The 234,299-nt window shown below is 39.4% G+C and overlaps 8 protein-coding genes across 10 annotated transcripts in view; 4 read left to right on the forward strand and 4 right to left on the reverse strand.

Moving 5' to 3' along the window:
* ankrd24 (ankyrin repeat domain 24) overlaps nt 1-15,886 on the forward strand; it is a 25,347-nt gene extending 9,461 nt beyond the window's left edge. Inside the window, exons 11-22 of the mRNA XM_079807021.1 lie at nt 1,074-1,202; nt 2,470-2,589; nt 3,031-3,181; nt 3,300-3,463; nt 4,635-4,801; nt 5,133-5,836; nt 5,925-6,262; nt 9,515-9,748; nt 9,836-10,012; nt 13,505-13,660; nt 14,686-14,751; nt 15,612-15,886. Coding sequence (XP_079663147.1) covers nt 1,074-1,202; nt 2,470-2,589; nt 3,031-3,181; nt 3,300-3,463; nt 4,635-4,801; nt 5,133-5,836; nt 5,925-6,262; nt 9,515-9,748; nt 9,836-10,012; nt 13,505-13,660; nt 14,686-14,751; nt 15,612-15,683 — 2,478 coding nt within the window. The 3' untranslated portion in view covers nt 15,684-15,886. The remainder of the gene's footprint in view (nt 1-1,073; nt 1,203-2,469; nt 2,590-3,030; nt 3,182-3,299; nt 3,464-4,634; nt 4,802-5,132; nt 5,837-5,924; nt 6,263-9,514; nt 9,749-9,835; nt 10,013-13,504; nt 13,661-14,685; nt 14,752-15,611) is intronic.
* Nucleotides 15,887-18,483: 2,597 nt separating this feature from the next.
* shc2 (SHC (Src homology 2 domain containing) transforming protein 2) lies at nt 18,484-46,779 on the reverse strand (the record flags this gene model as incomplete). Of its 3 annotated transcripts, none has more annotated exons than XM_079808653.1 (14): nt 18,484-20,310; nt 20,393-20,546; nt 20,624-20,913; nt 20,993-21,160; nt 21,344-21,437; nt 21,973-22,150; nt 25,538-25,664; nt 25,870-25,921; nt 26,034-26,087; nt 30,503-30,622; nt 30,720-30,780; nt 36,466-36,536; nt 39,450-39,671; nt 46,623-46,779. In XM_079808653.1, 13 exons carry the CDS (start codon nt 46,683-46,685, stop codon nt 20,418-20,420), a joined length of 1,629 nt encoding a protein of 542 aa, XP_079664779.1. In that variant the 3' UTR covers nt 18,484-20,310; nt 20,393-20,417. The 3 variants fall into 3 exon arrangements, with proteins under 3 accessions (XP_079664779.1, XP_079664780.1, XP_079664778.1); XM_079808654.1 differs by lacking the exon at nt 46,623-46,779 and adding an exon at nt 43,103-43,260 and having other exon boundaries at nt 19,418-20,310; XM_079808652.1 differs by lacking the exon at nt 46,623-46,779 and having other exon boundaries at nt 19,418-20,310; nt 39,450-40,142.
* A 3,965-nt stretch (nt 46,780-50,744) lies between these two features.
* On the forward strand, nt 50,745-51,972 carry cks2 (CDC28 protein kinase regulatory subunit 2). The gene is made up of 3 exons (XM_079807521.1): nt 50,745-50,926; nt 51,197-51,324; nt 51,508-51,972. Exons 1-3 carry the CDS (start codon nt 50,862-50,864, stop codon nt 51,549-51,551), a joined length of 237 nt encoding a protein of 78 aa, XP_079663647.1. The 5' UTR covers nt 50,745-50,861; the 3' UTR covers nt 51,552-51,972.
* A 2,392-nt stretch (nt 51,973-54,364) lies between these two features.
* Nucleotides 54,365-59,236, reverse strand: cimap1d (CIMAP1 family member D; the record flags this gene model as incomplete). Its single annotated transcript, XM_079807751.1, has 4 exons — nt 54,365-54,843; nt 54,991-55,104; nt 56,747-56,857; nt 59,188-59,236. 4 exons carry the CDS (start codon nt 59,234-59,236, stop codon nt 54,365-54,367), a joined length of 753 nt encoding a protein of 250 aa, XP_079663877.1.
* A 3,414-nt stretch (nt 59,237-62,650) lies between these two features.
* Nucleotides 62,651-111,076, reverse strand: cpamd8 (C3 and PZP like alpha-2-macroglobulin domain containing 8). Its single transcript, XM_079807736.1, has 42 exons — nt 110,566-111,076; nt 105,980-106,131; nt 105,553-105,575; nt 104,135-104,300; nt 103,798-103,850; nt 102,666-102,741; nt 102,377-102,490; nt 102,081-102,165; nt 101,892-102,000; nt 101,420-101,647; nt 101,142-101,312; nt 99,775-99,903; nt 99,492-99,687; nt 98,253-98,428; nt 97,990-98,139; nt 97,755-97,913; nt 97,528-97,670; nt 97,362-97,424; nt 93,095-93,326; nt 92,379-92,532; nt 90,911-91,050; nt 90,594-90,645; nt 90,176-90,474; nt 88,342-88,567; nt 88,059-88,235; nt 87,840-87,921; nt 84,688-84,844; nt 84,272-84,346; nt 81,820-81,985; nt 81,650-81,736; nt 81,425-81,561; nt 79,462-79,617; nt 79,158-79,220; nt 77,836-78,083; nt 77,669-77,756; nt 75,228-75,302; nt 74,970-75,075; nt 73,697-73,807; nt 71,735-71,947; nt 68,479-68,553; nt 66,271-66,463; nt 62,651-64,662 (listed from the first exon to the last, which is right to left on the reverse strand). Coding segments are annotated over exons 1-42 (5,595 nt in total). The 5' UTR covers nt 110,655-111,076; the 3' UTR covers nt 62,651-64,661.
* Nucleotides 111,077-112,744: 1,668 nt separating this feature from the next.
* On the forward strand, nt 112,745-117,512 carry rex1bd (required for excision 1-B domain containing). Its single transcript, XM_079807613.1, has 5 exons — nt 112,745-112,856; nt 113,272-113,354; nt 113,514-113,718; nt 114,186-114,274; nt 116,886-117,512. Exons 1-5 carry the CDS (start codon nt 112,854-112,856, stop codon nt 116,956-116,958), a joined length of 453 nt encoding a protein of 150 aa, XP_079663739.1. The 5' UTR covers nt 112,745-112,853; the 3' UTR covers nt 116,959-117,512.
* Nucleotides 117,513-122,172: 4,660 nt separating this feature from the next.
* Nucleotides 122,173-132,156, reverse strand: crlf1b (cytokine receptor-like factor 1b; the record flags this gene model as incomplete). Its single annotated transcript, XM_079807026.1, has 8 exons — nt 122,173-122,196; nt 122,770-122,951; nt 125,874-126,042; nt 129,295-129,452; nt 130,172-130,338; nt 130,437-130,566; nt 130,654-130,932; nt 132,027-132,156. The coding sequence occupies 8 exons, from the start codon at nt 132,154-132,156 to the stop codon at nt 122,173-122,175; spliced, it is 1,239 nt and encodes a 412-aa protein (XP_079663152.1).
* Nucleotides 132,157-133,862: 1,706 nt separating this feature from the next.
* Nucleotides 133,863-162,617, forward strand: tmem59l (transmembrane protein 59-like). Its single transcript, XM_079807612.1, has 8 exons — nt 133,863-134,194; nt 137,786-137,891; nt 143,800-143,894; nt 143,986-144,138; nt 155,975-156,083; nt 156,292-156,406; nt 159,346-159,463; nt 160,723-162,617. The coding sequence occupies exons 1-8, from the start codon at nt 134,030-134,032 to the stop codon at nt 160,879-160,881; spliced, it is 1,020 nt and encodes a 339-aa protein (XP_079663738.1). The 5' UTR covers nt 133,863-134,029; the 3' UTR covers nt 160,882-162,617.
* Nucleotides 162,618-234,299: the final 71,682 nt, after the last annotated feature.

Below are 234,299 nucleotides of genomic sequence, written 5' to 3' on the forward strand. Positions count from 1 at the left end.
AACACTGCTATTATAAGGAAAGCTTGTCTTAAAGGGATAGTTCACTCAAAAATTCTGTCAATACAAAACTGTATGCGTTTTCTTCTTCTGTGGAACATAAAATTAGATGTTTTAATAAATGTTCACACTGCTCTATTCCAACAATGAAGGGACTGTAAGCTTAAAGGGTTGTTCACCCAAAAATGAAAATTCTGTCATCATTTACTCACCCCCAAGTTGTTCCAAACCTGTATGAGTTTCTTTGTTATTCTGAACACAAAATAAGATATTTTGAAGAATATTTGTTACCAAGCAGAGAGAGCAACCATTGACTACCATAGTAGGGAAAAAATTACTATGGTAGTCAATGGTTGCTCTCTCTGCTTTGTTACAAACAGTCTTCAAAATATCTTCTTTTGTGTTCAGCAGAACAAAGAAACTCATACAGGTTTGGAACAACTTGAGGGTGAGTAAATGATGACAGAATTTTCATTTTTGGGTGAACTATCCCTTTAAAAGAGGACAAATAAACATCATAGCATGATGGACTTTTCATTTTGCGTGAACTATTCCTTTAAATGCATGACATTGGGTCAATCATTTCATGGATTATTCGTATTTATGCGCACAGGAGAACTTGTGTAAAAATGTCTAGCTAATTCTTAGCCTGTATGTACACAGATGAATTTGTTCTTAACCTCGTTCTAATGTTAATGGATTCGAAATAAGCACATGCTCAAGGTTAGTCATTTACATAAAATACGCCCAAACAATCCATATAAGGGCTTTCTTGCTAATTTGAGAGCTATTGATGAATCATGATTTTTTTTTTTGTGAAAACATTCGTACATAGATTTCACGCACAAATTTGTGCATACCCAGGGTCCTATGAATTTTTTTTTTTTTTTTTTTCACAAATTAAAATTTGGTAAATTTAAATATACTGTCAATTCTATTTTTATGACTGGATTCCGTGATTCAGTCTGCATTTTCTGCTTTACATAAATCATAGGGCCATATCATACACATGGTTATTGAATGGCAGCCATTGTTTTCACTTACATATGCATGGCTTATGCATAATAATTTCGCAGGGCCCGGCCCCTTCCTCAGATGCCACAAGTATGCCACCTCCCCCTGTCCCCACCCAATCACCTGAATCCCAGAGCCCTGGTCCGCCCTCTCCCGCCCCCAGGACCCAACTTCCCTCATCTGAGAACCTTGTGAGTGGCAAGGAATGTAAAAACATTATGCTTTTAATGAATTATAGCCCTGATTGTTCCAACATAACCCATAGTCAGCAGTTACAGTACATTATAATCAGTGTTGGGGGTACATTACAAGTAATGCAAGTTACGTAATCAGATTACTTTTTTCAAGTAACGAGTAAAGTACCGCACACTTTTACAACAAAATATCCGTGTTACTTTTTCAAGTAATTAACGCAAGTTACTTTTTTCTCCCATTTATTGACTAACATGTCCCCAAGTGAAACCGTGAGTAAGTGCAGAGGCGTTGTGTGTAAACATGATGTTTATTGTAGTTCTAGACTAAGGGCCCTATCATACACCCGGCACAACCCGGTTTTTGCTAGTTTCAGCCCGACGCAGTTATCATTTTCCCGTCCTGCGCCACATTGTTTAAATAGCAAATGCATTTAAATAGTGAATGTAAATGTAAATAGTGAATCCGCCATGGTGCAAGCACAACTGGCTTTTAAAGGGAATGGGAGATGAGATTCTGATTGGTTTATTTACACGTTATGCCCAAAACACACCCATTACTCATAGAGAGAATAGGGACAACCCTTTTAGACCATGTTCCGGGCGCACCGATCATTTTTCTCGTCGTTAAAATATTAAAAGTGGATTCGAACATGCCCTAAGTGCACTTGCGCCATGCGCTTCAGACCAGGCGCTTTGATCGTTAAAATAGGGCCATAAATGTGAGCAGGCATTTACTCTTCTCATTCAGTATTCCTCAAAATGAACAAAAACAGTGAAATACAACCTCAGAATATTATGCAAACCTGCAATAATTAAATGTTAATTACACAAATATACTTTATGTATTAATCTCATATTATTATCCAATGTCTTTGCTGCTTACCTTCGATGAGCTACGCCTTCTACTCTACAGGAGTGAATTTGCATTTCCTTCAGCCTGAGGCTTATTCATTACGTTTGGTGATAAAGGGGTTTCACATGTTCCATAAATATAACTTTTTTGTTGTTATTAAAAAACAGACAAGCAAGCCCAGCCCACGTAAGTAAAAGTAACACAAAAGTAGTGTAACGCATTACTTTCCATACGCATTACTAAGTTACCTAAGTAACGCAATTAGTTACTTTTTTAGGGAGTATCGCAATATTGTAATGCATTACTTTTGAAAGTAACTTTCCCCAACACTGATTATAATAATGTACACATTTAGTAAGTTGGAATAATCACATACATGCAACTATGTTGCAATCTGTGTTTGTGTGTCAGACGGAGGATGAGGAGGTCTTTGAAGAGATCCGTAAGCTCAGACTGGAGAGAGGGCGCCTACTGCAGAAAATTAAGGTTCTGGAGCAGCAGCAGAGTAGCGCCACCACTGCCCTGGAGGAGGTACTGCACTTATTTAACTATAATAAACTTATTTTGCACTGACAGGGAACAAAATGAGATTTGAAACTCTTGAAAAGTCAAATTTCAGTTAAAGGGGGTGCTCATCCTGTGGTCTGTGTGGGTCCTAACACCCCTGTATAGTGATGCGAACACTATACTGTCAAAGAGCACCGTCCTTCGGATGAGACTTTAAACCGAGGTCCTGACTCTCTGTAGTCATAAAAAAATCCCAGGATGTCTTTTGGAAAAAGAGTAGGGGTGTAACCCCGGCATCCTGGCCAAATTTGCCCATTGGCCTCTGTCCATCATGGCCTCCTAATCATTCCCATAAACTGATTGGCTTCATCACTCTTTAATCATTTTACATGATGTTTGCCATTTTTGAAACCTAGATATGAATGATTTAGTCACTTTATAGCAGCAATCACAATTGTTCTTCAGCTAAACTCTCTGAGAGAGCGTCTGAGCGTGACTGAGGCAGAGCGTGACCGGCTGCTGGCCGAGCTGGAGGAGTTGAGAGCGGCTCGGGTGAGCGGTGTGACCTGTGACTCAGAAGACGCGGAGGACTCCGATGACATGCTGGACTTCCCGGGTGAGCCAAGAACAGTTCCTGTCACATAAAGTTTGGAAGTACTGTAGTTTGGATGGAAAGACCCTGATAGGGGTCACATCCCATATTAAGTGGACATAATGAACATGTACGTCATCAGGAGCAGAGAAGTTGCTGTCTAGGCAATCACGTGGACTAGATGCTGATTCGCCGGCTGACAGGGATGAGGGCGCCTCTCAGGGGAATCCTGCCATGGTGGAGCAACTTCGCAGAAAAGTGGAGGAACTGACCTCCCAGAATGCCGAGCTGGTTCTCAAAGTGCAGGTGGAGGCTCTTTCCTTTAAACGCACACATGCCGACAAAGCACTATAAAATCAAAGGCATACACAAACACGCACATATAGAACGCTGACCTCATTGTCTGTATTTAGATGTTTTTTAGCAGCCTTTTAAAGGTTGTTCAGATGGACAAGATAAAAACAGACATATATGCACTAACCACACACTGCATCTGACCTGCTTCTTAAAGCACTACAGTTCGCTATAGAGATTTTAAGGAAAACACAGCACGTACTATTTCAACCTGATGCTGTATATACAGCTCATATATTCACTTTGGATCAGCATATTTTAACATATTTATTTACAACATATATGGTGAATTGCGTATTATAGTAAAGCACCTAGATTTTTTTTTTTATTATGATTCTCAATGCTGATTTTAAATGGTAATTTCTTTATTGAAAAACATATATAAATACTTAAATATATCATTATTTTATAGCATTAGACTAATGAAAATGCAATTTTATTGCATTACAGTATTGTGAATTGAGTGGGAAATGTACTTAATTGTAACAAAAAAAGGTCCCAATGCAAAAAAAAAATCTAAAATGTGCTTTATTTTCATAAGAACAGCATAAAAAAACGTTTGACATATTTCTTTATTCAGATCAAACCAAATAGATATGGCGTATGGTTACACTTTGACACATACCTCCCTTTTAAATTTTAATCTCATGTTTCAAGATACAGAGAGTTTATTTATAAAGCTAAAACAGCTGACAGTATAATAGCACTAATCAGATCAGTGTGGTACTGTAGAATATTCTGGTAAAAATAGCGTGGCATGTAATGCTAAGCGCTAAAATGGCATTCCACTTACAAAGCCCTTGTGGGGAATGTTTGGGGAACGTGCGGCAAGCTCATGTTTTCTCATGCAAATGAGCTTAATCAGAATTGTTTGTAGCAAATTGAATTCTTATAACTGCGTGTTTGACATAAATCAATGTTTGCAAGAGTTCTCAAAAGCTGGGTTGTATTTCACTGAAGTCCAGGGTTAAACAAACAGATCAAAGAACTCTATGAGGGTAATGGCTCATATGGTAACTACATGGGCTGTCCTTAAAGAGAAAACCAATAAATACATTAGTTATTACCATATTCGGGGGGAAAAAAAACAAAAAAAACAATTCCATTGTGTTGTTGTCTGCAGATGCTAGAGATGTTTGAGAAGGATGACACGGATATGCAGAGCTCGGGTCCAGATTTTGTTTCCATAGCTCAGTATGAATCTTTGAGGAAAGAGTTTGAGGAACTACAGGAGAAATACTCCAGAGCCCAGGCTTCAACTGAAGCCTCAAGCATCGCAGAGGATCCTGGGTAATGTAGTTAAAATCAAATCAGACTAATGTCAATCTTTTTCTTGATATGATTCAGATGATTTCATATTCAGGCAATTGATTTACTAATAGCATACACTGTTTGTGTCGCCAAGACATCTATTCAATGTGTTCAATTTAAGTGAACACGTATTTAACACAATATTTACTCAAAATTAACAAAAAAAATATTTGTAAAGAGAAAATTGACTATTGATAAGGATGTTGTTGGTAGACATTGGAACTGGCTCCTACTTAGACTAAACTAATATCCACCACTCATGCACACATGAATCCTGTCATGTAATTAAAATGTTTGCTTTTCTTCTCAGATCTGAAGAAAAAGAGGAGAAACATCAAAGCGCGATGAAGGAACAGCTGGCGCAAGCCCAGGCCGAGTTAGAGGAACTCAAAGAACAGATGCGTCTGGGGGTCTACTCAGTGGAGGACGCTGGAGCGAAGCCTGAAGGGGGCTCTGAGTCCTCAGAGAAAGGGGCAAATTTGGAGACCCAGCAGCTGAGAGCGAGGGTGCAGGAGCTGGAGGCGGAGCTAGCCAGAAAAAAGAAAGATGGGGATGGACTTAGTGAAGGTGACAATGACACCATCCAACAGCTGAAAGAGAGGGTAAAGGAACTTGAGGCAGATCTGCAGGGTAGAGAGAAAGGGAAAGAGGGAAAGGAGGAGAACGAGACAGTTGTGAGCCTCAAAAAGCAGGTGGAAGAGTTGGAAAAAACCCTGGAGCAAAGCAAAGCGGCAGGGTGTAAGGAGGGCGAGGGAGCGCCGGTGAACGGGTTACAGACACGGGTGGAAGAACTGGAGAGGGAGTTGAAGGAGAGCGTCCCTCGAGTTCGGTTTGATGAGGTTCAGGTCAATTTGGGTCTTCAGCTTAACCAGCTAGCTCAAGAACGAGCCGAAGTGGCTACCCGACTCAACCAGGCCTTGCTGGAGCTGGAAAGGCTCCGTCCCCCATCCCACATAGAGGAAAATGAGGACGACGAGGACCCATCTGAGAGCTCAGAGGTTTCCATTGCATCTGGTGAGTGCACCTGTTGTCCCTTCGAGACTCTCAGAAATAACCATTTGATTCCAGCATTTAAATATAACTCCCATTTTTGACCAATCAGAGCACTCCCTGCATCTGTCGCCGGGTGGACGGACCTTGGAGGCGATACAGGAGGAGCTGGAAGTTGCGAGGCAAGAAGCAGCACAAGCTCTGGACAGCCTGTGTGCCGAGAGAGAGAGCCGGGCTCAGGATGAACAACAAATGAGAGATGCAATACCACTTGTCAAACACCAGGAGACGCTGTCCGCAGTAGCCCAGCAGCTTGCTCAAACAGAGAAAGAGCTGCAAGCCGAGAGGGCACTGCGTGAGCATGCTCAAACCGAGCTCGCCAGACTGGAATCAGAGCTGAAGGCTGCGCAAAAAGACTCAGTTAGTAAGGAAGAACATGATAAAGTCAAGGTGAGTTACACTAGATGCTAAAATGTTGCATTGCACAAATTAATTGTTCTTTGGAATCAGTTCTTTTTAATGATGCACTTAAAATTATTCACAAAATACATGATTTGATTAAAGGGTTAGTTCACCTAAAAATTACCCCATAATTTACTCACCCTCAAGACATCCTAGGTGTATATGACTGTATATGAAAGTAGACACCTCTCTCGGTTCAAACAAATAGGGTTGGTCAACAAACTCAAGCTCTTATAACATTTCTTTTTTAAATTATCATTTTGGACTTCTAATTTGTGACCGGTGTTTTGTTTTGCTCCATCAACTGCGTTTCCGTGTTTGTCAATATGTCATGCTGTCAGAGGTCACTTTTCAGCCCTGAACTAGACTAGCGTACGGCCGTTACCGGTAGCCAATTATTATAGTTTATGAAGATATAAATATGAATATTTTTCTTTCAAAAACCCATCGCTTCAGAAGGCCTTTATTAAAGGGATAGTTCACCCAAAAATGAAAATTAGCCCATGTTTTACTCACCCTCAAGTCATCCGAGGTGTATATGACATTCTTCTTTCAGACGAATAAAATCTGAGTTATATTAAAAATGTTCAGGCTAATCCAAGCATTATAATAGCAATAATAGTTGCTCTGTTTTTGAAGTCCATAAAAAAATGCATCTGTCCGTGAAATAACGTGCTCCACGCAGCCCCGGGGTCTTAATAAAGGTCTTCTGAAGCGAATCGATGCGTTTGTGTAAGAAAAATATCCATATTTAAAAATGCATTTCATTTTTTTCTATGGCTCTGCATCAGCTGTCCCCGCCCCACCACTTCCGGCGAATAAGGTCAAAATACATGCAAAATACCGGTGCATAGATATATACATAGATTCCTCATTAGTGCCTGCGCGGATCGGTTGAATGAGGCATCTACGTATATATATCTTTGATCGCGCCAGTATTTTGACCTTATTCGCCGGAAGTTATGGCGCTGGGAATACTAGATGACATTCATCTGATAAGAGGTAAAAAAATAACATAAATACTGTACTGATACTATCGTTTCGTGTCTTAAGACATCAATGTGTCGCCACGAGCCGCATGGTTTAATAAGGATTCGTATGTCTATGTGTTTTTACTCTCATTGCTCTCATACTCTAAAATATCCCCATTGACATACATTATACGACTATCACACTGCAACGGTTGGAGGTAAAAATCTTAATTTGTGTTCTACTGAAGAAACAAAGACACCTACCTCTTGGATGCCCTGGGGGTAAGCAGATAAACATAAAAAGTTTGTTTTTGGGTGAACTATCCCTTTAACCCCCTGGAGCCGTATGGATTACTTTTTTGGGCTTCAAAAAAATGCTACAATTCACTCCCATTATAAAGCTGGGAAGAGCCAGGATATTTTTAGTATAACTAAAGAAGAAAGTCATATGCACCAACAATGGCTTGAGGGTGAGTAAATTATGGGATAATTTTCATTTTCGGTTGAACTAACGCTTTAAGTAAAGTGGATTTCTCAAAGCTACTAAAATCAAAATGGCTATCCCTGCATCCAAATATACCTACTTCCTTAGTGAATAGTAGGCAAAAAATAAGTGGGTTACTCATAGCTATATTGGGTCTATAGTTAACCAAGACTGTGAAATGACGGCTATTGCTTGCTGTTAAGTAACTTTGCAACTACATTTCAACTTATTCTAACCCTAACCCTACCAGTCTACTAATACTCTACTAACACTCTAATGAGAGTTGGTAAATATGTGCTGTGTCCCAATTCACCTACTTATACTACGACCTAAAAGTATGTACTGTTTTTGTGAAGAAAAAGTACATTCTTATGAGTGTGTAGCAGAAGAGTATGCATGCCCTGTCAATCTTCGTCACAGTTCAAATCCTCCACATTCAATTTAATTTCCTACCCTATCGGAGAGAAATGTAGTAGCGCGTTGATCAACCATTCGCGGGTCTTTAATGCAGAGACTCCTTTCATGTGTTTGCAGTTTAAATATAATGTTGCATTTAAAAGTTAATGGCCAAACGTATCATTACAAAAGTTCACAATGCAGGTGAAATATAATGTGGATAATATTGAATAAATATATTTTCGTCAGGTGAAAATCATTCAAACCCCTTTATCTAAACCCCTTTATCTAAACCTCTCTACTTAACCGTCAGACATATTTGTAGTTGTTTAACACTGTTTATCCGCATTTGTAGTTCTAATCGAATCCTTGTCCAACTCGCAATGGGTTGAGGGCAATATTAGTCGTCAGAGTGTGCACAGATCTGCACTTCGAATTCTGACCGGAAATAGTAGACCATCCAGGTATCTTTGGAATACCTTTTTCAACATACTACGATTTGGGACATACTAATTCTATTTTTGAATACTATTTAGTACGGATAGTATGCGAATTGGGACGTAGCAATAGTCTGGACTTGATCCGTTGTGGAGCAACTATGCTCGAACCAGAGCTGTTCGGACCAATGAAATTGTCAGGGCGGGCTTTATACGATGATGAACAGATGGTCAACAGTAACGTAATCATCCACGTCACCAAAGAGTGCTTGGGTTGAATTCGTTCTAATCCTAAACGGAGAACTTGTTCGTATAAGCATTCACCTTTACTATTTCTCTCAAAAATGATGATCGTGTTGGTAAGTACATCCTTAAATTCTTTTTGCAACACCGGCAAAGATCGTTTACTCTTATCTTCTTCTTCTACTTCTTCCAGAGTGCGTGCAGTTGAGTTCTGTTGACAACTATGCGTCGCTCAACATACGTCACTTACTCCGTTGCTCTGATTGGTTGTAGGTCTATCCAATTGAGGTCTTTCCTGGTTTGGTTGAAACGCCCCATAATCACAGCCCAATGGAGCAGTATCAGACTCATATTCTGACTAGAATCTGAGTATGACGACGTCAGGCTATAGTAGACATGTAGATGCAATGTTACTTATCCTCAACAGGATGAGTTAAAGGGACCATCAAAATAAAGTGAAACCACTGTATGAAATACATACAGTTTTAGTATTCAGTAAGTAATAAACTAGCATTCATATATCTTTAAAAACAGAGGTTCTTTATTGGGTCATTAATTCATTGGGTTCTTTATAGTGGAAAAAGGTTCTTTATGAAAATGTTCCTCACACTAAGATAGTTCTTCTATGGCATCACAACGAAAATGTGGAACATTTATTTTTAAGAGTATACTATGGTATACTACTAAGTTTGATTCTTCCTCTCTTCAGGCAGAGCTAGAGCGCTCTCTAGAGGAGAGTCGGCAGAGCGCAACAGCGGCGAAGGAGTCTCTGAGTGAGAAAGAGACGGAATTGAAAGAGCTGCGATCACAGAAAGCTTTAGAACAGGGACTGGTGTCCAAAGAAGACCACGAGGCCCAGAGACTCTCCCTACAGGCTGAGATCAACACTCTGACAGCCCAGTTAGCTGATCTAGCACGCAAGCATGAGAAGACCTCCAATGAGGTGTGTGTGTGTGTTGTCCTTGATGTTGTTTATGACGGTTTCCACTTCATCTGTTTGTACATATCTTTAAAACGTCTTCCTCCGCAGGTGTTCCAGGTGCAGCGGGATGCTTTATTTAATAAGAGCGAGCGTCAGGTGGCTGAATCTCAGCTGGAGACGGTTAAAAAGCAGCTGGCGGATCTTCAGGCTGAGTCCACCCACATCCAACAGCTGCACCAGGACATCCAGCACTCGCAGGGGCTCGTCAAGGAGAAAGACCGCAAGGTGTGGGGGAGAAAAAGCCAATCATTTGTATTAGGGTGACCAAACGTCCTTTTTTCCCCGGACATGTCCTGTTTTCAAGTCCTGTCCTGACCCTAATATAACAATTTTCTATCCATACAGAGGGGGCTTACTTTAAAGGGGTGGTAAACCACGATTTCACTATTCTAACTTTAGCTAGCGTGTAATGTTGCTGCTTGAGCATAAACAACATCTGCAAAGTTACAACGTTCAAAGTTTAAAGCAAAGGGAGATATTTGCTTTTAAAGAAATCCATTTCTAAGAACTACAGCAAACGGCCAGTAGGCGACTACACACATTCCTCCAGGGTTGGTGACATCACCAGGCTCAATATTTACATAAACCCCTCCTCCGAGAATATTAAATAGGGGGGGCGGGGGCGCCATTTTGTATCGCGGCGCTGTTGTGGTATAGTTAGGCTGGAGTGTTGTTGCCGCGATGCCGAGGAAACGCTGTTGTATTCATCCGGATTGCAGGTCTGGGGTACTTGCTTTGTTCAGCCTTCATAGGGACAGGGGTGCGTTGCAGAGCGTTTAACATACAGCATGTTATATGCACGTGTGTATGAGACAGAAGGGAACAGGCGCGGGGCTCCCGCAGCACATCTCACGGAGGAAAACTTCCACCATCTTCGCGAGTTCAATGCCGGATTTGCACAACGTCAGCTGCGTGAGACAAACGCGGCCAGTGTGTGAATGCACATCGCGCGCGGGGCTCCCTCCCGCAGCACATTTCACGGAGGAAAACTTCCACAATGTTCGCGAGTTCAATTCAATACAGGATATGCACAACGGCTTGTCCCGAAAGATGGATTTACAAACAGAAGCTGTTTACGGGCCACAACCTGTAAGTCTGATTTATTTTTCATCGATGTGTTTTCCTGTAATAGGTTGTACATTGTAGCAAGGAAGTAAACAGATGACAACACTGTTCTGCAAACCAGTCTGTTAAATGCTCATTCATACTTAACGTTATCCGACGAACACCTATCGTTACAAACACCTAACGTTAAAATCTCAACAGCGAACTTGGCATTAGTGTAAATGATTCTTTGATTAGAGCTTTTATGTATTGTTTATCTACAGGCATGCTAAAAATGGTTCTGTGTGTGATTTGGCTAACTTACTAGTAAAGCCAGTGTTTAGTGTTTTGGGTTAATAGTTCTTGCGACAGATATTTGGCTATAATCGTTCTAAAAATACAAAAGTAACAGTGCCATTCAGTAGCGATCACTATAGACCCGCAGTCTTTACTCTTGAGGAATGAACAGGTTCTGCTCGATCATCTTCACTAAAATGTTCTGGGTCTGATTCGGGCTCAGATTGGTGTGGTTTTATTGACGCCATCGTTTCTAATACTGACCAAAGCACAGTCTACCGGTAAAGGTAAGGGGCGTGACGTTTCCGACAAACGTGCACTGCGGTTAGCGAATCACAACACACTGGGCCAGCTAACCAATCTGAGCCCACTGCATATTTTTGAGGGACTGGCTTCATACAACCCGGAAAGCATCAGACCGTTTTACAAGGAGGGACAGAGCAGTGTAGAATAAAGGTCAAATATATGAAAAATAATGAATTTTTTTTAAAAAACGAAGCATGAACACATGTTACAGTGCACCCCACAAACACAATCAAGCCTTCAAAACAATGTGTTTTACCACCCCTTTAAATGTATTGAAATTAATAAGGAATCTTTGAGTAAACTTCGAGTATCATTTGAGTATCTCATTGCCAGGCCGAGTGTCCTGGTTTTCGGTAATCAAAATATGGTCACCCTAATTTATATACCATTAAAGACAGACCTACTGTGAGCTATAAGATTAACCAATGGTATATGCTTTTGTTGAAGCCATCTGGCCACATTATTAGGGCCCGAGCACCGATGGTGTGAGGACCCTATTGGAATTGCTCAGCCTATCATTCTTCTTCTCTGAAATGAATCACATTTTTGAGGGCCTAAACAAAATGGCTCGATAGCACCACCTACAAAATTTAATTTAAGTACTGTTCACGTTACGTTTCACGTACAAGTATGATATTCGGTTGACACATGTAACAGCCCAATACCTACAAAAAAGTCCCTGGGAGCAAAATCTGAAAACCAACAGGAAGTGAGATATTTAGATTTTTCTATATTTTGCCATTTCCAGACATTTGTACTTTAACGAACTCCTCCAAGAGATTTAATCAGATCAACATCATATTTGGTCAGTCTAAACTAAAGGCCTTTGTGACGTTAAATTATGAAGATCTTGAGTTTTCATGAAACAGGAAGTTGTTGTAAGTCAGGCATACAATATCCGATCTGCCCCAAACTTCACATGTTTTTTAGAGTCCTGGCCTGAACACATCTACATGCCAATATTCGGTTAAATTCATAGCGCCACCTACTGGCAACAGCAAATGACATGTTTTGCACTGTGATTAACTCTGATTTAACCAGAACAACAACATATTTGGTCAGTCTAATTTTAAGGCCTTAGAATTTCAACGAATAATTTTTTTAATAATCCTGTTCAACTGTAAAATTCCTGGTTGAAAGACTATATTTCCCTATGATTCTGCAAAAAAAACAATCCACCAATCAGTCAAGAAAATTGTACAAAAAGACCAGATCGATGGCACAAAATAATGGGTTAATATTGAGTAACTTGATTTTAGCTTCGGCAAGAAAAAAAAAGAGCAACACACACACGTGTTTTCATGTTTTATTTCCATAGACATAATGATTTTTATACTGTACAATCTGTATCTTCTATCCCCCTACACTAAACCTACCCGTAAACATACCCATCACAGAAAACTTCCTGCATTTCTACATTTTAAAAATGTATAAGCTGTTTTCCTCATGGGGACGCCACAAGATCAAGGATTTTGGATATTGTAGTCTTTATGGGGACATTTTGCCCTCATAACTTAGGGTTTACCTGAGCTACACACACACCACACACACACAGAGCAGTGGTGTCACTGAATAAATCATTGGTATTGAACGAATCAGTTAAGTAAATGATTCAATGACTCGCTTATAAAGAGTTGAATTCCTGAATGAATTAGTGTGTTTGAATGAATTGAGCAAATGAGTCACAAATCAGTGTTTTTGAACTGAATAGGTTAGTGTAAGATTCATTGACTATATAGCCACTTTTTTGCCATATAAAAGCCCATTCACATGAAAGACTATAACTGTATACAGTTATAATAATCATTTTAATTCTATGAGTATAGGTCCACACCACAACTATTACAATAACTCTGCAAAGGAATGATATTGTTGGAATCACTTTTATTTCAGAATCAAGCTGACTTGATTATTTAAAGCGGCAGACAATATAACTGCGGCGCGTGCTTATAATAAACTCATGACTCCTTATTAATTTCTAAACCTGATCCAAATGCACAGTCCATGCATTTTTGTCCAGATGCAAAAATCCAAATGGAGATTTGATTCTTTCTTAATGTCTCCCTGCAGATCACAGAGTTGTCTAAGGAGGTTTTTCGTCTGAAGGAGGCTCTGGGGTCTTTGAGTCCCCCGCTGGGACGTTCCCCATCTCCACCATCCTCAGGGATACCTGGACAACAGCTGGCACTGCAGAACCGTGTGACCACACTAACACAGCAACTCCAGGTACCATAAACATAACGGGATCCTCCCTTTTTCAGCCATATTGATAAATACACTCTATAAAAATAAAGGTTCCACAGAAAAGCCTTAGAAGAACCATTTTGGGTTCCACCACAGAACCTTTCAGTAAACAGTCGCATCCTAACAAATCCTTCCCCCGTGGGTCAAAATGACCCGAAGCCCTAAAATGTATATACCTTTTTTTGTCCAGAAAGCTTATATAATTTCATTTTTATAATATTTTTTTATTTTAATAATGCAATTTTGTATTATTTTTCATTGTATTTACCTTTAAATTACTAGATTTTATCAATAAATAATATCATTTAAGCACATTATTTCAACTTAAATTCAAAATAACTCCCCAAAACATGCAATAACCAGACCTCTTGGGGAAAAAAAAAAACATAACATGATATTTCATGACTCTAGCTACTAGAAGGCCTTATGGAGCGAATTAGCTGTTCCGCTGGGTCATTTTTTAGGTTTGTCTATGTATACTGAAGCATTCCTTGCATTGACCCCCTCAGGGGTTATTTAAATAAAAAAATTATTACAACCACATAAACTCTTCGAATAAAGTCAATTTTTTGTGTGTGTATTCGTTGTTCAAGTGCGACAAAAAGTCCTTCGTTTTCTTCCGGGACCGAACATATAACAATATTCCTCATTTAAAATAATTCCCGCCCAAAACATACACAAATAAAGAGATGGTTGAGTTGCCTTAGTAATATGTTAAAACTTGCGGTTATGGAAAGGGTATTTCCAAAATTAACCAATCACAGCACACTGGTCCAGCCGACCAATCAGAGCACATTGCACCTTCTAGAAGGAGGGGCTTCATAGACACCGTAACTAAAAAGAGCGTTACTGACAAACTGAGAGGTGCTGCAACAATGAAAAATATGTGAAAAATAATGAACATTCAAGCATGAAACCCTTTTCTAATAAACCCCAAAAATATGGGCTCTTCAAGAGTATACAAGTTTAAATGAATAAAACCAACGTTTTTTCTTTCTTGTGCTCAGGACTGGGAGCGCAAACACAAGGCTGTCATTTCAATATATCGTTCTCATCTATTAGCTGCTGTACAGGTGAGACCCTTAAAGGAACACTCCGACTTTTTAGGACTTTGGCTTATTCACCGTATCCCCCAGAGTTAGAAAAGTCCATACATACCATTCTCATCTCCGTGCGTGCCATAACTCTGTCTGACGCACACACCACTAGCCTAGCTTATTTACACCACTAGCCTATTTACATATTGTGATGTGTATAGTTACATCGTGTACAAAGACCGACGGAAAAAGAAAAGTTGTGATTTTCTAGAGCGATATGGCTAGGAACTATACTCTCATTCCTGCGTAATAATCAAGGAACTTTGTGGCGTACCATGAGTGCAGCGGCGGAATGATATTACACAGCGCCTGAAAATAGGCTAACTTCCGTCAAACGTGACAACCTGCTTGCACAGAAAGCGTGCTGGGGACTATTTTCAGGCGCTGCGTAATATCATTGCGCCGCTGCACACATGGTACGACAGCAAAGTTCCATGATTATTACACAGGAATGAGAGTATAGTTCCTAGCCATATCACTCTAGAAAATCACAACTTTTCATTTTCCCTCAGTCTTAGTACACGATGTAACTATACACATCACAATATGTAAATAGGAAAATGTTGGCGTTATTTAGTCACTTATTGAGCAGTAGGCTAGCTGGAGCCATTTACCTCCAGTCTTTGTGCTAAGCTAGGCTAGCAGTGTGTGCGTCAGACAGAGTTATGACACGTACGGAGATGAGAATGGTATGGACTTATCTAACTCTGGGGGATATGGTGAATAAGCTAAAGTCCCAAAAAGTATGCGTGTTCCTTTAAACCCAACCTTACTTCTACAGGAACATCTGATGTCTTATATTACGCTTATCTATGCAAATGTTTTTGACTTAACAGGGTCGGATGGATGAAGAAGTTCAGGCGCTTTTGCTCCAAATCCTTCGTATGACACATAAAGGTCAAAATTAGTGCTTTTTAACTGATGGCTATACATACCATTGAGCCGAAGCGAATCAGCACTGTGCACCGTCATTGAAACTGTGAATGAGAAGATATAGTTTTGGAACATGACAGAGATGATTATATTTCCTGTACCTGATGATTTATGAGGGGGAACACTGATAATTTTGTACCACGTTTCAATAAACATTGAGAACCGCTGCTTGTCTTTCTTTGCGACTCTGCGGTTTCATTGCAGGCCGCGCACAATACTGAAAGTCAAATGTTACTTTGTGGAACGTTATGATGAATTTCCGTGGTGTTAAAAAGGCAATCTGTCTGTTTCAAGAGCACCTGCTATTCAAGGTTCTCACCTCTGAGTCTGAGCACATCTGTTAATACAGGTATTTTCCTTTTCAATCAGAGGAATATTTCCCGAAAAAATTAATTTGATCATCATCTCTTCATTCAATTCAGTATCGTTTTTGTTCTGTTAAAAACAAAAGGAGATGCTTTGCAGAATGTCCAAGCTGCTCTTTTCCATAACATGAAAATGATTGAAAATAATATTTTTATGGAGCAAGGATACATTACGTTGAAAGTAAAGACATTTATAATGTTACAAATAAGTGCTGTTAAGCATCATTTCTGAAGGATCTTAAGAATGGAGTAATGATGCTGAATATTCAGCGTTGCATCACAGGAATAATTTATATTTTAAAATATATTCAAATAGAAAAGTTCACACTATTGCTGTTTTTACTGTATTTTTGATCAAATAAATGCAGCCTAGCATAATACTTTTTTCAAAAACATTGAAAAATCTTTTGAACGGTATACAATACTAAGCTCCCCAAAAGTATGGACATTTAGATACATCTCTTAAAGGGTTAGTTCACCCCAAAATGAAAATTAGCCCATGATTCAAAAACAGCAACATTCACAGCTATTATCAAGCTGGAAAGAGCCAGGACATTTTTTATTATAACTCCAATTGTATTTGTCTGAAAGAATAAAGTCATATACACCTAGGATGGCTTGGTGAGTAAATCATGGGCTAATTTTCATTTTTCTTGGGTGAACTATCCCTTTAAATGACGACATTCATTTTTGGGAGTACCGTTCCTTTAAAAATAAACCAAACAATTTTTTTTAGTTTTCCCTTCCTGTTCAGTTTTATTGACAATGCTTTTAGAGGAACACAGCATAGAGAAACAACATCCTGAGAAAGTAAAGTAAGTGGTTTTTGGTGTTGGCATACCTGGAGAAAGCTAGCCGTTAGCATTCCCATTCATCTCAATGTCAGTTGCTCGGCTGGCACAGGAGTCCCATGTGTTTTGAAATATTTGTGATTTAGGCCTATATGTTGCTTGCAAAAACGACCAGCTACTTTTAAACGGCTGTCAGTGAATAAAAATGCTTTTTTAACACAAATGGTGTTGCTACAGCATATACCAGCAGGTGCTAACTGAAATATGCTAACTAGCTAAACCTTAAATTCTATTTCTGCTGCATCAGCATATGGCTGAAATAGCAGTGTGCTAGTATTCTATTCCGAATACTGTCTCAATATATACTTCCTAATACTTCCTTTCTATTTAAAACTGGGTTACAGAAAGGACGTATAAAGCCTAAATAAGAGGAAGGATGTTTTTGAAAAAAAAAAAAAAAAAAACTTTTTAAGGCACTGGAATCATCTTTTCTGATAATGAAGATGTGAAAGAAAATGTGGTTCTTAATACACTGTAGTGAGCCAAACACTTCTTTTTATATAATAATATTTGGACATTTATAAAGGCAGGGTTCAACTGTACGTCGACTACATTTCTCCAGAAAGCAGCTTTTAGGTTGAAATAAGATGGTTTGACATTACAAAATATTCATAGGAATGTATGAAAAAAAGTATGGATGACGTTTGTGTCCAGATAAACGAAAAAAAGAATATAAATCAGGTGCATTCAGTAGTTCTTTAGCTAGCGTTAGCATCACTGTTCTATATGTATTTTAAATACCAAAGCCACAATGGTGTTGCGCTGCACAGCCATCTATCGTCATGGTCGATACTAGTGAGTTTTACATAGTGGTTTACACAATAATTAGTTCCCTTAACTGCCTAACAAAAATAGTTTCCACTGATAATAAGTGTGTTTCATTGTTTCATTTCGTTTATCACATAACCGAACAACACTACGCAACTAGCATATCTACAGAGGCCACATACCTTTTCACGGCGAAATACAGTAGGCAAAATACAGTTGTTGTGCCGAATTCTGACCCCCCGGCCAGATTATTACCCCCCTAGTATTGATTTAGGAGTAGGTGAGGGGGAGGGGTTTGGATTAGAATCAGGTAGCGACTTCAACGAGGGGGGTAATAAATTGGCAGGGGGTCGAAAATCGTCACAACACTGTCATCTCCATAGGAATCTATGCAATCCAGAATTTTGTGTGAGGGACGTGTGTAGATGTATTGGCAAAATTTTGTGAAAAAATGTCCACTTTCTATTGTCAACAGTGTAGCAATGAATGAAACGCAGCTCACACAAATCACTTTCAAATTAATTTCTTCTCTGTTCGTCAATGCGGCAAAGCTATGACCTATGGAAACTTGTTTCCGCCATGGAATAAAACAAATTAAAAGATAATCGCGTCTTTTTGTCTCACAATTCAACTCGACATCAACTCGCAATTGCAAGTTATAAAGACAGAATTGCGAGTAATTCAGAATTGTTAGATATAAAGTCAGAATTGCGAGTTGTACAGTCAGAATTGCAATATAAACTCGCAATAGCGATATAAAGACAATTGCGAGATATAAAGTCAGAACTGCGAGTTATACTGTCAGAATTGCGACATAAAGACAATTGCGAGATATAAAGTCAAATTAGCGAGTTATAGTCAGAATTGCGAGTTATAAAGTCAGAATTGCGAGTTATAAAGTCAGAATTGCGAGATAAAAAGTCAAATTGACGAGTTATAGTCAGAATTGCAAGATATAAAGTCAAATTTGCGAGTCAGAATTGCGAGATATAAAGTCACATTTGTGAGTTATAGTCAGAATTGCGAGTTATAGTCAGAATTGCGAGATATAAAGTCAAATTTACGAGTTATAGTCAGAATTGCGAATTATAGTCAGAATTGCAATATAAACATAATTGTGAGATATAAAGTCAGAATTGCGAGATATAAAGTCAGAACTGCGAGTTATACAGTCAGAATTGCAATATAAAGATAATTACGAGATATAAAGTCAGAATTGCGAGTTATACAGTCAAATTTGCGAGTTATAGTCAGAATTGTGATATTAACTCGCAATATAACTCGATAGTCAGAATTGCAATATAAAGACAATTGCGAGATATAAAGTCAGAATTGCGAGATATAAAGTCAGAATTGCGAGATATAAAGTCAGAATTGCAAGTTAAAAGTCAGAATTGCGAGTTATAAGTCAGGATTGCGATATTAACTCGCAATATAACTCAATAGAAACTCAATTGCGATATAAAGACAATTGCGAGATCTAAAGTCAAATTTGCGAATTATAAAGTCAGAATAGCAAGTTATAAAGACACAAAAATATAAACTCGCAATTCTGACTTTTTTCTCAATTGTTTATATCAGAATTGCGAGTTTATATCTTACAATTCTGATTGTATAACTTACAATTTTGACTTTATAATGCAATTGTGAGTTTATATTTTGCAATTCTGACTTTATAACTCTCAAATCTTACTTTATAACTCACAATTGCAAGTTTTTTTTATTGCGCAAGTTACAATTACCTTTTTTCTTTCGCCTTCATGCGAAATTTCGATACACTATTGATAATGAACAACGGGCCTTCTTTGCCTGCAAAATGTCACCTAAAATTGAGTTAATGTGGACACAAGTCACACCATACATAATTTTTTTTTAAAAACTATTATGAGTACAGTCTTCTCATGTGAGTGTACACCAATCACTTGACTCTTCACAAAAGAAACTACTGAACGCATCTTTAAATGAAACCGTGCGCATTTGTTGATGTGACTAAACACTTGTAATTGTGAAGTATAATTCATGTCTGGAACACTTTTGTTTAAAAAAGGGCAATATAACATGAGCATGACCCAAACGATTGGTCCTGAGTTCATAAATTAAACATGTGCATTTGATACGACTGCATTAAAGCTACATTAAGAGCTTATGAGCTTGACATGACGTCCTTAACAAATACTGCATCCTGAGAGCAAACCGTTGGTAAGCAGAACAACACACCGATGTCCAGAGTTTCAGAGGTGACCATCAGAGAAGATCAGAGCAACAGTTACAGAATACATTTGGAAAGGACGACGAACGCTCGTACGGATGTAGAGGAAGGGAATAAGACGGTTAGTCTCGTGTGTTTTTCACAAGTTCACATTTCTGTCAGGCAACGCCAAGAACAGTCTGCTGGGAAAGTCAATGTTCACGAGCACTTTATTTCCCAACGCCAAACTCTCAGTTGGTGTCTTCTCTGTTGAAGAAGGGGTCGATTGAACAAGGCATGCTGAAAGCTGTTTGTGGTCAGTGCCTAAGGAACAGGGATATCCCACAAGTCCCAGTGGAAGCTCACAGTCTGTGTTTAAGGCAATAGTGTGGGGCCTCTAAATAGGCGGCACAGGGGACGGCCTTTCACCCTGAAAAAACAATACAAAATCTGTGAATTGCGCAACCAAAAAGCGTTGGTCATCTGTAGGAAACATTCCGCAAACCTCTCACCATGTTTATGGGCTTTAAATGGAGGTCAGTGCTTTCTACAGACCACCTGCTGGAGGTGTAACTCGCTCTCCGCCGCGACAATTGGCAGCTTGTTCGTCAGGTGGTAGTTGATCAGGTGACTGATGCTCTCAAAAAGCATGTCTTTAGTCCGAACCTAATGGAAAATGTGAACATAATTGGTTTGATAATCCAAAGTTATCACTCTAAAACAGAGCTTGAATCGTCACTCACCACTCCTTCTGGATCCACTAGCAGCAGATGTTTGGGAAGCCCACACTGCATCCCAGTCAGCACATATTGGCCTGGGTTAGTGGCGCTGTCCCGCACCAGGAAATCTCCATCACGGCCCAGCAGATTCTCTGCGTCCCTGCGGCTCATCCGGCCATGGTACCACATCTCCCGCCTGAGCTGGTCCTCTGTGGGTGCGACGGGGGCGCGGCGTCGTGGGGGACTCGGCCACTTGTCCTCCAGTACGCAAACTCCACTGGCCTCATGTAATCGAAGGGCGTCCTCAAACGGCCCTGCGAGGTCAAGAACAGTACCATTTGTAGGACGAAATGAGTTTTACGCATGAGTTTCAGTCATTTGCAGCGAACTCACTCATATCAAAAATGTCTTTCTTCGGGCTCTCGGGTCTGCGTCCTCCTTGGGCGTCCTTTGAAGCTTCCATGTTGTCCAGATTCTGAGTGTTTACGTACAGGTGTTCCTCGTAATCGCGGCTGCTGTGAGGATGACCGTCTGCTCGCAGGTAACCGTCGGAAGTCAAACCTACAGAAGTGGTCGAAAGAAAATAAACTGGTTACTAAATAACATCGCCGTTGGAAGGGAAAATGTGGAATATCGGACCAATTTAGTGGCAGAGAAATAACTTCCGGGGCCTTTTATGAGGTAAAAAGCACCACAAATAATAATAGTAACATAACACTGATAATTAACCACTAGGCGTCTCACTTGAGCTGCTGTTGTTCTCTGTGTCCCAGTGCACTTCATAACACAAGTGGGTGGCAGGGAGGCTGCAAACATCTCTTTTGGCTGGTGATCCCATCTGAAAGAATCATTTTTATATTCTAGAATTATCATTTTTAAAACACCCAACATGGAGGCTTCAATGGACACCTAAGGTATAATAAAACGTCATATACACTGTTTCTTCTTAAAGTATATTTTCTTTAGTGTTGATATTTCTTGGTATATATTTAGTGATGATATATCTGGGGGGAAAAAAGACTAAATAAGAAAAATATATACATTTTGTCGGTGCAGAAGGTACTTAAAGCAAATTAGGATGAATGGTTTGAAAGGGCAGGTTAAAGAGGTCAAAGGTTTCGAAAGGTCAAGTAATTTTAAAAATAACCATTGATAATTAAAGAATGACTCATTTGTTGCAGAGGGCATATGAGCTTTCAGCTTTCATTGTATTGACAAACCGCTATTTGCCTGACGCAATTAGCTTTATGCTAATACCACTCACGGAAAGGCCAATTTTAGTGAATTCCCTCCACAAACCACAAACTTCAAGCTGTTCATAACACAAATCAAGGCAGCAATAAAAACCTATTTATAATAAAGTATAATTTTACCAGAGCAGTTTTGCTCTGTGGTTGTGTATGGGCGTGACCCAGTAGGCCTGCAGGAGGCCTGAGCCTTGAGTCCACCACTCCCCCAACAGGAGGCTCCTTCCCTGGGATGCTGTTGTAGTAGTCGTGCTCAGACGATTCCTCATCATCCCCCCATGCCGACTCTTCTGTTCGTATAGTCCTAAACATTAAATAAAGCTATTTAGCATGTTTGCCATCAGTGAAAAGGTCATTATATATTTAATTCAATCAAACTCAACTTTTCCTTATAAAAAATGTTTACCATGGATATACTACAAATAAAACCAAAAAAAAACATGGTTATTGTAGTTAAACCATGGTATTTGTTTTAAAACTGTGGTTTCCTGTTGTTGTGAGAGTTTTTTTGCAAGCAAAATCCAGTCATTTTCATAATAACACTTGCAATGATGGTGAAAGGTTCAAGTTGATCACATGAATTCGGAGGTGACCTCTGTGTGAGTAGTGTTTCATACATCACTACACTATTGACAATGGACAATAGACTTTTTGTGATGTGATCGCACCATTAGAGATTCATGTTTTTAGCTTAGCAACATGCTAACAGCACACAGAGCTGTTTTCTATGTAGCCCAGTTCACATGAGTGACATAAGTTCCATTTCAGTTACAGTAGAATCCTGTCTATATAGGGAACTAGAGCGCTCACAGTTTATATTAAAAGGGGTCCTGAATTAGAGGCGGACAGTAGTGAAGTGTTTATACATTCTACTCAAGTACATATTTCAAGTAGATGTACTTTATCACTGTTTTTCTTTGGAAAACTTTTACTTCACTACATTCCAAAGCATAATGTCGTACTTTTTACTGCACTACGTTTCATAAATAAAAGTTTTTTTTTTTTACCTTTAATACTTAATTACATTCAAAATTTAGTACTTTCTTACTTGTCCTCAAGTCAAACTTTGAATTGCTTTTACTTGAGTAAAAGTATACAGTACTACATTTTTTATGTAAATAAGTATTAAATGATATTCAATATGAAATGTAATGCAGTAAAAATTACAATATTATGTTTTGGAATGTTGTGAAGTAAAAGTTTTCCAAAGAAGAACACTGATAAAGTACATATACTTGAAAAATAAAATTACCTGGAAAGTAAATATACTTCACTACTGTCCGGCTCTGTGGTAATATAAGAATATCCTGTAAGTTTCAGAGCTGAAAACTTCCTTGTTAGTCAAAGAAAAGCTTTTATTAACACCAGGCCCAGAAAACGATCGATCTCAGAATATGCCACACCTTGATGTCATTGTGTGGTGAAACACCGCCTCAACAGAAAAGAACAACACCTGATTATGTAGCCCCGACCACCGACTCGTGCCTGAGATGATATAGGCCTACATAGAGCTAAACCGGATCGAACTTCTAAGCAATAAACATACCGCATAAGCATCATTCGTATTCCAATATTATGAATGCATGCATTAACCTTATTTTTAATGAATATCAAGCTCACGTGGGGAAGACATTGTGCGTTTGTTCCTTCATTTCACCACGGATTCGTTTGTAAACAAGAGACTAGATTTGCAGACAGGATGAGGATACAAAATGAATGAAGCAACACACTTATGCGAGTAAAAATTTGTTTTATATGTGATAGTATTGCATTGTTACAGATCGTATTGATTATGTGTATGTGTCTAACTGAACATAACTTAGCACGCTGTCAAAGGCTGAAGAATCCTTTATTTGTGGTGTTGTTGGTTGATTGCGATTCGGGATCAGACTCGGACATGTATGGGCAAGGGCTCGCAAAGTCCAACGTCCCGGGGCTATGTGTTTTCTTAAAGGGTTAGTTCACCCAAAAATGAAAATTCTGTCATTAATTACTCACCCTCATGTCGTTCGACACCCGTAAGACCTCCGTTCATCTTTGGAACACAAATGAAGATATTTTTGTTGAAAGCTGATGGTTGAGAAAGGCTTCAGATAGGCCTCCATTGGCATTCAGTACATTTACACTCCCAAGACCCATAAAAGGCACTTAAAACGTCGTTACAAAGTCCATCTCACCACAGTGGCTCTACAATAATTTTACGATGCGACGACAATAGTTTTTGTGCGCAAAAAAAAATCAAAATAACGACTTTATTCAACCTCTTCTTGTCTTCCGTGTGTGCCTCCACGACGCATGCTCGAGAATATGACGTAGCGCCGGGGTTCGGGAATCCATGAAATGCACACTTTAACCCCATTCTGAGAACTACGCCAAGACCTAAATCACGATCAATGTAGAATTCAACAGCTTAGATACGCGCGTCTTCCTCTGCTTGTAAACAAATCGATTCTGGGTCATGTGTCCGAACGCCGGATCTGCATAATATTCTCGCGCATGCGTCGTGGAGGCACACACGGAAGACAAGAACAAGTTGGATAAAGGTGTTATTTAGATTTTTTTTTTGCGCACAAAAACTATTGTCGTCGCATCGTAAAATCATTGTAGAGTCACTGTGGTGAGATGGACTTTGTAACGACGTTTTAAGTGCCTTTTATGGGTCTTGGGAGTGTAAATGTACTGAATGCCAATGGAGGCCTATCTGAAGCCTTTCTCAGCCATCAGCTTTCAACAAAAATATCTTCATTTGTGTTCCGAAGATGAACGGAGGTCTTACGGGTGTCGAACGACATGAGGGTGAGTAATTAATGACAGAATTTTCATTTCTGGGTGAACTAACCCTTTAAATAGTGAAATAACATTCCTTTCTTGATGTGCGTTGTTCACTCTCTTGACTTGATATTTGAAGGGCGCGTGCGCGCGCGTGTGTTGGTGATGCACAGTTTGCGGTTATATCCACCGATTGGGCAGGCCAAGTAATAAAAAAATAACATTCCAATCAATCGCGGGTGGATGAGAGATAAATCATTGTGTTTGTTTGATAAAGATATTTTGCCAGCCCTGTGGGCGATTCATTCTGGTTGCCGTTCTCCCACACGCTTTCAAAACAATTTCCACATGTACTGAGGGGAGCTGAAGCTCATTAAATATGCAAAGCTTATCCAATCCTAGCCGTGGGCGTTTACTTCCAAGTCTTTAGTGCGGCACGCCCATAAAAACCGAGCGTTCCAGGAGAGAGCCTCAAAACAATGGTAGAAAATAGCCTATTACTTATTCATTATGATGTTTTTGAATGTAAAAACCACGCGAACGTCATAAGCTGACCTCAGACTACAGTATAAAGCCAGTTCATGACCCCTTTAAAGACAAGAAAGCGCATGTAACAATGATTTAAAACAACAAATTGTAAGAAATGATCCATTACTGATGTGACACTGAGCAGTCTTGTGGTTTCTGAGAGGCCCTTAAATAAATTTAGCTTTAAATAACGGTCTGCGATCAAAACAGGATGGAAATACGAAACCCAAGCCATGTGTATCCTGTTTCAACCTCCTGAAAACGGTTTAGAGCTGAAGATTAACACTGACTGCAGGTAAAACGGTGGAGGAACTACTGTCATTTTCATATTTCGGTGCATCCAAAAGCCAATCACACAAGGCCAATAGTTCTAGGGAAAAGATGTGAATCTCACTTATCCATGGTGGGAATGGCTTTGGGTGGGCTGTGTAGATACTGTTTGAACTGCAGTTCGAAGGCCTGGCCGATGGTACTGATCACATTCTGGGCAAGACCATCACTGCACTCCAGGATGTGACACGCTAGAGGGATGAGAACATTATGCACATTATGAGAACATTATGAGGAATCAGGCCAAAAAAATCAGTGACAAACAAAGGTGAAGGAAAATCAATGGGACATGGAATTGGGGATACGACACGAGTACGAAGCGAGTTTGGAATCAAACCCATATCTCCCAAACAAGCACCATAGCATGAGTGAATACATAACAAAAAATAAAAATACCTCTTTGATTGACAGGGTCTTTGGCCACATAGGCGACGTAATCGGGTGTATCCTGCAACCCACAAAGAAATCAGAGTCAGAATCAAGTGGCAATTTTTAATGGAGAGAGATATGATATGAAAGAAGAGACTTTAAACAGTAAACATGTATTTTAGAGGTCTCACCGAGTCTCCACCAGAGGCGAAAGATATTGACTGCATGGGGTGATGGGCAATCACCTACATAAAGTGATGAATGTGAGAAAGTTAGATGTCTGCATCAATTCAAATAGTCAGCACTTATATATATTAAAGGTCCCATGGCATGGCATTTTTCTATTATTTTATAATGTTTCCTGAGGTGTACTTATATTGTTAGTATGATTTTTACATCAAAAAATGTCATAATTTAGAAATAAAAGGCATTTTTTCCATACTGTAATTACCCCTCTGGTTGAATACCCTGTTTCAAGGGGCGTGTCTGCTGTGAGACTTCAGTGAAAACGCCCACTGTTGTGATTGGCTGACATCTTTGCATTTGAAATGAGTGTTAGATTATGTTGCGGAGGGGGTGTGGTTTAGCGAGGCACTACATGCATGAGAGAGAGAGAGACTGACAGGGCACTCGTGAACCACGAAGAGCTGGAGGAAGTTTTATTGTACTGAGTTGTTGAGAGCGTTGTGCTGTTAGCGCGAGCTTATTTGTATCTGAGAGTTCTGAATAAACAGTCCCAGTCACGTCGACTCTGTCTTCTTCCACCTTATTCTACGAACTTTGTAACACATGTAATGTACCATTACAGCCATCGAGATGAACGAATCGTCAAAGTGTGGATTATAGCATTATTTTATGATCTATTCCCATCACATGAAAGGCTGCAGTGATGAGCATTGAGTACACAGGCAGTCTGTTGATCGCATGAATGCAGTGATCTCGTCATTGCAACGCGTTCTCTCTCACAAAATGCTTTCACCACAACTAACAGCAAACACGACATCGACATGAATACAGTAAGAGCTTTGCTGTGTTGCATAACAGCGTCATTCATTATAACGGCAGTTTGGGCATGTGTGCAGATACACTCGCGACGTGTGATTGACAGATCCGGACATTATAAAGAGTGTTCTTTGATCGCTCTCTGTAGTTAAATCACTTAAAAACGGATTTGTTTCATGCTACTAACAGAAACGATTGTTTTAGTCACTGGCTTGATTCACTGATGCATTAAGCTTAGGGCATCAAGACGGCGAAGTGTGAACTTGAAAGATTAGCTACACATCAGAAATCACTGATCACAGATCAGGCATTAATGAACACTGTTACTCACTGTTTGTCGCGGTGCTGTCGAATCCATATCGTAAAGTCAGTTTGTAAAGCCTGTGCTGACATAAATTGAAGGCTCTGGGAGGGCAAAGCAGAGGAAGGGGAGGTAACCTTTCCTGTTATGACGTCATACCAGGAAAATTCAAGATCAGCTCGTCTGAGCTGTAATTTTCTCAAAGGCAGAGAAAGACAGCCAGAACTCGGTTTACACCCATCAAAATTTCTAGCCACTTCGGCAGGGCCGGCCCGTGGCATAGGCGGAATAGGCAAATGCTAGGGGCGCCACTCATCCATAGGGGCGCCAAAATGTATTACTGATACTATTTTATTAATATTAATTTGAAATATTACCAAATAAAGCGCAAAAAAACGTAACTAAGTCCCCGCATCTTTCCGGTCCGCCTCATCAATCTCCCCCCGCCGATCTATTTGAAGTGCGTCAGAAATACAACGCACGATCAGTTTATCGTTAGGGGAATTTGTTGTGTTGCGTCGCCTCTCGCCGCATCCAACGCAGACAAGGTTGCTTTAATTTTTTAGGGTGCTAGGCCGTTCGCGCCAGGTGTTGACACGGTGTAAGTTGCCTGATTATTTATGACGGATGGCCGAATTGAAGTGTCTAAAAAAAAGACAGAAGCCCTCTGATGCAGGGAAGATAAGGGATACACTGCTCTTCTTACGTAGTATTTGTGTCTTGTTTCTAGTCTAAATATCTAAAATTCCTAAATCAAGGTTGAAGGTGCATTTACTAGATATGTTAAATGACAGAAGATAGTTTTCTTGTTTTCTTGAAAATAAAATCAAAATGAAGTGAGTTTTTGCTTAAAATAAGCAAAATTATCTGCCAATGGAGTGGAAAAATAATCTTATTTCTGATTTAAATCTTATTTCTGTCCCAAACAGAAATAAGATTATTTTTCTCACCCCATTGGCAGATAATTTTGCTTGTTTTAAGCAAAAACTCAAGACATTTTTCTTGTTTACTTGAAAATAAAATCAAAATGAAGTATGTCATTTTACTCATCTAGTAAATGCACCTTGATTTAAGAATTATTAGATATTTGGACTGGAAACAAGAAAAAGATTCTAAATAAGAAGAGCATTTTTTGCTGTGTAAAGACAGAAGTAAAGGGATGTAGGCAAATTAGTTGAACAGTTAATGAACAGTTTATTTAATTGCGTAGTAGGAAAATACTAATGTTTGCTAATTAATTCCAGTTATTTTTACCTTAAACTTTATGCAAGCAGCTGTTCTGGGTTCTCCAGAGGTCACAGCCAGTGTGATTTTGTAAAAAATAAAAAATATAAAAATATTAAACGCATGTAATATCACTTTTTTAATAGCCTAATGTTTTTACTCTGCAGTTGTGCAGTTTTAAGGGGGTGTATAGCAATTTTAAAATGTATTTGCCTAAATTAGTAATGATATTTATATACAGGTTTATTTAAAATGGCAACATTTTATGTAAAATTCACATTAAATATCAAAATTTCTCAGTTGAATTCCTGGTGAAAGCATGAATGCTCATATTTTAGTGGAAGATTGCTGCCATCTACTGGAAAACAAACACTTTTGCTAGTTCTCAATGAATAGTTTGTGCATGAATGTTAGATGCAATTACTCTTGCTATTTGTGTTTAGGCTGTAATGTGGCATAGGTGTAATATTTGTACAGTTTTACTATCATCAGCCTTTAACAAATAAAAAACAATAATAATATCATGAACATAATGATGGGGTAGAATGGACTGGACATCATATAAAACAACAATAAAAATAAAACATCAATGCATTACAAAAATAAAACAGTACGAGTGTTTCCACAACTTAGAATGATAATGTGTAGTGCTAAACCTTGATACAAGGGGCAGCAAGTAAAATCTTGCCTAGGGCAGCAAATTGGTCAGGGCCGGCCCTGCACTTCGGGGCCATATACAGGCTAGGGGAACTCATATTAATGTTAAAAAACCTCATAAAATGAAATTTCCATGCCATGGGACCTAATATTAATAAAAATGTATAATAAAATAAAAATAAATAAATAAACAAACAGTGTTGGGGGAAAGTATGCAAAGCTTAACCCCCTCGAGTTGGCCGGCGCGCCAGTGCTAAAGAGACTCAAGATTTTTATCACTCAGGCAAGTGTTATACATCATTATAATCTGTTAAGTTTATACTTTTATTTGTGTACAGTCACAGTAAAAACAAAATGCTGTGCTTTTTGCAAAATAAAGAAAACAAACATGATGCGCAATCTGCAGCCTCTCTGTAAATGATGTCTAATCTGATTCTCTTCAGAAAATGACCTGTAGCTTAGTGAAAACTTATCACACACACATGAGCCATTTGTCTAAAGAAACGTTGAAATGTCAGGTTTTAAAGAATGTAAATCAAAACGAAAACAAGTATTATCTGTTTGAAAAGAGAGACATGTCCGTCATTCGCGAGTGTCTCATTATCCGCTAATGCGCCACACCCACGGAGCGCGCGTTCTTTTGAGATTCAAATACTGACGCGATCGATCAGTGAGAGCAGAGTCATGATATTTGAGTATTGTGTGTATCGGATAGTTTACAAAATCAAATGATTCAGATTTTTTTTGCCATTGAAATGACTGGGAAAAAAGTGTCCCAATCAACCTGAATTCACCCTATATTCTGAAATCATAATTGCATTGCATTATGTTGTTTTAAATCCAAAATATTTTATAGACCTTAATTCTTAATTCAAAAAATACAAGCATATACATACACGTTGCTCTCATATTATGGTAGCCCAGTTTGTGCTGAACACAGTGTAATGACACTTTTGCCATTCATATTTTTATAAGCAACTGAAAAAAGCACAAATTTCAGAACATGTCAAAACTTCTAAAGGGCCCCAAAACAGCTCAGACTCCAGAGGGTTAAAGGGGCAATATCTATTTTAATAAATAACTATCCCAATGATATCCTTTATAATTTAATCAGAGCCCTAATTTTCTGGCACAAAACAATGAGAGTTTTGATGAATTAACTCAATTAGAAAGCAAATGTATAACTAGGACAATTTGAAAACATCCTGATATAAGTTTAATTGTATTATATTAATTCTAATTGAAGCCTAATTTGTTAATTTACATGAATCATCTAAATGAATTGATTCGCTGAAATAAATCAAAGCTACTCGAGGGGCTTTGTTGGAAATGTTTGCTTTTTAAATCGTCATGCTACTGAAAATGTAGTTATGTAGAGTTACTGTAACTCCTCAACACCGTATAGGAATGGTAACGTTGTGATAAATCGGTTGAGGCGGATATGATTTGAGGGGTTATCCTGTCTAGAGTGCCGACCTGTCGCGTGGTGGGGACGAGTAGACTCAAGCCATCAATGGAGATGTTGACGCCGATGCTCATTCCAGCGAAACGTAGGTTACTCTTCCCCATGATAGACTGGAGGGTTTTGTTGGTGGTCTAAAATGGGCAGCAAAACAAGCATTTTGATGTCATTACATTTTCTTAGATTTGTGCTTAATAAAAAAAATGGACCAAAAATGCAATTTGCTCTTACTTTCTTCTTCCAGGCAGCTTTTCCTCCAGGTACAGATTCACACAACCTGTTAATGGCATCCCTGTGTTTACCCATACACACACAGAGAGAGAGAAAGAGGACTATTAGAGAGGTATTACCAGATCTCACAATCTCACATACCCGGAAAACCCACAAAAAACAATTTCCCTTGTGTTTCAGTGCAACCGCTGTGTGAAAATAAATAAGGAATGAGTCTGAGCCTGAGAATAATGCTTATTCAAATATTGCAAGTGTATTTTCAGCGTATAAAATAAATAGAGCAAAGCAAAACAACAAATCACAATCTCAAAATAAAATGAAATACAAAAAATAATTAAAATAATAAATAAAATAAAATGCAAAAAATGTATAAAATAATCAAACTAAATAAATAAATAATACAATTCAATACAAAAACATTTATAAAATAATAAATAAAATAAAATAATGAAATAAATAAAACAAACAAATAAATAAATAATAGAACCAAATAAAATAATAAAATAAATTAATACACAAATATTAAATAAAATAATATAAAATAAAATTACACCTGAGTTAAATCAATCAAGGAAATTGTTTCGGCTCAGCAAAAATTTATTAAAATAATAAATAAAATAAAATGCAAAAATTTTATAAAATAATAAAACTAAATAAATAAATAATACAATTCAATACAAAAACATTTATAAAATAATAAAATAAATAAAACAAACAAAAAAATAAATAATAGAACCAAATAAAATAATACAATTAATTAATACACAAATAATAAATAAAACAGTATAAAATAAAATAACACCTGAGTTAAATCAATCAAGGAAATTGTTTCGGCTCAGCAAAAAAAAATAAAAAAATAAAAAAATAAAACAAATAAATAAATAATAGAACAAAATAAAATAATAAAATAAATGAATACACAAATAATAAATAAAATAATATAAAATAAAATAACACCTGAGTTAAATCAATCAAAGAAATTGTTTCGGCTCAGCAAAAACAAAACAAAACAAAAACAAAAAATTCTAAAATTGTTCTCAAATGAGAAAAGACAACCCTAACACTTTTACCAGTTTTAGAAACTGCAGTAGTGATGGGTTTCTTAATACGACTTATAAAACAAAAAAGTGTAATATGTGAAACCATTTCAATAGCTGTGAAGAGTTTGGCAGAGGGGCATCATGGGTTGTGAGGTCAACAGTGGACGGAGTGACTTCGAAACACCGGCATGCTATCGAATAACTCATTAATAATTTAAAAGTACCAACTGTCCCAGCAAAGGACTTTCAAATAAATGTTATAGGATATGCATTGAAAAGTGTGATTGTGACAATCTGCATTAGTGTGTTTTGTGTTGCAAGATGATGTGCCTGTGTGTGTTCTGCCTCTTTGTTCTTATGGAAATTGCTTTTAGGCCACACTACATGACAATGACAAATGAGAGATCCCACCCTCACTCCCTCTTTCCCCGGAGCGCCGCAAATCAGCTGATTTACAAGCCGTTCGTTTCTGCTGCAAAACAGATTCTGGCTAAATGGCAGCCCTTTTCCAGGCATTCCCATTATAACCATTATAATGTCACAACAGACTGCCACTCTCTCCTTAAAACAATCCCTCTTCTCCAGTCATCCTTGTTTATCAACTCTTTCTCCACCCCATGCAATCTGCATCATCTTGGGCCCCAGAAGACCTCCACAGTCATTAGTTGGAGTCGTTAATAATACATGGCTGTATCACTCCATCTCCATCTCGCCTGTGCTATCTGCACTTTAGTCCATTGTGGGCCATGGGGTTCGGGTTACTACTGATCGATGAGCAAGGGCAGGGAGAGGGACTCCACTGTTGCTCTCGGGAATCTGGAGCTCCGCCCCGTCACCCCCTACAAGAATGCACATGCTTGCACACATATAAATAAATAAATATACACAAGACCTAATGCAAGCGTGCTGACACATGAAACCACACTTACATACGTGAAAACATGACACACAAAAAGTGAACCCATCCATCCATCCATCTTCTTCCGCTTATCCGGGGCCGGGTCCAATAAAGCAAAAAGTGAACCGCAAAGTGATAATATATTGCTTTTATATGAAGTATATAATAATAATAATATTTATATTGCGCTTTTCATGGAAGGGGGAATCTTCCCAAACACCACCAATGTGCAGCATCCACCTGGATGATGTGACGGCAGCCATGTTGGACCAGAATGCCCACCACACACCAGCTTATTGGTGGAGAGGAAAAAAGAGCCAATCAGTATGGTTGTGGTGTCCCCATCACTATACTGGGACATTAGGACCCACACACCTGCTGGCCTCACTAACACCTCTTCCAGCAGCTACCTAGTATATAAATAACGTAAAGTCCATACATAAAGTCAAATAAATAAAAACAACTTTAAGTTAAATCAAGGAATTATTTCAGCAAAAACAAAACAAAAAAATTAAGCAAAAAGCAAAAAACATGGAGGGTAAGGTAAAGTGGAGAGTAAGACATATATATATAATGTGTGTGTGTGTGTGTGTGTGTGTGTGTGTGTGTGTATACAATTTCCTTCATTGATTTAACTCTAAACTTATTATTATTTATTATCTGTATTTTACTTTATTTTTATATTTGAGATTATGCCCTCCTTGTTTAGGTTAGTCTTTGCGATTTTTTTTGTATTGTTTTGGCTTTGCTCTGTTTATTATACACACATACACATACACACACAGGGTTTTTTTTGCTATCTAAGTGAGGCCATACCATAGGCGTAATGGTTTTTATACTGTACAAACTGTACATTCTATCCCCCTACACTACCCCTAAACCTACCCATCACAGGAAACATTCTGCATTTTTACATTTTTAATCAAACATTGTTTAGTATGTTTTGAAAGCTCTTTTATATATGAGGACACATGAAATGTCGTCATATTTCATGTTTTCGTCGTAATACCAGTGTAATACCCGTGTCATTATACAAATTTGTGTCCTCATAAATCACAAAAATAAACACACACACACACACACACACACACACACACACACACACACACACACACACACACACACACACACACACACACACACACACACACACACACATACAGGCTGTGATTTAAAACATGAGAAATTACCAAAATAAAAAATTGCATATATTAGATGCAATGAATATATATATTAGTGCTGTCAAACTAATACAATTAATTCATTTTAATTCTGTTAATTGAGATGAATTGCGATTAATCACATCTAACATACAAGTTTTTAAATTTATATATATCGCGATTAACAGCATCTAACAAAAATGTGAACATATATTTATATAACTTTTATTAGATGCGATTAATTGCAATTAATACATTTTACAGCACTAATATATATATAATATAAAAGGCTTGCCTTCTTCCCATAGATGCGATTAATCATGATTAATTGATTTAACAGCACTTGTGTGTATATATATATATATATATATATATATATATATATATATATATATATATATATATATATATATATATATATATATATATATATATATATATATATATATATATATATATATATACATATTATATACACACTCACCTAAAGGATTATTAGGAACACCATACTAATAATGTGTTTGACCCCCTTTCGCCGTCAGAACTGCCTTAATTCTACGTGCCATTGACTCAACAAGGTGCTGAAAGCCTTTTTTAGAAATGTTGGCCCATATTGATAGGATAGCATCTTGCAGTTGATGGAGATTTGTGGGATGCACATCCAGGGCACGAAGCTCCTGTTCCACCACCTCCCAAAGACGCTCTATTGGGTTGAGATCTGGTGACTGTGGGGTCCATTTTAGTACAGTGAACTCATTGTCATGTTCAAGAAACCAATTTGAAATGATTGGAGCTTTGTGACATGGTGCATTATCCTGCTGGAAGTAGCCATCAGAGGATGGGTACATGGTGGTCATAAAGGGATGGACATGGTCAGAAACAATGCTCAGGTAGGCCGTGGCATTTAAACGATGCCCAATTGGCACTAAGGGGCCTAAAGTGTGCCAAGAAAACATCCCCCACACCATTACACCACCACCACCAGCCAGCACAGTGGTAACAAGGCATGATGGATCCATGTTCTCATTCTGTTTACGACAAATTCTGACTCTACCATCTGAATGTCTCAACAGAAATCGAGATTCATCAGACCAGGCAACATTTTTCCAGTCTTCAACTGTCCAATTTTGGTGAGCTCGTGCAAATTGTAGCCTCTTTTTCCTATTTGTAGTGGAGATGAGTGGTACCCGGTGGGGTCTTCTGCTGTTGTAGCCCATCCGCCTCAAGGTTGTGCGTGTTGTGGCTTCACAAATGCTTTGCTGCATACCTCGGTTGTAACGAGTGGTTATTTCAGTCAAAGTTGCTCTTCTATCAGCTTGAATCAGTCGGCCCATTCTCCTCTGACCTCTAGCATCAACAAGGCATTTTTGCCCACAGGACTGCCGCATACTGGATGTTTTTCCCTTTTCACACCATTCTTTGTAAACCCTAGAAATGGTTGTCCGTGAGAATCCCAGTAACTGAGCAGATTGTGAAATACTCAGACCGGCCCGTCTGGCACCAACAACCATGCCACGCTCAAAATTGCTTAAATCACCTTTCTTTCCCATTCTGACATTCAGTCTGGAGTTCAGGAGATTGTCTTGACCAGGACCACACCCCTAAATGCATTGAAGCAACTGCCATGTGATTGGTTGATTAGATAATTGCATTAATGAGAAATTGAACAGGTGTTCCTAATAATCCTTTAGGTGAGTGTATATTAGTGCTGTTGAACTAATACAATTAATACATTTTAATTCTGTTAATTGAGATGAATTGCGATTAATCACATCTAACATACAAGTTTTGAAATCTATATATATCGCGATTAATCGCATCTAACATAAAAACTTTTATTAGATGCGATTAATTGCAATTAATAAATTTTACAGCACTAATATATATAATATAAAAGGCTTGCCTTCTTCCCATAGATGCGATTAATCGCGATTAATCGATTTAACAGCACTTGTGTATGTGTATATATATATATATACACATATATATATAATATATATATATATATATATATATATATATATATATATATATATATATATATATATATATATATATATATATATATATATATATATATATATATATATATATATATATATATATTCATTGCATCTAATACTGTATATGCATCTTTTTAATTTGGAAATTTCTCATGTTTTAAATCACACCCTCACCCTCCATGTTTTGTTTAGTGTAGTTTAGTTTAGTTTTTTTGTGTGTCTGTCTATCTATATATCAGCGCTGTCAAATCAATTTATGTAACATAAAAGTTTAGTATATATGTGTGTGTTTGTGTGTGTGTACGTGTATAAACAGACAATAAACAGAGCAAAGCCAAAACGATACAATAAAATCACAAAGCCTAAACTAAACAAGGAGGGCTTAATCTCAAATATAAAAATTAAGTAAAATAACAATAATAAATAATAATAAAATAAAAATAATGAGTTCAATCAATCAAGGAAATTGTTTTGGTTCAGCAAAAGCAAAACATGGACAGTGAAGATTAAAACAAAGGAGCAATTTCAAAAATAAAAAAAGTAAATAATATATAAATAATAAAAGCAAAACAAAACAATAAAATCATGGAGGGTGAGGTATTTGTGTACAAAATGTTCAGGTAACATAAAAAAAACACACTTTACCTTGTGACTTGTGTCCTAGTGTTGAAGTCCAAGGATCTCATTGATTTCAGAACCTCAATGCAGCCCATGTACTGCAAAAAAAAAAAGCAAATCAGAGCACAAAATGACACACATTACTTGCATTATACTTAATTACTTTTAATTTCCCAGAGGTTATCATTGCTTCATGGAAATATGTATCTAATTCAAGAGCCAGAGTGCATGATGTCGATGCTGAAAACAAAAGCAACAATTGTCTCTCTCTCTCTCTCTCTCTCTCTCTCTCTCTCTCTCTCTCTCTCACACACAAGGATGGTTTAAATACACCATAATGGCAGCAGGGTGCATACAGCATTATACGCGCCTTTAGCATAACGGTGCATAATCACAGATAAATACTAAACGTATAATTTCAGCAAGACAGCTTGTTCTCGGCGGCTCTGAAAAAGACGACATAATAGCTATGCTGGGGAAGGTAATTACCACGGAGTGTGAGGAGATTGACGGCAATAACCACATCATGACTGGTGGGGGTGGACTGGATAAGAGGTATTACTGCAGTCTGGCCCTTCTGGGACGTGGAAAGTGCTCTGATGAAGGTGTAGGGAAATATCTATTCGGCAGTTAGTCACTAATGCGTTCAAAAGGGTCACAGGAACATAGCGCAAGATGCCCACCCCCACACTGACAGTGCGGAGTTTGTGGTTACGGATGATTGTAGAAAGTAATCACAGGTCATTTTTGTTGTCTTAGGCTGGGCGGAGGATTTCGGAGGCCTATGCCTACCTCGACCCAAAGCACAGATCATGAGGCCTACGGTTGAGTCAAAGTGGTTTCCCTAGTTATGACAGTTAGAAACTTAAGGGTAGTTCACCCAATCAGTGACTTGCTTTCTTCTGCAGAACACAAAAGAAGAGAAGCTGGGAACAAAACAACATCGGAGCTCATTGATGTCCAGTTTATGGATGAAAAAAAACAAACACTTTTTTGTGTGCAACTATACCTTTAAGAGACTAGTTCTTGGTGTTTTTGTTCTTGAAGTAAACATCCTCTGTGTTTTCTTCTTCTTGGGGAAGTCCCAAAGAACTGATTATGACCGTAAAACCGTTCTCTATGAATATAAATCAGTCCCTCTAACATTGCATTCACGTTTTCTGCAATCACTTCTTTTCTCTTAAAGGGACAGTACACCCAAAACTGAAAATTCTCGAATGTACTCAACGCTCATGTCGTTCCAAACCTGTATGACTGTCTTTCTTCTTTGAAACACACACACACACACAAATGGACACCAATGACTTTTAATAGATTGACCTGAGATAAATTCAAAATGTCTTTGTTTGTATTCCACAGAAAAAAAGACAGTCAGGTTTGGAGGCTGAGAAAATGAAGGGTGTATTGTCCCTTTAAAGTATACTTTTCTTCTCTTTTTTTTCACCTGCCCGTTTCTATCTAAGCAAGCCGCTGCAGACAACTTAACTACATTAGTCAGCAGTGGGAAGTGTTTGATCAGTGTAATGAATCTTCTTCCTTTTCTTTAACTGCATCTCTCTGGCTTCCTCTCTTTCTCAAAGACCTTTCTTATCTCATGTGATAAATTAACGATATATATTGCGACTATGAAGACAGCATATACCCACACGTCTTCATAGTGACAGAAAAAGTGAAAAACAACACTATTATTTATAATAAAGAGGGATGGCCCAGAAAAAGTTTTCACTTAGGAAATGACCAGTGAGGTTTATACATCCTATATACGGATATGAGGGGTGCTTTTAAATTTCAGTTCCTGAAATTTCTTGTTCTTAGAAAGTTTGTCATCTAGGATTAACACAAATTAGTACACAAAAAGTTTGAATATGAATAAATGATTCTAAGCATGAAAAAATTATGCTTTTACGTAGCTAAGCGCTAGCTAGCTAGTTTTAGCCAAATTAAAATCCCGTTATTTGTGGTGTACCAACATACCACAGTGTTATTTGGATAACAGCCCCCCTTCCATGTCTGTTTCCTCTGCCACACATGTGATACAAATGACTGTGATTAAACATAATTGAATAAACGAATGAATGCTGCCTGTGTAATGCAATTAAGGAGCGTGCGCAGGCCCAGTCTGGGCTGTTGGAGAGAGGGCCGTGTGGTTACAACACACGGTGGGGTGGATGAGTGCAGGGGCGGAGGGGTGAGAAACTGGGTTGAGAGAGGATCGTTGACGTCAAATAGTCTGCCAACATTTATAACCCTTGGTGGACCAAGATGCAGCCCAGAGCTGAAGAAATTGGCTTATATCTACCAAATGGTTAGCCTACACTGGTTTGTCCGACTTCAAACAATGAAATCAAGAGTATTGGTAGGACATTTTCAATGTTTAAATATTGAAAATGAGCTTTAAAAAAGTCTAACTGAACAATCTGCCTTTAAATTAGCATGCTATGCTAATTTTAATCGCAATTTCATTATTATTCCTAACAAAAAGCGCATGCATATATGAACCGGTATTGATCTCAAAAGGGAAATTGCTCATCTTTGGATGAAGTATAGATTTTGCGATCATCTTGAGTCATAAACAATGAGCCACCCTCCGCCTCCCTTCAGTCCTAGTTTAGTTGTTTACATCTGCAGTTTGTTTATCCACGCCTGCTCCCTGCTCTGACGCAGTCGCTGTACCACACAAAGCAATATATCTGGATTAAATTATATATTCCTCCTTTCTCCTCAGGCAATTGCACTCTGACATAACCAATGCACTGCAGTGAATAGAACACCATTGTTCTCATATCATAAGCAGTTTTGCCTGAACTAAGCTTTTGAAAGGACAAGATGTTGCAGTTGTTTGTAAGCTGGAATCTCTCTCCGCGTATTCAGAGCTGCATAATATGGTGCAATGAATGTAAATGAACGACTATTGATAACACCGCATATCAGCACACTGACACCGCTGCAACCTGCAACAAAACATTAGGCGGAAAGCATACTGAGATTTGGATGATAAGTAGGGGACTCACCCTGACAATGTACGAAGCCCCCGTGCTGCTGATCTTTTTGTCTGGGTGCAACCATCCCTGCGAGGGCTTGTTGATGAAGCTGCCCTTCTGGGTGAGGTTATCTCCCAGCCATATTCCCTCCACCCTGGTCCTCCGGTTCATCCCGGTCCTGAAGCCCCCTGGACTCCCCTCGGCGGCCCCTGCACTGGACTCTCTTGGACTTACCCTCTGCCTCCTGGAGGCCTGTAGGGAACAGGGACCCACACAAACAGGGTCACAGGAGTTGAACACAGCTGCGAGACTTGCCACAGGACCACTGGGGGCAGCCGTCCCCCCGAAAGCCGCAGCTGGGGAACTACCGGTTGGATGCGCCCTGCCGGATTCCTTGCTGGAATTGGAGCTGGAGCTGCTATTGGACGGGCTACGGCTGAGCAACGAGTTTGAAAACTTCCATTGGGGCATCTTTGGAATGAGCATGCAGAAGGTGGTGGTCCCGTCCTGCTCGCCGTCCAGCCCGGGCGAGTCGGCCAGCACCTGGGCCGAAGGCGGAGGAAGGGCAGCGGTCTCCAGGGGTGGCAGCTCCAAGCCAGGCACGGACGAGGAGGCCACCGGCGTGGCCACCACCTTCCCGCTCATGGCTAGGCTCTGCATCAGGTCGTCGGAGGAGGTCACAGAGTCGTTGCGGAAGCGGCCATACTTGGGCTTAAGTAGCATGCCCGGAGGAGCGGTCCAGAGCGGAGAGGACAGTGGGGGGAAGAGGGAGGGGAAGGGGGGATGGCAAGGGAAAAGGAAAGATGCAGTGGAAGCAAAGGAGAAATCTGCAAGGTTCTGTGCGGACTGAGTCTAGCCCTGCGTCCTCTCTCTCTCTCTCTCTGCTTTCTGACAGTTGCTCTGTCCCTTACTGAGGCTTGCTTAATCCCTCCCTCTCTTCTTCATTCCCTCTCTCTCTCTCTCTCTCAGCCCAGCTTGCCCCCACTCTCTTGATGATGTCATAATGTTATGGTCTGTCTATTAGCCCAACCCATCTGCGTTCAGACAACATTAGCTAATGCACAACTGCCTGAGGACCTTCTTACACTTATTATCCTACACTGACACGTACAAAGCCAATCAGTTCTGCAGCATTAGCTAAAGGTGATGTGTGCGGTTTTGAATGCTACAATACTTTCTCCTAAGGTTGCTAAGGTTGATTCCTCTGAAAGGTGTAAACACTGTGGCGCTATTAAAACATCACTATTTTTTGAGCTTCCCAACAACTATCCCAACTCAATAAGTTTGGCTGAGAAATAAGTTGTTTTTCCAGTTCTGTTTGGTGACGCTAGTAGCGTATAAATGACTGACTTCACTGGTAATGCCATGGGATCAAGGTTTCGCTGGTTAGCATAGGACGGTTAGCCTCCGCTGGTGAATTTTGTATCTACACCATCTGAAAGGAAAACTGCGGTAACGCTTTATTTTACAGTGTGCTTGTTGCATATATGTTACATGTACTTACCGTAGTAATAACAGTAAATTATGTATAATTACATGCAACTAACACTAAACCAAACCCTATCCCGATCAAAAGTATGTGTTAATTAATATTACTCACTACTTAAATATATAATTACACTGAAACAATGACACCTTAAAATAAAGTGTAACCAAAACTTCTTTCTCCATGTCTAGTTATTGATAATAATTTGTTACATTATAACAGATGTTTTAATTACCCAATGTATTATGGAATTCCAAAGCTGCCAATATTAAAAATAAATAAATACATAAATAAATATACAAAGAAATGTAAAAAAAACTTATATATATATATATATATATATATATATATATATATATATATATATATATATATATATATATATATATATATATATATAAATATACATAGAAAAGCAAAAAAACTAAAATAAATAATTATTTATACATTTATTTCTTTATTTATGTATATATATTTTTTTTCCTCATGTATTTATTCATTATTTTATTTATTTATACATTTATTAATTTCTATTTTTATTTATTTCCACATTTCTTTATTTTTACATTTATGTATTTCTACATTTATTTATTTTTACATTTTTTTGTTCATAGGGTAATGAGGAGGGCGTGGTTTACCTCAGACATAGCAATCGAGCTCAGAGTAGGCGAGGGCGAAGCGTTGAGGCCACAGTGACACCTTGTGGTGTGGCTGAAATAAATTAAGTTTAGCCTACTGATGTTGATACTGGCTGTGCCCGAAACCTGGAAAATGCTTTGGAGGACACATTTCAAGGTAGGAAGGCACCAAGACATGTCCGAATCTAATGTTAGCTTCACTTCCTGTCTCCTGAGATACCTTCATCTGATCGATTTTTGAAGGCAGCATATTTGTATCCTTCGCTGCCTTTGATATCCCACAATCCTGTGCTTTCCATTCTGTGACAGTTGAGCTGGAAAAAAAAGATGCCGTCCGAAAGTTGCGTTTGCTGGTCAGTAAGTGTGTAAATATATTTTTTTTCACCAACATTTTCTACTTTTGATGTCATTTCCAGCGAGAAATTACTTATGTAGTAATTCAATATTTGTTTAGTTCTCACCAAAGCTCGCTCTATTTTGCTGTAGATCATTAAACGGTTACACTGCCTAAGAAGTCTGTCCGAAATCAGTTTCGTGAGGTGCCTTCATGCACAAACGCTGCCTTACAAGTCATTATCTGATAAGGCAGCGAGTCAGCTGCCTAGGTTTTCGTATGCAGAAACTGTCTGTGATGAATGACTTGGATAGGTATATGGCCAAAATCTTATATCACGGGTTAAGTCATATCACCCTAACTGTACTGTGTGACATGATAAGCTACTCTTTATTCCGGACATGGCCGTAGAACATCGTCTGGTCTGGATTTGTAAAATGTCCTGGGCTAACAAACATGAACAGCAACATCTTCAACAGATCTGATAATAGGGACTTGAAGCGCTTGATATTTTCCATTACCGGTCAGAATGAATTACCAGTCAATGAAATGTATAAATAAATAAATGTAAAAATAAATAAATGTGGAAATAAATAAAAATAGAAATGAATAAATGTATAAATAAATAAAATAAATAAATAAATGTGGAAAAAAATATATACATAAATAAGGAAATAAATGTATAAATAGTAATAATTTTATATGTATATTTATTTATATATTTATTTTTGCTTTTTTTATTTCTTTGTATATGTATTTATGTATTTATTTATTTGTAATATTGGCAGCTTTGGAATTCCATAATTTTCACCTACAAATGAAAAATGCCTCAATGAAAGTCTGCAGGGTCCAATGTTGTTTGAGCCCCAACATTTTTCAAAATATCTTATTTTGTGTTCCACAGAAGAAAGAAGAATATATATTAATATAATATACTCTTTCAGTGGAACTACCTCTTTAAAAACACAAAATGGACTATTTTCATTTCTCTACACAGATCAGGCTTGGGCTTGGGACTTTGCCAGTTCAGCAATTACCATTGAGATGAACTGGAATACTAATGGATAGCTTTCTCTAAGATTTATAGACATCTGCAAATTAACAATTACAGCAAAATAACAAGACCTGGCTGCAAGTATAATATCTAAGTAGCTTGTTACGCAGTTCACACATATGAGACATCAGGCATCTTTTACACCAGTTAATATAGAATAATGTAGAATACCTCACAACAGCATTACTTGCTTCTCCATCCAAACCGAGTTCTTCATATTGCTGCAGAATGGATAATATTAACAATTGTTGAGATTTTCTCTGGTCTTCTCTTGCTGTCGAAGTCGAGAAAACATCTGAGCTGTCACATTTACAGGACTTGCGCAAGACGTGGTGCCTGTTTGACAAATAGTCTCTTCCTTCAGCACTGACGTCACTTTTTTCGCAACTGCCCAAAAAGTAAACGCAAAGACTCCACAAGGCCAAATAAACAGGAAGCACTAAAATACTCTATATTCCGTTACCGTTGCCTATGTGTACAGACTATTTTGGAGGAAACCTCAGTTCTGTGGTGTTGACAAAGCCTCACGCTTGCTTCATGACTCACAGATGCATTTTCCCCCCTAAATCAACAGTTCTTGGGTGACCTCTCAAAGGTGCAGAGATTTGGTTGTTTTTCCATTTGTCACATGCATTGCGCGACTAGCTGGGGTAATTTTAGCTTCAAGAATGGGGTCATCTGGGCCATGTGCAATTAGTGAGAGTGCACGTGCAGGGTCACAGTCTGGATCAATATCTTTGTTAAAAGCAAAACCACAAAAGTGTACATAAAAGCGGGAAAAGGAGAAAACAAGACTGCCTCACTCTATCACTGTCCGGTTCTCCTCTGGGAGCCATAGATGCTCAGTTGTGGAGCAATCTGTCCCATTCTTCATATTTACCCATATGTCATCACCATTCCCTTAATTAAGTAAATGATCGTGAATTGACACACGGAAATCGACAATGCAGTAGAAATCTTCAACATGGGGTTCACCGAAGATGCAAGATGCATTTTTTAAAGGCACACTATGTAAGATTTTCGGATTAAAATATCCAAATACCACTAGAACAAAGTTGTATATTTTGTTGACTTGTGCACTTGCATTATCCCAAATGTTTCCAGAGAAATAAGCAATTTTAACCAGGACACAGACCGCGTCAGTGCGTTGCCTATCAATGACATCACGCCTACGTTACCCTCAAGTTTTATTTTGTAGAAACCATGGAAACACCAGAGACAATTTAATATATGTGAACCTGGACCACAAAACCAGTCATAAGTCGCACGGGTATATTTGTGGCAATAGCCAACACTACATTGTATGGGTCAAAATGATTTTCTTTTATACCAAAAATCATTAGGATATTAACTAAAGATCATGTTCCATGAAGATATTTTGTAAATTTCCTACCATAAATATATCAGAAATGTATTATTTGTAGTAATATGCATTGCTAAGGACTTAATTTGGACAATTTTAAAGGCGTTTTTCTCGATATTTAGATTTTTTTGCCCCCTCAGATTCCAGATTTTCAAATAGCTGTATCTCAGCCAAATTTTGTCCTATCCACAAAGCTTATTATAGCTTATTTATTCAGCTTTCAGATGATGTATAAAACTCAATTTTTTATTTATTTTTAAAACCCTTATGATTGGTTTTATGGTCCAGGGTCACATATTATTTGTTTTATTAGACAGGTGAGCAACTGTTTGGACACATTCATCGACAGAAAACGAATCATTGTCATATAGCTCAACACAGTTAGTCTTATTGTTTAATTCTAATTTTCTTGATTTACAGCGAGTCACAGGATGGATTATTCGTCTTAGCCAATCACGTTGACAGGAAAAAAAATTACAATGTAGCGACGACAGGTTTAGGGAAAATAGCACAGTAAAAGTACCGATACAGTACTTAAAATGTACTCAAGTAAAAGTACACTGTTTTTAAACTACTTAATAAAGTACAATTCCTGAGAAAAACTCCTCAATTACAGTAATGAGAGTATTTGTAATTCGTTACTTTACACCACTGTGTACAGCCCCACAAAAGCATTTTGACATAACGGACATTTACATATATTCAACAAGAGAAAATAAAAATGTAATTCATACAATTTATTCGGTTGAAAAGTTTACATACCTTCGGTTCTTAATATTGTGCGTGGCCGCCACAAGCATTCAGGGAGTTGAAATCAACTAATTAGGGGTGGGTGATGTACCGGTAGACACGTTTAACTGGTAGAAATTTGTCAACTGGTAGAGTTGTCTTTATCGCTGTTTGTGCGCTCACGTGACGTTGCTATGCTGCGCGGTCACGAAAGCTTATCGTTTGCATGAGTTTTTAAACATTGAGGTTTAAAAAAGGGTGATTTTAAACCATAAAGCATGTGAGAACTGAAATGAGTGCTTTTGACCGCATAAGTCAAAGTGACTATGTATAAGTAAACAGTCATTTATGTCTAAAGTCAACGTAAACAGTTGAGAAAGAAGTTAGAACTGAGAAATTGCGGAAGAACAACGCACAAGTATATTGGATCCGTGCAGTCGCTCTTAAAGTGACAGCATCCCAATTTAACTGCTGTCATTATTAATGCTAATCAACAAACAAAAGAGAGAAAATCTCTCCCTGCTCTTGACTCAATCACTTCTGTAACTTTAATAAGAATAAATGTATAATTAATTTACACAGTCAAGATTATGCATTGTTTTTGATTATACATTTTATGCCGTATTTCTAGTGCTTACAGTAAGCTTAAGAGTTTTCTTAGGCAAGTATTCGTTTTTTCAATTATATTAAAAACGGTAATAAGAATTATGATATTTCAATGGTATCAAACATTTTTATATCATAAAAACCTTACTAATAACTATATTGTGATATATATCGCTATCGTGAATTAAAATTACTCATATCGTGATATAAGATTTTAGTAATTTCGCCCACCCTTAATTTTATATATAATTTTGTGCTATTTTTTTATCTCTCTTTTTTTTTAATGCCTTCCTGAATAAAACTTATTTTAATAAGAGAGTAAATGCATGATAAAAGTGGGGTTTGTAAACTTGTGAGCGCAACTGTACATTATAGTAATAAAAACATTTTATTATATGTTCGGCCACTCAATTTTTATTTAACACAAAACAAGGGATTTCCACTTAGGATTTCTGCAATAGAACATGCTAGAACGCTGTAGTTACGAACAAGGTCATTTTACCCTCCAAAAAAGACAAAGATATTCATTGATTACAACTATTATCATTAGCCTAACTGTATATATGAATATTTCATATTCATGAATATAGTGGAAAAAATCTGCATATATTCTACATTATTTTGAGCCAACGTGGAAAATCAAGTACTACGTTTAAATCTGATAAAACACATCCCTACTCAAACAGGCCTGTGTAAAAGTCACATGCACATAAATAGATCAATGCCAGACAGCAGGTGACATTCACTGCAAGTTCATTACCCCCGTATTATCATGACATTAAACAGAAAATTGTGGTCAATGTGGGCGAATGTGATATTTTAATATTTGCTTTCTTAAAAGAATACCACCAAATGAACATACATCTTCCACATGGCAGGCATGTGCCACATCCTCTTAAAGCATTTGTAGCAATGTTTCACAAAATGCTATTACTAAATATACCCATGTAGAGAAAGATTAAATATATACATGAAAGACAATCAGCAACTCACCAAATCTAGTGCTGTCTGCTGCAGGTTGCAACGCCGGCGCCTACACAAGCACCAAAAACACATGCAAACGTATGTATTTGAATGTAGAGGAAGGGTAAAAGCACATACGAGTCGACAGATGTGAAGTTCCAGCCCAAAGGGTGAGGGAAACCACTCAAACCACAGGCTAGAACCATGTGTCCTTGTTCAGGCATCACATAAACACACCTCCTGCAATGACATGCCCAATCACGTTACTGATGTTCTGGTCTTACGCACCTAAAGTCTCAATATTTGTTAAGTTGAAAAGTGCTTAAACAACTTTACATGTTCGGGAATATGAAAATTATGATTGTAATAATGGTAGATTCTGCTACAGGTTATCAGAAGGCGAAAAAACATTTACCTCAGCGTGGCTGAGAGTATAAAAGCATATTTAAATTCCAACAAGCACTGTGCTAAATATCGTACCGTTAATATATGCACAAACGCATTCCTCATTCAAATTCATAGCTTGAACAAAAGTTATTACGTGTTACTTGTGAAACGGAAACTGTGTAATTCATTAACAAAAGTGTCACTGAAGTTAACCTTTAGTTAAAGTTCTGGCAAGCCTGGTCGTTTTTTTTAAAACAACAATAAAAAGGAATAAAATTGGGCCTTCAGTGGAGGAAATGTGCTCAGAGAAAGATAATAACTGCGCAACATGGCATCAAAAATACACTGTCATTTAAACTGATGACTAAAACATTAAGGGTGGAAGACAAGCAATAAAGTAGCTTTCTGATGCCTTCTTCGCTTACTTCATTGTGCACTGAAACAATATGCGCTTGTTAAAAAGGTCACAGGAACACTGTGGTCAAATCAGCAGCCCTGACATTAAATGTTAAGGCATCTGAAAAAAAGAGACACCAACAAACTAAAGAAGAAAAAAAAAATGGAGCAAACCTCTGCCGCCTCAAACAACTCAATCTAAAATGTGCCCTTTTTTATATTGATGCATTATCTAAGAACAAAGCTTTATATATCATTCAGAACTTCTTTGATTCTGTGAATTAACTACTTGGTGAAAAATGTGATATTTGCATGTTTGCTTAAATCATCCTTTTAAGCTTTTCTAGGTGGGTGAACTTTTAGTGATGTGTGACCAATGTAAAATCAAGTGCAACGTGGAAAATACATAATTCCTGTGGGTGTTTTGCTCTTTGTAAACCGCATTTTGTGGATAGTTAAGTCACATCACCCCTTTCTAGCAACGCTCCACATATCGTGTTGGTTATCAGATTTGGTGGCTGTAAATGGTCATAACAGGATTTAGTTACACCAAGTTAGTAAGCAATTTTTATCACACATGTCTGATTTTAACAGATATAGGCCTGGTTTCAGAGACAGGCCTTAAACCAAGGACATTTATAGCTTTTATAAACGTGCAGCATTAGTGGTGTGCATTTTGAGACAAGACAATGGCACTGAGTTTAAGTGCAAGTTTGTTTCAGGTAAAACAGCTCAAATGCATTTTAGCCTGGGACTAGCCCTTGACTGTGAAACCAGGGAAAAAGTTTAAAGGGATAGTTCACACAAAAATGAAAATTAGCCCATGATTTACTCGCCCTCAAGCCATCCTAGGTGTACATGACATTCTTCTTTCAGACGAATACAATCGGAGTTATTAAAAAAAATGTCCTGCCTAATCCAAGCATTATAATGGAAGTAAAATTTGAAGCCCAAAAAAGTGCATTCATCCATTATAAAAGTACTCCACATGGCTCCGGGGGGTTAATAAAGGCTTCTGAAGCGAAGCGTTTGTGTTCGAAAAATATCCATATTTACAACTTTATAAAGTAAAATATCTAGCTTCTGCCAGACCTCCTTCCGTATTCATCTTACGAAGAAAGTGTAACGCCTACGCAGTTCAAAACGCTTAAACTACGTCCGACGTCATGCATCGCACCAGTTGCGGAATACGGAAGGAGGTCTGGCGGCAGCTAGATATTTTACTTTATAACGTGTTAAAGGAGCTGTATGTAGGACTGTGGCCAAAACTGGTACTGCAATCACTTTCAAATTACTGTTGAGCGGTGTATCCCCTCTCCCCCTCCCCTGACTCGAGGCTGCCAGATAGGCTGCAGGATGCAGCAGGAACGTAGGCTGCTACACGGAGCTTTCAATGGCAAGTGACGAGTCGTACACAGTTAGTTTTTTTTTCTTTCTGTTAATTATGTTTATGCTTCAAGAGCGATGTTTTATGAAGTAATTATGAATGGCAAACATTTACTAATGGCGATTAGCCAAATATAATCGTAAATATGAACGCTCGTATGTGACAGTACATTCCCACAAGAAAAAATACTATAGTATATTATAGTAAAATTACAGCAAAGCTAAATAACATTAGCAATGGTCATACAGGTTAACTTGCAGCATGTTTTGTCCACTATATATGCGAAGAACGAATGAGGAATAATTTTTACCGAGGTAACGTTAGGCTACTGTCTCAAATACGTTTTCACATTGCCATAATAGGCGTGCTAATGTTGTTTTCCTCAGCGTCCCAGCATAATGACAGAGAAACGGGCTCTGATAATGCATTACTAATGTTAGCAATGACGACTCGCCGTTTTTATTTACCAAACAATTCCTTAACGTTACCTTTTCAATTCAATGACCCACCTCCTCCATCTGTGCTAACCTAACGTTACTTTGCACGAACATGCATAACTTTGTTCGACTGTCATGAATATTTGAAATGTCCATTTACATTAAGTACAAGTTAGCCAAACATATGAACCTTACCTGTCCAGGAGAAAATTAGCAACGTTGGCATCAGTCTTCAAATTATTTTCCGTTTTCAGCCGTCTCCATCTTTCAAAGGCATCTCTTATACAAATCCTTGTTTTATTTCGGACACTGTCACAACGTTTTTCTTATTCATAACGAGGTCGTTTAGGTTTTGTAAAGTTAGACATTGTTTATCCAAAAAGTTTATAGCTGCAGCTGTGTTAACTAGAGCAGAGCTGGCAACCCGAATGCAGAAACACTACTAACTTCGTGATTGGTAGATAGGTGGAGGGTGGCGCTTCAGGCCAAAACACAACATGTCAACATCAACATCAGTTGAGGGCTGCAACTTCACTTTTAAAATGACAATATCTTGGCCGGACTATTGTTGTCAGTGATATAAGTATTTGAAATTAACATGATTTCTTAATGTCTAGTGACATATCAGGGCCATTTTATGATTAATTGAAATACATTTCTTACATACAGTTCCTTTAAATATGGATATTTTTCTAATACAAACACATGGCTTCGCTTCAGAAGGCATTTATTAACCCCCGGAGGCGTCTGGATTACTTTTATAATGGATGGATTCACTTTTTGGGCTTCAAATTTAGGGCTGCCATTATAAAGCTTGGATTAGCCAGGACATTTTTTAATATAACTCAGATTGTATTCGCCTGAAAGAAGAAAGTCATATACACCTATAGGGTGGCTCGAGGGCGAGTAAATCATGGGGTAATTTTCATTTTTGGGAGAACTATCCCTTTAAGTCTTGTGGCTGTACTCAAAACCGTGTGTATTTTAATGTTTGTTTCTCCATTGTAAACATAAGATTTTTTTTGCAAAAAACACGATAGTGATACACATTTTAGAATCTATCATTTGCCATCGTTTGATCAAAAGTGACATTTAGGAGTAAAGAGAGGGTTATCGCCTTTACCACTGTCATATCTTATCATATAAGGTCATCAAAGTAAATTGTCTACATAAACACACACTCACAGCATAAACACCATCCTTGGGTTTCACACTTCTGTGTGACACCTTCTTTTCACGCCAGGTTCACACGTCTGAAACACGACTAACGAATTATGTAAAAATATAAAAAGTCCTACTAAACATTTTCTTGTATAGAATACCTCAAGAGATGCTTTCTGACAAAATAAAAGAAGAAGAAAATAATTATCTGACTGAATAAATCATGTTGAGTGTCTTGCCCACTTTACCCTCTTTGCTTTACCAGACTAATAATAACAGATTTTCACGCGGGCACTCCTGTCAAACGCAGGCGCGCGCGTAGGGGGCGGGGCCTAAACGGTGAGTGAGTGACTCAACCTATCAGAGGCGCGCGAGGGACCGTTTGAGTTCAAAACTGAAGCGGCGCCCTTTACAGGAAAACACTGCCACTCTGTGACGACCGTGCGCGAGTTTTTCCGGCATTTCACATTGGATTTTGCCTGCATTTAACATTTACCCAAAATGTCTTCAACGAAAAAGCAGATTTACTATTCCGACAAGTATTCTGACGAGGAATTCGAGTACAGGTGAGGAATTTCAGTCGTTATTTCGGGATGACGTGATACGTTACTTCACGATGGCTGTTATGTCATTTGGATGTTTCATTTGTTTGGAAAGTATGTTAAAACATCCGTCAATAATTGAAAATGGTCTGTTTTTAAACTTATTTTCCTGGTGCTGTCGTCTTAACTGCGTTATATTGCGTCACAAACAGTGTGAAGAGTTTTTTATTCATACTCAATGTAACGTTAGTTGGTCAGTCAAAACTAACATATTGTCCCTCTCCTTCCACATAGACATGTTATGCTTCCCAAGCAGCTTTCCAAACTGGTGCCGTCCTCCCATTTAATGTCAGAGGAGGAATGGAGAGGACTGGGAGTCCAGCAAAGTCAGGGCTGGATCCATTACATGATCCATAAACCAGGTTAGTTCTTACCTGTGGACCAGGGCTGTTTAAAACCTTACTTTGACAGCTTAATCACTGTCTTGGTTGGCATCTCTCTAGTTTTGAGACGCATTTTAGGTGTAGTGAGTGAAATTAACCCAAATATATCAGCAAACGCTTCCCATTATTCTCCAAAACCCTAATTCCACTCTTTTTATACAGAGCCTCACATTCTGCTATTCCGAAGACCGCTTCCCAAGGAATGAAATCTCAAAGATTATCATCGGAAGTTAAACTACATGGTTGGATCTGACCATGAGTGCATTTCTTTCCATAAGTTGTGATTTGTATATAAGTTTTATTATTTGCAGATCAATGGTGATGAAATGTTGCTACTCCTCCCCCTTTCATTCGGAGATCTGATGGCAGCAGGAGCCCGGGGAGGGAATGGGCTGCCTCCTCCAAAGTGTTTTCTTTAGATCTACACTGAAGTCATGTAAAATAAGTTGGATGGTGTTTCAGGTCAAGTAATCGCCCCTGTCGTGAATAGAAGGAATAGTTTTTGTTGTACACTACGACGCTTTCCGTTGATGAACTGCTTTTGTTAACATCTCCACCTTGTATTTTGAGCAGTCAACATTTGTTAGTTCCTCATTTGTTGTTGACATCAATAAATATTATTTTTATTAGCTCGTCTTGCATCCTCATTTGTAATCAGTGTTATGTGACATTAATTAATGATATAACGATCAATATTTGTTCATGTAAAGCGACAGAAGATATTATATATATATACATAATTTTTTTAATAGATATCACTATACAAACAAATCTAGCTGATAAAAATCTCTCTCTCTATATACATATATGTAATCAAATATATTTTATAAAAAAAAGATTAATATATATCCAATAAAGAAATATATAAGCAATTTTATTTAGCGACCATGCAGTAAATTCTTGGAAATTCATTGGCATGAGAATGCCGACTATTTCCAACATCAGAGTCCACTGCATGAAAAATATCAAACATTTTTAAGAATGCAATGAAATTTTTCAAAGTGAAGTCAAGAAAAGTAGTATTTACATTATACATCCTTCGAAATAGACCATTTGGGAGCAGAAATCACAGTTACATCACTACAGTTGCGCATTGTGGTGGCAGAAAAACTGTTAACAAGTGGAGGAAAATGGGCGATATCCACAGAATAAGGAGAAAAAAAGTCGTCTTGTGCCTTTGGATGTCGGAATCGGATTGCAAAAAAAGATGTTCTTAATTTTTAATGGTTACAAAGCCTTAAAACAGACAGACTGAACTGATGAAACCTGTGATGATTCACCTACTATCAAAGCATTTATGATCTATAATATTCACAAATGCAGTTCATAGAGTGTGAAATCTATTAGTTAAAATGTGAAATAATATTTAATCCTTTAACATTGAAACCTATAACATTTTATATCACAATTCTGACTTTTTTCTTGCAAGTTTCATCTCTTTGAGAAAAAAGTCTGAATTGCAGGAAATTCTGAGAAGAAAAAAGACAGAGTATCGGGTGCAATTTACGTTTAATAAACTCGGAATTCCAAGAAAAAGTTCAAATTGTGAGAAACTCGCAATTACCGTTTTAATTGTTTTATTCCATAGACTTCTGCAGAACTGTCACTTTCTGCAAGACAGGGATAGCTGCAGGTCGGAGTAACAGTGGTGCAGGTATGACGTTACTTTGTAGGCCAACTGGCAGTTAGCATCTCACTGGTTCCCTCAACAAAAACCCAATAGGTTTGGGTAGCTAATTTTCCCATAGGCTTTGGGATTATCGCTAAAAACAAGCTCTGTGATCAACAAAAGTTGATGATACTTACACGTTTTGTCCATCAAGATAATTATCACAGATGAACACAACTTTTATGAATTTTGAAGCCTAAATGCAGTCACAGGAAGTAAAAACTCTAAAGGTAGGCTATAAAGGAACTACACCACGGTCGCACAACCGTCAACATCACCGATACTAAGTTAACTCTTTCAGTTTTTACCTAAAGACATTTTCCCAGAACGTTTGAGTTAGAATAGTTTATAAGAGCACAAGTGTGAGCATAATGAGGCTGTAAAAGCAGACTGAGTTGGCGTGATGGCGCTTAATCTCCCAGACAGCCTCTGAAGTCCAATTTAGCACTTGTTAGCAACCGCCTTTTTCAAGACACGTAACAGCTTCAAAACATCATGAGTCGGGAAATACTGATATATTTTATGTCACTGAATAAAACGTGTAAGTGTCTTGAGCTTGTGTTTACCACAGACCTTATTTCAGCCATTTAACCAAAATCCCTTTCAAAAAACCCCATTGACTTTGGGAAAATGGAACCGGAAGTGCTAAAATGCTAACTCGCTTCCGTGTTTTGGCCTACAAAGTGATGACAAACCTGCACCACACTATGGGCGTGCCAAAAGGTGAATTGCTAAAACAGAAACTAACGCTCGATTTACCGGTCGATCTACGTTCCTACTCTCACCTATGGTCATGAGCGAAAGGACAAGATCCCGGATTCAGGCGGCCAAAATGAGCTTTCTCCGCAGGGTGGCTGGGTGCTCCCTTAGAGATGGGGTGAGAAGCTCAGTCACTCGGGAGAAGCTAAGAGTAGAGCCGTTGCTCCTCCACACCCACATCTGATTCGGAGGCCTCCTGGACGCCTTCCCGGGGAGTTGTTCCAGGAGGAGACCCTGGGGAAGACCTAGGACACGCTGGAGGGATTATGTCTCCCGGCTGGCCTGGGAACGCCTCTGTATTCCCCCGGAAGAGCTGGAGGAAGTATCTAGGGAGAGGGAAGTTTGGGTGTCTCTGCTTAGACTGTTGCCCCCGCGACATGGCCCCGGATAAGCAGAAGAAGATGGATGGAGAAACGAACCCTACCCCACACCCTGACCCTTTCACGACCAATGATAAAGACCTTTCTCCACGCCTCCAACCTTTTGGCACGCACATTACCCCAATCTGCAGATACCCACACTTGCTTTGTGCCACCAGGTAGGCTCCGCCCACAAAACACATCATCGCTGTCTACAAACACCAAAATGGCACTAATCTAGCACTAAAGGGGTCACAAATTCTGAGTGCCTAACCCCTAAAGAGAAAGCAGGAGGTCTGGGCTTGTGCACTGTCACTTTCTCTGGGTTATGACTTCCAGGGCCTGGTACTAGTGTGGACTCCCTGGCAGCAGTGTGTCTGCCCAACATAGAGAACGCAGGCTGCCTCGGGAGGTAGACACTGGGATCTGTGCGGTTATATCTACCAGGACCTGGAGTCTTAGATAAGTCCTCGGCCGGACCTCCAGATTTGCATCTCCCAGAGATGGTGTAACTGGCACTGGATGTTTTGGTCAGGATGTGGGAGCCCATGAGAGAAGGGAGGGTGTATTTGTTCGGGGCGGGCACGGTGTCCACAGTGCGATACTGAGTACGGCAGCCCATGGTGTGGGATGGTGGTTTGCGATGGACGCTGCACAGAGGGGCTTTCTCAGGGCTGTATGCTCCTGGTCCAGGGGTGGAGAAAGTTCCTGCTGCAATTATCAAATACAACAAGAGTAGCTGTCAGACTCAGTCCATTCCAGCTAAGTGTTTCCTAGTGGTTTCGACATGAAGTGGATCAGTCAACCAGTAAATAGCTAACCATTTCAACAGAATGACACATTGAATAACCAACTTACCTCGACTTTCCATCCTGCCATGAATGGAAAAGGCGGGAGTGCCGTCCCTTCCAAAGCGAGTCAGTTTGGCATCAATATGATATTTAGGCCCTGGACTACAGTCAATGCTGTGCACTGTACAATCAAAGCAGAATAAACAGCATTACATCACAGAAAGAAACTCACGCTTTACATCACAGTATTTCTGTTACTGAATATGAAAGTAAACTGTAATACACAAGAATTTCATTTATTTGTAATTATTTTCTACATGTAGGCTACAAGACCCTTTTGATTTTATCACATGCAATGAAATGTTGCAGAATTTTATAGCTAATGCCTAAAAATATTAAATATAAAATGTCACAAAATATCACTGATCCTAGATGTACAACATGCTGTACTATAATGCAAAATAATAAAGAAGCTAAGAGGTTATGAAATGCCCAAAGTGAATAAGCAAATAAAAAGTGGTGCACCATCTGAAGTATGTACTTAAATGTGTAATATTTAAATTATTAGCTTAAAGTATTTGCCATACTTGGGGTAAAAGGCCTTTCCTTCATGACATGATTTTTATTCAAAACAAACACAATTTACTATGTGTGTGTGTGTGTGTGTCCTTACTGATCACTATTAAATAAAATGAATAATAAACATTTTAATACAATTGGGAGCCAAAAAAATTGCCTTGAGGTAAAATTCTGTAAAATAATAATGTGAAATGAAATGCTATAATATGAAAAAAAAAATTATGTCGGTACTAATCTATTAGCAAAACTTCACAGCAATGATAAGCAATGGAAATTTCAGCAGCTGACTGTCTCCCTCTCATGGTGACATTAGCAAAATACAGTATTATGAACTAAATGATTTAAAGGAGCACTATACAGTTGAGGTTTACCGTTTTCGAATACATTCAGCCGATCTCCGGCTCTGGCGGTAACACTTTTAGCATAGCTTAGCATAGATAATTGAATCTGATTAGACCGTTAGCATCTCGCTCAAAAATGACCAAAGAGTTTTGATATTTTTCCTATTTAAAACTTGACTCTTCTGTAGTTACATCGTGTACTAAGACCGACAGAAAATTAAAAGTTGTGATTTTCTAGGCCGAGTACACGATGTAACTACAGAAGAGTCAAGTTTTAAAAAGGAAAAATATCAAAACTCTTCGGTCATTTGAGTGAGATGCTAACGTTCTAATCAGATTCTATGCTAAGCTATGCTAAAAGTGCTACCGCCAGACGAAAAAGGTAAAACTCAACTGTTTAACTCTAGGAGAGTTGGAAAAAAAGCCTTTTTTCAAAAAAAGTGCAGTGTTCCTTTAACGGGATAGAATTTTCATTTTTGGATGAACTTTCTTTAATTCATTCATTTGGACAAAACCGCTCAATTCACATGGATTAGGTTACAATCTCTTTATTAACTTTTTTGAAGCGTCAAAGTGGTAGTTGCGTAGCTGTCAATAGACGGACAGAAATCTCAGATTTCATCAAAAATAACTTCATCTGTGTTCCGAAGATGAACGAAAGTCTTATGGGTTTGGAACGACATGAGGGTGAGTAATCAATGACAGAATTTAAATTTTTCTGTGAACTATCCCTTTAAGTGAAAATGTAAACATGGGATGATTTGGAAACGTTCCTGGTGTAAAATTAGCTAAAATGATTTTATAGAAAAATGGAGCTCCGTTTGTTATATTTGCGTTATCCTCTAGTTAAAGTAATTTATTTCACTGCAAACTATTTCACTGGCTAAGTCATTACAAACTGACTGTTGTTACTCATCCTGCCATGGAAGGAGAAGGCAGGACTCGTTGACTTGGTGAAATCGTGGCCCACAAAGCCAATAGCTGGTGGAAGGATGTATCGACCAGGTCCCGGCCCTGTAGACAAGATTGGAAAACACAGCCGTGACAAACACTGTAGTCATGTGTGCACACAACATAAGCACAGCCCTACTTATGTAAGTAATGAGAAATATGTAGTGATGCATTTTTTTGGCAGGCAGTTTTGGCAGAATCTGTTAGGGAGATCCACACCCTTTAGATGCAACCCAGCAGGAATGTGAGCTCATCGCAGTGGCGTGATGGTTTTTCCTGGAGTGGTGGACAGACAATGCCTGTGGCTATCTTCTCTGATACTACAAGGGGAATGCCATGACATCAGCCCACAAATGTTTGTGCATGAGAAGGGCTACTGGAAGCACAGAACATTCTTTCACATTTACTTCAGCATGTTTTGTCAGGCCTGGGCACAGAGTTATCGTAACCTCCCTGAAAGTTTGACCTTTGACGGAAAAAGTAACTCCTCTCCATTTAAATGAACATTTTAAGGCAAAGCTGGTCTCCCAGGCTGGTTTTAGAGGAGTTTTGGACACTTTTTTTAGCTTACCAAGCTGGGAGACCAGCTTAAACCAGCCAACCAGCCTAGGCTGGTTTTAGCATCCCAGCCCCAGAACAAGGGTTCTGTTATTCAATAATAAGTTAACATTGAGAAATCTATATTTGGACGCAATGCTGTCAGTTACTTTATCTATTTTTGCTTCGCCCAACGAAAATAGTTCCAAACCTAACCGTTTCTCGTCTCCTAGCAGCATTCAGTTCTGAATGAACCAGTTTGTTTAAAGGATTAGTTCACCCCAAAATTAAAATGTCCTGATAATTTACTCACCCCAATGCCATCCAAGTCAAGATGTTCATGTCTTCCTTTCTTCAGTCGAAAAGAAATGAAGTTTTTTGAAGAAAACATTCCAGGATTTGTCATCATATAATGCTTTTCAATTGCAACCAAAATGCTGAAGATCCAAATCAATGCAATTTCAAAGCGCTTCGATGGGCTTCAGAGGCTCTGCGTGATCCCAGATGAGGAATAGGGTCTTATCTAGCAAAGCGATCTGTTTTTTTTTTTTAAATAAATAAAAATGAATATACTTTTTAACCTAAATTGTTCATTTTGCGCAGATCTGCGAGGTGCTAAGGATGATGAAATCACGTCGGAAAGGTCACGCTAGACATAGGCAGAAGTACCGCCCCCGTGTTTACAAAGTGCTTGTGTGAAGACTAATACAAACACCCTTTAGCAAAAAAACTAACAAACAGGTAAAACATCGATATCGGACGATTTTGAAGTTGAAAATATAGTGTTTTTGGTAAAGGCCGTTTGTATTAGTCTTCACACGAGCGCTTTGTCAAAATGGGGGCGGTACTTCTGCCTACGGCCCTGTCCCAAATGGCACCCTAAACACTCACGGTCTTCCTCTGAGTCCGCACTTTCACTACGTAATGCCGCTTTGACTGCCGGGAAGAAGTCCGCTGCGTAGCTCAGGGCTCGGCAGAAGTGCGCATCAAGGGAGCATATAGACCTCGAAGGTGGGCGATCTCGAGCACCCTTCTCCTTCTGAGACCTAAAATGACAAATGGGACTTCCTGCGGTCTCGTGGACTTAACGGACACGCGCACGCAGCGGCCATTGTAAGTCCACAAGACCGAAAGTGCACATGAAGTGTGCCATTTGGGATAGGGCCTACGTCTAGCGACCTTTCCGACATGATTATGTCATCCTTAGCACCTCGCAGATCTGCGCAAGATGAACAATTTAGGTTAAAAACGTATTATTTATTTATTTATTTATTTATTTTTTTTAATAACCGATCGTTTTGCTAGATAAGACCCTATTCCTCATATGGGATCACACAGAACCTCTGAAGCCCAACGAAGCGCTTTGAAATTGCATTGATTTGGACCTTCAGCATTTTGGTTGCAATTGAAAAGCATTATATGATGAAAAATCCTCAAATGTTTTCTTCAAAAAACCTGATTTCTTTTCGACTGAAGAAAGAAAAACATGAATATCTTGGATGAGTAAATTATCAGGAAACTTTCACTTTGGGGTGAACTAATCCTTTAAGAATCGGTTGACTAAATTATTTAACGATTCACTCATAAAGAGAGTCACTTAACGCCACCTAATGGCATTAACGATGTAACCTTCAGAAAGAACTAGAAAATTCCCCCTAATCATTGCACAGCCACAGATTAACAGTCTAGCGGAGTGATACAAACAGTGAATAGTCCCAGTTCGCGTCGGTTCACCAATTTGATTTGACAAGAGGCATTCCACACATGCTAATATTTGCTTCAAACACAAGTTTCTTACATTGAAGGTAAGGTTATTGCATAGCACATAGTATATACAAATATATAAAACAGCTCACCTTTTTCTCTGCCAGCAATGACCGGACGCTTTCTCTCCGTTTCACTCATTGTCACGATAGCATTTGGGACTGGTTTGACCATTCACTTCAGCAAATCTGTTGTCTATTAGCTGCAGAACTGGACAGAGGTCTACTTACTATCAAATCTGTGTCAACTTGTCCATAAAATGTAAGTAAACAGAGCTCAAAGCAATTATTAAGGAATTAACATTCATGTCAGTGTCAGTTGTTCCAAGCAATTTCAAACGCAAATGCAAAAACCTCAAGTAGGTGTAGATCTTCAGAACATAATCAAAGCTGAGGTGATGGTTAGTAGGACCTCTTCATTTTCATCTTCCTAGCTTCACTAAATCAGATGTCCTCTGTATACAGCTGAGAACTCTGCTTTCTGACCTCTTGACAAGTCCAGTCAAGTTCTCCACCGTCCACCATCTGATAAAGTCAGAACCGAAGCCGCCCAAGTGGAAAACTGATGCTTTGGAGTAATCTTCATTCAACCTGACTGACTCAATCAGGGGCTGACTAACCCATTAAATATACAAATGCGTATGGGAGACAGAAGCACAAAGGTGTCATCACTTGAATTCATTGTCATGTAACACTATCTCCATTAGGTAATCCCTCCCCTCACTTGCCCTTTCTCTTTCATGCTTTTCGCTGTTCATCAGAGCAGAGACAGACCATCACCAAGCATGGGTCGCCAGGGAGACCAGCCGCTGGGGGCCCCCCTGCAAAGCTGCATAGAGAGGGCCCTCAGAAACGGAGACGCTAGGAACATCTGAAGAAACATCTAAAAGAGTATGTGCCACCGTATTTCCATCAATCCAACTGAAATGCATTGTATAATATCCAGGGAGTGCTTGTAAAATCGCTGGAAGTGGAAGTTGGAGGTATGTTAGGCGAACATGTTCGCAGTTGCACTGACCAGCAAACAAACATTAAACATTAACCGTGCTGTCTGATGCTGTGGTAACTGGAGATGGATGTCAAACATGGGCAAACTCTCACAAGCTGACCCAGCAGACACAGAAACACGTGGGGTCAATGTGTTGCTTGCTGGGCCCTTCAAATAAGTTTCAGAGAGCTTTAAAGAAGTTCACCAGGGACAACAGATTCTCTCAGTGACTTTAACTCAATGTATGTGCTTTTAACCCTCATCCCTCCCTCGCACTTTGTAACAAATCCTACCCTCGTGGGTCAAAATGACCCGAAGCCCTAAAATAATGCTTTTTTTTGGTCCAGAAAGCTTATTACCTTTCATTTAGCTGAAAGTTCATTTTAGGAGTTTTTATTTTTATTTTATTTACCTTTAAATTACTAGATTTCATCAATAAATAATAATTCAAGCACATTCTTTCAACTTAAATGTAAAATAACTCACAATTTCATGCATAACCCTGTAAATTCAGCTCAAAATATCTCTTGTGGAATTTATTTTTATAATATACCATGATATTTCATGACTCTTGAACTAGATGGCCTAATAGCTCTATATGGAGCGGATGAGCTGTTCCGCTGGGTCCTAAAGTCAGTTCTCGAGTTTATCTTTTAAGAATGCTTTCAGATACACATGTAGACATTATAAAATTATTATTTTGATAAAGTGTTAATTTTGAGCATATTTAGGTTTTTCTATGTATGGGTCAATGACAAGTATTTTTTGTGTCCGAATTCATTATTTTCCTAAAAAGAATTTTAATAAATACATGTCACATATCAAATACACTTTTTTTTTTTTTTTTTAATTCAATTAACTTTCTGAGTTGTGGTGTTTGAAAGACCAAAAATGTCAGGTGGTGCGTCCGAACGTACAAGCAGAAAACAAAACTGCAATAAAAGGTTCATTTTCTCAGTGACATAAAAATGCCATTTTATGCAATGTTACTTTAAGAAAACCACGTGACAGCATATGACATCACACAGAAGAACCCAGAGGACCCCTTTGATGCAGAAACAATGTTAGTCACCCTCCCATAAATATTAGTAATTAGACATTTTTGAGTAATGATGAGGTTTATGCAACTTATCATGTCAGGTGGTATGATGACCCCTGAAAAACTTTGAAAATCTGTTATTATAAAAATGTGTATTTGATTAAAAAAAAATTATGTATAACCTTGAGCATATGGTCAAACATTTGTATAGATGTCCAAGTTAATGCCTGTTAGATTTGAATTGAGTTTGAAATTTCAGGTGGTGCGACCAGCAAATTTACATTTAAAAGTATCAATTCTCACTGCAATTGCAAAATGAAGAAAGAAATATAACTGTAAACCGTTATATAATGTATACAAACATTTTTTACAGTTAAAAACAAAACATAAAAACTCCTTATGGAAAATTGGGTGTTTGAACACAGAAAAGTGTCCGTTTATATGAATTGAACTAAAAGGGCAATACATAAAGAAATTGAAAGGGAATTTACCATGTGATATGCATTTTAGACACTACAATGATTCATATTTTAAATTAATATATGGTTTTATATATGGACATAAAAATGCATTTTAAAACCGTTTTGCTTAAAATTATTTCTTTTTAATTATTATTTAACCTTATTTGACATTGACCCATATACTGAAGCGTTCCTCGCATTCCATTCATTTCTAAAGGGGTCAAATTGACCCACTAGGGAAGGATTTGTTACTTTTAAAAAATTTCAACCACATAAACTCCTCGAATCCAGTACATTTGTTTTGTGTATTCATGGTTCAAGTGCGACATAAGCACTAAAGTCTTGGACCACTTCGATGAATGCAATTTTTAAGAAAAAGTAAAAAAAAATAATTTCGGGTCAAAATGACCAGAGCAAAGGATGACAATGATTTGAGCTTGAACAGTAGAACAAAAAATTGGGCTCCATAATAAAGCCAAAGGCATACTTTGGTTTTTATAGATACATTAGGGTATGTGTAAAGTCATTATGAGCATAGTCTTCACAGCCTGTTTTTTACATGTGCCTTGAATTTTGTTACGCTATGTTTGCCCACAGGGTGACGAGATTAAGAAATTCACGCAACTCTAGTTTAAACAAGCACACAATTTTTGGAGAGAAATTGTGCAGACAATGGACAAGGATTAATCTTTTTAGTGGGCATTAGGCCCCGTCCACACAGAGACGCGTTTAGTTGTATACGTATAAATGTATCGTATCAGCTTTTTGTCTAGACGGATCCAGCGTTTTAGGAGCCTGAAAGTAGTCCCAGAGTAGATAAATCTGAAAACGACACCCTTGCGCTTTCGTGTGTACAGCCAATCCGTATATTTTGTGAAACGGCGATGTCATAACACCACGTCCCGCACGGTAAAGACTACAAGGGATACAGCTACAGCCACTGGGCATGCGCACATCAATATTGCGTCATTTAATTACCGTATTTGCATTATTGTAAGGGTAGGTTTAGGGTTGGAGTAGGTGTAGGCATTAATAAAACACAATCTGGTAAGTTATTTTTATTTTATTGTGAGATTTTGCCTCCCTTCCGACCGTTGCTGTACCCTTTCTAGCCACAACTACAGCGCCACATACTGGTCTGGCATGTATACTACATCGTTTTGAGTCGCTTTCAGTGGTTTGTGTGTACCATAGACCGTAAAAAAAATATGGACGTAGTGTCCGTGGCGTCACCCATAAGGTTCTGAAGAGCAGTTTTGAAGCCTCAAAGTTGGCCGTTGCCATCTTGTCAGCGCGTCATCACGCATCACTCCCGGATAAAGAGGCGGGACGTGGCTGGAGCTGAGGGGACTAACAGACAGCAGACAAACAGCAATCCACCTGTCACTCAAAGTGGCCACACCCTTAATTATGCAGAACTTTAAGGCTTTATATAATGTAAACGAATGTGTTATTTAAAAAAAATCACCCCCCTCAGTTGTCATGAAGGGCAAAATTAGCCATATAGACAAAAAACACAATTTGTACCAGGCTGTAAACATGTTTATTTCTGCTGTAAAGTTGGGCATTTTAACATGGAGCTCAATTACATTCTGCTCCCTTTTGGAGCCCTAGTGGCCCGTCGATGAATTGCAGTTTAAGTGAAACTGGGGGAGGTTGCTGCTTGGTGTTTACGCAGATATTTCTTGAGAAGAGGGGGAAAAAAAGATTGGATGGGGAAATCTCTTGCTTCGTGTGGATGTGGCCTTAGTGTCTGTGTCCGTGCACACTATCAAACGCGTATACTTTGAAATGCTACGCGTTCAAATTTGATGCAATTGCTTAGCGTATGTGTACAGTTGAAGTAAACGTTGGGCTTTACACAGAACCATAGCAAACACATTTCTTGATATAACAGATTGTGAGCAATGTTGGCCTATTTTGAAAATCCACCCAAAAATAATCTAACATACTATGATTTGGTATGCACTATTCCTAATTTTGCATTTTATAAAGAACACAGTATGCAAACTGAAATTCAAGCATAGCAAAAGAAAGCTTTCACACAATACAGATTGCATATAAAGTTTATTCTCGTTGACTTTCCCCCCCAAATGTGTTGTATTTGATATCAATAAAGGTTCAATTCACTTTAGGCCCATTCAATTTAGTTATTTTCAAAATTCACATAGGCCACTTTGCGAATCTGCATTTTCTGCATACATTTTTTGTGGAATTGAAATACGTTTAAGTAAATGATGTGAAACAGGCCTTGAGAGTAATACATTCTTATTGATACCTGTGTGCATAATCAAATTTACCAATATATTAACTTAATGATCACAGAGGCATTTTGTTTGAAGTTCTGCGGGTGAAGATTTCATGTGGGCCTGACGATTTTTATTTAGTATGGCACTTAAGTCAAAATAGCTTATATTCTGTACAAATCATATTCCAGTTTATGTAACAGAGTTTGTTTTCTCTGATTCAAAGACTAATTTAGCATTGGTTGACTGGGAAAGAAGCTTATTTATCAGCTGCAGTCTCCTCTCCGGTGAATAAACCAGACATCAATAAGTAAAAAATAGTAGCTACACACCTTAATACACCTTAATTTTGTAAGAAAGACCTGCTCTGGAAGTGCACTTTCAATCATAGCGCATTTTACCGGGGCGTAAAACCACCAGATTGTGTTCAGGAAAAAGGGACGATCTGACCAAGGAAATGTGAAAATATGAAACCGAACCATACGAACAAAGGCACTAGCCACAAATAAATACCACAGATAGAAAACAAAAACAATAAAATATTTGATTTTTAGGTGAATTATACTTACAAACATAAATACTGGACTATTAAAACTAGATTACAAGAGGAATACAGGGAGACGTCATACCATCACTAAACGTAAAGAGCTATGGAAATTAATTTAAAAACAGAGAGTACTGATATTATTTCTCTTTCCAAACACACACATACACACACAGAGCTGTCATCTCTCCGGGTACTCCTCTCTTTTCCAGCTCTTCTTTCACACAAACATATTCACAGAGAATGTACAATGTGGAGCTCTCGCATTTGCTGCTGGTGGCCAAAGGTCTCTGTTGTAGAGGAGGCAGAAAAACAGACAAAAGTTGCTTAAAATTAACGTAAATGATGCTTTACATGGGCAAGACATTTGAATGAAAAAGTCCTTTTAAAGGGATAGTCCACCCAAAAATGAAAATGACCCCCTGATTTACTCACCCTCAAGCCATCCTAGGTGTATATGACTTTCTTTTTTCAGACGAATACAATCAGTTATATTAAAAAATGTCCTGGTTAATCCAAGCTTTATAATGGCAGTGAATGGCGGCCCAAAAAAGTGCATCCATCCATTATAAAATAATTTTTATAATGGAGATGGAGGCACTTTTTTGGGCTTCAAATTTTGGCATTTGCTTCAGTAATAATGCTTGGATTAGCCAGGACATTTTTAACCCATTTAAGCCCACCGGCAACTATAGATGTCATTTTCCTTTTGTAAGTTTTTTTCTAGATGTTATCCATGTTTTAAGGTTTATGTCTCAACGAAATGCAAGCAAACAACCAAATAAACGATTTCAAGAAAGGAAAAAAAAGGTATTAACTTCCTTCCTGTCACGTGAGGCTGCCAACTTCCTACCCTTACTTCCAGGAAGCAAGGTGAAGGCAAACCCTCCCAAAGAAAGGTCATTTTCATGTTACTAATAAGTATTTTTTGTTGACATATACATATCTACATAATCATGAAGGTCTCTAGAATCATCCAAACAAAACAAATCTCGCAAGTCCAAGCTGCAACTATAGTTGCCGGAGGGCAAATGACTTGTAAGTACATATATCATGTGGAAATGGGGTATACTGTGTTAATAGGTTAATAAATCAAGAGTTTTGGTCTTGTTAAGTGCTTTTTGCTTTCATAATATCCCACCTAAAACATAACTTAACCCCTTTTAACTGACATCTCTACTGTAAAGTAGACCTTCATTCGATAGGGAATAAATCTGTCAAAAGGAGGAGATGGGAGAGCAATCTTTCCACAGCTCTACTGTCCCACCCCTGTGTCTGCTGTCCAGGGGTGGATGGGCCTTCCAGTTTAGTAGCTCATGATTCCATTATAATGTTGAAATTCAGACAAGTAATGAGTTTACATTTACATTATTATATGAAGTCACCTACTACAGTCAGCCATTGCATACTATGGGACTATTTTTATTTTGTTGTTGTTATATAGATTTCATTTTCATTTAACTTTTTTATACACAATGCCCTGTTGGGGCAACTTAGTGGCTGCACTTTGTTCTGCACTATGTTCCACCTCTTTAAGACTTTATTAGTGGTTTGTTGAATGTTCTTCGACTTTTATGCATTATAAATTTGTTTATAATGAGTTAGATGCCGAATGTTCTCCTCGTATTCAAATTTGACATTGAAGGGGTGCATACAACATATTTGCCCACAAAAAAAAAAAAAAAAAAAACCTGAGGAAAAAATTTTCACATAGGACACTATTAACATGACCATATGCATGAAACCATTCAGAAAAAATTGGACACAAATGGGTTTAATATAACTCCAATTGTATTCTTCTGAAATAAGAAAGTCATGTACACCTAGTATGGCTTGAGGGTAAGTAAATTATGGGATAATTTTCAGGTGAACTATCCCTTTAAGCAATTGTATCTCACCATCGCTCAGGTGAGTCCTTTGTGTCCACTGGGAGGATATGTCCACTCAGAAGTTGTGCGGTGTGTTCCGCCTCCTCTTCCTCTTCTATAGGCACTAACTTCTCCTCACTCTCTGGTGAAAAGCTGTCCGTGTCAGGGTCATACTCGTAAGAATAGTAGGACACTTCAGCCATAGAGCCTGGCTCCTCCCCTCCTATGAAATAAAAGCAGTCAATCACGTTGCAGAACAATGTGCTGTCTTTGACAAAAGCATTGTTTGATTTGTTTCAGGGATGTTATATTTTATTTGTGGAAATCAAAAATGTCATTAAGACTGTAGTGTCCCTCAAGTGTATGTTTTTGGCCCGCTTTTCTTTTATCTACAAACATGTTTTTGCAATTGAATTCAAATATTAGTTTTCATTAATAACTGCTCAAATATAATTGCAGTTAGCAAATATCTATTGGAAGACAAAAAATGCATTTACAAAATGGTCAGTAGGGGGCAGTCCTTGCATGCATATGCAAATACTGTATATATATATATATATATATATATATATATATATATATATATATATATATATATATATATATATATATATATATATATATATATATATATATATATATATATATATATATAAGCAGCAACTCAAGCTGAATCTATTACTGTCATATGTTTCAATAGACCAAGTGTTTTAATGCATCTCTAATGTTAGGAATTCATAGCTTGGGTGTCTTAACTCATTTATCTTTCCACAGAGAATGTTTGCTGGACTTTAACACTTAAATGAGATACTTAAAAAAAAAAAAAAGAGTCAAATCCCAGCTTATAGGGTTTTGTCAACACAGCTGCTCAGCACCACTTAATCATCAAGGATAATAAATGTCTTGCTTGCAGTTTGGAATTATACCTGAAATTGAAGGCTACTCATTCCCATGTTATCCTTTAACAATAATATAACATTTATACACATACCTAAAACTAAGGTAACAGAAAAGTAGAATAAATGTAAATCTCTTTTTTCAAATCTTTTTGAGATTCAGTCAGGGCAAGACATCACTGCAAGTCACGATTGTGCTTCAAAAAACATTTTCGATCAAAGACTAAGCTGAACAGATTTTCAAAACACATATTTCTGCTACGCTGGTGAGTTTTCTCAAACATATTTACAAATGACAAATCCAAGAAAGTCACCTCAAGCATTAATAGATAAACAAACTTGGTAATTACCTCAAAAAAAAAAAAAAAAAAGAACTAAATTCTTGTAAACATTTAAACAGGTGGCATTCAGGTAAAGGAAACTTCAACAAAATAAAAGCGGGCCAAAACCATAACCTTGAGGAACCCCAACAACCACAGCCCTATAGACACATTTTCTAGGCCCAAACACAACACAGGGCAAGTCTTAACAGCTCTACAAGAGACTGTCTAATCAGTCTGGGAGTTTTCCAGAGGACACAGACGCACATACCTACACACACACCTAGCAGAGTGTGCATGTGATATTATGAGCACTTCTAACTTGCCTTAAGTACTAATTTTGCTACTTAAATGGCTGTAATGTTTTTTCCTTATCAAATTACCTCCAATGAGGGTAATGCACTACAAACATAATGTACCTTTGTACTGTTTTCCAATAAAAATAGCAAAACAACATACATTTTCTAGAGAAGCCAGCAATATTGTGAAATATAATAAGACTTAGTTTCAGAGAATATATCTTGAATTAATTCTATAATGGGTTTTCCCATTTCATGTTACAATATATCCAATGAGGCTGTTAAAGTCAAGAATATGAAGGACATAAATCCTGCTAAAGATAGGTACAGTATTGATCTCCAACCTGGGAACACTTAAGCAGTTTCCAGGGGCTATTTGGAAAGATTTAAGTTTTGCTTTGTTAAATCTGTAAGATGCAAGTTCTCGTAAGATTCCTACAAATGATTTAAATCAAACCAAGCTAACTTTTGCCCTCAGCTAATGGTGTTTGAACAGGTCAAACCCTTTACAGGAGGGTGCGAGTTGAGCGACAGGAGGCTGGGATGCGAATTATCCGAGCATTAATGTAGTCTGGGCTGATATGCAGGCCTGTGCACGCATGTAGCTTCTGATTGTTGAACTCTTCAACACCTGCCCATGTGTGGCACACGCTCACACCTGCAGGGCACTGACGCAGATGTGTTCAAAGAAAAGTAGAAGAGAGGAAGAGGAGAGGATGATACCTGCAGGAATGAGTATAGGTTCCTGTTCTGGTTCTTCTCCTGTAGCACGTTCTCGCTCTTCTACGGCCACCCCTACTGTAAAATGACAGTACATACATAAACAGGTCAGATTAATGTTCACAGATTAATGATTCTTATCTGATTTCCATTTTCTAGTCTAGAATCATTTGTTTACACTTGTAATGCCACTTGGTTTTTTATTTTGATGTCTACTGGAATGACATTGAGACATTCTTTTCAACCAAACAGCCGTTGTTTTCAAGATCCAAAATAATGAAATGTAAGAGAAATAAAACACAAAAATAAGCTTCAAATAACCTCATGTTAATTTTCACAAAATTATATAAAATGTAACAATAAAATGGTACTAAAAATCTAATTCTTTCCCATGTATATGTTTACTAAAACATTTTAATATGAAAAATATGAAAGACTTTTAGACAAAAGAATCATTAAAGTGCACTAACGATCCTGAAATTAATTCAATGACAATCATTTTTCAGTTAATTCATTTTACTTATTTATATTTAAAAAAGAAATTATGAAATGCAAAGTGCATTGTGGAGACTTCTAGGAAATGTTTTAGTGATGCTTTACAGAAATTGCTAAAGAGTTTTGAGTTCATTTTTTTAAACATTTACAAAAAAAATCACACTGGTCGACAGTAAGGCTGTTTTTGTTTCTGAATTTTTTTAAAACATCACTAACGATCTTAAGATGAATCTGATGACACAATCTTTAGGAAAATTGATGCCAAATTAAAAAAACATCTTGAAAAATAATCACAATATTTACAATGTTACTTACATTTAAAGGGGTCATGAACTTGCTTTATAAAAATTTTCATACTGTTGTCTGAGGTCAACTTATGACGTTCACATAGTTTTTACATTCAAAAACATCATAATGACTAAGTAATAGGCTATTTTCTGCCCTGGTTTTTAGGCTCTCTCAAGACATGCTCGGTATCTATGGGCGTGCCACACTGAAGACTTGGAAGTAAATGCCCACGGCTAGGATTGGATGAGATTAGCATATTTAATGAGCTTCAGCTTCCCTCAGTACATGTGGGAATTGTTTTGAAAGCATGTGGGGAAATGCTCAGAGGGCTCATAAAATGTCTTTATCAGAGAAACACAATGATTTATCTCTCATCCACCTGTGATTGATTGGAATGTTATTTTTTTATTACTTGGCAAGCCTGATCTGTGAATATTACCGCGAACCGTACTCACGCGCAGAAAGGAATGTTATTTCACTATTTAAGATAGCCCGTCGGTAGGCCAGGCTTATGTTTTGGTAGCCCGTCTGAAAAACACATAGCCACGGGACGTTGGGCTTTGCGAGCCCTGGCCCATAATGTTACAAGTCCGAGTCTGATCACGAATGAACCAATAATACCTCAAAAAAAGGATTCTCCAGCCTGTGACAGCGTGCTAAGTTATGTTATCAATAGATATCATACGATCTGTAACAATGCAATACCAACACATATAAAAAACATGTTTTAAAAGTGTGTTTCACCGTTCCTGTCAGATCAATATAGAAGGCACAGCATTGTGTTTTAATCTCAATATGTCTGCAAATTCAGTCTCGACCTGTATCTTGTTTACAAACGATTCCGCTGTGAAATTAAGCAAACAAACGCGCAATGTCTTGCGTATGTGAGCTGGAACCGGCATGTTTATTGCTTGGTAGCGCAATCCATTTAGCTCCACAAGTCGGTGGGCGGGCTTGAGGTGGCGTTTCAGCATACGATGACGTCAAGGGTCAACATATTCTGAGATTGAGCGTTTTCTGGGCCTGGTGTCTATAAAAGCTTTTCTTTGACTAACAAGGAAGTTTTCAGCTCCAAAACTTGCAGGATATTCTTATATCACTATGAACTTTTATATATCAAAGGCTCAAAGGAAAGTTGGTTTCTCAATTCATCACCCCTTTAACATGTAAAATTGTTTAAAATCATTTTACCCATGTATATTTTTAATAAAACATTTTAATATAACAAATGTGAGATTTCTAGGAACTTGTTTTAGTGAAGTGAAACCCCCTCCCCCATATAATAAGTGTAAAAGTAGACTAAGATTAAGAAGACTAAAACCTAAACTTAGACCAAAACTACTGCTAATGTATGGTCTATATCCTGCATTGCACAGCTCCTAAAACTTCGAACACTATTCTCTTGATTAAAATCTGGGCACCTGCAAATAAAACAATCGCGCAGCCCTACACAGTACCGCGGCCTACCACATTGGCACAGATTTCCCGCGTAATCTTTTTTGTGTCCCCTTCCCGATGGCGGTCCTCTGTAAAACAAGAAAGCCCCTTTGTTGTTGGTCCGCGCGTCGGAAAGGAATGTGACAGGATTTTTCTAACCCTCTGCCCCCCTTTCTTTTCACTGTTAAAGGGCCTCGGACAAAAGCGCTCTGTCATTTGGGAACCCTGTAATACATCATATACTGGTGGTGTATATGAGTGTATGTATGTGTTTATATCATCTTCAAATGTAGCACCTGAACAGCTGTTCCTACCAAAGCAGGTACACACACCTCAGTTTTTCTCGGTTGCAAAAACAGGGATTTGATTCCTTGAATCGGGCCTGTCTGTACACGTATAATTGCAAAGCACTGAAAACACTTTGATTGTCTTTGATGCACAAGTGGATGAGGCTTTAATCTTGTCTGTGATATGAAGAAGAAAAAAACAGCAACCAGATGTCAAGTGGCAAGAGACAAATCTCAACAGGAGACCAAAATGACACTCTAGAAGCTCTGTTCCAGGGACTGGATTCACAAAACCTTATTTAAAAAAAAAACTATTTTCTTCTTATTTTAACTTAAGAATGAAGTTAAGAATATTTTGATTCCCCCCAATCAATTTCCTAGCTTCTTTCTTAAGAAGATTTTCTTGAATACGGCCCCCAGGTCGAAGGTTTGTTTGTCCGAAACATCTGCGGTTTTCCTCGCACATGTCAGTGCCTGTGTGTGTGTATTTGAAAGTCCTGCAAATGAACCTCTTAAAAGGAAGGAGAAAGCATGTCTCTAATTATGCAACGAGCATGACTTCATCTGAGAGTGTCTGGAGAGGGTAGCACCTGGTTCGGGATCACATGGCATAAATCTTGGCGAAAAAGAGTTTCGTAATGAAACGGTACAGGTTTACAAAGCTTGGGTCCTTAAGATGCGCAAAAAGTGGGGATTTCTTATCTTGCAGACACGTCTAGGCTATAAATTCAGAGGTAGGTGGCAGAACTTACTCTGTGGGCAGTGGCTAAAGGGCATCTGCTCTATCCGTGTGCCGTTTCTGCAAGCGGACACCTCCATCTGACACTGATTCTGGTAGATCTGGCTGTCAGAACCACACACTGGCTCGCCGTCATAGCCGCAGTCACGATAACATGTACAGCGCTCATAGTTTTCCTCCTCTGGACAGTCAAAAATGTTATTGCACTGGCCACCTTGGACAAAGCCTGGAGGGGGAGAATGAAAGAGTCTTTCAATGTCAAGTACAGTATGTGATATTAGAAGTACAGTGCATCCGGAAAGTATTCACAGCACTTCACTTTTTCCACATATTACAGCCTTATTCCAAAATGGATTAAACTCATAATTTTTTCCTCAATTCAACAAACAATACCCCATAATGACAACATCAAAGAAGTTTGTTTGAAATCTTTGCAATTTATATATATAAAAAAATATATAAATGCAACAAATCACATGTACATGAGTATTCACAGTACTATGCTCAACAATACTATGTTGAAGCACCTTTGGCAATTAAAGCCTCAAGTCTTTTTGAGTATGAAGCTACAAGCTAGGCACACCTATTTTTGGGCAGTTTCTCCCATTCTTCTTTGCAGGACCTCTCAAGCTCCATCATGTTTGATGGGGAGCGTCAGTGTACAATCATTTTCAGATATCTCAAGAGATGTTCAGTCAGGTTCAAGTCTGGGCTCTGGCTGGGCCACTCAAGGACATTCACAGAGTTGTCCCGTACTCAAGGACATTCACAGAGTTGTCCCGTAGCCACATCTTTATCTTGGCTGTGTGCTTAGGGTCGTCGTCCTGTTGGAAGATGAACCTTTGCCAGAGTGCTCTAGAGCAGGTTTTCATCAAGGATGTCTCTGTACATTTCTGCATTCATCTTTCCCTCGATCATGACTAGTCTCGCAGTTCCTGCCGCTGAAAAACATCAGCATGATGCTGCCATGATGCTGCTCCTCAGCATGATGCTGCCACCACCATGCTTCACTGTAGGGATGGTATTGGCCAGGTGATGAGTGGTGCCTGGTTTCCTCCAGACATGACGCTTGCCATTCAGGCCAAAGAGTCCAATCTTTTTTTCATCAGACCAGATAATTTTGTTTCTCGTGGTCTGAGAGTCCTTCAGGTTCCTTTTGGCAAACTCCGGGTGACCTTTTACTGAGGAGTGGCTTCCGCCTGGCCACTCTACCATTTGATTGGTGAGATGGTTGTTCTTCTGTAAGGTTCTCCTCTCTCCACAGAGAAATGCTGGAGCTCTGTCAGACTGACCATCGGGTTCTTGATCACCTCCCTGACTAAGGCCCTTCTCCCCCGATCGCTCTGTTTGGCCTGGCTGCCTGCTCTAGGAAGAGTCCTGGGGGTTCAAAACTTCTTCCATTTATGGATGATGGAGGCCACTGCACTCATTGGGACCTTCAATGCTGCAGACATGTTTCTGTACCCTTCCCCAGATCTCTGCCTTGATACAATCCTGTCTCGGAGGTCTACAGACAATTCCTTGGACTTCATGGCGTGGCTTGTGCTCTGTTATGCACTGTTAACTGCTGAACCTTATACAGACAGGTGTGTGCCTTTCCAAATCATGTCCAATCATTTGAATTTACCACAGGTGGACTCCAATCAAGTTGTAGAAACACCTCAAGGATGATCAGTGGAAACAGGATGCACCTGAGCTCAATTTTGAGGGTCTGTGAATACTTATGAGGGTCTGAAGGCTGTGAATACTTATGTACATGTGATTTTTTTTCGTTTTTTATTTTTAATAAATTTGCTAAGATTTCAAATAAACTTCTTTCATGGTGTCATTATGGGGTATTGTTTGTAGAATTGAGGAAAAAAAATAATTTAATCCATTTTGGAATAAGGCTATAACATAACAAAATGTGGAAAAAGTGAAGCACTGTGAATACTTTCCGGATGCCCTGTAGATTTACAGGCAAAGATGCACTGACCTGTCCAGTGATTGCTGGAGCTTTCCACTTCATTACATGTGGTGCCATCACACAGTTCTCGCGCTAGTGGGCTGGTCTCGCTCACGTTGTAGAAACGAGTGGCTTCAAATGCTGTATATACACACACAAAGTCAATTAAAATATGTAATGTGCAAAATTCATGCCACTTAAAAGACATAGAGAGATCAGATATAACAAAGTGATAACTTGCAGTTCAATGAGTGAAATAATGAATCAGTAAAAATGCCCCATGAATCAGTCACAGATTAACTTATCTGATTCCTTAAAAAGAATCGCTCTTGCCATGATTTGCACAAATTACATTTGGTTGAGGTTCCAAGCTAGTATAGTACTGATACTAAAATGTGACATGTAAACACTGCAGATCACTTATTGGTCAGAATTGTCTCTACCAGCGTCACTGGATTTGCGGCACAAGACACCAAACCTGCTATAAACAAACTTCTTCGTCTTGCAGTGAGAATAATTTCCACATGTCGAGAATTAAGAACACCATTCCATCGATATGCTCCATTGCTTCTGTGTTGTGCGTTTGTTTGTGTTTGTGCGTATGTGTCGCGTTTACAATATCACGGCAGTAGAGGTGGCGCAACTATAACGATCAGTCTATAATCCCACCCACTTTGAAGCAGTACTAAAGTGCAGTGGAAAAGCAAACCGAGTCAAAGTAAAGCGAGCTGAGCCATGCCATGCCGACCCGAGTTGAACTATGTAGTGGAAAAGTGCCTTAAATGTACTGCTAAATGTAAATTTAAATAACACCTAGGAAGCTTGTACCTAACGAATGGAGAATCTAAAAACAGCTTTTCAAAAATAAATAAAAAATATTTTTTGGCTTACATTGCGTATTTAAAATAATTAAAATACAGCAAAATAATGAAATTACCAATGACAACAAACTTTCATTCCATTGTTTCAAACTGACACACCCCTTTTATGACATCCCAACTAGTGTGTCATCTAGAATTCAGAATATCCCACTTTGTAAATAAGACTCGGAACTCGTAACTAATATCAATATTTCAATTTCAACTTACAGGGCACATAACCATGTTTACTGTTGTCTTCTTGGATATGGTATCATGGCAAAACCCTGTTATTCTTTATAATACCATGCAAATACCATGGTTTGGAATGATTACCATATTCATATACCACAGTACAATGGTTTTACCATCTAAAAAATGACCATTGCTGTACTATGGTACCACCACGGTACTCTTTTGTATGCAGTAGGATGGTGAAAACCCACCTGGTTCATAATAGTCATAGACTTTTACTGGCACTGGGGCTGTCTTGCCCACAATATACTCCCGCACGGCGTTGAAAGCCACACAGGTCATACACTGACTGGGAATCTGCGGAAAAGACAAGAGACCAGCGGATTCTTTAATATGCTCCCCTGACAAAACACCTGGAGTTATATGAGACTTGAACCTCAAGTCTTTAACATACAGCTCTCAAATTGTGTAAAAGTGCACCAAGCTGTCATTATGTAACATTAACTCACCTCGTCGAAGTAGAAAAGAACCTTCCGTCCGTCTACTTCATACCTCTTTAGCCCCACTCGCTTATCCAACAAGAGCTGGGAACAAGATTATTAGGGAGAATGATTATTTAGCACTTAAATGCTAAAGCTAATGTCATTTAACAATTGGTTTTATCTTGCAGTAGACTCATTACAAGGACAATACCTATGTAAGCCATTTTATAAGGGTAAGCCAAATAAGTTGTGGGCATAAACCAAGATTTTAGATTTTCCAAAACAAGCTAGCATTTAGCTAGCTATTTTAAAGGGAGAAATGGGGGCAAAAGCCTCAAAAATATTTATTCTTCAATGAAAGATTAGATTTTTGTAAATGGATTAACAACGCGGATTTATTTTCTCAGCCTTCTTTGGTCATATTTACCAAGGGTATGAATAAGTTTGAGCACAACTGTAGGTACAAGAGAGAGCAAACTTCCGCATTGAAAAATTAACGTGAATAGATTCGACGCTATGCTAAGCATTGCGATTCTTCCCATTCATTTTCAAGTGGTCCATTTCTTTATATTCATACTGTAAATGTGACTAACGACTGCCAATGCACATTTGCATAAAGTTGAACTGTTCAATTTTTGTGTGTGATGTCATACACTCAGTATATGAGTATCTGTACACTGCAAATGGTGTTTGAAGACGTCATATTTTAGAGCCTGTTTAGCATCCTAACATCCTTCATCCTATGTGTCTGTGAGTGAGAAAGAGAAAGGTGGCGAGCACTTGGACACAGTTTATGAGAGGCCCAATATGAGCTGGCGCCACAAGGACACATTCGAACATAAACACGCATACACAAACATACACAGTATGACTGCAGCCCCAAATAAATGACCAAGAGTGATTTCATTTGTCCAAAAGCCACAGCAGAGAGCATGACTTCAGAAAAAGCCTTGCTTGTTAACGCTGCCAAAATAAAAATCTAAAAAAGGAAACTTGTTGCTTTATGGACCAAAGATCGTTGTTGTAATTGCGACATTTATAGCACTGTTCATTGTAAAAAGTATTGATTTTCACTGTGGAATATATGAGAAGCAAACAATCTTCCAAGCATGTCCTCCCCCTTACTATAAATTAAGACAATGAGACATGACGGTGTAAGCAATCTCGCTTCCCATAGCGAAACGAGGAATGTGAACAGCCGGGGTCGTGCAATAAACATAGAGCCAGCCAGAGGTGGCTGTGTAAAGCCAGCTCGTTACTGGCTAATGGTGCTAATGAGACACGTTCCATCGCGGTGAGCGTCGGAGTCGGCTCACGTTATACGGCTCCCGTGGTAGCGTCGGTTTACTAGCGTGGAGGACATGAGGCCTGGGACCTATAATATGACTAATGAGGGACAATCAGTTGACTGGGGACAACGGTGGTGACCTACACCAACCTCCATTTAACCACATACCCCCAGCTGGAGAAGGAGGTGGGGCTGGTTGACCCCCACCCCACTGAGCATTTCCTGTTCTAGGCTGCTGTTGTGGACATTACGGTCCTGTGGAGGGTCTGTAAGCCCAGCTGGAGCTGTATGACCCTCACATTCGATTGTGGCCAGAAACTTTTATGAGCCAATAATATTTACAAAACACACTCATATAACTGTCTTCATCCTCAGCATGTAATGCAGTCATAAAATATACTTGTACTAAATATAAATTATATTCATGTTAATTATTAGCCAGAAGTGTCAATAAAATAAAAACATAACAGCCATTATTATTATTATATCCTACATAAAGCCCATTTAATATATAATTATTTTGCTCCATAATATAAGAAATTTTGATATTTTCTGGACTTTATTAAGAATATAATAATTAGATTATATTGTATTATATTAGTATAATTATTTTGGATAATAATACATATATTTGATTCATTTATAATTATTATAAATATATTTATTTCAAATATAATTTCATGTTTTTATTTAAATTCTGATATTTTCTGGACTTTATAAAGAATATAATAACAATAATAACATATTTATTATATTATTAAAATTATTTTGGATAATAATAAATATATTTGATAAATGTATAATTATTATAAATATATAAAATAAATATATTTATTTCAAATATAATTTCACCAATATGAATGACCATTCTTCTGTGTGTCTTTATATTTATGTGTGTGTTCGTGAGAGAGTGAAAGAGACTGATAAATTCTGCGCCATACTGCCTCCTTTGAAATGGCCTCCAGATGTAAACTCTGTCCATCTGCCAGGAGGACACATGCAGAGAAGGAGAAAGAAAGGGAAAAAGAGCGAGAGAGATGCGCTGTCCTATTACAGAGACACCTTGTCAATCTTGTGTCTTTATTAGCTACCTCAAATAATGTGAAATGTGAGTGTGACAAAGGATGGGAAGATGTAGGAGAGAGAATATAGAACAATTAAAAAAAGAGAGAAATCTCACCCTCTCCAAACTCTCAATATCCGTACGGAAGCCAGATAACAGAGGGACTTCTAGGACAGCCATGTTGGATGAGCCAGCATGCAGCCACCTGAGGTGTATTGGAGTGTTGAATCAATCTCTAAATAGACTTCAAAATACATCAAATACTTTTTTATCAACGTTGTTACCTGGTGCAAACCTCCAAAGTAACGCTGTAGTCCAGGTGGTCTTTATGGGCTGCGGGGTCTTCATCGTCTACAGGAGCCCTTCGCTTCCGACTCAACTCTGATCGGTTATCAGCACGAGAACGGGAGCGAGGAGACATGTGTCGCGAGGATGGCAAGATGTGCTGTTCCTGTCGGGGTTCCTTGAGGTCGACTTTCAGCTGAAAGGCTGGCTTAGCCACTGGATCAGGCACATTGTAGGATACATCAATCTGGGGATGTAGACAAGCATATGATCAATACCAAGAGGTCAGAGCACCATGGCTTTGCCTTGCACCCAATTACACTTTATTGGCAACTAGGTAGTGTTGTAGTACTCAAGACCGGTCTTGAGACCATTTTTTGAAGGTCTTGGTCTTGTCTCAGTCTTGACCACATTTGTACTCGGTCTTGTCTTGGGTCTCAGACTTAGAGGACTCTGGATTTTGTTTCAAGATCAGTCAAGACCACAAGTGCATTGTCTGACTTATTTATTAACATCATTAATGTAATTGGGTAATTTAATTTGATTGGTAACAGCTCTATATAGTGTCTTCTATATAGTGTATTCTAAATATATCTATTGATTAAAAATAAAAATAAATCATTTCTCAGGCGGTAATGTGGATCTTTATGAATTTAAGGAGTGCTTGTCTCGACTCGGTCTCGCCCTGTCTTGGTCTTGGTCTTGTCTTGGTCTCAACCGCTCAAAGTCTTGGTCTCAACACACATTGGTCTTGGTCTCTGATTAGGTGGTCTTGACTACAACACTACAACCAGGTGTAAAGTTGTACGTCTGGTCTCCTAAAATGTAATGTTTCATTCATGTCTGTAGCACAAATTGTCTTATTTACATGCCGAAGTTTAATATTTATTGTAAGGGATTTTGTTAGGAACTATTTGTTCGCACACAGAAAGATAATCTTAAAACTTACATCGTTTCCTCCAAACAACCTGAGAACAGAATGTTCTAGGTCAAGATGCTGACGTGGTTCTAGTTGTTTCTGTGGCCTAGAATGGGTCTATTGTTTCTAAGAGACATCGTACCAAAAAACATTGAGTCCATCCTATCTAGGGGGTTAATTACAGGAGAAAGAACATACCCCTGGCATACAATTATGTAAATTTTAACAGATCTTTCCATTCTAAAGGCAGGAATGTGAACATTAGTACTGAATATCCTCTGGAAAGAGAACTGGCTGTCGCCACAGAGGGATTCGCCTCTAGAAGAGGAGGAGGAGAAGGACGAAGAGTACAACCGTTTATCCGTGAAGAGAATGTGAGATTGGGTTTGCCAGAAACAGTACCTGCATTAGACAGCAGCCTTCTCCTTTAGCGCTGACAAACAGTCCCGTTGGAATGCTGGGTATCTGAACAAAGAGAGAGAGAGAATGCAAGACTTATCAATCAGATTACCGGCACAAGCATAAGCAAATACATTAACCGACTGGCCCCAGTCCAACATCCAAATTACACGCATTTAAACTGACATGGGGTGATGTGCCAAGCAGATGCTGAGAGGAGGGGCGTATCAAGTTCAGGCCCTCACTGAAAATACCTCTCTGACAGTAGAATGTAGAGATGTCAGTAGTGTTTGTGGAGGATTTTTACCGCAGCTTTTTGTAGAATCTTCTTATTATCCCATTGAAGCTCAAAAGTTTCTTGGAAATCCAGATTAGTGGAAGCCAGAGATATGGTGAGATTGACCCCACCCACATATGACAGGATGGCATATTCAGACAGGGCTTGCAATGCCACACAAGTATCCTGTTTTTGAATAAAAAAAAGAGAAAAGAACCCAAGTTCAATAAAGCACAATTAACCTCAACTACATTCGTGCACTGTAGTGTATTACTTATTGTATCCTTAAGAGTAGTATACTATAGAGTGGTGCAGGTATGACATCACTTTGTAGAAGCGAGTTAGCATTTTAGCACTTCTGGTTCCATCGTCCCGAAAAATTTTCTTTGCAGATGACAAAACGTGCAAGTATCATAAACTTTTGTTGATCACAGAGCTTTTTTTTGCGATAATCCAAAAGCCTATGGAAAAATCCTATTGGGTTTTTGTCGAGGGAACCAGTGTGATGCTAACTGTAGGTTGGTGTACGTCATAACGGCACCACTCTATTAGCACTTCCGGTTCCATCGTCCCGAAGTCAATGTTTTTTTTTTTATGGGATTTTGGTCAAATAAGGTCTGTGGTGAACACAAGCTCAAAACGCTTACACTTTTTATTCTACCACATAAAATACATCAGTATTACCCCACTTGCAATTTTTCTTTAAGCTGTTACGTGTCTTGAAAAAGGCGGTTGCTAACAAGTGCTTAAAGGGACTACAGTCATTAAAAATCCAAGGATGTCCATCGGAAAAAGAGTAAGGGTGTAACCCCGGCATCCTGGCCAAATTTACCCATTAGCCTCTGACCATCATGGCCTCCTAATCATCCCCATATATTGATTTGGTTCATCACCCTGTCTCCTCTCCACCAATCAGCTGGTGTGTGGTGGGCATTCTGGCCCTATATGGCTGCCGTCGAATCATCCAGGTGGATGCTGCACATTTGTGGTGGTTGAGGAGGTTCCCCCCTTCCATGTAAAGCGCTTTGAGTACTCAGAAAAGCGCTATATAAATGTAACAAATTATTATTAATTTATTATTATTAAAGGGATAGTTCACCCAAAAATGAAAAATTCTGTCATCATTTACTCACCCTCAAGTTGTTCCAAACCTGTATGAGTTTCTTTGTTCTGCTGAAGAAGATATTTAGAAGAATGTTTGTAACCAAGCAGATAGAGCAAATATTGACTACCATAGTAGGAAAAAAAATACTATGGTAGTCAATAGTTGCTCTATCTGTTTTGTTACAAACATTCTTCACTCTATCTTCTTTTGTGTTCAGCAGAACAAAGAAACTCATACAGGTTTGGAACAACTTAAGGGTGAGTAAATGATAACAGAATTTTCATTTTTGTGTGAACTATCCCTTTAATGTTCTTACTTGTGCTCTTATAAACTATTCTAACTCAAACGTTCTGGGAAAATGTCTTTAGGTAAAAACTGAAAGAGTTGTCGTAAACTTAGTGACGTTGATAGTCGAGCGACCGTGGTGTAGTTCCTTTATAGCCTACCTTTAGCTTTTTAGTTCTGGCGACTTTATTTAGGCTTCAAAATTCATACAACTTGTTTTCATCTGCGAAAATTATCTTTGCAGATGACAAAACGTGCAAGTATCATAAACTTTTGTTGATCATAGAGCTTGTTTTTTTGCCTATGAAAAAATCCTATTGGGTTTTGTTGAGGGAACCAGTGTAATGCTAACTGCCGGTTGGCCTACAAAGTGACGTCATAACGGCACCACTATTACAAATACAGCCATTGTTGGATTGAATGCATTCCACTGTGGGATACATCATTTGCACATTTTAGCAAATGTAGTAGATTGTTGGGGGCAAACAGAACATTTTCGTACTGTGGATTGAATACATACTGCACAATAAATAGAAATAGTATACAAACATAATGTAGCCCAAAAATCTTATAAAGGACTGAAAAATGCAACCGATTTGTCACCTGAGTTGAGGAAAAACCTCCTAGGGCATTCCTTTGTTTTGACAGCCATTTAACTACAGGTAGGGCCGATGCCACGTCACCCAGAAGCGTGTAGGTGAGTAGACCATAAGCTGTCATCTCAACTTCAGCTGACACAACTAAAAAGCAGAGAAAAATAAGTTAAATATATTGAATATCGTCGGTGAGTTAATTGGTTGGTTGATTGACAGAGAGAAAAACAGATACCTGATTGGGAGAGGCCATCGCTGAAGCCCATGAATGTGTCCTCATCAGTTACAGTACTGCCAGTAAGACTCCAATGAGTGAAACCATCTGCAAAGAAAACAAAACATTTGTAATCAGCAACATGCTAATCGTAACCAATAACTATCTTTTAATACACCTTGATAAATTACCTTGGGTGATGGCCATGTGGTTAAGTCGCCTCAAAGCCAATGGAGCATAAGGACTGCGAAGTAAAGTGAGTGCATATGCGGACAGAGCAGTAGTATACGGGTCGTCAGCAGAGTATGTGTTGCTCTCCAAAAACGCCTTTGCTTTAGCCACCGCAACCTTCTCCTCCTGAATAAAAACAACATTCAGAACACCATTCCGAAATATAGCTGCAAGCAGCAATACCGAGGCCAAGCGCAACAGAAGCAAACAAGGAAGCTAGCAGCAGACCAACTGAAAAAATTAGTGACAATTAAGACAATTTTAAGCAAAAATGTTAAAACCCCACATTAAAACATTGAGTTGTATAGAGGCATATTTATATTTTGTTTAATTATAGCGCCACCAAGAGGCATAATCCTACCATTTTTTGTATGTGTCTTCGGAGTGAGCCCATACATATGCGTGTCAGTTTTGGTGAAACTATCTCATTTCGTTTTGGAGTTATTGACATTTATATGAAAAAACGACTGACACCTGACTTTGATTGGATTTTACTACCCCTTACTATCAATATTTTGACATTAGGGCATTAGCATCTAGCTATCGACTTATGTTTCCGAACTTCTGATGCTGGTTTCGTCTCGATCGGACTAGCGGTTTTGAAGATATCAGCTAATGTTTTTAAAGCGCTAAATTACCACGCTGCACAAACCATACGCCGAAACCTGGCAAGTCTGGTATCGTTGGACTCAGCAAGGATTCAGGAGACAAAAAAAGTCACTCCCATGAAAATAAGTCAACCACACCCAAAGTTATAAGCGTTTGAAAAAAATAATTATCCACTAGGTGGCGCTGTTTCGAAACTTCACAGGCTTCTTCAGGGCATCGTGCTGATGATTGTTTGGTTTGAATACGATAAAGCGTTGCGGAGATCTAGCCTTAAGTGTATTTTCGCAACCGCTACATACAATTTATTTGCACATTTATCGAAAACGGTTTGATTAATCAACTTGAATTCCATAACTTTTTGTCAGCATGGTCTAAAGATGATCTGGTTACATTTTTGTGAAAATTGGAGCAACGGCCTAGGAGGAGTTTGCAAAAGTAGGTTTTTCGGTTAATTAAAAATGGCGGGAAAATGTTCATGACGGAAAATTAAGTTATAGGGTGCAATCGAATCGGCTTGAGCCGGAATCAGATGAAAAAGGATTTTTTTTTCTAGCCATTTGGGTTCAAAAGTTATTAACATAAACATGAGTGAAACTTTGGACAGGTGGTGGCGCTAGAGGGATTGTTTTAGAGACTCCAAAATTGGTGTGGTGAATGTTGGGCCAGACCTCTATCTGTGTGCCAAATGTCATAACTTTCCCGCAAACGGTTCTATGGGCTGCCATAGACTTCAATGGCGGAATAATAATAAGAAATCAAACGGTTTCAATAGATGCCTCCGCACCTTCGGTGCTTGGCCCCTAATAATGCATTAGCTGAAGATAATATAGTTTAATAAGTGTATCTGAACATTTTGCTGAGGTGTAGAGAACGATTACCAAACAATGTCAAGACATCGCTTCGCTTTTACACTTAAACAGGTGTTTCTTGTGCTAATTTTCCAAATACCTTCAGTGCAAATCCATTTAAATCCTTTAGCTTTTTCTTCCTAAGAAAAGTACAACCTCTCTAATGATCTTTCATCTGTTTAGCATCAGCCGACTGACTTTTATCTGTACCATATGTCCTTGTTCTCATGGAACCTGGACGCTAGCCCTGAGCAGGCATGCACGCTAATCTGACCGGTATTCTTTTCATCAAGTCGATTTGAGAGTGAGAGAAGTGGTTCTTTGAAGTGAATCATTTTGTCTGTACTTGAAAGGCTACAATGCCACACATTACCAAAGCGACACTTCAGAGGGCAGATGGGAAAGACTTGGCTCTAATCTTCAGCGGGAAGTTATGAGGTGCTGTTTTGTTAATGAAAACTCAGATTGTACAAATGTCTGAACTGGGGCGGTCAAACAATGAATATTTTTAAATCATGACTAACTTCACCATGCAAGTGTAATCAGTTCCAATTAATTGCATGCAATCATAACTTTGACAGCTCTAATTCATATACAGTTTCAGTTATTTTTGTTAGCAAGTTGCATTTTTAATGACAATGAAATTGCAAAATGGTCATGGTGCATTTAATGCAATTGTCAAATCTCAAGTTTAAAGAAAGGAAAGTAAGCAGCAAATTTCAAAAGAATTCCATTGTCTCTGCATGTTCTTATCATAAATCTTTAGATTTAGATAGCAAGCTTCCATATTAGATTACCTATCACAAGGCTGAAAGAAATACTGTTGATTCTTTGCCAGCACATCCATCACCTTACAACGGATCCCGGAAATTTGTGTGAAAAGGTTGTCTAAGAGACCTCACTGAGAGGTAGTTTAATGGGACACAGGATAAACAAGATGTGGGAGATCTCTCACCTCGGTTGTAATCCCAGTTTCCATAAGAGCTGCCACCACATACGCAGTCAAGGCGATCTTTCCATGAATCCCACCCTTAAAAGGAATTGGACAGAGCAACTTTCACCAGAGTGATGATAAATAACACCTCTATCCAAGCTTCCTCAGTTTGATGAGAACTTGTAAACCTAAGGGCTATTTGCTTAATCATACAATGTTCTGAGACAACTGAACCGTTTTTGAAATAGACTTCTGAATCGAGTGTAAACATATCTTGGTCTAAGTTATCCTTTTTGTATAGGTCTTTTGGAGAACCTTTTGCAAATTCAGTGGGCCAGTGCACCGAGTTCCATATGGACCTTTCCTAGTTCACCCATGTCACTCAAAATTTCTACATTTCTCAGAATTGAACCATAAGAAGGTCTCCATTTATGTACCTGCAGGTCTTTGTTGAGTATCCGGCCCATCGCTGGGAACGATCCTTCGTCCTTTTGATGAGTGATCAGCCAGGATTTGGCTGAACGTAATTCTTCAGGATCGATGAAGATGAAGCCACGTGACTGAGCAAATGATTTCAGTACGAATGCAGTCAACCTGGAGGACCAAGAGGTAACAGATACAAACACTGATGTCTTATACATACTAGGAGTTCATTCTAGGCCACTTGTAAAGGGTTCGAAATCAGTCTCATAAGGTATGACAATTGACGTTAAAGGGTTAGTTCACCCAAAAAATTAAAATTATGTCTCATATCGTTCCAAACCCATAAGAACGATGTCTTTACTGCCTTTCTGGGCCTTGAAAGTTGCAATGACGTTGCTGCCTAGGGGTGGTTCAGAAACCTCTCGGATTTCATCAAAAATATCTTGATTTGTGTTCTGAAGATGAACGAAGGTCTTACGGGTTTGGAACGACATGAGGGTGACATGAGGTAATTAATAACAGAATTTTCATTTTTGGGTGAACTAACCCTTTAAACCAGAAAAAAATGTCTACTGGGTTTGTCCAAAACTACTTTCTTTCTTGGCCTGTCAAACTTACTCAAACACTTGCATGCAAATCAAGCTACACAGTTTATATAGAGTGTGGATGTGAACAAAGTAGATTTTCTTGGAGAATGCCAAATCAAGTATGTTTCTGCATGTTGGAATACATAAACTGAAACAGCAAGGATGAACTTTCACAAATTTAAGAAAGAGCTAATGGAAATGCTGAGTGATTTTGCCTTGTAAATGCTTTCACCTCTGAGTCAACTGAACTAAGGCTCTACAAACATGTAAACCACTTGTTTTAACTCAACATGGCATGTCATGACAGCATTCCTGAAAGCATCCAGATGTATTTGATACAAGTGACTTCACTTAAAATAAAGGTTGATTAAACAATCAGCAAGTTTTTCCGCAGCATGAGCTGTTGGGATGTCAAGACATACACCCAAACAACACTACAGAGTCCTTGCAGGCCTGGCCTTGAATGTAATGTTCCCCAAGAGAGGTCGTAAGACTGGAGCATTGAGCCTTCAGGAATTTTTATAATGTTAAGTAATACCGTCTTTAACTGCCTGACCCAGGGGAAAGTTTCTAGAAAGTGTTTGGATGATATAAAGAGCAGCAAAGGGAAGGGGACACCCCTGATTCTTCTAGTTAGGCTTGCACAGGACATTCGATCAGAAGTTTGCAAGGTGCCTTTCTCACAATGTTATCCTTGTAAGAAGTCACCTTACCTAATACTTTGGAATGTTCGGAAACCACTGCCAGGACTCTCAAGGCAAACAGGGCTCTTAAAATGATCCCGAAACATCTGTGTTGAACCACTCCAAGCATTCAATAACAAACTCGAAGTGAAGAGCTACTAACCCTTAAGCATATCATTTTTGAATGTGGTTTTAAGGCAGCCCAAAATTTCAACAACAGAATTTGACCTTCAATGTATTCAACTGGGTTTTATTCCTATCCATGTCCATAGAAATTGTTGCTGACCTCGTCAGCCAGGATCTCTCTTTGCTTTCAGTATATCCGTGTAGCCAGTATATTCAACATTTCTCCATAAGTGGTCCGCAGGACAAAGTCGTTCAGGTTCTGTAGCAACCTTACATGAGTTCGGGGGATTGCTGGGGGTTACTGGGAGATGTAGAGTAGATTACTGCCGCATGTGGCTCACATTGGATCCAGACATGCTGATGCCAGCGAGTGATGCCAGAAGATGGGTTGCCAGGTCTGATCCAAGGTCTAAACATCTTTCCTCCACTTTCGAAGGCATCCATACACATTACGAAACACTGCTAAAGCTGAATGGGCATTTATAAATAAAAGTCTTCACTGTGTTCCAGAACATTAGCTTCTCTTTCCACTGAAGCAGATTAGGTTTGAAGGCCTTGGCATTACTAGGGCACCAAGGCGCTGATGGGGACATTAAATACTTGCTGCACCATTATGGCCAATCTTTTCATTAGGAACCACAATTTCCTGTCCTATCATTCAGCTCAAGCTGGGACATATTAGCCCAGCTCTGGAGCTGCTGTTCACCTGGCAATAAATGATCTGTTCTAATAGCTGAAACTGGACCAGAAACAAAAGCAGGGTTGTTTCGGACTAGTAAACAGTCTCGGACGAATGTACAATCTTTGACATTCCCATTGGATCATGTCCCAACAGCTTTAAAATGGAATCCCCCATCAAGTCAACTACTTAATGCAGAATTCTCAGTGGTGTCAGGGTTTCTCAATTCATTCTTACCTTGCGTCAGTTGTCAACAAATTAGTTTCTCACCTGCATGGACATTTTCTCTACTCACACACGTTATGTCAATGCATAATTACATTTTCCAAAAACAGTTAAAACTGCTGTGGTTGCAAGGAGTATGGTGGGTAATTTACAAGATAAACATTAGCCTGCAGTCTAGTCAAGTAGATTTCTGGATGACTAGTTGACCCGCTAAAATGAGGAAACAGGAAAAAGAGGGTACAGACATCAGGCATGTGCCCTACTTTTAGTGACTCCAATAGCTAAGGCTAACTTCATTTTCCTGTAACTGAGGCTCCCGTGTGTCCGACGGTGTAGCAGGGAGTATAGTGGGGGTAGGGGCTTTTGACCTCACAGAGGGCATAGTTAATGATGGCTGTTCTAGACCACGGGAAGAAATCCCCCAAAACAACCAATAAATCTGTACTCCAGTGACTGGAGTCAGGGAGCTTATTAGTAGTTTGTTAATAAGGCTCCAGGGTACAGTCAGCTCGGAATTTTACAATCCATGGCTCTATTAAAAGTCAGACAACCATGCTTAAATGAATCACTTCAATTTTCGTGCTAAACAAATACACATCATGAGGACAATACTTTTCTTTGTGTTTTTAGGGAACACAAACATACTTTCAATCCGAGGTTTAGCTTTCCATAATAAATCAGAGTGACATTTTATGTCAATGTGAGGATATTTGTGAAAAAATTATTAAACATGGAATGTTTGTGAAGTTCACCTGGATGAGGGGTTAAATAAAGGACATACTAGAACCAATGGCTTACGCTATTGTAATTAAAGCCAACTTCTTAGCAGACATGGCATGTACAGACTTCACACAGTAGAAGCTTACCACATGCTTCCGGAGGAATCTCTTTCCCCAAAGGCACTGTAGGAACCATCCTGCCTCTTGTATGTCAGTTGCCTCTGATAACCTGCCAGGTACATTAGAAGACCCAAGGCATTGTTTGCACTGCGTTTGCACAGATCTTCAATCACTTTTAAATAATTCTTCAGAAGATTAATAATCAAGACGACACATTTAAGAAAGAAGGCATGTTCTGTCTTGTACCTTGCAGTAGGTAGTCGGTGGCCTCTGCCTCCACCTCTGGGCTGAGCTGATGGGTTTTCTGAAGGTACTTGAGCACAAAGACGTTGGGAGCGAAGTGGATCATGTTCTGCTCCCCACAACCAAAGGGAAGTCGGAGGAGCTTGTCAAGGTTATTGAGGGTGGGCCCCATAACATCACCTAGGACACAAAAGATTGTCAGTAAAGTAATTATTCAAGCCATCTAACAAGTTTTAAGGTTATGTTTTGGTTTGTTCTGTTGGTTGGATACTGAATTCATGCTCACCAATCATGGCGGCGGTGGCTCGCTCTGAGCCTGGCACCACGTTGTGTGGGACTCCTAGAGTGAAGGCCTCATTGTGGTTCTCATCTGCATCTTCTTTGCGCCAGATCCTAAACTCACCTACAGAACCCCAGCCAGTGGAGAAACCAATATGCCGCACATGAGCAGGGAGTGGTCCGGCCCACTGCAGGATCAGGGACTCACTGGATGGTTCTAGGCCATGGCCAACCTATTACAAGAAAGATTATTTAATCGTAAAACCAGACTGTAGTTTTTAGCTATAGAATCACAGTATATTGCCCACCATATCGGTATCTGCCGATGTATGTTCATTTTTTTATTTTTTCAGCCTGATAAGAAAATTTGACAGACATATTAAAGCTGATAAATAATGGATTATTTCCTTCAGGTGCGCACTGTTCACCATGATGGTTTTGAATTTCTTAAAATATGATGTTCAATTATATGGTATTGCTTCAAAAAAGGAACAGTGCAACATGTGCAGTGCAAGTCTGTCATATGGGCTACATAAAATTATAACGACTATTATAATTATGTGCTTGGGACATGGCTTTTAATGGTGAGACTTTTGTTTTTGTAATCAGGCTCTCAAAAATGATACAAACATTTGGATTTATATTTATCAACCAATATATCGGCTTTCAAATATAAAGAATTATCAGTTATTGATATCGACCCAAATTTTCATATCGGTGCATCCCTCTTTTTAGCTGATCACCAAGCTAGGCCAAGCTGGTCTGGCCTTTTTCGCTAGTTTCAAAAGGGTTTTGGGCACCAGCTAGCTAAACATAAAATCCAAATTGATAGGCACCCTGCAGGTGTTTTGTTTTTGCTTGTAGAGCTTGTGAAAATAAAAGCCTCTTTCCTAAATGTTTATTTTTCGGAAACACTCTTACCAAACGATGAACTGATCTGCGCATGACATGGTGGAGATTTGTATTTGTTCATCCAGAGGAAACTAAGCAAGTATGACTACACTTTATTCAATAATAACATGGAAACCAATTAAGTTCTACTCAAAAAGCAGTTTGATGAACACTGCATTTAACAAGCACAAGGAGCTCATAAAAAACAATTGCCAAGCCTTGGCAATAGCTACCCACATCACCTTAAGCCTACATAGAGCCAGTTTGGAATCTCCCGTAAACAGACTACCTTGGTATTGAAAAGAATTTGTCTTTAAATAGTAGACCATCTAAAATGTAATATGATTTATGCTACAATAAAAATAGGCCACAATATCAAAACAAATCTAGCCCCAGCTATGTGCAAGTATGTGTACAAGTGAAGCAGAGTTAGTAAATTCAGTGTCAGATGTGCCAGTGAGAGCTAGGCAGTGGTCATAAATCACATTGACAATAACATTGGCCAGTAGAATATGACCTCATTAGTATGCAGTGCTAGGGAGCTAAACAAACCAACACAACTACATTTCTCAGTGCTCCATTACAGTAGCGGAGCACTTCTATTTCCAGTAATAAGCTAGAATTGTAGCGCAACAAAACTCAAGTTTTCCCCATCATGTCATAAATCTACCAAATGAACAAGCCTCATAAAATTTACAATATGAATTTAGGATGATCATGACTGTCTAACAAAGTCAACTGTAAGTGCGTAACGGTCCAACACTTTTTCGAACCAAATCGAAACTTAGTAAGCGTAACTATCGCCATGATCTGAACATACATGCTCAATTTGATAAAATTTGTAAATCTGCTTATAACTTCCTATAATTTGGCCTAAGGTCACATCCTGAATGACCTTTATGGTAGACATCAAATAAAAAACTGCAGCTTCTAATGTTTTCAAGTCTTACCTGCACTCCCCCTCCTCTCCAGCTGATCCAAAAGCTTCGGAATTCATCCCAGGATAGGATTCCTGGTGTTGGGGCGCTGGCTACAGGCTCTCCCATCTTACCCTGTGAGATCCAGGAACGCGAGTTTTGCCTCCCACCCAGCACAATCTCCACCATTTCGGTACTGTCATGTGCGCTTGGTGAGAGGGCAATGTGGGCGTCATTATGGCTTTTGATGGATACTTGAACGTGTGCAACTTTGGCTGGCTTCTTCACGTATTGATACTCGTATTTGTTTGGTGTGGAGATGTGGATTCGTTCTGCGAAATGTGAGGGCAGAAATTTTGGAGAATAAACTACCCATTTCTGAAGCTAGCAACTAATACTATCAGTGGGAACATATTAAAGAAATAATAAAGAACAGGAAAGACTTGTTTACCGTTTGGACAGAAGAAGACACTGTATGTGTACTCTCTAGGCAAACCTTCAGGCTACGGAAAATCAAGAAGATAGGGATATTTAAGCATACAACTAAAAAACACACTTTTCTCAAAGCAAAAATCACATAACTCTTCTGCATGCTCCTTTTTAAACTTTGTTCCGCTCACATACTCTGGTCTGGAACACCGCAAAAACAGATAACTGATCTCAAGTGCAAATTATACATTCAGAAAGTACCAGAACAGTTATATAACACTCACTAAAACACCTGTTCGCAACACCACATATAGAGACCATAAGACTCAGGGTCCCCACCTCTACCAGCACGCTCCTGCGCACATAGTCCATGCCTGCGGGGCTTCTCCTGTCCTCCTGTTCCTCACCCACTTTGCCTGCTTTGCTGGACTGCAGCCCATCAGAGCAACAACTTGGCTCATTGTAGGCCACGGCACGAGCTGCCATGGAAACAAATATGGGAAATGACAGAGCACAACTCAATGACGAAAATGCTTTATTTGCATTGTGGGTGCATACAACGGGAAAAGTTGCTGTTTGGCAAAGTATACATGAACAAATATATACAAGTGCACACATGTGAGACTTCTGGCAGCATGCGTTCTTCCTTTTTTTTTAACAAACTCGTAATGTCTTCCGAGACCCTGATGGCCTGGGGATAATAGGATACACACATGGCTTTGCAGCAGAATGGCTGCTTGCCATCAAAACCCCTTTGTATGTGTGTAGTGAGAAGGAAGGACTTGGAGCCAGGGGGACTAGGACAGAGCCGTGAGGGGGGGAATTGGCTAGCACTGACCTACAAATTCATTGACACACCATAGAGATGCATGCAAAAGACCCCCACCACTATGCCCTTATGTACTTTTCCTCATCAAGAACATAGCTGTTGTCCAGCACGGGTCATTACATAAGTCAATGACAAAAGTTTTGTTTGGCAACTGTGCTTTGCTAAGGCTGAAATGGCACTACATTTAAGAAACTGCAGGCTGAAACAAGCCAAAGAGTCAGAATATGTGACAACGATTGATTAATGTTCCCAAGAATGTGTGCAATGTCTTGTAATAATAAACTTTCTGTAAACTACAGTGAGAATAAATACACAATTCTTGTCAAACATGTTGTAAACGCAAGATTTATAAACTACCAGTAAAAAGTGACCGAATTTGATTCTCATGATTCTAAAAGTCTTTTGGTCTAAGGGCTTCAACCCACATGATATGAAGGCAGAAACTCTAGCAACTTTAAAGGAACACTCCACTTTTTTTGAAAATAGGCAAATTTTCCAACTCCCCTAGAGTTAAACAGTTGAGTTTTACCATCTTCGAAATCCATTCAGCCGATCTCCGGGTCTGGCGTTAGCACTTTTAGCATAACTTAGCATGGATCATTGAATCTGATTAGACCGTTAGCATCTCAATCAAAAATGACCAAAGAGTTGCATTATTTTTCCAATTTAAAACTTGATTCTTCTGTAGTTACATCATAGTTACTTGAAGAAGAGAGAAGAATCAAGTTTTAAATAGGAAAAAGTCATTTTTGAGCGAGATGCTAACGGTCTAATCAGATTCAATGATCTATGCTAAGCTAAATGTTAAAACTCAACTGTTTAACTCTCGAGGAGTTGGAAAATGAGCCTATTTTCAAAAAAAGTGGTGTGTTCCTTTAATACTGTTTGAAAAAATCCTCCCAAGATGATTCTTGGGATAAGATCACGTAGTGTTTCTGTAAAGTAGTTGGTTTACCAACTTGAACTTAATGGACTAACCTGTGATGTTGGCAGATATCAGTTCCGAAAAGAGCAGAACTATAAAAGTGGGCGTGGCCTCCCCAGGCGCCACACACTTTTTCCGGGTAAGATGATGTTTCCCTGGGTGACCCACAAACTTGATCCCTTTGGGCACTGACACTTTCACATGGACCTACGGAGAATGAGCATAGAAATAAGTCATGGAGTTTCTCCATATTGCACAAACACATGCTGCCCGCATTTTCAAAAATACGGCATGAACTCCCAAGGGCTCCTGAAGGATTCTAGGGAATTTTTGAGGTGCATTGCACATTTTCCATGCTGCCTAACTCATGGCCTCCCATCGTTCCTCAAGGATTCAACTCTAAACCCCTCAGCGCCAAAAATTGCTGCAAATCTTTTCTCTGCACATAGCTCAAGTCAAAAATAAGCTGATACTAAATAATATTTGAAATTCACATGATATAAAGGCAGAAACCATGGTAGTGTATCAAAGTCATGTTAATGGTGCTTGTCTGTGCAAAACTTGTTGCCATGATGCCAAAGTGTTGCTATTCGGTTGCTAAGATGTTCTGAGTGGTTGTTGTTTTGTGGTTGCTAGAGTGTTTTGGGTGGCTCCTTATTGGCCCTAATTCTCTATGATAACTTATCTTTTTCTGTTATCTGTTAGGATAGTGGAAAATATTGATCGGTTTTATCAAGATCTGTGTAAAAGCACATGCACACACACACACCTCAGCACATGTAGGAAGGTAGTTATACACTGTCAGTGGGACTTTGGTTTGTTCACCACGGACAACACTGTACGGCAGGGTGAAGTCGATGAAGAAGGGCTTAAATGTGCGCAGTTCAGCAGTCTGAGCCAGACTCAACCCCTTCTCCGCAGACAGACCAATAGCACTCGTCACCCATGTGGTGATGGAATCAGGGACATCCAAACGTAACTCAGCCTCCCCAGTAACACTGCTGTAAATAAAAGTTATAATTAGCAAAAACTGTATATATGAGGGTCCTGTGGGTCTCATGTTTTGCCCCAATCGGCTTCCCAACGAGAAGCACACAGAGGTGAGCGCGACTTATCATGGAATAGGCCTACATAGCTCTGTGGTAATGTAGCATGGTTGAGAAGCTTCAGGAAGAGAAATTGAGATAACGTGGGTAAATGTAGCGCAGTTAAAAAGTTTCTGGAAGAGAAAGTGAAACTGCGTGGGTGATTAATCGGAGCGTGGACTGACATAGTCCAGCTCTGCCTGGCCGTTTTTAGGTGAAAGATTGGATCTGCTGGAGACGTCCGACAAATTATTTAGGCGCGGCCAAAAAAATCCACAGAGAAAGAGACAACCAGTGTGGGGAAATCCCAGAGCAAGTGCGTAAATTAATTAAATACAAGAGACAAACATAAATGATTCTGAAATATTTTACCAGATGAGAAGTTTATCTATGCATCATCTTTTACTCTTCTAATTCCCTTTTAATTTTCCTTACTTTTATTTTGTGATTATTTTAATTCCCTTTTCTGTGTAAAGCACTTTGAATTACCATAGTGTATGAAATGTGCTATATAAATAAACTTGCCTTGCCTACATTCAGACCATTTTAATGCATTAATCAGAAAATATTAAACTGTTAAACTTAAAAAAAATATATTGACAGTCACTTTTTCACTTCCAAAAGTTCATAAAGAGATTGTAAAACTAATCCATATGAAAGAAAGCAGTTTAGTGCTGCGTAACACGAGAATGAACCTCATTGGTTCTTGCGGAAGCTCAAACATGCTGTGTAACACGAGAATGAACCTCATTGGTTCTTGCAGAAGCTCAAACGTGCTGCGTAACACGAGAATTAACCTCATTGGTTCTTGTGGAAGCTCAAACGTGCTGCGTAACATGAGAATGAACCTCATTGGTTCTTGTGGAAGCTCAAATATACTGCATAATACAAGAATGAACCTCATTGGTTCTTGAAGAAGCTCAAACATGCTGCGTAACACGAGAATGAACCTCATTGGTTCTTGCGGAAGCTCAAACATGCTGTGTAACACGAGAATGAACCTCATTGGTTCTTGCAGAAGCTCAAACGTGCTGCGTAACACGAGAATAAACCTCATTGGTTCTTGCGGAAGCTCAAACATGCTGTGTAACACGAGAATTAACCTCATTGGTTCTTGCAGAAGCTCAAACGTGCTGCGTAACACGAGAATAAACCTCATTGGTTCTTGCGGAAGCTCAAACATGCTGTGTAACACGAGAATGAACCTCATTGGTTCTTGCAGAAGCTCAAACGTGCTGCGTAACACGAGAATGAACCTCATTGGTTCTTGTGGAAGCTCAAACGTGCTGCGTAACACGAGAATGAACCTCATTGGTTCTTGTGGAATCTCAAATATACTGCATAATACAAGAATGAACCTCATTGGTTCTTGAAGAAGCTCAAACATGCTGTGTAACACGAGAATGAACCTCATTGGTTCTTGCGGAAGCTCAAACATGCTGTGTAACATGAGAATTAACCTCATTGGTTCTTGCGGAAGCTCAAACATGCTGTGTAACACGAGAATGAACCTCATTGGTTCTTGCAGAAGCTCAAACGTGCTGCGTAACACGAGAATAAACCTCATTGGTTCTTGCGGAAGCTCAAACATGCTGTGTAACACGAGAATTAACCTCATTGGTTCTTGCAGAAGCTCAAACGTGCTGCGTAACACGAGAATGAACCTCATTGGTTCTTGTGGAAGCTCAAACGTGCTGCGTAACATGAGAATGAACCTCATTGGTTCTTGTGGAATCTCAAATATACTGCATAATACAAGAATGAACCTCATTGGTTCTTGAAGAAGCTCAAACATGCTGTGTAACACGAGAATGAACCTCATTGGTTCTTGCGGAAGCTCAAACATGCTGTGTAACATGAGAATTAACCTCATTGGTTCTTGCGGAAGCTCAAACATGCTGTGTAACACGAGAATGAACCTCATTGGTTCTTGCAGAAGCTCAAACGTGCTGCGTAACACGAGAATAAACCTCATTGGTTCTTGCGGAAGCTCAAACATGCTGTGTAACACGAGAATTAACCTCATTGGTTCTTGCAGAAGCTCAAACGTGCTGCGTAACACGAGAATTAACCTCATTGGTTCTTGTGGAAGCTCAAACGTGCTGCGTAACATGAGAATGAACCTCATTGGTTCTTGTGGAATCTCAAACATGCTGCGTAACACGAGAATGAACCTCATTGGTTCTTGCTGAAGCTCAAACATGCTGTGTAACACGAGAATGAACCTCATTGGTTCTTGCAGAAGCTCAAACGTGCTGCGTAACATGAGAATTAACCTCATTGGTTCTTGCAGAAGCTCAAACGTGCTGCGTAACATGAGAATTAACCTCATTGGTTCTTGTGGAAGCTCAAACGTGCTGCGTAACACGAGAATGAACCTCATTGGTTCTTGCAGAAGCTCAAACGTGCTGCGTAACACGAGAATGAACCTCATTGGTTCTTGTGGAAGCTCAAACGTGCTGCGTAACACGAGAATGAACCTCATTGGTTCTTGTGGAAGCTCAAACGTGCTGCGTAACATGAGAATGAACCTCATTGGTTCTTGTGGAATCTCAAACATGCTGCGTAACACGAGAATGAACCTCATTGGTTCTTGCTGAAGCTCAAACATGCTGTGTAACACGAGAATGAACCTCATTGGTTCTTGCAGAAGCTCAAACGTGCTGCGTAACATGAGAATTAACCTCATTGGTTCTTGCAGAAGCTCAAACGTGCTGCGTAACATGAGAATTAACCTCATTGGTTCTTGTGGAAGCTCAAACGTGCTGCGTAACACGAGAATGAACCTCATTGGTTCTTGTGGAAGCTCAAGCGTGCTGCGTAACACGAGAATGAACCTCATTGGTTCTTGTGGAAGCTCAAACGTGCTGCGTAACACGAGAATGAACCTCATTGGTTCTTGTGGAAGCTCAAACGTGCTGCGTAACACGAGAATGAACCTCATTGGTTCTTGTGGAAGCTCAAGCGTGCTGCGTAACACGAGAATGAACCTCATTGCTTGACATGCTTGAGCTACCATATCGGATGTGTGCGTTGATGAATGTTTATATGCAGTAAAAGCCTAAATTCAATCTATTCATCATATAAAGCAATCATATCTGTGGCAAGCAGTCGAGGCCGAGGGACCGTGAGAAGGCATGATAGTGAGTGGCAGCAGCAAGCCGCACCGGTCTCATGTCTCACGGAGGAGCTTGGATGCATAAAAAGAGGAACGACAACAATGAAGGACGAGAGAGGACCAGGACTGGACTTTATGTTGTGTTTTGTTTACATTTTAGTATGTGTGTGTGCGCGGCAGTCGTCCATGAGATTTATTTATTAAAGTTTGTCGAACGTTTGCCGGTTCCCGCCTCCTCCTTCCCATAACAAAGAACTGTTACATTGGTGCCGTTCTCTCACGGCCCCTCGACCGCTTGCCACAGTGTCTCTTCAGAATATTTTGACTAAACCGCTCAATTCACATGGATTAGTTTTACAATCTCTTAATGAACTTTTAAAAGTGTCAAAGCGGTAGTTGTGTAGCTGTCAACGGGGGGAAGAAATCTCTCAGATTTCATTTAAAATATCTTCATTTGTGTTTCAAAGATAGACGAAAGTCTTTCGGGTTTGGAACGACATAAGGGTGCTAACCTAATAAATGATTTTTCATTTTTGGGAGAACTAACCCTTTCTAATTTTTTTTTTATTTTTGTGGAAACCAAACAATTCATTATTTGATGAATAGAACGCTTAAAATACCCATATTTATTTTGAAATAGAAGTCATTTGTAACATTATAAAAGTCTTTACTATCACTTTTGATCAATTTAATGCATCCTTGCTGAACAAAATAATTAATTTCTTAAAAGACATCTTATTAACCACAGATTTTGTAGCTGTATTTTACTTAGTATGTTCCTGAATGTATCTAAAATCAAAAAATTGGAGTTAACCAAAGTAATATTTCACTACCTGACGTTAAAGCAGTGCCATATCCATGTTTCTGGGAAGAATGTACGTCTGCGGTTCTCTGCCCTGAAAAACACACACTGACATAAGAAACAGTTCTCTTACTGATCTTAGAGACAACTGAATGTGAGATTAACCTTATAATTTCAGACACTGTGAGCATGTGTACCGTGTCCCAGATCGGGAGTGCATAGCTGCCACCAGGGTGGAGGTGTGCGGTTGGAAAGCAGGCACAGCCTCGTCTGTGTACATCCCTCCACTCTGCCTGTGATTGAGACTCACCATATCTGTCATCACCACCAGCCCCGTCTCCTACAACACAGTTACATGGACATATTAGCATTTTCTATCTGAACTAGAGGTTTATATTTGGAGTGGAGCCAGTGATGTCCTCACCGTAAAAGCAAAACGGGCATCTTTAGTGATGTCCCAGTGCCATGGAAACACAGAGGAGCGTCGTCTTCGCGACGACAAGCCGGGCCACCAAAAATGTCCCTCATCTTTGGGTATCCCAAAGGCATCAGATACATCAAAGTCAGCCATTTCCTTGAACACCTGCAAACCAATAAACCCATTTAAGACAACTTCAAAGCTATTCGTGGTATATTTGAAGTTTCAGATGAGGACTGACCTTCTCAGGTGTGAGCTGGAAGCCTGGTTTGAGAAGGTACATGCTTTTGTCCACAGAAGCTACACAAACACATGAGCCACTCTCTGCTCTGACCTTCAGACTGACCGGACCGCCTGGCATCGACTCATTTGTGGACAAAGACACAGAGACCTAAAGACAAGAAAGTTATATGAGTTTGGAACGATATGAGGATGAGTAAATCATGAGAGAACTTTTTTGGGTGAACTGTCCCAGAGTAACAATTAATGAGAGACTCAACCCACCTCATTTTCAAAGCGGGGCTGCACAGGAAGTTGCAGACTGTCACTCACACCCTCTCCATTTTCCCGAACATAGTAGACCAGTAGGCGACTGAGAGGGGCCATGTCAGGAGTCACATTGAAATGTAGAAACGACACACAGCTGTCTGTTTCCGCCTGAGAAGAGGACACACCAGAGTCTGGGCAGACAGAGGACATAAAGATGGACAGAAAAGAAATGGGGAGGAAAAAAAGAGAGGAAGAATAGTGCCTTTATGAGCTACAAGTAAGCTTTGTTAATTCATGTTTCAAAACATTTTGTCATGAAAAGAGCAACATAATTCTTAGTAAACAGAACAGAAAACATAAAGAAAAGGAAAGTAAAAAATGATTAAGAATTACATGTTAAAAATGATGTAAAATCAAAAAAGGTGAAATAAATCATTTAATAAAAATGTAAACAGAAGATTTTTGTCATTTTCCACCTAGTGAAGTTGTCACATTATGCAAAACATTTTTTTACATAAAATTAATACATATATACATTTATACATACAATTTTAGCTATGAAATTAGCTTTAAAAGGACGACAAAAAAAATGTAATTTTCATTACAGAAAGTTATCAAATAAAATACATAACTTTAGATGACACTGTAGTAGAGTTTTAGCCTAGAAATCTTCACGCACCCTAGCGGCAGCAAATATAATTAGCAGCCAGGGCGTCTAGCAACTCTCCGTTGGCTTGCGAGCTGGAAAAACCAAACTCTAGTCAGGCCAATCTCATCGTGTATAGAGTCGGTGGGCGGGCTTAACATAATGACGGCAGAGTTGCTGCGGTTCCAAGTGCTACTTGAAAAAAAAAAAGAAGCTGGCGAACAGCGGTCTTTCGAATCGGCTTTGGCCGCGACTCTGGAAGACGAAGCTTTTCTTTGAGAAAAGAACAAAGAAAGGCACTGAAGTCATTCTTAAAAAAGGAAGATTTGTTCTGAGTTTTGCCGACCGGATACGGCAAAAGTTTAATCTATCAACTAGCTCCGCTTCACCTTCTTCGTTGCTCTGGTTGGTTGTAGCGCTCTCCTATTGCGTGCAGAGGAAATTTGAAAGACAACCGTTTAACCGAATTGAGCCCTGCCAATGGTGTGTTCCCAGACCCCGCATCTTGATGTGGGTCAGGCTAGTAGAGTTTATTTTTAAGGCCAAAAAGGCTCAGTCAAGTTAATAAATTCAAAAAGGCTTATTGCATTTATTGCAATAAAACTGACCTGAGTCTTGTGGTGGTTTGGCAGTGGTGTGAATGTTTGTGTCAAAGGTGATGGTAGCTCTCTTTTCACGATGGGCCATGCTCTTGGTATGCCTCTGACCCGACTGCACGATATTTCCACGAGAGGCGATCTCATAGTGCAAGGTGAAGTTGCAGGGACAGGTGGACTTCAAGGAGATCTCTGCTTCTTTTCCAATCTAGACACGATTAAAGGTTGTTTAAACATACAAAAATATGTGTGTATATCTTAGCAATCCTCACCAATGATATTGTCAATCTCTTACCATAAGAGGAGCGCGGGGACTTTGGAGCTGGATGTGGCACTTGCTCGGAGAATACCAGCTACTGATGGACAGATAGTTGGGGAGATACTGGTCTCCTGCAGGCCTGCCATCAATGGCAGTCACTTTTGACTGCAATCAAAGAGAAAGGTTATTCAAATGCAAATAATATAGGGCACTGTGTGTTCGTTTTGAATGTATTTGGTGCTACTACCAAACTGTTGTTAGACAGCTATACAAAATAAACAATCAATAGTAGTTCTCTTTCGGATAGCATTCGTATCAACCATGAACCATACTGTGGTTCACAGGCACCAAACTACAGACCCTAACAAATTTACACAGATACAAGTGTGGATCTTTGGTATTCAGCTGGAAGACAGCCTTCTCACTTATCAAATAAAACTTTATTGTTAATAAATCCCAGATTTAGTCCAAAACTGCTAGTGTGAAAGTGACATTAGAGGCATAAGCCGCATTTAAACTGAAATTACCCAGAACCATTTGTCCCAGGAACCTTTTTCCCAAGACCTGTTAATGTCTGCATTTCTATCGCTGTCAAAAGTACTGTGAAGATTAGGCAAATTAGTATGGTGATATAGGACTGCATACGACTTTCCAGTTCCACTGGATTTCATTTGCCGCATACAGTATAAGCTTAATAATGCCTGAACCTCGTCATCGGTCCATGGGTTGGAATTTTTAAACTCCATTGTTGATTCGAATAGCAAACAACTCTTACTGCACGCACCACAACAGACTTTTAAAAATGGTGGTTGAATTAAAATGCTGACTGGAGTCAGCCAATCAAAATGTTGTTTAAACTCAGCATGTTCAGCGCCCAAATCCCACCCCCGAAAGTTCCTGAACTTTGAAAAAGTACTACCTCGTGAGCAGGGACTTTCTGAGGGGGAAATTTGTACCCAAACTTCATTTAGACCCTGGTCCCTGCGGTCCCTAGTTCCTATGGGGGAAACGCGGCTTGGCACTTAAGCAACCCGGAAGTCAAGTGCCTTGCTGAACAATGGTACTAGTCATGCATCACACTTTGCTGGGTTTGCACCTACAACTTTTCTGGGTTGGTACCATCATAACCCCTTAATCACTAGGTCAGGGGTAGCCAACCCTGCTCCTGGAGGGCTAACAACCTGCTTTTTAGCTCCAACCCTAATCCAATACACCTACACTAGCTATTAAAGGTGTTCAAGGTTACTTGACAATCACTGGCAGGTCTGTTGGAGCAGGGTTGGTACTTGGTACCGAAGTCTGCAGCAAGGTTGCTCTCCAGGAGCAGGACTGGCTACCCCTGCACTAGGTTAACCAAACCCTACAAGAAGCTTCCGCTACATTTCCAAATCCCTCCCACTGACCTCCAGCCAGACATACTGGGCAGCCGTGGGGATGGAGGGGATCTCGAAAGTGGCTTTGCCATTGCGTGAGACCAGTTCGCTGGTGTAGACGTTGTCCTTAGGGGTGAGTTCGGCCTTAACCCGCACTTGCACTCCTTCGGCTGGGCTCCCATCTGGATAGGTCACCTCAATCTGGGGTCAGTGGTGAAAAAACGATCATTCCAAATTAGGACTGATTAGTAAAAAGGATAAAAGGAAACATTATCTGCTTTCCAACAGAAAACTCATCCTCCTCTCACCATCCCCTTGTAGGGCAGACCAGGTTTGAACTGCTTGCGAGTATCTTTGGAGTACTTGATGTCAATGAGCTGCTTGTGGACCGGCGTTGAGTCGTCAAACATGGTCTGCCGCCCACCGTCCACACTGCTCACTGTCACCCACATGTTCACTGCGCCTCGGAAATGGTCTGTAACTTCTAAGGGCATCATGTCCTTCACGCAGAGGCTAAAAGTGGCTGAGCCTTTGATCTAAGTAGAAGAAAAGAAATATGTTTCAGAAAGTGAGCTTGCACTGGTTTGGACTTTATAGTGGACAAATACTCTACAGTCTATGTTAAGTGTCAACTTGCATTTGGGACAAGGCCTTGGTAGACCAGTGCAGCTATGCTTGCAAAATTAGCTGTTGATGGTGGTCAACCAAAGAAGTTTTACTGTTTGAGCAAGTTAAGGATGCTGGTCTTTTCATCATGGAAATATTTTATTATGCACTCACCTCCATTGATTTCAGCACCGGGTGGCCAACTTCATGTCTGTAGTAGCCTACTCCATTAACCGTCATATTAACTGTTAATTTGCCTGACACTGGCTTTCCAAAGGTGTACCTGGAAGAAGGCAGGGGGATTGAGGTATTAGCCATGGCAAAATGACTTCTTTAAGATGGCAGGCAGATTCTTCCTCTTACCTTGCCTTGACTGTGACCTGTTCACATGAATTGAGGTCTCGAATGTAGGGAGGAGGTTCAATGATGAGCTCAAACTTGGGCATGACTGTTCAAGAGGAAGAAAGACCAAAATCAATTAATCTCTGTCCATTTTATTCCGACTGAAACAGCAAATTTAGTCGAAATAATATATTTTTTTGAATTCATGCTTTATAGAATGTTATTGATTTTCCATCTTTTAGAGACTATGATGTGTTACGTGTAGCATGTTGTTACCATAATGAATCAGTTCTTATAAACGGATCAACACTACTTACCATACTTTTGCACTTCAAACGACTTGTTGTACGTGTGGCCTTGCATCTCCACGAAAACTAACCATTCCCCGAAGACCGGTTGGTCTGATAGTGGAAAGCTCATATTGACAATTCCTAATAGACACAATAGTGAAGATATCAGCGTTATAAATATATCATAATGATCAAAGCTTATTATGTATCATTGTGACTTTCATTCACTAAAGTTGTACAGTGTAATGCAATGATTGCAACATGATTACAAAATACAAAAGCCTGATTACAGCCATAGGACAGTACGAGTTCTTACCACAACAAACAGACTTCAGATCTTTCCAATGGACTATGCGGGATCCTCTGGGGTCCTGGGTAAACAAAGTGATCATCTTAAACAGTATGTGGTAAAAAATAGTCACATTCTTACTTATTTGCTTGGCCTAAATCTAGAGGCCACTTTACACTCGTAAAAAGGCAGCAAAGAATCAAGCTTACGAAAACATGTTTCAAATCCAATGATGCTTTTAAACAAACTGACCTTGCCCTGACTCAAAGGGCCAACACTCCAGGTGCCCGTCAATCAAGACAAAACTACACACACCCCAACTGACACTTCCTCCAGCGAGAGCCAGAGGCCGACGGTGCCAAACTAACATAAACATGAAACATCGTATACATAGCAAACATTTTTTCTGCTCCCCCTTTGGCCATTTGCACAGCTTTCAGAAGAATTTTCTGGAACTGAGCTACAGTGTTTGCCCCAGAGACGCTTCAAAGACCAAGCAGCATGTGGGAAAAAGATGGAAGCTAAGCGCAGAGCAGCGGGGGGCAATGCCCCAGGAACACTCGCTCCCTTTTATCTCCCTAGTCGCCCACAAGCGTCTGCTCCAGGGTCGAACCCAACACCAGCGACCAGTTGTCAAGCTCTATAGCTGTGCAACATGGACCCTGCTGGGAAAGAAACACACCAACCACAGCAGTGTCCACCCCACGGCCTCCACTCACCACTATGTAAGCGTCAATCTGTAAAACAAAAACAAGGAAGTGATTAGAGGGATGAAGATGACACATATTGCACACATGTATAGCTACAGCTAACTCAGCCACATCAAGATTTCAATCAATCCTGCATCTGAGAGAAGTTTGGTCAGCGGCCAAACTTTAGCAGCCCAATTAAAAAAAAAAAAAGATGCTGTCCACACACTATAGCTGGAGCCGCTTTTGGAAAAAAGCTTGATTTCAAGTTGGCTCTAGTGAATGTGTTTCTGTAATTTGCGTGTTTGTTTGTGTATGCGTGACATACTGCTAAGCAACCTTTTGCCCATTTCTAGAAATGTTGGCAGGATAAGCTTTTAGCGCTAAATAAATGTTGGTTAGTGCTAAATAGGACAATGCTAATGTACTACTAAACGTTAGCATTTTAGCATGTCATTTCAGGACTTTACCTTTTCACTGGTTGGCCTTAGGTTTGGCGTGACGGCATATACATTTATAAGAACTAGAGGGGAGAGAAAGAAACAAACAGTAATGAATTCAAATTCAACTTGCTTCTTTTTCAAAGTTATTGAAGACACACTTGCCAAGCTTGGAATAGTGTGTTAATTTCTATGCTGTTCTACAGTGTGCAAAATTTGCACATTTTCAGTATGCACAGAATATTCAGATGACATCTGCCAAATATCAACTGTATCTGCAGTCTCAACTGCATTGAGACATTTAGCATTACAAACACAGTTAGTATCATAAGTAACCCATTCATGTTAGGTGAATGGAGAGAGAGACCTTTCTGCCGGGGTTTATAAACTGGCTTGTCGGTCTGGATGAAAACAGTTGAGCCCTTGCTGTCCACTGTCACAGTGGTGTGGTTGTGGAAGATGTAGCCACCCTCATTGAGTTGACGGTTCCCCCAAACCTTCAGATGTGCCTGGCCTCTGAGATCTGATGGCACCTGGGAACATTGTGGTTATTAGGCATAAATGTCGCACCAGGCTCTGTGCAAGTCTGCTACTTTATGAACAGTGTTGGGGAAAATTACTTTGAAAAGTAATGCATTACAATTTTGCATTACTCCCTTAACAAGTAACTAATTGCGTTACTTAGTTACTTTTTAAGAAAAGTAATGTGTTATGTTACTTTTGCGTTACTTTTTCTCACCTGGGCTGGGCTTCTGTGTTTTTTTTATAACAAAAAAGTTCTATTTTAGGGCAAATGTAAAGACCCTTTCACACCTAAATTTAAATAATAAGGCTCAAGCTGAAGGAAATGCCTATTCACATATTTAAAGTAGAGGGCGAAGTTCAAACAAACCTTTCAGCTGTGCTGCCATTCTGGACCACAGAAGAATAGGACGCAGGAGTAAAAAAGTTTAACACCACCAATAAAAACAAAAAAATCTAAAGTCATTTTTGCTTATTGTTTAACCGAATCATTGAAGGTCAGCAGCAAGTACATTGGTCAATAAAATGAGATTAAATGCATTAAATATGTTGTTTTATTTAAAATTTAACATATTCTGATTTTACATTTGACTGATTTTCTTCATTTTGAGGAATACTGAATCTTTGTGTTAGTGAGATGAGTAAATGCATGCTTACATTTAGTCTAGAACTACAATAATAATAATAATAATAATTTGTTACATTTATATAGCGCTTTTCTAGCCACTCAAAGCGCTTTACATAGAAGGGGGGAATCTCCTCAACCACCACCAATGTGCAGCATCCACCTGGATGATGCGACGGCAGCCATATTGCGCCAGTACGCCCACCACACACCAGCTGATTGGTGGAGAGGAGACTGAGGGATGATTCCAATTGTATATATATATGGGGATGATTAGGAGGCCATGATGGACAGGGGCCAATGGGCAAATTTGGCCAGGATGTCGGGGTTACACCCCTACTCTTTATCGAAGGACATCCTGGGTCAGGAAGTCAGGACCTCGGTTTAACGTCTCATCCGAAATAGCCAACACGTTTACACACAAGTCTTTGCACTTATGATTATGAACTTGCGTTACTTATTTGAAAAAGTAATCAGACTCAGATATTTTGTTGTTCATTTAAAAAGTGATGCATTACTTTACTAGTTTCTTGAAAAAGTAATCTGATTACGTAACTTAAGTTACTTGTATTGCGCTACCTCCAACACTGTTTATGAATGCTCACACTGAGAATTGGCAGATGATGTGATTGGCTCACCTTTATTTTGATAGTGGCTTTATCTGAAATGAAAAAAAAAATGTAATGACATGTAAAGCGAAACCTGTACAAGCACCCAGATTTCTGAATCAAAACATGAATTTATTGTGATAAAAGGGGCTTTATTGATCAAAACCTTCATTAAAACTATGAATTATATTCATTCATATGCCATATTTAATTGGTCAGAAATGAAAATGAGGCTTAAGTATTGATGTTTAACTCACAAACTCACAAACTTGCAAAAGAAGCTCTTGGTATGTTTGTTTGTTTTTTAACGCCAAGCCTCTTTGGCTATTCATGGTGAAAACTATACTTTAGTTATTCAAATTTAAATTACATATTTAAGAGGAGCTCCTGGCACCACAGACGTTACTTTTAGATGTTGAATTGACCAAGCAAGTAAATTCCCCTACGTAACACTCACCTCGTACAGTGCCATGGCTATGTGCCACAATCTCGCCCTTGACGCTGAGCTGCAGTTGCACTCGTGTGTCCTCTACGGCATTGAAGATGGTCACGCTCACAGCCTCTTCCACACCGGCACGGAACACAGATGGCGCGGCAATCAGGTAACCCCTGTGAATCAAAGGACGGGAGTACAGAGCAAAGGCTGTGTGTGTTTACATCACAAGACTCCAGGTAGCAATTACGCTAACACTTTGTTTTGTCTAGAGCGTACTTCTAAATCTCACATCACAGGGCACACAAATCAAACAAACAAGCGTGCCGAACCTTACAACTTGGGAAAACATAAAACAAATATCATGTTGAAACACAAACTGTTTTGTGATTCTTTGCTGGCCAAGTTGGGTGTTATGAGAATGGCGGAACCTTATGATTGATGTCGAAAATAACAAATGTCAGACCAATAGAAGGTTTTAAATTAGGCCGTAATGTGTATATTCGTCGCCAGGGCTGATCATTAGGGTCACCGACTACTCAATTTAGTCTGCCAAATGTTTCCCAATTTGCCAAATAGGTTAAAATTACAATAAGAAGTCCACCACTAAGGACAGCAAGGGTCTCCAAAGAGAACTTGCAGGACCCTGACCTGGGCTGTGTCTGAAATTGCCCCTTAAATAGTCCCCTATAGACATTTGTAGTGGTGTCTGAAACCATATTGGACATTATCGAGTACGCTCATTTAATCCCATAGTGTACTGCAATAACAAATGTACAAACAATGTACAGTACACTCAGCGGCTAGAGAATGGCCTCTTCCGGTTAAAGTCACTTCAGCGTTTCTTCCCTCAGTTTTTAGTTTCGTTAATAGTTACTATTGGAGCTTAACAAATGAGCACTGCATTTATTACTATTAAACGGAAAGCTATTAAACACACTCTTGTGGCACACTCTGTGTCTGAATTCACTCACTCATCACTCATTTTCAGCTTCTTTAAGTGGACTATATTAGTAGACTAATAATAGTGAATGAGATTATGGGGGGCGATTTCTTGTCGCATATAATCTGAGTAGGGTTGGGCGATATAACAGTAGACACGATTTACTTTGTAAACCAGTAGAGATTTTAGACTATCTTCTCTATCGCGGTTATGCTCACGTTGATGTTCTACGCAGTCACGAAAGCGTATTGTTTGCATGCGTTTTTAAGTATTGCGGTTAAAAAATAAGTGATTTTAAACCATTGACAACTAATTTCGCTAAATACAAGTGCTGTCAGCAGGGTTGCCACGTCTGTGCAACAAAAGTAGCCCAATGGCCAGTCAAAAGTAGCCCAAAAATAGCCCAATGCGATTTTCTCCATCGGGTGGCCAAATTCTCCACTGAATTTGTACACCTGTGGGGAAATTGTTCGTATGGGATGGAAATCAACCTGCAGAGAGTAGGACTTGGCAACACTGGCTGTCAGAGAGACTGTTTCTTAGGCCGGGTGTCCACCCAAGTGTTTTTAGCCAGCTGAAAGCGATAGGCTCTCTGCTGAAAACGCCTCGCTGTGGGCGTTTGTGTGCGTTTTGGTAGCGCAACGTTTTTTTTTTCAGTTGAGACTCTTTGCTTGCTATGATACGGAATACCTGGAGAAGTGTTACTAGTATCTCATTTCACAGATAGTTGGTTTCTGTCATTTTTATATATATAAATGCAGATACAATGTAAAGTATTTGCTCTGGCTCTTGTTTTAAATTATTTTCCTCCGTTATTATGCTTGTTGTTGTCATCTGTTGATGTTGTACAAGCAGAATGTGGCTGTTGGTCGGTGTATTTGTCCTGCCCCTCCTCCACTGTGATTGGATGGCTGGGTCTAAAGTTAGTTGTGATGAGCGCTGCATTTTACTCAAAGTTGAACATTCATCAACTCTCTGCAGCCAGTAAAAAACGCTGAGCGCTCAGTAAACTTTCGGCCGACCGCCTTCCCTGTTCAATTTATGGAAAAATTGTTGAACGTTCCAGGTTGGCTCGTCATGACGTCACGTACGCATCTTGAGTTTCACTTTCAACATTCAACACTTTTCCACGGAAGGCGGTCGGCCGAATGTTTACTTGGTAAAGTTTTGAATATGGATATTTTTCTTAGACAAACGCATCGATTCGCTTCAGAAGGCATTTATTAACACCCCGGAGCCGTGTGGAGCACGTTATTTGACGGACAGATGCACTTTTTATGGACTTCAAAAACAGAGCAACTATTAATCCAATTCTAATGCTTGGATTAGCCTGGACTTTTGTAATATAACTCGATTTAACGATTTTATTCATCTGAAATAAGAATGTCATATACACCTAGAATGACTTGAGGGTGAGTAAATTTTGGGCTAATTTTCATTTTTGGGTGAACTATCCCTTTAACTCCTCCATTGTTGTTCAGTCGGTGTACAAGTAGGATTGGTCGGTGTAGTTTTTGTCCCGCCTTCCTCCACTGTGATTGGACGGCCAGGTAAAAAGTGACAGTGACGAGCACTGCATAAAACTCGAAGTTGAACAGTAAAAAGAAAAAAAAAAGTCAGGTCAAATTAACTCGTGAAGTATTATTATGTTACATAGAGAATCAAAATGCAATGTCATGAATTTGCCTCAATGAGAACACAGAACGTTCACATGTTTTACGCGTCATTTACACATGGTAGGGAGACGGTGCACATTTCTTTCGTACCAACTAACATTTCGAAAATACGAACATTTTCGTGAATTCGAAAAAGTACGTCAGAGCGGCTTTACGAACGAATGAATGAGGCCCGATGCCTTTGATAGCAGTACTAGAGTAATTTCCTGACACATTTTGTTTTCAATCTCTGCAATGATTAGACCATTTGTTGGTGATTTCTTTCGATGTTTGGTGTGTTCTCTAAGAAGGAAAAAGTCACAGGGCTGGACAAACCCAATTTTGGGGGTCAATGTAATAAAAACTAATAGGGCTTTCTCAAACACGCACCATGACAAAGGTTAGGGCAATACTATTATACAATTAAGCGACATTAACCTAATTCTTCAGGTGTTTTCGCCTCTTCGGAATCCAAGTTGTCTAGACTACTGCCAAAAATCCAGTTACAAATTTGGTTCCAGTGACCTTAAATGATGAGAAACATTTGGAAGGTGACTCTCTGACCCATTACATGCCCAAATAAACCCGGGCAACTCCGTGTCCTTGAGTTTAATAGCCTGCCTGAGTGTGAGTGAGATATCAGGTGATTGGCATTACGGTTCAGCGAGGCCAGAGGCAATTTAAGTCTCAAGGCATGAGAAAATCCCTCCCAAGGCATCTATGCGGAATTGACTGCATTTGATCCTCACCTTCCTATCTTACAATGGTCTCATGTGTGCGGTGGGCATAGAACTATTCAGTGTTTACACGATAGCACTCTCTTGTTGAAGGAAAGAACAGCCACAGGCTGACTCAAGAGAATGTAGCTCTTTGTCGAAGAGGTCAAGCTGGTTATTGACCTCTTTCTCTGGTGTTCGAAATACTTGGCACGACCACGTGTAACAGGTACGGACACTGGCACTGAGCTCTGCCCAACTCTGGTATGAAGGATGAAGAAGTTTGTGGACTTCTGTAGTTTCTGGGTCAATTAACTCAACAACATTCCTGTCAGGCAAACATTTGACTTTTGAGTTTGGGGTTAGAATTATGCTTGGGGCTTGATAGTTGCTGAGAATTTATATAGTTATGGGGGGGTTGTTACAGAAATATGGTTCCAGGACCAATAAAAATGAACAACCAACTTGGCAAAATCAACGAAACATCAACAGCATTCCCAAGAACCCTACAGTAAAAATGTTTCCTGATAAGAAAAATACTCTTTGCTAAACCATTGAAGAACCTATGTAGACCACAATTCTTCCAAGGTTGGAAGAATTTGAGTAGAATAAATAGGTTCTGATGTAAAGATCATTACAACATACATAGCAGCATTTAAGTCGATAATGGAGTGAATAGCTTCTTGATTATACTAATAGTGGGAACGAAGACAATGACATAACCAACTTTAAATGCCTGCAATGTATGAAACATAACTGTGACCTGTTGTACCATGGCAACCTTAGTTTCTATCAAAACATCAGTTACTGTTACAACAAAATTTTATTTTAAAGTGTCATGGTTTTTTAAGTACTGAGTAATATTAATTAACTTGTATTTACTATAGGGTTAGGGTTTTGGTTGAGGGTTAGTAGCATGTAATTATTCATAATTTACTGTTATTACTACGGTAAGTACGTGTATGTAACGGACACTAACATAAAGTGTTACCCAAAACTCTAGTATCTAGGTAAGTACAAGAAAGCTTCCTTGCAGACCATGGTGTGTTACCGTAGTAAATGCAGTGACTATGATATTTTGGTAACAACTATGTTTACCGTGAACATTTTTGTAACGGATTACATGTAATTTGTTAGTAACGTCCACACACATAAACAGCTGTGCTGCCGAGTTTATTTGTTGTTGATTCACAAACATTTCTGGCTGGACCTGACTGAAGTCTTGTCAAAATATGCCTGCTTGAAATGAAAAAGCGGGTTATATCATGCATTAAACAGCGTTACAAACATACTTACTGTCTTTCTTGTGAATGAACTCCACTCATAACACACATGAACACAGTCCACAGAGTCCAGGAGTTGTGGTGCACATGCAACACTCTCATTTTGTCCCTCGTTTGTTTTGTAATGCGTCTCCCCTGCGTATATTCCACAAATATATAATAACTATTTCGAGTGCAAACTGAAGTATCCACGAGGGGAACGCAATAGCCTCCGGTGCAGCGCGTGCTACAGTTTTTATCCCAATTCCCAATGTTGTGTCCGTGCAACTGATTTTTGAACTCCTCTCCACGCGTAAAGACAATCCCTCTTGGCGTGCCTTATTTATCCGCCTTAGTTCCGATTGCTCATATTTCAGCATTAAAACTTATCTCCATCCACCCCACCCCTTGAGCAGAGCGGCATTTAATGCACATCAGAGCCATTGAGCTGAGCTCCACAGCCCAGTGTAACCAGGGCAGTCTGCTTTTGCCCCTTTGAACTCTCCAGGCTTTTGTCTCATTCAGTGGTGTGTCAGAACAAGTCTAACGGAGCCCCTCTGAGCTAGTAGAGACAAGACTGCGCTGTCCCTGCAACGCGGATTGGAAGCTTTACAAGTCCGATTGAATGAGATTCAATGATTGAATGCGAGTGAGAAATATCATTATAAAAATGTATTAATTAAATATTAAATATTATTTATGTACATAAAAAGGTCAGTAGTTAAAATGTAAAACTTCAACCTGACGTGAATTCATGCACAATATAGGTGGAAAAATAAAGGACATTGGCACCCCCTAGTGGCGCTTTAGCACTAGCGGTTTAAAATGAGCATTTGTGTTCTTATAAAATTATACCGGTTTAGCCTATGTTGTGTTTATGCTACCGGTTAAAAGTGTCTAGTGAATCGATTAAAACTATGTTAAAACATAAAAATATATTACATTGCTTTACGATTTTTTTTTTTTTTTTTTGAAGAATGTTTGTAACCAAACTCTGGAAGCTTTAAACATTTTTAAAGGAAAAAGACGTTTTATCTCACAATTCTGTCTTTTTTTTTTCTCAGAATTGCGTGATATAAATGCGTGATTTTGAGTCATAAAGTCAAAATTGCGAGTTATAAAGTCAAGTATCTTTTAAAATGTTTTATTTTGTGGCGGAAACAAGCTTCCATACCAGTTGATGGAAAAAATGAAGAAAAAATTAATAAATAAATACCATGGAACGGAAGTCAATGGGGACTCATTTACTGTTTTGTTACAAACATTCTTCAAAATAGCTTCTTTTATGTTCTATTTTTTTTTCTATTTCTATTTTTTATTTCTGTCCATAGGGCCTAGACACGTTTTCAAAATAAATAATAAAATACAAAAAAATATTATACAAAAGATATATATACATGATAACCGAAAAAGGTACGAATATAAAAAAAAGCCACTGCTTATTATGCCTACCCTTTATACATATTTATCTAATGAGCATCATTTTTTTTCTACTGGATTAGATTAGTACAAGATAAACAACAGAGTTGCATAAGACATTGTCCAAAATGTACAAGGATAATTATAAAGATCATATATAAATGTACACATTTCAGATATTAATACAATAGGTTAAGTATTGCATACACCAATTATTTATATTGTGTTATATAAAATGTTTTTAAACATTTTCTTAAATTTACTAAATGAATTACACAGTTTTAATTCATTCTCAAAATTATTCCATTGGTTTACCCCTATGAAATATATACATCTATTTTTGTATTAGTTCTTGACCTTACCTTTTTTAAAACATATCCATTCCTCTTATACTGACTTTCTCTTATAGCTTATGAATAAAATTTGGAAGTAAATTATAATATACTTTATACATTGTCTGTGCAGTATAAAAATTAACTAAATAAACTAATTTTAAAGTATTACAAAGAAACTCATACAGGTTTGAACATTTTAATTTTGGGGTAAACTGTGTTAAAAGTGATATGAACCACCATGATATGAACAATATCCTATAAACAGTCGAAATGGCAGTTACAACACAATAATTCAAAAAGGGCAAAATAGAAAAATACGATAGAAAGGAAAATAAATAGGGGTGTAGACATAACTAGTCAAAATAAACCACATATATCAAATTAATCTTTTTTTTTTCAGTTTTGGCCCAGTACGCGAGCACAGCGGTGACGTCACATGACGTTGTAGTCCGCGAACCTAAACAGGAAGTGAGTGCGACAGCGTGACTACACGAAACTACACACATGTCGCAAGTGAGTAGATACACCAGCCAAGAAACGAAAACACCGAAAGCACAGTTTCAGCATCATGGTAAGTTAGTGTTGAATATTCAGCCTGTTTCATATAATTAGATTCAAGAATAGGAAATTACAAGAAATATATACAAAGTCGCGATATTGCTAATGCTAGTGTAGGCTATACAGAAATACATATGTTCAGAATTTTTATTCTAATAAAGTTACAAATATTACATGTAAGTTACATAAATTAGTAGTAAAGTTCATATTAACAAAAGAATACTACAATACTTTCTTATTATATTACTGTGTACTACCATGTTTTGAACATTTACCATGGTAATACTATATTATTTGAAGTAACGTTACCGTTTATATATATATATATATATATATATATATATATATATATATATATATATATATATATATATATATATATATATATATATATAACTTTATATCATGCATCTTCCATTTTTTTAAAGGCACCTACAGATTTCAAAAATTTGGTCAGAAGATTTTATGTTCTTCAAGCTGAACGTGTGGAGGCATACAAACTATTCGAGGAGTAAGTCTATCTATCTATCTATCTATCTATCTATCTATCTATCTATCTATCTATCTATCTATCTATCTATCTATCTAGCTATCTATCTAGCTATCTAGCTATCTATCTAGCTATCTATCTGTCAGAGGTATTTTGAGTTAATACAGTTGTTGTTCTCAGGGGTCATGAGGCGTACTTAAGGACGGGACCACACTATGACTTCGAGCACTACAAACAGCTGGTACACGAGATAACGAAAGCATTCTGTGGCATTTCCAATGAAGTTCTGAAGATTAAAGAGCAACTGCACCAAGACTTCGACCGGCCAGACCTCTCAGAGCACATTGACAAACTGCAGATTAAAGAGAAAGAAAAGCTAGAGCTGGTGGGCACTTTGCACAAGACCATATTGTTTTTAAAAAATGTTTAGCTTATACTACATAATATACACTGCTTGGCATCCAGTTATCATCTCAACAATAAATAAAGCATTCTAATTTGCTTTTAAATCCAGATTTGTGTAACATTTGATAAAATAATGAGTGAACATTAAACAACATAGCTGGAAAGGAATCACATTAGAAATGGAAAGTTGAGTGCATTTTGCATCATGAGATACAACATTTCAGTCAGTGCATTGATATTTTCTGCATAAGAAGCCATTCTAAGATGTGCACTGTCAAGTGTATTTATTTAGGAAAGTGATTAAACATTCAAGTCCTGCATAACAGTATTGGACAATTAGCATGATTTTGCTCCTCCTATCTTTATGCAAAAAAAACTGAAATAGTGTTGAACCAAATCTGTAATTGGTTACTGTATTCTTAATGTTCTATATTAATGTCTTTTCAGACAGCGAAGTTGCAGTTGGCCAAGCAGAACGCCCAGGATCACCCTGAAGATGAGGATTTCCAGGAGAAAGTCCGCAAGGTCAAACAGGAGTAAGTGCAACTTTTTCTACACACCTAATAATGTCAAATACATGATACAATAAATGACTGGCAAGCAGCGTTGGGTGTAATCACTGCGTAATTAATTACTGTAATTTAATTACTTTTCCCTTGATTACTCTTAGTTTTTCTGTAATTGAATTAGTTAACTCTGATGAAATTGCATGAAATACTTTATAGACTTGAACAATTTTATATATTATATATATTTCAACATTAAAATGTAATGTCTAATACATTTCAATGAATTATTTTTATGTATATAATATAATTAGTGCTGTCAAATTAATTAATCACAATCTAACATAACATTTTGTATATATACAGTACGGATCAAAAGTTTGGAAAAAATACTATTTTTAATGTTTTTGAAAATACTCTTTTGCTGATCCTGCATTTATTTAATCAAAAATACAGAAACAAAATGTTATATTAAATAGTAATATTAGTAAATATTATTACACTTTAAAATAATGGCTTTCTATTTTAATATACTTTAAAATATAATTAATTTCTGTGATGTAAAGCTGAATTTTCATCAGCCATTACTCCAGTCTTCAGTGTCACATGATCCTTCAGAAATCATTCTAATATGCTGATTTCATACTCTGTTATTATACAATCATACAATATTGAAAACAGTTGTGATGCTTAATATATTTCTTTTGAACTTGTGATACTTTTTTCAGGATTCATTGATGAGTAAAAAGTTAAAAAGAAAAGCATTTATTCAAAATAGAAATCTTTTCTAACATCTGAATCTTTACTATCACTTTTTATCCATTTAACACATCCTTGCTGAATTAAAGTATTAATTTCTTTCAAAAAAGAAAGAAAAAAGCCCCCACAAACTTTTGAACGGTAGTGTATATTGTTAGAAAATATTTATTTTATTCTTTTCACAGCATTTATTCTTTCATATTTTAAATAAATGTTGTTCTTTTTAAACTTTTAATTCATCAAAGAATCCTGGAAAAAGTATCATAGGTTGTAAAAATTAAACTCCAACATTGATAATAAATAAGCATTTTAGAATGATTTCTGAAGGATCATGTGACAATTTAAGACTGGAGTAATGGCTGATGAAAAAATACATTTAAAGTATATTAAAATAGAAAACCATTATTTTAAATTGTAATAATATTTCACAATATCACTGTTTTTTCTGTATTTTTGATCAAATAAATGCAGGCTTGATGAGCATAAGAAATTATAAAAAATATTCGAAAACATTAAAAATAGTAATCTTTCTAAACTTCTAAACAGTCGGCTTGTTATACGCGTGGAACACACTTCAATCCGAGTTCCCACACAAACATATTAAGTCTCTGTCCATTTTGTCACACAATTCAAACGATAAATGCTGTTTTGAAGCTCTTGTGGCGTGACACAGATCACGGTATAGGCGCGTGTGTCAGTTCAAGCGGCAGCGAATACTAGTCAAAGAATAAACATATGAAGGAAGTTTGAAGGATACATTTCAACTTACTGAAACGTATCATATGTTGTGTAATCGCTCAATCAGTGTTTCAACGATGGAAAGACGTCAATAAAACAACTTTTAATGTCACGTAGCATTACATTTACCTCAGAAGTCATTCAGTGTCCACAGCTGGTTAGTTCACTAGAGAAACAAACTCTTTGGCTAAATATATGCACTATATTCTACTTAACCTGTTACTGAAGTCTTGATTATTTAATGTATGTTTAAATACATATGTCATGAAAATTACAGCCACTGTGTACTAAATGATTATTTCAACAACGAATTTGAGTAAAAACATCATTTTATAATTACAATGTGTTATTTGAGTGTTGATTATTATATCTAAAAAATAAATAGCAACTGAATTTAGGCTAATTTGGGCTCCTATAGTAATGTGCAAGTAAGGGCTCCCTATATAGTTTACACTTTACAGCATTAGCAGAGATAATTTTTATATCTTTAATGAACTTTTAGTTATAATTGAATTAATTTAAGGACAGACACAATTTGTTCAGTAAACCACTGTTTAATTAAAAAAAAAGAAGCAATTTTATATTTAGTTTTCTCTCCCCTGCTGTACCGAACCCGTACCGAACTGTGACTTCAAAACCGAGGTACGTACCGAACCGTCAGTTTTGTGTACCATTACACCCCTAATATATATATATATATATATATATATATATATATATATATATATATATATATATATATATATATATATATATATATATATATATATATATATATATATATATACTTTGTATATTTACAAACTTTTATGTTAGATGTGATTAATCACGATTTAATCAATTTGACAGCACTAAATATAATTATTTTATGATATTATTATCTTTCTAAATTTCTGCTGTTTTGTATTAAATATTAGTGATAAAAAACAATTAATTAATAAAGTAATAAAATAAATTAATTTAATTAAAAATGAATAAAAATGTATACTAATTGATTAAATAAAGAAAATATAATTACTGTATCAATACTATAATGTTTCATCCTGGTTTTGATGTACTTTGTTCAGTATATCAGGATACTAATAAAAGCCTATTATTGTTATAAACATCAAAGTCTCTTTCTGTTTCGCCCCATCTCTGTCAGTATAATAAAGAATACAGCCGCTTTGAGTGAGATTCTGCAAGACTTCAAGTATGACTCGGAGGAGCCGGAGTGAGATGTAGTCAGCCTCAGGAGACAGAAATGGATTCAGATCCTCTATGAACTTTCCCTCCTAATGAAGTCATCTAAGGTATCGATCGCTGTCTCGGGCGCTTCATAGACTGACTGCATTGCTGCCGCTGTTGCAGAGTTTGTGAATCGTATTTTTATTAAAATATCTTTATTTTATTATTTTGTTTATGTTCAAAATAGCTTGACATTTTGTTTATTAAACCAACACAATGTTCATTGAAAGCATAAAAGTGTTAATTCTTAATTTAAATGTTGTTCATGATCATATGCATAATAATAGTGTGTGTTACAAAATATATGAACATTCCATAAATATTTTTAAGACATTTATACAGACAAAACTATTTATACATAATGATACAGTATTTACATGAAGTCTTTGAACAGAGAGGACAAACTGCATTTCAAATTCCACTTAAATGATCCAAACTTGTAGTGTTCGCCAAATAAAGTGACAGTACACTGAAATGAAATGAAAAGTCTGTCATTATTCACTCACGCTCATGTCATTCCTGTCAAACTGCGGGTTTTTTTGTGAAAAAAAAAAAGTTTTCAAGTTTCAAAAAAGGCACAAGCACTATAAAGTGGTCCATGTGATGATATTCCAAATCTTCTGAAGACATTCAGTCCTCATTAACTTTCTTGGTAACACTTTACAATAAGGTTTCATTTGTTAAAGGGATAGTTCACCCAACCATGAAAACCATTGGTAACCCAACAGTTAATGGCACCCATTGACTTCCATGGTAGGGGAAAAAAAATACTATGGAAGTCAATGGGCGCCGTCAAATGTCTGGTTACCATCATTTTTCAAAATATCTTCTTTTGTGTTTCAGCAGAAGAAAGAAACTTGTACAGGTTTGGAACAACTTTAGGGTGAAGAAATGAAAACTATCCCTTTAATAGGAGCTATCGGACTGGAGGAACATTTTCATAGTTCCCATAACTATTAGCGAAAGTACTCGCTTTTTGGCGTTTCCGCATTACAGGAACTGGGAACGATTTTAGTTCTAAGAATGCCTTTTGGGGGACTAAATTAGTTCCTGCTTCAGAGTTGGGTCGAACCCAAAACAAGAGGAACTATCAGTGTCGAAAGTGAATGTTGATTGGCCGAACGCATACCATACGAAACACTGGCACCCGCCATTTTTAACCCTCAAGCCAGCCTCACGTTTACAGCCCTTAATCCCTTCTTCGTGGACACATTTGGGCACGAAGGTCTCAGGTGTGATTCCAATTTTTTTTTTAATAAATGTTATATCACCATCTTTGATAAAATTAACTCTACTATGCCTTTTTTGTGATTTTTGGGGTATTAATGAATTTATTTACCTCTAAAGTACCATATTTTTATGTAAAATATTCTATTTATATAGTTATATTTAATATTTCTATAACTTCAGTAAAAAAAGAAAAACATATCAGCAAGTCCAGAGAGCCAAAACCTAAAAATGTGGTGACTTTGGTGACATCTGGTGACCTATGATGGTATTAATTTCTTTTTAAAGCTAAAATATCAATAGCCACTAGATGGCAATATAACTCAATGACTGCATATGGGCTGAGCTCAGTAAACCAATGTTTTAACAATTTTTTTTACTTTTTTTATTTATTTATTTAATTTCCCAGTTATTGGCTCATTTAATTCCTTTGTTTGACAAAAATAAAACTCACTCTGTTATAGGCTCATTCAATGGCTTTCAAAGCAATGCTTTTGTGTGTGTGTGTGTGTGTGTGTGTGTGTGTGTGTGTGTGTGTGTGTGTGTGTGTGTGTGTGTGTGTGTGTGTGTGTGTGTGTGTGTGTGTGTGTGTGTGTGTGTGTGTGTGTGTGTGTGTGTGTGTGTGTGTGTGTGTGTGTGTGTGTGTGTGTGTGTGAGTGAGTGTGTTTGCCACATTGAGAATGTTGTATAGACTCACTCCTTCATTTGTGTGTATGTATGATCTGCATTGTGTTGGATTTGATTTTTATTGGACAAATAAAAAAAAAAAATGCTTGGAATTACAGTTTTTTCCCATTAATTCCTATGGGTGCCCATTTTTGTCCACGAAGACGGGATTAAGGACTTTTTTTTCAAGCACTTAACATTGTAGAATCAAGTACATTTTTTGTGTGTGTGTTCAGGTGGCAAACTTAGGAAAAGTAGCCAAGTCTTGTACCACTCAGATTAAGGAAAGTATTTTAAAAAAAATCGATTTTGCCCTCATTTGTCCAGAACATGGCTTTAGGGTTAAAGGGGTCCTATTATGTCTTTTTACAAGATGTAAAATAAGTCTCTAATGTCCCCAGAGTGTGTATGGGAAGTTTTAGCTCAAAATACCCCACATATAATTTTTTATAGCATGTTAAAATTGTCACTTTTTGAGGGTGAGCAAAAACAAGCATTTTTGTGTGTCCCTTTAAATGCAAATGAGCTGCTGCTTAATAATCAAGGACCCTTTTTTACAAGCTATCTCCACAAACATGGAAAACAGCGATAGATGGACTGTCACCGAAGTCCAGGCACTTCTCAACCGATCACAGCATCCTTCAGTTGTTGAATGACGCGCTTAAATGATGTAGTAAACACACAACGTTAGCTCACGTGTGAGGTCGCTCCCACGCATACGTAAACGAGCTCGGGACCGTTTGCCAGGGCTGTGGATTATAGTTAAATGTTGTAATTAATGTTCAGTTTCTTGCATAGACCAATCGTTTTGCTTCTTAAAGGGATAGTCCACCCAAAAATGAAAATTCAGTCATCATTTACTCACCCTCATGTCGTTACAAACCTATATGAATTTCTTTCTTCTGCTGAACACAAAAGAGGATATTTGGAAGAATGTTTGTAACCAAGCAGATCTCAGCATTGACTACTATACTATTTTTTTTCCCCAGAACTCTGCTTGGTTACAAATATTCTTTCAAATATCCTCTTTTGTGTTCAGCAGACGAAAGAAATTTAAAGGGATAGTGCACCCAAAAATGAAAATTACCCCATGATTTACTCACCCTCAAGTCATCCAAGGTGTATATGACATTCTTCTTTCAGAGGAACACAATCGGAGTTATATTAAAAAAACGTCCTAGCTCTTCCAAGCATTATAATGACAGTGAATGGCTGTTTCTGTTTTGAGTCCATAAAAGTGCATCTATCCATCATAAACGTGCTCCATACAGCTCCGGGGGGTTAATAAAGGCCTTCTGAAGCGAAGTGATGCATTTGTGTAAGAAAAATATCCATATTTAAAACTTTACAAACCGTAATCTCTAACTTCCGCTAACTGTCGTACGTGCATTCACGAGAGACTGGCGTTCCAGCGTTGGACGCAGGCATAGCGGAAGTTCCGGTGACTTGGTTCTCGCGAGAGCATATATTTTCACCGGAGCGTCCAAAGTCATACGCTGGAAGAGCCAGGATATTTATTAATATAACTCCGATTGTATTCGTCTGTTAGAGGATTGTCATATACACCTAGGATGACTTGAGGGTGAGTAAATCATCATTTTTGCGTGAACTGTCCCTTAAGGACCTCATTGTAACTTCAGGACCCGCAGGTATTTTGTTTTAGTCTGCATGTTTTTTGTGTGTGACGGCATCTATTGATTTCCATTATATGAATCGCAGTGGACCATGGTTTCAGATAGAAATCTTCTTTAAAGTTGTGCTGAAGGAAAAAAGTCACCTACATCTTGGATGGCCTGAGAGCATATTAACAGCAAATTTTCATTTTTGGCTTTAAAGGAACACTCCACTTTTTTTGAAAATAGGCTAATTTTACAAGTCCTCTACAGTTAAATAGTTGAGTTTTACCGTTTTTGAATCCATTCAGCCGATCTTTGTATCTGGCGGTAGCACTTTTAGCATAGCTTAGCAAACATCATTGATTCTAATCAGTCCATTAGCATCTCATTCAAAAAATGACCAAAGACACTTTCAAAATTTTTCCTATTTAAAACTTGACTCTTCTACAGTTACATCGTGTGCGAAGACAAACTGAAAATGAAAAGTTGTGATTTTCTACACCGATATTGCTAGGAACTACGTTCTCATTCCTGCGTAATAGTCGCGGATCTTCGCAGCCGTACCATGGCTGCAGCGGCGCAATGATTCGTTGGTATTCTGTGAAACATGGTGGTAGTATACACCTTCGACTTACTATCACAGCCCTTTACAACACACAGAACCATGGCTAATCACACAGGTAAATCCACAACACAATTTGTCGGCTGCAAGCCTGAAACTCTCTCTGCAACTACACGAACTTAGTGCCGGTCACATTGAAAGTTACCTAGCTGGGGGCTACTTTCAGGCGCTGTAATATCATTGTGCTGCTGCAGCTATGGTACTGCCGCGAAGATCTGTGACTATTACGCAAGAATGAGAAAGTAGTTCCTAGCCATATAGGTGTAGAAAATCGCAACTTTTAATTTTCAGTTGGTCTTAGCACACGATGTAACTGTAGAAGAGTCACGTTTTAAATAGGAAAAATATTGAAAGTGTCTTTGGTCATTTTTTGAATGAAATGCTAATGGACTGATTAGAATCAATGACGTATGCTAAGCTATGCTAAAAGTGCTACCGCCAGATACAAAGATCGGCTGAATGGATTCAAAAACGGTAAAACTCAACTATTTAACTCTAGGGGACTTGTAAAATGAGCCTATTTTCAAAAAAAAGTGGAGTGTTCCTTTAACAAATGAGACCTCATTGTAAAGTGCAACCACTTTTTATAGTAAACTATCCCTTTAAGAGTGAAATATTTAAATGATCTTTTTGTTGTTGCTTAAAATTCTCACTCTTTGCAAATACGGTAAACATAGTAGGTACATGTCAGGGTTTGTTTTCTTTAATTTTCAATCTACATGTGTCGGCTAGTTGTAAAGGTCCTTTTTTGGATGACGGGTCAATAGTGAGAAGAGAAATGAGAATGAAAAAGTCTCCCATCATCAACATTTTATGCTCTCTTTCGTCAGTTTGAGTCTTTCTTTATGTTTTAATGCCCCTTATAAATAACATGTCTGAGACAAAAGCACTTCCTTTGACGTATTTGACGGGGACTGTAGCAGGAGGCGAGCAGTAGATCATGTCGCCAAACTACAGATTCCTTCAGAGAGTCTTGGCTCATCCGGATGAAACGTCCCAAGCACTGGAGAGTGATAAAAACCTTGTCGTCGCCGGCCCCCGCAAACTCTCCCAAGCTCTTCTTTAGAGTTTCACTATGATTTACCGCTTTGTAGTACCTGAAAGGCAAGACAATGGCATTTACAAGTGAATGTGATGACTTGATATATGGGGACAGAGAAGCGTAATTGGTACCAGCCATTCTTGTGGCAGTTACATCGTGTTCTTCAAAGGACAGTGTGACTAATGAAGCGACCTAAGTTTCCCAACAGTCGTCAGTGCCAAAGCAACAGTAACCACTGAATCGGTTCAGAGAGCGTGCAGCGGATGTCGGATAGCGTACGAGTACGCCACACAAGACTTCTCGGGCTCGGTTGGATCGCAGCTGAAGCCTTGCTGAACAGTCTAACCTAAAAGGAATTTATTAGCATTCCGGCTGATTACTTTGACTGGCCGTTCCCGTCTGTTGTGGTAACCGTCTGAAGATTATATGATGCTTCGCCATTAGTAAAAGCAATCAAATGCGAGTCTATTGATCAAAAGAATAAACAGATATTTTGGCTCTCTTTTTTGTGGGTCATATAAAACCACTAAATGCTTTTTCGCACAGGCTGCATTTCATGTGTGCCAAGAGTGATGATTTGCCGTCTTGATATGTGTCGCAAAAGGAGGTGCGCTTTGTCCTTACTGACCTGGTCGTGTGTTTTCTGGGCTTTCTGCAGCCAGACGCGCCATTGGTCGTAGAGTTTGATGCTGACGTCCGTACAGCCGTAAGAGTGTTTGCGCATCCAGCCGAAAAACTGCTTGAGCTCCTTTCGTAACGTTGAGTTGTGCTCGCTGGGCTTCGAATCGCACGAGCCACTGTGGGACCTTTCTGCTGGGAAATGAAAGTGATATTAAAATATTTCTCATGAGTTTTTGGTAAGCAGTGACTGTAAATGTTCAATACTCATATATATGTATATACACTAAGTATTGGGACACCCCTCCAAATCATTGAATTCAGGTGTTCCAATCATTTCCATGGCCAAAGGTGTATAACATCAAGCACCTAGGCATGCATTTGTGAAAGAATGGCTCGCTATCAGGAGCTCAGTGAATTTAAGCGTGGTACAATAATAGGTTGCCACCTGTGCAATAAGTCCATTTGTGAAATGTCCTCACTACTAAATATTCCACGGTCAACTGTTAGTGGTGTTATAACAAAATGGAAGCAATTGGGAACAACAGCAACTCATCCATGAAGTGGTAGGCCACGTAAAATCACAGAGCGGGGTCAGCGCATGCTGTCGTCAACTTTCAGTCAATAGGTGTAGACCTCCAAACTTCGTGTGGCCTTCAGATTAGCTCAAGAACAGTGTGTAGTGAGCTTCATGGAATGGGTTTCCATGGCCGAGCAGCTGCATCCAAGCCTTACATCAACAAGCGCAATGCAAAGCGCCGGACGCAGTGGAGACGTGTTCTCTGGAGTGACGAATCACGCTTCTCTGTCTGGCAATCTGATGGATGAGTCTGGGTTTGGGGGTTGCCAGGAGAACGGTACTTGTCTGACTGCATTGTGCCAAGTGTAAAGTTTGGTGGAGGGGGGATTGTGGTGTGGGGGTTGTTTTTCAGGGGTTGGGCTTGGCCCCTTAGTTCCAGTGAAAGGAACATTTTGGACAATTTCATGCTCCCAGCTTTATGGGAACAGTTTGGGGGTGGCCCCTTCCTGTTCCAACATGACTGCGCACCAGTTCACAAAGCAAGATCCATAAAGACATGGATGAGCGAGTTAGGTGTGGAGGAACTTGACTGGCCTGCACAGAGTCCTGACCTCAACCCGATAGAACACCTTTGGGATGAATTAGAGCGGAGACTGTGAGCCAGGCCTTCTCATCCAACATCAGTGCCTGACCTCACAATTGCGCTTCTAGAAGAATGGTAAAAAATTCCCATAAACACACACTCCTAAACCTTGTGGAAAGCCTTCCCAGAAGAGTTGAAGCTGTTACAGCTGCAAAGGGTGGGCCAACTGCATATTAAACCCTACGGATTAAGAATAGGATGTCATTAAAGTTCATGTGCACGTAAAGGCAAGTGTCCCAAACCTTTTGGCAATATAGGCCCGGTTTCACAGACAGGGCTTAGACTAAGCCAGGATTAGGCCTTAGTTCAATTAGGACATTTAAGTAACTTTTATAAACGTGCCCAAGAAAAAAACATTACTGGTGTGCATCTTGAGACAAAACAATGCCACTGACATATTTTAAGATTTGTCAGTGCAAGATTCTTTCAGTTAAAATAGCTCAAACATGCATTTTAGTCTAGGATTAGCTTAAGCATTGTCTGTGAAACCGGGGGATAGTGTATATGTACTTTGACTGGCTGATTATAAAAATCAATTTGACAGTATTCATTTTTGAATATTTCTTACTGTTCATTATAATATTGTGATTTCTAAATACAATTGTAGAATTTAAAATGATTGATTTTAGAGTTTTATTTAATGAATTTAGACAAAATTGTATAGAATTTAACATTGGTAATTTTTCGGCCATAAATTAAAGTAATTATTAGCTTATCAGTAATAGCCAGATTTTTTATATTGGTGAATACCTAATTTTGACGATAAACGTTTATATTGCACCACTTAAACAATGTATAGTAAACAAAAAAAGAATGTTATCTACATACATTTTTATTTCAACATATTATTTGTAATACATTAAAAATTACGACATTTCTGAGTAATTATTTATTATACGTTTTTTTTTTTGCATTATTTATATACTATTATAATATTTATTAGTATTTTGAATTGGCTGTTTTTACTTTTATAATTTCTCATTTTTGTTTTTCATAAATGTTTTTATTTCAGCTTTATTTCAATTAATTTAAATGATTTAATATTAATACATTTAATTAATATAAATTGCAACACTGAATTGGAATGGATTCATAATTAATGATTCGTGAATTAAACAGTTTGAACTGATTCATGAAAATTAATCAGACTTACCAACTCTATTAAAAAAGCAGTTTTGACTATAATGCTCTTATACTTGTAGGAAAAGGAAGGATTGTGAATCTAGTCTAATAACAGGCTCTGTTTATGTCTTAAAGGTGATATCCATGACAATGCTTAATTTTAAATCACCAGCAAATTCCTCCCGATTAATATTGTGAATATTCAGTACATCACCCAGCTCTCTGTAGTGCCCATTATTTAGTATTATATTGCATTAAGGTCTACATATTTTATGTCAACCACTTGTAAAACATTTGTTAAATTCAACCCCAGCTGACGACAGTAGCTTAAATGCTGTTGATTGTACAGTGTTGCCCTGAGCGATGTGCACATACCCATGAATAATAGCCTATTTACCATCTCTCTGCTAATGAGCTCCAAAGCATTAAACATAGAATGCAGGAGGAGGAGCTCAGACTTGCCATAACTCATATTGCTTGGCATAAAACAGAGCTTAATAACATCCTCTCTTTAATGCAAGACATGTAACATCATTTCTTATGAACCAAATCTGTTTTCGCTAAGCTTCAGGTCGACCGCCCCTTTAATCTAAACATGCTCTAAGACTTTTTTAATTTATCAATCTAAGACAAGCTCAAAGAATTCATCAATTGTCCCCTAAAGCGCTTTGACATTTTACTGAAGTCTTTTGAATCTCTATGAGAGATCCCTATCAAGTAGCTTGATGTTTTTTTTCAGTGTTTACATATGGTTTGAATCTAATTAGCTTATGATGCAGAAGCTTAATGTGAGTGTTGCATTACTGCTATGAATTTTGCTGTAACTCACCAATGCCAGGTGTTGATGCGGCGGTCGAGTGGCTCCAGTCGCTCCAGATACCTGCCTTCTTCGAGCCGTAGATGCCCACTGGGTTGCAGCGTACTTGGACAAAATACACAGTACCGGCTCTGAGACCCGCTAACCGACATGATGTTTGGTTCCCAGCATCATCTATCACCTGAGGGGAAATAGAAAATAAATAACTTGGAATAAGATTTTAAGTATGTGCACTAGACATTAAATTGGGGAAGATTTGGTTAAAGCGGTTCACCCAAAAATGTAAATTCTGCAATAATTGTTTTACCTTCATGTCATTCCAAAACTATAACTTTCTTGTGCAAAGCTATCATAATAGTGGTCCATACGACTAGCTTCTTACGGTTTCTTTGAAGAACAGATTTCCCCTCCAGTGAGCTGTTAACTGCTGGATCATTCAGTGAGTTGAATCAGTCAGATTAGTGAACGAATCATTCAGTCAAACAAAGCTATCTTATGACTTCAGAAGACTCTAAAATGCACGAGTCATCTGGACTACCTTTATTGGGATAGGAAAAGAGTGGGCAGGAGATTCCTCAAATCCTCCTTTTTTGTTCCACAAAATGAGGCTGATTTAGGGTACGTTTAACGATGCACTAAAAACTGAAAAGGTTTTCCTTCTGTGTTTTTCATGTACAGACAACAACGTTGTCAAAATGATCCTCGTTCACACAGATCCCTGAAAACGACTAAGGCCTAGTCCACACGTACACGGGTATTTTTATAACCAGAGTTTTTCCTCAATCATGTCCACATGAAAACGTAAAATCGCGCTATGATTGGCTGCCTGATTTCCACATGGGTCCCATCCACGGCACCGATGCACTGAGGGATGCTATGGGCTCAGTGAAACCTTTCTACAAGTTTACTTTGGACTCGTGACAGGTAACTGTACACAGGGTCAGGGCCCAAGTGGACTGAAGCTTCACACACTTGCCTTACTATGTTGTATTATTGCATTCTGGCGCCTCTGTTCTGCAATACAGTGAGATAACTGCGCATGTATCTGTATACATGTGATAAGCGCTATTAGCAGAGTTATTAAAAGCTACGTCCGCCATTGCATAGACTCCACTCATGTAAACAAAAGTGATAACGGCGCACAAACTGACGTCAAACAAAGGAGAGAACGGCGCACATTTCGACTTAACAAGCCGAAATCTCCGGTTTTACCATCTACACGACAACGCTGTTTCAGTAACCGGATACTGCGTTTGCGCGTGGACGAACAGCCAAACCGCGTAGAAAAAGCTGTGGTTTTGAAAATACCCGTGTTCGTGTGGACAGGGCCTAAAACTCTGCATTATTCATGCCAGGCCAGTAGTTGGTAATGTCAATTTGTAAAGAAACTACCGTTTTCAAAAGTTTGTGTTTTCAGGCCCCCAAAACGCCGTTGTCGTGTAAATGAACGGCCAAAATGCATAAAAACATGAACGGCCAAAATGCATAAAAACGTTTACTTTTTAGTTGAAAACGGTGTTGTGTGAACTGCCCCTAAAGCCCAATTTATACTTCTGCGTCGAGTGTATGGTGTAGCTACGTCGTAAGCTGTGTGTTGCACGCCTAGCCTACGACGTACCCTGGCGTGCACCTCTCGAAAAAAGTAACAACGCGTCAATTCTACGCGGACCACAAGCGCTGTGATTGATCTGCCAGAACCCCTCCCTCAGGGGTACACACGCTCCTTCTGCATGTGTAACTGCATGTCAGCACGGACAAAGAAGCATAAATGAAAAGCGGCGCATAGCCTTCGGCGTAGAGGCTACGTCGCAGAAGTATAAATCAGCCTTAACTAATAACAGAATATTCATTTTGGAGTGAACTATCCCTTAAAATCAGGGGTGTCCTATCCTGCTCCTGGAGGGGAACTTTCCTGCAAAGTTTAGCTCCAACACACCTGCTTGGAAGTTTCTAGTAATCCTAAAGGGGCTGTCACGCCGTGTCGTAATTACCGTAACGATTTTGAATTGTAAAAAGCCTTTACATGCTTGTAGAAATTGTAATTAATGTGTAAACTCTTAATTTTCTGAGAGCTACAACATATCTCACCTGACAGATTTAAGGTGTGTTTGACTCGAAGCAGTGCTGTACAGACTTATTGGTGTATGACATACGGATCTATATAGTAATTACGACATGGCGTGAACGCAGCATAAAGACCTTGATTACCTGGTTCAGGTTTTAATTAGGCTGTATCCGAAATGGCATACTCTTTTGAGTAGGTACTTATTTTGAACAAGTACTTACTTTGCGAGACTTAAAAAAGTATGTTCTATATAGTATGAATGTAATCTGGACGTACTACATTCACCATGTCGTCACTGTCATGTGACCCACGAGCGTCAATTGCTTCACCGGCATTCGCAAATCCCCTCCCGGGGCCTCATGTGATAGTAAAGTGTCCATCGTATACACACTTCAGAATCTCGCCGGAAATAGTAGGTCATTCGTGTACTTCCCGTCTACTGTTTTACGAGTACTGTGAATTCGGACATGCTTCCTTGGTCACATACTTTTTTTTCGCCTACTATATAGGGAAGTACATGGTTACAGAAGCAGCCTTACTCTGCTGGAAGGTGGCCCTCTGGAAGCAGGATTAGGCAACCCTAGTTTCAATTTTGTTTTCTGTTGGATTAAACCAGGGCTGTCCAATCCTGCTCCACACTCTTAAAAACAAAAGTTCTTTATTGGCATCAATGCTTCCATGAAGAACCTTTAACATCTATTGAACCTTTGCACAAAAGATTCTATTTAGTGCAAAAAGCTTCTTTAGATTATTAAATGTTCTTCACACAGAAAAAAAAAAGATTCTTTTAAGAACTGTTCATGGAAATATTCAAATGCCCGATGCTTAAAACCTTCTATTAATCCTGAAGACCTTGATTAGCTTGTTCAGATCTGTTTGAATGGGTTGGAGCAAAACTCTGCAGGAAATAGTACCTCAAGGGTCAGTGTTGAGTACCCTTGTTCTATGGCATCGCTGTGAAAACTTGAAACCATTATATTCAATAGTGCAGAGTGTAGCTTCAACCAGGGTTGCTAGGTCTGTGCAACAAAAGTTGCCCAATGGCCAGTCAAAAGTGATTTTCTCCAACGGGCGGCCAAATTCTTGACTGAATTTGTATGTCTGGGGGGTGTTGGAACACCGAAATCGTACTGGGGTAGAAATCAACCCACGGAAACAACTTAAAAGTAGTCAAATTCCACGGGAAAAAAACAGACTTGCCAACACTGGCTTCAAACCCAATTAAACACACCTGAACTAGCTAATCTTCAAGGATTACCAGAAACTTCCAGGCAGGTGTGTTGGGGCATGTTAGAGCTAAACTCTGCAGGACTTTGGCCCTCCAGGAGCAAAATTGGACACCTTTGGACAAAACCCTTCCAACCATACCTTCCATTCGTCGCTCTCCTCCACGCGGTATCGAATCTGATACTTGGCCTGAAACAGGTAGTCTTTCAGGGCAGGAGGACTGCCCCAACGTACACTTAACTGATCTTCCAAATCTCCAACGCGGCTCACAAGGACATCAGGTGGCGGATCTGTAGTTACTGAACAGAAATGTTTCACATTATCTAACACTGTGAAAATGCCGTTTCAGAACTGTTGATTACCCAAAAGATGGTAAAAATACAAGAGCTAATTTTCAAGTTCCCTTCAAAGAGTTGAAAACTAGCTGCTTGTAATCGGATCCCCCAATAAACCTTGATCGCTGCTCATTAGCTAGATGATATTTTGCCGCTGCAAATGTAATCTCCCATTTCCATTGATGTATGCGATTGGACGTGCTCCACTGATATGTTTTTTTAATCAAGCTCGCCTTTAGGGCAAAGCCAATCATGGAGAATTCCAGAGCTTATTGTTTCAGAAGATGAGGAAATGAGGACTTGAAGATGGTGAAGTAATGTCTTTGCTTTTCTGCGCTGATAGATGGATGTAATTTAATTGTGATTAATTCGATTAATTCATTGGTATGTCAAAAAAAGTAATTCGTCATGTAATGTATGTCAAATAATGCATTTTAACCAATTGCCAACAGACTTTCAGCTGCCCGTTGACCTTCAAGCTTCTATTTTCACGAGTTGCCTTTTGGAACCGTTTCAGCTGTTGGAAAGTGCTTTTACAGTCTGTAAAAATCTACTCTCTCAGACGAGTGTGTGCGCACCATATGCGAGACGTTCAGATGGTTTCGTGCATCTATGTGTGAGTTGGGAATCGTAATCCCAGCATCCAGTTTTCCATCAAACAAGCATATTTTAGTCCTACTTACCTACATCTAAAATGTCTAAAGTGACCACATCAGAAGTGGCAGAGCCGAGCTGATTGGACGCGTCCACCCAGACTTCATATGGTGTAAAAATGGCAAGGTCGCGTGGAACGTAGCACATATACGGCTGCCCCGTGTAGTCCTCGCAGTCTTTCTCTTTACCGTACCATCTAGATGGTCGTCAAAATGGAAAAGTTGCATACTGAAAGGGATTCTTGCAAAAAAAAATGTGGCAGTATAACGTTTTTTTTGGGTGTCAAAATCTCACTTTAGTTTGTATTTGAGGGCGTATTTGGTATTGATGAATGTTTCTCCTGGACTCCCTGGACTCCATCTACAGCTGAGATCTTTGGTGTTTCGTGACCAGCATGTCAGGTTGACGGGTTTCTCAGGGGGTGCTGTAAATCAAATTAAAACGAAAGAAAAGAAGCATGAATATTCAAAAACTCATGGGAAAAAAAACACCAAAACACCAAAACACTCACAGCCGACATAAATACACGATCCGGCCAACACTTCTCCGTTGCTTCGGTGGCAAACCAGGTTGTCTCCTGACTGCTGCAAGGAGCCATTGAGTTGATGAAGTGTGACGCTTGATTCGGTTGGGCTCAGGACTCTGTAAGTGTTTCTCGCCAAGCGTCTCCCATTCAGCGTCCAGTACAAGGATCTAGCTGTTATTTCCAGCTCAGCACTAACGGTGCACACTGCAGTCAAGCTCGAGCCGATGTGAAGCACTGGATCCTGGGGGGATATGACAGCCAAGTCTGGGGGTCAGAAGAAGAGGAGACTTCATGATTCCAACAATTTTACAACTGGATTTATGACCGGCAGTTGGAAAAGTTGCACAAGGTCATTTTTCAGCATCTTAAGTGGTTTCCCATCTTGTAAATATTCGTCTTGTGTGTCCACTGAGCTCATATTTATTCATGTTTAAGATAAATGTTCGGACAATGGCTGGGTTTGAAAAGCTACTACTGGCCTTCAGGGAAAATGAGTGTTGATGTGGATCATTTCTGCTCCTGGTGGGAGGCGGACAAGCTCTTTACGTGCCATTGGACTCTAAGGAACACTGAAGAGTTAGGAAACAAATATGGTACTTATTGGACAGTTTTTCTCCTTGAGCAATGTTTGGAAATTCTGACCAATGAAACTGGTGAATAAACAACTTTATTCACAATTATATTCAATTCAGTACACAGTTTCTATCGCTTCTCTTTGGTCAAAACCGAACGTAGCGGATGATTATTTTTGTTGCATAGCAACGTTGTTATATCTTCTAGCGGAAGGATGCGTAAATTACTGAATTTATTTATTTATTTTAAAAACTTGTCGTGTAATAATTGTAATATGAGGCAACTATTTCACAGAATCAATATTGCACTGTAGGACAAGCTGTTTTGTGAATAACACGGCCTATTTTACCTTATTTTCTTCAGTTTATTAGTGAACACTATCTATCTATTTTATTATCTTAATATATCGTCTCTTTGCACACATTTACCATGGTAACTACAGTTTTATTTTTCCAAATGCACGTTAGTATTAGTGCTGTAAACGATTCGCCTTCAAACAGCATGAAAAGCTTGAAGAACATTCCTGTCATTAATGTAGCCTATTTATTTTTGATAAAAGTCGCTAATGACAAATTGCCACTGTTTAAAGTAGTAATTCTTCATTAACTATAGTATTTTAGCGTAAACTATGGAGAATACGGCCTCTAAATTGACATTCCCTTGAATAGAGATGAAAATGAAAACATAAACACCTCAAAAATAAACATTATACAAAGATGAAGTTTGTAGACGTCTTCTTAAATGACTTCAAAATAAACTTTAAATACATCTGAAATCCTACTTACGTGCTGTAAGCGCATATGGAAGAAGCGCAACAAAAAACAACATCATGACTGAAATTGTCATTTGTCTGTCGCGCGCGCTCTCAACTCGATTCTTGCCATGGTGATGGGAGCGCGCGTACGCATAATCCATTCTCCTTCACATAAACTGCCCAAAAATAAAAGCCTTAATCAGCAGAAAGCTTCGTAAAAATCATTGCTGGTTCTGAAAAGCACCATTATGCGGAGAGGACGCTCAGATTCACCTTCACTCTCAATTTTAGAGAAGAATCAATATAGTGAACGCCTCAAAAGCTGAAAAAGTTGATTCTTCTGAAGCTCCTCCCATGTCTTACCACACAGCCACAAGTCATTATTAGTAGGGCATCTGCAGCCAGTGTTTTCTTTACTCTTTTGTATGCTAAGTTGGAAAATAATGAAAAAAAACCTTTCCAAAAGTGTCAGCTATTCATCACATATTCATTTTTTTGCACAAACACAAGGCTATAATCTGCAATGCATGGTTTATTATGGGCTGCTTTTTACACTGCAAATCCACACCCATGCTGCTTTAATATGAATTGTGTAATTGCTGAATAGTTAACAAATAGCCCTAGGCTATAATTTAGAGATTATACATTAATTTATAACCATAAATCTATTTGAATTTTTTTTAATATGTGTTAGACTTTAGAGCTTTTGAACTCATGTATTTTTTCTTAGCACATGTGAGCACATGTATTTTAATTTTTCATTTATTTATATTTTGGATAGATTACAAATTCCTGATCACTGCTGATAGGAAACAACATACACTGTAAAAAAATTATATGATCAATAAGTTATGAGAACGTTACGATTTTTATTTGCATTGCTTCAACTCATCAAAATAAGTTAAGGAATTTTCAACTTTTTAAAAAAAGTTATACAAGATTCAACTTTTTTTTTTAAAGTCAGTTTAATAAACATCTAAGTTAATTGTTAAAAAGCATTAAAGGCAGCAACTTTTTATACTTTTTATAAAATCAGGCAATTATGAGGAAAAATGTATTCGTAATCTAAGAATAAATTATTTAAAAAATTAAAAATTAAAATGTAATATTTTCTATTTGGTTTATATACGCTAATGTAAATAATAATCTGAGTGTGTGTGTGTGTGTGTGTGTGTGTGTGTGTGTGTGTGTGTGTGTGTGTGTGTGTGTGTGTGTGTGTGTGTGTGTGTGTGTGTGTGTGTGTGTGTGTGTGTGTGTGTGTGTGTGTGTGTGTGTGTGTGTGTGTGTGTGTGTGTGTGTGTGTGTGTGTCTATGTCTGTGTGTTTGTTTTTGTGTTTTTGAGGACACAAATTTGTATAATGACACGGGTATTACGACATAAACATGAAATATGAAGACATTTCATGTGTCCTCCTCATATTTAAAATAGCTTTAAAAACATACTAAAGAATGTTTTAATTAAAAATGTAAAAATGCAGAATGTTTCCTGTGATGGGTAGGTTTAGGGTTAGTGTAGGGGGATAGAATGTACAGTTTGTACAGTATAAAAACATTACGCCTATGGAATGTCCTCACTTAGATAGCAAAACAAATCTGTGTGTGTTTATAATATTAAAAATAATATAAAGTACAATTTTAGGGAGTTAAATCCACATATTATTCAACTGTTTGTTTCTTTTTATTTCAGTTCCTTTGCTCATGGCAATTTAAGCTATATTAGAACTTAATTATTTCATGTGATAGAAATAAAAACATTTGTTTGGTCGCTTTTATTTACAATAATAATTAACTAGAAATATGTTCTCCTGTAGGCTATGCTATATTCTTTCCATCCACTCCCGATCTGCTGCAACGCAATGCATTGGACGGAGACGCGCAGCGCGTGCGTGATGATGTGAGGAGTGACGACACGGCGCATCAAAGGCACGAGATCGCCGATGCTGATAGAGCCCGAAACGAAGCAGCAGCAACGGCAGGGACAGGTCGAGACGCACCGAACCGACGCGCCAGTGCACCGAGTCCTGCGAATAAAAGATGCTCCAGTTCGGCGGCAGGGCGCGCGGCGTCCCCGCGCTCGTCTCTCTGATTCTGGTGGCGTTGGCGGCGGCATCATCTGATCTGTTTGACAACCAACTGGGCGATATCAATTACTGCAAAAAGCAGTGCCAGATGTCCATCAAAAACAAAAGCCCCGCCAAAGTAAGTGCCACGTACCAGATGCTTCTGCAGTATATTGTAACGGCCTGTGGAAAAAATAATGTTTTTTTTTTTGTTGCATTTACTAGTGGTTCATCACAGCCGCAGCCATTTGCAGATGTGAATAAATAAAGCCGTTTTGCAATTGTAAATGTGCGAGATGGAATCAAACCTTCATTTTTGACACAAAACTGTTCTGCGCTAAGACACTGCGCAAAGATGGGAGCATTATTTGGCAGCACCCCGAGACAAATTCTTAATCGATTCATGGATTTCTCTGTCCTAGTTCTTGGCACCGCATGGAAACGTTACTTTGTACCCTCCACCAAGAACAGGCCGAGAATGATGCTTTATGACGCATGGGATTTTAATGGTCATTATGTAGACACAGACGCTGTCTGGCCGTACCTGTCATTCGGGTGCGTTTAAAGGGCAACGAACAGTCTAAATGCGCAAAACGGAACGCGCCAATAGAATTCTCGCCGAAGCACGCGAGCACATTCTCATTGTTTGATGATGGCCCGTGAAGACGTGGGTTGATATTTGCTCGATATCCGAGGGCGATGTCATTCCATTACAGTCGTTTAGATGTAAATGTATTTAGAAAATGAGATGGAATGCTTATTTTCCCTGCAGCCTGCACCACTTCAGTGAAGGGTCGTTTGTAGGGATGAGAATTGATTTTAACGGTTCTCATTATTATCAGCTCTATAAGTTGCTTTTACTGCCATAAACAACTATGAGAGAATTTCAAATATCAACCGTACAGATCTGTTTAGTATTAGGTGTGTCAAAGATTTTGAATGACTTCTCACACACTGTTTAAAAAGTGGACCTTTAAAGGCACAATATGTAAAATTTTTGGATTAAAATATCTAAAAACGACTACAACAATAGTATATGTTTTGTTGTCTTGTGTACTTACACTATCCCAAATGTTTCCAAGACTGTTTAAATTTCAGAGAAATAAGCCATTTTAACCAGGACATGGACCGTGGCTGTGTCGCCTGTCAATGACATCATACCTACGTTACCCTTACCTATCCGGTTTTATTTTGTAGAAACCATGGAAACACCAAAGACTATTTAATATATTATGTGTTTTATTAGACATGTGAGCAACTGTTTGGATACATTCATCAACAGAAAACAAATCATTGTTATATAGCTCAATGTAGTTAGTCTTATTGTTTAAATCTTGATTTACCGCGATTACCATGTTTTACCATGCCTTATATTGATCTAGCTCACTGCAGTGTGCGACAAGTGTCTCATAGTAACCGCAGAGCGAACGCACAGAGTAGCATTATAACATAACTTTCAACACACTCAAATGTATCTAATATGATAAAACAGCACTGTGTTTCCCCACATATGCATGACCGGAAGAAGCAGGAAGACGTCTGCGGCATAATAACAGCATAGATGCTCTATTGGGTTGAGATCTGGTGACTGTGAGGGCCATTTTAGTACAGTGAACACATTGTCATGTTCAAGAAACCAATTTGAAATGATTCAAGCTTTGTGACATGGTGCATTATCCTGCTGGAAGTAGCCATCAGAGGATGGGTACATGGTGGTCATAAAGGGATGGACATGGTCAGAAACAATGCTTAGGTAGGTCGTGGCATTTAAACGATGCCCAATTGGCACTAAGGGGCGTAAAGTGTGCCAAGAAAACATCCCCCACACCATTACACCACCACCACCAGCCTGCACAGTGGTAACAAGACATGATGGATCCATGTTCTCATTCTGTTTACGCCAAATTCTGACTCTACCATCTGAATGTCTCAACAGAAATCGAGACTCATCAGACCAGGCAACATTTTTCTAGTCTTCAACTGTCCAATTTTGGTGAGCTCGTGCAAATTGTAGCTTCTTTGTCCTATTTGTAGTGGAGATAAGTGGTACCCGGTGGGGTCTTCTGCTGTTGTAGCCCATTCGCCTCAAGGTTGTGCGTGTTGTGGCTTCACAAATGCTTTGCTGCATACCTCGGTTGTAACGAGTGGTTATTTCAGTCAAAGTTGCTCTTCTATCAGCTTGAATCAGTCGGCCCATTCTCCTCTGACCTCTAGCATCAACAAGGCATTTTTGCCCACAGGACTGCCGCATACTGGATGTTTTTCCCTTTTCACACCATTCTTTGTAAACCCTAGAAATGGTTGTGCGTGAAAATCCCAGTAACTGAGCAGATTGTGAAATACTCAGACCGGCCCGTCTGGCACCAACAACCATGCCACGCTCAAAATTGCTTAATTCACCTTTCTTTCCCATTCTGACATTCAGTTTGGAGTTCAGGAGATTGTCTTGACCAGGACCACACCCCTAAATGCATTGAAGCAACTGCCATGTGATCGGTTGATTAGATAATTGCATTAATGAGAAATTGAACAGGTGTTCCTAATAATCCTTTAGGTGAGTATATATATATATATATATATATATATATATATATATATATATATATATATATATATATATATATATATATATATATATATATGCAGTGGGGCAAAAAAGTATTTAGTCAGCAACCAATTGTGCAAGTTCTCCCACTTAAAAAGATGAGATCATAGGTACACTTCAACTATGAGAGACAGAATGATAAACAAAAATCCAGAAAAGCACATTGTCTGATTTTTAAAGATTTTATTTGCAAATTATGGTGGAAAATAAGTATTTGGTCACCTACAAAAAAAGCAAGATTTCTGGCTCTCACAGACCTGTAACTTCTTCTTTAAGAGGCTCCTCTGTCCTCCACTCGTCATCAGTATAAAAGACACCTGTCCACAACCTCAAACAGTCAGACTCCAAACTCCACTATGGCCAAGACCAAAGAGCTGTCAAAGGACACCAGAAACAAAATTGTAGCCTTGCACCAGGCTGGGAAGACTGAATCTGCAATAGGTAAGCAGCTTGGTGTGAAGTGTACCTATGATGAAAATTACAGGCCTCTCTCATCTTTTTAAGTGGGAGAACTTGCACAATTGGTGGCTGACTAAATACTTTTTTGCCCCACTGTATATTTATATATATATATATATCAGATATATCAGTATATCTGTCATTACTCCAGAATTATATCAGACATTACTCCAGAATTTGCAGGAGCCGAACAAAATGAAATTATATATATATATATATATATATATATATATATATATATATATATATATATATATATATATATATATATATATATATTTCATTTTGTTCGGCTCCTGCAAATTCTGGAGTAATGTCTGATATTGCGCCTCACTGAAGGTCACTGCAGGATCAGGTCACTTCCGTAACTCTAAAGGTCGAGTCAACCTTGCATGGATTTGAATCATCTCACTTTGCCCTTCCAACCTTAAACCTCAACCAGTTCTCTGCTATAATCAATTCTCGATTCTTATGTACCATTCAAAAAATCGTTGGCATGTCACATCTTGCATAATGATTTTCAATGATTTTTGCATAAAAAGGTCCATTGACAGCACCTCCATATAACCACCGAACATCAATTCTCGAACAACTGATTCTTGGAATTACATGTATTACTGTACAAAAGGATTCATTCTGAATAAAGCCTTTACCTTGTCCCTACAGGACTCCATCATGAATGCCTGTCACCGTGGTTGTCGGCTCTACTCCATCTGCCAGTTTGTGAATGGAAATTCAGGCATCAATACCAGCAAGGAGGAGTGCCAGGGAGGTACGACCTATGTTGACCAGTTTTGTGAAGTAAAGTAGCAACCATATTAATTTAAAGGGATAGTTCACCCAGAAATAGAAAATTACCCCATGATTTACTCACCCTCAAGCCATCCTAGGTGTATATGACATTCTTCTTTCAGACGAATACAATCAGAGTTATATTAAAAAATGTCCTGGCTCTTCAAAGCTTTATAATGGGAGTGAATGGGAGCCCAAAATTTGAAGATTAAAAAAGTGCATCCATCCATCATAAACAAACTCCATAAGGCTCCGGGGGGTTAATAAAGGTGTGTGAAATGATGAGTTTGTGTAAGAAAAATATCCATATTTAACACGTTATTAAGTAAAATATCTAGCTTCCGCCAGACTAGCTTCTGCTTCCGTATTCAACGTACGAAGAAAGTGTAACTGGCGCGACGATGTCTTCAGATGTAGTGTAAGCGTTTTGAACTGCGAGAGGCGTTACACTTTCTGCGTAAGTTGAATACAGAAGGTGGTCTGGCAGAAGCTATATTTTACTTTTATAAAGTTTTAAATGTGGATATTTTTCTTACACAAACCCATCGATTCACTTAAGAAGGCCTTTATTAACCCCCCGGAGCCGTGTGAATTACTTTTATAATGGATGGATGCACTTTTTTGGGCTTCAAATTTTGGGCTGCCATTCACTGCCATTATAAAGCTTGAATTAGCCAGGACATTTTTTAAGAAAGCCATATACACCTTGGATGACTTGAGGGTGAGTAATTCATGGGTTAATTTTCATTTTTGGGTGAACTATCCCTTTAACAACAGCATTGGAACGTCCAGATCATTCTAGTGAATTGGTTCGTTCAGACAGTAACAGATTTAAAAACAAATGATTTACTGATTCGACTACAGTTATGTAATTTTTTGTTGTTGTATTTAGTATAAAGATATTTGTGCAAATTTGATATTGTCACTAATTGAGATTCATTCATTCAATTATTCATTCATTTTGTGCTAGTAAAAATATGACTATGCTTAAATAGTTATTTATTAATTTGTAAATAGCTATATAAGTAGCTAACTACTTCAAATTATCATTAGCTTTTAGCTTTCTAGACTACAGTTTCAAAGTAGCTTTACAACACTGACCTACTTAAAAATAATTAAAATAAAGATTTAAAGATCCAAGTGCATTATTTCCTTTTAAATAATCTGATAACTTCATGACAAAATATTACTTTATTCTATAAAACATATTTAGTTTTAATTCATTTTTAATACATTTAAATAATACATATTATTTTATGTTTTATTATCTTAAACCCCCAAAATGTCAGGTTGTGCAACTATTTACAAAAAAAACTATTTAAAATGGTGTCAGAAACGAAATACTATGGCATCATTTTAGGTTTGAAACCTTTCATATAAACAAATGTTTAAGCTGTTGAGATAATTGAAAAAAGTTTGTTCAGCAATTTGTATATTCTCAAATGACAGGGTGGTAATAACTGGTAATAGCAATAAACATGAATCAGGATCATCCAGAGGAGCCCAACTGATCCTTGTGCAGAGTGAAAAGGTTTGTAGATCTCTCTCAAATACTGGGAAAAACTGCTTATTTTGAGTATGGGTAGGTTGGTACATACAGTATATACATACAACTGTTTGGTTGTACCGCCTGACATAAAAACACTCAAAAAATGATTTTAAACTCTTTGAAATGTTATTTAACAACTGAAGCTTGTTTAAACGCATTGTTCATGACTCAAAAATATGCATTACATGCTTTTTTGAAGCTTTGTCAATGACCCATGTACAAACTTCCCAGGAGGACTTGAATGCTGCTTAAAGGTGCATTAGAATGGAAAACTGTATTTACCTTGGCATAGTTCTGTACATGGAACTGACATACCATGAGCCTCAAACACCATTGTTTCCTCCTTCATAAGTAAATCTTGTGTGTGCAGAAGACCCTGACGTAACAGTCGGGATCATTAATATTTACGCCCCCCCATATTTGCATATACCAGCCCATGTTTTAGGCCAGGCAGTATTAAGGTGGACCTGCACAGCCGAATCATCAGAAGTTCTGCAGGTATTGTGACGGTGTAGACTGGGTAAACCCAGCCCGATCTGCCGGCGATTTGATTTTGCCCTGCAGCTCAGGCTGGAAACCTGTACATATTTCTATCCTGCTTCTGTTACAAATTTGCGGGGACCAATCACAAACCAGCTTATCCACCTGGCACGCTATTGGCCGGTTTAACACAATGACGGATAGAGAAGCGATGGAGCGTTGGTCTGATTGGTTGAAGCACTATCCAATTGCATACAGAGTCATTTGAACTATGCCCGTTGATCACGCCTCTTGTGCGGTAAAAATACACAGCAGACTCCCCAGGCCAATGTTCAATCTTAAAAGATTGAGCTTGGTTTGGTGATAGCCAGACAAGTGAAGATGAGGACAATATAGGCAAAAATGGCAGATCATGGACATAAAAGTTATTTTCCAGGCTGTACAGGGGATGTGAGCACTTTTCATACTCTTCCCACTGAACAGAACTGTCAACAGGCATCATTGTTGTTTATCTATAACAGGATACCGCACCAATTTAATTCAAAGTTGTTAGTTTCCTCTGACTAGTGTCAATTTCGTTAACGAAAATATGACTAAAAATGTTTGTTGACCACTTTTTTTCCATGACTAAGACAAGACGAGATGACATAAACGTCCTTAAACGATAACTGTGACTATCTGAACTATATAAACATGCAATATGAAAAAAGACGAGACTAAAATGTAGTTTAAAAAATAAAAACTTGACCAAAAATCACTCTTTGGTTTTGTCGAGGGGAAAAAGAGGAGCGTTCGATCCACAGACTGTAAAAAAATATTGACGTAGTGTCCGTGACACCCATAGGGTTCTGAAGAGAAGCAGTTTTGAAGCCTCAAAGTCGGCCGTTGCCATCTTGTCAGCGCATCACCCGGATAACAGAAAGTGGGCAAAGAGGCGGGACGTGGCTGGAGCTGAGGTGACGTGATGACTAACAGACAGCAGCCAAACGACAATCCATCTATCACTCAAAGTGGCCACGCCCTTAATTATGCAGAACTTTAAGGCTTTATATAATGTGAACGAATGAGTTATAAAAAAAATTCAACCCCACACAGTTGTCATGAAGGACAAAATTAGCCGTATAAACCAAAACCACAATTTGTACCAGGCTGTAAACATGTTTTTTTCTGTAAAGTTGGGCATTTTAACATGGATCTCAATGAGATTCTGCTCCCTTCTGGAGCCTGTCTCTAGTGGCCAGTCGATGAATTTCAGTTTAAGTCACTTTCCTATTGGCTTCAAGAGAAACTGGGGGAGGTTGCCACTTGGTTTCGATCGGTCATCCTCGCGGTTGCCATATTTTTTCTCTCTCTCTCTCTCTCTCTCTCTCTCTCTCTCTCTCTCTCTCTCTCTCTCTCTCTCTCTCTCTCTCTCTCTCTCTCTCTCTCTCTCTCTCTCTCTCTCTCTCTCTCTCTCTCTCTCTCACAAATGCGAATGATTTGAAAACACCAATAAACAAGTAAGCTGCATTCCAGCAATCTCCATTTGAGATTTTCTGCTTAAAGTGCCATTCAGGTAGTCTGTGTTCTGTCACGACTCGCTTGTTCTGTTTAGGATTGTGTTTGCTGAATAACTGCACTTGTGTGAGCTACTGAAATGAGCCTGGCTGTGAAACAGCCAATCAGAGCAGAGCTTAACATTATTATTCATGACTCTTCCAAATAAGGTAATAACAGCCCATTTCATTCTAGGGACAAATCCTAGGGTTGTAAATGGACATGTAAAACCATATCTGGAGTATTTTTGCCCTTACCTAAGCCACCTACCTGCTATGTAGATATCAGAGAACAATCTAAAATAGTGTATCAATGCATTCTATGGCACCTTCAAAGGTGAGATAACGTTAGTGAAAGTTCACAGACAAAAAAGGTACCTATTGTCAGTAGTGAAGCACAACTCATACAGAAGTCACTTTCAAACCAATCAGGTTTCAACGTGGCAAATTTTGCATGACAAACTTGATCCCGTTGCATGGGGAAATCTTTCACCCTCACGCAAATTTCCTGATAGTGGGGATTCCACTGCAAAAATGTGACCACTTTAAGTTCCTATTTCTTGAACGTGTGTTGTAATTATGATTCCAGCGCTTGTGGTTACTAGTGTTGTCAAATGTAAAAAATGTGACACTGTTGAGCTGGAATCGTAAACACCTCTGACTGGCCATCGTGCTCACGCGCTCATCAAATATGTCTGTGATTGGCTACCATGACCAGCGCTTCAAAAACATGTTGTAAATATGTATCAATGACGCTTTTCACAGAGCGCTTACACAGATACACACGGGAGTGTTTGATTGCAGGCATCTATCAGCCTACCGGTCCGCTGGTCGACGCCTGTTATTGCTTTCATATGATCCCGCTTTCAAAACACTTTCAAACGTTCCCGTGCGTTGATCATTGTAGCCAATCACAGACACATCCGATGAGCGCATTGGCCAGTCAGAAGGGTTTAAGATTCCAGCTCAACAGCGCTCAAAGCGTCACATTTTTAACATTTCAGTACCGACTTGGTACTTTTGACAACACTAGTGGTTACAAACATTAGCCTAGAAATCTAGACGCACCCTAGCGCCAGCAAATCTAATTTGCAGCCAGGGTCATCTAGCAACTCTCCGTTGGCTTGCGAGCTGGAAAAACCAAACTCTGGTCAGGCCAATCACATCGCATATAGAGTCGGTGGGCGGGCTTAACATAATGACGGCAGAGTTGCCGCGGTTTCCGCGTGCTACTCGTAAACAAAGAAGCTGGCGAACAGCGGTCTTTCGAATCGGCTTTGGCCGCGACTCTGGAAGACGAAGCTTTTCTTTGAGAAAAGAACAAAGAACGGCACTGAAGTCATTCTTAAGAAAGGAAGCTGTGTTCGGAGTTTTGCTGACCGGATACGGCGAAAGTTTAATCTATCAACTAGCTCCGCTTCACCTTCTTCATTGCTCTGGTTGGTTGTAGCGCTATCCTATTGCGTGAAGAGGGAATTTGAAAGACATCCGTTTATCCCGCCCCTCGGATTGAGCCCTGCCAATGGTGTGTTCCCAGACCCAACATCTTGATGTGGGTCTGGCTTGTCAGGCTATACAAACATCCCAGGAGGACTTGAATGCAGCTCAACGGCGCGGTCACATTAGCGAAAGTTTGCAGGCAAAAATGGTCCATTGTCTATTGTCAGTAGTGCGATGTATGAAGCATAGCTCTCACAGAGCTCAATTTCAAACCAAGCAGTTTTCTATTGGTCAGTGCGGTGAATTCACATGACCAAATTGATCCCGTTGCAAAATCTGTGTGGGGAATTCTTTCGCCTTCCAGCGAATTCCTAATATGACTGGATTTCGCCAGTGAAAATTTGCCTGAAAAACAGTAAATGTCTCTTGAACGTATGTCATAATTGTGTTTCCATTGCTTTTAAGTTCAAACTTCCCAGGAGAACTCAGTTTAAGAACCACCTCACAGATATCAGACTGCTGTATGCCACTAGAAATGTAAAGCAAGAAAAACGATCGTTTTAATAGCGTTCATGAACATTTGACACCGCTAATGTTTGGGAATGAAGCGCCGCGTAGCCCAAGGACATATTCTATAGAGTGTGCAGACAGGCTGATAGCACTCATTTTTATCTGGAGATGGTATTGTGTGCTAGTGGCAAACAGAGCTGTCTGTGGGAAGCTGCTAGGCATGAGGGAAGCTGTTTTATTGAAAATCAATCCTGCGCTTTCTGGTGCGGGCGGCTGCTGCTCAGATGTTTGTTGATATTGATGACTGCTTGACCGTGGGGAGGGTTGAATGGAGATGGAGCCGCCTGACAGGTATCGTTTGTGTGTGTGTGCAGCATGCCAGGAGGCCTACAGTAAACTGCTGGAGCAGGAGGCATGCAGCACGGGGTGTGCCAGCCAACCCGCTGAGCCGGAGATCAAGCGGAGAAAGGTAAGTCTCTCTTTTGTTTCCTTTTGGGCTTGCGCTGATGTTTTGACATCTCTATCAAAGTCAACAAAAATGCTCTCGGCTTGATCTGCAGCTCAAGGCCCTGACCAACCGGCCCAAGCCCATCTCTGTAATGGATGCCGTGTCTAGCTGGTGCAATGACATCGTCAGTTCCGCCCAGAGCTTCATTTCATCCACCTGGACCTTCTACCTGCAGGCTGATGATGGGAAGGTCGTGGTGTTCCAGGTTAGTCCACCGGCGTCTCGGTTTTTCTGAGTAGACTTGATGATGTGGTTCTCAATTGGTTTTGCTTACGGGCCAAGATTTTACATTGGATCCTATTGTGAATTTAACAAAATTCAACAAAATCTTCCTGAAAATAGAACACTGATTTATTTACGATTTATTTATTATTAGTATTATTTACATATATTTTAAATTAGCTTTTATTTTTGTATTTTCAGTTTTATATTTTATTTTGCTTTCATTTTTCATCACTAAAAAAGTTTTATTGTTTATTTTTTATTTTTTATATATATTTCTATTATTTCAGATAATAGAAATTACTTTTAGTTCTTAAGCTTGTTTTAGTTAGTTGCCAATGCAAGATAATACAAAAAAAGAAAGTTTGACTTTTAGGTTTAAGTTTAATATATATAATATTTCTGTTTTTTATTTTAGTTAACAAAAATCATTTTTATTACTTTTAATTTAAAGGGGCTATATGCAACTTTTTCCCCAAAATAAACGTAACAATAGCCTTTTTATTTTACCATTTATGACTCAAACATCTCCTGATGAGCATACTGACACCTTGTCCGCTCACAGTAGGTGCACCTATAAGCCTGTCTCCTATTTTTCCTATTTTCTGGCGGGTCGTCTTTTCCCGCGCTGTCTGCGGATGTGACGTCACCACCGCTGCGAGAGCGAGCAGAAAATGAGAGCAGTTCTGTTTTTTGGCCACAAGTGTCAGTCGCGAGTTTAAATTTCAGAAAAACGCATATAGCCCCTTTAAGAAACAATAACAACACTACAGTTTACACCTCCGAATAAAAATAAAAAGAAGGTAAGTTTGGTATTGCTTGAAATAAACTTTACACTTTTATGAGTTTATGGTCAATTATGAGACATAAATGTGCAATTATGAGACATTAATTCCCAATTCTAAGATACAAAGTTGCAAAACTGAGAAATAATTGAGTTTTTTCTATTTTAATTTTTGTTTTGAGATGCAAACATGCTTCTAGTCAACAGTTCTATTAATATGATTAATAAGAAAATATTATAATTAATATTTATTGAAACGTAAAATATTTAATAACACTTAATGAAACATTTTAAAGTTTATTTTGAAACGTGTTAATTATTCCATATTTAATTTTTAAAGGGATAGTTCACCCTGAAATGAAAATAAAGCCATCTTTTACTCACCCTGCTGTTGTTCTAATGCCCTGTGTCCTTCTATATTTTTCGAACCTCAAAAGCAGACATTTTAAAAATAGTCCTGCACGCGCTCCTTCATATAATGGCAGTGAATAACGACCAGGCTAAAACATAACAAAAATGATACAAAAGTATCACGTAATGATACAGGGAGATGCGTGCCATATATGGAAAGTATATTTAGGAGGCATACTATAAGGTTTTGCGAGAAAGAAACCTTAGTAGCTCGGCCGTTACTTTGTGCGCGTTCCTGTGAGTGCGTCCGAGCCATCAGCAGCTACTCACGCAATGTTGTCATGACAACCGGTACACAACATTCACTTCAGGAGGTTTACCTTATTATTAGAATTATTGTATTATTTCTTATCATATACCTTATAGAAAAGACGAGAGTCGCGTTTGTTTCTATTGAGCCTGATTTCCGGTGCGTGTGTGTGCTTATCCTGGGTACCATGACAACAGTGCGCGTTATAGTAAGTATGAGCGGCTGTTGACGCCTCACACACACTCACAGGAACGCGCACAGAGTGACGGCCGAGCTCAGAATTTTGACTGAATAGTACGGATTCTTTCTCGCAAAACCTTATAGTATGACTCCTGAACACTTTCTATATATGCCGTGCGTCTCACTGTATCATTGCGTCATACTTTTGCATCATTTTTGTAATGTTTTAGCCTGGTCGCTATTCACTTCCATTATATGGAGAAGCGCGTGCAAGACTATTTTTAAAATGTATGCTTTTGAGGTCTAAAAAAGATAGAAGGACATAGGGCATTGGAACAACAGCAGGGTGAGTAAAAGATGGCTTTATTTTCATTTCAGGGTGAACTATCCCTTTAACCTGACATAGACCAAACTCTTTCAAATGCTTCCTAAATTTTTTGAATATCTAGGGTTTCATGCTCTTGGTGTTCACAAAACAAATAAATTAAGGATAAACAAGCCACTCAACCTCTGATGTCGGCAACAAAATATCTGGGAAGAATTTTCTGCTCCATTTCAAATGTTTTGAGTTTTATTATTTGCATTTAGCATTGCTTTTTCCTATCAGACCAGACCTGTGACCCATTTTGAGTTGAAACCCTCCAGTTGAGAACCACTGGTGTAGAAGATTCCACTAGTGATTCTCATATGCTCTTGGTTTCGAGATCTGGTATGTTTTACGAAGGTTGCGGTCACATCACTGCGGTATTGGGATCATATGAGCACAGGGGACTGGTTCTTCAAAGAACAACCAATGATGTTTAATCAGAAACCTTATTCTCCCTGGAGGTCATCCAGCTTTATCCATAGCCTAACATGTTTTTGTGAGTTCCCTGCTGTTTCTAAACCAACTACAGTCATTAGACAACCTCAAAATGATTATGTAAATAAAGATAGTTCTTTACTTTAAACAAATAGAAATGTAGAATTTCATCATTACAAACTCATCCATGATTTTTCAGTTTAGGCGCAGCCTTGATGAATGCGCATTTAACGGCTGTGACAGGAGAAGAGGCGAGAGAAAACCTCCACAGCCGTCCTGCGGCAGGCTGAGCCTGTATTTAGCGGTCAGCTGGAATATGGCCAGCCCAAGTGAAGGACTAACACAGGCCAGAGATTGCACAGAGGGTGAAAACCCAAGGTTTTAGTGGTAGCATCACGCTACCTATCCATTAAATCGAGCATATGGAATTAGAACTTTGTAGAAATAGCGAGACTCAATTTCTGGAGGAAGTGGAGCACTAATGATGGTCTTTTTGCCTCGGGCGTCTAAACAGAGAAATGAAAACAGATTGTTTTTCAACAGACCTGCTGTGGTGTGCATTTTGGCCCAGAAGATGCTGTTTTCACAGTTACATGAACCGTCACACAACTGGAATATAAATAGCACGGCATGAAAAACAGAATATGGAAGTTTGGGTGTGCTAGATTTGGAAAGTTTCCTGCATAAATGTGATTTATGTTATAATCTGTTTGATTTTTGTGAAGAACTAATGAAACATATCTTCCGAGAGAAGTCTAGAGGGAATTCTTGCACTTCAGAAAGAGTTTCCCCAAGTGCTTCCCACAGCACTTCACAAATTTCCCTGAAGTTTCATGTTGAAAAAATCCAATCACTAGCAAGGAGCATCGGTAGAAACCAAATGTAAAATTCTATATGAACCAGCTTATTCGGCTCTTTGATGGATGTCTGAGGTTCTCCGGTGGAAGTTCTCCCAGTGCTCCATGACATGCTCTGGAACTTTTTGGAATATCTATAATGGTAGAATAGGTTTCATTTGAACATTTGTGGAAATACTTCAACAGTCAAATAAAACCGTTATTTTTAGCCACATTTATACTGAATTATTCAAGATAATGCAGTGCGTTTTTGAATAGGAGTAGCACTATGCTCTTTATTTGCTTGTTATAGGGATATAGTTCACCCAAAAATTAAAATTGTCATCAATTACTCACCCCCATGTCGTCCCAAACCTGTAATCTTCGGAGCACAGATTAACATATTTTTAATGAAATCTGAGAGATTTCTGTCTCTCCATTGAAAATGCAACTACCACTTTGACGCTTCAAAAAGTTCAAAAAGAGATCGTAAAACTAATCCATATGAATTGAGCAGTCCACATTTTCTAAAGAGCTTTTATTATCACATAAACACACATAAACAAGCTCATCCAAACCTGATTGACACACAAGAACAAACCTCTTACAGAAGCTCAAACGTGCTGTGTAACACACGAGAACTAACCTCACTGGTTCTGGCTGAAGCTCAAACGTGCTGCGTAACACGAGAATGAACCTCATTGGTTCTTGAGGAAGCTCAAACGTGCTGTGTAACACGAGAATGAACCTCATTGGTGCTTGCTGAAGCTCAAACGTGCTGCATAACACGAGAATTAACCTCATTGGTTCTTGAGGAAGCTCAAACGTGCTGTGTAACACGAGAATTAACCTCATTGGTGCTTGCTGAAGCTCAAACGTGCTGCATAACGCGAGAATGAACCTCATTGGTTCTTGAGGAAGCTCAAACGTGCTGCATAACACGAGAATGAACCTCATTGGTTCTTGAGGAAGCTCAAACGTGCTGCATAACACGAGAATGAACCTCATTGGTTCTTGCTGAAGCTCAAACGTGCTGTGTAACACGAGAATGAACCTCATTGGTTCTTGCCGAAGCTCAAACGTGCTGCGTAACACGAGAATGAACCTCATTGGTTCTTGCTGAAGCCCAAACGTGCTGTGTAACACGAGAATGAACCTCATTGGTTCTTGCCGAAGCTCAAACGTGCTGCGTAACACGAGAATGAATCTCATTGGCTATTGTGGAAGCTCAAACGTGCTGCGTAACACGAGAATGAACCTCATTGGCTCTTGTGGAAGCTCAAACGTGCTGCGTAACACGAGAATGAACCTCATTGGTTCTTGCTGAAGCTCAAACGTGCTGCGTAACACGAGAATAAACCTCATTGGCTCTTGTGGAAGCTCAAACGTGCTGCGTAACACGAGAATGAACCTCATTGGTTCTTGCTGAAGCTCAAACGTGCTGCGTAACACGAGAATGAACCTCATTGGTTCTTGCTGAAGCTCAAACGTGCTGCGTAACACGAGAATGAACCTCATTGGTTCTTGAGGAAGCTCAAACGTGCTGTGTAACACGAGAATGAACCTCATTGGTTCTTGCCGAAGCTCAAACGTGCTGCGTAACACGAGAATGAACCTCATTGGCTCTTGTGGAAGCTCAAACGTGCTGCGTAACACGAGAATGAACCTCATTGGCTCTTGTGGAAGCTCAAACGTGCTGCGTAACACGAGAATGAACCTCATTGGTTCTTGCTGAAGCTCAAACGTGCTGCGTAACACGAGAATAAACCTCATTGGTTCTTGCTGAAGCTCAAACGTGCTGCGTAACACGAGAATAAACCTCATTGGTTCTTGCTGAAGCTCAAACGTGCTGCGTAACACGAGAATAAACCTCATTGGTTCTTGCTGAAGCTCAAACGTGCTGCATAACACGAGAATGAACCTCATTGGCTCTTGTGGAAGCTCAAACGTGCTGCGTAACACGAGAATGAACCTCATTGGTTCTTGAGGAAGCTCAAACGTGCTGCGTAACACGAGAATGAACCTCATTGGCTCTTGAGGAAGCTCAAACGTGCTGCATAACACGAGAATGAACCTCATTGGCTCTTGAGGAAGCTCAAACGTGCTGTGTAACACGAGAATGAACCTCATTGGTTCTTGCGGAAGCTCAAACGTGCTGCGTAACAGTTTCCGATGGTTTACCACATCTGATGTGTGAATTGATGAATAACACAATTTTTAACAGAAAAATGAGTCGTTTTAGGGCTTATAAGTAACATTGAATTCACTTTGTGCAGAAAAGGTAAGCAAATTTTCAACACTAAAATCATGTTAACATGCATCTTGTGGCTACACTATTGAAACGGTGACTAAGTAACATTTACAGATTGGTCCACCAACCTTATCTTTCTGGAACCCAGATATTTGCAATTTTTATTCAAATAAAAAAACATATGTCAAAATCTCCCCATCCCCCAAATCTACACTATGATCTGTAGCTTAGATTCACATCAGTATCAGGCCGACATTTGACATTGGTTACGCTGCAGTCTGGGCTTAATGTTTGTCCGTTCTCTTCAGGGTTTTAATGAGTCCCTCAGAGGTAATCAACAGAAATCAGACTATTTCCTCCGAGCTGAAGGGTAAATGCGACTCGTCGCTGAATAGCCCCTGATTGGTGCAATGGATTTTTGTTTGGACGGAGGTCGGCCATCTTGTTTAAATTCAATGCGGACAGCCGCTACATGCGAAAAGACAAGTTTAGAGAAAGCAAGCAAATTCCTAATAAGGGAAATGGGATTGTTTACTATGAAGTCAACAATCTCTGCCTCGTCTTCTTGGCAGTCTCGTAAGCTGCATTGATCACCTTTGGCTAGTTCTGCGGTAATGCGTGACAGATGCACATCAGACCGCTTTCACTAATGGCAAGATTCCATTGGTCTGTGGCCAGTCAACATTAACTTCCTCAGATGTTCATTTTTCCCCCTTTGATTCTCATCCCTTGCGGACATCTGGATTCAATATTTTTGACAGCATCCCTTTCAATTAACGCAACTGCAAGGCTCAAGCTTTCTGCAGCGCTAAATTGCCCATACTATGTTGCATTTCAAGACTTCATGTCTGTTTACGTAAAGAATTAGTTCACACAAAAATGAAAATCCTGTACTCACCTTCACGTTGTTAAAAATCCATATGACGTTCTTTCCTCTGTGGAACACAATCAAACATGTTATTATGTACATGTGAGTGTATAAAACAAGTCTTTTGGAGCCGGATCTTTTCAGTGAATTGGTTGATCTGGTTCACAAAACCAATCTTGGAAGCGTTTCCCAAAAGCGACGTTAACCAACTATGGTCACAAATTGCATTGTTAGCAAATCAGTGATTTCGAAAAACCAGTGTTCCACGAACATTTGCAAAAAACACAGAAAAGCTCTCAACCTCTGGTTAGAAGCAGGTAGGGATGCACCAATATGAACATTTTGGCCAATACGATAATTCTTTATAGGCTATTTGAAAGCTGATAACCGATATATTGACTGATAGATCTAAATGCAAATTTTGATATATTTTTTGAGAGCCTGATTACAAAAACAAGTCTCACTATTAAAAGCCATGTCCCAAGCACACAATTATAATATTTTCATTATAATTTTATGTAGCCTATATGACTGACTTGCGCTGCACGGTTCACTTAAAGGTGCACTATGTAACTTTTCCATCCGCTAGAGGTCGCCTATTCAAAACAAAGGAGTAGTTTGATGACGGCAAGTTTGTGCGCAGAATCTTGGGACATGTGGTCTTCACCTCACAGCCGGTGTAAAAGAATTGGGAAAGGACTCGGGCAGAAATCATGTTCATGCGATTATTAACGTTACTATAGTGAGAAACAGAGCAGGACCGTGTGTTGTGGATCTGAGGAAGGCCTCTGGAGCGATTGTTAATAAGATGAACGCAACACACGCCTCGCAAGCAGCGGGACTTTTATTATGCCACAGTCGACGGCACCATTTCCGCCTTTCTGGTCATGAGTATGAGGTAACGCAGCTCTGTTTATCATATTAGATACATTGGAGTGTGTTGAAAATTATGTTATGATGTTACTCTGTGCGTTCTCTCGGCGGCTGCTATGGCACTTGTTGCACACTAAGAGTAAAGCGTTTCTACAAAATAAAAGCGGAAATCGGGGGTAATGCAGATATGACGCAATTCACCCTTCGCTGCGAGTTTGATTGACAGGCGATCTGACCAATCACATCGCCGAATCTTCCGGTTTGTCCGACAAATCAGTCAGTAGAGTTAGTAGATTAGCATTGGTGGACTTGAACTTGAAAAACAGTGTTTACTGACGTCTTTCCGCGGTTGAAACAACATTTCTTTTAGTGTTCATTCATGTTTATTTCATGCTTATCAATGAACTAGAAAGAAGAGATGATCGGTTCACGAGCAGCTTTAACTGAGGCGCTACAGCGCGCACAACACATTAAAGAGCCACAAAACGCTATTTGTGGTATACATTTCTTAAAAAAAGACAACATTTTAAAGTTGAGACTTTGTTTCATATCGTGTTGTCAGTGTCCTCTTTGCTCCGCGATGTATTTTCTCTACGTGAGAACGTGTGTGTGGCGTGAGAGCGCCATGGCTTGTCGGACATAGCAACAGTAACTAAAGGGGGCGGGTCTTTGCGAACGGTCAATTGACAGGCGACCCGTTCCTTGGTTAAAATAGCAATTTTTTCACGATTTACAAATAGTTGGAAGCAGTTGGGATATTGTAAGTATTCAACTGAACAAAATATATAACACTGGCCTAGTGGTTTTTGGATATTTTACTGAAAAAATGTTACATAGTGCACCTTTAAGTGTATTTTCCTTTTTTTAAGTGATTTTCGAATCATATTTGGAGTAATTCAAAACCATCATGGTGAACATGCGCATCTGAAGTGTCTCAGCTGAAGGAAATAATCCATTATCTATCGGCTTTAATATATCGGCCAAATTTTCTTATAGATAACGATAGAATAGAAAATGAACATATTGGCCAATTACGAAATGGTGGCCGATATATCGTGCATCCCTAATATGTGGTGGTTCATGCTCTTATCGTTCATTGTATGTATGTAAATACAAAATTATTTCTTAAAGTCTTTTTAGTTTTTAAGTGCGGATGAGCTCTAGAGTACTGTATAATGTAAGAGGGAACACCCAATTGAATCAAAAATCTGGGAATAAAGGAAAACAATGGAGAACAAAAATAGCGAATTAGACCTCATGCCATTTATAGCAATATTCGGTAACACTTTATTTTACAGTGTCCTTGTTACATATGTTACATGTGCCATAGTAATAACAGTAAATGATGCATAATTACATGCAACTAACCTTAAACCAAACCCTAATCCTACCCTAACCCTATAGTAAGTACACAAAGTTACTAAATATTACTCAGTGCTTAAATATATAATTACACTGTAACAATGACACCTTAAAATAGTGTAACCCAATATTCTGACATTAATCTCAACAACGAACATGATTTAAACATAGTTTAAACCGATAAAGTTACTATAAAGCTTATTTAATTTCTCCAACAATGCAATATACTATGGTAGTTAAACAGGAAGTTATGTCATTGTACGGGAAACACATCCCTGAATGATTTGTTCATTAATCTGACGGATTCAGTTTTCAAAATCAATATAGTGCACAAGTCATATGGAGAATTTCTTTATGATACTTTTACCCTTTTGAAGCCTGAAGGCTTCATTCCCTGTAATTGCTGTAATTCACTGTAATTGCATAAAAAGGAATACAGAAAACAGACTTCAGATTTTCTCCCCGCAAAAGAAAGTCATATGGCTTTAGAACAGCATGAGGGTGAGTAAACGATGACAGGATTTTCATTTTGTCTGATCCATTCCTTTAATCTTTTAGAAATTAGGATTGGACACACCAGTCATTTATACATACAATCCCAATGTACCCCTTCTGCCTCCAGTTACAGACTATTAGACTATAGGAATAACATGACACTCCAAACAGTTCCTTGCTGTTCTTGTCTACCGCGACTCGGACATGAAAAACCATGTGTGCTTGCCTCTCTGTGGTCATTTTGGAGGTTCATATGAGCCTCCCTGGAGAGGTTATCTCAGTGGTCCGCTCTGCTGAGCAAGTTTTAGAAGAATTCAGTGGAAGAGAGCAAGAATCTCTCTTTAATAAGATCTCAAGGGAGAACTAAAGAAACATAGTCTAAAAAAACATGTGCTAATTTACACATACAGGGCGAGATGGAGGGGCAGAAAGGGACACATCCAGTAGTAGACTAATGAGACAGATTTCAAATCGCATCCTTTGGATCATGTTTGAAAGTGGCCTCTTTAAAGCTCTTATTCAAGTCAAGTAGTCCCCTTGCACTCGTCAGAGTTGGCGTCTAGTGCTCGGTTTGACCAGCATGGCTTAGCACCGCCAGGCAGCCATGTAATTGAGGGTGGAAAGAGAGACTCGGTTGACGTGGTGCTCCTGCGGGGTTTCTCGAGCTGGAAACCGCTGACTATAGCTTTTAAAGAATCTTGATGGCATCAAGCAAACCAAAATGTCGTCTTGACCTTCTTACACAGAGTGCTCACCAGGTGCAACGTGACAACGGTCAAGTGGGAAGTAGTTTGTCTGTGAAAGTACAAATGATGTGCGAATGACAACCGTAGGCAGGTAGAAAATATTCAGTGATTATGAAACAGGCATTATATGCTGTGCAGGATTTGGACCAATCAGATTCCACTGTGGGCGGGGCTACCAAGTGCAACACGAACAAAAAAGTCAACCTAGTAAATATATATTTCTGTGTACTACTTGTCTCGTTGGGGAGGACACAGTTGACTGTAATATTTATAATTTATTTTAAAAATGGGTGTGTATATATATATATATATATTTATAGACAGACACACAGAGAGAGAGAGATCAGGCATAACATTATGGCCACTGATAGGTGAAGTGACTAACACTGATTATCTCTTCATCAAGGGCACCTGTTAGTGGGTGGGATATATTAGGCAGTAAGTGAACATTTTGTCCTCGAAGTTGATGTGTTAGAAGCAGGAAAAATAGGCAAGCGTACAGATTTGAGCGAGTTTGAAGAGGGCCAAATTGTGATTGCTAGACCACTGGGTCCGAGCATCCCCAAAGCTGCAGCTCTTGAACAAACAAGTCCGATCCATGGAGGCCCCACCTCGCAACTTACAGGACTTAAAGGATCTGCTGCTAACATCTTGGTACCACAGCACACCTGCAGGGGTCTAGTGGAGTCCATGCCTTGATAGGTCAGGGCTGTTTTTGGCAGCAAAAGGGGGACCAACACAATATTAGGATAATGTTATGCCTGATCGGTGCATATAATACACCAGCATAAATATATAAAGATTTGAAAGAAGTCTCTTATTTTAATCAATGCTGCACTTATTTAGTCAAAATACAGTAAATACAGTAATATTGTGAAATATTACAACTTTTATGTATGTAATTTTCCTGTGATGCAAAGATGAATTTTCAGCATCGTTACTCCAGTCTTCATATTCTGATTTGATGCTCAAGAAACATTTCTTATTATTATCAATGTTGAAAACATTGTTGTGCTTCCTAATATTTTTGTGGAAATGGTGATACATTTTTTTTCAGGATTCTGTAATAGAAAGTTCAAAAACATTTATTTGATTTTTTTCCTTTTCTGTTTTGAACAATAGTGCATATACCTCAAATTTGAATGTAAATCAAACTCTTTTTCATGACCAAATATTTAAGATTGACCAAACAGAGATGTTGCGGTCCACCCCACTCTTAGGCATCGTTCTACGTGCAAAACACCCAAAAATGTAATTAAAGCAAATAAAATACTTCCAAAATTCCCAATGGGCACTCCGGGCCTGTAATAGTTATTATATAATAAAAAACAGAATTTGCATTTGCAGCTGTACTAGAGGTTGCGTGCTGATTTCTTTTTACGTTGCAGAATGAAAAAACAAAAATCAGAAAACATGCTTGTGTATGCTTTTATTTTAGTGCAATTCTATAAATAATCCCAATCTCCAGTCTTTCACATGCATCTCAAAGATCGTGTTTAATTGTGAGTGTGAAGTGAGGGCGCCATAACGACATAGAGAGCAGTTGGCCCTGGTTGCGGTTACTATATAAACATTTGCAGTGACCACCCAGTTGCTTAAAATACTGCAATTGATGTAATCAATTCAACCTGGTGTCAGGTATTTCTTCCTTCAGTGCTCGCCTTCTGGGAATCTATTTTTGCCAATTCTAGCTGTCCAGGATACAGGCGCATTAGCAGTTTTTGAAATGTGCCCTCTACGTCATCATATTTAACCGTGCCATTCATCATCTGTATGTTTGTAAGAATCACAGTTTTTGTATGTCATTTTTCCTGCTTTGCCAGCCTGTGCATGATAGTGTTGAAAACCTCACCACAACAAAACGGTCACAAACCCAACCGTTTCATTCAGAAGTCTTTCTGCTGAGTAAATCCCATAATACGGTTTCCTGCCCTTGACAGTGTGTTTGTTGATTCTCCCAGAGCCAGCCAGAGATCGAGTACTCCTTGCCTGAGTTACAAGCCCCGCGCTCCAATGTGGTTGACAAACCCTGGCCCCAAGTCAACTCCCACACACAGCGGCCACATACTGGTAAGAGTGACCGCTTTCACCCCAGATGGCTGCTGACAGCTTTCCTTTTTCCTCTGAAAGCTCATATAAGTGGAGCCAAGAACCAGAGCTTGAGCTTTGACTTTCATTTGCGACACATCCTGTGCTGCGCCGCTGTAGTTTGTCCGGAGCTTGAGGGTCATAAAATCAATGTCCACATGCTGAAAGTGCTGCCTCTGCATCCTTGCAGGTGGGCGGTCACATGGGGAGAGAAATGCGGCAAAACCTGGGGTGAAAGGAAAGCATGTCAGCCAACATGCCGAGGACCCAGCTGCTGAGCACGACTTCCTGGGCTGCATGTCAAGGTGGGTGTCAGAGGGGCTTTTTTTCAATCCAGCAGTTGCATTTTGGTAATAGTTTGGTGAAGTCACAGTAAAATGTTTTAAAAACAATGCATAAATTATGTTCATATGTATGTATATTTTACATTTATATATTTTTTTATATTTAATTTATATATTTGAATGTAGTTTAGTCAGAATAATTTACATTTTATACATATATAATTTGTACTATATATATATATATATATATATATATATATATATATATATATATATATATATAAAAATTGTGTATATATATATATATATATATATATATATATACATATATACACAATTTTTATATATATATATATATATATATATATATATATATATATATATATATACATATATATATACATATATATATACATATATATATACATATATATATACATATACATATACATATACATATACATATACATATATATATATATATATATACATATACATATATATATATATATACACAATTTTTATATATATATATATATATATATATATATATATATATATATATACATATATATATATATATACATACAATTTTTATATATATATATATATATATATATATATACATATATATATATATATATATATATATATATATATATATATATACATTCAATTTTTATATATATATATATATATATATATATATATATATATATATATATATATATATATATATATATATATATATATATATATATATATATATATATATATATATATATATACTTTTGTGAATGTATATTTACTTTATATACTTATATAAATGTAATTAATATAATTTAATCATTAATAATTAAATTGTATACACACACAGTATTTACACTGTATATAAAATGTGAAAGGTATAAATATATTTTAATGTAATTTTATACATACAGTGCCCAGTCAAAAGTTTGGAAACATTACTCTTTTTAATGTTTTGAATGAAGTCTCTTATGCACACCAAGACTGCATTTATTTGATCAAAAATACAGAAAAAACATTAATGTTGTGAAATATTATTACAATTTAAAATAATGGTTTTCTATGTTAATATACTTTAAGCTGAATTTTCATCGGAAATCATTCTAATATGCTGATTTGATATTCGGTTATTATCAATGTTGGAAACAGTTGTGATGCTTAATATATGTTTTGGAACCTGTGATATTTTTTTCAGGATTCATTGATGAATAAAAAGTTAAAAAGAACAGCATTATTATTTAAAATAGAAACCTATATAACAATTATAAATATTTATTTTCCCTTTTTAATCAATTGAACACATCCTTGCTGAATAAAAATATTAATTTCTTTCAAACAAAGAAAGAAAAAAAAATGACTGACCCCTAACTTTTGAACGGTATTGCATATTGTTACAGATTTCAACACTGATAATAAATCAGCATATTAGAATGATTTGTGAAGGATCACATGACACTGAAGACTGGAGTAATGATGCTGAAAATTCAGCTTTGCATCACAGAAATAAATTATATTTTAAAGTATAATAAAACAGAAAACCATTATTGCAGTAAATTGTAATAATATTTCACAATATTAATGTTTTTGTCCTGTATTTTTGATCAAATAAATGCAGGCTTAATGAGCATAAGAGACTTCTTTCAAAAACAGTAAAAATAATAATGTTTCCAAACTTTTGACCGGTACTGCACTATATATTGCCAAAAGTATTGGGACACCCCTCCAAATCATAGAATTCAGGTGTTCCAATCATTTCCATGCCCAAAGGTGTATAACATCAAGCACCTTGGCATGCAGACGCTTCTACAAACATTTGTGAAAGAATGGGTCGCTCTCAGGAGCTCAGTGAATTCAAGCGTGGTACCGTGATAGGTTGCATCTGTGCAATAAGTCCATTTGTGAAATGTCCTCACTACTAAATATTCCACAGTCAACTGTTAGTGGTATTATAACAAAGTGGAAGCAACTGGGAACAACAGCAACTCAGCCACGAAGTGGTAGGCCACGTAAAATCACAGAGCGGGGTCAGCGCATGCTGAGGCGCACGGTGCACAGAAGTCACCAACTTTCTGCAGAGTCAATAGCTACAGACCTCCAAACTTCATGTGGCCTTCAGATTAGCTCAAGAACAGTGAGTAGAGAGCTTCAAGGAATGGGTTTCCATGGCTGAGCAGCTGCATCCAAGCCTTACATCCCCAAGCGCAATGCAAAGCGTCGGATGTAGAGGTGTAAAGCACGCCGCCACTGGACTCTAGAGCAGTGTTCTCTGGAGTGGCGAATCACGCTTCTCTGTCTGGCAATCCGATGGATGAGTCTGGGTTTGGCGGTTGCCAGGAGAACGGTACTTGCCTGACTGCATTGTGCCACGTGTAAAGTTTGGTGGAGGGTGGATTATGGTGTGGGGTTGTTTTTTAGGGGTTGGGGTTGGCCCCTTAGTTCCAGTGAAAAGAACCCTCAATGCTTCACCATACCAAGACATTTTGGACAATTTCACGCTCCCAACTTTGTGGGAACAGTTCGGGGATGGCCACTTCCTGTTCCAACATGATTGAGCACAAAGCAAGGTCCATAAAGACATGGATGAACGAGTTTGGTGTGGAGGAACTTGACTGGCCTGCACAGAGTCCTGACCTCAACCTTTGGGATGGAGCGGAGACTGTGAGCCAGGCCTTCTCGTCCAACATCAGTGCCTGACCTCACAAATGCGCTTCTAGAAGAATGGCCAAACATTCCCATAAACACACACTCCTAAACTTTATGGAAAGCCTTCCCAGAAGAGTTGAAGCTGTTATCGGATAGGATATAATATAAATAATATAAAACAACATACTTTTTAGTATATAACAATACACGTTTAAATAGATTTTTTTTTTAAACATGATTTAGCTTTATGATTTTTTTTTTTAATCGAGGTCTTAATTTCTGTCCCCTAGGCGCTCAGGACTGCCACGTTGGATCTTAGCCGCGTGCCTCTTCCTGTCCATCATGGTGATGCTGTGGCTGAGCTGTGCCAGTCTTGTCACGGCACCTGAGCAGCACGTCAAGAACCAGGTACCTGTTCATTCATCAAATGCACACTACCAATAAAACATATTGGCATTTCTTTAAATGGACAAGTTGGAGCAGATAGTGAAAGAAAAGCAGCCAACAAGTATCCAGCATTCATGGGAACTCCTTCAAGAGTGTGGCTGGCTACTATAAAGTACCACTAACATACAGGTGCTGGTCATATAATTAGAATATCATCAAAAAGTGTGGGGGAGATTCACAAAGAGTGGACTGCAGCTGGAGTCAGTGCTTCAAGAACCATACGCACAGACATATGCAAGACATGGGTTTCAGCTGTCGCATTCCTTGTGTTAAGCCACTCTTGAACAACAGACAGCGTCAGAAGCGTCTCGCCTGGGCTAAAGACAAAAAGGACTGGACCGCTGCTGAGTGGTCCAAAGTTATGTTCTCTGATGAAAGTAAATTTTGCATTTCCTTTGGAAATCAGGGTCCCAGAGTCTGGAGGAAGAGAGGAGAGGCACACAATCCACGTTGCTTGAGGTCCAGTGTGAAGTTTTCACAGTCAGTGATGGTTTGGGGTGCCATGTCATCTGCAGGTGTTGGTCCACTGTGTTTTCTGAGGTCCAAGGTCAACGCAGCCATATACCAGGACGTTTTAGAGCACTTCATGCTTCCTGCTGCTGACCTGCACACAGTGCCAAAGCAACCAGTACCTGGTTTAAGGAACATGGTATCCCTGTTCTTAATTGGCCAGCAAACTCGCCTGACCTTAACCCCATAGAAAATCTATGGGGTATTGTGTAGAGGAAGATGCAATATGCCAGACCCAACAATGCAGAAGAGCTGAAGGCCACTATCAGAGCAACCTAGGCTCTCATAACACCTGAGCAGTGCCACAGACTGATGGACTCCATGCCACGCCACATTGCTGCAGTAATTCAGGCAAAAGGAGCCCCAACTAAGTATTGAGTGCTGTACATGTTCATACTTTTCAGTAGGCCAAGATTTCTAAAAATCCTTTCTTTGTATTGGTCTTAAGTAATATTCAAATTTTCTGAGATACTGAATTTGGGATTTTCCATAGTTGTCAGTTATAATCATCAAAATTAAAAGAAATAAACATTTGAAATATATCAGTCTGTGTGTAATGAATAAATATAATATACAAGTTTCACTTTTTTCAATGGAATTAGTGAAATAAATCAACTTTTTGATGATATTCTAATTATATGACCAGCACCTGTATATCTTTTGAATACGAAACAAAAGTTAAATGTCATTAATCAATGTTATACTTACAGCTTAGCATCAATGGGGATAAAGAGTTCATGGATGACACCCAGAAGGTGAACCCCTACCACTTGACGCCAGTGATCGCGATGACAATCGGCCAATCGGAGGAGATCAAGGAGGCGGGGCCGCTTCCGGTCAAGGTCGACCTCAGCAAAACATCTCTTTAAAAGCACAGAAGAGGTCGAAACTTTTGACGACTAGGGTTTAAACTCATCTCCAGAGCTATTTCTCGCAATTTAAGGGAAAGCTGTATCGTTTTTCTAAATAATAATTTAAAAAATGCATGATGCCATTTATTATATCAGTTACGACGTACGTCCTGTCTGAATACTAGTCTCCTCACTGAATTCGCGAAACCTCATGGAATCGTAGTATAGGTGCTTGTTCACATAATGTACTAACGCATTTTTGACTAATATATACATACACTAGTAACGTTTGAGCTCATGCAGCAAGTTTCTTATTGCTGTTGTGATACGTTCTTATTGAAAACACACTGTATAAACACAGGGGCTCACAACCTCAAAAGAAGAGCAGGGTTATTTGTCAAGCTTCGGGGGCTTCGCCCCGCGTTTAGATACTGCGATGAACATTTAGTTTAGCGATGAATACTTTCAAAGCGCCCCTCCCTGTTATTAATTATCGCCGCATTTAAACTGGAAGAGAAGCTTTGAAGGTGATCCGTTGGAGAGTCGCACTCGATTCTCACTTTGATGTGAAAGGAGCAAAAGAAAAATCAAATGCAGCCAATTAGCAAATGATCTGGTTTCATAACAGCGTTTACAAACCATGAATGCGTCCTTTGAACTGATGTGTAATCAAACCGACAAGGACTCTTAATTACTTTACAGATTGTGAATACGCGAGTTAAATTAGGATTTGTTAAATTGTACAGTTAAAATAGGATGTTTTGTACACAGGCAGGTATTTCGAGGGGGCGATTTTTATTTGCATAATTATGCACCCATACTACTAAACTACTCGCATTCATGTCAAGGAAGCATGATGTGTATTTATTTATTTATTCATGTATTTATTCAAAGCTTACAGCAATATAATCTCATTTAGATAGCTCATTGATTTTATGATGCATAATTGTACATTTATTCCCAATGTAAACCGCTGTAGAGAGGAAACGCTTGCTGTTCAGGCCGAAAGTGAATTGTTGTATTATCCCGATGCCTTTTCTCTTATATTCTCCATCTCTTCCCGGCCTGTTGGGAAAACCGGTTGGGGGCGGGTTTTGAATGCCTACCACCAGGCTTTGACAAATATCTTTTGTAACTAGGCTGTAGAATTGAGGAGCTTTCATGGCACTATTTGTCTTGTGCTGCTGTTTTTCCCCATTTACGCCCAGCCACAGTGCATGCTAGTACGCTATGAGACATTGAATATATCGTCCCATCTATTTTGGAAACCAACTGCTGTATGCTTGTGATCTTTGTGTTTTTGCTTAATGTTTAGTAGGCATTGTAATTATGACCATAGATTACTAAGAAGTCAAGAGGTGCGATACCTTAATAAGCCATTTAATATCTACTGGTTCATCATTACTGTATGAAATACAAGTCAGTAATATCTTTTTTTTTCTCTCGTTTGAACAGTTTCCCATACGATACGCCATAATATCGGACGAATAAAGTGTTTTCATGTTGTAATTTATCTGGTGTGGGTCAAGATCCTGTTCAAATTGATCTCAAATAAATTGACATTAAAATAACTCCAACCAAAGCTAAAGGTCATGCATCCTGTATAAAATGACATGAATATAATACATTTAGTGACTGCATATGGCAAGAAAGTGTTTGAAATGTACTTTCCCAGTCCCAAATACTGTCATTCAAGTCATCTTGAATTGTAATAATTCACCACACGGGGGCGATAAAGAGCCGTATGTTACTTTAAAATGAATGGCTGTGGATTATAACTAGTATTACATGGTACATTTAATTTATGAAAATCTTTTTTTTTTTTTTTGAAAGACGTTTTTTCTCATCACTATTTTTTTTAAATGTTATGTTAGAGTGGAACTTTAATGGTGCGAGGCATTTATCAGTGCAAAAGTGTACATTCACACTATGGCCACTAGATGGCGCACTTTCACATACAGATTAGTGTTGACGCCTGGGGTTACTTTATTACATGCACACAGATGTAGTTACACCCTCAATTTAACCCATGCACAATGTATATAGTGTCACAAACCATTTATGACACATTATAAACTCTGCCTCTCAAAGTTTTTGACTTTTACAGCCCAAAAAGCTGCATCTCTTACCTTTTACAGGTATTTTCCAAAAAACAAACCACCTGTGCTGTGAAGCAGGTGCGAACCTGTGAAGGTCAGCGAGATGTCCAGCGGACTGTTCTTCAAAAATAACTTCCTTCAGATTTAACACCCTGTCACACAGACACACACACACTTCGGCTGTCAAAGAACATTTCCCACCTGGCGCTATGATCCACGTTCACTTTCGTCTGTGTATCGATGATGAAATACAACACATGAAAACGTCGTGCGTTATGGTAAGTGAGGTATAGCCTACGCGGAGAGATTTTATATCACTGTCGATGTTTATTTTTGCGCTAATGACCAGCTGACGACACTTTATCCCATTTTTTGCACGGCTGCTAACATTATTGGCCTAATTAAATACTCCAACATTAGATATTGATTTGAATTTATATTGTATTATAATCTTACCTCCACAAAGAAAAAAAATATTGATTACGATGTACACAATAATCGCGAGTCCGGGTGATACTAGAGACAAAAGTAGCGCCGACTTTCCACTGATATACGTTGCCATGGACGACAGCGAATATTATCGGCGCCCAATCAGAATCAAGAATTTTGTTTAGCACATGGAAATGAGCTGGTGGGAAAGTTGAACTTGCCTTCACATGCTATCGGAAATGTCCTACTTCCCACTTCTGAAGTCGTGATTACCAGCTCATCGCTGGAAATTCGTTTTGAAGTGCAACAGTCGGGTTCCGGAAGGAAAAACTCCATTAATTTTCCCAAAGGGAAATTGATTTTGAACAATAACCTATAAACCTTTAAAGACAGCCCATGCTTGTGAAGCTGTCCGCCCGCATTATTTCAGCTTATTTTTTTAAATGATAGTGTTGAACAGCGGAATTTGAGGTGAAAAACTACATTACTCATGATGGTGTACTGAAAATTCCACCAATTAGAGAGTCGAAAAAAGTTAACTTAGCTCCGCCCACTCCCTTGAAGCACTGCAAATTAACACAATCAAGTCGATCTCCCTACATGTATACACGTGTATGTATATATTCCATTGTTTTTAATTGTATGCGGTTATGCAGTTCGCAAAGCTTCATGGGATTGTAGTTCTTTCCCTCCGTTAAGTAGTCTTTTACCTTGGTATTTTGACTGGTTTTGCTTCAAATCAAAGTATGAAATGTTATGACTCACCTCGTAGCCGGTTGGCTTAGTTCATGGCTTATAATGTTTAAAGGAACACTCCACTTTTTTTGAAAATAGGCTCATTTCCCAACTCCCCTAGAGTTAAACAGTTGAGTTTTACCGTTTTCGAATCCATTCAGCCGTTCTCCGGGTCTGGCGGTAGCACTTTTAGCATAGTTTAGCATAGATCACTGAATCTGATTAGACCGTTTGCATCTCGCTCAAAAATTACCAAAGAGTTTCGATATTTTTCCTATTTAAAACTTGACTCTTCTGTAGTTACATCGTGTACTAAGACCGACGGCAGTTGTGATTTTCTAGGGTGATATGGCTAGGAACTCTACTCTCATTCCTGCGTAATAATCAAAAAACTTTGCTGACGTACCATGGGTGCAGCGGCGCAATGATATTACACAGAAAATAGTCCCCAGCACACTCCCCGTGCGAGCAGGTTGTCACGTTGGTTATGTTGACGGAAATTAGCCTATTTTTAGGCGCTGCGTAATATCATTGCGCCTGGGTTAGGGTTAAAAAATATCAAAACTCTTTTTTTGAGCGAGATGCTAACGGTCTAATCAGATTGAATGATCTATGCTAAGCTATGCTAAAAGTGCTACCGCCAGACCCGGAGATCGGCTGAATGGATTCGAAAACGGTAAAACTCAACTGTTTAACTCTAGGGGAGTTGGAAAATTAGCCTATTTTCAAAAAAAAGTGGAGTATTCCTTTAAATTCCTATGGGAAAAATGAATGGAAAAAATACTTCCTGAACCAGCACTGCTGAAAAATTGAACAGGCACTGTTGTACTCCATCATTATATATAGACTATGGTGCAATTCTTTTACATTTTTTAAACAATATCGTCTTTGATGTGAACGGGCCTTTAATGATTATTTATTAGATCATAATTCTTAGGTGAACTATTCCTCTAATTCACATATTATTCTTCCCTCAGTCTTGCTCTTTTAACCATTATCTGGTCCATCTAGTCACCTCAGTTTAGTATTAACCTGATAGGTAGCAGATGAGGATATCAGATAGAGACCATTGTGCGGCTGTGCAAACATTAACATAGTCGACGGGACTGCGATGCCACACAATAGGCTTGCTAGGGGACTACAGAAACCCAACTAAAGATAGATTTGTTTGCGTATGACTCACACGGTCAGTTCCCGAAGCATCTGACTCAATGCTAACGCACAAAGCTAATAACAACCCTACATGAACCCTGTTCTGCTCTGTTTGTCCCCCCCCTACGCACAAACCGAGCCCTATCCCACAGTGCTTTGCACTTGATGAAGACCTGTGCTGGGTTCTGAATAACAGTGGCTCGCCACACCTGGGTAGCGGATGAGAATAAATCGAGATGAGAATTTGTACAGTGGGAGGGAATGTGGGGGAGCTGTAATCCCAGTGTGGTAGAATTAAAGGGACGGTAGTCAAAATGGAAAACACTGGCATTTACGCACCCTCATGTTGTTCCAAACCCGTATGAAGTTGTTTGTTCATATGGATATCATTTTAATACTTTCATTCCATGTCATCGATTCTTATCACTAACCTGAAAGTGACGGCGGTATGACGTGCTTACCCGTAATTCCCCCAAAATAAGTATAGTGTGACTAACAGGTCAATCATGTCCTGTCACAGTTCAAAGCTGTGCCTGCACTTCAAATGTGCTGCCACAGGGGGCGCAGTGGAGCCGAGTTGAAGTTCTATCGTTGCTGCCGAGGTCTTTGGGCTAGAACTCCGCTTCAACCATATACGACTTCCTTATCAGTCCCAGCCTGCTGGTAAAGTCAGCCTGCAGTGTATTGAAGAGCCAAAGCCGCTGCCACACAGGGCCCAGTGAAAATAACCATGCCTGTAGAAATGAACAGAATAATGAAAGAGAGAAAAACAGTGAAAGAAACTAAGTGGCATGAATGTGATATCGCCTATTTTCCATAATCATCTCATGTATGCATAAGAAGGTGCTTTCTGGATGTTTTACAAATGTGGTCATTCATGGACCACCAAATATTCGTAAGGTATGACACTGAAATATTTGTGTATTTGTTTGACCTTGCTTTTAGGTTATGCGCTGTACAAAACAGCAATAATAAGCAATACGATTCAATAAAGAAAAAAAAATCTATATGCGAGAATTGCGAGCCCTCATTCCTCAATTTGGATGGACATTTTGTTGGTAATAGTCACTCCACTTCTATATTAAAACATTAAAAATGTCTCTCTTTAGCAAGGAGCAAATTAGGAATATTTTCACGCTTTCCATTGAATCATTACGTATAATAAAATATATATTTGAAATATATAAAATGTTTTATGGTGTGAATTTTGTGTTTTTCCCAATAAACTATAACAAAAAAACAATGTACACATGAAATATCATCCTTTCAATGTCATAAATATGTATAATATACATAATTCATGAGTTTAACGACGCGTGACGTCACAAAGGAGTTGCATGAGTAATGCTTGACGCCTGTCAATCAAATTAACCAAGTGAATCAGACCTACATAGACCTGAGGAAGAAAACGAACCGTAATATTTGCTTTTAAACACCTGACAACGGTGCGGTGAAGACAAATACACGTTTTAAAGCCGTGAACAGCAGAGAAACTTTAAGATGCAACTTAAAGAACGCGAAGAATGTTTTAATTTCCGCAACCAAACGAATGCGCGCGCGCAACGCCTGTTTCTTTCACTCTCAAACGCACGTTCATGTTAGAAACATTTAAACAAATGAATATGTCTCCTGGAGATGGACAGCTTATCATACATCTTACACCCAGAGTTCAGCTCCGAGATACCCAACACGCCGCTCACCAAACTCAGCGCGCGGGCACGAGAGGACGGTTTCAAGCTCCCCTCTCTGTGAATTGATTCTACTATGAGCCTACCCGAATCGGAGCGAGAAAAGACTGAGGTAAACACACACAAATATAAACTTTTAATCGTACAAACACCGCCCTTATACTCACACTAACCAATCACATATGTATTTAAAAATGCGTTGTATTTGTAGTTTGTTTCAGAAAACAAATCCTGAGGTAATTAACGCCGTTTTCCCCTCCGCATGTCTTTCTCCACACAGTCGCTCCCCCTCCGTCGGAAATGGAACAGTCCACAATTTATTCCAGGGAAAGACTGACAGTTTTTTGGGTCATGAAGCAGCTGTTCAAGTCAGCAGCCGTTCCCCCCTCTGCTAGAATAAGAAATTAGTCCATTTTAAAGTAAATAACTAAACCCCGAAGCTGATAAGGGAGCGTTATAAAATACTGTGCCGTTATGATTTTACGGAGAGAATGGACTTAGGATAAAGACGCAATAAATGTGAATGTTCCTGTCCCATCATATTATGGAAATGTGAGATCTAAATATTTTGAATCACAAACGGAGGGGGAACAATAGATGCTAAGGCCTAGACAATAAAACAAAGAGTTACACTATTATAAGCTCGATAAAACAAACCTTCTGGGTATGACAGATTTTAAATGTGGTTAATTTCCTATAATTTACTGAATTGATGACCTTTCGAATGCTATTGTGTTCTTTTGAATATAATAACATTTGAGGCACCATATATTTGTGAATTCCGTCATTCTTAACCCAAATGACTTTCATTTAACCTGGGCTGTTTTCTCATGGGAGGCATGGGAGGCTCAAAAATAAGAAGAAATCAAATAATTGACAGTAGTACAAAAACCCCCCGAACAGAACACTGTCCAACAGCGACACCAGTGGATGATGTTTCAGAGAGGTAGAGATAGGCTACACACACACACACACACACACACACATACACACACACACACACACACACACACACACACACACACACACACACACACACACACACACACACACACACACACACACACACACACACACAGAGTATTATGGTATGTTTTATTGTTGATATTGTAAGATAAATCCTAATGCATTGTGCTAATAAATCGCACTATTTGCGCGTAGTTGGACGCTTGAACATTTTGAGTTTACTCGCTTCATTCGCGCGTGACATTCACTTCACAACAGATGTAAAATTGTGTCATAGAAGGGGCTTCTGCCAGGCAGCTCCAGTCTCGTTGCGAAATGGCTGACATGGATTGTTTTAAAATACGGCGAATAAGCTCAATTTGCCTTCTTTAGCTAGCTTGTAGTCTCAATATGTATATAGCCTAGATATAGCTCAAATTGAGTAAAGAGCGCTTTTTACAACTTACTAGACTGTCCGACCTCGAAGTACAAAAGTACGAAGATGTATCGTACAGCTCCGGGTATCCGCATATGATTTTGTCCTCATTGTTGTCACTACTAGAACAAGCTCCTGATTGGTTAACACGGCGCGAATATCCGCCAAAGTTCAGATTTTTCAACTTGCGCGAATCACGCGTTACGTGCGTCAAACACTCAATTCGTGAATCGCGCCACAGAATGTCTATTCGCATCTTTGCATAAATTACTCGCGCGAAACACTTCATTCGCGTCTGGTGTGAACGCACCATAAGAGACTGGCACGGGTTAACCAAAAAGTATTCTCATTGCTTCATAAAATTAAGGTTGAACCACTGGAGTCACATGGTAGTCGATTTTAACGATATTTTTACTACCTTTCTGGGCCTTGAAAGTGTTAATTAAATTGCTGTCTATGGAGGGGTCAGAGAGCTCTCGGATTTCATCAAAAATATCTTAATTTCTGTTCCGTAGATGAACGAAGGCCTTACGGGGGTGGAACGACATTAGTTGTAGAGTTTTCATTTTTTCAGTTCAGATCTCTTTAACCTCTTAACTGTCACCGTCCCGCTGGCAGGACACCGGGCACTCTTTTTTTGATCGCCTTTTTTCCGTATCATATATTTTAGTAATTATCATAAATTAGGTATCATTCGAAAGCTTACAAACTCAAAATTCATCCTGTGAAAACCGTTTTGAAATTGGACGTTGCGTTACCATGGAAATGGTACTTTAAATTCTTCTAGCGGGCTCCTCCCCTAGTGGGCGGCGTCATGTTTCATATTACAACATTTATTTGAACTACTTTATAATCAAAATCTTTTCTAATCTTGACAAAACACATATCGTCGGAAAGGTCTGAGTCTCAAGGTTCTATATTTGGTGACCGTTTTGTGATGGAAGTGACATTTGGACAGAAATTTACAGGAAAATGCATCAAAAAAACAATCAATGGAATTTCAATGACACCCGGTGGCTATTTTTGGTATAGCGCCTAAACAAAATTTCACGGGGACTTACATTTTTGTGATATCAACTTCAAATTTGGAACACAACTTGGTTAGACATATGGCTTTGATTTTATAGTAATTTTAGATTAAAACATTTTTGTAAAATATATATTTTATATAAAATAAATAATATTGAGACCAGTATTTTTTATTTACAGTAAATTTAAACTTCCATAACTTTTTCATAATTTCATATTTTGAAGTGCTTTCACTTCAGCAATAATCTACAAATTAAACTAGAACCAAACTATATGTCTATATTCAAAAGCATTCTTGAATTACAGCCCTTTAAGTTTGGAAAGTGCATTTTCATGTGTATTCTCAAAGGGGGTTGACAGTTAAGGGGTTAAGGTAAGATCTGAACTCTGCGGGTAGGTAGATCTCCAGAAACATGATTGGGCACCCCTGATCTAAAACATGAATTCATATTGGAAAAATAACACAAAGAGAGGACTTTTCTACTGGCACAAGTGAACTCTACATCAGTTCACACAAGTTGATCGGTTGCACTGGTTACATAAGCAGCATTGGTAATCTCTGCACACAACATCTCTTATAAATCAAGGATAATCTGGACAAATCTACCTGAATCTTGGATATTCTGTGCGATCTGTTATGCTCCAAGACAAAAAAGAGTTACTTTTCTTGTTTTTCGTTTAGTTATTTATCACATTTCTGTCATTTTAAAGATCTGTACTGCCCCAGTGTACAGTGATGATACATGGTGAGATTTCAGTGACCTATACACGCCACACGCCTCGTCTCTACAAAACCCTGTCAGATATCTCATGGTACATTTCAGCTCCTAGATAAAACCACATCTCAGATTTCGCTGAAGAGACTATACATGTTTGATGTCAGATTTAGCTGCTGACTTTTACCCCCAGTCTGGCAGCGGATGTCAGTGTGGTCTGTATTAACGCCTTGCTCCAAATCTATGTGTCCAGCATCACCAGTCAGCAACCGCCATCCGTTCCTACTCCAGCCTGTAATGAAGATCATATGTTTAGCTGGTGCTGAAACCCAACACGAGACGTCCGCATCAAATAAAAGCTGCTGCCAGCAGTGGGGCCTGCAGGATCTGTCCCGCTCCGGGAAAATGAAACCATATCTCCATAGGCCTGCAACACAGGCCGTAAAAGTAAAGAGGGCCCCCATTCCCCTGAAAAAACCCAACCCATCCAGGCTGGGATGAGTTCACTTCTGCTGTGTCAAGAGTAGAGGTTTGGACAAGAGGTTGACAGACTTATCAATCAATAACATTTCTACATACAAAGAGGCTTTCGAGGAATCATACTGGAGTCGGACTAAACTGGTTGCGCTGTTGTGCTTGATTCACTAAACAGAACCAGCCCATAAGAGTCAATCTGCAGGACTGGGCAGTTGGTTCCTGGCTGTCCTGGAAGGAGTTATGGTTGATAAGCCTGGCTGAATGGAGAAGTTGTGATTAAGTGTTGGGTTGGCCGAAACTACAAGCAGTTCTGTCTTGGCAAGGTTGAGTTGAAGGTGATGGTCCTTCATCCAGCAAGAAGTGTCTGTCAGGCAGGCTGAGATGCGAGCAGCTACTGTCCTATCATCCGTCTAGAATGTGAGGTAGAGTTGTATGTCATCAGCATAGCAGTGGTAGGAAAAACCATGTTTTTGAACGTCAGATCCTAGTGATGACGTGTAGATGGAAAAGCAAATAGGTCCAAGCACTGAGCCCTGAGGCACCTCGGTAGCATTAGCAAAAACGGTTAACTGTAACTGTATTTTTTTCCCCTATGTGTTGTTGTATATTCTAATAACTTGACATCCAACATTGCAGTTTTCTAGCTGATAATTTAAAGGCACAATATCTAAGATTTTTGGATTAAAATATCCAAAAACCACTAGAACAATGATATATATTTTGTTGACTTGTGTACTTATCCCAAATGTTTCCAAGAATGTTTAAATCCAGAGGAATAAGCCATTTTAACCAGGTCCGTGTCCTAGTGTCGCCGCCTATCAATGACATCATACCCGTGTTATCCTCAATTTCCGGTTTTATTTTCTAGAAACCATGGAAACACCTAAATGCTTTAATATATTAGGCCTATGTGTTTTATTAGACAGGTGAGCAACTGTTTGGACACATTCATCGACAGAAAACGAATCATTGTTAGATAGCTCCACACAGTTCGTTGTATTGTTTAAATCTCGTTTTCTTGATTTACCGTGAGTAACATGTTTTACCACGCCTAATATTGATCTAGCTCACTGCAGTGTGCGACAAGTGTCTCATAGTAGCCGCCGAGTAGCATTATAACATAACTTTCAACACACTCAAATGTATCTAATATGATAAAACAGACACATACACATACACATGACCGGAAGAAGCAGAAGCGGTCGTCTGCGGCATAATAAAAGCTCTGCAAAATCAAGGCAAGACGCCTTTGTTTTGAATAAGCGACCTTTAGCGGCAAGAAATTACATATTGTGGCTTTAAATGTACAGGATAGTGAAAGTAAAAATGCCAATGTTTTTGTTAGTGTCAATGACAGGAATGAGATTGGTGATAGATAAGACATAATGTGTCTTTATTTTGGCTGACAGTACAAAGGTGTGTATTGTATGATTAACATATTAGCCTAAATATGTTTTGCAGGTTTTAATGTGCCATTTTGTTGTGGCATTTAAACATGTTTAGCCAGCAAGGCTAGTTTACCCACAATTAACCAGACAAAAAGTCCCTACAGGGAAGTCAGTTGTGTATATTTGTAGGCTTTGTTCTGGGACAAACACACATGCTGTATGTGTGTCCGCATGAACCTTGACGTAGGTGTAATTTTCTTAGTAGAAGCAACTAAAAAGAGTTCAAGCAGAGGTATAAGACTCAATCAAGAGCATCTAATCCCATCAGCCTCAGCACAGTCCTTGCGGCTCATGTAACATCCATTTACATTTATTTATTTGGCAGACGCTTTTATCCAATGCAACTTAGGCCGTGCCCTCACTACACGACTGACAGACTACCAAAATTGCTGTACAGCTCACATTACACAATCTTTCCTGTCTTCTGTCATGTTGTTGTCGTAGCAGAACACGTACTACAAAAAAGAGCACAGGCGAGGTGAACAAATTACATCTTTGGTCAAGTATCTTGAGCATAAAATCTCACATAAAATGCCAGAAATATTATGTAAAACACTTCATGTCAATTGTCTTCATGTCAATGTCGATTTTTACTAATGTAAAAAAAAAAACTAATGTTAACAAATGAGACCTTATTGTAAGGTGTTACCTTATTTTGGATCAAATATTCCACATTCATTCAGACTTGCTTTAGAAACTAGGGGTGCGTCTCAATCAGCTCCCTAGGTCAGGGCACTGATCAGGGAGTCAAATATTTTAAGGGCTGTCTCAATTGCAAAATTCTTCCAATGCACTTTAACGTTTGCTCTTTAAAAAGTCCCACAATGCACCATGAAAACCAGGAAGCATCAATGCTCACTATGTTCCCTCCTGAAGCTCTAAACATAAATCACACGAGCCAACTCAATACAACCGGTGAAAAACTTACCAGTGCCCGAATTTGTGTATACGATATACTGATTCACGACCTAGGGAGCTGAATAAGACGCACCCTAGGTAGTATCTGTGGAGGATTTCGTATATCTGCATACATGCAAATCACAACAGCTTGATTGCTTGCATCATCGCAAACTGTAAACTATATTAATGCCAAGCTCTATTATGCTAAATGCAACTGTAAAGGCTCGTTCACACCAAGGACGATAACAATGAATATATAGTAACACTGTCCAACAGCGACACCCACAGGTGATGTTACAGCGGGAGGCTTGCCTCCCCTGAGCCCATTGACTTTTAACAGACTCCCTAAAGTGTGCGGTGGGGTTGATGGGGGGTAATTGAGCATGATTGGGGGAAAGTCACTCGAGAGGAGGCAATGCATCGGTTATGATTGGTTTGTGCGCTAAATCCCAACTCTTGTTTTCGTGCGCGTTCTGGAATCAGCCTGAATGAAGACGGCGTTAATGGCCACTCAAGGTATGTTTTGGCTGTTCATTTACATGACAACAGCGTTTTGGGGGCCTGAAAACGCAAGTTTTTGCAAACGGGTTTCAAAGTGCAAGGTTTTAAAAACAACGTCTTTACCTTCTCCAGGTAAACAACAAAAACATGAATTTGTGAAAACAGTGATGTCATGCGAATGTTCATGCATGCATATTACATATTTGTGGGGCGTTTCTTGACAAAGTGACAACGACAACTACTGGCCTGGCAATACAGCCTTTTTAATCATATATGCAGATCCTCTTGGGGAATTATGGTATATCTTCATGTCTGTGAACATTATTTCACAAATAAAATTAGTTATTATTTTGGAATAAATGTAAAAATGCGTAAAAAAAACACTACATGAAATTTATACTTGGTTTTAATAAATAGAACATTACATTGTGTAAACATAAAAAATTTAATTGTATTTGGTCTCTCTTTTCTATGTAATGTTTATTTAACCAGGAAAATTAAGTGTAACAGGGACATATATTTATATTTGATACATAAAAAAATGTGAGTACTTTCCCTTCTCATTTTAAAACACTGCACACCATTGATATTAAGATATTATAAACATTAACATCATGATTTTCTGTAAAGTTGAAACAACAAGTATAAGCTATAAAAGCACTATACATAAATACATATATTCTATTGCATAGAATACAATAATGAAAATATAAATTTATGAATTAATTAATGAATAAAAAATAATATTGTTGCTTAATTGTTCAGGACAGAAAACTTCACAGAAAGCGCAATGCGACCATTTTGGCGACTCTATGGTTCTGTTGCACACCTTGAACCAGAAGTTCATCTATGACAGCAAAACCAGAGCAAAAATAACTTGTAGTTCATTTTCTCTGGGAATCCCACAGCCTTGGTATCACTAGTGCTATAATCCTACCAGTTGTACTACATGAAAGCTAAAACAAAAGCATCCAAGGATCCAGACACTTGGGCTGCGATGAGTCCTAGAAGAAACCTGAGTCCTGCTGTTTGCCAGACTTTCCTCACACACACACATTGGCTCTGCCCAGATCAGATGTTATCTCTTGAGGAGGTGTCTGTGGTGCGGATGGCTGCTGTATGAGCAGGATAAACAGCAGCAGTAGGTATAATCCACTGCGCTCAGTCCGAGAGCCGCGTGGATTAGCTGCCTCCGGCACTACTAGCCTCTTCACTCTGCTTTCGCACCTTGAAAGGACCCTAATTGAGCCAAATCTCATTATTTGGGACCTGGACAATGAGGCGATAATCAATTGGGCCCCGGTTGTCTTTAAATGGATCATCCTTGTCATAGCCACAGCTTGCTCTGGTGTGTTGATTGCACAAAATGGATGGGAGGAGGAGGAAAAAAGATTTGTTGTTCATTGATGGCAATATTTTTTATGTGTCTTTGTGGGTGTCACTTTTGAAGTCAATACAATTTATAATGTTTATGAGTTAAATGAGCATTTAATAGCACTTTCTGTGATTAGAGTACAAATTACAAGAGCCAGCGAGGCTTAAAAAAATGTGTTACAATTAAATTGTATCCTTTTTAAATCTAAACAAAATGTACATTTAATAATGATAATAATAATAATTTAAATAATAAAAAAGGTTGAGAATTAGGATTAGAAAAAAAAATACATTCAATGTGTTTTAACCCTTAACCTCGGTCATTAGTGACCCGGGATATCATTCACTACCCTCCTCCTCATCCATTTTTTAAAGTTGGGCATCAACCTTCTTAGTATTCCTCAATCAATTCATTATAACCAATATAACAAGAAAAAAATAATACAGTTTATAATACAATACTACGATTTACTGCAGAGCAAGAACTGAACGCAATCAAATATTTGTGTCACTCACTTGATGGTGGATCTGGTGAAGAAGCTGTCAGCGATCAAAATATTGATTTTGAAGATGTTGAAAATGATAGTTTTGAGAATTTGTTTGAGATGGTGAATATGAGCCAGATGCTAAATGTACTGGGAAATGAGCTCTGCCGAGGACAGTGATGATGGTATAAAACATCTGCTCAAACTGAACCCTTCCAAGCTCCAAAAGGTAACACAGTATGCTTTATTTTATATTCTTCTGTAATTGTAACTCTAATTTCAGGAGAGTTTTATATTATCGCGACAGGTAGAGATCCATCTGTGTTAGATATAGATCCGGGTCGCTAAAGACCTAAATATGTAATTGTAGTAAAGTTCGTTGATATGGGAAGAAGGAGGCGGAAACCGGCGAACGTTTAACAACGTTTAACAACTTTAATAAAATAAATCAACAAAATAAAATAATCAGCGGCAGCCCCTCATGGACGACTGTCGCCTACGTACAAAACAAACATAAACAAAACACAACATAAAATTCCAGTCCTGGCCCTCTCTCGTTCTCCACTGATGTGGCTCCTCCTTATATGTTTCCGGGCTCCCTCTTGAGAGGACTGGAGACCGGTGTGACTCGCAGGTGGTGCTCATTCTCAATCTCCCACCAGTCCTGCTCGCTCCTCCCATGTCCCTCGCCAACCAAGTTTTTTTGTATATTAGATAATAGTTTATCAAACATATCTATTAGTTGTCACAAAAAAAATCATAAGATTTTTAAAGAGCCCCTATTATGGATTTTTTTAAATTACCTTTCATGTAGTGTGTAACATTGTTCCCATTTAGTTAGTCACTTCAGACGCCAAGTCAGATGCATGCAGGTGCTTGCATCAAATCAGCTTTTTGCTTTGGAGCCGAGTGGTGGATGGTTCATCCTGAAATCGCTCTCTACAAAGCAGTGGAACTGACTGAGCCTGCCTTTTGGAAGTGGATCTCTTCAGTTGGTGTGATGGCACAGCAGCAGGTCGCGTGGAACTTGTACTGTCTCTCTGTTTTGTTTGTAAAAACAAACACAAAGGCTGTTCTCACAGCTGGTTCGGTGCGCTAGGTGGAGAGCGCTAAAAAGCCGTTATTGCGGCTGGTAAGAGAGCGCCTTTGTGTGAGAGAGTGCGCACGTCAGGCTGCTCTAGCCTACTTCCCTGACTGTGTCGCCGCGATGTTCCCCCTGCGTGCTTCAGCACTAAGGAGAGCATCCTTCTAAAAGAGCTACACAGATAGAGCTTGCGTCTTTTTCAAGATGACATTCTATCTGTGTGTTTCTGGATGCAGTAATTATCCTCCTGGATGATTGGATTCTCAGGGTGGCCCGTGCTGTTTCTCAGCGCCCCACCCCGGTTCCTTTCTTTCCGGAGGTGCACAAGGAGCTCACTAGGTCATGGATGGCACATTTTACTGCCAAAAACTGAACTAGGGGCTCCTCCTCCCTTACCACTCTCAATGGCGGAGCTGCAAAGGGTTCCTCCCATGGAACGGGCCGTTGCTATGCAACTGCACCTAACTCCACCTCTAAGGGGAACCCATGTCTCCCCTCCCAGGCCTGTAGGTACTCATCTGATCTGATCGGAAAGGCCTACCAGGCTTGTGGGGATGATGCCTCCTCCTTACATGCTATGACGTTGTTGCAAGTTCATCAGGCCTTTTCGGCGGTGCGGTCCAGAACTTCACCCTGCAGATCTCGGCCGCACAGAAGCAGACTGAGGCAATCAGTCACATCCTGCCCCGGCGGTCAGCTGCTGCCTCCACCCCGCCACTGGGCAACAGCTAAGCCTGTTCGTCGCCGAGGGAGGCCGCCTGCGTCTGTCTCCCCTCCCACACCGCAGCAGAAGCCTCCACCTAAGCGGTATCGAGGAGCTGGGCATAAACAGGCCGCCCCACCCACCCAGGCCCCCGCCAAGAGGAGCGGCAAAGCCAAGGGCAAGTGGCCCTGAGACGGGCGACCCGGAGATGGAGAGGACCGCTCTTTAGGACCGCACCTCTTTTGGTGACCGCACCACTCCTTCCCCTGAGGAGGGCTGGGTGGAGAATCTTTTGTTCTGTTTTGTTTGTGTTCCACCACTGTTCTCAGTCCCAGTGGTACCCAAATTGTCAATAAAAGAGCAGTTTCTTCCATCTCTGGCTAGCGCTCCCCAGTCTGTCTTGCTGGCTCACTCGGACCATCAGGTTCGGCTATGCGATTCGGTTCGCCCGGCATCCCCCCAGGTTCATGTCCTGCGTGCGGAGGTCGCAATCCCACTGGCGAAGGATGTGATAGAGCCGGTCCCTCCAGCCGATATGAAGACAGGGTTTTACAGCCCATACTTCATTGTACCCAAGAAAACCGGTGGGTTACAGCCAATCTTGGACCTGCGAGTTCTGAATCGGACCATTCACAAGCTACCGTTCAAAGATGCTCACGCAGAAACACATTTTCAAATGCATCCGTCTCGGAGATTGCCTCATGGCGCTTTGGTGGGGATTCCTATTTGTACGTCTCCGACGTGGCGTTGGAAGTGACCGACTGAATGGGAACGTCTCGGTTGCGTATGTAACCCTCGTTCCCTGAAGGAGGGAACGGAGACGCCACATCCAGTCGTCATGTCCTCTGTACCCTGCTGGGGTGCCAGTTCACCTACTCGGCTCCTCAGCAAATAACTAATTTGATGCAAGCACCTGTGCCTCATTTATACCCGCGCTGCATGGCATGAGCAGCTGGTGCAATCATTGCATGCCAATGTCCATTGGCTCGTTTAGTTACACCCAAAGTAAATTGGCTCTTGCTAGCGAGATTCCTTTTCGTTGGTCTCCGACGTGGCGTCTCCATTCCCTCCTTCAGGGAACGAGGGTTACATACTTAACCGAGACGTTCTAAGCGAATGAAAACATCCTGCAAATGTTTAAATCTGAAAGTGCACTGTATATAAAGTTTTTGTCTCTCTAATGTAAGAGTCGACTCTGAGTCAATTAAACGAATCGCTTTTCAAACGAGTCGCAAGCCATTTCGTTGTGAAGTCAAGATTTGTTTTTCAAACGTTCATGTTTACATCAGCTGGGCTAACGTATACAGTGTTATTGATACAGTTCCCACATGTTCACTGCAATACATTAGACACACACACATACACACACACAGGTTTGTTGATGGACACACACTTGTAAATGCTGATGGTGAGGAATTACAGTTGAAACATCTCATAATGTACCTCAAACTGAGTGGCATCACTGAGAAACGTCCTGCTCAAGGTAAATAACTAGTTCTTCCATTGTTTCATCAATTCAGACTCGCGCTGGGATTGGTGTAAAATCAACGTTCTCGTTACTGTCTTTACAGTGTGATCAATCACTGAGCTTTAGGAACAGGAAGCCTCCTGAATGGAGCTCGAGTTCAGTTATCGTAATGGCCGTTTGTTTCCGAAATACGCTGTGTTTGTTTCCGAAGTATGCGGTAGACCAATCACAACAGTCTGGGCCGTCTGACCAATCAGAGCAGAGTAGGCTTGCAGAAAGGAGGGATTTTGAGAGTCTGATTCACCCATCGAGTCGTTTGAAAATCATTGAACATTGAACACCTCCAAAACAAAATTGGGAAACTTTAAAATAGCATAATAGGGGCACTTGTGACAAATGGACTCTATTCATGGAAAGTGCTTTCAGGCGGTCGTATTCTTTAAGATTCTTTATGAATGCTCTGTCACTTTTAAAGTGAATGTAATTTATACAAACATATTTATACATATGTTTATGTGTTAAATGAGCGTTGATAGCAATTAGTGATTTGAGCCACACTTCCCAATTCATTTCTTCAGCTATGCCTTTGTCAGCTAAGACTTTTTAAAAAAACACACACACACAGTTTTAAAAATAATAATAATAATAATTTAAGACGACGAATTCGGGACTTTTCTTCCTCTCTGAAAATAAACAAAGCCCGCAAAAGTGTGATATCCTTCTGGGCCGGCGATGAAGAACAAGCTTTCATGAAGCTTTCAGGAGGACAAGAAATGTGAGGAATTCAAAAACGTAAAAGGAGACTCATCCTCTTCTTTTATTTAAAACAAGACTGAATATATAAAAAGTCGATTACGATAGATCGATAAACGATTAAGGCTATTAAGGGCCGAAAACTCAGCAAACAGTCATTCCCAGCGTAGCGCACCTTGTGCATATATATCCGCATATCCTGATTTACATATGATATTTACATGCATATGTAAACAGGCATGTACGTGGGAAGCATGCTGAGGAGGACATAACGCCATATGAAGATGTATTGTGTTAATGAGCAACCGCTGCTAATGTTACATAATAATATATACGTTTTGCCTAATTTGAAAATGCTACATTTAACACATTTTACCATTTTTAAATCCATTCCACAGATTTTCTTCCAAAATGAAGACAAAAGTCAATACAAACAGTTGAGTCCGTATTGCTGCTACAGTTTACATTTCATTTCAAGTTCAAAACAATTCTTGTTTTTTATGGAGTATTGCAGTATTTATTATAAACGATTTATCCATGCACATATTTTTTTAACTCATGTGCCTCACAATCTTTTATCAAAATAACTACCCCTTCCTTTTGTATTGACATCTCTTTTCTTCTCCGATGACACGTTTACTAGCGTGAGGGTGGGACAACCTGTCACACACGATCGACCAATAGCAAACCACAACCATCCAACCATCCAATCAAATCACTTCTGCACTTCAGCTTCTCATCAGTTTTTCTGTCCAATCAAATGCTCTCTAGAATCTAAAGCGCCCCGCCCCAACAGTATAAATAGCTGTGGCTAAAAGTCAGTATTGAGTCACTTGTTCACACATCTACCCTTTTTCTACATGGTGAATGGCACATAGAGCACTATATAGGGGATAGGGAACGAGTCAGACGATTGGGGCGAATTAAGTCCATCATCCTTTGGCTATTATATGATCACGCTCTTAATCATGCAGATGCGTTTAAACCATTTAAGCATGATAAGACACAAAACAGAAACAGAAAGCCACTTCCAACAGCGCTTGAACGAACAATAACACACAAAAATATGCCAAAAAAATTAAGTCTTAAATGATCACAAAGAGTAATGAGAAAATGGGATGCGTGTCAGATCTGCATCATGTGCGTCAGGTCTTAAAGTGACGGCAGCCTATTAAACCTGCTGATATCTGTGATGTAAGGATAATCAAAGAACAAAAGAAAAAGAGAAAAATCACCCACTGCTCTTAACTGAATAACGTTTGTAGCTTTAATAGGTATTAATTGATATTTAATTTATAATATATGCAGTGAAGACTGAAATGTTTGTAACTTTATTCAATGGCAATGTTAAGCCCCTGGTATACTTCAGTTTCCTCGCCTGGACGCGTATCACGCGCAGTCTTGTCCGCACAGCTTTCAAAGTCAAAGTATACTCAACCGCGGATGGGCACGGATGGCCAATAGAGATGCGCGGATTATTTCATCCGCAACCGCATTACAAAACTCATCATCCGCCCGCCATCCATCCGCACCAACGTTTTTTGACCAATTTTCAAAGCCACACCCACCCACCATCTGCTGATTGTTTTAAGGTCTATGGGCGATGCAAGGCACTGCTGACGATTGGTTCAACCGCCACCCGCCCAAATTAAATTTTCGGAACGTCATCCGCCCGATCCGCGGTTGGGGGTTACATTTTTTTAAATACTCTACCAGACATCGGAGGGCAGCACTGAGTCGTGTCATCAACAGGACACTCGCTCAGCAGGATCGAAGAAGAAAAGTAGTGGATCAACCATTGCGACACAATTCAGAAGAAACAACAACGCACAAAGTTCGTATAAATGCTCGACAAGTTTGCAGTCCATTGTAGTGTTTTCATCCTGTTCAAGCGTGTTGTTTTTTAATCGCTCTTTTCGCAATTTCTCCTACAACTGCACACTGTGAAAAGTACTGTGCATATTGCCACCTAGTTGTCTCTTCTGTCTTTCTTGCGCATGCGTTGTTGTACACGCACCGTCTGCGCGGTCTCAAAAATTGGACTGCACATGGGACGGGGTGTGCGGACATCCGAACCCTCCTGATGACGAAAAATATGTCATACAGATGGTGCGTGGACGGTTGAAGTATACTTTGGGCTTAAGACCTTCCTGAAAATCTTAAAGCACTGTTTACAAGGTTACATGGGTCAAAAACAACGAAAGCAATAACTTTTTGTGCATTTTGACGGGGCAAGTAAAAAGCGCACAGCTAAATGTGACATTTATTATAATGGGTTTATGTGAATATTGTTTTAAGTTCACTCAAATTAAAAGTTTTTATAATTTTTAAAGCCTAATAAATGTTAAAATTGATAGCTTTCAATTACACAGTAATCCTGAATGGCTATAATTAATGGCTAAAATTTTGGCATTTTAACCTTTTATTTTAACATCTATTTCATAGAGACATTAGTAGCAGTATTGGTATCAGTGGCCTTCATTCATATTTAAAATATAGGCTACTGTCTTTATGTTATTTCTAAATAAATTTTTAGATAAAATGTGAAATTCTTACAATAAAAAAATATATGAAAAACCTTAATGTTAGGTGCGATTAATCGCAATCGCAGAAAACGTATTATTTTTTAATCTATTGACAGCACTAATATATTTACATATAAACAAGAATTAAAATTGTATGTCATTTTGCTTCTCAAGTAAATATATATATAATACTACGAAATAAAATCTTTTTATGTATGTGTTTGAGTGTGAACGTGCAAGAGTGAGTATTTGACAAAAGAAGCTCGTTTCCGGGAGTGTGTGTGGGAATCTCACAGGAGTCTGAGTGTATTATGGGTTTAAGAGTGTGTGAAGGTGTGTGTGTATGTGTGAGAGAGCCGCAGTAGTATGTCAGAGAGGAGGGTGTGTGCGGCGGACGTCACTGAAGAACTATGTGCAAGCGAATGTTTGTGTGTGCGTGTTTCTGGAGAAATAATGAACATCTCTGTGTGGGTGCGTCTGCTTGTGTGTGTGTGTGTGTGTGTGTGTGTGTGTGTGTGTGTGTGTGTGTGTGTGTGTGTGTGTGTGTGTGCCGGTAGCCTGTTGGGTAAGCATATGTATGTGCCCAATTACGTGTCTGTCAGTGTTGTTGTGTATTTTGCGTGAAAACAACAGGCTGAATGTGCACGTATCTGTGCAAGACAGCAGTTTGAGAGAGAGAAAGCGAGAGAAACGGCTTGGCAATGGTGTTTTTCCTGCAGTAATCAGGGAGAGTATAGCCCTGGCCCTGTGTACCTCTCCCTGCCTGCGGTTTGTCCACATGCCTCCTCTGCTCGCAGTGGGGGAGGGTTGTGTGTATGTGTGTGTGTGTATTTGTATGCGCAGTTTTAGGGGTGTTGAGGCCCTTGGAAGGGAACAGGCAGATCTTGTTAGCTGGCCTGACCCACGAAAACACAGTCAACAATGCAACACGCTAAGATGAGACGTGATGACAATACGCCACAGAAAGAGACAGGAAAATTCCTGCCCTGGCATTTCTCACCGTGCAATCAAGCCGCAAATGTCATCTACCATATATTCGCCATGAAGCGTGGCAGTCTCGTTCGTTTGTCCCCATCCGAATTGCTCAAAAATCAACAATTTGATGCGAGAAAACCAGATGCGCTTGTACTCGGCGCAGAATATCGTTTCTTTTTCTGCTTCCCCCGACAGCTCCAAAGTCGGAGAGGCCCTGTTCCATCTACCTACATCACCGAAATGGCATGCATGGTCCGCCACAATGTGGTGGGACTTTTTTCATGCACGAATAGGCTTTTTCTTGTTGCTCTTAGCAATACCTGCTTTTGATTAGTTCGTAACGACGGTGCGTTCGAGTGCTGAGTGAAACCCCAGACAGGCAGATGAGATACTGCTACTCTTATTCATAATCTTGGTATATGCATGGCTTAATTTAAAGGAATGTACGATAATTTCATTGCGAAAGCACCTTGTTTCAGTAGGTACATCGATATATGACACTGTTTAACTTATAAATACATATTATTGATCATATTGCTCTCCTGCTTTCCTTTTCGGCTGATCTCAGCTACCTAAGCCATGTGGGGTAATGAATAATATTAACCAATAGACAAATATTGTAACTAGTATAAAATATTTAGAAAAATGACAGTAAAGACATCGTCATTTCCATAAAAATGTGAAGGATCGTATGACACTGAAGACTGGAGTAATGAAATAAATAAATTATATTTTAAAATGTATTAAAAAGAAAACAGTTCTGTAAAATTGTAATAATATTTCACAATATTAATGCTTTACTACATGTTTGATCAAATAAATGCAGGCTTGGTGAGCATAAGCGACTTATAATAAATATAATAAAGACATAAAATATCTTACCCCCAAACCAATCTAGTCTAATATCTTAGTATTGCTTCTCAGGTAAATTTGTCTTGTTCTAAAGATTTTTTTTATATTTTATTGGAAATCAAGTAAAAAAATAAAAAAAAAAAGACAACCATACACTAATATAACCATATGCTAATGTATGACAAAAGTCCCCATCAAATCAAAATTGAAGTTTTCTGGCTTTTACTATGAATATGTTATCCTTGCTGTTACCTATAAGCTGGTGTGCTCCAAAACAATGACAAAATTAGCATTTAGAAGATAAAAGCATTCAAAACTTACACACTTTACTTACTCACTCTGCACTTCAGCTTCTCATCAGCTTTTCTGACCAATGAAATGCTCTCTAGAATTAACAGTGTCCCACCCCCTACATTATAAATAGACGCTGAAGCTGCGACTAAAATCTGTCATTTGTTCACACAATTACTATTTTCTACATGGTGAATGGCACATAGTGCACTATATAGGGGATAGGGAACGATTCAGACTGTGCTTTCCGGTCCAGAGAGTGGATCATATGCGCAAGTCTACGCATACCACAAAACATATCGGAGCCCTTTGAATTCTGCAGAGAATGCTATATTTTAAAGTGATATGGAGGAGATTATGAGAAATGGTTAGAGATTAGGAGGAAACTGCGGCTTTACAGAGCTCAACAGCTCTGGCCGATATAAACGGAATGCTATTGGCTATTTTAAAAAAGGGGAGGAGCTGTTCGATATGTCCCACCCTGTCTTCCCGTTTCAATGGAAATCACGTCAACACATTGAATAATACTGCGCGTTTCAAGGCACTTCAAAAATACACATTTATTTATCTTCCTGGAAATGGACCAAAAACATTGCTGACTCATGTAGCACTAAAATGATTTTTGTCCAATCAGAGGCCCTTAAAGGATTAGTTCAAGATGATCAAGATGTTCATGTCTTTCTTTCTTAAGTCGAAAATAAGTTTTTTGTGGAAAACATTCCAGGATTTTTCTCCACACCATTGACTTCCATTTAGTGTTGGGGGTAACGCATTACAAGTAACTTGAGTTACGTAATAATATTACTTTTTCCAAGTAACTAGTAACGTAACGCATTACTTTTCAAATTTACAACAAAATATCTTAGTGACTTTTTCAAAAAAGTAACGCAAGTTACTTTTCACATTAATTTGACTGACAGCTCTCCTGTCCTCATGTTGAGAGAAATAAGTGCAGAGGCGTTGTGTGTGAACATGATGGTTATTGTAGTTCTAGACTAAATGTGAGCATTTATTTATCTCACTTGCACAATAAAGATTCTGTCCTCCTCAAAATGAATAAAATCAGTCAAATGCAAAATCAGAATACTATGCAAACCTCCGATAATTAAATGTTAAATAAAACAACTATTTTTATGCATAATCTACCTTTATATTTAATTTACCAATGTCTTGCTGCTGACCTTTGATGATGAAAATTACTAGATTTTTTGTTTTTATTGGTAAAACTTTTTTCTCCTGCGTCCTATTCTCCCATTATCCAGAGCCGCGCTCTGTACTGTTCATGCGGGAATCTGCATTTTTACCTCAGCCTGGGGCTTATTATTTAAATTTTGGTATGAAGAGGTCTTTACCGTTGCACAAAAATATAACTTTTTTGTTATAAACAAAAACAAAAACAAGCCCAGCCCAGGTGAGAAAAAGTAACGCAAAAGTAACGTAACACATTACTTTTCTTAAAAAGTAACTAAGTAACTCAATTAGTTACTTTTTAAGGGAGTAACGCAATATTGTAATGCATTACTTTTCAAAGTAACTTTCCCCAACACTGCTTCCATTGCAACCAAAATGTTGAAGGTCCAAATCTGTGCAGTTTCAAAGGGCTTCGAAGGGCTTCAGATGCTCTGCGCGATCCCAGACGAGGAATAGAGTCTTATCTAGCGAAACGATCAGCAATCACGTCGAAAACGTCACGCTAGACGTAGGCGGAAGTACCGCCCCGTGTTTACAAAGCGCACATGCGAAGACTAATACAAACGCCCTTTAGCAACAAAAAAAAAGGTAAAACAACGATGTCGGACGATTTTGAAGTTGAAGGTAGAGTGGGTTTTTGGTAAAGGGTGTTTGCATTAGTCCTCACACGTTCGCTTGGGTCGGTACTAAGATAGGACCCTATTCCTCGTCTGGGATCGCGCAGAGCCACTGAAGATCTTTGAAACTGCATTTATTTGGACCTTCAAAATTTTGGTTGTCATGGAAGTCAATTGTGTGGAGAAAAATCCTGGAATGTTTTCCTCAAAAAACGTATTTTCTTTTTGACTGAAGAAGAAACACATGAACATGTTGGATGAGATGGAGGTGAGTACAGGCTTTCCTGTAGCTCAAACAGTAGAGCATGGCGCTAGCAACGCCAAGGTCATGGGTTCGATTCACAGGGAAAGCAAGAACTGACAAAAAATGTAAAATGTGTACCTTGAATGCAATGTAAGTCGCTTTGGATAAAAGCATAAATGTAAATGTAATGTAAATGAGTAAAATATCAGGAAATGTTCATTTTGAAGTGAACTAATCCTTTAAGGAATGAGAATGCTCCTCCCCTAATACCAGCTGCAACTGACAAAACAAATAGCAAATCAGTTTATGGTTGTGTTGTAACTAATGGTGTTCAAGTCATGTCGGAAAGATTGTATTGCTAACGCACATGAACAACACCACAATGTAGTATTTACAAGAGGGACGTTTTCAATTTTCTTTGAACCCCGGGGGCATCAGAGAAAACATGGCAGACGCAATGAATGCAACGTCTGTAGTTGAAATGTATGAAGATATTTTTGAGTTTCATCACGTACAAAATATGATATTGTATAATTACGATAGAATATAGGCTATAACGGCTCGGCTTACAGCAAAAAACACAAATTTGTTATGGATTTATTATAAAAAAGGTACATCAGCAACATGCTCCGGCTAAAGCGATTTGAACCCATGTGACTTCCCAACTCATAAATACAAACTTCCCAGGAGGACTTGAACGCACCTTATAACCTATTGGCCACACTTGTCAACTGATGTCATGAGGTCAACAAAGAATGAAAAAAAAAAATCGTACTGGTGTCAATCTGAAATGTAGGCTTTTGCTAAAGTTATTCTGCATAAATGACAGTGTTTAAATTGGCAGGCAATGAAATGTAATGCAGCCATTGTTTAAAATAAGTTTTGGGATTTAATTCAGTAGGAGGAAGAGGGACGGTGAACTGTAGTTACTTCTTGTCTGCCGTCGTCTCTGCTGTGCTTCTGTGGCATCACCCACTCTAATTTCAGCCTGCATCTCTGCAACTGCAAAAAGCCATAAACACTGAAGATTAGGTCACAACAGCTTTCATAACCACTTTCATGACCTCTTTATGCCCTCCCTCACTGTCTCGCTCTGCCTCTCGGTCTCACTCTACTCCCACAACCACAATCTTTCCAAGGTCAGATTTCCATGTGTCCTGCTCTTAATTTCAGTATTCTCATTTATAAAACCTCTAAATGTGAATCCAGACCTGTGGAAATATGTGGATTAAAGGGATAGTTCACACATAAAATGAAAATTCTGTCATCATTTACTCTCCCTTCTATCATTCCAGACTCACTTTCTTCTGGAAAACAAAAAAGGACCAGTTTCGAAGAATGTTTACACTGCTCTTTTTTTATATAGTCTCACCGGCTCCGCTGTAGCTCTACTAGTTTAAAAAATTCAAACTTAATGGGTCATAATTAGTTCGACGACATGCAAAAACCAATATTGCTTGGCATTATTGACATCAAAGCCATTGTGGTGCCAAGTTGAAAAATGTGCATGTCAGTGAGATCTAGGGACCAGAATATCATAGACCTAGGGTCTTCAACAGGGGGTCTGCAATCCACAGGGGGTCTGCTGTGATACTGCAGTGGGTGCAACAAATACTGTGTGATCTCAAACGAATTATTGAGAGACACAAAAATGCTGTAAACAAGCTAAATTTCCCTTTGGCCCGGAGTAAAATGAACATTTTGAGTATGCGCAAGCACCAGTGAGATTTGAGAATTACAGAAGTTTTCCAACAAATAACAAATCAAGGAAGATTTTGAGACTATATCCTAAATTCCTAAAAAAGAAAAAAAAAGATGCACCTCTTGATGGAAATAAATACTGTGATGTGATTTTATTTCCACCAAGAGGTGCATACATTTTTGGTCAAGATCTTGTTTTGACAACAAGAGTCCGGCGACAGCATTGTCAAAACAAACCCGGTTCACACGGATCCACGGAAAACTATTAAAAACGATATATTGTTCATGCTAGGCCAGTAGATGGCGATGTCACTTTGTAAAGAAACACAATGCTATAGATTGAAGATGTAATACACATGCTCATGACGTCACCGTTTGGTTTGAAGATTTTCAAAGGCCCTGTCCCAAATGGCACCCTAAACCCTCACGGTCTTAGCCTGGATGCCAGCCGAATTTAGCCCCGCCCACAATTTTTTTTGCTCGAGCAATTCGGTCTGGACTCGCTCCATAGAGTAGGAATTATGCCCGAACAGAAACTGTTCGGACCAATGAAATTGTCAGGGCGGGCTTTAGACGATGATGGACAGATGATCAACAGTAACGTAATCATCCACGTCATCGAAGGCTCTTGGGTTGAATTTGCTCTTATCCTAAACGGAGAACTTGTTCGTATATGCATTCACCTTCACTATTTCTCTCAGAAACGATGATCGTGTTGGTAAGTACTCTGTGTATCCTTAAATTATTTCATTACTGGCAAAGATCGTTTACACTCATCTTTTTCTTGTAACGTTACTTAATCCAGCGTGCGTGCAGACAGGGTTTCCAAGTGTTTTTGCAATGTCGCGCACAATTGCTACTCAAAACTATAGCCCAAAACAATAACTTTCCGGGGGGTTCTCCGGAAAAAAATGGCGTTTGGTTGGCAAAATATGTTATTTTGGCAAGGTTGCCTGCTAAAATTCGCATTCCTGGGTTTATATAATCACATAATTGGGGTCGCTTCAACCCGCGGACATGGAGAAAAACACGGACTTGGTAACACAGTGCAGTTGAGTTCTGTTGACATTTGACAACTAACGTTACGCGTCGCTCCGTTGCTCTGATTGGTGTGGGTCTATCCAATTGAGGTCTTTCCTGGCTCGGTTGAAACACGCCCCATAATCAAAGCTCAATGGAGCGGTACCAGACTCATATTCTGACTAGAATTGAGTATGGCCATGCCAGGCTATCACGGTCTTCCTCTGAGTCCACACTTTCACGACATAATGCCGCTTTGACCGCCGGGAAGAAGTCCGCTGCGTAACCCGGGCTCGGCAGAAGTGCGCATGCCATGCCATCACACAGCCGCCATTGTAAGGCCCTTTCCCAAATGGCACACTTCATGTGCACTTTCGGTGTTCTGGACTTACAATGGCCAATTCTTCCCGGCGGTCAAAGCGGCATTATGTCGTGAAAGTGCGGACTCAGAGGAAGACTCAGTCCGTTAAGTCCACGAGACCGCAAGGTGTCCCATTGGTCATTTTAGATCTCAGAAGGTCCCTTTGCGGTCGATATGCACCCTCGATTCGCACCTCTGCCGAGCCCGCATTTGTGCGGGTTACGCAGCAGACTTCTTCCCGGCAGTCAAAACGGCATTCCGTTGTGAAAGTGCGGACTCAGAGGAAGACCGTGAGGGTTTAGGGTGCCATTTGGGACAGGGGCCAAACTCGTCGGATCACTGCTTTTTTCACACTGCATGACTATCTGGGGAAGGATTCGGTCGCTGCTGTGTTCACACTGCACGATGGATCGGCACTGCATGACTTTACAATAGGAAGAATCACCGACAACTCTCTCCGGTGCGCAAACTACGTTTCACAAGCAAACACACGTGAGATGTGATAAGTAAACAACGCGAGATCACGCGTACATCAGACAGACCGGAGGTCTCGCGCGAGGCTGGAATTGTTATTAAAAATGATAAACTGTAGAAAGTTTGCGATCCAAATTGCCTGTGCCCTGATTTGTAGCGAAAAGGAGAAAAAGAAAAAAAGATTATGGCGGAGGAAATGGTTGGGGAGACACAGGGAGCAAGGATTGTGTTCTGCAAAGAGAGTTTGAGGTAAATAAATAATTTTGCAATGCGCTGCTGTCGCGGCTGGTCAAGCAAATGTTTGTGCTTTGTTTCTGTTTGATAAAATTGTAAATATATCTATTAAAATTAGTGGTGGGCATAGATAATTTTTTTAAATCTAGATTAATCTCACTGTAATCTTGGAATTAATCTAGATTAATCAAGATTAAAATGGCTCATTTGAATTCTGCCAAAGGCATTCAGAATATGTGTGCTCGTAAGTGATCGTTTGTCTTTTTGTAGTTTGAATAATAAATAACTTCTGTCCCTTTAAGACCTGACGCACGCATGGATCCCAAACACTGTTCCTGTGAGCTGGTTACGATTGTGTTTACGTTAATACTCACCAAGATGGGCATTGAGACATTTTATGAGTGTATTTGACCATTAATAAACTGGAAAAGGAGCTCATTTTTGCACTTGTGTGTCAGAGGCGGCTTTATTACGGTATGTGTGTGTGCGCTTCAGATGCGAGCGTGAAATCTGCGGGAATTAGTAGAATTAACGTTATGTGCAACCACGGGCGAAATTCAGACCGGTCTCACCAATACTAACACGCTGTCATGAGGAAAAATCCAGCAGAACACCCATTCGCCATGTTCAGAGGGTTAACCGGACTGAATGAGAGGAGGCGGGTGCGTGTCAACTCGCTGTTGGTCGGAGAGGAGAGGAGCTGTATTAACAAATTATTTATACTGTAAGTATTTTTTAATTAAGGGGTAATTATCCGTGTAGTTAAAGGGTAAAGGCTGATTTATACTTCTTCGTCGGACCTACGCCGTATCCTCTACGCCGCAAGTTACGCGTTGGTTTTCATTTATACTTCTGCGTTGTTGTCCGCGTCAATGTGCCATTACACATGTAGACCGCTAGTAGGCAGTGTCCATGGGCATGTTGATGGTGTAACCCACAGTATCAAAGCAAAAGCCGAAGAAGAAGCAGCTTGTTGTGTACATTGTCAGAGTAGCAGCAGCAGTGATGGCGGCAAATAGATAGCAACTTTTCTTGCAGCTTGAGTTGTTGTATCTAATAAAAATGAACCCTCTCTAGTTGATTAGTAGAGTTAAATAAGAGACGATCTGGCGCTGTAGCCAGACGTAGCTATGGCGTACACTCGACGCAGAAGTATAAATTGGGCTTAAATGGTTAGTTCACCCAAAAATGAAATTTCTTCCATTAATGACGGTTGTTCCACACCCGTAAGACCTCCGTTCATCCTCGGAACACAGTTTAAGATATTTTAGATTTAGTCCGAGGGCTTTCAGTCCTTTGAATGTAAGTGTATGCACACTTTGCTGGCCACGTCCAGAAAGGTAATGAAAACATCATCAAAGTAGTCCATATGTGACATCATTTGGTTAGTTAGACTCTTTTGAAGCGTTGACAATAAATTTTGGTCCAAAAATAACAAAAACTAAGACTTTATTAAGCATTGTCTTCTCTTCCGGTTTTGTTTGAATCCGCGTTCACGACGCCACAGTGACGCTGCTGACGTAAGATGCTGTGACGTGACGTGCATCCTGGTGCCATGTGTTCCCCAGGTAAGAAAACGTAATTCATATTTTCAGGTCACCTTCTTCCATTTCTCCGTGGTCCAGTTCTGATGCTCACATGCCCACTGTTGGCATTTTCGGCGGTGGACAGAGGTCAGCATGGGCAAACTGTGATGCATTGTGTATTCTGACACCTTTCTATCAGAACCAGCATTAACTTCTTGAGCAATTTGAGCTACAGTAGCTCGTTTGTTTGATCGGACCACACGGGCCAGCCTTCGCTCCCCATGTGCATCAGTGAGCCTGGGCTGCCCATGACCCTGTCGCCGGTTCACCACTGTTCCTTCCTCGGACCATTTTTGATAGATACTGACCACTGCAGACCGTGAACACCCCACAAGAACTGCAGTTTTGGAGATGCTCTGACCCAGTCATCTAGCCATCACAATTCGGCCTTTGTCAAACTCGCTCAAATCCTTACGCTTGCCCATTTTTCCTTCTTCTAACACATCAACTTTGAGGACAAAATGTTCACTTGCTGCCTATATCCCACCCACTAACAGGTGCCGTGATGAAGAGATAATCGGCATAACATGCTCAGACCAGCATTGTTATTGTTAACTAAAAAACTATTTAAAATGTGTTTTTGGTCATTGAAATAATGATGAAATAAAATATAAATATTACAATAGGGTCCTCACACCATCGGTGCTCGGGCCCTAATTAGAGAAGCTTAGCTTACACTTAAAAAAAACTTACATGGAAATCAGCAATTGTCTTGGCAACTAACTAATATATAATTTAAATACCCACCAAGAATAATAAAAAAAAATGACAAAAGCACAAATTTAAGTGAAAATTGACAGATACTGTGTGCATGTAAAAGAGCAGCGTGAACACTGTGCAAAATATCTCCTTTTGTAATCCGCAGAAGAACAAATCAAGGTTTTTCCAGTCAATTTTTGGTGAACTATCCATTTCAATTTGCCATTTCTCACCAGTGTACGGTGAGGCGACATATGCATCTCCCTTTATTTTGTCTCCTACAGTGAATACATTTTGGTTTTGCTGTGTCAACGACAATGCTACACTGTCCACTGTCAATCAGTGTATTATGTGTTCTGTTTTCGAGTGTGTTTGGATATGATGAAACATTTCTTCAACTCTAACAATTACCGGTACTGGCTGCAGAGGAGAAGAGACATGCGATGGGGGGCTGTTAGCAGTGAAGATGTAGGGTGAATAAGAAAGGGGGGGGGGGGGGGGGGGGGCATTAGCATTTGTAGGCTGCAATTATGTGTAATTTTCCAACAGCGGCGAAATTAGAAACCAAACAAAACAAGGGGGCAAATAGACTGTGCGGATTAGCTCCTTACTGACACATGCGATACAGTGGAGAGAAAGGAGGAGGGCGGGGGATGGGATGTGTGTGGGGGGGGGGGGGGGGGGGGGGGCGTTGTTGGCAACATCATCCTGCATGCAAATATTGACAAACAGAAGCAGCTACAGACAGGTTCGACAGCATGGTATTGTAGTACAATGGACTCCTAGAGAACAATCTCAGTACATTGGATAGGTTGGGTGGGACTGTATGATACGGACCACCCACCGTTTGTTCATACCGCTCACAAAATGGAGCATTCAAAAACAGTCAGATATCAATTAGATACTGAGTCAGTACTCAGTACAACAAGACTGATATAATGTCGGTGTTAACTTACCGGCACTTTTGGCATCCCTATTATGTATGAATGGCATTTTCCAGTGAGATGTCTTAAATACTGTAGATGATTGAGAGTTTTGATCGATTACGAGGCAGAGCTGACATTTGATCACAAGCATGTCTCAGCGTGCCAACAAACTTCATTGCAATGTTTCTCGAGCTTTTATAAATAGAAAAGTCATTGTAGTGCAGTCCAGCTTACAAGTACAAGACCGATCCAACCGCAATCAGTGTCCTGCAACCGCTCCTTTGAGAAAACGTGCAGGTGTTAAAAACAAACAAGCGTTGGAGAAATGAAGCCAACTCACTGAACCACATACACACTAAAACCCGAGAACAACTCCGGAGAGGAAAGCCCAAATGAGGTAATTAGAAAGGGTTTGGTTGAGAGGTCTGCTCCCAACAACCACTCGGCTATGGCTAAAGGTTGTGTCTTCAATGACATCTGGACGCCGGTGATTAAAACCTGGTGTGTAAATAATCCCATCAAATAGGAACAACATAACAACCTCTGTTTGATCCCTAATTATCCTAGCTCCTCCCCCACCTTCAAATTCTGCATTAATTAGGAGCCTGCTAATGTGTAACCACCTCCGTCCTTGTCTCCTGATGCTGTGAAAGTAAGCAGTAGAAATATACTCTTTTCTATTCCTCTCTCATGAAAGACTGGTTTTTGGACAAGTTCACAACTTATTGAAGATCTTCTTGTCTTAGCTGGAGGGTGAGAATAATTAAGAGTTTTTCACAATTTCTAAAATGTACCATGACAGTGTCAACTAAAGGGAAAGATTTTGGTGAATTAAAACAATTAGTTACAAAAAGTTACATTGAACATTTTTTTAAACCCCTACTTTTAAGTATACAAATGTAGCATGCAACTCATATGCTGCGTCTGAAAACCTATAGGCAGCTGCCTTTTCAGACAATGACTTGTAAGGCAGCGTTTGTGCATGAAGGCACCACACGAAACTGATTTTCGGACAGACTTCTAAGGCAGTGTAACAGTTTAATTATGTACAGCAAAATAGAGCGAGCTTTGGTGAGAACTAAACAAATATTTCATTACTACATTAGTAATTTATTATTTATTTATTATCATTAATAGAAATTACATCAGAAGTGGAAAATGTTGGTCAAAAATGTACATTTACACACTAACTGACCAGCAAACGCAACTTTCTGACGGCATTTTTTTTTCCTAGCTCAACTGTCACAGAATAGAACGCATAGGATTGTGGGATATCAAAGGCAGCGAAGGATACAAATATGCTGCCTTCAAAAATCAATCAGATGAAGGTATCTCAGGAGACAAGAAGTGAAGCTAACATTAGATTCGGACGTGCTTTGATGCCTTTCTACCTTGAAATGTGTCCTCCGAAGGCAGCATTTTATAGGTTTTTCAGCCGTATTGACCCAGAGTACCCCAACAACCACCGAGCGATGCCTTAGCAACCATCAAGAATGCTTTAGCAACCACCTAGAACACCCAAACAATCACTAAGGAACACCCTAGCAATGACCCTGAGTGCCATACAACCATCCGTCAATGCCTTAGCAACCACCCAGGACAATTTAGTAGTGTTACATTGTCCTAGTAAGCACCCATAATACCCAAGCACCACCCAGAACACACTAACAACCAGCTATGAGTCCCCTATCAACAACCCAGAGCACCCTAACAACCACCCTGCAATGCCTTAGCAACCACCCAGGACACTTTAGTAGTTACAGTGTCCTAACCACCCAAAATACTCAAGCACCACCAAGAACACCCTAACAACCAGCTAGGAGTCCCCTATCAACAAACCAGAGCACCATAACAACCAGCCAGCAATGCCTTAACAACCACCCAGAAAACTTTAGTAGTTACATTGTCCTAGTAACCACCCAAAATACCCAAGCACCGCTCAGAACACCCTAACAGCCAGCTAGGAAGTGAAGTGAAGCATTGAAGTGACGTGTGGCCAAGTATGGTGACCCATACTTGGAATTTGTGCTCTGCATTTAACCCATCCAAGTGCACACACACAGTAGTGAACACACACAACCCATGAACACACACCCGGAGCAGTGGGCAGCCATATTGCTGCGGCGCCCCGGGAGCAGTTGGGGGTTCGGTGCTTTGCTCAAGGTTCTCACCTCAGTTGTGGTATTGAGGGTGGAGGAGGGCGCTGGTTATTCACTCCCCCCACCGACAATCCCCCCTGCTGGACCTGAGACTCAAACCTGCAACCTTCCGGTTACAAGTCCGACTCTCTAACCATTAGGCCACGACTGCCCCAAAAAAAGAAGGAATGCCCTATTAACAACCCTGAGCACCCTAAAAACCACAATGCAATGCCTTAGCAACCACTCAGAACGATTTAGTAGTTACATCGTCCTAGTAACTACCCCAAATAGCCAAACACCACCCAGAACACCCTAACAACCACAACCAGCTAGGAATGCCCTATCAATAGTCCTGAGCACCCTAACAACCACCTGGAAATGCCTTAGCAACCACCTAGAACACTTTAGTAGTTACATTGTCTTAGTAACCATTCAAAATACCCAAGCACCACCCAGAATACCCTAACAACCACCTAGCAATGCCTTAGCAACCACTCAGAACACCCTAACAGCCAGCTAGGAATGCCCTATTAACAACCCTGAGCACCCTAACAACCACCATGCAATGCCTTAGCAACCACCCAGAACACCCTAACAACCACAACCAGCTAGGAATGCCATATCAATAACCATGAGCACCCTAACAACCACCTGGAAATGCCTTAGCAACCACCTAGAACACTTTAGTAGTTACATTGTCCTTGTAACCACTCAAAATACCCAAGCACCACCCAGAATACCATAACAACCACCTAGCAATGCCTTAGCAACCACTCAGAACACCCTAACAGCCAGCTAGGAATGCCCTATTAACAACCCTGAGCACCCTAACAACCACCATGCAATGCCTTAGCAACCACCCAGAACACCCTAACAACTACAACCAGCTAGGAATGCCATATCAATAACCATGAGCACCCTAACAACCACCTGGAAATGCCTTAGCAACCACCTAGAACACTTTAGTAGTTACATTGTCCTTGTAACCACTCAAAATACCCAAGCACCACCCAGAATACCCTAACAACCACCTAGCAATGCCTTAGCAACCACTCAGAACACCCTAACAGCCAGCTAGGAATGCCCTATTAACAACCCTGAGCACCCTAAAAACCACCATGCAATGCCTTAGCAACCACCCAGAACACCCTAACAACCACAACCAGAAATGCCCTATCAATAACCATGAGCAGCCTAACAACCATCTGGAAATGCCTTAGCAACCACCTAGAACACTTTAGTTGTTACATTGTCCTTGTAACCATTCAAAATACCCAAGCACCATCCAGAACACCCTAACAACCGCCTAGCAATGTCTTAGCAACCACTCAAAACACCCTAACAGCCAGCTAGGAATGCCCTATTAACAACCTTGAGCACCCTACGAACCACCATGTAATGCCTTTGAACCGCCCAGAACACCCTAACAACCACAACCAGCTAGGAATGCCATATCAAAAACCATGAGCACCCTAACAACCACCTGGAAATGCCTTGGCAACCGCCTAGAACACTTTAGAGCTACATTGTCCTAGTAACCATTCAAAATACCCAAGCACCACCCAGAACACCCTAGCAACCACTCAGAACACCTAGAAGCTATATAGCATGTATTTGCAACCACCCGGAACTTGATACTACCAAAGCCTTTATAGGAAGATGGTGCACTCATATTATTATGAATGGGAGAACGTGCAACGCACATTATAAGTCCCACCTTCAAAATAAAAGAGCCAATCGCCCATTGGTAAAGTCATCGTATCACTTCAGCTGCCGTTAGAAGGTCTGGTTGCTATAGAAACAGTCAGTGTTATGACTGCGCATTGGCTGGTCCAGCCTGAAAAATGTTGTTTTTGTCACGTTTTGAATGTTTAGAAACAAAATTTATGAGACGGTTGTTGCCAGATTTCGTTAGTGAAGTGGTGAATTGAAAGTTTCCCAATTTAAAGAGATAGGAGCTGTACTTGCATGACTGAAATAGCTGTCCGAGGAGTTTAAAAGATGGCCACCGAGTGAAATGACTTGCCTTAAAGTCCCAGTGAACCGGAAGTAGCAAGTGAGTTTTCTTCAGTACTGTGATGTATTTCCAAGTGAAACTGAATATTGAATAGAGGGCAGGGTTTTACTTCAGTGCTCCATCTCTCCATCTCTCGCTCATAGCAGACTAACGGTTGGAGGGGAGTGGTTAAGGATATTCAAACCCAAGCTGTCAAACTGACGTCATCTGAGAAGGAACGACATTTCTAGACTGGAAGTAACTTTTCAAATTTTGAAAAAAGATTACAGTGACAAACACATTTTTTCTGTGTATTAACTTGCACGGATTAATTGTTCACCCTAAGACCGGTAATGTGTGATAACCATGCAAATAGGGTCAATTTTGATTTCATGAGGACTTTAAAGGGACTTTGCTACTACCCAGAACACCCTAGTAACCACATGCCCTAGCAAACACCTTTAGAAGCATGAATGAATGAATGAATAAACAAACAATGGGCTACACATAAGTTGGCTTGACTTAAAAAAAAGCAAGAAACCCTATTACCTTAAAATTATTAAATAATACACTTCATGTGTAATTGAAAAAAATAAGTTATGTGAACTTGACAATTCCACGTAACTTATTTGTTTTCAAGTTATGCAAGTTTATTTACTTAATTTTAAGCCAACGGGTTAAGTTAAGTCAACTGATCACTTTTTACGGTATAGTTTAATATTATTGTATGTATTACGATGGTTTTGAATCTTTCATATGACTAAACAAATGTCTCTGATGTTGTCTCAAAGGCATGCAAAACAAGTAACTTTTTTGATGTTTTACTTGCATGTTGTGACAAGGGCAAATAGAACATTCAGAACTCGACTTTCTGAGCTATGACTCCTGAACAGGTTAAACTGGAAGAAGAACATTCGCCAAACACAAGGTCCATCCTTGAATCCTACAGTGTCAAAGTCAAGCGCCTCATTTCAACAGTGGCAAAGCTTTACACACAGATATTGATATATGTCTTTTTCAACAGGTACAACACAGGATCTCTGCAATTCCTCTGCAAATATTGATGGGAACCGAAGCGACACTGACTCTCAGGTTTCTCTCTGACTTGCCTATAGCACTATTCGAATGGGATTTTCATAATATACCAATATCTGAGTTACAATTATTGATATAAGATGTCTGTGGCTGGAACTGGGGATGGGACTTGAGGGGGGATTGGGTCCAGGGAGTGAATTTCAGGGGGTTCCAGTTCAAAATGTGGAGAATTTCCAACTTTTATCCACTTAATAGTCTCTAAACACTATGCAAATTTCATACATAAATATAGTGGGATTTTCTGCATATGGTTTAAAAATATAAAACATGTCCCCAACTGGGGTTCCCCTAGCGAATCTCGGCCATTTCCACTACTGAAAAGAACCACACGCATTAGGATTGGGAACTCTGTGTGTATGTGGAAGATCAAGTACTCTGCATACACACATCACCAAACCTGCTAAAATAAACAAGACTAATTATAACATTGTGTAATTAAGGCAAAGAATTAATTAAGATGAAAATCATGTCTGATCACAGCTGCAGCCGCTACATGCCTTCAATATAACTTTTTGCTGAGCCTGCCCTAGTAAAGACTTCAACCCGGGAGGGGGATTACGTAATTACGTAACCAAATTGTAGACACCTCGGAGGATTTAGGACGACATTTGGCACAGGACCTACATTAAAGGAACACCAGGCAGTACAGTGAAGTTTAGCTTTAGGTTTTCAGCAAATAAATATGGAGAAATAAAAATGTATACATTCGTGTTTGACAATGTGAAATCAGTTTCAATATATGTATTATATATTCATACATGAATCCACAGAGACATGCTTCGCACTGTAAACCCTAACGCTCAAAATAATTGATTGGTTTGAGTAGCCAACTCAAATAAAACAAACTAGTTCAGTGAAATTAACTTTTATGAGTATTTAGAACTTTCTTTTTCATTTGAGTTCACGAAACTGACACAGTTTAAGTAATCTGAATCGTTTTGAATTGTAGAGTTTTTTTTTCATTTTAGCCCTATTCGCACGGGATTAGTATTATCTGGGGACCTCGTGTGATTTAGAAATTACCCCCCCACACACACACATCTGAATTTCGCGTGGCGCATTCGCACGGCCTGTGATTTTACTCGTATTTTCGGACTTATCTCCCTGATATGATGTCAAGACTTGTAAATGTTTTTTCGTTATAGATATAGCAGTATGATATAGGCTATTATAAACAACAGTTCCTTACCATGTGCTGCTATGCTATCTAGGCTTGTTGCGATAGTCGGTGTTACACCGGTTACATCACTTAATTCCCACCGTCGTTTCGATTTTTTATAGTAGCCTAATAAAAATTTTTTTGTTCAGTTGGAGAACAGACGTTACAGTTAAAAACTGAACTGAGCACAGACCAGCAGCAGGAATCAGATTTAATTTATCACAAGAGTGACAATATGACGGCGGAAGATTTGGTTTCAAAGCTAAAAGCGCCCATTTAAGCGAGCCTGTCATTGTACTGTTTTTGTGTTTTTCATTAAGAATAATGAAAAAAGAATTCGCTCCCAAATTGGCTCTAATTCTAAAGTGAAAGTATAATGTGAATGCAGAAAGTATAGGTGCGCGTTATGAATGCAGCCTCCATTCTTCGCGAAATATGGATAAAAATGCGCACAGGAAACGAAAACATTTCCAAAATGATATACGACCCTCCAAATCCTGGCCAAATCACAGAGCTGCCGATTCATACGGGACTAATATTATCACCTCTGTGTTCGGCTAAATATGGTAGGTCATTTGCGGGGGAATTTTTACTTTACAAATTACAGACACGGCCGATTCGCACAGGATTAAGATCACAGACAATCTCCGCAATAATTAAATATTACTGGAGGTCACCAGGTAATACTAATCCCGTGCGAATAGGGCTTTAGACAAACTTAAATTTAACTTAAACTTCCCAGCATGCTTTGCCATGACACTCAAATGGGACAGTAAATGCCAAAGTTAAAGGAACACGCCGACTTTTTGGGACTTTAGTTTATTCACCGTATCCCCCAGAGTTAGATAAGTCCATACATACCATTCTCATCTCCGTGGTCATGCCATAACTCTGTCTGACGCACCTACCGCTAGCCTAGCTTAGCACAAAGACTGGAGGTAAACAGCTCCAGCTAGCCTACTGCTCAATAAGTGACTAAATAACGCCAACATTTTCCTATTTACACAGCGCCTGAAAATAGGCTAACTTCCGTCAACATAACCAACGTGACAACCTGCTTACACAGAGAGAGTGCTGGGGACTATTTTCAGGTGCTGCGTAATATCATTGCGCAGCTGCACTCATGGTACGGCACAAAGTTCCTTGAGCATTACGCAGGAATGAGAGTGTAGTTCCTAGCCATATCAATCGAGAAAATCAGAACTTTTCAGTTTTTGTCGGTCTTAGTACACGATGTTACTATAGTATACACTTCACAACATGTAAATAGGAAAATGTTGGCATTATTTTGTCACTTATTGAGCAGTAGGCTAGCTGGAGCCATTTACCTCCAGTCTTTGTGCTAAGCTAGGCTAGCGGTGAGTGCGTCAGACAGAGTTATGGCACGCAAGGAGATGAGAATGGTATGTATGGACTTATCTAACCCTGGGGGATACGGTGAATAAGCTTAAGTCCCAAAAAGTCGGCGTGTTCCTTTAAGTCTTATATAATGTTTTTTTGCGCAAGATTAATGTTAAGTGGGAGTTGTATGTTTTGTTATGCTAGTTTAGAAGAGTTTCTGTTATGTTGGTTTTACCATCATGGACGGGTGGAGCATGAGCTTAGTTTGAGAACAGATATACGTTACATGTTTTATATTGCTGTACACATTCAGCTGTACTATGCTAATGCTATGCATTGTGTAACCAATTAGCATTTATTGAATTTGCTAGTTAAAGCTAGCCAAGTTTTCACTACTAAAAATATTTAAGTTAAGATTTCCATATATATATATATATATATATATATATATATATATATATATATATATATATATATATATATATATATATATATATATATATATATATATATATATATATATATATATATATATATATTCAAGTTAAGAGCACAAAATAAAAATCTGCACGTTCTGCTTAATTAATCTTGACATTTTTTTACTTTACAATTTGATGTAACTGATTACCTCAACATTTTTGAGTTTACAGTGCGGAATTGGGCTTATACATGCAAAGCTGTTTGTGTGTATGTCTGTGTGTTTGTGTAGCAGAGAATGGCTAACCGCAAGTTTAGTGTTTGATGAATTTGACGAGTGATCACTTCCAGCAGAAGCATGTTCCTCAAAGCCATATGTAGCCAGACTCTTGAGTATCAGCATAACATCTTGTTCTGGCCAAGAACCGCCCAGACCGGAAACAGCTCTCTGACTGACATGTAAAATTACTAATCAGGGTTCGATTTTTAGATGACACATCAGAATCCGGACTTGACTCAACAAGCTATATTTTGTTTACTTGCTACTAAGTGCCTCAAATAAAACTCTTGAATTTCTTTGAAAGATTCAGTGGCATGAAGCTCGGAAGAGCTGCAGTGCCTGAGAACTTGTAAACATGACTTTCCAAGAATGCTGATAAAAATCAGTGAACCTTGAAACCCGAAAAATTGTGCAGAAATTGATTTGAGCACACCATTTTGGCAAGTTCTTCAATGGTGGAGAAGCCCAACCCCAAAACTCAGCCAAGTACAACACGTACAACTTTTCTAACAGACCTAATTTTCTTGTAAAAATAATGGCTGAGTTGAATTTTTACCATGAATGAACAAACTAAAACATTGAGAGGTTAGCATGTGACTAATAGGAGTGAGATGGGAGCTATTCTAGGCTTATCTTTGGATCAAATGTTGACTCCATCACCATGCAATGCAGATTTCCGTCTTTGGGTTAGTTTGGTCTCTCGTCATTTTATATGGAACGTGATGCTGTAAATCTTCACATCCTAATGGGAATGTTGCATCCTCTTGCCTTGCATTGTTGGCCTAAATTACCAGCTTCAGTTTTGGAAAATAGGAAGAGGGTGCACAATTATTTCTGATTTATCTCTTTGGACATTACCCAACATATTGAGATGATTATTGTTATGCACGCTCCAGATTCTGATGCAAGTTGCGGTCTCGTTATTGACATGCTTTCATCTGAAGAATTCCCTTGGACGTCCTCTATTTGAGCATTGTTTGTTATTAAATGACAACCATTTCTAATTCGCGATCCATTCTGTGTTATTGTCACAGCAATGGGTGTAGAGATATGATGTTGTAGCATTGGGAAAGACGCATGTTGTGAAATGGACTTATACTGTAGATAGAACGAGATAGCTACTGTAGGGGTATTGCTTCAGGCTTGCACGTAAAACAAAGTGTAGACAGTGATGGGGAAGGACTTACAGACAGTATGAGCAACGTTTGACTCTTCCTAACTTCCCTAACATTTACTAGTCTTGAGAATCCAGAGATTGGCTCTATGGCCAGATGAGATGGCCCAATGATAAGTAATTCTCGCAGACTGCATGATTCCCTATCTGGCTTTTTCGGAGCGTAGGATCTCTGCAGGTCACAATCCTTCTCCACTCCTGCAGTGCCCATCCCCCCACCAGAGTAATTGGACACAGCTTCAGCACAGGGAGCATGTCTTTCTTTTTTTTTTGTTTTAGCATGGCAAGCACACGGAATTAAAAGAGAGGCTCTCTCTAGAGAATAAGAAAGAGGAGAAAGGGAGGGAGGCAGAGAAAGAGAGGTGTTGTGTTATAGGGTTGATTTTATTCTTGTTGCTGGTGCAATGTCTGAAGACGCCCCAATAATTTAGCTCTTAGCAAATCAGTTCACTTGGTGGCCATCTTGGAAATGCCCTTGCACAACTAGGCATTAATGCACAGATACTTTGTGCTTTTAAATGAGGAACGATCAAAATCTGCAAAACCTTTCGTCAAGATTAAATTAGCAATATAATCTGACAACAAAGCTCAAATTATAGCTCAAATCACGCAAAAGAATGAGCTCATTTCAAAATCGCATGCTGTCAAGTAGGTACCACAGATATATATATATGAAGATGCCACATTCGCCTGCTCCAGACACGTAGGCGTGCCCGCCATCTTGCAATGGTCAGCGCGCCGCCACTGACATTAAAGGGTTACCGGTAGTTCACCCAAAAATTTTAATTATGTCATTAATAACTTACCCTCATGTCGTTGGACACCCGTAAAACCTCCGTTCATCTTCGGAACACAAATGAAGATATTTTAGCTGAAATCCGATGGCTCAGAAAGGCTTCCATTGGCACAATACTGTACACTCTCAAGACCCATAAAAGTACTAAAGACGTCGTTACAAAGTCCATCTCACTACAGTGGTTCTACAATAACTTTATGAATCGACGAGAATAGTTTTTGTGCGCAAAAAAACCCTAAATAACGACTTATATAGGGATGACCAATTTCAAAACACTGCATCATGAAGCTTCGGAGCGTTATGAATCAGTGAGTCGATTCATGATTCGGATCGCGTGTCAAACCGCCAAACTACTGAAATCACGTGACTTTGGCGATCCAAACCGCTGAATCGACTCACTGATTCATAACGCTTCGAAGCTGATGCCATTATAATGCTTGGATTAGCCAGGACTTTTTTAATATAACTCGTCTGAAAGATGAATTTCATATACACATACACTCTAAAAAAAAGGTTCTATATGGCACCAAAAATGGTTCTTGGCTGGTAATCATAGGGTAACCTTTTTTACATAGCACCAATTTTGGTGCTTCAGTGGTTCTTCAGCGGTTCTTCAGAGGTGCTATATAGCACCTTAGTCAAAGAACCGGTGAAGAACCTCTGAAGAACCGCTGAAGAACTGATGCAACAAAATTGGTGCTATATAGCACTAAAAAAGGTTCCCCTATGATAACGAGCCAAGGACCATTTTTGGTGCCATATAGAACCTTTTTTTTTAGAGTGTAGGATGACTTGAGGGTGAGTAAATCACGGGCTAATTTTCCTTTTTTGGTGAACTAACCCTTTAACTAATAGTATTGTAGTAAAATAAATGTAAAATCTGTTAATTATAGAAATTAAGAAGTGAACATGAGCACAGTCTCTCGTCAAATGTCAACTAATAAATAATTTAAATGATTAAACTTCAAAAGGAAAAACACATTCATCTTCTGGAAGAAGGGGGCCCAAAATTCTGTCTTGCATACCCCCCTTAACACTCTTCATGGCGCCCCTGTACACATGCACAATGTTGTCATTATCATGTGACCTACCAGAATCAGTTGTGTCACTTCACTGCCATTCACAAATCCTATCCCGTGGCCTCATGGGATAGTATAAGTGTCCATCATGCACACTTCAGAATCTCACCGGAAGTAATAGGTCATCCGGGTACAGCCTACTGTTTTATGAGTACTGTGAATTGCAGACATACTATTACATACTATTTTCGTATATATATAACACATTGTGTTTTCGTGTTTTATGGGGACTTTCCATAGACATAATGATTTGTATACTGTACAAACTGTATATTCTATCCCCTAACCATAACCATCACTGAAAACTTTCTGCAATTTTACATTTTCAAAAAACATAATTTAGTCTGATTTCCTCATGGGCAACAAAAAAATGACAAGGATTTCCGATATTGCTATCTTTGAGGGGACATTTTTCCTCATATGTAGGGTTTACCTGGACCACACACACACACACCCTTCTGTATTTTATTAAGGTTATTTCAACAGATCTCTGCTGCCAACAAGGCAGCTCAGTTACCCTGAAGCTATTAAGCCATTAAGTGAACACAACACGCAATCACACCCTGAGAGAAGACTCTCCACATTACCCATCAGTCATGTGTATCGATTTAAACCGTGTTAGCCAACCCTGCAAACTCCCTGTATAAGCATCCAGGTGTTCAAATTCAGTTGTATCTGAAGGAAAAAGAGAAGATCATTGGTAGGAAATAAACTTTAAGCTAATATTATTGTAATGTTGTGTGATTTATACTGCAAAAATGACTTAAAATGGCTTTTAATTTGTCTTTTTTTTTACTTGTTTCCCCTGTAAAAATATCAAAAAAATTATTAAAAACAAGATAATATCTTACACAGTGTTGCTGCTCAAGTCAGTTTAAGTTTTTTCATAGATTTTATCTTGAATATGAGTGTTAACTTGTGTTCTTAACAATTTTTTTTTCTACTGGAAAAGTAGACCAAATACATGTCAAGAATACAAATTATGAAACATATAACAGTTTTTAAAAAGCCATTTTGGGCTACTTTTAACATCATTAGACTTAGTTAGCAAACATGCTAAAGCTAAAACGCGTTTCTCTCACTTGAAAAAAATGCTTAACTTGAAGCACAAAAAAAAATGAATGTTCCATTTGAGACTATGCTACCATTATAATTTGTTATTTAAGATGCAGTTTTAAGACTATGATGGTTGCTTTTTGATAATCAGAAATAAGGAGTTTTAGCGGGAAGGGATTCATAGGATAATTCTGTCGACTATTAGCAGTGCGCTAGCATAGAGATGGCCTTCAAAGCTAATAGAACTAAAAGCCACAAAACTCCCATTTTGATTTCATCGGGTCTTTAAACGCTAAGAGCTGTGTGAAAATGACATTCCGTGCCAGTGACAAGGATTTCTTTTCCCTGTTTGGAGAAGCAGCTGTGAAGAATCAGCAATGCACCATTATGCTAGGACAGTCATTCTTGCGTTTAATGTCAAGCACAGCATCTTTCTGGTGGTGCATCATTGTAAAGAAGCGTGTGTGTGTGTGTGTGTGTGTGTGTGTGTGTGTGTGTGTGTGTGTGTGTGTGTGTGTGTGTGTGTGTGTGTGTGTGTGTGTGTGGGGGAGAGAGAGAGAGAGAGAGAGAGAGAGAGAGAGAGAGAGAGAAAGAGAGAGAGAGAAAGAGATATGCATAGTAATAGATGGTATTGCTGGTGTGCACAACATCTATCATTTCTGTCTGTGATTAATGAGTGTACTGGGAAGGACTGCAGAGGGAAAAAAGAGGAAATAGATTAACACTGGACCAATCTCGGTCAAGTGACCTAAAAACACTAAAGACCTCCCAGCAGTGGCGTGCTGCAAATTTTGGGGGCCCTCTGCTAACTATTACGGGGCCCCGCCCATAGTGACATCAGCATGGTTTTGTTAATCAAGAACTTCTAATACTATTAAGCAAATTAATGAAGTAAAATTAAGTCTTTATCCACCCATCCATCTATCTATCTGACAATCTGTATCTATCCATCCAACCAGTTTTCATACTCTCATCTTTAATGTTTGGGTACTAAATTATTGAATTTTCAGAAATATATTCATTTGTTTCCATTATTTAAATAGATGGTAATTAAGGACTCTTTTTACTAGAACTGGCCCAATATTTTCACTGGTATTTTACATTTAATAGACCTCCATTATGTAAAAAAACAAATATATTCAGCAAAATCTCAGAAGACATTATCCAATAACTTAAAACAGCTTATTACTTACTATAGTGTATTCCATTAACATAAGATTATAGCATAAACATAAGAATAAGATTCCATTACACTCTTTTGGATTGTAAGAAGAATAAACCGGCCAGTATTTTATCATCTGACAGAGATTAATTAAGACAAAGGAAAGATAAAGAGACAGACCAACAGACGGACATCTGGTAAGGACGCAAGTAAGGCAGCTGACGACAAACAAAAGAGCCAAAGTAAATAATGTAAATGGCCTTCTCTCACTGACCTGTCTGTGTGACTCAAGTCACTATTTATTATGTGATGGAGGATTATGGGGGCTATGCTAATGAGTAGTCATGTGCATAAATGTAGGTCACATCACCCACCCACTAACACCCTTCCAAACACAGACAGACAGACAGACATTTTGACAGGCCAATCATTGGATTAATGATGACAGTCACATTCACACATAGACATCAAATGATAAACTCTAAACTAATAATTGGTGTTGTTTGTAAAGGCACTTTTTTCCCTTAAACAACTCATACTGTATCACTTATTAGGTTTCACCAGCCCGAAGTACAATTAAACACAAAATAAGACAAAAGTGTAGGCTACTCATTGAAAAAAGTTAAACTTACTTATGTTAAAAAATTAATAGATACAACTGATTCACAAGTGCTTGTTATTCAGTAAAAAGAACCAGCAAATAAGAGACTTCACTGGTCGAGCTGTATATTTTTAAATTCATTAAAAAGAATTGACTCATAAGAGTCATTGTAGAACTAGAGTTTGCTGGTAGCACTTTATCGATGTATCCGAAATCGCGTAGGTGCTACATTTGAATTTACTTTGTGACCATTTTAAAAAAGTATGCTCTATATAGTATGAATATGGGTAGTATGAATGAAATTCTGACATTTTACATCCGCTATGTTGTTATGGTCGCGTTACATCGCTTCACTTCCATTCATAAATCTCCTCCTGGGGCCTCATGAGATGGTAAAATGTCCATCGAATGTACAGTTCAGAATCTAGAAGTAGTAGGTCATCCGGGGACTTATCGCCTACTGTTTTTCGAGTATATGTATTAGACATACTACTATTTGTAGACACATACTACTTTTGGCTTACTGTTTTTCGCATACTATAATAGGGAAATATTCGATTTTGGATTCAGCGTATGTTTTGATTCACTAAAAGAAAATGTTCATAAGAATCATTCGCTCAAATATCAGACTTCACTGGCCGCACTGTATGTTCCACGATGAATAGCAATGCAGGGAACACTTTTAGGGACCATTTACACAGAACTCTTTTTTGTGCTCTTTTGAATGATAGCAGTTAAGGTCCCAAAATACTTCTGGTGTGACATAATTTCGGATAAAATCAGGCCAAAATGAAGTTCGATTGGGGTTTATTTCAGGAGTTCGAAAAACAGCTTGCCAAAGCGACCTTCCCATAAAAAATAAATACCATCTGGTAAAAACTTTCAAACGACCATTGCTCCATTGTGATTACTTAATAGGTGTGGATCTGAGGCTCCACCTTCTTTGACATGGAAATCTTCTCCAGTTAATTTCTCCTCTTCACTCATTTGTGGTCAAATGTGAGTAAAACTTGAACTAGAAATTAAGAAGTTGTAATTAGAGGGGTTCAATCTGACACAACATGCGTGAGACAAGTTTTGAATTAATGAGTGCAGTAGGGAAGATACTGATATGTATGTGGAAAGCGGAAGAAAAAAATATTACTCGTGGGCACTAAAGACACCCGACCGGGACTGAAAAATCAGTTTAGACTAGACATGTGCCGGTAAACGGTAATACGATATACCGCAATAATGAACATGCACAATATTGTTATCGTGGGCACGTCGAAATACCGTGAATAATTATTTATTACGAATTATTCAGATTTTTAGAATGAATTTTAAGAATACTTTACCCATCAACCGTTTAAAATGAACAACACGTCAAAGAGGAACGCACACTGATGTAAATAGACCGTGCATGAGCCGAGCACATGGCGGAATGAGGAGACGCAGGAGGAACCATGGAGAAGTTGACAGTGAGAGGAGCCATGGAAGAGATGACGGTGGAAGGGCCCATGGAAGAGTGGATGGTGGTAAGGTCCAGGGAGGAATTGATGGCCAACAAAGAGCAACCCAGGAGATGGCCATGATGGAGGTTACCAGTGGCGGCAGTGGAGGGAGGAGCTAAAGTGGTCCTTCAAGCATGACTGACTGAGGCCCAGGCAAGGTCCGATGGATAGAGAGACCTGGGGACATTGACTCACTGGGAGACCAAGGCTCAGTCCTGGCAGAGGTGGAGCCAAGGGGCCGAAGGACTGAAATTATGCTGGTGTAAATGAGGACCTCAGTGGAGCCTGAGGGATTGAGAAGCCTGAAAGGTGCTGTAGGGATGGAGGGATAGAGAGCAGCAGACATCCCAGAAGTCTGTGGTGATGGTGGAGCGACGACTGACCAAGGCGTAGCCGGTGGGACGAGGGAGCCTGGTGAAGTCGGAGGGACGGCGGTCCCGGGTGGAGCCATGGGGGGAAAGAAGCCAGGAAGGAGCTGATTGGTCAAAGTGGAACTCAGGGCTCTGAGGGATGAGGCAGGGCTCGGGACTCCTCACGCCAGGGCAGGGCTGGGGACCGGAAGCCTCAAGGCGGATCAGGGCTGCAGGACTGATGGTGGAGCTGAGGGGTTAAAGTTAGCTAGTAGCCAGTGGAGGTAGAGACGAGGGAATGGCTGGCTTCAGTGGAGCGGGCAGGAGGGGAAGACTGGGTGAGGAAGCAGGAAGACTCTGTGAAGGACAGGACTGGTGGTGACAACAAACTCTCTGTGATGGATAGGACTGGTGGTGGACAAACTAGGGCTGGGCAGGACCAGCGGTAATGATGAATACAGAGGTGTTGAACATACAATAAAACAGGAAAGGAACCAGCGGCAGAGAAGGTTTGTGGGTGGGAACCACTACATCCAAATCCCAGTCAATCAGGCTTTTCTCCTCATCTGTCACCACCAATATTCCCACTAGCATGGATGTTACAGGCTCACACACTTGGTCCGTTGTGGGCTTTGGCTCAGGCTTGATGTCCTTGGTGGATAATGGCTGGGTTTTTCGGTCTGCGGTAGGCTCTGGCTCCTTATCTGCGGTGGGCATTGTGTCTGGCTCTGGGGTGGTGACGGATGATGAGTGGGACCGTCCAGCAGGAGTTTCCCCGGGACATCACCAGCCGCATCTCATCATCGAGTCTGATCCAAAACCCCTCCACAAGTGTGATGTCATTGCACACGGCGAGGTGGCTGGTGCCAATGAACTCTTCTACATACCCCTCTATTGTCCTTCCTCCTTGGAAAATACAAATCATGACCCTGTTGGGACTGTTAAAGCTCCCCATCGGAGGTGTGTTGATGGAGGCAATCTCCATATTAACTTGTTTGGTTGTTCCTTTATTCTGTAACGTTTGGGTCCAGATGATGAAGAGAAAGATGAAAAAAGGTTCCAAAACAAAAGTATTTATTAAATTAAAAAAACTCAAGTAATCCAAAGGTAACATACAGCGTGTAACAACGACAATACCGGACAACTGAAGTGAGCACAAAGAGGAACTTAAATACACAGTGATGATGAGACAATGACAAACAGGTGTGATGATTAATGAGTGACCATGACAACTAAAGATTGGCGGGAAACTAGGAACAAAGGAAACACAGGAAACAGGTAACTGACAAATACAAACTAAAAGTCCATGAATGTGAAACTAAACACAACTCCTAGCAACCGCCAAAATCACCCTAGCAACTATATGGCAATGCACTAAAACACACAAAACATCTAGCATCGCGACTAGTTTTGCACAAGCAAGTACCACACTCACATTTTATTCAGAAAATGTATAAATCTAGTTAATTTGTTGAACTTCAGTTTACCACACAATTCCATCCCTATCAGAGCACGAGGAATAATCTGCCAAAGCACTTAATTTTTCCATTTTAAGCAGTGCAAACCAGGCATGCCATGTCAAAACAGCTAGCCGTGCCCATGAACTATATTTATACTCATTTTTTTATTTTCTTGAGTATTGTCATCTGTCATCTGCTGGCGTAGGTGTTGGAGAAGAACTACTGTTTGCTTTCTGAAGCATTAGTCATTTTCAGAGAGCCAGGGGGCGGAACATAATGCTGCCCATCTACCGCCCAGCTCTGTTTTTCTATTTCTCTCCCTCACTCTGTCCCTTTGTTGACCCCGGTGTTTTGCAGAAACACTGCATAGTCCTTTGCTAAGTTGAGCCCCTTCCACAAGCATACAGCTGACAAAAGCATTATTTGGATGGGATTAGTTTTTTCAGGGTGACGTCTGCAAAAGAACATTTGCATGTCTTCTCCTCCTTGACAAAAGAAGTCATGCAATTAATTCAGTTGTGATGTAACTTCAATTATATAGGCAACAACACACACACTATAGCTTATAGGGAGGTCTATAATATCTGAAGAAAGCTATCCGTTAGCATTCCTATTCTTTTTAATTGCAAATGAATGACATTTGTTGCATGAAATTAGCTGTGGTCGAAAATTTATATTTTTCGCCAGTTACTTCATGTAAACTTGTGGGATTTGGATGAGAATTACTACAACATGAAGCTGGTGTTTGTCAAAGAACCGTATGGAATTCCGCCATTTGTAAGCAAAACATTCATTTCCGATTGGGATAACGATAAAATCACTGGCTAGCACCTGAAAATACTGAAATTACATCGATCAGAATCCGAAATACCTTTATTGCCAATTGTGCTTGCACACAAAGAATTTACCTTGGTATTGAAGGTACACACATATACATATAACAAGACACATAATAATATTTAAGAATAACAAATATGGAAAAGTATAAAGACACAGATAGGTTTAGTCAGAATAAACATTTACAGATAATAAACATATTGACAGTATTGTGAATAATAATATGAATAAATAGGATATTGCACAAAAAGTGGGGTATTGTAGGCATACTGTTCAAGAGGGAAATAGCCTGTGGGAAGAAACTAGATGTGCTAGTGCCTAGTGATCTGCGCCATCCGGACTGCAACAATTCAAATAGGTTGTGGCCAGAGTGAGTCTGGCATGATTTTACCTCCCTTTTTCCTTACTCTGGAAGAGTACAGATCCTGGAGGGTGGGCAGGTTGGCACATATTATCCTCTCCACAGTCCGGACTGTACGTTGTAGTCTCCTGATGTTTGATTTGTTGGCTGAACCAAACCAGACAGTTATAGATGAACACGGGACAGACTCAATAATGGCTGAGTAAAACTGGGTCAGCAGCTCCTGTGGCTAGTTGAACTTCCTCAGCTGGCGAAGGAAGTACAACCTCTGCTGGGCCTTTTTCCACAATGGAGTCAATGCGATTGTCCCACTTCAGGTCCTGAGAGATGGTAGTGCTCAGGAACCTGAATGACTCCACTGCTTCCACAGTGCTGTTCATGATGGGGAGTGGGGAGAGTGCCTCCACTATTTTGTAGCATGTTCAGCTCCAGGTTGTTATGACTGCACCAGACAGCCAGTTGTTCAACCTCTCATCGCCATCCTGGATGAGGCCAATCACTGTGGTGTCATCTGCAAACTTCAGAAGCTTGACTGAGGGGTCTTTAGAGATGTGGCCATTTGTGTTGAGGAAGAAGAGCAGTGGTGATAGGACACAAGGCTGAGGAGCACCAGTGCTAATAGTGAGAGTCCTGGATGTTAGTTTCCTTAGTATCACTAGCTGCTGCCTATTTGTCAGAAAGCTGATAATCCACTGACACATTGGGTTGGGCAAAACAAGTATGATAGAAGATCTGATGGTGTTGAAATCAGAACTGAAGATCCTCCAAAGACCACCAATAAGATCCTTGCTAAAGTCCCAGGTCTGTTGAGATGTTGCAGGACAAAATGCAGTCCCATGTTGACTGCATCATCCACAGACCTGTTTGCTCTGTAGGCAAACTGAAGGAGATCCAGCAGAGGTCCAGTGATGTCCTTCAGGTAGGCCAACAGCACTCTTACAAACGACTTCATGACCACAGACGTGAGAGCGTCAGGTCTGTAGTCATTAACTCCAGTGATTTTGGGGACCGGAATGATAGTGGAGCATTTGAAGCAGCAGGGAACTTCACACTGCTCCAGTGATCTGTTGAAGATCTGCGTGAAGATAGGGGCCTGTTGGTCAGTGCAGACTTTTAATCATGCAGGTGAAACACTGCCTGAGCCTGGAGCTATCCTAGTCCGGGGGTTTTAGTATGGGTCTGCGTGAAGTCAACAAGGGTTGAATTTCCTTGTACAGGCCATACGGGCACTTCTCCAGGAAGGGCGCGCACACACACGTCGATTATCAACGTGCTTTACTCGGCTTTAGGGAAGTCGTCGGTGGATGGAGTTTGTTTTTCCGGAGCAGCAAGTGTTGCGGAGTTGCGTGAGTGTTTTTGTTTGTTCCTTACATTTTGGCGATGATTGTTTTATAAATAAGGCCCAGTTCAACTCCGGATTTGCAGATCGTCCAATGCTAAAAGATGGAGCGGTCCCAACGATAAAGGTTCACGGCCATTCGTTGTAACCGCAGGCGGTGAGTAAAACTGCTTCAAATTGTCTGTGTTGTTGGCAATCAGCGCACAAGTGCATATCAACATGATCTCGTATAGTTAATTTATCAATGGAGCACGCGATGTGTACACCTTTTAAAACAGGCAAAGAAAAAAATATATAATGAAAGTAGAAATTAGTAATTTACACAAGCCGCTAAGCATATATATACAGTTACCACATAGAGACGTCCTGCTGTAGTCGTTGTTGCTGCTCCTCTTCAATTTCAGCCTGTGGATCTGAGTCTGGTTCATATATGTATGGCTAAATCTGATTGATTGCCATCGTTTATTTAGGACAACGTTTTCCACGTTTTCTAAGGATGTCACAGCTTTCTCAACGCGCAATAGCTGCGCGTGCTCGTGGCTTTTTAGCTCCGCCCAAATGATACGCCTCCAGCCGCTCGTTCTTTTTCGTAAAGACTCGGTACAGCGTATGGAGACATGAAGGATGCAATACTACTCTATAAGTACTCAAGATTGACATGAGATTGACATAAACTGTATGTGATACACCCCCCCCCCCCCCTTAAAGGATTAGTTCACTTTTAAATAAACTTTTGCTGATAATTTACTCACCCTCGTGTCATGCAAGATGTCCATGTCTTTCTTTGTTCAGCCGAAAATAAATTAAGTCTTTGGATGAAAACATTCCAGGATTGTTCTCCATATAATGGACTTCAATGGGCCCCAAACGGTTCAAGGTCCAAATGACAGTTTCAGTACAGCTTCAAAGGGCTTTAAGCGATACCAAACGATGAATAAGGGTCTAATCTAGCGAAACAATCCGTTTCTGCGAGAAACCGAGCAGTATTTATGCTATTATTTTACCTCTTATCAGACGAACGTGATCATCTCTGAGCTCAGCCATAACTTCCGCTAAGTGATGTCAAAATACGAGCCTGGTCATAGATATTTCGATCGTAGATGCCACATTCTACTTATCCGTGCAAGCGCTAATGAGGCATCTATGTATACATTAGCGCTTGCACGGATAAGTAGAATGTGGCATCTACGATCGAAATATCTATGACTAGGCTCATATTTTGACATCACTTAGCGGAAGTTATGGCTGAGCTCAGAGATGATCACGTTCGTCTGATAAGAGGTAAAATAATAGCATAAATACTGCTCGGTTTCTCGCAGAAACTGATCATTTCGCTAGATAAGACCCTTATTCATCGTCTGGTATCGTTTAAAGCCCTTTGAAGCTGCACTGAAACTGTCATTTGGACCTTGAACAGTTTGGAACCCATTGAAGTCCATTATATGGAGAAAAATCCTGGAAAGTTTTCATCAAAAAACTTAATTTCTTTTCGACTGCAGAAAGAAAAAGACATGGACATCTTGGATGACATGGGGGTGAGTAAATTATCAGCAAAAGTTTATCTAAAAGTGAACTAATCCTTTAAGCGCAGGTTGAATAGCAGGAGGGGGAGGAGGGGGTTGCAGGAGGTGTTGGTTTGTGTTAAGTGCAGATCAGGGGTGTGTTTCCCTAAAGCATCTTTAGCCAACTATAGTCGCAAGTTCAGTCATTATCAGCGTAGTTCTATGAGTCTGTGTTTCCCGAAACCACAGTTCCAAAGAACACTCGCAAAACTGTGGTTGGAACGGCAGCTCTCCACATGTGCTTAGAACCATAGTTTCTTGTTTACATGACATCTGGACTTAATAAATCCTTATCTTGAGCAAAATAAGCAAGCTGACATTCAGTACAATCTATGGGCCAGATTTGCTAAACAGGGCAAATTAACTCCTCCCATAAGTTTTGCGTCTGACAGGGAAACTCCTACAAATGCATATGCATTGAGGTCAGCCGCAAAAATAACCCTGTCCATGCCTTTTCAGCGCAAATTTTCTCACTGCGTGTCTTTAGTAAATCCTGACAGTAGTTATTTATGCCAAAAGAGGGTTTGCACTGACGCAAGCTATTAGTAAATCTGGCCCTTAACCTCAATCATATCAATCATTATCAAAAACATCTTCAAACATTTCAGGGTAAACAGTACCTTTACGAATGTCATATAAATATCATGTTTTTGAAGTTTTCACATCCTGACCTTTTTCATGTCATAAAAAAGTCAAAATATCGAATATGTTACGAATATTATACACTTTCATAATGGGTGTCCTCTCTGTAACATAATTTCCTGTTTATGGTTGGCTGGCACGTGACAACAAAATGGCTTCCTACGTGTTATTCTCAACTACTCAGCTGTGTCCCAATTCGCCTACTTAAACTATCATAAAATTGCGTCTTTAACAGAAGCTCTGTCGCATAATTACGTGCATCCTGTCATTGTCAAATGGCCTGTCAATCATCTTGGCACAGTTAACATCCTCCACAATTGATTTAATTTATTGTAGAGAAAAGAAGTAGCACATTGATCTGCCAGTCGTGGGTCTTTCATGCGGAGAACTCTCATATTTTTGCATAATGATGCATTTAAACATTAATGGCCAAACTTATCTTTATAAAAGTTCACATCATTGTTGCAGATTAAATATAACTTGGATAATATATATATTTTTAAATTCTTATCAGGTTAAATGTTGATTATTAGTCACTCAAACCCCTTTATCTAAACCTCTCTTCTTAACTTCAAGTAATTAAGGGATGTAGAATATGGCCATGCAGAATAAGACATTAATATGTGTTTTATAAGTACTAATAAACAGCCAATATTCTGCATGCATGCTACTAAGCAACTAGTTAATAGTATATACACCGATCAGGCATAACATTATGACATGGTGAAGTGAATAACACTGATTATCTCTTCATCACAGCACCTGTTAGTGGGTGGGATATATTAGGCAGCAAGTGAACATTTTGTCCTCAAAGTTGATGTGTTAGAAGCAGGAAAAAAGATTTGAGCGAGTTTGACAAGGGCCAAATTTTGATGGCTAGATGACTGGGTCAGAGCATCTCCAAAACTGCAGCTCTTGTGGAGTGTTCCCGGTCTGCAGTGGTCAGTATCTATCAAAAGGGCCCTATTTGTGTTAATTCTACGTGGCATTGATTCAACAAGGTGCTGAAAGCATTCTTTAGAAATGTTGGCCCATATTGATAGGATAGCATCTTGCAGTTGATGGAGATTTGTGGGATGCACATCCAGGGCACGAAGCTCCCGTTCCACCACATCCCAAAGATGCTCTATTGGGTTGAGATCTGGTGACTGTGGGGGCTTTGTGACATGGTGCATTATCCTGCTGGAAGTAGCCATAAGAGGATGGGTACATGGTGGTCATAAAGGGATGGACATGGTCAGAAACAATGCTCAGGTAGGCCGTGGCATTTAAACGAATCCCAATTGGCACTAAGGGGCCTAAAGTGTGCCAAGAAAACATCCCCGACACCATTACACCACCACCACCACCAGCCTGCACAGTGGTAACAAGGCATGATGGATCCATGTTCTCATTCTGTTTACGCCAAATTCTGACTCTACCATCTGAATGTCTCAACAGAAATCGAAACTCATCAGACCAGGCAAAATTTTTCCAGTCTTCAACTGTCCAATTTTGGTGAGCTTGTGCAAATTGTAGCCCTTTTCCTATTTGTAGTGGAGATGAGTGGTACCCGGTGGGGTCTTCTGCTGTTGTAGCCCATCCGCCTCAAGGTTGTGCGTGTTGTGGCTTCACAAATGCTTTGCTGCATACCTCGGTTGTAACGAGTGGTTATTTCAGTCAAAGTTGCTCTTCTATCAGCTTGAATCAGTCGGCCCATTCTCCTCTGACCTCTAGCATCAACAAGGCATTTTCGCCCACAGGACTGCCGCATACTGGATGTTTTTCCCTTTTCACACCATTCTTTGTAAACCCTAGAAATGGTTGTGCGTGAAAATCCCAGTAACTGAGCAGATTGTGAAACACTCAGACCGGCCCGTCTGGCACCAACAACCATGCCACGCTCAAAATTGCTTAAATCACCTTTCTTTCCCATTCTAACATTCAGTTTGGAGTTCAGGAGATTGTCTTGACCAGGACCACACCCCTAAATGCATTGAAGCAACTGTCATGTGATTGGTTGATTAGATAATTGTATTAATGAGAAATTGAACAGGTGTTCCTAATAATCCTTTAGGTGAGTGTATATATATATATACACACACACATATGGGCATTCAATATACACTGCTCAAAAATGGGAACACTTAATCATAACAGTATAACACCAAGTCAATTAAACTTCAGGGATATCCATCTGTCCAATTAGGAAGCATAAGTGATTGTGAATCAGTTTCACCTGCTTTGGTGCAAATGAAAGTGACAACAGGTGCACTGGAGAGGCAACAGCAAGATAACCCCCAAAAAGGGAATTATTTTGCAGGTGGTGGGCAACTGGGCATAGATAATTGTTCTCTCCTTATTCTTCCTGACTGATTTGTTTTTAGTTTTGTCTTTTGTCTGATCCTCCAGGATGGCACATCCATACGTGCTATCGCAAGGAGGTTTGGTGTGTCTCCCAGCACAGTTTCAAGAGCATGGAGGAGTTACCGGGAGACAGGCTGTTACACGAGGAGAGCTGGACAGGGGCGTAAAAGGGCAACAACCCAGCAGCAGGACTGGTCCAGTATCTGCTCCTTTGGAACAGGAGGAGCACTGCCAGAGCCCTACAAAATGACCTCCTGCAGGCTATTGGTGTGCATGGTTCTGACCAAACTGTAAGAAACAGACTTCATGAGGGTGGCATGAGGGACTGATGTCCTCTAGTGGGATCTGTGTTAACACCCCAGCACCGTGCGGTAAGATTGGCATTTGCCAGAGAACACCAGAATTGGCAAGTCCACCATTGACGCCCCGTTCTCTTCACAGAGCAGGTTCCCACGTGTGACAGATGTGAAAGAGTTTGGAGATTCTGTGGGGAACGTTATGCTGCGTGCAACATCATCCAGCATGACCGGTTTGGCGGTGGGTCAGTAATGGTCTGAGGAGGAATATCCGAGGCAAAGGCTCCCTTGCTGCCGTTAGGTACCGGGATGAACTCCTCAGAGCCATTGTCAGACCTTATGCTGGTGTAGTGGGACCTGGGTTCCTCCTGGTCCATTAAAATAACGCCCGGCCTCATGTAGGCAGTTTTTAGATGACAAAGGCATTGATGCCGTTGACTGGCCCTCACGTCCTCCAGACCTGAATCCAATTGACCTATCTGTAAGCCCCTCCCCTCATACGCAGATGAGCCAATAGCAGTTGAGTATCAGTTGCGCTGGGACCGGAACTCGGACATCTTTAGGCTTCTGCGCCATAGAGAAAAATTGGAAAATCCGAAGCTCTCATCGATTTGATGGTGTTTATGCTATAAAAATGCTAAAACGTCGTGCCTGAGGTACTGTAACACTGATTCCAGGTATCCTGAGAGGATTTAGTGTTTGTCATACTCTCGTTAAAGGGGGGGGGGGGACACTCAGTTTCAGTCAGTCTCATGTCAATCTTGAGTACCTATAGAGTAGCATTGCATCCTGCATATCTCCGAAAAGTCTTTATTTTAATCATAATTATTAAAGAAAGATGCGCTGTCCCGAGTCTTTCCGGAAAAAGCCGTGTGGCTGGGGGCGTATCGTGTGGGCGGAGCTAAAGAATGTCGAGCGCGCGCCGCTGTTACTGTGTTGAGTGCGTCTGAAAGCTGCGTCATCCCTAAAAGCGGGAAAAAACTTTATTCAACATAAAAAATGGCTTTTAATCGGATACATCCATACATCTATGATCCGGAATCAGACCCAGAGGCTGAAGTTGAACAGGAACAGCAGCAAAAACGACTAGAGCAGGACATCTCTATGTGGTAACTGTTATAAGTTACACTAACTATATAATATGCTTAGCGGCTTGTGTTATTTACACATTTATACTTTAATTATATCGTGTGTATGTGTGTGTGTGTGTGTGTGTGTGTGTGTGTTTACGCGTGGTTTGTGTAGACATGATTTGTAGTAAGCGGACTGGTTTTGCGCGTCAGGCTAGTGTTTACATAGAAAGACATGGAATAGTAGCGCATTTGAATGAAGAAGCGCGCTTATTTAGTTCAACATATTTCCCCATTCTTTGTGTATTGTTGTTTGGAGTGCTTTTACAATACACAAACATACACATATAGTGGCCAGCTAAACAAATGTACACACACTATACATCGCATGCTCCATTGATCAATACGTGGTCATGTTTGGGCTACTTGATGGGCATAGGCAAAAACAGACATTTGAAGCAGTCTTACTCAGTGCCTGCGGTTCCAACGTTGGGACCTTTATCGTTGGGACCGCTCCATCCTTCAGTATTAGGCGATTTGAAAATCCGGAAAAGCAAATTCCATCCACTTTTGCCTTAACGCGGGGTTATTTGGCTACGAGCCAGCGCTTTGATGGGCGTAGCCTATTGCTTTCACGCTCTCTCTCTCTCTCTCTCTCTCTCGCGCTCGCGCTCTCTCGCTCTCTCTCTCTCGCGCGCGCGCGCTCTTCCGGTAGAATTGTCCGGACGGCCCATACAAGGAAATTCCGCCCTGTTGACGTCAAGCGGACCCATGATCGAAAAAAACTTGCCGAAACTTATGACTAACAGGAAGTACTAATTTTGGCAAAGAAATACTCCCATCAAACGTCCACCTTAGCTTTTGAAACTGTGTCCATGTTTAGCATGGGAATCCAAGTCTTTAACAGTGCAAAAAGATCAGTATGCATGAAACAGCATTTCACCCCCCCTTTAAGTTACAATTTAAGTCCCTGCTAACATACAAACCTACTAACTGTTCTCACGTCATGTAACACTGTAGGTGAAAAACATGAAGGTCTACATTTCAATGCCTCTCCATATTAAACTGGTTATATGTAAATAAATTTCATTTTAGATATGTTTAAGGTCTACATTATCTGTCCTACTAAGGAGGACTCCTATTTTGATGGGTATTATAGTCTCCGGGTAACGAAAGCAAGAGCTCGCACTCAGTTTACCGGAGTTGTTTTGCAGATACAAAGTTTACCAGTTAGTTCTGCATCCTCTAAAAGGCATACGGTCTGTGTATATGTTTGTTTACTGTTAGTTGTATGAGTGTTTTTGTGTAATTTGCTGTGTATGTTAATGGTAATGCAACAGAGAGAGATAGTTTGTGAATGAGACGTTAATGCGCACTTCTTATGCTTTGTTTGTTCAGCTCTTACGATGATGTTTTGGAGTGAATAACGATGCAATAAACTTGATAAACCATCAGTTAAGTTTGGCCATCATTCGGACGGGATATACGCTACAATCTGTGTCCAAAAACATCTTGGGATAAGGTTTTCACACTGACAGCTGTACATTGTAAGATATAGCAACTCATATAACTAAGGGGGGTGGGGCTTACCGATAGGTCAATTGAGAACCTCTGGGACATTACACTGTGTGCAGAATGATTAGGCACGTTGATTTTCTGATCATATTTTTTTTCCAGGCACATTTGACCAATTCCAAACCACAGTAATCCTAATAACTACTATTAATTTAGTATGTAATAATGTATAAGTGATATATAATTGTTCATGAAGGCTGGAAATGAAAAACACCTTATATTCAGGTGTGCAGAATTATTAGGCATGTTTTCTTTTACAGATAAATTGAGCCAAAAAAGAGATTTAACTTAAAAAATATGAAATGCCCATGAGAAGGATGCAATGCTAATGCAATACTAGACATTGCAGTTAAGGCATGACCATTGGACAGTGAAATGCTCGTTGGGTCAGCAGGGTCAGACAAAAACATGCGGCGGAGAAAAGACACCTGTTAACTGCAAAAGAATTAAAGGGTTAGTTCACCCAAAAATGAAAATTCTGTCATTAATTACTCACCCTCATGTCGTTCGACACCCATAAGACCTCTGTTCATATTCGGAACACAAATGAAGATATTTTAGTTGAAAGCTGATGGCTGAGAAAGGCTTCAGATAGGCCTCCATTGGCATTCAGTACATTTACACTCCCAAGACCCATAAAAGGCACTTAAAACTTCGTTACAAAGTCCATCTCACCACAGTGGCTCTACAATAATTTTACGATGCGACGAAAATAGTTTTTGTGCGCAAAAAACAAAACAAAATAACACCTTTATCCAACTTGTTCTTGTCTTCCGTGTGTGCCTCCACGACGCATGCGCGAGAATATGACGTAGCGCCAGCGTTCGGGAATCCATGAAATGCACACTTAAGCCCCATTTTGAGAACTACGCCGAGACCTAAAGCACGATCAATGTAGAATCCAACAGCTTAGACACGCGCGTCTTCCTCTGCTTGTAAACAAATCGCTTCTGGGTCATGTGTCCGAACGCCGGATCTGCGTCATATTCTCGTGCATGCGTCGTGGAGGCACACACGGAAGACAATAACAAGTTGGATAAAGGTGTTATTTAGATTTTTTTTTGCGCACAAAAACTATTGTCGTCGCATCGTAAAATTATTGTAGAGCCACTGTGGTGAGATGGACTTTGTAACGACGTTTTAAGTGCCTTTTATGCGTCTTGGGAGTGTAATTGTACTGAATGCCAATGGAGGCCTATCTGAAGCCTTTCTCAGCCATCAGCTTTCAACTAAAATATCTTCATTTGTGTTCCGAATATGAACGGAGGTCTTACGGGTGTCGAACGACATGAGGGTGAGTAATTAATGACAGAATTTTCATTTTTGGGTGAACTAACCCTTTATGAATTAAGTGTGAAACCATCAGGAACCCTTTAGTCTCCAGCGCCACCATTTTCCAGAGCTGCAACCTACCTGGAGTCTCCAGAAGTGCAAGGTGTCAACTTAAATTAGGTAAAGAGTCCTAAAAAATGACCCCCACTAAATAAAAATCACAAGCTGAAGTGTTGTAAAATACATGAAGACTGTTTACACTGTTACACTGTTTTTTGGTATGATTTGTGTGTTGATGATTTTAATTTCCACTGACAGTTGTCACATAATTTTGTTCTTGACAAATTATAGAAATATTTTCAAATGAAATATTTCATTCATTGAGATCCAATGTGTGATTTAAGTGTTCCCATAATTTTTTCGAGCCGTGTATGTTGCATTACAAATGCGAACAGAAAATATATGTGCCATAAAGTTGGGTCCTGAAACGGAAGGCTTCCATTCCACTTAAGGTTGTAGCTCCATCCGTATCAGACCAGACTGTCTGATCCCTGATGTGACAGCCTCCATTACCCGTCTGCTTAAATCCCTTCCTACTCCGTGTGCCCCCCCCACACACACACACTCACACATCCCTCTAGGCACAGTGAGGTCAGGCAGCAGCATCGCTAGAGGGTTGTAAGCACACAGGATCATGGGATTGTTAGGGGGGTTCAGACTTAACACACGTCTGTGTGGGCAAGCAGGATTGGCAAGCGCACACACGTGGGTGGTTTTGTGCGAGACAGCAAGAGGGAGCTGGAGAAGAAAGGAGAGAGAGAAATAATGGGAACCATTCAGATTTTTTTGCACCAGTGAACAGTGAATACTGGGAGGTCTCATACCGGAGATGATGTACATCACTCTGTTGTGTTTTGTGATGTCATAATACTTGGCCTTGAGTCAATAACATGTCAGTTAGCTTTCATTCGGTTCTTCTCAACTGTGTCTACTGCTTGAGTGGATCTCACGAAATCTGTCACAAACATGTCCAGGTCGCATTTCACCTCAAAATCAAAACGAGTATACACTTATATTTGGCCTATTTTAGGATCAGTAAGTGGCTCATTTATTTGCATGACAATTAAGTATATTTTCCCTCCCAAATTCTCATGCAATGCAACAACAACAAAAAAAAAAATATATATATATATTTATGATTACAATAAAAAAGTATAATACCTATTAATTTAAAGGCTAATTTAGTGTGATTAATTAATAAAAAAAAAAAAATAAAAAAAAATTATATATATATATATATATATATATATATATATATATATATATATATATATATATATATATATATATATATATATATATATATATATATATATATATATATATATATATATATATTGTGATCATTATATTTAAATATATGTAATTCTCCGAAATTCTCACTACTGTAACACAGGAATACAAAAATATTATCCTCATTACTGTAATGTAAAAAATATGTAATTTTCAGTACTGTAATGCAATAAATCAATCAATAAAAGATTAGGCCTGTTCATTTAATTTGTGATTAATTATTCTAAAAATGGTCTAGTATTATAAAATAAAATATTCAATGTCTTAAATTATCTTATTTGGCTTTTCTGGACAAATATTAATTAATGTACTAAATCAATTAATTAATCTGCTTATCTTGTAATTATTTCCACTCCCAAATTCTCATTACCATACTGAAAATAAATAAATTAAGATTAGGCCTGTCAATTTAACATGTTCAATTTGTGTGGTTAGTTATTTTAAAAATGATTAGTTAGGGTATTATTAAAAATAAATAATCTTTATTGGATTTTTTGAGCAAATATTGACACACTAATCTATTTCATTAATACGCATATCTTATAAGTCATTTAATTAAAAATAGCATTTTCAAAATTGACTACCAGTGCTAAAAAATTATATTTAGCTTCAAGATGCCTATTTTTAGGACCATTAATATTTTGTATGGTGACAATTAAACACATTTCCCGCTAAATGTCATTACCATAATGCAAAGAAAATTTCATTTCAATTAGGTAATGCAAAAAAAATGTATATACAGTAGGCTAATGATGAATCACAGTAATGAGAATGTGAATTGCAAAAACGGCCACGTAAACATGAACTCATTATTGTAACGTGGCAGGAAATGTGCGTTATTCTCATACAAAAATAATGCCCTCGTTTTTTCTTTTGATTTTGGTTGAAATGTGACCACAGTATGTCTTTTGTGAGATTCACTCACTTACTTTTCAGGAGACAAGTGAAACCCATCCGTTTCTCTTTGAATTTTTTATTTCTTTTGCACACATGCTCACCCACACATCCAGTGTGCTGTGATGGGACCGTACATCAGCTCACAGACACACACATGCGGGCGTGAGTCTGCAGCGCTCGAGCTCGGCTCTTAAAGGGAAAGGCCCGTGCACATGCGGCTGGTTAGCACGTTGACGGAGGCACTCCATCAAATCCGCACGAACACAAACAAGACTGCGGCTTCCACTGCTAAATCTGGCTTCCACTGAATCTGACAAGAAAGATCCTTAGCAATATTCATGCATGCACTTGTTTACCAAGGTGTGTTGAATATTGAAATTTTCAATGTTGTGTACACAATTTCATGACAATTATATGCGTCATGAATTAGCTTCTTTTTTTATACTGTTGTCTGAGGTCAACTTATGACGTTTGCGTCGTTTTTACATTCAAAAACATCCTAATGAATAAGTAATAGGCTATTTTCTGCCTCGGTTTTGATGGGCGTGCCGCACTGAAGACTTAGAAGTAAACGCCCACCGCTATGATTGGATAAGATTTGCATATTTAATGAGCTTCAGCTCCCCTCAGTAAATTGTTTTGAAAGCGTCTGGGGAAACGCTCACAGGACTCGCGAAATATCTTTATCAAACAAACACGATTCATCTCTCATCCACCCACGGTTGATTGGAATATAATTTTTTTATTACTTGGCCGGTCCAATCAGTGAATATAACCACGAACCGTACACACACGCGCACGCACAAGAAAGGAATGTTATTTCACTATTTAAGATAGCCCGTCGGCGGGCCGGTGATACGTTTTGGTAGCCGTCTGAAAAACACGTTGGGCTTTTCGAGCCCTGGCCCATAACGTTACAAGTCTGTGTCTAATCACGAATGAACCAATAACACCTCAAATAAAGGAGCCTGTGAGAGTGTGCTAAGGTATGTAATCAATAGATATCAAATGATCTGTAACAATGCAATACTAACACGTATAAAATACATGTTTTACTCACATAAGTGTGTGTTGCACTGTTCCTGTCGGATCCAATATAGAAGGCACAGCATTGTGTTTTAATCTCAATATGTCTGCAAATCCAGTCTCGACCTGTATCTTGTTTACAATCGATTCAAAGCGAACAAACGCAATGTTTTACGGACGTGAGCTGGAACCGGCATGTTTATTGCTCGGTAGCGCAACCCGTTTAGCTCCACGAGTCGGTGGGCGGGCTTGAGGCGGTGCTTCTGCATTCTATAACGTCAATGGTCGACATTTTCTGAGATTCAGCGTTTTCTGGGCCTGTGTCAATAAAAGCTTTTCTTTGACTAACATGGAAGTTTTCAGCTCAATTCAGTCTGAATTCCTCACCCCTTTAAGCACACACACACATATACATATATATATATAAATTAAGCCTCTCAATTTTACACTACCGTCAAAAGTTTGGGGTTGGTAAGATTTTGTGATGTTTTTGAAAGAAGACTCTTATGCTCACAGCTTCATTTATTTGATCAAAAATACAATAACAAAAGTAATATTGTGAAATATTATTACAATTTAAAATAACTGTTTTCTATTTGAATACATTTTAAAATGTAATTTATTCCTGTGATGCAAAGCTGAATATTCAGCATCATTTCTCCAGTCTTCAGTCAGTGTCACATGATCTTTCAGTATCATTCTAATATGCTGATTTGATGCTCAAGAAAAATGTATTATTATTATAAATGTTGAAAACATTGTGGAAACTCTGAGTATTATTCTCTTGAGTTTTTAAAGAACAGCATTTATTTTAAATAGAATAATATTTTTTTTGTAACATTATAAATGTCTTTACTGTCACTTTTGATCAATTGAATGCATCCGTGCTGAAAACACGTATTCATTTCTTTATACTTAAATCACACATTGGATCTCAATGAATTAAATATTACATTTGAGAATAAAAAAAAATCGCTTACACTTTATTTTAAGGTGTCCGTGTTACAGTGTAATTATGCATTTAAGTACTGTGTAATAATAATTATTATTGTAATTATAAAATTAATTGTAAAAATTGCATTGTGAAATCTGTGCATTACATAAATCAAAGTCATTCCTTGCCGTGCCACAGTAACAAACAACAGTAACTCTGTTACCCCGGGCTATTGGCCGAATCCCTGTGTTTAGTCGCATGGTCTCTCTTAAATATTCCTTTTTAAGCGTCTTACTCCATGGCACTAAATAACATCTGTCAGACTTCTAAGGGCCCGAGTGAAGAAGTGTGAAAGATCAGAGGGTTTGCGTGAGTCAGGGTTGAGTCACAGGAGTGGTCAGTTCTGTGGGTGTTTTGGGTTGTCTTTCCTCTCTGGGGGCCTCACACAGACTGCAGCACTACATGCCAGTCTTGACATTCTCCTAGATCTACAGTTCTGGGCGAAGATCAGCTTCTAGTTTTGACTCAGAAAGAATGGTTGAATTATTATTCGTTTCCACAGCTTGATTTCTTAGTTAAATTACACTCAAAAGTGTGATCAAAAATCAAACGTTTTGACAAATCCGTGTTTTGATTTTTTCTAAAGGTCTGCAAAGTTTTAAAGATCAAAGTGCACAATGAATAAAATGATTTGTCTCCTAAAAGAAAAAATAGATTCTGAACTGCCGAAACGAAATCCGGTCTCGCTTCCTGTTATAAACCTATGTAACAATATAACAAATTTGCATAATGCCAGTCTGTAGTCTTCACCAGCTGCCCACGATCAACGTTGTTACTGTTTGTATCGATGTGTAAACATGCGCTGAGGAGAGGAAGCCTGAAGCTGAAATTTAGATATGGTAATGGCTGTTTCGCTTCCGACATGCACTGTAAGACAATAGACCAACAGACTGGGTCATCTGACCAATCAGAGCAGAGTAGACCATTCACAACAGACTCGGCCATCTGACCAATCAGAGCAGAGTAGACCAATCACAACAGACTGGGCCATCTGACCAATCAGAGCAGAGTAGACCATTCACAACAGACTCGGCCATCTGACCAATCAGAGCAGAGTAGACCAATCACAACAGACTGGGCCATCTGACCAATCAGAGCAGAGTAGACCATTCACAACAGACTCGGCCATCTGACCAATCAGAGCAGAGTAGACCAGTCACAACAGACTGGGCCATCTGACCAATCAGAGCAGAGTAGACCAATCACAACAGACTGGGCCATCTGACCAATCAGAGCAGAGTAGACCAATCACAACAGACTGGGCCATCTGACCAATCAGAGCAGAGTAGACTAATCACAACAGACTGGGCCATCTGACCAATCAGAGCAGAGTAGACCAATCACAACAGACTGGGCCATCTGACCAATCAGAGCAGAGTAGACCATTCACAACAGACTCGGCCATCTGACCAATCAGAGCAGAGTAGACCAATCACAACAGACTGGGCCATCTGACCAATCAGAGCAGAGTAGACCAATCACAACAGACTGGGCCATCTCACCAATCAGAGCAGAGTAGACCAATCACAACAGACTGGGCCATCTGACCAATCAGAGCAGAGTAGACAATTCACAACAGACTCGGCCATCTGACCAATCAGAGCAGAGTAGACCAATCACAACAGACTGGGTCATCTGACCAATCAGAGCAGAGTAGACCAATCACAACAGACTGGGCCATCTGACCAATCAGAGCAGAGTAGACCAATCACAACAGACTGGGCCATCTCACCAATCAGAGCAGAGTAGACCAATCACAACAGACTGGGCCATCTCACCAATCAGAGCAGAGTAGACCAATCACAACAGACTGGGCCATCTCACCAATCAGAGCAGAGTAGACCAATCACAACAGACTGGGCCATCTGACCAATCAGAGCAGAGTAGACCATTCACAACAGACTCGGCCATCTGACCAATCAGAGCAGAGTAGACCAATCACAACAGACTGGGCCATCTGACCAATCAGAGCAGAGTAGACCAATCACAACAGACTGGGCCATCTGACCAATCAGAGCAGAGTAGACCATTCACAACAGACTCGGCCATCTGACCAATCAGAGCAGAGTAGACCAGTCACAACAGACTGGGCCATCTGACCAATCAGAGCAGAGTAGACCAATCACAACAGACTGGGCCATCTGACCAATCAGAGCAGAGTAGACCAATCACAACAGACTGGGCCATCTGACCAATCAGAGCAGAGTAGACCAATCACAACAGACTGGGCCATCTGACCAATCAGAGCAGAGTAGACCAATCACAACAGACTGGGCCATCTGACCAATCAGAGCAGAGTAGACCATTCACAACAGACTCGGCCATCTGACCAATCAGAGCAGAGTAGACCAATCACAACAGACTGGGCCATCTGACCAATCAGAGCAGAGTAGACCAATCACAACAGACTGGGCCATCTCACCAATCAGAGCAGAGTAGACCAATCACAACAGACTGGGCCATCTCACCAATCAGAGCAGAGTAGACCAATCACAACAGACTGGGCCATCTGACCAATCAGAGCAGAGTAGACCAATCACAACAGACTGGGTCATCTGACCAATCAGAGCAGAGTAGACCAATCACAACAGACTGGGCCATCTCACCAATCAGAGCAGAGTAGACCAATCACAACAGACTGGGCCATCTGACCAATCAGAACAGAGTAGACCAATCACAACAGACTGGGCCATCTGACCAATCAGAGCAGAGTAGACCAATCACAACAGACTGGGCCATCTCACCAATCAGAGCAGAGTAGACCAATAACAACAGACTGGGCCATCTCACCAATCAGAGCAGAGTAGACCAATCACAACAGACTGGGCCATCTCACCAATCAGAGCAGAGTAGACCAATCACAACAGACTGGGCCATCTCACCAATCAGAGCTGAGTAGACCAATCACAACAGACTGGGCCATCTGACCAATCAGAGCAGAGTAGACCAATCACAACAGACTGGGCCATCTCACCAATCAGAGCAGAGTAGACCAATCACAACAGACTGGGCCATCTCACCAATCAGAGCAGAGTAGACCAATCACAACAGACTGGGCCATCTGACCAATCAGAGCAGAGTAGACCAATCACAACAGACTGGGCCATCTCACCAATCAGAGCAGAGTAGACCAATCACAACAGACTGGGCCATCTGACCAATCAGAGCAGAGTAGACCAATCACAACAGACTGGGCCATCTGACCAATCAGAGCAGAGTAGACCAATCACAACAGACTGGGCCATCTGACCAATCAGAGCAGAGTAGACCAATCACAACAGACTGGGCCATCTGACCAATCAGAGCAGAGTAGACCAATCACAACAGACTGGGCCATCTGACCAATCAGAGCAGAGTAGACCATTCACAACAGACTCGGCCATCTGACCAATCAGAGCAGAGTAGACCAATCACAACAGACTGGGCCATCTGACCAATCAGAGCAGAGTAGACCAATCACAACAGACTGGGCCATCTCACCAATCAGAGCAGAGTAGACCAATCACAACAGACTGGGCCATCTCACCAATCAGAGCAGAGTAGACCAATCACAACAGACTGGGCCATCTCACCAATCAGAGCAGAGTAGACCAATCAGAGCAGAGTAGACCAATCAGAGCAGAGTAGATGTCGATGTCTTGATCTGGAGGCAGTCATATGCAAATGTATTTTGCTCGTGTGACGTCACAGATCCCGCAATATCAAAATGAGCTGTTTTTAGAGCTTGATTAAATAAATGCTTTGTTTATAATGAGGAGGACATTTTAAGCAATGAAACTTGCAGGATGCTTTAAAGGTTCAAAGGCCTCTTAAATGTCAAAAGATCAAGCCAAATTGGATTTCTCATGTCATGACCCCTTTAAGAACTACGCCAGAGGGGAATGTTGTGAGTGAAGTATGATTTAAATTTCCATTAATAACAATTTTCGTTTTTAAGAAATTTAAAGCTAAATTCCCAGCCTAACAACTGTGACGTGTAAGAACTGAGGCCAAATGTATGTGCACATATAAACACTGGGTTCAAAAACAGCTCTATGGAGATTTGAGCTGCAGGGAAAGCTGAATGTCTCTAAAGCACATCTAGAGTTTTGATAGAGATCCAGCTGTCATGACGAGACACTAAAGTAGTCTCTGCCGGGAGATGTTCCATAGCCTCATGGAAATCAAGTGTTTGGATGTGTCAGTTCTCATTTAATGTCATAATTTGAATATTTACAGTAACATTTCAAAAATGGCGAAACATCAGCTACCATGGACACCAAACGCTAGCGACAGCATATAATCATGCTTTATGCCTTGGTTCACCCGCTGATGTCATTACCCCAAGCATGCTCCTTCAGCAAATGAGACTTTATGAAAATGATAAAACAGAGAGGCATAACTTTCAGATGATGCATTTCATTCTTATTTGCTTATTTGCTTTTTATTGAAAATGATTTACCAGTTGTGTTGGCCCCGATATCCTATGTATGCTCCTAAAATGTACACTATGCAGGATGTGCGAGCATTCAAACACACCTGCATTTTGACTCTTTCCATATGTTTGTAACCATTAAGCTTTATTATGAGTCCCAGAGCTAATTCTTAGGATGATACATAGTCTCGCTCCTCGACTCCATATATTTTCCCCGTAAAGCCCAAAATACACACAGTTTTTATGCGTATGCTAGGGTATGCATACAGTGCATATGATGTGAACTACATTTCATCATCAGCATTGTAGTTCAAGTGTTCATGTGTGCACCCGAACTTAAATACAATCAAATGGACAACTAAAAGTATAATGTTAGGGTCACTCCAGAGCATAGGTTCGCACTAAATAGACCTAAATACACAAAGACACATTTTCTGTGGATTAACTGAAAATGTGTTCGTTGTTAACCACAAGATTGGAAGTTTAGGTGAGAAATGACGAACGTGGAAGTTGCAGATAGAGCAAACCTAAACACCAGTCACGATTTAGAAGTCTAAAACAAGAAGTTTTAACCTCTTAAAGGAACACTGCACTTTTTTTGAAAATAGGCTCATTTTCCAACTCCCCTAGAGTTAAACAGTTGAGTTTTACTGTTTTCGATCTCCGGGTCTGGTGGTAGCACTTTTAGCATAGCTTAGCATAGATCATTGAATCTGATTAGACCGTTAGCATCTCGCTCAAAAATGACCAAAGAGTTTCGATATTTTTCCTATTTAATACTCGACTCTTCTGTAATTACATTGTGTACTAAGACCAACGGAAAATGAAAAGTTGCGATTTTCTAGGCCGACATGGCTAGGAACTATACTCTCATTCCTGCGTAATAATCAAGCGGCAACCTCCCGCAGTTTCTCTTGAAGCCAATAGGAAAGTGACTTAAACTGCAATTCATCGACTGGCCGCTAGGGACAGGCTCCAGAAGGGAGCAGAAAAAAACATGTTTACAGCCTGGTACAAATTGTGGTTTTGGTCTATACGGCTAATTTTGCCCTTCATGACAACTGTGAGGGGGGTGAATTTTTGTATAACTCATTCGTTTACATTATATAAAGCCTTAAAATTCTGCACAATTAAGGGCGTGGCCTGTGTAATATCATTGCGCCTGCTGAAACTGCCTGATCAAAACTCTTTGGTCATTTTTGAGCGAGATGCTAACGGTCTAATCAGATTCAATGATCTATGCTAAGCTATGCTAAAAGTGCTACCACCAGACCCATAGATCGGCTGAATGGATTCAAAAACGGTCAAACTCAACTGTTTAACTCTAGGGGAGTTGGAAAATGAGCCTATTTTTTTTTTTTTTAAAGTGGAGTGTTCCTTTAAGCTCTGGGACCGTTTTTGGGATTTCCGCCTGGATTTGGCCTACCCAAATTGAAAAGCTTCCCATACCCACATAAAGTGGTCTAAATGCACAATTTTGGTGTCATTTTAAAATGAACCCTTTGAAGTTACACAAAACACTGCTAAAAGTGATAAACATGTAAGCATGTTGTCTGAGCTGTAATAACGCCCCCCCCCCCACCCCTTTTTTTATTTTTTTGGTTATAAATTCAGTTTTGAAAGTGTGTAACTCAGGCCCAGTATGCTCTAGCCCTGCAGACAGTTTTGGCTGTTTCCACTAGATTCCAGAAAATTGTGGAATAAAGAATTTTGTCTGGATCATGAATGCAAGATTTATTCAAATGGTTCTGAAGGGAGGATCCCCCCCCCCCTTAACCTCCTACCCCCACATACCAATATACAGTGGTATAAATGCAATATCCCAGTGTCATTAAACACATTTTTTGTTCAGTGTTTGTTGACATATGTTGGAAACAACCAAAACTGTCTGCAGGGTGCTAGACCACACAGGGCCTGAGATATACACTTTCAAAAATTAATTTATAACCAAAAAAAAATCAAAAACGACTATTTTGTTTGTCTGTTTTTTTTAAAATATATTTTATATGTTAATTATATCACACACAACATATACTATAATATTTATCACTTTCAGAAGTGTTTTTAAGTAATTTCAGGGGTTTCTGTAAAATGGATGGGAATTACATAATAAAGGTCATATTCCTCCATTCAGATTCATTTGAATAAATCTTGCATTCATGATCCAGACAAAAAGTGTTTTTTCCAGTATTTTCTGGAATTTAGTGGAAACAGCCCAAACTGTCTGCAGGGTGCTAGAGCACACAGGGCCTGAGTCAGGTCATAGGTCGGGTCATAGGTCACCCTTCTGCCGGAACTCGACTCTCTTGTGAATGTGCGTACGGCTGTTGCCGGAAGCCAGTGATTATAGTTTGTCTCTTACAAAAACCCATCTCTTCAGAAGGTATTTATTAACCCACTGGAGACGTATGGACTACTTTTATGATGGAAACTCTTCAAAAACTCTATTCAATGCCATTATAAAGCTTGGAAGAGCCTTGATATTATTTAATATAACTCAGATTGTGTTTGGCTGAAAGAAGAAAGTCATATTCACCTAGGATGGCTTGAGTATTCCGTATTCAACTGAAGGCTGATTTATACTTCTGCGTCGGACCTACACCGTATCCTCTACGGTGCAAGTTACGCGTCGGTTTTCATTTATACTTCTGCGTTGTTGTCCGCGTCAATGTGCAAGTACACATGTAGACCGCTAGTAGGCAGTGTCCACGGGTATGTTGATGGTGTAACCCATAGTATCAAAGCAAAAGCCGAAGAAGAAGCAGCTTGTTGTGTACATTGTCAGAGTAGCAGCAGCAGTGATGGCGGCAAATAGATAGCAACTTTTCTTGCAGCTTGAGTTGTTGTATCTAATACAAATGAAGCCTCTCTAGTTGATTAGTAGAGTTAAATAAGAGGCGATCTGGCGCTGGAATGCATTTTTGAAATCTGTTTTCGGTATCAGGGCTCGTGCACAGACAAGCGCTTCAATCGATTGCAGTTGCGGAGACTATATTCGTTCCGTTGAAATCACAAAACGAAATGCACCCAAGTGTGTCCCTGTTCTTGATATACAATCACTGTTTAACATCTTGGGGTTTTAATGAGAAAAAAAAAAGCTATACAATGGTGTATTAGAACCCAGAACCTATAAACAAAAACTCTACCACTAGATCATCAAGAGCTCACACAAACACAAACACCCCCACAGCGGAACTATGTATTTATTCACAAACATAATGAATCTCTGGACTTCAAAATATTGTGTCATATAGCAGATGTAAGGATGAAACTATCATCCCATTTCTGGACTCACACACACACACACACACACACTCTCCCATCGCAGATTTTTTTATTGACTTGAGGGACCAATCATAGTGCTTGCGGTCCGCGTAGAATTGACGTTTTGTTACATTTTTGGAGAGGTGAACGTCAGGGTAGCTACGTCGTAGGCTGTGTGTTGCACGCGTAGCCTACGACGTAGCTATGGCGTACACACACACGCAGAAGTATAAATTGGGCTTTACGAAGAAAGTGTAACGCCTCTCTCAGTTCAAAACGCTTACGCTACGTACGACATCGTCACGCCAGTTATGCTATTTGCTGGCGGAAGCTAGACATTTTACTTTAACTTTCTTACAAAAACCCATCGATTTGCTTCAGAAGGCCTTTATTAACCCCCTGGAGCCGTATGGAGTACGTTTATAATGGATGGAGACACTTTTTTGGGCTTCAAATTTTGCCATTTACTG

The sequence above is a fragment of the Gobio gobio genome (assembly GCF_949357685.1).
Source record: "Gobio gobio genome assembly, chromosome: 24".
Lineage (NCBI taxonomy): Eukaryota > Metazoa > Chordata > Actinopteri > Cypriniformes > Gobionidae > Gobio > Gobio gobio.

Bases quoted from the DNA above. Each gene is read 5' to 3' on its own strand.
- cks2 (XM_079807521.1), top strand. From the start codon at position 50,862: ATGTCTTCAACGAAAAAGCAGATTTACTATTCCGACAAGTATTCTGAC. The intron at 50,927-51,196 runs GTGAGGAATTTC...CCTTCCACATAG, and splicing joins GACGAGGAATTCGAGTACAG to ACATGTTATGCTTCCCAAGC. The intron at 51,325-51,507 runs GTTAGTTCTTAC...CTTTTTATACAG, and splicing joins TTACATGATCCATAAACCAG to AGCCTCACATTCTGCTATTC.
- tmem59l (XM_079807612.1), top strand. From the start codon at position 134,030: ATGCTCCAGTTCGGCGGCAGGGCGCGCGGCGTCCCCGCGCTCGTCTCT. The intron at 144,139-155,974 runs GTTAGTCCACCG...TGATTCTCCCAG, and splicing joins GGAAGGTCGTGGTGTTCCAG to AGCCAGCCAGAGATCGAGTA. The intron at 156,407-159,345 runs GTGGGTGTCAGA...TCTGTCCCCTAG, and splicing joins TTCCTGGGCTGCATGTCAAG to GCGCTCAGGACTGCCACGTT.
- cpamd8 (XM_079807736.1), bottom strand. From the start codon at position 110,654: ATGAGAGTGTTGCATGTGCACCACAACTCCTGGACTCTGTGGACTGTG. The intron at 104,301-105,552 runs GTGAGCCAATCA...CAATGTTCCCAG, and splicing joins AAGCCACTATCAAAATAAAG to GTGCCATCAGATCTCAGAGG. The intron at 90,475-90,593 runs GTAAACAAGTCT...CACATTTCGCAG, and splicing joins TGTCTTCTTCTGTCCAAACG to AACGAATCCACATCTCCACA.
- rex1bd (XM_079807613.1), top strand. The intron at 113,355-113,513 runs GTAAGTCTATCT...TGTTGTTCTCAG, and splicing joins GCATACAAACTATTCGAGGA to GGGTCATGAGGCGTACTTAA. The intron at 114,275-116,885 runs GTAAGTGCAACT...CATCTCTGTCAG, and splicing joins GTCCGCAAGGTCAAACAGGA to TATAATAAAGAATACAGCCG.